The sequence below is a fragment of the Thalassophryne amazonica genome, chromosome 23 (genome assembly GCF_902500255.1).
Source record: "Thalassophryne amazonica chromosome 23, fThaAma1.1, whole genome shotgun sequence".
Lineage (NCBI taxonomy): Eukaryota > Metazoa > Chordata > Actinopteri > Batrachoidiformes > Batrachoididae > Thalassophryne > Thalassophryne amazonica.
Window position 1 is genome coordinate 29,532,358 of NC_047125.1, and position 244,002 is coordinate 29,776,359.

The window sequence follows — 244,002 nt, forward strand, 5'->3', positions numbered from 1 at the left end:
TTGCGACATCTGTGGCATTGTGCTGTGTGATAAAACTGCACCTTTCAGAGTGGCCTTTTATTGTGGGCAGTCTAAGGCACACCTGTGCACTAATCAGCATCTTGATATGGCACACCTGTGAGGTGGGATGGATTATCTCAGCAAAGAAGTGCTCACTATCACAGATTTAGACTGGTTTGTGAACAATATTTGAGGGAAATGGTGATATTGTGTATGTGGAAAAAGTTTTAGATCTTTGAGTTCATCTCATACAAAATGGGAGCAAAACCAAAAGTGTTGCGTTTATATTTTTGTTGTGTATTTTAACGCTTAAACAAGATTCTACAAAACTTTGACAAGCATGAAAAAATAGAGACAAAACTTAAACTTTGATTTGGGAGGGGGAGACCTGAAGATGACAACTATGTTTGTGTGCCTGGCAGACATTTTCCTAACTTAACCAGACCTGCCACATTTACCTGGTGGACAAACAGGTAATGGGGGCGTGGCCTCACCCGTGGAGACGTGACAGATCACTGTTTTACATACTTATTTGTCAGGAGGGCCAGATGTAAACAGTGCTCCTTGAATGGATGAAGAAATGATGATAAAAGGACGATTTTCACCGCATCTTATCCCTGAAACATCTGAACACCTCACTTCACATGTTCTTCTGCACTAATAGATTGACAGGTAAGATATCAGCTTTTAATTATTTTATTCCTAAATTTTGATCTTATTTGAGAGGTTTATTTGAAAGGTTCATTTATTAATCTTGGTTGTGGTAAGTCGTTGAAGGTTCTGTCATCCAGGTAGGAGATACCTTCAAGACATTTCAAACAGGATCCAAGTGGCTTCAAGTATTTCTAAAAATAATAATAATAAACGTGTATATTTATAATTGTAATTTATTATTAAAAACTATTTATGTTGCACTTTTCAGACAAGAAATGTAGTTCTGAGTATATTACATTAAGAAAATATATGAAATCATAAACAGATTGAACACACTATATAATAAAGATACAAGCCTAGGCTGGAGGAAAAAAGTTTTATGGGTTAAAAAAAAAATGATACAACTGATGGTATTAAGTTATGATGTAGCTTATTCCACAGGACATGACCAGTGTCCATCAAGACATCTGGATCTACTTGGTGCGAAAAGACTGCCATAAACAGGAGGTCATTCATATACAAACAAAGGAAAGGTAGCCAAGCGGGAGAGGAGTTGGACGACCAATATATAGACTTGAGAGCGATTCTCAGTCACTCTGTCTGTGTCCTTGGACAAGACACTAAATCTAGATTGTCTCAGTCCACCCAGTTGTAAATAGTTAACTGCCTTGGCTAGGGAAGTAACATGCACCTAGGCCACGGGGCAAGAGCAGAAACTGTGGCTGTAAGTTAAGTTTCATTTGACAGATGATCGAACCAACAAAAACACTCATAGTAGGGTAATTTGAGGGTACTCATCCCAAAAATAAAGTTTTCTGGAGCATAATTATCTGTTAAAGTGCTACTGACTCATAGTATGCTAAAGTACCTACCCAGGAAACACAAAACTTATCCAAAATGTTTTGCTTTGGTATTGGAAAGGCTTCTCTGCAAAATGCATTTTGGGAACAAAGTGTAGACTCTCCAAAACACTGTAAGAGAATGTTTGAAAATGCCGTCGTAAGATTTTCCATGTCTGTTTTCCTAAAGGTCGCAACAGAATGTTTTAGGCAGCCCAGTCTCACGTTTTTTTTTCGTCCTCCCGTCAAAAAAATGATTGAAATTTTTCGTGACGGGTTTTTTTTCAACTCACTATTACAAACCCTACTCCTACCCCCAACCATAACCTAACCCTATTCCTTCCCCTAATCTGAACCCTAACCATAACCACTCCCGACCCCCCGCTGCACTTTTAATTACATACACCTGTCACGGAATGAATTAGAATAAATTTATGCTCCCATTATGAAAATTTTGCACTTTTCGTGACAATATGACGAACCAATAGATTAATGTATATTTCGTGCTGCTGAATCACGACATGCTGTGAGACTGCATTGGTTTTAGGACGATATTTGACAGATGTTTCCCAGATGGTTTGAAACAGTCATATTGTTTCATATCAGGGCAGAGCAGTATTTATTTGATTAAAAAAAGAACAAACCAAATCAAAGTCATGAAGTAAAAATGAACAATTTATTAATTTCCATATATTTGACCATACTGTCACTGGCATGTAGAACAGAATAATCTTTGTACAGAAATACAGCTTCTGCTGATTGACTGGCTGCCTCCATCCTGACTGGCTGGCTGCATCCTGACTGGCTGGCTGCATCTTGACTGGCTGACCACATCAGTTACACAATTTCAAATGACCCAAATGAGTAAAAATAAAATAAAACAAAAATTCTGCCAGGGTATGTAAACTTCTGAGCACAACCGTATATAGTTATGTATTATTGTGCTATAATAAAATGTGAACTTCCAGAAAACCGTTTTAATACTACAAGACATGCAATTAAGATGTAACTGGCAGAAATTGGATCGCTGAATTGTCAAACTAAAGTGCTTCTCTTCAGACCTCATCCTAATCAAGGACGTGGCCTAATCAACACTGCTGTCCTGTCCAGACGGAGTCATAGACCCTCATGTGCTTCAGCCTACGTAATCCGGAGAAAAGCACAGGTTCCAATGGGCCTCAAGGCCTATATAGGACTTACTTCTGTGTTCATACACTGTGATAATGTGTTTAACAGAGAACTACATTAATGTGTATTCTATAAGATGAAAATTAATTGCACAATATTACAACGATATACTGATTATTTGAAATCTAGAATGTGTTGGCCTATTCCATTACATGTAAGGTCATCATAGATTTTATATGTTCCAATGGAACCATTAAAAACATTATAAATATACCTGTGTTGAATAATTATTTGTTTAGCAACAGGTGTGTGTGTGTGTGTGTGTGTGTGTGTGTGTGTGTGTGTGTGCGTGCCGTTTGTTGTTTTTTTTAATACATATCTGATAATGTTGAAAGAATCCTGGCTTGCTTCATTCCAAGAGTCTTCCACTGTCCTAATGTGATTTTTTTGAAAAGAGATCATGTCTTTTGCCTTTGATTGATTTTTCTTTCTCAAAACTGCCGCTTTCTGATACCATCATACAAAAGTCAAAACACAAAACGTGAGAAACACTAGAAATTGCAGTATTACTGCCTGTCTTTAACCTGCTTTGCTTAAATTATCACTGTTTGCTATAATAGTAATTGCATCCTGTAATAAAAAAAAAAAAGTATTTAACAAAGGGTGTGGGTGAGGCTTGAGTCTAGACTTTACTTTTGTGAAGCCCCTTGAGGTGACTTATGTTGATTCTCAGTCAGGATTTTTTTTTAATCTAAAGAGACTCTCAATTCATATATTTCAAAGTAATTGAAATTTATCAATGATTTTCTGATTCCCTTAAAAAATAAAAATAAATGCTTGATCTTAATGCAGATATTTTACTGTTTTTGCTAACTGTGACTTGCAAATTTATGTCAACGACTGTTCACAAGCCTTAACATTGCTGCACTTTAAAGAAGTAGAAGCTAATTGTGATAGTAGCTATCATGTATTAGCCATCACTAGCATGAGTGTGGCACTTTAGCCATAATCTTACTCTACTGTGGTATAAATCCACCCCCCCCCCCCAAAAAAAACATAGCTATTGTTTTCCCATCAGTTGTAAGAGAGTAATTAATTTCTAGTAAATGCTAACTTATTTGGGGAAGGGTTAAGCCAGGTAGCATGAGTGCAACATTTGCTCATGAAGTCGGCCATCTTTGCTAGCTAGCATATAGCTGGCTTGTTTATGTACGATGTGATTATCTATTGATTATTCTATTTATTTATGCTTCACAGGATGGCTTTGTACGGCAGCTTTCTGTCTGACGAGCAGTTCCTGTGTTCGATCTGTCTGGACGTGTTCACCAACCCGTCGACTACGCCGTGCGGTCACAGCTTCTGTCTGAGCTGCATCACGAAATACTGGGACGGATCCAAGGTCTGTGTGGACTCAAACATGGCCACGTACCCCAGAATACTTTTGTTTTCTGTATGTTTTCCATTCGCTAACCTACTTTACCCCTTTATTCTCTTCTTTCCTCATCTTTTTCTAAACTTCATTTCTTCCATCCTTCCTATTCGCTGCTGTTTTGTTTGTTTTTTCAATTTCCTTCCATTCATTTCTTCTCCTCTCCTTCCACCCTCATTCTTCCAGTTCTTTCCTCCCACACATCCTTTCCTCTCAGTCCTGTCATCGTTCCTTTCCTTTTTCCTCATCCTCTCCTCCTGTCTTATTGATTTCCTCTCATTTGCAGAGGTGGGACAAAGTCACCATCAAGTCATTCTCACCTCTGCTCATTTGTCATCTACTCTCTTCTCATTGTGGCTATTTTCTATTTTGTCCTTTTGCCTCCTCTTTCTCTCCTTTCACTTTCTATCATTTTCATTCCTCATGTTCTTCTCATTCATCCCTTCTCTTGTTCTCATTCTCCTTTTGTCCTCATCTCATTTCTTAATCTCTCCTCTCATTCGCCTCTTTTCTCCTATCATTTTCAGTCCTCTTCTTCTCTTCCTCACCTTCCTCTCCACTCATCTCTTCTTCCCTTTCCTCCCTGTTATTCTCATGTTCTTCTCATTTGTCCCTTCTCTTGTTCTTTCTCCTTTTGTCCTCATCTCATTTCTTAATCTCTCCTCTCATTTTCCTCCTCTCTCTCGTTTCCCCTTCTATCATTTTCATTCCTCTTTTCTTCTCTTCCTCCTCACCTTCCTCTCCACTCATTTCTTCTTCTCATTCCTTTTCTCCAAATCCTTTCCTCCCTGCTATTCTCATGTTCTTCTCATTCTCCCTTTTTGTCATCTCATTTCTTAATCTCTCCTCTCATTCACCTCCTCTTTCTCTTCTCCACCCGTCCACCACCTTGCTTTTCTCTTCTCTCCCCTTTTTTCACCCGTTTGATCGCCTGATTCCCTTTGTCTCCTCTTGTCCTCCTCACCGTCATTCTTCCCACCTTCTCAATTCTCATCTCCCTCTTTCACCTCTTTTGTCCATCTCGTTCATTCCTTTTTCTCTTCACCTGTCTTTCTGCCGCTCCTCCCCTCTTCTTCATCTCCTCCATGTCCTCTCCTTTCTCATCTCCTCCCTCTCCTTTCCTTTCAGTCTTCCTCTCCTCTGTGTCCTTTCCTCCCCTCCTCCTCCCTTCTGAATGAATGAATTTATTTGAATGAATATATTTATTCCGCACACACAGATTTAACGACGTACCCACGTGCCCGTAAGGGTGTAAGCAGAAGCAAGAGCTCCTAAACGCTCACCCCTTGAACCATGAAAATAAAACTGTGCAGCCCCGTCCCTCTGTCTTCTTGTAGGTCTGTCAGTGTCCTCTGTGCAAGAAAACCTTTCAGAAGCGTCCTGAGCTTCAGATCAGCAGGACACTTCGAGAGATCACAGAGCAGGTCAGACCTTTGAAAGGAGGAGGAGGAGCAGGAAGATGGAAGCTAGGAGGAAAAGGAACCACGACAGACGAGCTGGTTGACGAATTACAGAAGAAGCTGCCTCATATGTTGCCGCCACCAACAGGGACCGATGAGGCCCAATCAACAGGTAAAGCGGAAAAATACAGGAAACAATACGACAACAGGAACCAGCAGGTGTTTGTACAATCTGTGCTGATTTATAACTTTACACATTTACAAAAAAATAAATATACAAATTCCCACTCTTGATTCCTGGACTCTTGTTTGGACAGATGGGCCCCTCCCTACGTTTTTGTCATTACCTGCGTCTCCTCCCATCATGGCATCCTCGGTACCCACAGACAGTACAATCGCTGCCCTGATCCAAACACACTTGCAGAAACTCAACTCTCAGGTCCTTCAGCCTCCTAAGTCTTCCTCCCACTACAGGAGACGGTTCACTGTGTGCGGGGCGGCAAACACCTCCAGCATCGCCCTCTGTGAAGTCCACCACAGGGGACTAACGGTACAAAATAATCACGATGCTTTAACGTGGCCATCGTTTCTTCATAATTAAAGTCTAACCTTATCTGTCACGAATGATGAATCCTCAAACCAATTCTAGAAATCAGACCTAAACCAGATCTGCCTAATCTCATAAAAAAGTCTTTAGCAAAGGGGACTTTAAGTTTATAAGTCCATCAGAGAAACACAAAGCGCATTTCACATTAACGTAAAGTCTTAAGATCTAGAATCAGCCATCATGAACTCAGAGAAGTCGCGTAATGGATGAAGTTTACATAAATGTTTGTTCAGAGGTAAAGTCCTTGGGACACTTCTGGTATTCTAGGTATTGCTCCAGCATCATTTTATTAACATTACAAGTTATTAAATTTTCCCGTCAAATCCTTTAAAATGATTACATCAGTTTTTAGAAAACAGTACAGATGTTCCTACCTTAAAACTATTAATGTAGATATGCTTTGAGCCAGGTCAAGATATTAACATGAATCTCTTAAACTAGTCAAGATCAAACACTCCAAAGTCAACAATTACAGTTCAGTGATTAATGGGTTCCACAGAACCAAAGAACTTCTATTCATAAAAATCTGTTTACTTTTAATGTCTATATATTAAAAATATTTAATTTTATGATTTGCGTGTGTGTGTGTGTGTGTGTGTGTATATATATATATATATATATATATATATATATATATATGCAGTATTTAGGTCAATACTGGTGAAACATTTTCTCATTTGATTTCAGCTTTACTGTAAGACGGATCAGGTTTGTATCTGCCCTCAGTGTGAAGTCCTGGACCATCAGGATCACGACACAGTGACAGTCAAAGAAAAATGGATGGAAGATGAGGTATTAATATGAAACAAAGGAGCTGGATCATGTTCATAAATGTTTGAGTTGTAACATGTTTGATTTTTCTGGTGTTTTGTTTCTTGCTGGAAAAAAAAAAGATAAATGTTTAAAAAAAATAGACAAAAAGATGAACCAATCTGTTTTAACCATCAAATCAAATCAATTTTATTTATATAGCGCCAAGTCACAACCAACAGTTGCCCCAAGGCGCTTCATATTGCAAGGCAAAAGCCATACAATAATTACAGAAAAACCCCAACGGTCAAAACAACCCCCTGTGAGCAAGCACTTGACGACAGTGGGAAGGAAAAATTCCCTTTTAACAGGAAGAAACCTCCAGCAGAACCAGGCTCAGGGAGGGGCAGTCTTCTGCTGGGACTGGTTGGGGCTGAGGGGAGAGAATCAGGAAAAAGACATGCTGTGGAAGAGAGCAGAGATCAGTCACTAATGATTAAATGCAGAGTGGTGCATACAGAGCAAAAAGAGAAAGAAACACTCAGTGCATCATGGGAACCCCCCAGCAGTCTAAGTCTATAGCAGCATAACTAAGGGTTGGTTCAGGGTCACCTGATCCAGCCCTAACTATAAGCTTTAGCAAAAAGGAAAGTTTTAAGCCTAATCTTAAAAGTAGAGAGGGTGTCTGTCTCCCTGATCTGAATTGGGAGCTGGTTCCACAGGAGAGGAGCCTGAAAGCTGAAGGCTCTGCCTCCCATTCTACTCTTACAAACCCTAGGAACTACAAGTAAGCCTGCAGTCTGAGAGCGAAGCGCTCTATTGGGCGTATGACCTATATGACCCCTGACATCTGATAGCTAGCTCCTCCTCCTGTTTGGAAATACGATCATCGGAAACATGTTCATAGATTTTTTTTTTTTTTTTTTAAGTGTAAACTTTTCTTTTCTTGTGCTTATAGTGTTGATGACAACAGTAGAGCGTAGACATGTTACAGTTATGTATCAGATTTCTCTAAAGTGGATTTACCACATTTACCTTTGTTAAGCAGGTTATGTGAATGCTTCAGTTTTTTCTGTTTGCTAGCAGGACTTGTGGAATTGTTTATTAAATAGAATTATTAGTTATTTTATGTATATAGTAACTATCAAAACAAAGTAGAAAAGAAAAGATAATGCATATGTAAACTAAAACTAGGACTGGGCCAAGAATAAAACCATGAGGTACTACGCCACACATGTTTATTGTTAAACAATAACATATAGGTAGTGGTTAGCCTTAAAGTAGTTTGTCCAAACTCATCTTGTGAATGGAAATGTATGTTTAACATTTTATCTAAGGAATTACCAATTAAAATAAAAACTATTGTCATAAAAAAAACAATTTAAGTTATTTTTCTACATGTATAATTTATGTTTAGGCTCAGCTAAGGGCGTCGGAGCAGGAGATCCAGGAGATGATCAGTCAGAGAATGAAGAAGATCGAGGAGATCAGACAGTCAGTAGCTAAACTACAGGTGATTAACGTCTCATTTCAAATAAACACATAAAAATTATGTTTAAAATACTGTCAGTCGTTCTCAGCAACAAATACAGTTCCTGACATTATCCATTAAATGATGTTGCTCACCAAACACTTGTCCAGAATTGCAAACTTTTTATGAAGTTTGTGCTTATTCAACTGCCCCCACTCTGGCAATATTCAGGTTTTCTCAACGTTCAATTTTTACTTAAGATTCACATTTCAGTGTTTTCATTTTTAATGGAAATTCCACATTTATTTTTAAAATGAGATATTTGTGGATTTATCTGAACTTGGACGGCTGTTTAAATTTCAGGGTTTACGTAAAATTATGTTTTTTGCTTTTTTAAACATACATCTACGGTGGTGGTGACTTAGATTTTCAGTTTTAATCTTTACCTGTCCGTTGTTTAAAACCTGAAGCCAGGTTGTCTTCATTTTAATTAATATCGGCGTCAAGGACATAATAATATCATCAGCGTTTATTTATTTATTTGTCTGAACTACTGCATGGTTTTTGACGAAGTTTTCACCACAGATAGATATTAGACCATGGAAGACTCCACTGAATTTTGGAGTTAATCTGGATCTGGATTGATGGACATCAGAAATCTCAGTTTGCTCGTGTTTTATTTAAATTTTTGGTTTAATAAAATATTTTCCTCGTTTCAATGTATTTCTACACCAGATTTGGCATCTGTCGAGACATTTCTTCTACTTCTTGTGAAAAAACGCCATACTATAGCTAAAATCTGTCTAATGTGCCAACATTTTTTTTTATAATGCTACAGAACCATGATGCTACATAAACTTTGCACGTTTCTCACAGTCGGCAGTAGAACGAGAGACGGCGGGCAGTGTGTGCTTGTTCTCTGCACTTTTTTCTGCCATCGAACATGCCCAGGCCGAGCTGATGGAGGTGATGGAGATGAACCAGAGAGCGGCAAAGCACCAGGCCGACACCATGATACGACAGCTGGAGCTGGAAGTGGAAGAGCTGCAGAAGAGGAGCTTCATCCTCTCCACGCTCACCCAATCGGACGATCACGTACACTGTGTCAAGGTTAGGGACCATCTGACGAGGTCTAACCGGTTATGGCTGAAAACCATCACAAACCTCATACATCAGCCTCAAAAACAAGCTTTTATTTTATTGTATTCTCAACAATTGTCAATGTTCTTCTAATTCTATGCATTTCAAGATGCAAGTTTTGTGTCTCTTGATTTTCATTCTTAGTCTAATCGGTAACTCAAACACACTTGGGTGTTAATTTCACTGGAATTAGCGGAGGTCGGCAGCTTTTCACAGATTTGCATTTCAATTTAAAAAATTAAACATTTACAAAAACAGTCTTGTAGAATTTGCAGTCAACTGTAAAATGTTGAAAACAAATACCTACATTTATTTCAAGCAACTTACCTGGTTAGCTGCCGCAATACTTAGCACACCAGCTAAGCTAACTCAGTTGTTATCCTAACAGGAATAAATATGGCACTAAAGTAAAAAATGTCTAACTTCCCGACACAAACTAACATCAGTATACAATTCAGTAATATATTATTGACACTCTAATGTGTGGTTAGGGACGTACAAACAATAGCTGCAGCAATTACAGCCTCAAGTCTTCTTGAATATGATGCCACAAGATTGGTGCACCTATCTTTCTTTCATTCCTCTTTGCAACACTTGTCAAGCTCCATCAGGTTGGATGTGGAGCGTCTGTGCACAGACATTTTCAGATCTCTCCAGAGATGTTCAATCAGATTCAGGTCTGGACTCTGGCTGGGCCACTCAAGGACATTCACAGAGTTGTCCTGAAGCCACTCCTTTGATATCTTGGCTGTGTGCTTTGGGTCACTGTCCTGTTGAAAGATGAACCGTCGCCCCAGTCTGAGGTCAAGAGCGCTCTGGAGCAGGTTTTCATCCAGGATGTCGCTGTACATTGCTGCATTCATCTTTCCCTCAATCCTGACTAGTCTCCCAGTTCCTGCTGCTGAAAAACATCCCCACAGCATGATGCTGCCACCACCATGCTTTACTGTAGGGATGGTGCCTGGTTTCCTCCACACATTGATGCCTGGCATTCACACCAAAGAATTCAATCTTTGTCTCATCAGACCAGAGAATTTTATTTCTCATTGTCTGAGAGTCCTTCAGGTGTCTTTTGGCACACTCCAGGTGGGCTGCCATGTACCTTTTACTAAGGAGTGGCTTCCATCTGACCACTCTACCATACAGGCCTGATTGGTGGATTTCTGCAGAGATGGTTGTCCTTCTAGAACGTTCTCCTCTCTCCACAGAGGAATGCTGGAGCTCTGACAGAGTGCCCATCAGGTTCTTGGTAACCTCCCAGACTGAGGCCCTTCTCTCCTGATCGCTCAGTTAAGATGGACGGCCAGCTCTAGGAAGAGTCCTGGTGGATCTGAACGTCTTCCATTTACAGATGATGTTAGGCCACTGTGCTCACTGAGACCTTCAAAGCAGCAGAAATGTTTCTGTACCCTTCTTCAGATTTGTGTCTAATGACAATCTGTCTCAGAGGGCTACAGACTTTATGCTTGGTTTGTGCTCTGACATGCACTGTCAACTGTGGGACCTTGTATGTAGACAGGTGTGTGTCTTTCCAAATCATGTCCAACCAACTGGATTCCAATTAAGCTGTAGAAACATCTCAAGGATAATCAGTGGAAACAAGATGCACCTGAGCACAATTATGAGCTTCATGGCAAAGGCTGTGAATACTTGTATATATGTGATTTCTTAGTTCATTTTTAATAAATTTGGAAAAATGTAAAAAAAACAAAACAAAAAAAACTTTTCTTCATATTATCATTATGGGGTACTGTATGTAGAATTTCGGAATAAGGCTGTAACATAAAATGTGGAAAAAGTGAAGCGCTGTGAATACTTTCTGGATGCACTGTACGAGTATGTCATTTGTTTTAAAAACAGTATAAAACATTTACTTATAAATCTGTATTCTGAGCAAACGGCATTCCAGTTTAAGATTATTTAATCCACTTACTTTTCAGACTTTCTCAATGCTCTCTGCTCCTCCACCTACCAAAGACTGGTCTGGGGTGTCTGTGAACCTTGACCTGGGAACGGTGCCCATCTACAAGTCGCTGGCAGCCCAGGTGGAGAAGTTCCAGAACGCACTGAAGAACATTGCTGAAACAGGTTGGGTTAGCACGAGATGGGCTTGTGTCCAAAGATAACAACAAAAATTTGACTTGTCCGAAAAATGTCAGAGCTGTTCATCAAAAACAACCATTGAACAAAAGGTCGTCAAGATTTAGTCTACTGAGGAGTACCTTTACAATAGAAAGAAAAACAACTTTATTTGAATTGCATCAGAAAAAAAAGGAACTTTTCTCAATGTTTCTTCTTTCATGGAAGATGGTTAACCAGGTGTTCGCCCCCTTTCTACCTTCTCTGGGCATGATGCCAAGGTGCCTCGGCTTTGAGGACCTCAGCGGCTGGACAAGGCCAAGGGGACGCCCACGTTTCACCTGACTGCAGCACACAGATCAGATACAGACTTTCGAGGGGTGAGAATGGACTTGTCTGCCTGCATGGTTGCACTTCAGGACCCAGGTCGGTTCCATGGTGGATGTTGTTGCTTTCTCCTCGAGCTACCCCTCTCTATAAACCCAATGTACCCAGCTTAGGTTTTGCTGCCATTTAGCAAAACACCAAATCACTGTCTGCTCCAGGTGTTCTACTCCACAGCTGATCTCCATCTAGACCTGCCCCAGTCAGTGAGACCTCCTCCACCAACCATGGGAATATTATACACACACACACACACACACACACACACACACACACACACACACACACACACACACACACACACACACACACACACACACACACACACACACACACACACACACACACAGTGTATGGGCACAACATGATTCTTGATGGCGACTGCTGGAGAGCACCGTGGTCTCATGGAGCCCATGAGCCACTTAAATGACTATTATCGCTGTTCTTCAACAATATCTACAAGCATTAAAGTCCGTTTGGTTTTAAATTCTATGGCCTTTGATAGAAGAATTCTTGCCTTCTCTACGACGAAAAATAATCATCTACTACAAGTCTGCCATCCTTGTGCCACAATTAGGCTGCAGTGACACCAACTGGCATCCAGTGTTCAAACTTACAAATCCAGGCCTCAGTCAAGTCTTCATGCTTGACAAATGTTTGTACAGATGTTGATAAAATACATGATTAGTGCCCCCTAGTGCAGATCTTACTTTGAGCTGTCCACTGTATTATGTTTGAGATATGATGCGTGTTGTAGTGTACCTTCCTTTCCTAATACATTGCTTCTCATGCCCTTTCCAGGCTTTCTTGCCTCACCATCAGAACACAGTCTGATCCGAGTGCAGCCCAGTGAGTGGTTCCCCATTAAAGGCCCCAGTTTTTAATTTATAAACTAAACTAGTTTACTAAATTAGTTTGATATTTCGCTTAAAAATGTGGAGTTTTGCCATTTTCAGCTGTATAGACGGCACATTAAATGGACTGTGTCTTAACAGTGTAATTATTATGGTACCGATTGTGGTTTTCATCATATTGTCTGTTTTCAGGGGTTAAAAAGATCCAGGATTATGCAGGTGTGTGTTACATTTACACTCTATAGACGAAACAATTAATCAAACACAATCAACAGCTTTTTTTGATGATTAAAACAAACATCACTGTACCTTATATTTTATAGAGTAAATGATTAATCAGTTAACTAGCAGATTAACTGACAAAAATAATTATTTGGAGCTCTGCTGTGTTCACAAACCGAGAAAAGCAATGAAAATTCATAAATCATTAGATAAGAGAATAAACTAAAGTGTTTTTTTTTTCCCGTTTTGCCACAGTGAATGTAACTCTGGACCCCGGCACTGCCCATCCCAGGCTAATCCTGTCCGAAGACTTGAAGAGTGTGAGATGCATGACAAACCATTATATCATTTAACAATTAATTCTTTACATTGTTCTACCCATTTTAGAAAGCAGAGAGTGTAAAACGACATTGTTAAATTATCTTCTACTTGAATAATCGAAGCAGAAAAGAGAAATACAAATACCTGATAGCTACATAAAGGATTGCCTCAGAGTGTGTTATAGTACATTTTAACAACTTCACACAAAGTAATAATTTTTAAACCTGGAGCCCAAGTTGGAGAAACATTTGCTATGAATGGCATTTTAAATTATTTTATTACATCCTCGGCAGACATAACCATATAGCAGTTGGCTGTGTCAATGTTTACTGGCTTAATGATGTCCAGCACTCCCTCTGCGCTCTGAGCTTTTCTGTCCCATTTACATTATTACATCCTTGGCGGATGTAACAATATAGCAGCTGACTGTGTCAATGTTTACTGGCTTAACAACATCCAGCGCTCCCTCTGTGCTCTGAGCTTTTCTGTCCCATTTACATTATTACGTCCTTGGTGGACATAACAACATAGCAGCTTACTGTGTCAAGGTTTACTGGCTTCACAACATCCAGCACTCCCTCTGCGCTGAGCTTTTCTGTCCCATTTACATTCTCACTATGGCCGCATGTGTGCACTTAGTGCATGAGATTTCCAGGTGTGCACATTTAGTGCAGGCGAATCCAGCAGAGGAGTGGTGGTGGCCAAGCAGGGATGGTTTGTTTACGTTCTGAAGTGTTGCATAAAGGTGACACGTAGTGGTAGAAAAATCATTCATAGCGCCTTTAAATGGAAGAAGTCCTATATAAACATTAAGTGGCATACATGATAGCATGAATGGGACTTGAACCCATGATGTTTTTATATCATAAGCCGTCACTGGATTTCTCATTGATGCTTTTGTTCTTGTTTTTTTTTTGTTTTGTTTTCAACAGGTGCGCTGTGGAGATCGTGTCCAGCAGCTTCCGGACAACCTGGAGAGGTTTGACAAAGTAGTCTGTGTGTTGGGGAAGGAGGCCATTTCTACTGGGAGACACTACTGGGAGGTAAATCCACCAGTATAAAGTAAGACATGATGTGTAATCATAGTGCACCAATCCAGATTTACCCCAGTTTATACTGGAACCATCACATCATCATTGGAGCCATCTGCAAACATGGATTTGAACATTTCAACCCGTGATGCCACTACAGTTCCCACCATCCTGGTATCGAAGTTCTTGGACCAGATTTATTTTTGGTCACAATAACCAGAAAGACTCCGGCTTCACAAACATAAAACCTGCTTCATCTTCACGGAAATGTATTATCATGCAAACATTATAGGCTTTGTATTTCCTGTGAACAGGTGGACGTGGGCGGGAAGACGGACTGGGATCTGGGTGTGGTTCGACAGTCTATCAACAGGAAGGGGAAGATTGAGGTTACTCCGGAAAATGGATACTGGTTCCTCAGCCTGAGAGATAAGTGAGTATTACCCACAGAGTCGTATTTGAGTACTAGAGACCGCAGTTGTACTGAGATGCGTGCCGGCAAGGAGGCGTGGTCGCCGTTTTCACACCGGGGAACTCCGGTGCTGCTCCGCCGGCACTCATAGATCTTGTCAAGAAACATCAGGGAAATGCCAGAAAGCTGCACGTTGGCAAAGCCACATTTCCTTCTATAAGTAAGCAGTTTTTTGTTATTCTTCTTACTTTTCCGTGACTTTTGCATGATAAACTGGTGTATCTTGCAGAGCGTCGTGCCTGTGCAATACATGAATATGACGTTGTATAGTACCATGAGTATATACGACGGATTTAGCACCACCTGGAATGGAATTTTACTCAAAGCTGAATTAATTCAATACGATACAAAAATGGATTTATCATGTAGAATTCTGGATTCCATGTGTCTGGATTTTGTGTATATTTTTTGTTGTATTTTTTTTTTTTTTTACATTTGGCAGAGCACAATGGAAACAAGCGTTTCTCGCTTTCTTGTGCTATCCGTGTATTTTAATGGGCAAATACGTATGTATCTTGTGCATTATTTTACTAAATAAATTCAATCAATCAATATCGCGATATTGTGCCTTGTTATGTCTGCAGAATTTGGAAGCTGGAACCAGGGGCGTAGGTTTGTATATGGACCATAGGGACAAGTCACAACCAATATTTTGGGATGGCAAAATAGTCCCTACCAATATTTAGGATTTTTTTTATATTAACAAAATCATTCACTATTTTTTTGCGAACTCGATACTATAATTTTAGTCGTCACGTTTTGTGTTTTCAACGTGCCAGAGTGACAGGGTTACCCATGTTGCAATTTCATTAGCTCACGTTCTTCTCACATGGCCGTAAACAAAGTGCATCTCGTGGCAGGCAGTGCTTCATTTGTAAAGTGGGAGGTCCCAGAGCGTAGAGGATGGGTGGCTCCGGTGCAGTGTTGCCAGATGTACGATAATTATCGTATTTGTACGATAGTTTTGCCCTCTGTACGATGTACGATCAATAATGGGAAAAAATCCAATATGTACGATAATTTCAGTTGGTTGCCCAAACACGCATCTCTCTCTGACACCCAAGAATCATTTTGCAGGTGTTGCACTCAGGCGGCATCAAATGCTGGCTTTGGGCGACCGGGACAGTCATTTGAAAGCCCGCCCCCCCTCATACAAAGTAATGAGTTCCCATCCAATCTTTACCGTGACAGGAAGATTCCCCAAACAACATCTTTTTTTTTTTCGAAACTTTATTTCAACAAATGCAATAACAAACGAACAAAACACAAGAGCAAAGAGAGATACAAGAAAAATAAAAAAAAGTTAAAGTTCCTTATGGAGGTGTCAACATTTTTTTCTGTGTTCAACAAAATCTGCACAAGTGGCATCAGATGACGACAGCGACCTCGAGGTTGAATTCGACTCTTTCTAGTCTGGTAATTAACACGTTTGTGTCCCTTCACAGAAAAAAAAAATCTTTCTAGTCTGGTAGTGCATTTGCTTGTGCATTTGCGTTCTTTTTGTGCCATAGTTTCCCCATTACTATAATTACTGTTTAAAAATGTGACATAAAATTCTTTGTAAATTAAAAAAAAAACGCTAAAATAGCTACGTTGTATGCGTTTTGTTTGTGTACGATAATTTCTCCCAAAATACGATAATTTTGAGGTTTTGGTACGATAGTTTCATATTTCATATCTGGCAACACTGCTCCGGTGCAGAAAAACAAGAAGGGCGGGGCTTGCGAACAATGCTGTGCGCCACACTTAAAATAAACTGCACACCCACACAAACACGCACACACACCTTCACAAATGACACTAACATCCTGCCTTTTCCTCAAAAATTACTACATTTATGTTTGCTGTCTGTCTCTGTACTTTTCTGTCACTTTTGCGCTCTTTTTCATACTTTTGCCTCGTTTCAAAAGTCACTGAACGCATTTTACCGTAATATATGCAACATATATCATACTGTTGGATAGCACGGGTTCTTGGCTTGCTGTCAGTGTTGAAATTTTTCAGAATGAGGGCTTACATGAGAACTTACGGTAATGAGAATCAGCGGCGCACTAGTGTGAAACTTCCATGTTTTTCCTCTGCGTTATGACATCACAGGCTTACGTTTACCGTAATACACCATATATATCATTGGAAATCCCTTTTTTTTTTGGCAAATTAGGTTGCCAGATATCTACAACTGCATTATTGAAGAAGAGAATAGATTATACATCTTGGTTGCAAAAACCTTTTTTTTTTTTTGTTAGCTCCACAAGTATTTTTTTTTGTTGTCTTGTTCTCAGGTGTAGGTCTATAGAATAGATTCGTGATTTTGGGTGCAATTTTGTTATTTAAGCTATTTGTTTGTCTGCCTACACACTTAATAATGTAAATAAAGTGTTAAATTATTCAGCATTATGTCGTCATATGTTATGTATTATGCTGTACTTGTGCATCTAATGGTATGAGTGGGTTAGGGGGTGGTGGTGGTGGGCAGGGGGGCGGGGGGGTGGTATTGTCCCTACCAAAGCTGAGACCAAACCTACGCCCTTGGCTGGAACATATGGAATCTGCGTAAACTTTCAACACTAACTTGTTTGGATTATGACATGTTCAGCTTCAGTTTCTGTACCTTGATGTTTCCTGGCAGTGCCTAGAATAAAACGTGATTCATGAATGATCATACACAAAGGAACTGATTGAAGCTGGAACAGATCGGATCCACGTAAACTTTCAACACTAATATTTCAGATATGTGTGGTTGTCACGGTAAGTTTAGTACTTTCCTTACATAATGTAAATGAATCTTACTGGCACGATATCCAGGTAAGAACGATATTTTAAGACGTATTTTGCAAGCTTTTTTCCGCGTGTTCACTCACGTATTTACATCCGCACTGAAAATGCTCATGAAAACATTTAGCATTTTGCCCAGTGTGATAATGATGGCTCGCTCTCCATTTAGGAACACTCGCATTAGGTAGGCAGCATTGCGACTGCGGTCTCTAGTACTCATATACGGCTCTGTGGTTTTACCAGAACTCTTAAAACAGTTTGGATTCAGTCAATTAGTAAAGCAACAGAACAAGAAATGAGATATTTTAATAATTTATCAAGTAAAAAAAAAAATCCAAAAGGTTAACATTTTCTTAACAACGGCCTGTTTTAAAGTGATGTTAAACCTTTAAAATGTGCTTTAAACACATTTAGAGCAAATATTTTAAATAACTCCATAACTGTTACACAAACTTTATTTGAACTATTCCATGGAAGGATGAACTGTCATAAACAGCTTTTTGAGTTTTAAATTGTATTTAAAAAGAGCTCTTAACCAACTGGAAAACACCTTAAAGTGACTGCAGTTTGGGTCATTTGGAATCCAGTTATAAACGTTTCTATGCCAATATCAGAGAGGTTTTAGATGTAGCACTGGTGTAAATTGGCTAAATGTTAGAGAAACTGGTCTGGACACCAAAAGCAACTGAATACCTTTAAGACAGTTTGGAAAAAGGAACTTAACTGTTAAAAATAGATGGAAAAACATTTTCAGTAGACCTGATTTGGAACGTGAATCTTGACCGTTTGGGGAGTTTCAGGTCAGTTTCCACTAGTATGATGACTTTTAGACACTATTATTCTTAGTTTAGCTTCAATTCTCCTTGTTAACTTTCTAACACCCCCCCCCACCCTCACTTCTTTCCTTTCCTTAATCCTTCCCCTGTGTCCTCAGAAACAAGTATGCCTTTCGCAATGGACCCTGCAGAGATTTCCAAATGAACCTTCGGCCACATAAGATTGGCATATTTGTAGACTTCAATAAAGGACAGGTGCAGTATTGGAAATGTACAACCCCTGGCAAAAATTATGGAATCACCGGCCTCGGAGGATGTTCATTCAGTTGTTTAATTTTGTAGAAAAAAAGCAGATCACAGACATGACACAAAACTAAAGTCATTTCAAATGGCAACTTTCTGGCTTTAAGAAACACTATAAGAAATCAAGAAAAAAGATTGTGGCAGTCAGTAACGGTTACTTTTTTAGACCAAGCAGAGGGAAAAAAATATGGACTCACTCAATTCTGAGGAATAAATTATGGAATATCCCTGTAAATTTCCATCCCCAAAACTAACACCTGCATCAAATCACATCTGCTTGTTGACATTAACCCTATGTCATGAAATTGACCCTATGTGTCTTTTTGCAAGGAATGTTTTCACAGTTTTTGCTCTATGGCAAGATGCATTATCTTCTTGAAAAATGATTTCATCATCCTTAAACATCAGAAAAGTGTCCAAAATATCAACGTAAACTTGTGCATTTATTGATGATGTAATGACAGCCATCTCCCCAGTGCCTTTACATGACATGCAGCCCCATATCATCAATGACTGTAGAAATTTACATGTTCTCTTCAGGCAGTCATCTTTATAAATCTCATCGGAACAGCACCAAACAAAAGTTCCAGCATCATCACCTTGCCCAATGCAGATTCGAGATTCATCACTGAATATGACTTTCATCCAGTGTGAACAACCAACATCTTTTGCAACATTGCGTGATGATTTACCCTCTTTTAAGAGTTTGATAATCCTCTCCTTTGTTTCCACTGACATCTCTCGTGCTGGAGCCATGATTCATGTCAGTCCACTTGGTGCAACAGCTCTCCAAGGTGTGATCACTCCTTTTTAGATGCAGACTAACAAGCAGATGTGATTTGATGCAGGTGTTAGTTTTGGGGGATGAAAATTTACAGGGTGATTCCATAATTTATTCCTCAGAATTGAGTGAGTCCATATTTTTTTCCTCTGCTTGGTCTAAAAAAGTAACCGTTACTGACTGCCACAATCTTTTTTTCTTGATTTCTTATAGCGTTTCTTAAAGCCAGAAAGTTGCCATTTGAAATGACTTTAGTTTTGTGTCATGTCTGTGATCTGCTTTTTTTTCTACAAAATTAAACAACTGAATGAACATCCTCCGAGGCCGGTGATTCCATAATTTTTGCCAGGGGTTGTAGTTTACTGTATATAGTTTACTTTTTATCTCCAACATAAACAAAATGTCATCTCATTTTGTGAGCTTTTCTGATTTTTTTTTTTTGGACAGTATTTCTGTTTTTCTGTTTGTTCCACAGGTGTCCTTCTACAACGTTGATGCCAAAATCCACATCTACACTTTCAACGACACGTTCAGCGAAAACCTTTTCCCGTTTTTCAGCCCCTGCACCAATAAATCTGGGAAAAATGATGGGGCGCTCATCATCATACCCGTAAACACGACCGAATGAAAGAACAAACCCTCAAAGTTACTCATTACTGCAGGTTCTTCTGAATTTTTATCTCTCCCTGTGTGCTTGCTTGAGCTGTTAAAAAAAAAAAAAAAAAATCCTTGTCATAATGTTTTATACATTGCTTATAATGTGGAAGAATGCATACTAATACTATGGCATATTTTCAATCATAAATGATTTACTAATCATTTATTCAATTATTCCGTTTCCTGAACATCTACGTCTTCCTAAATGGCAATTCCATATCATGGAATAGATGGGCGCCCAGAGTGCATACTTACTTACCTGATTTATTGACAAATGGAACAAAACACCCAATATTTTAACATTTCTTGGTTCAGCTTTTTTTTTTTTTTGCAGATTGAGCCTCAGAATTAACAGTGTATTCACATTGTTTTATTAAATATATTTTGGGAGCATCTCCTCCATTATTGTATTTGTTGTGTGCTACAATAATCTCGTGCAGCCATAGCTAGCGGGCTTGTTATAAACCCAAAGTATAAAAATCTACAGTGACAACTGCTAACACCATCTAGCTAACGCTAGGCTTCCTAGCCATTAAACAAAACAGTAAAAGTTGTAAATAGTAATATTGCAAATTTAAGACAAGCTGCGCAAGATTGTATATAATCATCATAGCTGCACAATGTAAGATAGTAGCTTTGCAGAAGTTCCAATATGTGTCGGCCTACAATCCTACTTAATTCCAACAGTACATTCTGCCTACAGCACTATGAAACTACACTGTAACACTTTTCACTGTAAAAAAGAAAAACGGTAATGAACTGGCAGCAGAGTTGCCATTATCCTACTGTAAAAATGCACAGTTAATGAAAAATACAGTATGAACTTGTTTTTTGATTACTTACAGTATTTTATCATTAACCGATGTGCATAAAAATACAATTCATAGCTGTTTTTCCTTTTACAGCATTTTACTGTTTACGGATGCATTTAAAAATACATTATATAACTGTTTCTTCGTTTACCGTATCTTACAGTTGCATAATATATTTTGAAGCACTACTACTAGTTTATATTCTTATACGTTTTAATAAAACTTTTTTTCAGTCTAAATGAATACAGGCTTAGCAGGTAATACACACAGGAAGTCACGCAATATATGATTAAAGGCATTTTTGTTAAGAAAAAGGCTACATTAAATGTTCGCGGTTGTCAGTCTTCCCTCAGTCTCTGTCCAAAAACTGTACAGGCAGAACTCGAAACAAAAATATTCATTGTGAGTGAAGAACACAGCTAAATCACCGTTTTTTCAATCATTAAATTACAATGTGATAGAGGGAAAACAAATGCTTCTAACTGTGCTGTACGTCTTATTTTAATATAAAATTGGAAACGGCACATTCATAACAACTGCAGGTTAAAGTAATGTGAACAAAAACCAAAGGGAGGGCCTTGCCTCTCAAAATGCCTTTGGCTTTTTTTGTGCTTAAAATACAATAAAGTCCAAGGCAAAATAGGAAAAATGTTTAGAAAATTAAAGCCGGTGACTTGACCAGAACAGTTCAGTTGAAGAAACTGCATCATTTGTTGTTATGCAGCTTTTAACCAGGGGGTTATAATATCTGCTTTGTTTACATTACTGTAACATCCAGCGCTCCCTCTGTGCTCTGAGCTTCAGCCTCAGGGTGTATAAAACCATATTCATTGGTGAACAACTTGATAACGATTTTATCATATACCTATAAATGATAAATGTATGGTTTTCTGAAGGGTGTAAAAAGCCATATTCATTGGTAAATCAACTTGATAACGATTTTATCATATACCTATAAATGATAAATGTATGGTTTTCTGAAGGGTGTAAAAAGCCATATTCATTGGTAAAACAACTTGATAACGGTTTTATCATATACAGTGGTCCCTCATTTATCGTGGGAGTTACATTCTAAAAATAACAAGCGATAGGCGAAATCTGCGAAGTAGTCAGCGTTATTTTTTACAATTATTATAGATGTTTTAAGGCTGTAAAACCCCTCACTACACACTGTATACACCTTTCTCAAACAGGCATTAACTGTTGGGAAAGTGTAGTGACACGGACCCACAACAGGGGGCGTAAATGAACGGACAATGAAAGAGTCGAATATGAACACTTTACTGTTGTGAAAGAGTACAACCAAAACACAGCGGATTACAGAATTTGTGAAAACAGTCAATCCACAAAGGTGACGTGTGGGCAGGCTCGAGGATAGAAGACGTCTGTCCTGAGAAGAACCGGAACCACACGATTTCCTCCGCCACCGAACCTGGAGAATACTGGAGCCGCCAAGTCCCGAGTCCCCAGGTGGCCACCGTCTTCGAAGGTTGGATCTGGTACTGCTGGCGAGGAGCAAAAACAATAAGATATGGGTGCGTGCACACCCAGTAACAACAAAGGCGGAGAATCCACCTCCACCTCTCACACACACTCGTGCAGCTCCTGTCTTAAACACTTATCTGGTTGGGGTGTGAAGCGAAGCCGTCGCTGATTACGCCAACCTCACTGATAAGGCACACCACAGGAAAGCAGCTGCAAAATGAATTCAGACTAAGACACAATTATAGTCTGGCTGAGGATATTACTCACAGGTAGATGATATCTCGGCAACGAGGTGGAGATGACGTCCGGTTTTTATGGAGTGGAATGATGAAGTGTAGATGGGTGACAGCTGTCACTCAGCTGTCACCCCGGCTGTGTCCGTGGCGGCGGCGCCCTCTCGTGCCTGAAGCCCGCACTTCAGGCAGGGCGCCCTCTGGTGGTGGGCCAGCAGTCCTCTTCTGGCGGCCCACACATTAACATTTTCTCACTTTTCTCTCCTGTGTAAACACTCAAAGTTCAAACCTTAGTAGAAAAAAAAGTTTTCCTATAAATAATTATGATGGCTTTTAGAACTAAAGAATTTAATTTTAACAACCTACGAGGCTGGACACGTAAGAAATTATTAATAGTGACTCACCAGTATTTCACAGTTCCTCTGACCGCGCCTCTTCGTCGTGGCGCCGCTCCGCTGTCCGGATTGGCTGATTACTCGGGTGGTATGAAAAATATTATCCGTCCGCGAAAAGGGTGTATTGCTATTTATTCTTTAGTGTGTTATCCAATCATATTGGCATATCACTTATAGGTATATGATAATGTTTTTAATCTGTAAAGCAATGGCATATTAACAATTTGATGATTCACAATTCACTTAATGGTAACAAACTAGATTTTAGAAATTTGTAACATTTTTAAAACTTACCAACTTGGCTTTGTGGAGCTTCCACACTTACAGTTTGGCTACATCATAGAACAAGAACAAAACTATCAAAACTGAAAACATTATCCAACCTTAAGGCTTGTCAGTTGTACAAATAAAATAAAAGAAGAACTTTGAACAACATTTTGCCCGTATAATGTCTTAAACATTTCAAATTTAAATTCAAACATAATTAAATATGTATTCTGTGTTCAGGCTCTAACAAGGTTTCTGGTTACGTGTGGAGGTCCAAGTAGTGTGGGTGAGATTGAGAAAGAACAAAAGGAACGAGACCACCTGGTGTTTTCATAAAGATGGTGTGGTCAGAGGTCATCTTGGGAATGAACGTCATGGTAATTTGGGGCTTTTAATGATATCTTTGAACTGTTAATTGTCAGGGTGGAATGATTGTACAGCAAACATCAGGACTAACTAAAAAAAAAAAACAAGAATTGGGTGCACAAATTTTAATTTACTTTAATCCGCACAGGGTCAAATATATACATACACTCCCACTAATATTTGGCTAAATGCCCCTTAAGTTGCACCTTGAACCGATGCTTTTGGTGGCAATCAACAAGCTTCTGGCATCATTCTAGCTGGATTGTTCTACAGTAACGAATTTGGGCTCAGTAACTGTATAGGTGCTAGATCTGGTACTGATATCCAACCCGGGGTGGAACACAGGATGCTGGAATAACTTTAGGCTCCTTTAATCACTGACATACAGCAGTTCTCCACTTTTGCACTGTAAGTGTGTATGTGGTGTTTGTTAGCTACATATATAACCTGCCGATGGGCAATTCTAAAGAGCACACTTTCGAGTGTTCGCCACTAGAGGTCTCACTACACCTTACTATGAGCTAGAATATCTCTCAGTGCTCATAGCTCATTCTTTCTCTCATCTGACCATAAAACTTTTTTTCCAGAAGGCATTTGGCTTGACCATGTGGGCAGATGTAAATTTCAGTCTAGCTTGACGGTTGCTCCTGAACATCCTAAACCAATTTCCTCACATCTGAGGGTGACAGTTTGGGTCTTCTCCCCAGCCTTGGCAAAGTGGTGTCTGACTCACTGCCTTTCCAACGTGATAGTTGAACACTCTTCTTGGCAGAATTGGTGGAGTTCATTTAAACGGGTTGGGTTCCTGGCATGGAAAGCATAGTCCACAAATTCTGAATAGGGTTGAAGTCAGGGCTTTGGGAAGGCCATTCCAGAATTTTAATGTTAGCCTGCTTTATCCAATCAACAACCAGTTTTGATGTGTGTTTGGGATCATTGTCCTGTTGGAACACCTAATGGTTGACAAGTATGAACCATCTTGCTTTTGATTTGAGGTGACGAAAGTTTCTTGATTATTTCATCCATTTTGTGCAAATGCTCCAGTACCAGTGGCAGCAAAGCAGCCCCAGAGCATGATGCTACCACCACCATGCTTGACAGGTAGTCTTCTTTAGTTTGAAAGCCTTACCTTCACTCCTCCAAATATAGTCATTGTTGTGGAATTTCTGTGATGAATGTCGGCATAAAACGATCAAATGAGACCGGCAAGGAAGGAGCATTCAGGAATTAGGCATATTGATGCAGAGAGATTTATTTTTGGTCAAAGCATAAACAGATGCACCTGGAGAAGTTCCAAAAAGGTACAGCAGGCAATATACCACCAGAGCCTTCTGTCTTTCCATTCTCAGAGTGTCGTTTTAAGGACCTGCGCCGTAACAAAAACAAATTCATGCTACAAACATGGCCTTTGGCTAGTCAGGGCCATGATTACATGTTTATTCATGAAATTGAAGAAACACAGTATGTTATATCAACAAAGGACAGGGATGACCCTGGGCCGGTGTTGCTGATTGAACGGACCCTCTAAAAATCATCCCCCGATGATGCGGTTCACGGATTAGCACCTCGTTTCTGCTTCAAACTGCCTTCAGTCATCATCTATCTCAGCAACAGATATCGGAAACTTTTGTACAACAAACATTTCCACATAAATTCAGCATTATTTCATCATAAAAGCATCACGGAATTTCATTGAGTTCCTGCTTAAAACTGACTTTAGTTCTGTCTGTGACACCAGTACACCCTGCCTCACAGACATGACGAAAACATCAATTTTTCCTCCACAATTTTGGCCAAATAGCTCATTCTTTCTCTCATCTGACCATAAAACTTTTTTCCAGAAGGCATTTGGCTTGACCATGTGGGCAGATGTAAATTTAAATCTAGCTTGACGGTTGCTCGTGAACATCCTAACAAATTTCCTCTCATCTGAGGGTGATAGTTTGGTTCTTCTTCCCAACCTTGGGAAAGTGGTGTCTGACTAACTTGTACTTGTGTACAACTATTTGAACTGATGATCTTGGAATCTGCAGTTGTTTAGGAATGGCTCCAAGAGACCTTCCCCAATTGGTGTAAATCTACAATTCCCCTTCTTAGATCTTCACTGAGTTCCCTGGACTTTCCCATTGTTTTGAGTATTGGTCAGTCCATTGCGTGCTGTCGAACACACCCTTTTTATGGTGACAAAGAGAAACTACCTGTTGTAGTCGATCTGGATTATGAAAGAAGAGTTAATAGACCTTGGCCATGTCAAATTAAAACATTGTAGAACCCTCAGCGCCACTTATTTGTGCACCCAATTTGTTTTTTTTTTACATCATTATGTTTGCTGTACAATTATTCCACCATGACAAAAGAACAGTTGAAAGACATCATTAAAAGCCCAAAATTACCAACATTCCTGCCCATGATGAGTGTATGAAAACCTCTGTTCACAACTGTATGTGAATAATGGGATTTAGTAAACTCACCATCTTAAATAAAGTCCCATTCAAAGTTCATGAGCCTCCTAAGCACTGTGGATACACGTGGATTGACTGATGTGTTTTCTGTAGGTGACTTTGCCAGTTTGCTTGGATAGGACTTTGTCCCGATGCCTCTCTCAGGGTTAATGCCAGTAAAACGCCTAAAAAAATGATAGTGTTTCTTTAGACACAGTAAAAAAATCAAGTTATGCCACTCGGATTAATAACAATAAAAGGCAGCAACTGTATAGATGCCAAACAACATACCAAAAGGTATTACTGAATGTTGTATCCTTTGGCATGAATTCGAGCGTGCATGCTCTCTTCTTGGTATTGCAGAAGGTGGAAAATACTGCAGCAATCCCCGTCGGGCAGGGTGGACCTCCTCACGTATGACGTGGCCATCAAGGCTCAACATCAAGCACAAAATACAACTTCCCGCTGTTTCACCCGATACGTAGAATTTTCCTCAGTAAAATTAATGTTATTTTAGTCCTTGTTTAAAATCAACTTTGTTGAATGGTGAAGAAGAATTTTGCTTTATATATCTGTGAGGGTCTCCGAAAAGTGAGCCATTAAGATACGATGACAAAAAATGACAGCTCAACACAGCATTTTATCCGGATATTCCACTGTTAAAGGAGAATTTTAATGAAAGACATGCGGACGACACAGGAAATACACCTCCGTGTTGATAACCATTTGTAAAATCCAGGCGGCTTTTGATGGCTTTCAGTGGAGTGAGTATATGAGAAATTGTTTAACAGCTGGACATGTTCCAACTTGTCCTTAAGGCTTCCAACGGAGGCGTTTTTCCTGTGGCGGAGCGTCGTGGCGGCTGTGAGCCGACACTGCAATCCGCCCGCACGTCTTTCATTAAAAAAAATCTCCTTTAACAGTGGAATATCCAGATAAAATGCTGAAACCGACTTCTTCTGAAACGTCTCTGTTCTCTCACAACGTCCTGGATCAATAGAGCCTGAAATGTGGAGGTTTTCAGCTTGAAGCAGGCTGACGACGGCGCCTGGGAGTGCTGCACGATGTCTCGCTCGTGGGAAGTCCTTAAAGCGACAGTATCACCTCAAAATCTCTCATCAGCTGTTAAAATTTTCACCGAAAACCAGCTTAATTTTTCTAACCATGTCCACTTCGATGTGTCTCACAGGTTTAGAAAAAATTTTGATCAAACAAAGCGCCAGTCTCTCAGCAACTTCTCAGACAAAGGAATTCCGACGAGGGGCTGGACGACTCCTCCCACAAGGAGTGCTCACAGGCGAATGACGTCACCGACAGGCGTGGAAAAACTCACGCATGCGCACGAGGGTTCAAGCATGTCTGACGTAAAAACATATGAATGAAATCCATAGTTTTTGAAAAAAAATAAAAAGGACCTATATTTTATGGACAGCCCTCGTATGAACAAGTTAGGTTGCTGTTCATCAATTAATAGCTGAAGTTAACCTTCACTTACCATCATGGCCGTAGTGGTCCCCGCCTCACTTTATAGTCACCCTTTCTTGACTTCAATAAAAATATATACTTGTTTTATAAAAAGTAAAATAAAGACCTCTTTCTTGACCTCATATTTAACTGTTGACAGCACTGTAACAGTAAAACTTGTAATTTCTAACCTACATTGTTAATAAATGTAACTATTAAATTCTTTCTAACATTTTTCTAACATTTAAATTTTCTCTAAACATTTTACTTGTCGAAATTATTATTATTTTAAGTAGTAGTAGTAGTTGTAGTAAAAATAAATAAATAAATAAATAAATAAAAAGGCTTCAAAGCTGGACCTTTAATCTAGGGGTGTTGTTGGGGGGAGACATCCCTGTCCCATGCCCCCATTCCATCTGGATTCGCCCCTGCTTTGGCGTTTGAGCACAAAGAATGGATAACATTTATTTATGCAGAAAACATGACCAGATTTACAGGTCAGAAAGTTTTATTGCATTTTCACATCATGCGCTCCCTAGAAAGAGTTTAGGTGCATTTGAGTGGAAAATAGTGTTAGTTGTTGACGCGTCGCGGAGGATCAGCTGTTTTAACATGCAGATACGAAGCGGCTCAGCTCAGCTCTAAATAAAGGAGGAAAAAAGCATAAAAATGTCTTTGTAAAGCTCAGTGCAGGTGTTCTGTTATCACCGCGCTTTAAGAAGTGACGACGAGTCGTAGCTACTACAAAAAAAAAAGCGGATGAAAAGCTCACAGCTCGGTGTGCAATACTATCAGTCCAGCGGTGGGTCAACATCTTCACCCCAAGATAGAGAACACCGTTACGGTGATCAGTAGGACAGCAAACATCTGGTGCATCTGTAATATCAGAGAAACATGCAAAAAATCTAAATACACAATTCAAATGATGCAGAAACCTCGACACTCAACAGTTCATATACCTGCAGTTTCTGCTCTGTTGCCTTTACTGCACTGGCAACATGTCATCCAGGAGATTCATGCCAATGAATACACCTTTGAGGAAAAACAAGCATATCTACACACTAACTTAAAACTTGCAGAAATTAATGTGAGCCCCTTGGTTGTCTAATTAACAAGCATCAATCTTTAAAATTCTAGCTAGCTGCTGAATCCTTTTATCATCAAATGCACATTTTTGAAAATGCAAGCAAACTGGAAACATCACTGATTTATGGAATAAATAATACTGCTACTGACCAATTAATTTGCAAGCTGGCGATGGGTGAATAACAGAATGGCTCCAAAATGCAAAATAAATAAATAAAAATAATAATAAAAAAAAATACTGCATTGATACTGTTATTTTAGATGCTCTGAATGGTTGATTAGTAGTAAAGAGATGTATTTTACATTATGTTTGTTAAAAAAATGTTAAAAAAAAAAAGTCAATGGAGTGCAAGTTTACTGTAAATCCAAAAGAAAATCTGTTAAGTGCTGTGTTTAAAAATAAGAGGTGATACTGTTGAAATCCTGGTACATTTACAGCAAAGATATACAGTATGGCTGATGTACTGAAACTGTTCTTCAGCTACAACACTGCTCTTTACAATTGCACCGGGAACCTATGCTACCTATCAAAGGCACTTATTTATACAACAGCATAACAAATGTAATAACATTTTTATTGCACAAATTTTGAATATCATTATTACAATATTATTAGGTTTTTTCTGTTTTTGCCTGTTCCACATTGGAGGAAACGGAAGCTTTATTTTCAGAACTCTATGGTTTTTGGCACATTCAGTTCCACCACTGCCACACAGTGGACACAAACAGAATAACAAAAACAAAGAAGTGATTACCATCCACACACCACCAGCGCACGTCTGCTTGTGCTCAGACATTTGTTCACGACGTTACACTCTGTGAAAACACAATCATCTGTATTTGTCTCAGATGAAGCACACCCGGAAGTTGCAGTTCCACTTGAGTCTGGTTCCAAAAGCAATCACGTTCCCATTGAAGTCCATGTTAAAATCCCCAAATTTAGAGCAGAAATAAACATGTTTCCAGCCTGGTACAATAAACGGTTTTGGTCTCTATAGATAGCTTCCCCCTCCGTGACAACTGTACAAGGTGTTTTTGTTTTTAACTTCTTAGTTTAAGACGCTTTATGCCAGAGAGGTGTGCATGATTAGGGGCGTGGTCGCTGTGAGTGACATCACACAGGCTTTGTCCAGTATGTTACAATCTCAAAAGAACAGAAAGAAATGACGGCACCTCATAACAGACATAAATCCTGCCTGCATCAACTGTATAATAAATAATTTGGATGGTATCATAAAAAAAAAAAAAAATTCAGTCATGTATCATTTTAGATCATCTCGAGCATTTTTGTGTGAAAAAAAAATCCTTCATTTAAAGACTTAGAATTCAGAAAGTATTGCGATCAATACGATCTTGTTCCATCTGAGACCTTGCCTTCTGTTTCTGCAGTACAATGTGCTCCGCAAAGTCCCTCACTGCTCCTTGGCCTGCGGTGCTGCTGCAGGTGTACTTCGCAGCGTTGATGGCTACATCGGGCGCGTCACATGGTACAGCGCTCAAACCCGCCAAGTTCAGACAGCTGATGTCTGGTTTGTCATTACCTGAGGGGAGGAAACAAAAAAACAGATCAGCATTATATCTTTGATTGAAATCATGCTTTTACTTCAAATCACTGGCTTATGTTCAGCTGTCCAAAAAAAAAAACAAAATTAAAAAAATAATAAAAAAAGAAAGAAAAAAGTAACGGGCTGCATAAGCTAAGACTGTTAGACATATCTCTAGAAACTTCGTCACTCATCTTTGGCTGATACCAGTGAATGAGAACACTGCCATCTAGTGTTTCAGACTTCAAATCAGCAACCAGCACCGAGTCAACACAGATCTAGTATGACATGCAGTCACCAACATGATGAACTTTTACATAAGTAATGGAGTCAAGACGTTTCCCCGGCATCAACAAAATAGAAATTTTTATGTTACACTCCAGTGTGTTGGTTTGTATATAAAACAAGGGGATGTGATGGCATAGTGGGGATGCTAACACAATATGGTCAAACAACCCTAAATGAGAGAAAAAGATCAGATGTATGAAAAATGCACACAAACACATACAGACAAAAAACACAACCTGCAACGGTTCTTATTTTGATGACTATTTCATTGTAGACAGTATGAACCCAAGTTGTTTCATGTTTTGTCAGATCAACTTTCCTTTCCTTTGTCAATTGCTTCCTGTGTGCAGGATGCAACTGACTGCATTTCAGGCCTGGAACACATTCCAATCAAAGTCAGGACACTAAAGCATTTGCCACTTCGTAATGTGGGCATTCTTGCTCACAATGCATCCAGAACAGCCATTCATCAATAGCTGATATAACCACATGGGCAAGGGATTACTTTCAGAAACATTTTGTCAGACATCACAATATGCTACATTCACAAAATGCCACTTAAACCTTTACTGTGCAAAAACAAGCCTTAGGTATCTTTGTCCAGAAACGGCGTCGACTTCTCCGTGTTGTAGTCTGTGTCCCTTTCTTGAGTTCCTTTACTTTTCTGCCTTTCTTTCTTGGTTTTGTACTTAGTTACTTGTCACTACTTAGGTTTGTCACTGTGTGGTTCTCAGTTGCTGGGTTTTCCCGGTTCATAGTGTTCCTGACAGTTTAGTTTTCCTGTGTTTGTTCATGTCTGCATGCCCTGGTGTTGCTGTTGACTCTCATCCTGTGCTCCTGTGTGTTTGGACTGCTGTTGAGCTTTGGACTCATCAGCATCTGGTAAATAAATCATTGACTTTTCCCCCTACACCTGTCTAGTCCATGTCTGCATTTTTGGGCTCTTATCCTGCCACAAAACATAACACTCTGGGCTCAGAGGCATCTCGGTTGGATAATCGTACAGTGGTAAAATGTATTTTCGTGAGACAATTAAGTATTCCAGCTTTTTTTTTTTTCTTTTGGAAGAAATGGACATGTTGTGCTCTGAACCAAAAACAGACAGTTATCAAGTCCAAAAGCCAAGTCTATCATGTTATAGGGTTGTTTCAGTGTTTTAGCAAAGGTAATTTACATTTCTGTCTTTACAGCCTTAAATGGGGAAAAGCACACTGAGATTTTAGAGCAATATAAGCTGCCTTGAAGACAACATCTTGCAGGGACTTCCATGCATTTTACAAGACAATGCAAAACCACATTCTGCACACATTACAAAGGCATGGCTGCGGAAGCAGAGGGTACAGATACTGAACTGGCCTGTCTGTGTTTTTGGCCTGTTCCCAATAGACTACGTGGATCAATTTGAAGAAAAAAAAAATGCAACAACGATGGTGCTGTACTGTTTTACACCTTAAGACATGTTTGCAGGAAGAATGGGAAAAAAGTAAAATTTGAAACACTTCCTCATTTGGTATCCTCAATGGCAAAGTACTGAGTAGGAATGGCAACATTACAAGGTAGTAAACACTTTGGAGTCCCAACATATAATGGAATGTGCTGCAGTCCTGAAACGCAGGAATGAATGTCTATTAAATTAAATAAAGGCGACCAGGTTCATACAATAAAACAGAAGTTAGACTAAATGTAAGCATCACTGGTTTGTTGTAGTTTTATGTATTAAGGATGAATTAAGGTAAAAAAAAAATACTTTGGATCCAGGTTGCATCAAATTCTTGGTAACACGAGGTCTGTTAGAAAAGTAACGGACCTCGTAATTCTTGGAGTGTCTGTATTTCTTCGTATAAACACGAGAAGCACATTTTGGAAGAGAATCATGACACCGAGAATTAAAGTTTGGTTAAGGTGGAGTTCCATACTGCTAGTCGAATGTTTTACCAACGGGCTGACTAAACTAAAACTATCATGACAATACTAACATGTTCAGTACTCATGTTACAAGTTCAGTTCCTTACCCATAAAGGCCACATCCTTCCATGTCAGATTTCTCTCCTCCAACATGGCCTTCACATCTACCAGAGGCTCTTCTCCCACCTGCCTAACCTGACAGCCTGTTCTCTCTGCCACTTTGTCAACCAGAGACTGGGCCACAGGGTCTTCGCTGGAGGTCAGCAGCACCACCTAGTAGAACAGCACAAATTGTACCAGACCAACAACTCACTCCTAACAAGAAACCACGAAATGGCAAATTGCCTGCTGAGCTCTTGGTGAAATTCTACACTAGACAGGAAAATATACAGTTTGACCCAAAGGAAGTTGCTAGAAAAGATTTTTTTAATCTGTTTATGGTTGTACTGGGTGTAGAGAATATCACACTAAAGGTCTACTAAAATCCAACTTCTGGAAAGTTGTTAAATCAAAGATGGAGTCCAAGATGGCCGCCAAAATAGGAAATTAGCTGCAACTCCCTTACTATTCACTCTAGAATCATAATTTTAGTATCTACACCTAAGTTTGTTGAACCAAGCAATTCAATCAGCGGAAACAAAAAAAACAATGGACAATCCATTCATCATGAAATCCAAGATGGTGGCCAAAATGGCTGCCGATACTTTAAGATCGGTGTAACTCCAATTCTTTTTAATCATACAACATGCTCACCCTTTGCTGAAGACCCTTCATTGCGCAATGTAGTCAAAGATACGTGTGAACGAGAATGTGAACTTTCATGAATTCCACACAGTCGGAAAGAAAAATCAATGAAAACATGAATGGACAGCCTGCCTTCACGTTACCGTATAAACGGAAAGATAAAGTGATGACACTTGGTGATGCATCCTCCATACATCACAGAGTTTCTCCAGATCAAATTATTGATCCTGCCTTGTTGAACTATCACAGGCTCCACGATACAATTATCATGATTCACGAAGTACTGAGACACCCCTAGCTTTGGTCCTCCCTGGGTTTGCAGGCCGGAAGGACCAAGAAGGTCCAAGAGGTAGGTGTTGGTTGGGGCTCAGATGATACTTTGTTCTTGCAATCAGTTGCCAATTTCACATCAATACACAAACCACTTCAACTGTTACACCACCAACAATCTCACAGACAAGCAGAAAAGGCATGAATGAAGTCATGATATTTGTTCTTTATCTTTGCAGCAAATAAATATACAAAAAATAAGAAAGGTTAACCTCCACGCCTTCTCTCTGCAGCATGTGGATGCCGGTTGTGTCTCTGACGTTGATGGCCAGCATCTCTTCTCCAGACGCAGAAAAGATGATACGTCCTTCTGTTAAACATCCAGAAATGTTACACAGCATCAACCGAACCACCTCGGGCGAGTCGCGACCAAAGTATCCGTATCTACGGAACAAGCCAAGAATGATTGACAAACTGTGAAAAACAGACTTTAAAGCAAGAAGGAGATAGAGCACCTCATCTGATCTGTTCATGAGTCTGAATTAAACGTGAGCCTCATTCTGGCTCGCTGAGGTGGGCGTGTCACCTGAGAACCCTCTGTTCTGCCACGGGCCAGTCGATGTCCACGTCGATGTCGACACTGTACTCCGGTGACATCTCAAAGTAACCCATCTTACCGCCCTGCAAAAACCACGACACGTGACAACAGAGAAGATATTTTGCTCTCTGCCATAGATGATTCTGCACTAATCTGCCCCCTAGCGGACAAACACTGTAAAGCAACACATATGCTACATCAAAAAAACTAAAATACGTCTAACGGGGAGTCGGTGCCCCCTATTTACCTGCAGGAGATCGTGGTCCATGATGAGCTCTTTGGTGGTGAAATAGAAGGAGCCGTTCTCACACAGCTCCCCATCCCAGTCCTGACGCCGCGGCCTCTTGGCGGGGTTGAGATTTAACGGTTTTGTCATCTCACCTGCTAGCAGGACAGCAGGGGAAGCGTTAAAGACACTACAAGACACAATGATTGGGCAATAATTTGGAAAGTTGAATTTAAGAAGTACTTACCTCCTTTCTTAACCTCCTGCCAGCGGAACTGATACCTTCGGACCACAGAGAAGACGGAATCAAAACCCTTCAATGTGATCATCTCTAAGGCCTTCTTCAGGTGGGACGGGTGAAGACACGGCGATGTAGCCTGAATGTTACAGATCACATCCACCTCTGCCCGACACAAAGCAAGAAGAATTTTAAGCACTCAGTCTGCAGCGACTTGTCATCACAGTGCTGTACAACATGACAAAAACGACACAAAATAACCACAAGTGTAAATGACAAGAAATAGACACATTAAAAGAGCAGAATTCATAATTATATAGGTACATCCAAACTGATGACATACAGCAAAGTGTCAAAGTGTGTATACCAACTCTTCAAAATTTTTGAATAAAATGACAAAGCCCAAGCAATAGGAAGCGTAGCAGGATCTGACTTTGTGTCCCACCTGGATGGAGCCTGACAAACTCTTTGATAGTGTCCAGTGATGTAGAAGAGTCTTTGGAGACTTCAGGGCTCCTGCGATGGATCTTTGCCCCCCACACCTTCGCTACCTTCTCAATCTCGTCATGGTCTGTCGATACCCATACACTATGAAAATGTAAACCAAAATTATATATTTGCAGCCATAACTGGTTTCGGTTTTTGAACACCGTTTATTACCATATTTTCTGGTACAAGTCACAACAGAGTATGCCGTGCCTTTTTTTCTGTATGCGGAACTCATTTTCTACACAGTGTCTCCCTTTGGCCAAGTTTAACAATGGACAGGACAGTGTAGGAGATGTGCACACCACAGCATGTGCTGTTACTTAATATGCAGATTTAAATTGCAAAAATATGCAAGCTGGACAAATAAACATATGATGGACAACATATTGGATGTTATCTGAAGCAGACGAACATGGCCTGCTGACTAGGCATGTGGACGTTAATCGATAAGAATCGGTATCAAGATACACTCAACAAAAATATAAACGCAACACTTTTGGTTTTGCTCTCATTTTGTATGAGATGAACTCAAAGATCTAAAACTTTTTCCACATACACAATATCACCATTTCCCTCAAATATTGTTCACAAAACAGTCTAAATCTGTGATAGTGAGCACTTCTCCTTTGCTGAGATAATCCATCCCACCTCACAGGTGTGCCATATCAAGATGCTGATTAGACACCATGATTAGTGCACAGGTGTGCCTTAGACTGCCCACAATAAAAGGCCACTCTGAAAGGTGTAGTTTTGTTTTATTGGGGGGGGATGCCAGTCAGTATCTGGTGTGACCACCATTTGCCTCATGCAGTGCAACACATCTCCTTTGCATAGAGTTGATCAGGTTGTCAATTGTGGCCTGTGGAATGTTGGTCCACTCCTCTTCAATGTGCGAAGTTGCTGGATATTGGCAGGAACTGGTACACGCTGTCGTATACGCCGGTCCAGAGCATCCCAAACATGCTCAATGGGTGACATGTCCGGTGAGTATGCCGGCCATGCAAGAACTGGGACATTTTCAGCTTCCAAGAATTGTGTACAGATCCTTGCAACATGGGGCCGTGCATTATCCTGCTGCAACATGAGGTGATGTTCTTGGATGTATGGCACAACAATGAGCCTCAGGATCTCGTCACGGTATCTCTGTGCATTCAAAATGCCATCAATAAAATGCACTTGTGTTCTTCGTCCATAACAGACGCCTGCCCATACCATAACCCCACCGCCACCATGGGCCACTCGATCCACAACACTGACATCAGAAAACCGTTCACCCACACGACGCCACACACGCTGTCTGCCATCTGCCCTGAACTGTGTGAACCAGGATTCATCCGTGAAGAGAACACCTCTCGAACGTGCCAAACGCCAGCGAATGTGAGCATTTGCCCACTCAAGTCGGTTACGACGACGAACTGGAGTCAGGTCGAGACCCCGATGAGGACGACGAGCATGCAGATGAGCTTCCCTGAGACGGTTTCTGACAGTTTGTGCAGAAATTCTTTGGTTATGCAAACCGATTGTTTCAGCAGCTGTCCGATTGGCTGGTCTCAGACATTCTCGGAGGTGAACATGCTGGATGTGGAGGTCCTGGGCTGGTGTGGTAACACGTGGTCTGCGGTTGTGAGGCTGGTTGGATGTACTGCCAAATTCTCTGAAACGCCTTTGGAGACGGCTTATGGTAGAGAAATGAACATTCAATACATGAGCAACAGCTCTGGTTGACATTCCTGCTGTCAGCATGCCAATTGCACGCTCCCTCAAATCTTGCGACATCTGTGGCATTGTGCTGTGTGATAAAACTGCACCTTTCAGAGTGGCCTTTTATTGTGGGCAGTCTAAGGCACACCTGTGCACTAATCATGGTGTCTAATCAGCATCTTGATATGGCACACCTGTGAGGTGGGATGGATTATCTCAGCAAAGGAGAAGTGCTCACTATCACAGATTTAGACTGGTTTGTGAACAATATTTAGGGAAATGGTGACATTGTGTATGTGGAAAAAGTTTTAGATCTGAGTTCATCTCATACAAAATGGGAGCAAAACCAAAAGTGTTGTGTTTATATTTTTGTTGAGTGTACAAATGTGCGCGATGCGAATGCATCGATTCATTCAGTGTACATTGATTCAATTGACAGGTGAAATTGTGATGCATTGCTCGCTGCCTACTTGCATCGATTTTTTGCAAGGCACATTGAATGCACCACGGATGGAAGCCAGAAAGTGCATTTCTACCGAAATAAACATGAAGGTCCGTGAAACAGAAGCAAGGAGTTGGAAGAGATTTTTGACGCACCTAAAACATTTTAATCAGGCGTTTGGCGATTCTTTGGCGTTTAAAAAAAGATGGGAAACTTGGCAAGACGCAGGTCATTTGGAAAGAATGCCGTGGCCGCCCCTGCGTCCCCTAACTCGGATATTCCTCTGAGGCAGATTGTAAACTGAGCTCTAGCAAAAAAAAAAAAAAAAAAAATCTCAGATTGCTTTTGCCAAGGCGGTACTCTGTCACTGAGTGACTCACTTGAAGTTACTTATTGACAGTGATGTTGTCTTACTGTTTAAGGTCTTAAGTGTGATGAAACAGGTTTCGCGTATGGGGGAACTGATTCCTGTTCCTTAATGTTCAATCTGCTAAACTTGCTGCTTATAAGGAGTAAAACAAATCCTCTGCCTCTAGTAGAATCAAAAGAAGAAGTATACCATAGTACCATACTGAATTGCAGCTTATTTTCTATTTAAATTTTTTGCATAATTTCTTTGCATCATGTTGAATCGCATCGTATCGCCATCAAATACATATCAAATTGCATCAAATCGGGAACAGGGGTGAATCGTATCGTCAGTATCGCTATATGTATCGTATCGCTGGTAGTGTATCAAATGCGCTGTTATGTACCTGTGTAGACAAGTAAACCCACCCTTTCCAAGTACTGACTTGGGTACCCCATCACCCCAAACGGTCAAAATAATTCGACTCAAAAATGTTTTTTTAAAAGAATCACATATCAGGAACTGGCCCTTCAACTAATTTCAAGTCTTCACGTGCACCTGGTCAAGTCCCCTCCTCACCTTGCTGAGCTACACCTGCACGTCACATTAACACTCTCACGCCACAAGTCACCATTGCAGAGCACCGTGCGGTACCCGGCTGCTGCACTCAAACCCCACATATTACCTCGGGTGACTGCTCTGAAAAATAAAAATAGCATAACCCTGGTATTCCCCTGACCTCCAGTAATACTGTGAGAAATCTTGGAGTCATTTTTGATCAGGATATGTCCTTCAATGCGCATATTAAACAAATATGTAGGACTGCTTTTTTGCATTTGCGCAATATCTCTAAAATTAGAAAGGTCTTGTCTCAGAGTGATGCTGAAAAGCTAATTCATGCATTTATTTCTTCTAGGCTGGACTATTGTAATTCATTATTATCAAGTTGTCCTAAAAGTTCCCTGAAAAGCCTTCAGTTAATTCAAAATGCTGCAGCTAGAGTACTGACGGGGACTAGAAGGAGAGAGCATATCTCACCCATACTGGCCTCTCTTCATTGGCTTCCTGTTAATTCCAGAATAGAATTTAAAATTCTTCTTCTTTCTTATAAGGTTTTGAATAATCAGGTCCCATCTTATCTTAGGGACCTCATAGTACCATATCACCCCAATAGAGCGCTTCGCTCTCAGACTGCAGGCTTACTTGTAGTTCCTAGGGTTTGTAAGAGTAGAATGGGAGGCAGAGCATTCAGCTTTCAGGCTCCTCTCCTGTGGAACCAGCTCCCAGTTCGGATTAGGGAGACAGACACCCTCTCTACTTTTAAGATTAAGCTTAAAACTTTCCTTTTTGCTAAAGCTTATAGTTAGGGCTGGATCAGGTGACCCTGAACCATCCCTTAGTTATGCTGCTATATACTTAGACTGCTGGGGGTTTCCCATGATGCACCCAGTGTTTCTTTTTATTCACCTCTTTTTGCTCTGTATGCACCACTCTGCTTTTAATCATTAGTGACTGATCTCTGCTCTCTTCCACTGCATGTCTTTTTCCTGATTCTCTCCCCTCAGCCCCAACCAGTCCCAGCAGAAGACTTGCCCCTCCCTGAGCCTGGTTCTGCTGGAGGTTTCTTCCTGTTAAAAGTGAGTTTTTCCTTCCCACTGTCGCCAAGTGCTTGCTCATAGGGGGTCATTTTGACCGTTTGGGTTTTTCTGTAATTATTGTATGGCTTTTGCCTTACAATATAAAGTGCCTTGGGGCAACTGTTTGTTGTGACTTGGCGCTATATAAATAAAATTTATTTGATTTGATAACTTTAAAAAACTCATCACTTTTACATTTCTTTGAATTTTCGCTATTAAGCTCGAACTAACAATTACAGAACGTGAACCACAAAAACAACAACCAAAAAAAAAAAAAACCAAAAGTCTGCCTACAACAAAGAAATACATTGTGTGTGACTGGAAGAGGACAACGACAACGACAAAATGTTCTGAGGCGTGCGCCAGCAGTTATCGCTCAACTGTTCAAGCAGTCACGTTTGTTTTTCCACAGTACACAATGCCTTTAGGTTGTAAAGGAATTGGGCACTGTGTGCTACAGGTTTACAAAGAAACAATCACACAGGTATTTGAGAAATATTCCTGAAGACTGTGAGAATATATATATACATAATTAACCTCAGTTTATACAAACTGCTCATGACTATTCATTCACTGACGCGTCACAGTTAAAGAAAGAAGGAAGTTGTTTTAGATCATGGACTACCCCAGGCTCCCATGCACCCTCCAGCCATCTATCAATGTGGCACCATGTGAAAGTTTAGGGTGTCTAGAAAATAGACATCAACACTGAAAAAGTTGGGACTCAAAGTGTTTCAGGCATCTGAATGGACCTACCCCAAAATGGCATTTCCAACCATTCATGCACAATTCTCAACAAAGGCATCAATGTTAGACACATTTCTTTAAGTAACATTCCAAATTAAAACATGGGCAACGTGCAATAATAGCAATATTTTCACCAGTTCACACAAATGCACATTAATGATGATGAAAAATTTATCAGTAGCCTATGCAACCTAGTTTTTCCACTTTTTTTTTTTAATCAACTGTTATTTACTTTCCCCTCTACATAATGCATATACTACAAAACTCTGTATAATTTACAGTATCAGAGGGGAGCATAACCTTCCATTCGGTACCTAAAATATGCTTCTCAAAAACAGAAGTGGCAAAAGCTAAAGAAAAGGCATATGTTGAGCTGTACAAGAAGCTGAACAGTAAAAAGGGAGAAAAGGACTTGTACCGACTTGTGCTTTAAGATCAGACAGGAGTCTCCATGCATTATGATGTCTGCAGATGACATTGTGATCTGTAGTGAGAGTAGAAAGCAGGTTGAGACGAGTCTGGAAAGGTGGCGATATGCTCTGGAGAGAAGGGGAATGAAAGTCAGTAGGTGCAAGACTGAGTATGTGTGTATGTGCGAATGAGAGGGAGCCCAGTGGAAAAGTACAGTTACAGGGAGTACAAGTGGTGAAAGTACATGAGTTTAAAGGCTTGGGGTCAACTGTACAAAGTAATGGCGAGTATGGTAGAGAGGTGAAGAAGAGAGTGCAGGCAGGGTGGAGTGGGTGGAGAATGGTGGCAGGAGTGATTTGTGACTGAACAATATCAGCAAACTATGGATGTTGTACGGCTTAGAGACGGTGGCAGTAACAAAAACACAGGAGGCAGAACTGAAGATTAGAGCCTGACCGATATGGATTTTTTGAGGCCGATGCCGATAACGATATTTGGATGAAAAAAAAATGCTGATAATCGATAAATCAGCTGATTTGCCAATAGCCGATAAATCAGCCGATATTATTATTACTATTATATTTTTAAATGAATAAAATGTTCTTTTTTGGACCCTTAACAAAAAAAGATGAGCTAAAAGCTGAAGTTTTGTCCTCATATTAACTTTATAACAGAAGAATTTTTAAGTTCAAAAAATGCAATCAAGAATTTCACCTTTGTGAAATTAGCAAATACATATCCTTAATAAGAGTTGTGAAATACATCTGATCTTGTACCTCTTGTTGCTGCAACTTAGGTATAGGCTTAGGATAAGGATATAGATCCTTATAAACTTACTTGTATGCTTTTATCAGCCGATCAGTGCAGTGTGACGGCGAACTACGGGGGCCAGTGATGAACACATTTAAGCAGGGGTGTAAGCAGCTCTCAGTTGAATGGAGTCACAGCTCCATCTACTGGACAAATGGTACAAGAACATTTTACATTGCCAACACATAAATATTATTTCAGTAACTGTTCTGTTTGAGAAATTATTGGCGTTCTATCGGCAAAATTTCGGCCGATAGTGAGTACTTTGAAAAGGGCTTATATCGGCCGATAATATCGGCAGGCGGATATATCAGTCGGGCTCTACTGAAGATGTTCTGATTCTCTTTGTGAGTGACGAGAATAGACAGGATTAGGAACAAACATATCAGAGGGACAGCTAGGTGGGATGGTTTGGAGACAAAGTCAGAGAGGTGAGATCGAGATGGTTTGAACATGTGCAGAGGAGAGACCCAGGGTATGTAGGGAGAAGGATGCTGAGGATCGAACCACCATGCAGGAAAAGAGGGAGACCAAAGAGGTTTATGGATGTGCTGAGGGAGGACATGCAGGTGGTTGGTGTGACAGAAGATACAGAGCACAGGGTGGGATGGAAACGATTGTTTTGCTGTGGCGCCCCCTAACGGGAGCAGGCGAAAGAAGAAGTTGGCCCAACTGGTTCGTGATTTTTTTTTTTTTTTTCCTCCTCAGAATCAAGCGTTAGTTATGTTTAATAGTAACAGAGAAAACAACAAATTACTTCAGTACCTGTGGAAAACGTCCGAGTCCACGGCGGCCCTCAGCACCCAGCCCAGGAGCGGAACTCCGGCCAGCGGTTTGATGTTTTTCAGGGGGATCCCTTTACTGCCGCCCCGGGCTAAGACCAGCGCAGCGATGTGTCTCTGAGGCGTCTCCTTCGGCTTTTTGGCGGCCGAAGACGCGCCGTCGGCACCCGTACAGCTTCTCCTCCTGGACGCCATAACGACGCAACGACGCTAACAGCTAACCGATACGCGGCTTCTAAGGTTGTAAACCGAGGAAGGAAATCCTACAACGGCGGATACGTTATAATCATGAGATGCCCAGTGTGCGCATCCGGCCTTCAAAATAAAATCATAATTTATGAAAACATTTTTTTTTAACTTCTACGAAGGGCAACCCATTTTTTATATCATACATTATTTTAATAACGCCAGAAAAAAACCTGCATTTTACATTCTTGACATATTTAAAGGTTAATTTTCATAGAAATACTAAACTGTTGAATGTTGTTACAAATAAAATATTACTGTGATTCTTCAGTTATGTTATTATTATTATTATTATTATTATTACGTATCCAGAGATTCAACGGATATTTTGTTTGTAAACTGACAGCTAAAAACAATGCGAGTATAAATGGAAATAAATCTGCAACAGCTTCTAAAATGAACTGATTTTAATGGTTGACAGCTTTTGTAAACAATTAATTAGTATATGTAGTTTGTACATTTTACAAATTGCTGTTTTATATTGAAGTATAAAAGTGACAGTTTATACGTGGCTTAAAATGGCCCTTTTAATTACAGCATTACATAAAAATACTGAACAAAATGGAATTGTGGTACAAAATCTAAATTGATTAAAAAAAATGCCCTACCAAAGTATAAATTTGTTCGAAAGCAAAACAGATTCATATAGTTGGTGACAGTCAACAGTATACACATAATGAATGTTGCAAAAATATTCTTTCCATTTCACAACTGGAAAACATTCATTATTTGTTTTATATGACACCTTACTTAAAATTATGTAGCTACTTGTAAAATTTTATTTAAAAAAAAAATTAAAATATTTGACATTTTCAGAAGTGGTAGAGAAATATATGGTGCAATATTTCAGATATACCCCCAAGCAATATCTGTCTTATTTTCAAGATGGCTACCATAAGAAAATATGACTGACAGAATTTTTTAATAATATCAATATTATACCTTATGAATGCAAAATTTATATATGAGTCAGTATTTAATGTTTCAGATGATCATATTATTTATATTTTTATTTAAATAATTGGATGTCATTTAATATTATTGTAATTTATCATCATTTTAATTTTTAAAAATCCAATATGCCTGCCGTGACCCTCTTAATATTTGTAAAATAGCTATATATTAGCAACTCTACACTGGTCAGAAGTCTGGACTCCTTGCCTGTCTTGAGGAGCATAGTAAAAGTCAGGACACTGTCCCAAAGGTTGATGTGGTCATTTTGGGGGGAGCAGCTGTGGTTCACATGCTCGCTCCCACATCTGCATGCCATACTTTCTGTGACAACTCAGAGTGTTCTTGCCCTATGTTCAGTTGCACCTGAACCACTCCCAGAGAGTAGACATTGTATGGGATGAGTACATTCAAAATTCTCTGAAATCAGGCACCAGGGTGTCCCGTGGTCATGGTGTGCGCAGAATAGTTGAAAGACACTCCCACATTCCACGGGACTGGCAAACTTTCCTGAGAAATGATAACAAATCAAAATTCCTCAGCTACCTTGCTAAACAGGTCACAAGCATTGCTTCACCAAAGCAAATAATCACTACCAAGGGCAGGTCAGTCACCTAATTCAAAAATCAACCATGCTAATTTTGTCACCGTATATAGGACCCCGGGCCCATATTCTGAATTCTTAGATGAATTTTGTGAGTTTATCTCTAACTTAGCAACCCATGCAGATAACATTCTGATTGATGGTGACTTAAACATTCATATCTCTGCAAATCATTTATGGACATTATGGATGTGTTAGGATTCCTGCAATGCATTCAGGTGTTGACACACATTAGTGGAAATACCCTGGATTCTGTCCTCATGCACCATATCACTGTCACAAATCTTGACATCATGCCTCTTGTGTCAGTGGTCTCCAATCACTAACTTATTAAGTTTACAGTCTCATTACCGTGTTTACTGAACAAGAACCTCATTTATCACTGCGGCGACACATCAACTCTTCAACTACAATTAAACTTGGAGCCAGGCACCCTGATATCTTAGCGTCACTTTGGGAAAATGACCATTCAGTCGACAGTCTTGTGGACAGCTTAAACTCAGTGCTCAAAAACTACACTTGAAATGATCGCTCCACCCATATTAAAACCACGCCCCCCCACCCCAAAAACACAGTCACCACGGTTCAATGATTACTTACGTGGCCTCAAGCATATGGCTTGAGGTCTAGAACGAAAATGGCGTTATTTAAAACTAGAAGTATTCCGCCTCGTGTGGTGCGATGCTATTCTAGACTACAAGTATGCACTACTGGCTACAAGGTGGACCTATTACTCTGATTTGATCAACAAATACAACCATAATTCAAAGTTCCTGTTCAACATGGTGGCAACACTTATTCATGGACAACCACCTGTAAGTCGTTCTCCATTTACAGCCCAAGATTTTTTAGATTACTTTGAGAAGAAAATAGAAGACATTAGGTTAAACATATCCCAGCATGGGATTCCAGATTGAAAAGATGTTCCTGCTAGCTTGGCTAGTGGGGAATTCCCCTTTGGCTGACCTGGTAGAGTCTTGGTCTTGAGTGCGAGCAATCTGGGGTTCGAATCCCACCACATCCTGCCGACAACGGCAGTTTGTGGCCAGAGGACCTAGCTCAACATGTCCCAGTCAAAAAAGTACATCCAGAAGTACAGTAAGGAATGGGAATCAAACCTCGATTTTAAAGGGTTGGTTGAAGCCATGTACAGGTGATGATACAAAGGCATGCTGCCCCTACTGTAAGGCAGACTTTTATGCCAAACTCAGTGACATTAAAAAACACATTTCAACACAAAAGCACATTCAGAAGGCAAAGCTTTATAATAGCTCCAGTCGAACCAATTTGCCGGTTATTGTTTAAAAAAAAAAACAGACTTAGCAAAAACACACATTTCTGGGGCTTGTTGAGTTGGACGAAGGAGATACCACATCTATAGTCCGAGCTGCTGTAGCTTCCCTGGAGAAGTGCTGTCTTAAAAAGAGAAACTCCTGGAGATAAGAACAGACAATGCCTCCATTATGGCAGGGATTAACAATGGGGTCTATAAAGTGTTGAAGGAGGAGTATGGTTTACAATTACAGAATTGTGATTTGTGACTCAACAATATCAGCAAGCTACGGATGTTGTACGGCTTAGAGACGGTGGCAGTAACAAAAACACAGGAGGCAGAGCTGAAGATGTTCTGATTCTCTTTGGGAGTGACGAGAATGGCCAGGATTAGGAATGAACATATCAGAGGGACAGCTTGGGTGGGACGGTTTGGAGACAAAGTCAGAGAGGTGAGATTGAGATGGTTTGGACATGTGCAGAGGAGGGACCCAGGGTATATAGGGAGAAGGATGCTGAGGATGGAGCCACTAGGCAGGAGGAGAAGAGGGAGGAGAAAGAGGAGGTTTATGGATGTGCTGAGGGAGGACATGCAGGTGTTTGGTGAGACAGGAGGATACAGAGGACAGGGTGAGATGGAAATGACTGATCTGCTGTGGTGCCCCCTAATGGGAACAGCCAAAAGAACAAGAAGAAGACGTTATAGTAATAAACGGATGTAATAAAATCGTCATTTATTTATTTATTCATCTGTCTGTTAGCAGGATTACGTCAAAACTTCTGCACGGATTTTGAAGAAATTTTCACCACAGATGGATATTAGGCCTCAGAAGAACCCGTTCAATTTTGGAGGTGATCTGGATCTGGACCAAGATTCACTTTATATAGGTTTTGAAGGATTACGTCAAAACTACCTCACGGATTCTCACCAAAGTTGGACCACAGATAAATATTAGGACATGGAAGACCCACTGAACTTTGGAGGTGATCCAGATCTGGATTGGCGGATGTCAGAAATCTCTGATTGCTCTTGTATGTTCTACTGCTGTGACTTCTTGTAGGCTCATATCTTAGAACAGGGGAGGTGATGGTCTAGTGGTTAAGCGTTGGTCTTGAGATCGGAAAATCACTAAGGGCCCTTTGCAAGGTCCTTAATCCCCCAGTTGCTTCCGGTGTGTAGTGGGCGTCTTGTGTGGCAGCACCCTGACATCGGGGTGAATGTGAGGCATTATTGTAAAGTGCTTTGAGCATCTAATGCAGATGGAAAAGCGCTATATAAATGCAGTCCATTTACCATTTATCAGCATCAGGTTAGAAACTACACCAAAACCAAGGTGAGAAAAAGTGAAAAAAAAAAAAAAACACACACAAAGAAAAACAAAACAAAGTAACTGCCTAAGTGTATCTATGTATCTCAAATTGTATTTTATTGCTAGTGTTAGCATTGTTACTCTTTGTGTGTAAAATTAAGTAGATTATCTGACACTCCATAGGGTAAACGCAGGGAGTTTATGAGGCCTTGTCTATTTATTGTGACGCTCAGTTTGTATTACATAGAGTCACCACCAGAGTGTGCTACTCACTAACCACCATAAAGACCTTGTTAATCGAAGGTCTTTATTAATCGAAGGTTAAAGAGTCTTGTTAATGTGAGCAGTCAAATAAGCAGCAGGCCTGCAGTGTAATTTAATGTTAATGGCTGCTAAATGTGCCAATTAGAAGTTCTGTAGCAAAGATTACAAGCCTCATCATCCTTCTACAAAAACGAGGTCTATATTATTTGCACTATATTAGTCTATACATTTTCAGTTTGATATTGAATTTAATAAAAACGTAAGGAAACATGTTTACCTCTAAGCCTACAATAAAATTGTTTCTGTCCACACTGAAAGCCAAGGATTACCACGACACGTTCTCAGGGCTCCATTTGCTCTTAAAGACTAGAGACACCTGAAGAAGCCACAGGCTACCAGAACCTGCCACCCAGGCGAGCCCCGACCTGAATCCAGATTGTGTGGTCTACCTGTGCACTGTACATGCACACCCACCAGTATAAAAGCTGGCAACTTTTAACATTTAGGCAAAGTGGGAACAGACGAGCAAACGTGTGATGAATTAAGAGTAGGCCTAAGTAGTCTCCAGACTTTGCAAAACCCTCGCCTTGAGAAGTTATTTTATTTTGAGAAGTGATGGCAAATTTTAATGGCAAAATAAATAAACAAACTAAGAATCGGGTTTATTTGTAGTTCTAAATATTATTAAGGTGTTTTTTGTCTCTCCCACGTCTCAAGCGTTGGGCTTGAGACCAGAAGATTCTTAGTTCAAATCCCCAGCCTTACCGGAAATTCACTGAGGGCCCTTGGGAAAGGTCCTTAATCCCCTAGTTGCTCCCAGTGATAGAGGTGGGCGATAACAGGAATTTTGGTATTGATCCAATACCAAGTAAATACAGGCCCAGTATTGCCGATATCGATACCGTTAATGATACTTTTTCATATTAAGTTTCATAGATCCAAAGGATCCAAAAGACCTAGGATAAAATTTCTCCAAACATTGTACGTGACAACAAAATACTTTATCACAATCAACATTTTTGTTTAAAAAAATATCACTCAACACAACTTAAAATCTCCTGAGGTAGAGGGCTGACAAACCATAATACAAGGGTGTGCAACTCCGTGATGTGTGACACAGCGCAGCGCTGCTCTTACAAAGAGTAGACTTTGATGAATCTGTGTGCGCAGCAGTCAGTGCATGCGGGAGAGGAAAAAAAGCTTGAGTATCGATCTTTTTACACGAGGATCATTCAATATCAATACCAGTGTTGGTATCGATATTATTGATATTAGGATCAATCTGCCCACCTCTACCCGATGAGTAGTGAGTGCCTTGCATGGCAGCACCCTGACATTGGGGTGAATGTGAGGCATTATTGTAAAGCGGTTTGAGCGACTGCAGATGGAAAAGCGCTACATAAATGCAGACCATTTACCATTTATTCTAACAATACTATAGTACATATATGTACACTCCCATAATGTAATACTTTATTATTTGAAAGTATCCACTGCTCGTTATGCTATCTTATGCTAGCGACTGCTATATAAGACAGTCATGAAACACAATCGCATAAATTATCGTGATGGGAAAACAAACTGACAGTTAACAGTCATTTAAGTCAATACATAGTATAAATACGCCCCCTTTTTCAGGAATTCTTAATCTAACGTCGATAGAAGCAGCACTATTTACTTGGCCCCATAAGCAACAATGATTCCTGATGCTAATTTATTCAGAAAATAATGTAATCTGGAATATTTTCTGAGATGACTGTAAAATCTAATCTAATTCTAATGTTTGTGGTTTTACACTATGTTTTACTGGATATGTAATTTTATTTTAAACCTGGTTGCATGTAACTCATACTCAGAGTCACTAATGACAGGTTTATAATAAAAATACAACTTATCATGAGTCATGGTAACATATACAACCCCTGGCAAAAATTATGGAATCACCGGCCTCGGAGGATGTTCATTCAGTTTAATTTTGTAGAAAAAAAGCAGATCACAGACATGACACAAAACTAAAGTCATTTCAAATGGCAACTTTCTGGCTTTAAGAAACACTATAAGAAATCAAGAAAAATAAAGATTGTGGCAGTCAGTAACGGTTACTTTTTTAGACCAAGCAGAGGAAAAAAATATGGAATCACTCAATTCTGAGGAAAAAATTATGGAATCACCCTGTAAATTTTTTCATCCGCAAAACTAACACCTGCATCATATCAGAGCTGCTCGTTAGTCTGCATCTAAAAAGGAGTGAACACACCTTGGAGAGCTGTTGCACCAAGTGGACTGACATGAATCATGGCTCCAACACGAGAGATGTCAATTGAAACAAAGGAGAGGATTATCAAACTCTTAAAAGAGTAAATCATCATGCAATGTTGCAAAAGATGTTGGTTGTTCACAGTCAGCAGTGTCTAAACTCTGGACCAAATACAAACAACATGGGAAGGTTGTTAAAGGCAAACATACTGGTAGACCAAGGAAGACATCAAAGCGTCAAGACAGAAAACTTAAAGCAATATGTCTCAAAAATCGAAAAATGCACAACAAAACAAATGAGGAACGAATGGGAGGAAACTGGAGTCAACGTCTGTGACCGAACTGTAAGAAACCGCCTAAAGGAAATGGGATTTACATACAGAAAAGCTAAACGAAAGCCATCATTAACACCTAAACAGAAAAAAACAAGGTTACAATGGGCTAAGGAAAAGCAATCGTGGACTGTGGATGACTGGATGAAAGTCATATTCAGTGATGAATCTCGAATCTGCATTGGGCAAGGTGATGATGCTGGAACTTTTGTTTGGTGCCGTTCCAATGAGATTTATAAAGATGACTGCCTGAAGAGAACATGTAAATTTCCACAGTCATTGATGATATGGGGATGCATGTCAGGTAAAGGCACTGGGGAGATGGCTGTCATTACATCATCAATAAATGCACAAGTTTACATTGATATTTTGGACCATTGAAAGGATGTTTGGGAATGATGAAATCATTTTTCAAGATGATAATGCATCTTGCCATAGAGCAAAAACTGTGAAAACGTTCCTTGCAAAAAGACACATAGGGTCAATGCCATGGCATAGGGTCAATGTCAATGAGCAGATCTGATTTGATGCAGGTGTTAGTTTGGGGGATGAAAATTTACAGGGTGATTCCATAATTTTTTCCTCAGAATTGAGTGATTCCATATTTTTTTTCCTCTGCTTGGTCTAAAAAAGTAACCGTTACTGACTGCCACAATCTTTTTTCTTGATTTCTTATAGTGTTTCCTAAAGCCAGAAAGTTGCCATTTGAAATTACTTTAGTTTTGTGTCATGTCTGTGATCTGCTTTTCTTCTACAAAATTAAACAACTGAATGAACATCCTCGGAGGCCGGTGATTCCATAATTTTTGCCAGGGGTTGTATAACGGTGCACAGCTCGGTTATTACCAATTTCCACCACGAGAGGGCAATGTTGCACCATCCTTCATACACCACCTCCACCTTCATCATCATCATCACGAGATTCTGTTTTACATTTAAGTGTAGAGACAAATTCATTAATCAATTAGTCGTAAAATATTATGATAACCAACCAATTGTTTAGATAACTGTTAGAAGTTCCATCTTAACAAAGGTGTGCATTTGCAGTTTTTTAAAGTTTTTTTATTTTAATTTTTTCATTAAAAAATAGATGTTAATGAAATATTTTGGCCCATTGCTTGAACACAACATAGAAAAATTACATTTATTAAAAATATTTAAAAAATTTTAAGTAACACGTTGGGTTCTGGAAAATTAGAATTTGCATTTTATTGACTGCTGGGATAGGCTCCAGCCCCCACGCGACCCTTAATTGGACAAAGCGGTAGAAGATGAATGAATGAATGAATGACTAAACTGGTTTATTTTTAAATTATGATTATTAATGTATAATAGAAATACATAACAGCTGCAGTCGTAGCAAAAATGATGATCAGTTCAGTGGTTTGCTTTGAGTTAGTTCTTTGGACCAGATCACCCGAGAAGCCTGATCCTGGCAGCGCTGGCTTAAAATACAGTTTCTCCGTGGTTAAAGATAATGTTTGTGTTTGAAATGTTGTTGAGATTAGAGCCTCACCGATGTAGATTTTTCAGGGTTTGATATGATACAGATATTAGGGAGTAAAATAATAATAAAATTGCAATACCGATGTATCTACTGATATTTATACATAAGAAATTTCAATATTTCTAAGATTATTATAAAACTTTTATGACAAACAAATGTAAATGAGGCTTGATGTTTTACAGTTTAAACATGAACTTTATTGACATTAACTAAAAATATAACCAAGATCATAACCAGCGTATATCATGCCGCCTTCACTCAGATTGGCAGTTGCCACGTCGTCTCGCTCACGACTTGCATAAAATAGACTTTTCGTCTCTTTTGACCCCCAACTAACTGATGACATAATGATCACTTGTCTCTGTAAAATCCCTAATTTGACAGAAAACGAATTGCAGCTGGTTGCTTTGCCTCTGGTTCTTGTAGCTAATGTGACCAAGGGGTGATGGGGGGATTCAATGCTTGACAGCATTGTAAAAAATATTGTTGGAGCACCCTCGGCTGGGCAAACTATATAATGGGGGGGGGGGGGGGGGGGGTTATTTCGTCAAAGTTTTCATATCAGTAAAAATAACAGACACAGATATGTTTTTCCAAACCGATATATCGATCAGGCTCCAGTTGCGATCCATCCTTACTAAACAAGTAACTGTCACACATCAGCTGTGAAATGCTCTAATTTTTACATGTAAAATTCTGCTTTCAACACTGACATCTTAAGTTCTCTTTAAAACACTTGACCCAAACACCAACACGCACAAAAACAAACTCGGCTAATACCGTAGTTTGTTCCTTTATGTTTGAGTCAATGTTGCTTCGCATGAGCTTTTGTTGGCACTTATATAAGTATGCTACCTGACCAGTACACCAACCCAAGTCGGCAATTAAAAGTGACGCTTGTATGTAACAGTACGCTGAAAGAAACGCATTCTGGGGAACTTAACGGCAGCAAATAAGGATTTGGGTGAATCATCTTTAAAACATAATTTACCTTCATTCTTTTGGGCATGTTAAGCAGCGTATCGCTCGGTGCAGGTGTCATCGAGAATGTACACGTAAGTGCGGTTGTTATTTTCACACCCAGTGCCTGCCGCATCATTTAAGTAATTATCATTGTATTCAATCATGCACCCACAGGCATGCTGGTCGAAAAGGAAGGTGCGGTCAGGTACAGAGACATCGTGGACTGGTACGGCACCAAGACCAGACAGGGCTGTTCTGTTATTTACACAGTATTTAGTATAGGTGGGTCCATGATGTCCTGACAGCAACCACCCTTGCAGACATCTATCTCCTGCAGCCAGGTGCAATGTGGGAATATCTTTGGCCTCCAGCTGCTGGAGTCCTCAACACAGAGGCACCTACGTGCTGGATCATGCCCAGAGAAACGTGCCACAAGGCCAAAATGTCATATCTGATGTTACCTCACAATGCAACAGATACTCGTCTCTCCAAGTAACCATTCATTTGACAGAACGTGTCTGCAGTGGTACCCGAGGATTCTTCAAACAGACCGACCACCAAAGACTTCCAAGTTGGTTAGTCCAAGTCTCAGCCACAGAGTAAGACAGGAAGCACCGGGACACTAAAGACTTAGACCTTCACTGTCCTGTAAAGACATCAGCATTACCAAAGACCTCAGTCCAGAGACCTCATGACACTGTAAGCGCTGTAGACCTGAAAGACCCAAAGACATGAAACGTCACTGTCGAGATGAGCTAACACCTCTACAAGTTTGAAATCTTTACCGTCGAGTCCAGGAAGTCATTGAAAGAAATTAAGAAATTTCCAAGAATTCACATCTGCATTAAAATCTAATAATTTTAACCGAAGTCTACTCATATCTTCATGAGCTCTTCTGCTGACAATTAAACAGAAGAAAACAGAACCACCGAGCGATGCTCTCGGACAGGATTAACTCATAACTAGCTTGTATACTGTGAACACTGACGTCACTGTTTAAAACTACCCTTTGGTCGCTTGCTTGTCACCAAGGATATGAACGATACAGACGTCATGTGCAGAACACGCAGTTAACCGTCAAAATGGAACCATTGTTAAGTCTTCAGGCCCCAAACTGTCCGAATAATATCTCACGCAATTTACAGGAAATAAAACACCTTCAGGCACAATAAAGGAGACACCAAATTATAAAATCTTATTTCAAGAAACAAACTTGAACTCAGCCACAGAAGAAGAAGAAAAAAAATAATACATGAGATGGGTGCAGCTGTGGCAGTGTCACAGCAGAAAACTAAACTCTACTGTGATATTGTTTACTTCTTTTGTATACTTTTGCCGTTCATCCGGAAATCTCATTGTGCTTCACAGAGAACACAGGTAACGGGCCAAACCATCACCAGATTCCGATGTGTTCTTTTAGAGGCAATCACAAAGAAAGTGAAGTGAGAGAGAGCAGTGGAAAGCTAGGGGCGGTAGAGAAGACGTCAGGCAGGTTGGACCGGTGTAATGCACGATCCTCCTCTCTCTCTCTCTCTCTCTCTCTCTCTCTCTCTCTCTCTCTCTGTGGCTTCCTCGTGCTCCTCTTCATCATCACATATCATGTTTGTTCAGCTGAACAAGTCTGTCCTCTTGAAAATAAAAACAAAAGAGTATTACTTCATGTTCTCAGGGTTGCTTTCTTTAACCCAACCTTTCCCTGATCTTGATCTCATAGTTTTAGGTCCTGAAACATAACCGGGTTATTGCATTCACCACAGTACGGAACCACCCTGAGTTTTGGTTGTCAGCCATCCAGGTACACCACCGGTCCATCCCAAAGACACCCACAGTCCCACATTGTTTTTTTTTTTTCCCGCACCGGTGGTTTTTTTTTTTGTTGTTTTGCTATTTATAATCTTCCCCTTCTCCTAACTCTAACCATAACCAGAACGTTAGTGTCTACCCTCCCCAAACGTTAACCATGACTTCCCCCCTTTCACTCCACATTTTGTGCCCCCCGTTACGAAAAGCGCCCCATTTTCGTACCCTGTCATGAACCCGTAGATTAATGTACTTTTCATAACCCAGTCCCACGAACTGCCGTGAGACGAGGTTGGCTACAACCAGGTGGTATGTGGTTGCCCCCCCTGGTAACCGCAACACCAAAGCACCAACATGTTGGATCCCACTCAGGGAACCACACCACATGGTCGCAGTGTCGCTCCCTTGCAACAAGCAATACACCTCATCAAAGTCTCCTCGACTAACGGCCAATTTGGCACAAAGTCACACCAGTGATACCCAGGAAAACACCACAAAAAAAACCTTCAAATTGTCATCTTTGATAGTTCCCAGGTGACATTTTGGCAAATATGACAAATCAGTCCGCACACACCCCAAAGTTGGGTTCTAGGTTGTGAGCACATTAGTAGAAAGAAAACAGATCGCGGGTTATTAAATCTCACACCTGCTTCCAGCGTTATAGTCAACAACAGAAACAGGACAAATAGTGTATGTTACAGGTAGGAAGGGAATGTTGAGGAAGCGAGAGGGAGGAAGTTTTACCTGGCCAAACTACTCTGACAGCCCAGACAGCATACCTTTCATTCATACCGCAACACTCCTCTCATCAAGCACCATCCGTTCATATGTCCTCCTCTGACCAATCAGAGAAATTACAATAGTTTTTTAAATACAAAAATTAAATGAACTAAGACGCTTAAGCTTAATGTGAAAAGAAATCTAAATGCTAGCATGAGCTAGTATTAGCAACCACCTTGGTTCCTGATTGGAAGCCATCTAGGCAATTGGTCCATCATCACCTCTCGAAAATAGCAGTACCTTCCACAGCCAGGTGAAATGTGGGCCTGTCCTTGGTCTTCACCAATTCCTGGGGTCTTCAGCACTGGATCATCCCCAAAGAATTGTGCCATGTAGTTAAAATGTCATCGCTGAGGAGCCTTCGCAATGCAAGTCTGAGTCTCTCCAAGATACCGCTTGTTAGACACAAAGTGAGTCCAACAGAACCAAAGGATTCTCTGGAGGAACCTACTGCAACAGTCATTTTAGCTCATTGGGTAGCATCCCAGTCTCACAACCATATCATACAGTAAAACCAGAATCATCATGTCTAAAGACTTGGAATTTATCCTAAACATAGGTATTACTTTCCCCCATATCTGTCAGGCAACCTCAATGTCCTCCCAGATATATCGTGACCTCATAGACACCTTTTTTCCTTGTTATTCCACCTTTATCTCTTTTGGCCTCATATTGCAGGTCGATCAGTTTTATAAGGAGTTGAGATACCCAGATGTAGACCTGGGATCAATTCCTAATGGGAACCAGCCTTGGCTGTGGAAGTAACTTGTGTCAGACGGACTCTGGAAATAAGCACCCGCACCAATGGGCCTCAGGCCCCATTTATGACTAGTTCTTTCTTTCCCTCTATCTCAACATCTGCAAACCTCCACAATGAGTACTGGAGATCAGGTTTTGAAGATCCTGTCAGAACTGCAGATTTAGACGCTTACTCAAAAGCAGATATATTTATTCTAGTCTTCAAAACTATCCCCTACTAGATGACTGAAAACCTTTGTTGTCCAAATCAGAACTACATAGATTAGATCATGTGGCATCCTTAATAGATACTCTCCACCCAGAGTTTGTCCGTGAAAATCACAAGCAGTGTTCTGGCAAGGCAAAGCCATCGTGAAATGCCGAAAATGAAGGTATGTTTGACTTTGTGCTGAGAATGCAGACCTGCCTCTCTCAATGGTTCTATAGAGTCCAGAACACCTGTATAACAAGGGATCCAACACACTAGATTTGTGGAACATTTCCAGCAAGATATCCACAAGCACCTGGTTATAGATCTGCTCCGAAGCCCAAACCCAATCCCAATGCTCTCCCATTGCCCTTTCCCTTCATTAAGGGCAAAGGGAGAGCATTGGGATTGAGCCCAAGTCTGCAAAAATCTAGTGGATTAAATGGAAAACCGCCCATGACCCCTTCAGGACTGCTGTACGTTTGGTCCATTGTTTCACCGGTTGGATGGAATCTACACTATTCCTCTAGAGACTCTAAACGTTTACAGTTACACATCTGGACAAAGGCTGAGCTTTGTTTTACGTCACTGGTTGCTAAAAAAAAAAAAGTCTCACATTTCCATCCGATGCCTCCAGCTTTTTTTTTTTATCTGTTCCTTAATTTTGATCTAGAGGTTCTGTTGGATGGATGTTAGGAGTAAAAGTTCATTCCTGGGTGTTAAATTGTTTGTATAACACAATGTACCAGTTGCTTGTGGTACCATGAACCAGGAGGATCCTGACTTGTGGAGTTTCAAAGTTCACACATTTACAAAGACATCAATCTGTTTCCAGTCCGTTCTTGAGTTCTTCTTGTGCGGTTAATGGTGTGTAGTTTCAGTAAAGCTCACGGTGTGTCTACGGGGAATCAGGTGAATCAGGGCAATGTCCCCGAAAGTGACAAACGGGCAATTACGAGACAAGAGAACAGTGGAGGGGCAGGAGGGGCTTGAAAACACACCCAGCAGGGAGTGTAAGGACGGACAAAACAATGATCCATTCAACACTGATTTTACCTGAAAATAATCACCCAGAGAAACTACGTGTAACATCACAGTGATGTTCAGTATTTAAACTGCGAATGTGACCAATAAATCTGCAGTAATCAGGACTTATAGCTGAAACAGGAGAAGAAAATGTATCAGGACGTTTTTACGTATTGATGAAATATATGTTCAACCTATTAAAAAAAAAAAAAATCACCTATATAAGACAGTGTGTGTGTGTGTGTGTGTCAATCCTTCAGTGGTGAGGAAATTCACCTCTGCGTGGGTTCCTGTAAAGTGGAAGGTCTTTGCACGCCAACAAGCACACAGACTTTGACAGATTCTCAGCCTGAGAAATCCCAGACAATCAGGGTCTGAGGACCTGCTGCAACCTTCATCTGCCGTCACACCCGCTGGATTACAAGCCATCACCTCCTCCGCCTGATCCGCCGTTGAGGACTTCTTGTTTCAAGTGCACCATTAGCCCTCTTGTGTTCAGGGTAGCATGGCCCAAGCAGTGGGTCACCCCTCTGAGTCTGGTCTGCTTGATGTTTCTTCCTCAAATCATCAGAGGGAGTTTTTTTTTTTTCTTACCATCGTCGCCTGCGTTCTTACTCTAGGGGTTGGTAAAGTTTGACTGTACTTGTGTGAAGCACCTTGTGGCAGCTTTGATGTGATTTGGCGCTATATAAAGTAAATAAATTGAATTCAAATTGGTCATTTGGTTAGTTTCTGTTGTCATTATGATTTAAAAAAAGAGTAAACACATTTGACATTAAATGGTTTCACCCAACCACAAACCAACCCAGTCTCACAGATTGTTGTGATTCAGCAGCACGAAATATACATTAATCTATTAGTTTGTCATATTGTTGTGAAAAGTGCACAATTTTCGTCACAGCAGCACAAATTCATTCTAATTCATCCGTGATGGCTGCACGTAATTAAAAGTGCAGTGGTGGGGTCGGGGGCAGTTAAGGTTAGGGTTGGGTAATAGTGAGTTAAAAAAAAAAAAAACATCACAAAAATTGTAATCATTTTGTGATGGGAGGATGAAAAAAAAAAAACGTGAGACTGGGCTGCACAAACCATGAATTAAAAAAAAAAAGTTTTGTGGTATTCATATTCTCTGAAAAATAATCAAAAAATGTAAAATTCTGCTGGGGTATGTAAACTTTTAGTAAGTGCACCAAACGTGGTCGTCGAGCGTGTCAGAATGCACATGTCAAATGTGGTACCATCCTGCCCGTTCTCCCCTACTCCAACACTGACATAGGATTTTTTTTTTTTTTTTAAGGGCAAAATTAAGATCACATCACACTGATTGTACATTCTAAATTCATATATGTGACTCATGCTGGAGGTCTTATCACCTTTTGACCTTCTGATGTTTTAACTTTGAACTTGAACTATGAATTTGAAGTGGTTTCACACTGCTTTCTGTTCCAGGCTGGTTTTCTTTTACCATGAAATAGTCCGGATTGCTTTGATCCTTCAGCTCCACAGACAAACTGCGCACTTATGAAGGGGTTTTTGTTTTTCTTTATCTGTCCTCTGCGCAGGTTTTCACTCGTTCTTCTACTTATTTTTTTTTTTTTTTTTTTTACCGTTTTCCACACCTTAAAGCGGAATGGAGAAGAGGTGGAGATTGAAAGAGGGCTCAGACTCGGGCAGGGGGGGGTGAACCGGTTCAGCAGGTAAGGAGGCCTGGCCCAGGCTGCTGTTTGTCACCGTTATTTCTGCGGCGCATGCGCGGTGCCGTCCGTTTCCTGCTTTTTTAAAATGAGTACCTGAGCCGCTTTTGGACCTGCCTCTGTCGACTGATCACTATCCGGTAGCTCAGTCCTCCTCCAGCCCGTTATTTCAGCTCCAGCGTGGTGTCCCCGGGCGAAGCCGTCCGGCCGCTGCCCACCTGAGCGGACTCACCTGTGTCCCGACGACGCACCTCTGCCCCCTTTTGGAGAAGAAACCCACCTTTATGGAGGAAATTAAAGAAGGAGATTAAAACTGCGAGGAGGAAGCAGAGGACCGAGCCGGGCTGTTTTTACACCTCACACATTCCCTCTTTTTAAACGTGCACAAGTCGGGGGTTTTTCCCCCTAAATCATGCCGCGGGCCTTTCTGGTGAAGAAGGCGAGTGTTTCTCCGGGAAAGCGGAACTGGAGCGAACTCCCTGACCATGAGCGAGGGGACGTCTACATCCCAGGTGAGTTCAATGAGCCGTTTTTTGTCTCTCTGTCGGTTTAAAACGCGCCAAACGCCGCGCGGAGGTTACCCACGCGCCCTTTTTACGCACGAGTTAAACGGATTGGAGGCGGGTTTTTTTTTTTTTTTTTTTTGGCTCCGTCGGGAGTGTCGGAAGGTTCGTGGTCTTCGGTGTAACGGGGCCGCTGCAGTCAGGGGCCACAGAATAACGGAAAGGCAGCCGGCTGAGAATAGACAAAGTCCCCCCGTCGGAGTTTGGAAACAAACAAACAAACAAAAAAAATCAGTTGAGTCGATTTGAACAGAGTTTAAAAACAAGAAAAGCTCACTTAAAGAACTCTTCACCATCTCTCTCTCTCTCTCTCTCTCTCTCTCTCTCTGAAGGCAGGTTTATTTTTCTCATATCGACCTTCAACCCCTGATTGCAGCTTTCTTTCCTTGTGCAGCTTTGCGCAAACTTGATATCTCGGATATACACTGTTATATATCAAACACACACACACACACACACACACACACACACACACACACACACACACACACACACACACACACACACACACACACACACACACACACGTCATGCAGAAAGGAAACAAAAGTGGGAAGATTTGGTGCTCAGATTCAAAATTAATTCTGCACTTGATTTTTAGAGGAGTGAATCATTAATCTTTGTAACTCATTTGCATTTATTTATTCAAAGAAACAAGTAATTCGAACATTTATTTTGTCAAATTGTTAAATTCTACTTTGACTTGCAGTGGAATTAAACAACAACATTTTAAACTTTTCTCATGAAAAAACAACAACATTGTAATTTCAGACTGAGTAAAAAAAACGTTTCATGCTGAAAAGTAAAAGTACTTCAAGTTGTTGCATGTTGGGAACAGTTACTGTGTTGATTTAAATACAAAGATGAGTTCAGAGGTTTGGTTCTGTTAACTGTCAGATTTGAGTCCCTTGTTTTTTTGTTTTTGCATTTAAATGACACGTCGCCCCTCCTTGGAGAACAGACCCCATTGTTGCCACCGGCGGAGTTGATAGTTGAGACCCCGCTGCTATCAGATAACAACTAACGGACTACACCCCCCCCCCCCCTCCCCGAGCCACCCCTCCCCCGCTGCTCCTCATCACCGCTAACTTTTAATCATTTACTTTTACATCCTCTGTTTGGACCCGGAACCGTCAGGGCTCCACTTTCAGGTGTGAAAGGACGCGTGGATACTTTTACGCACAGGGTGGGAAAAAAAAATAAAAAAAACAAGCAGTCGGGAGCAAATGATCTTAAAAAGTAAATACAAACTGTGCTTTAAGTTTGAATTCCACTCACAGATCATCATAGATCGCTTCGTGGTGGAGAAAAATCAAGAAAAACGTCTCCCCGAACGTGCCAAATTGTGTAAAAAAAAACAACAAAAAAAAAACCCATAAAAAAAGTAGGACAGCTCAACAAAAGTGCGGCAGTGCGTAATTACGCACAATCAAGGCTGCGCACCTACAACGGTCTGAGTGGTATGTGCCGTTACTTGATGTACCTGCCTGACAGAGTTTATAATTACTGACACACAGGCTCTTAAGTCTTTTTTTTTTTTTGCACCGACTTAACCCTCCTCTAACATTCACACAGGAACTTTGTGCGTTTTAACAGAGAAATACAATACAATTAATTCATACTTTACACATTTATTTCTCACAAGCCCAGAAGAGGCAAAAAAGTTTGTTTGCTCAAACCTGCATTCAAAAAGCCACTTTTTTAAACTTTAATGGCACTGCTGAATTTTAAATTCAGAATTTTAAAATATATTCAAGAATAAATGAACCAATGTTGCATCATTGGAACATTTACAAAAAATGCCTAAAGTTATATCCAGCGACAATTAAAGTGCTTTCATATGTAAAATAAAATATTGTTTGAAGAAAATGCTCCAATTGAGGCTCAAATCTTCTGTGTAAGCAACATGTTATAATATATATTATCAGAAGTCACAAAAAAAAGAGATTAAGTGCAATGGAAATGGTTCCAAGTTGGTGCATTAACTTGCTGCTGTAAAAAAACAACAACAAAACCAAAACTATTACACAGTCAAATGCATTACATTTATGTTATGACTAAAAAATGGAAGCAATCTAGTTATTCAAGTGGTTTCATAAAAAAAGTAAACAATGAACATTTTAGGAAAGATTTTTCTTTTCAAAGCTGTGCACATGTTCCTTTATATGATCAGCAAAGAATTTCCTAAATCTTCACAGCAATGTGGACTTTAAAGTTTCCCGTTCTTACACATTATGACATCACAAAGCTGTAATCACTCCTCTGCAGGTTGGTGGCGGTAATAACAGTGGACATTCTGGTGTTCTTTAGCATTAAAACTTCCCAGTGTGATTACAGTGCAGCTGATTGTGAAACTCTTCCATCATTTTTTTTTAACAGCATCACATGAAATCACTGCCTCAAAACATGTGTCTATATAATTCACTTTGTAGCTCTAAAGCTTTGAAGTTATGTGATTTTCTTTTGGGGATGGGGGCTACCATAGTAATCGTTCCAACCCAATCTCACGCCATTTCATGATGGCATCACAAAAAGTAAATTAATGTATGGTTCATGATACCGCTGCTTTTCGTGATGGGAGCACAAATTCATCAGGTGAAATCGGGGATAATCTGGTTTTAAACGGTTTTAAACCACGCAGATGAATCACTAGTTTAAAGTGCATCTTAGCAAACTGAAACAAAACTTAAATCTACTTAAAACTTAAAATTATAAACTAAGAGTACAGTGGTTTAAAATAGATTAAACCAGTGAGGGTAAAGTTTTTAAACTGTACCTCAGCAATAACTCACAGGTTTAAAGTTAATCAAAGCAAGAATAAACAGGACTTAAATCAGTTTAATCCTGATACTAATGAATTTTTAATTGGTGTAAACGCGTCTCAACCGGTAGTACAGTCAGTGGTTTAAAGTAGGTTTAATCTGATTAAAATCATGTAGAAACAGATTATCTATGATGTAAAGTGTACCACACCAATGAATCACTGGTGTAAAGTGCATATCAGCAAGACTAAACAGGATTTTAAATCATTTAAACATCTTAAATTGTTGAAACATCTCCAGCAATTGTAAAATGAGAAATCTGGGTGTAAACTGGACCTTCTGATGAAGTAAGCACTGGAGGTCTTGGGAAAAGTTATTTTATTTTTTAAATGCCACATATTACCCAGAGAAGATGAGATATACCGACGTTCTTGCATTTATTTCATATCTTTTGGGCTTGAACTGTTCTTTGACAAAAAGTCATTTGCTCAGTTCAAGTTATTTTGGACTCTTATAACAGCAACTGATATGTTTGTTTTAAATAGTTTGTTGAGTAAATGATTAAATATTCCTGACTGAAAAATTCTCACTGGTTGCTGCCCTGTTGAGCATTATTATGTAAATGTTTCATCTCACTCTGTCTGATTCCCATTTTAAAATAACAATAACATGTTGCCCGTGGGGATCCACGGGCAACTGATTGGGTAGTTTTTATAAAAAAAAGGTAGCTGACATTTTTGAAAGGTGGTAATAAATTACGCAAGGTTTCTAAAATGATTTTGAATGACGCGAGTCCAGAATGTAATTATCAACGTCCATTGTTCACGATTGTTAGCAAATATCTGTAATTTCTCCAGAAATATTTTTCCTATCAACGTTCCGTTTTGGTGGCATTCATCCTTGACCCAAAATACATAAGCAGACCAAACGACAAACCTCAGCTCTCCCCAGTTTGTCCGTGATCCAAGTTCTGCACGCATGCACACACAGGCCACTTGGCTTTCAATATATAGATTTTTTGTAGTTGTAATGAGGATTTTTTTTCTCCCCATTTTGAATTAATTTCCACTATGTGTGTGTGAGTGAGTTTGCACACCATCTGTCTCGAGGTTCCTGTGGAGTTAATGTTTATTGGATGGAGGAAATGTAACGGACCCGGCAGAGCGCCTGCTCACTCCGCCTTTAGCAAATACACACAGTCATCGCCTATGTTTGATAAAGTGATCTACCGATTGTTGACTCTAACTCCCAGCTGAACGCATTAAAAGGAACACAGGGACAAAATATTAAAAGAGCTCCTCGAACAACACGCACGCATCATTGTTGGACAAACAAGGTGAATGAATGTCCACCACAGAAACCATTAAGACAAGTGACACACACGCGGCAAAAATGCTCCCACAATGTTTATATTTTCTATTAATGCCTTGATGCCCAACACCATGTGACCAACAATAAACAGGATTTTGATTTAAATGAACATGGTTTGTTTATGGTATTCAAATACAGCCTCAGCTGTTCCCTGTGTGAGGAGTAAGGAAATTTCAGGAGAAATTCCCAATGACATCATGAGGAAACCCCAACAACCAAAACAAATATGGCCGGAATACTGAAAACATGCACATTTTACAAAAAACCCTAACCCCCCCGCTGCTATAGCTTTGCACCACCTCCACAAAACATAAAATATGAATTTTTCTTGACATTTTGTTAATTTTTCTACCTCTTATTTGGAGAAAAAGTGTGCCATTTCTCTCATCTGTTCTTATTACACAGCTGCCTATATGCAAATTTTACCAGCTGTATGACGCAACAGCTGCCTCTACTTTCTGATTTGTTTTAAATGTCTACAGCAGTGAAACAGAAAATGTCATTAGAGTAATTCTTTGCCAGATCAACAAATATTTACAAAATGTTCCAAATGGACCATCTTGGATTTGCTTCATACTTTACCTAAATAAAACCATTCTACCAAACAACTAGGGTGCAAAATCTTTTGGCTTGCAAAAGCTTAAAAAAAAGGGGGGGGGGGGGGTCGTAGTGCTGATAAATGAGTGCTGCTTAAATTTTAATATGTAAACTTGTAAACTTTTTAATTGTAAACTTCCACAAATAATTGCTTTACAGTTGTTCATGCTCCATGTCTGAAATTTGCAAGGACTGTTCTACACAACAAATGTCAAATTTTTAAACAATACTCACATTGTAGTACTTTTAAAAACACTTTAAATCAGAAGACAAGCAAATGCTCACGTTTATGAATCATCTGTTCCTCTGAATAACTTAAAAATGAGTGTTTGGTTCTTATTTTGGGGCATTTTGTTCTCTCGGCATCCCGTTAGCTCTGCTTTTGTTCCCTATGCATGTTTCTGCGTTTTCTTTATGAGCTCACTGCAGAGCTTCATTTGCATGCATTTGACTTATCTGCCGCGGTCGACCGATTCGTTGCCCGTGCCGACGTGAGCCACGCCCGGCTCCGGGGTTACCGCAACCTGCTACTGGATCCACCCCTGCGGAGGTGGATTGTTTGATGAAGGCACAGATCTGGTGCTGCAAGACGGTCTGGTCGGACAGGTCCGTCTGTCGTGGATGTATGTGTGCGGGCATGTGCGTGCCTGCAAAATAAAAAGCAGAAAACAATTGAAGACATGTACACACCCAAACACACACATTTAGCTCGGGATGTTTGCCAATTAAATTGACTGTAAACGTCGAGCTGCGAATGACGGCAGGCGCCGGCTGTTTGTTGTGAAAGTCTCAATCACAAATAATCTCCCTCTGAACTCCTCCTCTCCTCTCTCTGCACACTTTTTGATTCCTTTTAAAAGGCTTTCAAGGTTGCAATTAATGATTATTGTTATGATTCTGGGTCGACCGATTATCAATGCTGATATTCGGCCGAATATCAGCATTGATAATCGGTCGACCCAGAAGATTTATTAAAAAATTACTTTTAAAAATTCTTCATACTTGATTGAGGTTTCCATCTATAGAGGCTCTGACCAAATTATGTGCTTATATAAAAAAGTATTTTTTATGACACCACCCCTTCCTTCCTGTCCCTCCAGTCTCCATCTTCCCTCCGTCTGTGCTGATGATGGAGGATGAAGCCAGTCCCGCCGAGACGATGCCACTCTGCCTAACGAAGCACTCGGACGCTGACATAAGCACCCACGCCGAGCTGCCGTCCAGCACAGCGCTGGGCCAACCCCAGAACCCGCCTAACTCACCAGAGGAGAGGTCAGAGGTCAGGAAGAGGTCGCAGAGCGACTCCACTTACATAAGATCAAAAATCAAGGTGAAGAAACGTGCAGCGGCTGTATTTCTGATGTACAGTTCACTTAGTTTTTGCAGATATGACATTGATGATCTTGACATGTCAAAAAGAGGAACCGTAGCTGAGCAGTTAGAAGAAATCATTGATCTCTCAAAGTGCAGATTTGAGAAGGAGAATGACCTCGAGTTCCAATAATGTCCTAATAAAAGATGTGTAAACATGAACAATTTCATAAAACGGAGCTTCAACTTTTCACAAGATGACGTTCGGTCACTACGTAAGTGATTCTCCTTATCTGAGTCTGACACAAAGTCATTCCAAATGATCCTCCAAAGAGACATAGTGCCAAAGGCATCCAGTGAGGTCACCCCAAGTCTTGGACCTTAGTTCTTCCGCGCAGACTAAACACCTCGGTCCAGCGACCTCAAGACTCCATCAGCTCTTCACAGGTGCCTCTCGGCCTCAAAAGCCAAGGATCCAAAGACGCGAGTGTCACTACTGTGCTAAGTGTACGCCTCAGCAAGTTCGTCACTTTCACCGTATACAGATGCCCGGATCCAGGAAGTCATTAAAAGCCTGGATGATAGTCTTGATTCAGTAAGATTGCAAATCCAGACACTCCGATTCCTCACTCAGTGTTTAAGTTGAGATCAGTAAACCTGTCCTTCCTGTCAATGGTACCGACATCGATCAGCCGTACGGTTGTGACCGCTAACAGGTTGAAGTACATAACAATGAACGTCTCATTACAACGGCACCCGCCAGTCAGCGGGTTATATCAGGCAGCAAGTTAACATTTTGTCCATGAAGTTGACCTGCAGGTTGACAATCACTAATATCTGCGTCGTGAATACTGTCAATAAGATGCAGTCTGTTTTTCTGTAGTTACCGTTTAATAGCAGCAGGTTGGACACCATTTGTTTTGTGTGACAACATGGAAAAAGTTGCACAACTGAAAAATCTATCAAGCATGTCCGGCGGCGATATGACTGTCAATAAATAAATCAGTTTGCACGGCAGTAACTATTTGTTCTACTCTCTATACCACAGGTAACTACAGGAGAGTTACCTCCTGATCCCGCTGCTCTTCCGCTCACCCTTCCTCCCTTTCCAATTCAGCCGGGTTTCACGCCACACGCCATTGTCTCCACAGTTGTCTTGACACCAAGCCCCAGCCCCGTGGCAATGGTTTCCACGGCACCCAAATCACCGGTTCAAAGTCAAAATTCATCAACAGGCACAACAGGGGCATTTATGTGCCAGGTAAGTCTGGTCCGACGTTATCTATAATGACAGAATCACGGGAAATGTAGATCAGGGAGCGTCACCGTGTCCACCACACTGGGTGGCAACCACTAAGGCAGACAACCGGTGTGTCTCCACTTCCAGAAAGTAGCCACATATTTGCCGTAGTCAGGTGAAATGTGGGACTTTTACTTTTTCGGTCAGTTACTGGCGACCCCAAGGTTGAGGCACGTGCACGCTGGATCACGCTCAGGGAAGCTCGCCATACGCTCAAAATGCCATAACCTTATTTGCTCTGGTTGTCTTGTAGATTTGCCAGAAAACGTTCCAGTACCAGCGCATGTTAAACCGACACGCCAAGTGTCACAACGACACCAAGAGACACCTGTGCAGCTTCTGCGGCAAAGGGTTCAACGACACCTTTGACCTCAAGAGACACGTGCGCACGCACACAGGTAACCGCCTCTCCACGTGCGCAAGCAAACACACACACACACACACAAAGATGTTAGAAATCTGACGAGGTCTATCGGCGTCCTGCAGGTGTGCGTCCCTACAAGTGCAACCTGTGCGAGAAGGCCTTCACGCAGCGCTGCTCCCTGGAGTCCCACATGAAGAAGATCCACAGCGTCACCCTGAAGTACGCCTACAAAGAGCGGCGCAACAAGCTGTATGTGTGCGAGGAGTGCGGCCACACGGCCGGCACGCAGGAGGAGCTGCTGCTTCATCTGCACTCCCGTCACCCCGACAGCCCCTTCCTGAAGGGGAAGGCTGTAAGGAGAGGAGGAGGAGGAAGAGGGTCTACGCCCGCATCTCCGCAAGGCGCAGAAAGCGACGAGATCACAGAGTCAACACATCAGTAGAGAAGGAACGATGGTCGAACTGATGGTGCTTCATGGATTATACACACAGACACACACATCTGAATATTTGTTTCTGTTGTATATAAAGACTCATATTAAAGAAAACAGCCTTTGAATAATATATAAATACTGTAAATATTCCCGTGGGATTGTGACATGCACATGTGCTCATTCTTCCTGTGTGTTATTTTACTGCATGTGAATACTACCTGTGGGCTTGTGTGTACAGACAGGTTTTCTACAAAAAAAGGTACTTTATTCATTAAAGGGAGTAATATATTTCACCAGGCTGCAGTTTTGGATGGAATTTGTGCTTTGATGTCCATCAGAGCTTTATGATGTCACCGTAGAGCAGGTAGCTCAGTGGATAAGAGATAAGATAAAAATTTATTTATCTCACAGAGGAGAAATTCATGTTATGTCAGTTCTTAAAGGGATAAGAAGGTGACGTTATGACCTGGGTTTGAATCCCGCTTATGCTGCCTGTTTGTCTCCTTGTACAAGACACTTTGGATTGTCTCAATCCAATCAGATATAAATGGGTACCTGGGGAAGCAACCTGTTCAGACTGGTGCCCCGGGGCCTATATACACTCAACAAAAATATAAACGCAACACTTTTGGTTTTGCTCCCATTTTGTATGAGATGAACTCAAAGATCTAAAACTTTTTCCACATACACAATATCACCATTTCCCTCAAATATTGTTCACAATCCAGTCTAAATCTGTGATAGTGAGCACTTCTCCTTTGCTGAGATAATCCATCCCACCTCACAGGTGTGCCATATCAAGATGCTGATTAGACACCATGATTAGTGCACAGGTGTGCCTTAGACTGCCCACAATAAAAGGCCACTCTGAAAGGTGCAATTTTATCACACAGCACAATGCCACAGATGTCGCAAGATTTGAGGGAGCGTGCAATTGGCATGCTGACGGCAGGAATGTCAACCAGAGCTGTTGCTCGTGTATTGAATGTTCATTTCTGTTATGTGGGCCGCTGAAGAGGAGGTACTGCTGGCCCACCACCACCAGTCGGCGCCCTGCTTGGAGTGCGGGCTTCAAGCATGAGAGGGCGCCAGAGCTATTGGAAGTGACAGCTGTCACCTGTCAACCTCACCAGCTGTCTCTCATTAACCTCCTTACAAGAAGCGGATCACAACTCCACCTCCTCGCCGAGAAAACATCTACCACAAAGGTAATTTCTCTGCTGACTTATCGATTGTCTAAACTTTGTTCTGTGTGCAGCCGCATTCCTGTGGTGATCCAGAAGAGGGACCAACAGGAGCTGCACGAGAGAAACGTATCTGGAGGTGGAGGTTTTCCCTCCCAGAGACTTTGAGTGTAAAGGTTGCTGGGTGTGAGGACTCACACTCACCTCCTTCTGTTTCTTCTTTGCCAGCAGTACCACGGCCGACAACGGAGGACAGAGACCACCTGGGGATTCAGGACTTGGCGGCTCCGGTGTTCTTCAGGCCGTTGGTGGTGGAAGCGGTGTGGGCCCCGGCTCCTCGTTCATCAGAGGTCTCCTATCTTCGAGCCTGCCCACTGTCCTCTTGTATACAATTGGCACCTGTTATTTCTGTTTGTATTCCGTTGTGTACTTTTGCAACATTAAATTGTTACTCCTTTTCTTATCCATTGTCCGTTCACTTGCGCCCCCTGTTGTGGGTCCGTGTTACGACACCTTCCCAACAATTTCTCTACCATAAGCCGTCTCCAAAGGCAATTCAGAGAATTTGGCAGTACATCCAACCAGCCTCACAACCGCAGACCACGTGTAACCACACCAGCCCAGGACCTCCACATCCAGCATGTTCACCTCCAAGATCGTCTGAGAGCAGCCACTTGGACAACTGCTGAAACAATCGGTTTGCTTTTATTGTGGGCAGTCTAAGGCACACGTGTGCACTAATCATGGTGTCTAATGAGCATCTTGATATGGCACACCTGTGAGGTGGGATGGATTATCTCAGCAAAGGAGAAGTGCTCACTATCACAGATTTAGACTGGTTTGTGAACAATATTTGAGGGAAATGGTGATATTGTGTATGTGGAAAAAGTTTTAGATCTTTGAGTTCATCTCATACAAAATGGGAGCAAAACCAAAAGTGTTGTGTTTATATTTTTGTTGAGTGTAGGACTTAACTACTTATTCTCTGTTGGTTAGCAGAGGTAATAAGACATTCTAGAAAACATCTAGTCAGTTGTCACTGGTAACAATTATCACTGCTTTAAAGCAGACAGAACCAACCAAAAGTATGTTAGCTTAAATTTCAAGAACAGGATCCAGCAAGCAAATGCCTCTGTGCTTAAGGCTCCAGAAACTGGACCTGGACCAAGCCAAGGACACATCCACATATCACCTGGTTGCAGACTGTTGGACTGGTGGTTGGTCTGCGTGGTTGCCAAAGATGTTTATGTAGTGTGCAACGCACGGCCTCAGCGTGTTCTACCAGACTAGTGGAGCAGATAAGTATGAGTTTTGGCCAGAACTGTTCACTTGCTGATACAAGCATCAGATTTGGCATGAATGTTCTTCATGAATCAGTGTTTGAGAAAAAAAAATAAAGTGCTGCGGCCACTTGAAAATCCAATGTGGCAGCCACACAGAGGTCAAAATTTAGAAATGCTCCAATCATATAGAAAAGTATAATACATTGTTTGTCTGATCATAAATAGTCCAAAAAGGTATAGTTTGGACTATCTATGACTGAATGTTCTGGAGTTATGGGGTAAAAACAGCAAGAATGGTGACAAAGGTCAATTTCAGTTTGTACAGGAGTCAAAAGTTACATTGCTCCACATTTTTGTAAAAAGTGATGCAAATTATTGGTTGAATTAATCGGGTTTTAAAAAGTTTGCATCATGGGTCATGTTTAGTTATCACTTTACAGGGCAACATATGTCACATATCATAGAATCCAATGGACGTCGACATTGACATTTACTTTGGAATGCAAACACTCAACACAGTCAAAACTATTCCATTTATTAATCCTATTAGTTCAACCAATAATTTAATTGGAGCAACTTTAACTTTTGACTGCTGTACAAACTGAAAATGACCTTGGTTGCCATTTTTAATGTTTTTACCCCATAACTCCAGAACATTTTTTTGGAATCTTTGTGATCAGACACATAATGTGGTCTAGTCTTCAATGTGATTGGAGCACTTTTTAATTGTGACCCGTAGGACCTTTTCAAAAGAGTAATATCTAAGGAGTATTTGTGCTGGATTTGGTGCTTCTATCACCATGTGAAGGATTGTTTCAGGTATCTGCTGCACTAGACCTGACATGAAAACACACATTAACCGGGACAGTGGCATTTATCTGTATATTGTAGAAAAATTTTATTGCAGACTTCTGACTAATAAGTAAGCTAGAGTGTCCAAAAAAAAAAAAAGAACCAATATGTAGTGGAACGGGTCTTCTTACCAGTTAAGCTACAGCTTGGATAAAGATGGTCTTCAGGTTAGTGAAGACCTATAAAACCAGTTTTAACACTGCTTATTACGGTATTTTGGTCAAGGTTTCTACAGATTGTGCTGCTGCTGCTTGGGCATGTAAGGCAAAAAAACAAAAACAGGTGGTTGGGGGGTAGAGGGAGGTTGGGTTTGGGAGGGTGAGGTTGGATTCCTGGTCTCTGTCTGATCTTGTTGTAGGATTCCAACAAACTCCCTTCAGCCTGAGGATACACGGAGGCGGATTTAAGCGACACGATCAAATAACGGTCTTGAAGCATAACTGACACATAACAGATCCTTGAAACCTAGACTATATCTGAACATGACTCAGTGTATGCTTTTCAGAACTATAAAACCTACTGCAGCCGTTGGACGAGTTCTGGTGAAGCAACATATTTATTTATTTTGAATTAGTGACTCATCATGAGTGAACATACAAACAGGTTTGAAACATTTAGGGCCTCTTAATGTTGCGTTTAGCATTCGTCATATACATTTTTTTTTTCAATAAGCTAATGCATGTTTTTAAAACATAGCTAATAAAAGCTAATAGCTTAAAAAAAAAAAAAAAAAAAACCCTCCTGAAGGTCCATATTCAAGGACCAGTTTCTTCACCTTTCCCTTTAAATGGAGAGGAGCTGTTGCTGGCCACGCCCCCTTTCAAAAAGTCACCTCACCATCAACACAGCTCACTTGTAGTCTCTGTGATCAAGTGTTTAGACATCAATCCACACATTTTAATGATCAACATCAACAGAGAAGATGGGGAAGGAGTCCATCATCAATGACCAAAGAGAGTCTCAGACAAACAAATGGGCTTGACACATTTGTTTTTCACAGAATTCCAAACCAGTTTGTCGGTTCCATTTCTCCGTTGGAATTTTGTATGGATGAAGAAGAGTTTTCTGTGCCTTACCACACATGACTAGGTGAGGTATCTCTGCAGATGTTGAAACATCAGACACAATCTGTCGCAAGAACTGTTGACGGTGTTACAGTTCAAAGGGTAACAACAATGATGCATTGGGCCATTCCGTTCACCGCGTGAGAACGACATCACTTTCAGAATCCCCAAATTATCCTATGGACTTCTGGTACATATGTCACTACAGTCTAAAACAAGTCATTTCAGGTCTAAATTTGATTCTTTGCAGGATCCATTTGAAATGCATGCACAGAAAATTGTGGGACATTGAAGGTGTTTAACATGAAACCTAACCAACCACATTTGAATCAAAGATAGATAAATGTATTTATTTATTTGTATGTTCTGAACCAACTAGAGTACCCACAGTCCTACATCATGTTGGTGATCATATTGTTTATATTTGTTTAAACAATTTTTTATAATTGTTTATATATTTTTTAAACATCTGAAATAATAATAATAACTAAAATTAAGAAACAGTTTGTGTGTTAGTTTAACTTTTATTTTTTTTTAGTTTTTACCAACATTCACGTGACAACACAGACGGAAGTACTTTCTTTGAATACATGGCGCGAGGCTCTGCGGCTACTTTACAAAGTCGAACTTTAATTTAGGCGTTTTCTCTTTACAGACGTCAGTAGTTGCATTTTAAAATATACATATATATAAATCCGGGGCTTGTTGGAGAAATCGCTCTAACAGAACAAACTTTATACGCTTCGAACCGGTTTCGAAACAACATGAAGAAACCGAAGCGTCGTTGACGCTTCGAAACTGAGTACTGTGTCGAATACCGGGGCTTCAGTTAGCTCGGGAGCTAATGCTGGCTAAGTCTAGGTTATTTTTATTTTATTTTTTTTGCATATCACTTTTCCGTCTCATTCCTTTCCTGTCCAGTAGTAAACGATGTCAGCTTCGGAACAGGTTCGGTTCGGTCGGAAACGAGTCCTGCCATCGTGTCCAAACCCGCTGTTTCTGCAGTGGCTTACCGAGCTGAGAGACGAGGCCAGAGACAGAGGACTGAAGACCCAGTTCACCTACCAGAAGGTAATACAAAAACCAAAAATAAACACCAAAACTAACGGGTCCGTGTCTAACTGCAGGAGCACTAATTAGAGCACGTTGTTTAGAGAGAAGGTTGCCAGGTCTGTCTGACTAAACAAGCCAAATTGCCAACAAAAACAAAAACCGGCCAAAAAACAAAAAAAAACCTTAACTCAGAGTATGTCATAAATACTTATTTTAAATTCCAAAATCAGTCATGATTTGCAAAATGCTTTATAATATTTACAAAGTACCATTAATTTTCACAGATCTGTTCTTTCACCTCAGGCCTTACGTTTAAAGGCTTTAAATACATTATAATAATTAAAATGTAGCTGTGAACACAATAAGCTGTTGCTTTCTTGACGTCCTTCCACTTGTGCCTTAATCTAATATCAGTTACTTAGTGTTGCTTGACTATTTTAATCATATAGAGTAAATACAGATGTAAATAGGCTAAGCGTTTGTTGTTTGCATATGTTTACGAGCAGTGTAACAATTCCTCCATACAAATGGGAAACTGTTTTGAAAGTAGTTTTTAATGACCACATTGATACCCAGGTTCTAGAATCAGTCCGAGTGCATTACGACCCGGTTGATGGTTTGGTTTTTACGTTATGAATCGGTTAAAATTGTTTTGCTGCTACTTCCATGTATTCAAACTTGTACAAGTTCAATGAACTTTGTGGATGATCCAGTGGTTAAAACGTTGGGCTTGAGACCAGAGGATCCTCGGTTCAAATCCCAGCCTGACCGGGCAAGGTCCTTAATCCCATAATCCCCTAGTTGCTCCCGGTGTGGAGCGAGTACCTTGTATGGTAGCATCCTCACATCGGGGTGAATGTGAGGCATTATTGTAAAGCGCTTTGAGTGTCTGATGCAGATGGAAAAGCGCTATATAAATGCAGTCCATTTAATTTACCATTTCCAATGTAAAAACAAAACATGTCCAATAGTGGGTGGTGGAATAACAAACAGCTGACGTCTTCTATGCTACGCTTTCTGCTACAGTATGTGGTGCTGCCTCCAGTAGTGAACAAAGAGTCACCAAATCATTCCATAAAAACTATCGTTTCTGGAATCATGTCCTAGGCTATGTATCTAGGTACACATCTTACACAGTTAACGTATGTGTGTCACTTCTTTTCTAAAATGTATTTTTTAATTTTTTGGCAGGCAATCAATTCTTTGAACAAGTATCCGTTACCGCTTCAAAATGCCAAAGAGGCAAAGATCCTGCAGAACTTTGGAGACGGGATCTGTAAAATACTGGATGATAAACTCCAGCGGTACTACAGAGAGAACGGTGAGGAACACGTCCAAGGATTCTGTCTCTGTGATAAATTACCTTACACATAGCTGAAGGATTTGAAACGAACAAATCGATGTGTCCTCCTGGACCAGGTCCAAATGCTAAGATTCACTCGCTGCCCGAAGGAGCGCCCCCTGCTGTTCAAGCTGACAACCACAGCCTGGTGCCTTCCAAGAAAGTAAATAACATTTTCTTCTACACACACAATAGTTAAAACACTCAAGGAACGGCCACCGTGAATCAGGAAACCTTCCGAGTACTACAGTACACAATGACCTCAAACACTAGATGGCTGAGGGTGACACCTAGTAGCTGCTAACAAGTACTTTTTAAGAACAGTATAATCCCAAATTATCACAAATAAAATCGAGACGCCCTCAAAGCTAAAAAAAAAAAAAACTGGTCTCTTCAGGATTTGAAAGACTCCTCGATTTTCTCTGGACAGTCTGATCCTGGATCACTTGAAAGCATCATGTAATTTTAATTGTCACTGTCCATCTGCGTATGTGTGCAGAAAAATGGAGTGTGTGTTGGTGGAGAGTCTGGAGAAGGAAAGACGAGGAGGAGGAAGAAGGACTACGTGCCCCAGAAGAGGTCTGGATGCTATGCTGTGCTGCTCAGCCTTTACAGAGAGTCGCAGGTACGAATCCTCTGTTGCAGGGTTGGCGTCCACACCGCTGAGCCCAGCTGAGCCACATAAACACACGGTTTTGTTTTTTCGTAATGTTTGTGTCGTTCCAGTTGGCAGATGGGAAAGGTTACATGTTAAAATACGAACTTCAAACTGAAGCTCAACATCTATGCGACAAATCGCTAACTGTGGTGAGTGAAACACACGTGATCTCTTCATACACACACAGCTTTTGACATGTGAGCAAAATCCAGCAGAAACACAAACAGAACTGACAATGTTGAAAATAACAGCAGTTACAGGAGAATAAAAACAGACATTGTGACCTTGACAAAAACAAACCTCCCAGAAAGGTTATGCACACAGAAAATTTAGAAGGACGAATGGAAACACAAACATCTTAAAATTACAGTCAGATTATGAATTTGGCGCAGCTTTTTACAATAATGTGAACAAAACCTCTTATTTTATTTAATGTGGTGAAACGTTTTTGGTAACCTGTGGTGTTTTGTTTTTTGTAGCCTGAACCGGGCAGTAAATACACAGCCTGGTCTTCAGTCAGCACCCTGATCCAAAAGAACCTGGTGTTAAAGACCCACAACCCGGCAAGGTGCACAAACGAGATCCGAACAGCTCAAAGCAGCAAACGGTCAGACGGCACACACCGACACCACGCTTCTGTTTTTGTGTCAGGTATTCTCTGACCGAGGAAGGTCTGGCTCTGGCGGAGCGTCTGGATTCAGCAGAGCGGCTGACGGACAACAGACCAGACGGGGACGGAGAAGACAGTCCTGGAGTGGTGGATCTGACCTGCAGTGATGAAGAGGAGCAGGAGGAAAACCAGAGGACGCAGTCAGTTCTTCTCAGCAGCTGAAGTTTGAGTTTTGTCTCCGTGCACACTCAGCATCTTTTTTTTTTTCCCCCTCCGTAGCCCCACAGAGCGGCCGGAGTGCGTGACACAGATGAGGACCGAGCCAGACGGCAGGAACCTCCCAAACTCACAGTATTCAAACCTAAAGCCAAACGGAGGACGACTTCCTCCTGGAAGCTACTACATCGTGCTGTGTGTGGACGTCATAGAGACAACGGGGTACGGCCGCCGAGCGATTGCCCGCCCGCGTCAGTTTGTACGTAACCTCTGCATCTCTGTGTGTGCACGTGCAGGGCCAGCCACCACCGTAAGCAGGAGCTGGTGAAAGAACTCCAGAGAAACGGCGTCAACTTTGACGTCAGGAAGCTCAACGTTGGTGACTTCCTGTGGGTGGCGCGGGAAAAGGTCGCACCTGTTCCAGGTAACTACGCAAGGAAGCTTTCAGTCAGTGAAGATGCTAACGGTAGCACTCTGATTTTCAAAATAACACTCATTACTATGCAGCTGCTGTTTTAATGTTAAAGATCTTTATTGTGAAGGACAGAAGAAACTATGAAGCTTTAGTGGCTTTATTTTAATAAAGCCACTGAAGATGATTCATAACCACTGAAACACGCTGTGACTCTTGTTAGTCTATTTTGTTCTCGACTTGGTGTGAATAAAGTGATTTAAGTCGTATTTTGAAGGTCAGTTGCGCGCTCCGGCGGGCAGGGAGCTGGTTCTGGATTACATCATCGAGAGGAAGAGGATGGATGACCTGTGCGGCAGCATCATTGACGGACGCTTCAGGGAACAGAAGGTTAGTGGGCGTGTCCTCCCTTATCGCTGTGATGTGAACCTGACCTCTGACCTTTTGGAGGCAGGAGAGGATGAGAAACATATCAAATTATGGATTTATAGGAATAATTTATTCTGAAAAACACACAAAAAGTGCAACACAACTTCCAAAAAAAAAAAAAAAAAAAAAAAAGAAATCCTCAGATTGCCCCCTTCTGGAAAATAAAGCTTAGAATCTTAATATTTAATTTGATTTCTGGTTTGCCAACATTAGAAATTTGTGTCGTCCTTTCAACGTGTCAACTTTTTGTCTCACGTTCATCAGTTTCGCCTGAAGAGGTGTGGCTTGCGGCAGCCCATCTATCTGATTGAGAGCGGCGTGGCGGCCGCTCACCTCAGTATTCCTGAAGCCACGCTGCAGCAAGCCATCGTCAACACGCAGGTCAGAGTGCGCGCACGTGCACACGGTCCGTGACAGCGTTTGGAACCGGATTTTATACGTTTTTTTTTTTTTTCCTCTCAGGTGGTTGACGGGTTCTTTGTGAAGAGAGTTCAGGACGTGCGGGAATCTGCAGCCTATCTCACAGTCATGACGCGACACCTGACAAAACTCTACCAGGTGAAACCACGCAAACGAACGTCTGAACCCGAACTCAGCGGATTAGCCGCTCTTACTTCCATCAGTTCGTCTTCAGGAACGTCTGGAGTCTTTGTTCGAGTTTGAAAAATAAAATAATGATTGATATCTGCGTTGTAATGGCTCCAGTGGGATTAAAACTGTTGCGGCGTCTTCTGATGTTTCCCCTTTGGTTCTTTCAGAACTGTACATTGACATGTTGCTCCAGAGGGCTGGACGGGGATGCACCGCGTGAGGAACAGCAGACAGGGAGACCTTTCTGCTCGCTTATGTCTTTCGCTGAATTCAATCAAGGAGCCGTCAAAAACAAGGCAAGAATATATATTTATTTATTAAGTAATATAGTGCTGCTTCAGGAAGAACATCTGGTGTAAAACTTAACATGCAGATCTGCAGTCAAACAAGACCATGTGCAAGAACTCACTAAATTAATTACCTTGTAAGATTGAAATAAAGTTATTACTAAAGATTTGTTCCCGTTTTGGTTGGCACACAGTATTTTATCATTTTTTAAGCTATCCAAACCACTTCATTAGGGACATTACAGTGGGGAAAAAAAAGTTTAAAAATATGCCTAAGGCTTTTATTTTGAAAAGTCAGGACAAAGTATGCATGTTTCCTCTTGAGGGATGTTTAATGTGTAGTTTATAGGCAAGAGTTCACACAACAGAGGCTCATTTTATTTTGTTATCCTGCTTTATAAATTAATGCCACTACTACATATTAATTTTTATTTTTTAATTCAGTGTCAGACAGTGAGAGAAGTGTTTGCCAGACAACTGATGCAGGTCAGCGGTTTGTCTGGAGACAAAGCAGCTGCTATCCTAAACCACTACAGCACCCCCTACCGGTAACACACAAACAAAAGTGATGTTTTTTTTATGAATTAGTTTTGGTAAATAGTTTTGTTTCCCCCTCCCCCCCAGTCTTATAACAGCTTATGAATGCTGCACCAGAGAAGAGGAGAAAGAGAAACTCCTGTCCTCCATCAGATACGGAAAACTCAGGAGGTCAGAGAGGAAAAACAAAACACACATTAAATGTATTATTTATTCTTCGTACATTTTTTTCTGTTACAATGTGAAAGAGGTTTTTAAACTTCCCCTTTTAATGCCGTGTACTAAAGATGCAAGGCGATACGATGTCCACTCGTGTAAACTCTGTCCTTTCTTTCCCGTTGACAGGAACCTGGGCCCGGCTCTGAGCAGAACCATTTATCAGCTGTATTGTTCCCCCGGAGCGCTCTCATAAGGACACGCCCACCAGTCAGTCAACATCCACCTTTTTTTTTTGTTGTTGTTGTTTTAAACAAATGAGTGAATAAAAGTTTTTATTCTGCAGCTTTTTCCATCTGCTCTGATCATATAACGCCCAGTGTCTAACGTGACATACCAAACTGATTTTTCTGTTTCAGTATGTGTGGTCGCGTCCCTTGTACTGTGGTCCCTCTCAGCGTGCGGGACCAGACAGCTAGCCAACACTTAGATGGGTGGTTGAAATCCCAATAAATCCACAAGGCCTGCTTTTCTGACCTTCACAGATTCAATCTCTTTGTAAAACTGCACCAAAATACAGAATTAGTACAGTGGCTAACCCCAATCTACTAGAGTTTACCGACAATAATAATCCCACACAAAATATCAATTCAACAGACAAATAACATCCAACGCTCAAGAGTTTAAGACTGAGTTTCACGACCTCTTTCAGCTGCCATCAAACTCACCCAAACGGATTTCAGGAAGTAAACAGGAAATGTGATCTATGCACTTTCGCAAATGTCCACAGGGTGGCGGTATTTCCAAAGACAAATAAACCCCCAATACCAGACATCTGTATGGAAGGCAGAATAAGTACTGGAACAAAAAAAAAAAAAGTGCATTCCTGCCGTTTCTAGAGGACTAGACTGTGTCTAAGGTGTCACTGAGGGTGGCAGGTGATTACCAGAAACCTGAGCACTCACCGGTTGTCTGCTTGGCTGGTTACCATCCAGGATTGGGGGGTGGTTCTATACAGTGGTAGATGTGGTGACACACTGTACCAGTGCACACTCCCAGACCTGACCACAAACCTTTATTGATGGAAATAAAGTTCACTCACTTTCCTGTTGGAGCAAAAAACATTCAAACACAAGGAGACAAAAACAAATTTAATGTAAAACAAAATCTGTACAAAATGTGCACACAGGATGAAGAGCAGAAACACACATGCACAGGTACATTAATGAGCCTGTGCAGCATACCATTGAACTCACCAGAACTGGGGAAAGAAAAAAAAAGAAAAACTGCAGTTTCCCCCCCACCGCCTTTTTTTTTTTTTTAACAGCTAAAGCCACATTGTGCTCAGATCAAGTCCCGACTTCTAATTAGCTTTTGGAAAGAGCGCTGAGATTGTTGGGGTAATAAAAAAATAAAAAGCTTATATCCGTGGCAGAGTATTTTAAACATCCTGTAATGGAAAACTGACATCCACGTGTTGACATACTGAAGGGTTTTTTGCCCCCACACACGATCCAGGAGCACCGCCCACCGCTAAACCAGACCAAATTGGGTTTTTTTTTGTTGTTTTTTTTTTCTGTAAAGGAGACGTCAATCGTGAAGAAAAATTGTGAGATCGAGCACAAATTTTGCTGGCGTGTAACATCCAATAAAATCTACAATCTACCAAAGTCCCAATTTTAGATCATTTTTGACGTGGACGCCAAATGAAAGCCGTGTAATAAATATTCCTTCCCTGGGAAGTGTTTTTAGAAAAATATTTTGCAGGAAACACTGCGATAAGTACAATACCTAAATTTTTTCCCACTTTTTAATTCACAAGTTATTTACTTTAATGATTTTTACGCTCTCAAGTACTAAAGCTTTTACGAAAGCACTCCAACATTTTTTAAAGCCCAACCCGGCTCCTCTGACTGAGGCAGTCAGCTGTGGGTAAAGCAGGGAGAGAAAGATGAGGTATCCCCGACAGGGAAAAGCTCTGGTCTAAGGCATTAAAAAGGCAACAAAACCCAGACCTGGTTTTGGGATGCTCACAGACTGTATCCGGACCGTTGACGCCAGTGTCACCAACAGTTTTTAACCACAGGAGCTCGTATGTAGCTGTAATTACCCATTTTGCTAGTTAACTCTTATGTTGATATTAGTGGGGGGTTTTTTCAGCTTGTTGTCAAACTTTAAACTCAACAGTCTCCGCTCTGGTCCCGAATCTGACAGTTTGTCTTGTTTACAAAAACAAAGTCTCCCCATGGAACGGGTTATAAGAGCGCCATGTCCAGTGTTGTGGGCCTGCAGAATCCACAGGGGTCCACGGAATCCAACTGGAGATTCTCTCAAATGGTCCCAACAGCAAGTAAATGTAGGCAACTTGAACCTAAGATCTGAGTCACAAACTGAAGTCCACACACAGATTCAGATTCTCTGATCACATTGGCCTCAGATGCTTGTGTGGTCAGATTCCCTGGAACGTGAGTCAGAATGTCAACAATCACCCAAATGGCTAAAAAAAGAAAAAGAAAAGGAAAAAAAAAACCCTTACATGCCTTAGTCGGGCGTGTCGATGCAGAGTTTAGGTGGCGGGACAAAGTACTTCCCCGGACTTTGTGTGATCACCACCCCAGTCTTCTTGTGGAACATGGGGGCAATCTTGGGGGGCGGCTCGGGGACAGGCAGATCCTCAACCGCCTCTGGGTCCTCACTGTGTTGGAGGTCATAGGAGACATTACCATATTCCCGCAGGAAGGGGAGGAGCTCCAAAAGGAAGTGACAAAAATCTTTACGGATTCCAAACCACCCTATGAGGACGGCGAGAGGGACAGCCAATCAGAATCACTTGTAACTGGAACAAACACACGTGTATACTACATATACTTTTTTCTTCAATCAACACTCACAGTGGTTGCCGCCCTTCTGGCCAAAGGTGGTGGCCATGAGCGTGATGAGGGACAGCCAGAGAGGGATGAAGACGGAGACGAAGCTCAGACTGTTATGACCGTCTAACTTGTGCACCAGCAGGATCTGAAGACACGTTACAGAATTAAAGGTCTACACGGACACAAAAAATGAGTCAAACGCGTTATAAAAGCACAACGTGGGATAAAGTTTAAGAGACTAACAGACATGCAAAACCAGCATCACGGCGCCATCTGTTCCCTCCCACGGCAAGACCTTAACTGAAATAAGGATACGTGGAAAAGAACCACCATTCCTCCTGACGAGAGTCAACGCAAATAAAGACCCTGGACCTTTGATTAAACTCACCTCAAATGTGAGAAGTGGCACGACGATGGTCATCCAGCTGATCGCCATGGTGATGTGAGTTCTCCGCTGCTCAGCGATGATGTCGATGGAGCGGAGGAAGAGGACCGACCAGATGATGTAATAAAGGACAACGAGGCACAGGAAGGACATCAAGATCCAGAGTGGGACACAGACCACCTACAGGACAAATATAGATCGAGCTTTCAGACCACAACGTGCAGCTATTTTTGAAATTGCCAGAATTTATCCTAAAAATGACCCCACATTTTATCCAGCAGACAGACGTTGTGAGTGTCTCACCAGCCAGGGCCAGTTGATGATTCTGTCGAGCCTCAGAGCGATGAAGATGTACTGCAGGATGTTGACTGAGCACAGAACCTCCAGCTGACAGAGGAAGAACAGCACGTCAACCTCATACTTCATGACAGAAAGAAAAGTTCTGACCCAGCGTGGACTCTGCCACCATGTTATTATATTCTTTACCTCGAGGGAGCGGTCGTGTCTAAAGCCCCAGACACAGGCGGCGACAGAGACCGGTGACACAAAGAAGAGCGGCAGGAAGACAAGCAGCCAGAAGTAGCTTCCCCTTTCCACACGGTCACACACCAGCACCTCGAACATCAGCAGCAGCACGTGGATCCCCACGGCAATCACCATGGCCTTGAACTCCACGCATGTCTCCCCTTCTGCCCTAAAAGAAGCCAAGAACAACTACATGTTAGAGAGGAAAAATAAATTAAAAGGTTCTAGAAAATAAAATTACGCAGACATGTCTACCTGTACTGGGGGTTGTGAGCCCAGACTCCGGTGCCCACAGAGGCCCCGATGATCACCAGCAGCTTCCACAGCCATATTGGCGTGAACACGGCCCAGTAGCTCCACTGAATGACGCCGTCCAGCCTCAAGGACAGCAGCACCGAGAAGAGCAGCAGGCACGAGTAGATCAGAAACTTACTGCAACAACAGGAAACGAGGACAGATAGCCTTTTGTAACTCTCTTTAACCATTCAGACTTTATATATATATATATATATATATATATATACACACACACACACAGAATAGGAACAGGAACTGAGGGGTGCTGATGTCATAATGGATCCAAAGCATATATCAAAGAGAAACCCAGAGACCCAAACAGCAAGAACCTGCGGTAGCAAGTGAAGTCACCCCACTGTGAACTCGCCCCAGGTAAAGTTACACCAGTCCAGCTATCCATGACTTTTTTCAAATAACTAAGAATGACTAGTTTAAAGTTAGGGGCCAACCAGTGTGATGTATTTCTTCTCCCTTCAATGGACTTTTTACTTGACAATTACATTCCCTGAACTTAAAACATCATTTCACTAACAAAACTTGAGTATTATGTCACTGGTGTGTATAAATAGTTTATTACATGACCATGTCAGAATTGAATTTAAATATTGTGTTACTAGAGTGGGGTGATTTCAGCATGAACTGAACCTACAAGCACTTCCTGAGAATGAGGGTGAGGCCTTGCTGGTATTTAAAAATGAGATCCAAGACTGCTTTAAGTTTCAAACATATTCAACCAGTTTTAAAAAACAACAAAAAAGTGAATTAACAACAGATAACCTCAAGAGAAAGCAAAAACACAATGCATTAAAAAATAATAAAATAAACAATTAGGAAAAAGAAAGAAAAAAAAAAGCAAACAACAGTGACCCAATAAAAACAAAAATCTGTCATTAACCGTTTAATTTTTAGTTTAGAGCACAGTTTGACAAATGTGACGAGAAATTATCAGTCACAATTGAGCAACCACATTTATTTTGACAGAACTGGTGTGCCTTTTATGGACCTTTACAATTCTATACCATATTAATTAAACATATTTGGTGAAAATGCAGCACATTAGCATCGCTAGCAAACACCAAAGCTAGCTAGCCTGCTCGTCAGGCCTACTGACTAAACACCCACTATTCAGCCAACAACCACTTTAATGAGGACAAAACCTCACTTTTTTTTTATTTTTACAAACACATATTCGAAACCTGCTTTATTTCGCCAACAGAGAAAACAGGAATTCGTATTTTAGCCACTGCGCTAGCCCATGCTAATGCTAGCTTACCTGGGATTGAAGTCCTGGAAGAGTCCTCTTAGATTCATGGTGCAGATGGTAGTTTCCAGCTCACATCACTATTTCATGTTATTTTTCGCCGCTTAAACTCAACATGTACGAAATTCGCCATTTAATCGGCAATAAATTAGCATTCCACCGTTTTTCCTTCTTCCCTTTGTTTCTTCTTCTACGGCGTTTAACGATAGCCGGTATCCTTATTGTTATATATATATACCCAATACTTCCTCCTCCCACTTGACCGTATGTTTAAAATACTTCCTACAGAAACTTCTTCAGGTCTCTTAAATTATGAGACGTTGTTGCCTTTCTTTGGAATATTTATTACATGAGAACATACTGCACTGCGCCTTGCTGACACCATGTGGACCGGCATGTGATTGACAAGAAGTTTTTTCTTTCAACGAATTTATTTTAACCATTGCACCATGTCCAGTACTGCACAAAACAATAATAAATGGTGTTTCCAGTTTGATTCTGTGGAGACACTTACTCCACTATTACTATTATCTAGTATTTAGGGCTCAACAGGTAAGAATGTATATTTCAAAATGTTGAAAAGGTCACCCTCCCAGATCTGACCTGACCTTCGTGGACAGCCACAAGCTCCCCCTGGTGGCCTTTATGACTCCATAAACTTGTTTCTGCTCCTTTGCTGTTCCAGTCCAGCAGCTGTGTCATTAAGCCAACCTCCACCAGTGCAGGCTTCAGGCTGGAGTGCACGTCGGCACCTCAGTGCAGAACCTGTCCACCAACAGGTTCTCAGAAGAAAAACTAAATAAACTCCAACTTTGAAGCATTTTTAATTTGAACTATCACACACTATTGTCATTGTTTCTTGCATTTGTACTTGGTTTGGCCAGAAAATTGTTAGATAGGCAAAAACAACAATCTACACAAAAACCATAACATCATCTTGTAGAGCAGAATTAAACTCCACGACTTTAATAACTTTGAATATTAAATTATGAAGGCCAAACTAATTACTGTACACAAAGGACAAGAGAAGCTGCAACAAATGTATCTACAAGTAAAATAAAATGAATATACAAAAGTAGTGGTAGACTGATTAGTCAGACAGATTATGAAATGCCAAGGCAGATGAATACGTTCATGAGGCAAAAACAACAACAAAAACCCATCTGCAGTTATATCACATATGATAAGTGAGCTTGTTATTGCAGTTTCTGTGGAACGATACTTGGACTCATCCACATGTCAGTTTACATATAGAAAGGTGCCTCAAAACAGTGGAAGTGGGTGTTATGAAACAGTGGGAAACACGCCAATGCGGGATCCCCCCCTCCCCTCTCAACTATTTATGAGTCAACATCTACTTGGTTGGCTATTGAAAAATCCAAACTGGTCGACCACTGTAAAAATACATAATCAACAATCTGCTTGCACTTTATAAGCATCATCTTCACAACATGGTAGATCTGAAAGAAGCTGAATGTGTTTGTACTTTTCAGCTACAAGCTACTTCTCTAAACTGTGTGCAGCAGGCAATAACAGGAACATCAACATTCAGTTAGCGGGTTAGCAAAAAGTGTTTTAGCTTGAACTAAAACAGACTAAGAAAAATGCAAAGTTAGTTTCAGAAAGAAACAGTATGAAGGGAAATGGCGCTAAATAGTGATCGATAATAAAAAAGTAAATGCACACATAAAATATGGGCAAAATAAAATTTGTAACAGGAGAGAAATAAAAACAACAACAAAATCACATAATGTACAGGAGTATGAAACAAAACAAGCATGCATTGTCTTTAACAGCAGCTTGAAAGGTTTGACGTTATTGTGTTATTTTTTTTTCCTTCTTTAAATGGAAGTGAAAACAGATGGATTACTGTTTTAGCCAATCAAAAGAATGCTTGGCTGCAAACCACGCCCCTCAGTGCACCAGCTCCAGCTGGCTGGTGGAAAATGGCAGAACCCCGCTGACGTAGTAGGCGATGCCGAGCGACAGGAGCGCGATGACCACCAGCAGCAGCAGCACCCTCCAGAAGCCCAAATCCTCCACAAACTCCTGCCAAGTGGTCCTGAAGCTGGACAGCACGCCCTCGCTGCTCTGCAGGTTTGGGTTCAGCAAAGAGTGGCTTTCCATGGCGCTGTGGAATTGACCAACAGTTACAGTCACAGTGACAAAAACCAACAAGTCCTCTGATCCACACCGCCATTGTTTGTTCAAACATGAGGAAGTTAAGTTTTGATCAGCTTTGTTACCTGCAGACAATACTGTTTATGTAACTCACACTTAGGAAGTTGCGGTAGAAAGCCATGTAGTGGTTACGTAATCTGTCATGCATCTACATCGCCCCATACAGGTGTGCTTACCTTTCACTGTCAGCCATCTGCATGGTCTCCAGTTTGGAGTGTGTTCCTCTGTTGAAACCTTTCACTTCCTGCTCCTCCAGCCCCTCCAGCAAACGAATGGCGTCCTTGTTGACACCGCGTCTCTTTGCCAGCACCAGAGGAGTGGAGCCGTTGTGGTTGCTGTCAGACAGGAAGGCCAACAAATGAAAGACACTCCAGTAGCTCAATAAAATATTGGCATAACCTTATTTATTAACAAACTGTTTGATGGGACAGCAAAGGCCTAAAATCATCTCGTTTTTCTTACCAGATATCAATTTTCAGTCCGTTGGACACCAGGAACTGTATTGTGTCCACGTGTCCACACAGGTGCAGTGCTGTGTTGCCTTGGTAATCTGTCGCCAAAAGATCTGCACCAAATTTGTGCAAAAGACGGCAGATGTCCACATTGCCTCTGGCGGCAGCCAGGTGCAACCCAGCGCGGCCACGGTTATCACGGATGTTGGGGTCACATCCTGTCTCCAGGAGCCTCTTGGCGAAGGGAAGGTCGCCATCTATGCAGGCCTGCAGCAAAGGCACATTGGTCTGTGACGAATCGTTGAAGACATAGGACATGTCCGAGTGGGTGTCAGAAAATTCCAGCGTCCCTGCAGTGATGAAGACCAAAAAAAAAGGACTTTAATTTGTTTTTGATGAACCAATAAATCCAACTGCTCAGATTTAATACGAGTTTAGAGCATATTTAAACCACTCAAATCTGTAACTTAATGCAGTCAAAAATAGGTCCTCAACTAATCATTAATAACCCTTACATGCGTATGCTGAATAGTTTATTCTTCTCTTTACTAAATGTGGTGGTGGGTCAGTTTTTTCTGAGGGATTAAACTTTAAGAATTATGCTCATCCCAGGACAGCTGTTTTGAGGATGAACTCTGACCTTTGACACTGGAAAGATAATCAAGTCTTTCGGGAAAGGCTTTATTTCTATGATAAACAGTGTTAATTTTAACAGCACACTTTAGTTTTAGCCATAATCTAGTCATCTAGATTGCTTTAGTTTTAGTGAAGTTTAATTATAAGATTTATAGTCAAATAAAAATGATAGATTTAGTATAGTTTAGATTTAGTTGACTAAGATCCTATGATATTCAGTCAACTAAAACAATTCAGGTGACTAAATTATGATTAAAACTAAATAATATTTTAGCCTCTATGAGTAAAACTAAATAAGCTGTCAAAATTAACACTAGAGACGAGAAATACACATAAGTAGTGAGCTACAATTATAACAATGTGATTTAAAAAAAAAAATCACCTGAATTCAATTAACATAAATTATATAATAAACCTGTCATTAACAGGTTATGTAGCCTGTGCTAGCTAACTACATTAATGATTCCACTGAATTAACACGTTATTTAACAACAAAGGTTATCTAAAAACATATTTATGGGTAACAACGAAGGTTATTTATCATTAAAAACAGGATATTTACCACAAATACCCTGCTAGCTTCAGAGGCAGCGGTGCTAACGTTAGCTCAGTGCTGCATACGGGTGCACAGCTTTAAACTTTATGAACACAAAACAGCATGTTCGAGTAATTAGTTCAGTAATTAACTTTGATTTTATTCCCCACCTGTTAATTTGTCCGTTATTAACAGAAAACCAGTCTACGCGATGCGCCAACAACTAACACTGTCTACGTTGCTAGAACTGCTTCTTCTTCGCCTGTTATAGCCTGTGGGTACTTGAGGTTTTGTCGCCATCTGTCGATGTGGCGTGTACAGTTCAAGTGAATCGCGCTGTTTCAAATAATGTACACAAAAATAAAACATAAGTGTAAAAAAATTTAATCTTCGCTTACTTGTAACTTTGTATTTAGTGTATTGCAAATATTTAGTTATACAAAAAGCCAGTCATTTATATATTGTTAATATGTAGTTTTATATATTTTTGGTTATTATGATGTATTAGCTTTTAGGTATATGTCACATATTTTTGAAAAATATGATTTATTTTTGACGTGTGTGTTGACGTGGCACAGCTTACTTCAAATGTGCACTTTATGTTTTTAGATTCTTCCATCAGTATATTATCTTACTATTTTATTTTATAATTTGTATGTTTGGAATGCCATTTTTTCCTTGCAACAAAAAAAATCTTAAATATACTCGTGCAGGTCTGTGGTTATTTATTTCAAATACACTTTCCCCAACTTTTTACATTGCAATATTTTTTTTCCAATAAAGTGTCATGGAGACATTTGTTTTTCCATTATATGCAGCAATTTCACCTTCATATAATACATTAACAGTACAAATAGTTATATTATTGCATTAATGTATATCAGTAATACAATCCATTATTATTACTATCAATAACTTATTACATTAATGTAAAATAGCTGCATATAATATACTGTAAAAAATACAATATGGCTGATTTCTGACATTTACATCTTCACTGTATGACAAAAACAACAAATAAAACCATTTCACTGGTCACACTAATATTTGATATACAACAGAGTCCATACAAATTTTCTTCAATTACACACACACACAGATGTATTAAACTCACATTATAACAAAAACACATGCATTTTTATTGTTTTTATTTAATATCTTGGAGGCAGTTACACATTTGTCATGATGCAGAACGTTGTCATAAGTGTTGTTACACAATGATTCAGCACCACAAATGTTAATTTTTGAGACTTTATTTCAAATGTGTAACATCAGAAACGACAGTAACAGATGTGTTATTACCGTCTTCAGTTATAGATCCTCTTTGAGGAAACCAGGCTCTTACATGTAGAATGCATAAAAGAATCAAGACTCTTTTACAAGGGATCACAACCCTAAACAGGTGCTTCAAACAGATATGTCTGTTAAATAGGTGGATATATTTTCCAGATTCAGATTTCATATTATTCAATGTACAGATCAAACTTGTCATCCCATTCCCTCACATCTCCGTAAATAAAACCAGGGGATAGAGTCACGACTGAAGTCAAATAATTACACTGTAGATTACAAAACAACAAAGATGACACAAACTCTGGGCTACCAGCAGAGCGACACGGCGGTCTGAGTGGTTATAAGTCAGGGAATGATCAACCGACCTCCACTGATCAAATGTTTACAGGAAACAGCTTATAAATGATAATCAGCTTGTAGTGAAGCCTTTGGATTTTGATGAATAATCAACATTTAAAAGTTTGTTATCAGAGGATTAGAAAATAAAAAAATAAAACTGTTTTGGGAATAAGCATTATGTACAGCAATAATTAACATTCTGTGTGTGTGAATGACGGGATGAATGCAAACCACACGCCACGGCGCCAGATATAAAAGAAACAGACTCAATTGATGGTTCCAACTCATCGGAGTTCATATCAGTGCAAAATATATGAGCGAGTGTCCGTGTTCAAGTGGTGCTGTGCGGAATACACTATACAAGTACTTGTAGTATTTTTCAGGAAAAGTGCCGTTTTCTGCAAGAACCTATGTCACTTACTTACCGTCTGTTTTTGTAGCACCAAAGAGCCGCATGGGGTCAGGAGCAGGGACTGAAAACATTTGTATTGACAAAAAAAAAAAAAAAAAAGAAATACTCTATAAGTATAACATTTATTAAACTTGCTGTGTAGAGACTTTATGAGCGTGTTTGTAATCGACCACAGTGAACATTTAGGTTTAATCGAGTTCCTGTTGTTTAGAAACGTGCACCAGTGGCTCTGAAAAATGTCGCTGTGAAGCCACAATTTAAGAATTTAAGCCGAAAATGGTCATTAAAATAAGTGAGGGCTTCAAATTAAGATTGCTTGTTTTTTTTTTTTGTTTGTTTGTTTTTTATTTATTTATTTATTTATTTTACATTAAAGATGTTAAGTTTCCTTAATTGAAATGTTAGTATCATATTTATTGGCTGCAGTGTTCACATTAATTAGCAATCTTTTTAATTTACATTATACACTCAAAAAAGTGAATGAAGGGCACTTTCATAGTCTTTATTTTCATGTTACACATATATGGGGAAGGGGTGCTCTGCATTTCTTATATATAAGTGTGGGGGGGGGGTCCCACAGCATTTCTTTTGTATAAGTGGGAGGCTCACTGTTTTTTATAAAACTGTGGAGGAGTTCAACCTTTCTCTTATATATGTTGAGGGGGCAGGGGGCTCGGCTTTTCTTTTATGTAAGTGTTGGGGGGCCTCAGAAGTTCTTTTATATAAGTGTTGGGAAAGCCTCAGCATTTATTTTATATAACTGTTGGGGGGGGGGGGGGGTCAACAGCATTTCTTCTGTATAAGTGGGAGCACTCTGTTTCTTTTATATGACTGTGGAGGAGTTCAACATTTCTTTTATATATGTGTTGGGGGAAGGGGGCGCGGCGTTTCTTTTACATAAGTGGGGGGGTGCAAAGTTTCTTTTGTATGAGAGGAGGGGCTCAGAGTTTCTCATGTATAAGTGGGGTGGGGGGGTTGTGTTTCTTTTGTACAATTGTGGGGGACTCAAACTTTCTTTTATGTGGTGTGTGTGTGTGTGGGGGGGCCCCAAGGGAAAAAGGAAGCACTGCTTTAGATCAGGTGGTACAGATTAGTGTTGCCTTTGCCATTAAAGAGCTCAATGTTTGAAACTGTTTGTATAAAGACACATTTTTATGTGAAACAACATAAAGTTGAAGAAGCCTGAGGTTGTGTTAATTTCTCAGACACTTTCATTTCCTCAGGAGGACTAATGTTCACTGTGATGTTTTACGTCACCTCAGCTCCGTGCAATCTGATTTTCTTGTCAGAAAAAAAAAAAAAAAAAGGAAACAACACGAGAAAGGTGGAGAATAAAATAATGTGTGACTGCAGCTGCTGTCGTGACCATGAAATTGACAGAAGGTGCAGGATTTTCCTATCCGTGTGACCTTGAAGCGGGATCATTTTTAGATCTGGTTCAATAAAATCAGCTTGGATGAGCTGAAGCTGCACTGATGCATGCACGGTTCAGTGCTGACCAGAGGGGCGGCGCTCTCCGAGGTAGCCGAGAATGATTCCCGCCAAAACAGCAACGAGAAAATACACATCGAAAAAAACAAAACAAAACAAAAAAAAAAATAATAAAAATAAACAAAAACAATAGCACCATTTGTCAGTGATATTCTAGAAAAGAGGGATCACAGCAGGACCACCCTCTTTTAAACCCCTCCCTCCTACTCGCCGCGTCTTTTTCGTAAACCTTTCATTCCTAAAAAAATTCAACCCTGAAATTACCCGCTGAAGTGGGGGAGGGGCTTAATTTTAGTCAGTCACATGTTCTTAAGTTTCATCTCGTCCTTTGCTCTGTGGCTCCTCCTCCTCCAACTATAAAATTTTGCTGCAGACTTGGCAGCGGCTGACTTTGGAGCGTTCCTGGCCTCCCTTCAGGGTTTCCTGCTGTTGCGAGTGAACAAACTGTCGGTTGAGATCCACTGTAGTCAGCCAGAAGCTGTACTTATTCTCAAAGTAGTGGCAGGTGCCTTTGGCGCCGTTACACTCTATGAATGGTGTGGCGCGGAAATCCTCCAGGCACGATCCGGGTGACACAAGGGACTGACCGCCACCCTCAGCACCAGCCGCCGTATGCTGCATCGAAAAAAACATTTTAGCAAAAATCATTCATGATTCACTGGTTCAAAACAACATGCCTATAACACGCCTGTAGTACAACTTTTACACAACACTGGTGCTTCCGTAAAAACTCAGAATGATGTCACAATGTGTACAATAAATAACATTGCAGAATCCACAGAAATACAAGAGATTCCCAAAACATGTCAAAATTCATGACAGAAAAATGAATGTGAACATTTCAAGTATGACAAACTTATATGCAGCAAAAAGTGACGAAGAATCAAGTGACGAAGAATCAAGTGTTTACAGTGTGTAGGATTTAGTGCCATCTAGTGGCAGCTTTGTAGACTGCATTATGCAGTCATCATACATTATTTTTTCTTTCCCCGCCACGTTTTCTCCCTTTGGCGATGGGGAGTTCTTCTTGAGTTCTTTCATACTAATCAATATGCTTGAACATGACTGGTTGCTAGCGCAGGGTAACAACAGTATGCAGGGGAGCAACCACTGATTCCTCCTCTTTATTTTTTCTTCAGTCCTCCGGCTGCGCTACAAAATGTGAAAGTATGTCCAATTTGGGTGACTGTATCAACATGGAAGCCTCCACGAAGCCCCATTTATTCCACTCTGTAACCACAACTCTGTAGACACATAGAGCCCTTCGCATCGTTGCAATCCCCCTCCAAGCCCCTCTCCGTAGCCTGGCAAGCACTTCCCAAAAAATGGAACTACACATCAGAATCATATTTAATTGGCTAAGTATGAATGCACATCCAAGGAATTTGTCTCTGGACTCTCTTGGCTCCCACCGCACAATCAACATAGATACACATCAACAGAAAACAAACCAGACACGAACAGATGTAAGAAATCCCAAATAACAAGCATTATGGGAATTAAGAGTGTCCACCAATCCCGATGGAGAACATCAAAAGGTTCACTACTGCGTTGAAGTGATTGTGTGGCCACGGAGTTACAGAGCAGTAGAAGCATAAAAAGCCCTTGAGGAGGCCACTCCCATGCAGATATGACGGCTCACTGTGGTCATGAAAACACAACACTTAGTCGTTTCGGGTAATTGCACACTAATGAATGCTGTATTCCATTTCTTCTAATAAACACCCCTGAATCCTCCATACTGTAGCTTTGAACACAAAAACACTTTCAGATGTTTTCCAGAGTATCTTAAGAACATCACTGTACTGGATTCATTTGTTGATGTCACCACGAGGACGCTGTGTTTGCAGTTTGTGACGTACCATGAGGAAGGAGTATCCTATCCAGAGACTCCTCCATCCTGGGGGGCACATGGGGATGGTCAAGTCCTGACTGTGGACCGCCACAGCCTGAGACGGAGCCTCACACACCGAACACCTGCAGCATTCGTCAAAGCAGCACAAGAGAAGAAGAAGAAGGTAAGTCCTCTACAGGAGCCGAGGGTCATCGCAAGAGACTGAGCTCTGGATTTAGACACATGACAGGTGATTAACAAAGCGTCACTATGCCCCCTGGAGGCCAATCAGTTTTCCTGCCCTGTTGTTGAATCCTGCCGTTTATTCGTACCTGCTGATGTACGGTTGGATCTGCTGCTCGGCTACAGGCATCATGGGTATGGGTGCGGTGGTGGACAGCCAATAGGATTTGTCATTGCGGCTGGCGTAGTAACAGATCTCACTGGGGGAGCAGTACAGGAAGGGGATGGTATTGAACCTGGGGAGGCATGAACCCGGCTGACCTGCACGTAGGTCACACCAGAAGAAATTCAGGAATCTAGTCTGCAAAAAGCGGCGTTAGCGAGTATGGGAACTGACCGAGGTCCTGGTTATGGGCCTTCTCCTGACCCTCCACGTACAGCAGGCTGTACCCATCCCACAGCTTGGCCATGCCCTGCGGACACATGGGCACCTGGGAGTTCTGGCTGTGCTTCACCAGAGTGTAGCCAATGCTGCTGCTGCGGCCGACACCGCCAGGGTTGCCGGGTCGACCGACTGCACCGAGGGAGCCTGCGGAGGAAGTGGAGAAGCGTTATGATTAAGGATGTACCGATCCTATATTTTAGATCGGCCAAAATGACTGGACGGATATCAACGAGAAAAAAAACAATCCAATCTGAGTCTGGTATTGTACATCTGAGTAAGGCTTGGGTACCTCCAAGTGATTTTAAGACTGGGAAATGTGTAACTCACTGGACCATATGATGATGTATCTACACAAGACTAGTAGACACAGAAACTGAGGTAGAAAGAGGCAACTGACCTTGTTCTCCAGTGGGTCCAGGGAAACCAGGCGGCCCAACATCCCCAATAGTGCCAGGCAGACCAGCAGGGCCCGTCCTGCCCATTTTGCCCGCAGGACCAGGACGACCCTTCGGACCTGAAGCAGGAGAACATTGCACAGATGACTAAGGGCAGAGAAAGAACCATTTATTTTTCATTTCTCATCTTTTGTTTTTTTTTTTCCTCTGCACTGGAAAGAACATTGCAAAGCTTGAGGCAATTGTTATTTTCTGGATTTAAGGCAAATATTACATTGTTATTATAAACTTTAGACAAACAAGTCATAAGAATGGCAAAAATACCAGAAAAAAGGTCATCTTGGAAACTTGTGTCTGGTTACCTGGCTGTCCAGGTATCCCAGGCTGACCAGGTTCTCCGGGAGAACCGGGGGGCCCGTTAGGTCCACTGTCTCCCATGTCTCCATAGAGTGTACGGATATCGGGAGGTGCGATGGCGATGCCAGGGTAACCTCGAATGCCACGTTCACCTAGACAAGAAAGAGAATAACAAGGAAGAGAAAAGGGAGGAGGAAAGGATGGAGAAAAGGAATTATCGTGGAGAAGGAGAGGGATGGAAGAAGTAGTGGAAGCAATGAAAGTGAAAGAGAGTGTAACCCACATCACAGTAATTCCAAAAAGACTGAAGTCTCACCTTTTGGTCCCTGTGAGCCTTTATGTCCATAATAACCAGGGTCACCGGGGAATCCTTTACGACCAGGAACACCGTTGAATCCGGTATCACCTCTCTCTCCTACAGAGTAAAGAAGTGTGATCTTAGATTTACTTATTTCTGGAGCATTTAAAAACAAAATCACTGAGCTCACACTGATGTGTTTTAGATTAGATTATTATCTAGTTTTATCAAAAGAACTCTCACATTTTTGCATGCCCTTTTGGGTCATGTCATACATTAGTTTCAGGCCTACATGAAGCCTCACCCTTGAATCCAGGACTCCCAGAAAGTCCAGGTGCTCCCAGTCCTGCGGAGTCTCCTTTGGCACCAGGGGCACCAGGGAAGCCTGGGAGTCCAGGGTCACCTCTGTCTCCTTGTGATGTGCCTGGACCAGGAGGCCCAGGAGGACCTGGAGGACCTGGTAAACCTGGAGCAAAGAACACAGGTGGTTAGAAGCAAGTAGAGGAAATAAAAGGGAATACGAGGAGAGGAACCTACCATACTCTCCATCCAGTCCAGGGAGGCCTGGGTCTCCCAAAGGTCCAGGAATGTCTGAGCCCACAACAGTACCAGGAGGTCCACGCAAGCCAGGAAACCCTGGTTGTCCATGATCACCTGACACACCAATAACAATGGTGAACATTTTATTACATATTTAAACCTCTGATAACTAGCACCAGTGGTGGAACGAGACCTTTTCACTGTCATCTGTTGTCAAAAGGAACAACAAACCAAGCCTTGGAGAAAAAGCAAAGCAAGGATTATTCATGTTTTTGACGATGTGATCAGGTTGTTGAATTAAGTATAGTGCTGCCATAACAGCAGCAGCAGCAAAAAAAGAACAGATTAAATCACCTGGGCTGGAGAGTTACAATTTTAATTACATCATCACATCTTTACGACCAACTTCTTTTTGCTCTTCAAGATGTTTTCAACCAGTCACCTCCAGAAATAAAATTTGAAGAATAAGGTTCCTGCTACATGTACTTTATGTTCATGATTTGTTGAGATGTTGAGAAAACACCAGCTATGACTTTTTAAAATTATTATTTAGGACGTTTCTCTGGGCTAAGATGAGCGTGCAGGTGCCACAGTGTCGAGGACCACAGCAACTGGGAAAAGCCAAGGGGATGCCCACATTTCACTTGACTGCAGCACATAGATGTCTACCGTATTTTCCGGCGTATAATTTGGTGAATGGTAGTTGCATCTATGACAAAAATGCATTAGGAAGGGGGGTGGGTGGGAGACACAAAATGTTTGTAATTCACATTTTTTTTTTCTATATGTGGAACTCACTGTGTAACACAGCATTTCCCCGGGGATGAGTTTAACAATGTGTAGCACATGTGCGCACCACATCCTGTACTGTTACTTAACAAGAAGTTTTAAATTCCAAAAATATGCAAGATGAACAAATAAATGTCCATTTGATAACATACTGGATGTTATTTGACACAGTATGGACAACAAAAATAGTGAAACGGACACAGATTGCTACCTCACATTAACATGGAAAAGTGAAGAGTGGAATTGTGCAGCAAGCCCTCGGCTTGTGGTGTATAACATAAGGACTGTGAAATTCCCAAAAATAAGCAATATGAAATAGTTTTTGTAATTATTCATAAAGAATGTGTTTTTTTTTTTGTTTTTTTTTGTATACAGGTCGCACAGAAGTATTAAAAAACTGACCTCCTGGTTGGTATCCAGGACCTACGGTGGTTCTGCAGTGTGGTTGATGCAGTTACACACTTTGAATGCAGTTAGTGCGTGCTCCCAGAGCTGACCTGACTGTGTAGACAAAGTGAAGCATGATTCAACATTTACCTGTCACTCCTCTCTCTCCCTTCAGCCCAGGGAACCCTGGACCTCCTGGATAAGACACACCTCTCTCTCCCTTTAACCCTGGAGTACCAGGAACACCTGGCTGACCCCCTGTGATGCCACCTGAAATCAAATTCTGTGAAGATTAGATACCTGGGACCTATTACAGCTTTTTTAGAAGCTACACTAGCAAATATTGGTTGGTATATAAGGAGGTCCTTGCCTGGTGTTCCAGGGAGGCCTTTAGGTCCAGCCAGACCATTGAGCCCATCCAAACCAGGAGATCCAGACAAACCTGCATTATAAAAACCAAACAATCAGTGTGTGTGTGTGTGTGTGTGTGTGTATATAACAAAATGTGTACACTGACAATATTTCTCTGACCTTTTGCTCCCGGACCTCCAGGACCACCAGGCTGACCAGAAGGCCCAGCTAATCCACTTCTACCTGGAAGGCCAGGTTGGCCTTTCTGCCCGGGGAAACCAGGGGATCCTGTGAAAAAACAAAAACAAACCATAAGTCATTTCATCTTTTTCTTCAAACTAGTTCTAATTTTTGGAAATAGGATGATTTGAGACATTTCTCACCCATTAACCCTGGTTGACCTGGTTCACCGGGACCTCCCTTTGTTCCAGGGAAACCTGAGTTTCCGGGAAAGCCATTGTCACCAGGCGAGCCATCGCTACCACGTCCACCTGAAGAGAGACAGTCACTTCAAACTGGTGACTCGTATCATACATAGATTAGAGGTCGTTTGTAGGACTAGATCCTATTTATACACGAGGCAGGAAAGATGACACATGCAGATCTCTGGACAACTGCTGAGATGAAGAGAAACGATAGGAAGGCGTTTACTCTGTTCTTGTTAAACACCACTGCTTTTCTTCATGTTTCTTCTTCTTCTGGGTCATTTTTCTACTTTGTGCTTTAGATTTTCATGTTCGGATCCACAATCACTTCCTATTACTCAAAGGATAAATAAGAATACTCTGGCAAACAGACGCAAGAGTGCAGCAAGATGGTCTAAGGTTGGGAGACTATGCCAGTCTGGAACCAGTGCTTTGCTGAGGACCGGATCCATACAGGGTGTCCTCTGGTGTCTGGTGCATGAGCTCTGGTATTTTTCCCCCCAAGTAGGACCAATTCAACCACAGGCTAGACTGAAAGGTAGGAGTGTATAAGGCATAGTATCAGTTGTAATACTGCATTGGCCTGAATATAAGATGGGGTTTGTTTGTTTTTTCCAAAAAATACAGGGTCATCTTATAATTAGTACTGTCTTATATTCAGGCCAGTGCATACGTGACCGAAATGTAACTAAAAACAGAGTAGCAAAGATACAAGTGAGAAATTACACTGCAGAGCAGGATGTCCTCAGTGCCAACAGATTGGTTCCAATAGTACAGAAACAGGATTTTTTGCTCGTTTGGTCTGAATGTAGCTTTACCTGGGAAGCCTGAATCTCCTGGCCTTCCTTTTGCTCCTGGAGCTCCGGGATACCCATAAGACTCTCCAGGAATGCCTGATAAACAAAACATACATGACAAACAATGTCAAGGTGTAAATTTAGTAAAAAATAAAATGCCAACATTTTGTATATGTGCATAAGGAAGAGGTTTTGAAGGTACCTTTGGCGCCAGGCCTTCCGGCTTCTCCGGGGTTACCGGGATATCCAGGTAGGCCATCATCACCCTACAGAAATCCATCAGAAAATTAATAATAACAACAATAAAAACACCCACTGTTTTAAATGTAGGTTTATTTGCGTACCCTTGCTCCAGAAGTGCCTGGGAATCCCATGACTCCTGGTTCTCCCTTTGGTCCAGGGAAGCCTGGAGAACCTGGTCGCCCAGAAAAACCAGGCACTCCTGGTTGTCCTTTACTCTGGTCAGGAAATCCCGGAAGTCCAGGCAGACCCTGACGACCAGGTGGGCCTGGCAGGCCTTTATCACCTGTGAAATGAGACATGGAAGAGATAAGATAAGATAGTCCTTTAATAGTGTTCAGTGACATTCTTTGTTAGCATTAGACATCAGACACAGATGACACAGAGAGTCATGTACAACATCGTAAATCCCCAGTTCGGCTAAAGCACGTTACTGTTGACAAATTACTGATAAATCATACAAACAAACAAACAAAAAAGTCTCCTACCTCTGGGTCCGGGGAAGCCAGGTAGACCTGGAATGCCAGGCTGGCCGGGATCTCCCTTGTCCAAATATTCATATAAGGGAGGAAGAAGGGGAAGACTGCCAGGATCCCCAGGATATCCTCGGTCACCTACAGGAGCAAACAAGATAATATAAATGCTGTATGATGATACACTTTGAGCAACATTGTTCGATTTTTTTTTCAAACTAAACGCCCTTCAGTGAATTTTGTAATGTGGCATGTTAAAGCTAGTAATAAGATAAGGTAAGATAAGATCCTTAGAGCAAGATAATGTTTTTTGTCACTATAATTCACACCAAATTATTCAGTTGTTTGGTGTGTGAGCAAGATCACACAAACATTAGTGAAGATCAAAATGCAATCCGGAAAAAATAAAAGGTCATAATTAAGAAATGAAAAAGAAAATAATAAATACTCTACACCAGGCTACACCAATGATGTTGTTGCTGTTAACGCAATACTGCTTTCCTGTTTGGTTTATCACTGAAATAAATGAAATGAACGGAAAAAGTGATGAGGGATGAAAAACAAAAGTTAACTGATGTAACTATTATTCCATGTTTCATGTGTTGCTTCATAATAGACTTTTTATCTATGATGCTAAAGATTTTCCTGAAAGAAACACTGAACAGCAGTAATTTGAGGAGAGAGGATCACGCACCCTGTCAAATAATTATTCTCCACTTCATAAATCTGCTTTGTTTTTTCATGGCACATTCACACTTGAAAAGTGTTTACCTTTTTGTCCAGGGTATCCAGGCCCACCAGGTATTCCATCTCTTCCAGGCTCTCCGGGCTGTCCCTTCCCTCCAGGAAACCCGGGGCTGCCAGGACGACCTGACAGTCCAGGGAAACCCCTGAGTCCTGGGAAACCTATTTCACCTGGTAGGCGGAACGAGACAGAAGAATTAAAATGTAGAGATGATCTCTACCAATCCTGAATGGCGACAGCACGCAATACCTCCACCTTACCTTTCCTTCCCGGTATTCCTGGGATGCCATCTCTGATTCCTGGTCCTAAAGGTCCAGGGGGTCCTCTTGGACCTGGTGATCCAGGTATACCAGGGAGTCCTGGTGTCCCCTTCAAACCGGAAGGCCCTGTGAAACCTGGGTCTCCTTGGGCTCCCTTACGACCAGGGAAACCTGAAGATTGATGGATGGACGGATGAAGTGGCAGATAAATAATTCTGAATACAGTAAACTATATTTAACATTAGCATTTATTTGACTCATCTAAAGACAGAACATAAACATTTGTATAAATATTGAGGACAAATAACTGTGTGTAAACAACAACAACAAAAAGTTAAATAAATGACTAGAATACCTAAACTTACCAGTTTCAAGAGTGACTGCAAGTTATCTCAAACACAAAGGCTTATTAAGAAACAAAACTAATTACAAACGATGTCTACCGCAACTACAGGCAGGATTCAGCACAGATGCGTATAAAAACGTACAGTATATTGTTGCTTCGGTCAGACTGAAATTGCACTCAGTTTTGGGTTGCTGTGTTCACAAAATTTTCGAAATTGAATTTGAAAATTCAAGATTAGGTTTTTATTTCACCACGCTATGATACAACAGCACTCATGATAAAATTATACAAGTTTATTAAACGTGTGGCTGACAAAACTGTGGATTTTGTCATAAAATTTTATAGTTTTTTTGAAGGTGCTGAATCAGTGTGCTGTAATAATCCTCAGTCTCCAGTATATGAAACTCAAGTGCAACTCCAGACTGAACCGACACATTTCCCCTACTTGAAATACTTTGTCCTACATCGGAATGACCCATTCTTAAAAAGGTGAGACATTTTCAAGACATATGTAATACACGAGTCATACATATGTCCCAATTTGGCACTGATGTGTTGAAAATGTCCTTTTTAAGAGTGCAGTATATTGTAAGTAAGCAGCATTGTTAAATTGCACTTTGCACCACACAATGCGATCGTACTAAACAACACGCCACAGATTAGCTGGTAAATGATTTACAAAGGTTAGTGCTGCTGCAAAAACAGTTACATTAGAAATATGAGTGTCTAAAATGTCCATTTTAAGCCATTATTTCGACCAGTGAGAGAGTTTAAAAAAATGTCAGCTTATGAATTTGCATTTTAATGTCTAAAATTGTAATTATGCTTCATTTCATATGTGTAGTCTTTATCTTTTATGTTTGAAATTAAATCAAGACAATGATACTTAATTATACAGACTGGCATCGCTTTCTTCAATGTTCTGATTATAAGACTGGTTCGGTTTTGGACTTTTTTTTTTTTTTTTGCAGCAAATAGATGACAAATTCTAACACACACTTCGAGGAAGGCAGCAGTTAAATCAGTAAATTATGTTGTCTCGGTTACACAAAGGACTGAAAAACTGATTTGTATTAGCAAAAAGGGTTGGGGGTGGGGGTGGGGGGGAGCTAGGTGATGCAGCGCTGCTACAGGTTTAGCTCTCACTGCTAATCATTAAAAAAGACAAATAAATAATGAAGTTTTTTTTATGAAACTGCAAACTATTAGTGATCAAACTCTGATTAATTTGGGAGTTCTGGCTGTGCTTCACCAGAATTTGGTAGACCAAGCTTTTATAAAATGATTACATGAGACAGTAAGTTAGTTAGCTTAATTCTGCTGTCATTAATACATGGTTTCTGATTGGACAGGGGCACAACTTCAAAGTTCAAAGTCCTCACAAATGTTAGTGTGACTGGTACCTAACAGAAGCAACGGGTAGAGCAGGTGGGAGAGCGAGCAGCATGATGGAGGGATGAATTGGAGAGATTATCTCACCTTCACAGCCTATTGAACCACCAAACACCAAGAAGAAAAAGATGGAGGGATGAGAGCATGGAGATGGTCAGGTGTAGAATGCAGGAAAGAAAGGAGGAAACACAGGGCAAGGAAAAATATTAAAGAGGGAGAAGAGAAAAATAATGATTGGTTTTGGGGTGATGCCGAGTTTAAATTAACAACTAGATGAAAAAAAAAGCAGGCAACAGGGCTCTAAATGGAAGACTGTGAAAGAAAAATAAGGTGAAAAAAGTGAGGAATGAAGAAGTGAAAGTCAACATCAAGATCAACCAAAACAATATTTGACCACCTAAACTGGTTAAAAAAATATTCAAATTCAGAAGATGCCGTTGAGGTGATTAAGACTGATCATTTTGCCAAAACTGAACATAAATTTGGTTTAGTCTGCTGTCAGACAAGAAAACCACGGACTTGTTCCTCACCTGGTGGTCCCATCAACCCTTTACTGCCAGGAAGACCCGGCTGACCTGGAATGACACCAACTGGGTCCCCCGGAATTCCAGGTAAGCCAGGAATACCAGGAAGACCATCCTCTCCTCTTTGACCCTTCCGACCAGGAACACCGGTACCTGCATCCAAACCTGATGGAAATGTTCAGAGACATTACTCCTCCAACTACCATCGCTATCACAACCTAATACCTAATACCAAAGTATGAACCATTAAGGCAAATCTTAAAGCTCATCTATTTACAACTGTTTATCATTAGTTTTATCTTAAATTCTATATATATCTTACGTATCTCTGCTGTTTTTATGTTTATGTGTTTTATCTTGTTTTATTATGTTAAGCACTTTGTAAGGTTTCTGCATAAAGTGCTATATAAACAAATTTATTATTGTTATTTAAACTTTCTCTCAGACCCACCAGGTGATCCAGGTGATCCAGGAGTCCCAGGCAGACCCTTGTCTCCAGGAGCTCCTGGTGCACCATCCCGTCCTGGAGGCCCAGGTGTAGCCCCCAGGGCCTCTCCAGGCTGGCCTTTTTCTCCTGGGTACCCAGGAAGCCCATCCTTTCCTCTGCTTCCATCAAGACTCAGTCCTGGAATACCTGGAACTCCAGAGTCACCCCGTGGTCCAGGAAAACCTGCAGGGGTGTAGGAGGTAAGGTGCACTAGCAGTTTGAATGGAGTGAACTACTATAGCTATAGTCCCATTCTGTAGTTTTACCTTCATAAGCAGAGGTCATCTCCACTTTTCAAGCACCTGACCACGTTCCTGTTCCTAATCAGGTGCCTGACCAAGATCATAGTTGGATTTCTGACAAAGGTCAAATTTCTCATTGAGTTTCTGGTAATGATGAAGTTTGTAGTTCTGCGATAGCGCCTATCAAGAAAGAAGTGGTCCCAGCTGACCCTGGTCCAGCTCAGCTTCTGATCTCTGCAGAGCACCTACAACTCTTAGTGTGCCTAGCTTCAAGCTCCACGGGGCATCAGCTGGACAGCCCTTACATCTCATCCTGTCACAGTCATGGCCAAGGATGACTCGATCTTGACACATGACTCTGCTGTATTGTCCCCTTGGACCAGCTACTTTGAGCAGTTGTAAAAGGCTGTTGGACAATTCCGGTGCCAGGGTTCTGGTGTCTGATCCGCATGTCAGCTGCAAACCGCTGAATCTCAGTCAGATTGCTAAGGTGATGAAACAGATGATGGTAGACCAGATTTCAGGGATCAGCAGTATTGTGGTTCAACTCCTACTGTTCTTCTTGTGCTGCAAACAATCTTTGCTTCCATTTGGGAGACACATATCACCGCAGCAGCCTTGAAGAAAGGACTTGTTTCTCTCTCTGGAAAGGAAAATCTTTAATTGCCTGGACTATAGTGGTATTACACTGATCTCTACACTGGGTAGGATTCAGTACTACCTAGTTGCCGTTCAGTGACAGAAGCTGTCTGGCTCCATAACCAATAAGAGAACCATCAACCACATCAGATCTGTTGATTTAGCAAAATGCTGGTTGATCAGGCTGCTCTGTGGGACATACTGAGAATTTGCAGAATCCCCAAAACATTGTTGGGCATCACAGACAACCAATAGACTGATACTGCAAGTGGTGTGCAGAGGGGGGTAGAGTCTGACCTCTTCCCAATTAATTCTGCTGCTCATCAGTAATTTGTTTGGACTGCTACTCTATTCAATAATTCCCACTAACCAGTGACGTAAGGCGAGAACTAGATTCCTTTGGTAGGCCATCTTTCCAGAGACCAATTGGGTACTGCTGTCCTCAGACCTCTGTATTTTTCACTCACTCACTCATCTTCAACAGCTTATCTTATATGGGATCAGAGCACGGGGGTAAAGTCCAACACAGCGGCCCAACACCTCACACCATGGGCAAGTCCAGGGAAGAATAAGGTTCAACCCCTATCAAGGAGCGTGATTCCGGAGCTGAGGTTGTGCTTGGAGGTGAGGCCCACCAGATGTAACTGGTCGTGCTCCACCTCCCACACAAGCTCCAGCTCCTTCCCCCCCCCAACAACGCAGTGATGTTCCATGACCCCAGAGTTAGATTTTGTTGCCTGGGTCTGGTCTGTAGAGGCCCTTGACTTTCATTGCCACCCATGGGACAGTGCACCCAACCCCAGTGGTTCCCCCTGCAAGTGGTGAGCCCACAGGGTGGAGATGAAAAGTCCACGTTGCCTCTTCGGATTGAGTCCAGCCGGGCTCCGTGGCAAGCCCGGCCACCAGGCACTCGCTGACAGGCCCTCCATCCAGGTCTGGCTCCAGACAGGGTCCTGGGCTTCCTCCAGGCCGGGTCACGTTCTTTCTTCCTCGTTTGTCCATGGAGTCTCTGTGAACCACTCCTAGTCCGGCCCCTCGCATGAGACCAATTTGCCATGAGAGACCCTACCAGGAGCACGAAGGCTCCAGACAACACAGCTCTCAGGTTCACAGGGACACACAAACCTGTCCACTTGGATAAGGTGATGGTTTTATTTTTTTATAAATTCCATTTCAAAACATGCCTGATATGCATACTGGAGTCTCGTAACGCATATTTCATAAATACTATTTGTTCCCTTCACTTGCTTCAATTTATTTGTGCCAATTTGTGTTCATTGCAATGATCATGTGTGTGTGTTTCTGCCAAGTACAACAAAGATGGAAGGTTCACCTTGTGGTCCAGGCTGGCCTCCAAAGCCCGAGTCTCCTCTTTCTCCCTTGGGACCATTAAACCCTGGACGTCCTGGGCTTCCTGGAAAACCTGGTTGGCCTTTAGGACCTGACACATAGACAAAACTCTAATTATAGCTTTTTTACAGGTTTTTTTTTTTTTTTGGTTCCTTGATAATGATTACAAATGAGAAAGTCAGCAAATCAAATCAAAGTTTCAGTTCTTTTAATTAAAATTCAGAACAGACAGCATCACATTTAAAAGACATCTTGCACGAATTTTACCTGGTCGTCCAGGTAAACCAGGTGAACCAGGGTCTCCGTCCTCACCAGGTATGGTGCAAGGCAGCACTAGACCTGGTAGCAGTCATATATGGGTTAGCTGTGACACATGTTGTAGTTGACTGAACACAGCCAACACACTGACACACAAATAATAGATCCAAAAACTATATACTACTGGTTTCTTTGACACAAGATAAACTAAGCAACATCAAAATCGCTAAACCAGAATAACACTGATGGAAACATATCCAATGTCCAGGTGGCTCTAGGAAGATCAACCTGAGATAATTCAATACCTCGTGAAAAAACTGCTGCATCACTTACAAATCAGTTTAAAAGTCTAACCTAGAACTGAGATCCAGACACAGATCTGGCTGACTTTAGTGGAGTCCTAAATTATGAGACAGGATCCAATATACCAAAAATGACTGTTCTGATAAACATCCTGGCCTGGGTCCAGCTAGAAATGTGGTGATACCCCATTTGAGTTCAAGTAAATAAGACACATTTCCCCAGAGATAAGAGAGCAAACCAGGTTGTTGTTGCAGGTTAAATGTCGTTAGTTGTAAATTGGTCATTTAGTGCAGTTAACCACAAATCAAATATTAGAACATGAAGAATTTTAAGATTAAGAGTGTTATCATTTCAAGATGGGGAAAGACTTTTGGGTCAGTTCTGCCATTTCCACTGGGCTCTCCCTCAATCTGATTGGTTAAAGCAGAGACAGGGCCAGAAAACATGCGCTAGGTATCAGCAGCTGCAGTTTTAGGAAGAACAAATAATTGAAGTTGTCCAGCAATTACACAAAACACCTCGTACATTTCAAAAGGCAGAGTACCACACATTCAGGTGAAACTAGACACTTTGTGACATGTTGGAAAGAATATCAACTGTCAATCATTGACTGACTCCGCCCTAATGGAAGAAAGGCTTCCATTGGCTCCATCATGAACAAATGATTGACAGTTACCAGTTTTGGGAATATAAAAGGGGAACATTTCCCAGCATTACTTGAGTTAAACCCAACGATAACCAACATGCTCAGGCTGCAAACAACAGATCAATATTTCACCAACGGATGATCAGTGGATATTGAAACTATTTGTTTTAAGGCTGCGATCACACTCACAAAAGGTGAGCATCAACATAACCAATCTGAAGGCTGCTTTAGTTTAAAAATTTATTTTGAAAGTTTTAGTGAATACCCTTCAGCAAGCATGACGGTGACATACGGGTTTGATAATAAAATATTAGGAATCATTGTCATTTGCCCAAGGCCATCAAATATGGCCATTGTGTATTGCGAAGGCTTTCTGTGCTCAGCATAACTCCAGTCCTATTACTACCAGAGCCTTCAAATTCACAGGGAACATTCTTGGGACACAGACCTTGGACAAGTTCAAAGATGGCTAACCTGGACCTATTTTAAGAAGCATTTTAATATGTTAAAAAGTCACATTCTGTTTCATATTTTTATGCTATGAATCATGCTAATCCTTTTTTTTTTTTTTGAGGACAGGGGTGACAGCCAATCAGAGTAGAGCAGCACATGACGTCACTGGCTGGTCTTGATCGGGCTCTCCAAAACCAGTTCATTTATGTGTAAATATAATATGTTTCTCATATATTATGTAAAAGCTTCTTCTTCTTCTTTGTCTTTCGGCTGTTCCCGTTGGGGGTCGCCAAGCAGATCAATCGTTTCCATCTCACCCTGTCTTCTGTATCTTCCTCTGTCACACCAACCAACTGAAAACACTGTTTTTGTAACCTGGTAACACTTCGGGAGTGATTTACAAGACATCTCGTGGCCGTCAGTGTATATGCAAACATACGCCAACTCAAAGCTAACTTCGGCTCTTGTCAAAAGCTCATGTATGTGCACACGCACACTGTCCTGCAAATGCTGCTAAAACATATATAAAATATTGTTCCTGATTGACTGATTTTACTCTACAACATCAATATAAACATACAGAGGTGAACACACTTATTTCCATTGTAGTTCTTGTGAAATTATCATGTGACAAAATAGAGAGGCTTGACTGAACATGTACAAATTGTACATAAGAGAATAACATCTGAATAATTAATCTAAATAACAACAAATGGGTGTGTGTGTGTATATATATATATATATATATATATATATATATATACACACATATATATCCCTCCCTATATATAGGGAGGGATATTTTACCATGAATCCACCCGTCACCGATCTGCCTGAAAGCAAAGCTAGATGTTTTGTTTTTTTTGTCTCACACATGTTCCTCTGAAAAATAGTTACCCACCCGTTCCCTCTTCGGCGTCTATAACCCCTCCACAGCTGTTTTCACCTGGACACATACACATGCACAAGGAAGGCAGGAGAGAGAGAGAGAGAGAGAGAGAGAGAGAGAGAGAGAGAGAGAGAGAGAGAGAGAGAGAGAGAGAGAGAGAGAGAGAGAGAGAGAGAGAGAGAGATCGAAGACGGCAGCATACAAAGCCAGTCAGGGTCATTTGCATGCGCCAATTAAGCCATTAATAAAATTTCATCAAATTGCAGTCGCAGTTATTGGGATAAAGCAAAAGCATATGCCGCTGGCATCGATTTCGACGTGCTTCAAAATAGGTTATTACATTTGACAAGAGGTGAGAGAGAGAGGAAGGAGAGACTGGTATTTATCAAAGTAACAGGTATAAGAAGTTAAAAAAAAAGTCTTGTTTTCACCTCACTCAGCTCTCGTCAGTGACAATAACCTTCATATTAGGATCAGCTGTTTATCATTAGCATCACCGGACAAGAGCAGACATTCATACTGAAGACAATTTTTGTGTTTTTTCAGTCTCGGAAAGGAAGAACAACAAAGTGGCCCACAAAGGGATCACATTTTGCAAAAATGATCCAGATGTGACAGCTGAATATAGCAATATATACAGTAAAAAAACAACCCCACATCTGTGCACGTAGACACCCCCCCTCTACTGTAAGAAAAATATAGGCAAAAAAAATGTTTTTTTTTTTTTGACAGAACCAAACAACTTCCTCTGAGACTGAAGAAGCACAGAAGGTATAAAAATCTGATCACTGAGCACCAATCAGTCAACCATGGAAGCAGTTTATGGATTACAGATTACTGATGGCTGAGGAAGCACATTAATGGAGACCATTAATCGTGTAGTTAACAGTTTGCTGCAGCAGCCGAGGCATGAAGAGCAGAAAGGTGCTTTGGGAGAGAAAAATCAAAGAAGAGCAGTGTCGTCCCTCCGCGAGACATAAAGCACGAACTTTCCACTGCAGAAATGTCTTCCAGAGGTTTAGGGTGCTAGGATGCAGCTGCTATGGTAACTAAAGTACATGGACGACGATGATGCGATGAGATCTTTCCAGGTTGTGTTCATACACCTATGTATAAACTCTGAACACACCTCTTCTGTCACTTACCTTTTGGACCAGGCAAACCTGGTTGCCCTGGCAACCCAGGTAAACCAGGGTCACCGGCATCTCCACGAAGGCCGGGTGTCCCAACATAACCAATACCGGGCTCTCCGGCGTCACCGGGGCGACCCTTAGATCCTGAGAATCCTGGGAAGCCTTTCTCTCCAAGTGTGCCAAAGCCAGCATCACCCTGTGGAGGAAAAACTGTTTGGATGAACTAAAAAACAAACAAACAGCGCGATCAGATTCATCAGCATTGTCACCAGATCTCTAAGGAACACACCGGAGGTCCAGGAGGTCCGGCAAATCCAGATAATCCATCTCTGCCAGGCGTTCCTGTCTCTCCTGTAGGGCCTCTAGGTCCAACAACTCCACGCTCACCTTTCCTACCAAAGCCCAGGAAGGTGTAGTAAGATGCCCCCTTTTCTCCCTTACGGCCAAAGAAGCCTCTCTCTCCAGCAGGCCCCTGAGACAGTCAGTACAGCAAAAACCCATCATGACTGGTCCTCGGCCCAGCTCAGCATCAATTCCAGAACCCAGAGTACTTACAGGAGGACCTGGAGGCCCAACCAACCCACGTCTGCCAGGGTCCCCTATTTCACCCTTTGGTCCACTGTAACCAGGGTTGCCGTTGGGTCCCGGTGGTCCAGGTAAGCCTGGAATTGATCTGCCGCCACCCCCTCCAAGACAGGCACAGTCACCAGGATCCCCTAAAGGGTTGAAGAATGGGGGGCATTTTAGGCAGCGTTTGTCCTCAAAAAAGATGTCTGTTATGCCATTTGTGTGGTAGGAAAAAAAAGTGGTAATTTTAAAAATTAATTTAACGGTTCCAGATCTCCCTGGAGACTGTGTCTGCACTGTAAAAACGGGCATCAGAACCCTCAGATTTTAACCAGTGGGGTTCTTTAACCAAAACAAAATGTTGAGTAACACACCAAGTTCTAATTATTGCACAGACATGGATTGTGTAGATCACTGATATTTAATCAGAACCCAGTATGTTTGTACCTCTGAAGCCTTTGTATCCTCTGTCACCTGGTTCTCCTCTGGGACCGGGCCGCCCAGGCTCACCGGGGCTGCTAACTCCTTGGGAACCTGCATGTGCACATGTACACAAACAGACAAATCCTTTGGTCCGCGAGAGCCTAAAATAATAAGTTACCAGAAGACTTAATCAATACAGGGCTTGACCGAGGCATTGTTAACGTCACAGGAAACAAAATGAAACCGCCGCTTGTTGACTATCTCGACTTTTCATCAGAAACCACAAGAGCAGATGACAAAACAACTATTATTATTATTAATTCAATTTCTGTATTTTAAAATCAACTCTGAAACTCCCAAATAATCCATAATAAACCACCAGTCTTTGTCATCTAATCCACAATAAACCTACTAGGATTCCCTTGTGGTCCAGGAGGGCCGGGAGGTCCAGGAAGTCCAGTGGAACCTGAAATTCCTTCCTGGCCATAGCTCGGTCTGCCTGGGCTACCTCTTTCCCCTTTGGAACCCTTGAGAAAACCACTAAAGTCTGGCAGATCTACACAGGAAGAGGAAAGAGGATTGATTCACTGGATTAATTCACTTAATCTGCACCTGTCAACGTCGCGCACAACTGCAGAATATGTGACTTAATAACTGATTCTCTAAATTCTGTGTCCACCTGGGTTAAAACTGCTGGGTCCTGGTCTCCCTGGTGGTCCTGGGAAACCTGGAGGTCCCTGATCGCCACGAGCACCGGGAAGTCCATCAAAGCCTCGTTCACCTGGTGGTCCTGCAGCCAATCAGAAAAGAGATTTAATATCATATACATAATATCTCACAGTCAACCTGAAAACTATTCGATTACTACTTCATACGGTGTCTTTCTGCGTTACCTTGGACAGATGTACCCAGCTCACTGGTGTAGACAGGAGGTCCTGGAGGTCCAGGATCTCCCTGGTCTCCCTGATAGACACATATTTTATAATTTTTAATGTTTTACTTCACTGTGTTCTTTGACAAATTAATATTGTTTCCATTTTTATGTACATTACTGTGTCAATCAGCCTGGACCTAAACAGATTAATTTATAATGTTGCGAGGTAACAGCAGCATCCTGCACAATGTCAAATATGTGAACAGCATTGTCAAGTCAAAGTAATAACAATCACCATCATCATCATCAGCTCTTCTGTTTTGGAATTAATTTCAGAATCAATGCTGCCATCTGGTGCTCAACACACAGCGGTGCAAGAACAGAACAACGCTGGAATTCGTTTGAGAAGCATTATTGCCATCTGGTGGCCAGAAAGCAGACTTGCAATAAAAACTTGCACGGACTGCCAATTGCTTTATGTGCGTCATAAAATAAAGAACTAAATAAAATAGAATATCATGGAAAAGTTTGATATTTTTGTCAATCATTTAAGGAAGTGAATATTTTTATGTATTCTACACTGATTATATATAAACAAAAATTTTTCAAGCATTTTTTTAAAAAATTTGATAACTACAGCCTCCAGCAAAATAAACCTCAGTACCTCAAAATATTAGAATATTTCAATTGAAGTTTGAACAATTCACTGTGTAATTATAAAAATAATAATTAAAAACCAAGCTTGAAACATTTTAGTTTATACTGTATGTAATGAGTCTAGTACACAACCTTTTTATGATATTCTAATTTTTTGAGATGCACTTTGTAGACACATCCTGTACCTTCGGCCCAATGTATCCTGGTTGCCCGGGGTAACCTGGATCACCTCTGAATCCCTGAATTTACAAAAGAGAGACTGAATGATTTAAAAAGGCACAATAAAGAAGGAAAATGAAACTCAAAAAACAACAAAGATCATACAGGTCGTTGAAAATGGAACTGGAACACCCATGTCCCCTGTGGGGGTAGTATAATTGCCACTCCAAAATGACGTTAACATGTAGCTCGATAGTGACAAATATACAAGAATGACATCAGCAACCACATGGAGAAGATATACTGCTGTCATCCAGAAATGATCCAGCTCTAATCAATCAATCAATCAATTTTATTTATATAGCGCCAAATCACAACAAACAGTTGCCCCAAGGGGCTTTATATTGTAAGGCAAGGCCATACAATAATTATGTAAAAACCCCAACAGTCAAAACGACCCCCAGTGAGGAAGCACTTGGCGACAGTGGGAAGGAAAAACTCCCTTTTAACAGGAAGAAACCTCCAGCAGAACCAGGCTCAGGGAGGGGCAGTCTTCTGCTGGGACTGGTTGGGGCTGAGGGAGAGAACCAGGAAAAAGACATGCTGTGGAGGGGAGCAGAGATCAATCACTAATGATTAAATGCAGAGTGGTGCATACAGAGCAAAAAGAGAAAGAAACACTCAGTGCATCATGGGAACCCCCCAGCAGTCTAAGTCTATAGCAGTATAACTAAGGGATGGTTCAGGGTCACCTGATCCAGCCCTAACTACAAGCTTTAGCAAAAAGGAAAGTTTTAAGCCTAATCTTAAAAGTAGAGAGGGTGTCTGTCTCCCTGATCTGAATTGGGAGCTGGTTCCACAGGAGAGGAGCCTGAAAGCTGAAGGCTCTGCCTCCCATTCTACTCTTACAAACCCTAGGAACTACAAGTAAGCCTGCAGTCTGAGAGCGAAGCGCTCTATTGGGGTGATATGGTACTATGAGGTCCCTAAGATAAGATGGGACCTGATTATTCAAAACCTTATAAGTAAGAAGAAGAATTTTAAATTCTATTCTAGAATTAACAGGAAGCCAATGAAGAGAGGCCAATATGGGTGAGATATGCTCTCTCCTTCTAGTCCCCGTTAGTACTCTAGCTGCAGCATTTTGAATTAACTGAAGGCTTTTCAGGGAACTTTTAGGACAACCTGATAATAATGAATTACAATAGTCCAGCCTAGAGGAAATAAATGCATGAATTAGTTTTTCAGCATCACTCTGAGACAAGACCTTTCTAATTTTAGAGATATTGCATAAATGCAAAAAAGCAGTCCTACATATTTGTTTAATATGCGCATTGAATGACATAGCCTGATCAAAAATGACTCCAAGATTTCTCACAGTATCTGCCCCCTGGTGGAGGAGCCTTGCAACTGTTCTTCATAACTTGTATTTTATGTTGCATCACAGTAAAAAATTGAAGGGTGTTTGCACCTTAGACATTCTGAACTTGTTTCTTTTCTTGAATATTTAATAATGACAGTAACGTAAAGCCTACCTGTAGTCCTCCGGGACCAGGAGGCCCGTTAAACCCTGGAGGGCCCTGCATGGTGGAATCACATCAGCATCAACAGCCAGACAAAGTGACAACGTAACAACGAAAACGTAGATAATGACTCCAAAATATAGACTAAATTAACCCAACAAAGACTTTGATTTTTACTTCTTCTTGCACGATATTCTGCAATTTGTTTTTTTTTTTTTGTATCAGTAAGTAATAAACTAAAGTTCTTACTCTGGCTCCTGGGTATCCTGGAATACCCTTCTCTCCAGGCTCTCCTGGATAACCAAAAGGTCCCTGAAAACAAACAACAAAATGAATTATTTCGTCACATTCTGCTTTGTCATTCTCTGCATTTTTTAAAATTAAAATTATTACCATACTGATGTTTCCGGGAAAACCTATGAAATTCTTAGCAGACTTACGGGTAGGCCGGGACTGCCAGGATATCCACGGGCTCCCTTGTAACCAGGTTCACCCTTTGAGGCACAGACAGCAAGAGGCAAACTTTAAACATTAAATGTATTTATAATGATCCCAAACAACAAAAAATATTATTATAGTGAGTAAATATCTGAAGCTTCCAATGACAAGTTGACTGTTTATATTTTTTGGTTCTTCCCCAACGTCAAACTTACCTTTGGTTTTGCCAACAGTGAAATGTCACGTAAAAGAACGAAGAATCCCCAGCTAACAGAGGAATTCCTTTTGTTAGCCTACATGAGGAGTAACTGAGGTGACCCGGTGAGGAGAAGGCCTGAGGCGGTGACGGTCTCCATCACCTCCGCCAGATCCCTTGAAAGGATGATGGACTTGGAACACTGAAGAATCCATGACCCTAATGTTTACTGTTGGGTGTTTTATTTGGTACATCCACCAGGACTAAACTTCTGCTATGAATTAGCAATCCTCATCGTTTAGAAATATGAACCTGAAAGGATTACGATCCAAGGTGTATAACAGAAACTCTACTTTTCTTTATCTTTTTTTTTTAAATCATGGGGACTGTTTTAAAAATCTACTCAAGAATGCATATGCACAATATCTTCAGATTTTCAGGAAATTAACCATGAACACAATCAGCATCCAATCCGAGATGTTGTTAAAGGAGTCAACTAAATTTGGATGGTCCTTACAGATTTGACAAGATGTTTCTAAGGGGAGGAGGTCTTGGTCAGAACAGCCTAAGGCTTTTCATTAATTGGGAAAAATGTCAGGACCCAAGATGGATTTATTCACTTTGTGACTCTAACAGTCCAACATCTATTGGACTATTTTGGCATCCAAAATGGACACTACAATAGCCCCCCTCTTCCAAACACCTTAAACACATTCCACTTCATATAGTGCATTTCATTTTGAACATGACTGCACGAGTTAAAGTTTTTGAGTCACAATACATCCATTTGTGCTACTAAATTTCAAAATGGTACCCAAAATGGCTACCAAATGACTGTTTTCCTTACAATGCCCCTGAAATGCATCAACAAATATTAGAATGAATAATAACAGAGCGTCATTTTTCAGTTTAAAATTTTTTGGAAACATCCTGACTGTGTTTCGGCATTGTCTAAGGACCCCAAAACAGTTGGTGTGGTTTAATGCAGAGGATGCAAAGGGGGCGGTCCAGAAACATGACTGTTTCCCAGAATTCTCCCGTATGTTTATTTTAAAACATTCTGTATGTCGGGATGCTTCAAGAAGAGTTCTAACAAACCTGCGTTCCTTTGACTCCTTTGGTAAAACCCACACTCTCCACAAATCCATTGCTCACTGGCTGGCCAGGGTCACCGGGCAAGCCCACGTTGCCCTGGATGCCGTAACCAAGGAAAAGTGTTGTTTACATTGATCACCATGGCAACAGGGAGGGAAGCAATAGGAAGGTTTAAAAGTGGCGCCAGACCTTCATGGTAGTGAGACGGTGAAGCCAGTGGAGCCGCTGCAGTGCATCGTGAGGTGAGGAGTGGGAGGAGCTTATGGGGTGAGGAGGCTAGTCTTTGGAGTCAGTATCCAATACTTGGACAGTGAGGTCAAAATACCTCTGTCGCCTCCCACTGGTCAGTTCACATGGCACAGCACAGTGGTTTGTAAGAGCGCTCTCGCCTCTCCACCACCTCTGCGGCTGTCTCCCCCTCCTTCACCACCACAGTCACCCTTCAGTGGGAGTTTGCTGCAATCACTGCTCCTCTTCCTCTTTTAGCCTCGACAGTTTGTAAGAACAAACAGCCTGCTTCCACATGTATTTGTGTGCTGTGTGCTTCTTCCCTTCCCTGCTGTGTTACCTTATCTCCTTTGTAGATAGTGAGCGTTTGTTCGCTTATTAGCGATTCGTCTGCACGAGTACCACTGGGCCCGGGAAGACCCACGTCACCCTGAAGTCCGAAATACATACAACATAGCATTAGCCAATCGGGAAGGGAGGGGCAGAGGACAAAAAGAAGAGTAGCAAGGTCACGATAGGAGGAAGAAAAAGTCGTGAACAAAACAGAAAAAAAAGGGGAGAGATTGTAGAAAGAGCATAAAAGGGAGAAATCATCAGTAAAACAAACATACAGTGCATCTGGAACGTATTTACAGAGCTTCACTTTTTCCACATTTAATTAATTAATCCAGAATGGATGAAGTTCATGTTTTTCCTCAAAATTCTACACACAGTACCCCATAAGTGACTGTAAAAAATGGCGGCGCGTGTAGACGCAGAGAGAAATTGGCAGAGTGTTTGTAGCCGCTGTGTATGTACACCCGCGTGCAAATGCTAAAATTGCGATGTCCAAGCTGTATGACAGCATAACCAGACAGCAGAATAAACACCCAGATAGCTTTTTTATTGTGGCTGGGGATTTTAACCACACAAATTTAAAGACTGTGCTCCCCAGGTTCTACAAAAATGTAGATATCAGGACGAGGAAAAGCAAAATATTAGACCAGGTTTACACTAGCTCTCCAGAGGCATACAAAGCCCGTCCCTCCCCCCAACCTGGGCCACTCTGATCACCTTTCTTTGATACTGACACCAGCCTACAAACCACTCATCTGTAGGTCTAAACCGCTGAATAAAACAATTCAGTGTTGGACTGAAGAGACCAAACTGTCTCTTCAAGACTGCTTTGAGGACACAGAGTGGGACATTTTTGAGCACACAGACATTGAGCATTTTACTGACTCAGTCCTGTCATACATTTCTTTTTCTATGGACAATGCAACAACTAAAAAGGTGGTGAAGGTCTTCCCCAACCAAAAACCCTGGTTTAGTAAAAAGACCAGATTACTTCTCCAGGCTCGGGACATGGCACTGAGGTCAGGGAACAGAGACTCATACAGACAGGCCAGAGCAGACCTGACCCGAGGTATTAAGGCTCCCAAGGCAAACTACAGGAAGCGCATAGTGGCCAACTTCATAGAGGGCAACGCACGCTCCATGTGGAAGGGTATCCAAAACATCACGGATTATAAAAAATGCCACATCACTCCCCTTGACGCAGATGTGGCTTTCCTGGACCAGCTCAATGCCTTTTTCTCCCGCTTTGAGGAAGGAAGAGGACAGGCTGAAGACACGTTGTTGCTGCCACCAACATCACCTTACAGTCAGCCCTTTGTTATCCAGCAGCACCAGGTACTGCAGGTACTGAGGAAGATCGATATCAGCAAGGCACCTGGGCCCAACAACGTGCCAGGGAGGCTGCTGAAGTCGTGTGCTTACCAACTGGCTGACATGTTTACAAAGATTTTTAATCAATCACTGCAGCAGACCACAGTCCCTGCCTGCCTGAAAACTACCAGGATCATTCCTGTGCCCAAATGCTCTGCCATTTCGGGACTGAATGACTACCGGCCGGTGGCTCTGACACCAGTGATAATGAAGTGTATGGAAAAGCTGGTGCTCAATTACATCAAGGACAAGATTCCACCCGGCCTCAACAAGCACCAGTTTGCATACAAGTCCAATAGGTGCACAGATGACGCAGTTTCCATTGCGCTTCATTCTGCTCTCAGCCACTTGGAAAATCCAAACACTTATGTCCGAATGCTGTTTGTTGATTTCAGCTCAGCGTTCAATTCCATCAGCCCTGGTAGGCTTGTCAACAAACTGCAGGCATTGAAGCTTGGAACCCCGCTATGCCTATGGATTAAGGACTTTCTGACAAACAGACAGCAGTATGTGAGAATAGGCAACTCCACATCCGCTTCCACTGTCATCAACACTGGCGTGCCACAAGGGTGTGTACTAAGCCCCATCTTGTACACACTATACACCCATGACTGCGTTGCTATTCACAGCGCCACCAACTCTGTCATCAAATTTGCTGATGACACGACAGTCGTGGGGCTGATCAGTGACAACAATGAAACGCCCTACAGAGAGGAAGTGGATTCACTGGTGACATGGTGCAGTGAAAACCATCTCGACCTGAATACCAAGAAAACGAAAGAAATACTAATTGACTTTCGGAAGGCGCGGGCTACACCTCACCATGCTCTGATGATCAAAGGGGAACGGGTGGAATGTGTCCAAGAATTCAAGTTCCTAGGACTACACATCTCTGAGGAAGTTGGCTGGACAGCCAATACCAATCATATGGTTAAAAAGGCCCAGCAACACCTATTTTTCCTAAGAACACTGAAAAAGAACAAGCTGCCTCCGCCTCTGTTGAAGAATTTCTACAGCTGCACCATCGAGAGCGTACTCACATATGGATGTACGGTGTGGTACGCCAGCTGCAGCGCATCTGAGAAGAAACAGCTTCAGCAAGTGATTAAAACAGCTCAGCGGATCATCGGTTGCCCGCTCCCATCCCTGGCTGAGGTTTACTCAAAACGCCTTCTCGGACGGGCCACAAAGATCACGAATGATCCCTACCATCCGGGACACTCCCTCTTCTCCATCCTCCCGTCTGGCAGGCTCTGGGTTATCCGAGCCCGCACAAACAGACTGAAGGACAGCTTTTTCCCAATGGCTGTGAAAAGACTTTTAGAAGAATATTGACTACTTGTATCGCACGGGGGATTACACTGCACTGTTTTTATTACTGCACCGGATATTCCCTCCACTGTTTTATTCTTTAAAATATGTATTTAATATTCATTATCTTATTTATACTGAGTTTTTAACAGACTATATATTTTATATGTGATAGTCTATTGTATATTGTAATTTATCTGTGAGGGAGCTGCTGCACAGGGGTGTTGCCGAACGACATTTCATTGTGTTTTTATACAATGACAATAAAGCTTATTCAATGATAACATGAAAAAGGTTTTTTTTTTAGATTTTTGCATATTTATAAAAAAAAATAAAGAATTAAGAAATCACCTGTACGTAACTATTCACAGCCTTTGCCATGAAGCTCAGAATTGAGCTCGGGTGCATCCTGTTTCCACTGATCATCCTTGAGATGTTTCTACAGCTTAATTGGAGTCCACCTGGGGTAAATTCAGTTGATTGTACATGATTTGGAAAGACACACACCTGTCTACATATAAGGTCTTACAGTTGACAGTCAGAGCACAAACCAAACATGAAGTCAAAGGAATTATCTGTAGACCTCCAAGACAGGACTGTCTCAAGGCACAAATCTGAGTAAGAGTACAGAAATATTTCTGCTGCTTTGAATGTCCCAATGAGCACAGTAGCCTCCACCAACCGTCAATGGAAGGCATTCAGATCCACCAGGACTCTTCCTAGAGCTGGCTGCCCGTCTAAATTGAGTGATTGGGCCTTAGTCAGGGAGGTGAAAAAGAACCAGATGGTCACTCTGTCAGAGCTCCAGCATTCTTTTGTGGAGAGAGGAGAACCTTCCAGAAGGACAACCATCTCTGCAACAATCCACCAATCAGGCCTGTATGGTAGAGTGGACAGATGGAAGCTGCTCCTTAGACACATGGCAGGCCACCTGGAGTTTGTCAAAAGGCACCTGAAGAACTCTCAGACCATGAGAAACAAAATTCTCTGGTATGATGAGACAAAGATTGAACTCTTTGGTGTGAATGCCAGGCATCATGTTTGGAGGAAACCAGGCACCATCCCTACAGTGAAGCATGGTGGTGGCAGCATCATGCTGTGGGGATGTTTTTCAGCAGCAGGAACTGGGAGACTAGTCAGGATTGAGGGAAAGATGAATGCAGCAATGTACAGAGACATCCTGGATGAAAACCTGCTCCAGAGTGCTCTTGACCTCAGACTGGGGCGACGGTTCATCTTTCAGCAGGACAATGACCCTAAGCACACAGCCAAGATATCAAAGGAGTGGCTTCAGGACAACTCTGTAAATGTCCCTGAGTGGCCCAGCCAGAGCCCAGACCTGAATCTGATTGAACATCTCTGGAGAGATCTGAAAATGGCTTTGCACTGATGCTCCACATCCAACCTAATGATGCATCAACAAAGTATTGAGCAAAGGGTATGAATACTTATGTACATGTAATTTCTTAGTTTATTTTTTATAAATTTGCAAAAATTAAAAAAAAAAAATTAATGTCATGTTGTGAGCAGAATTTTGAAGGGGAAAATAAATTTACTCCAATTTTTCCATTTTGGAAAAAATAAGGTAACATAACAAAATGTGGAAAAAGTTCTGTGAATACTTTCCAGATGCACTATATATGAAAAAGAAGAACAAAGTTTTTAAAGATAGAATGACAAAATCCATCTCCCTCCGACATACACACACAGACAGACACACACACAACACATAAAACAAAAAGAAGATATAGGATGAGAAAGAAGAGATGTGACAGTCGAGATTAGAGATGAAAAATGAGATTAGAAAGAGACAGAGATAACAGTGACAGAAAGACAGAAAGTCTAGAAAGAAGTGTGAGATATGATAGAAATAGGACAACTGGGCCAAAAGCAAAATCAGACAAAGCTAGTTACGAAAGGCAGAGAAACAGAAGAGCAACAGATAAAATGAGGGATGGAGAGATACAGATCAGTGATTAATTAAAGGAAAAGTCACCATAAAGTATCTCAGTAAAATGTTTCGGCAAAATATGCTGCTATAACAACGTTAATGCCCCTCAACATTGAGTCAATGCATCTCTGTAACCTGACAGGAGGCATGAAACGGAATTCTTCCTCAAAATGCTGTTGAACATGTTCAAAAATCTTGCGTATGTCTGTACTTGAGTTGAGATCTGGTGACTGTGAATGCCATGAGATACAAAATTTTCATGTTTAACCCCCAAGTGGGGTCATTTATGACCCTGGGCATATATTTTTGTGCACCATTTTTTTTTTCCAATTTTAAGAGGAAAAAGTTTGCTACCATGAATTTGTCCAACTACGAGTTATTTGTCCTGCATTTGTTCAAAGAATTTTACAAGGATCGGCTGATCCGTGTGGCAAATATAATCCAAACTTGTGCGGGGTCACTTATGACCCCGGGAAAATCTATGAGATTTTTGACATTATAGCTTCAGATGGTATTGTAATTTGCCCACTCTAATCATTATATTTTATTGTTTTGCAAGGAAGCATGGCCAACAGACCTAGAATACAAAGATTTACAGCTGCACAAGCATTGAGACTGAAAGTGATAGAGATATGTGAGAGATGTACAGGGACGGAGATATAAGAACTAAAGAAATAAAAAAATATAGATATACGAGTATGAGAGCTCAACACAGAGCTTTTAGCAACAGAGTGCTACGTAAGAGGGCAAGAGAGACTTCTGACATATAGACGTGAGACCTATCAAGATATGCGAGAGATACAGAGAGATATTGGAGGAACTGACATAAAAGAGATAATCAGAGGTGACAGAGGCATGGAAATATTACATATCTATGCAAAGAGATAAAAGTGATGAACAGACCTACAGTATGTCAATCAGATAGAGATGCAGAAGTGAGATAAGACAGAAAAGAGGTATAAGAGATGGAGGAACATGACAAAGAAAGAGAGAGTGATAAAGTGCAGTGAGTGATATATAGAGATTGGAGTGATATAAAGACAATGACAGAGGGCCAGAGAGAAATGAAAGAGATACAAAGACATAAGATAAACAGAGACAGACATACACAGGAAATGAATGAGTAAAGATGATGGTGAGAGGGAAATGTCAGAAGGATAAATGCACAAAAAGAGGAAGAAAATGTTTTTAAAAAGTGAAAGAGATCAGGGATACTTTATCTTCTTTTTTTAATGGTGGAGTTCCACTTTACATTAGCAAAAACATCAACATACACACGGCCTTAAACACTGGAGAAAGGGTTTTAAATTCTTGTGTTTAAAGAGTAAGTCAGCTGTTTCCACTGTGCAGTGTCAATGTTTGATGGAGCACAACATGCAAATGAAAGTTAGTACTCATGTGATTCCTTAAATGAAATGGATGAGGAAGGAATGTGCAGGCAAATGAACTTAACCTCCCAAAGTTCACCACCAGGTGACCAAACGTGATAAAAAAAAAAGAAAAGAAACTGACAGGAAAGAGGAGCAAGTGATTCCAGCACCGAGCCACAGCCCACAGACCAAACCTCCACAGTGACAGCTCAGAAACCTGAAAACGTGTGACCTTAAAGCTACTTTATGATGGAAAAATGTAATAAATAAAGACGAAATTATGAAATAAATAATGACATTAAATACACATGGTAATATAGTATCACCATGACAATGGGAAATAATGTGAACTAATAAGTCATTTTATGAAATATTTTTCATTATGGTTTATAAAGAACTCATTATTATTATGAGAAATAATTTCATCTTGCTTATTTTTCCAGCAAAATATTTCATTGCAGAAGCTTTTTTATTTATTTATGGCAGTATTTATTTCAGAATACCATTTACAGGAGGTGCTCACAAGTTTGTGAACCCTTGAGCTTTTACACATCTGAATTTTGGAATGACATCAATTAATTAAATAATAAATAAATAATTCAGGCTATTTTGTCTTAAAATTTCTAAAATGAGGCCTTTTAAACTCACAGTGAAAACTAATCTATACAACATGACAGATTTTTTAAAAAGTCTGATTTTATTGACTTATTTATTTAAACACTGTACTTTGGGATATGAATGAGATTTGGGCTGGCCACTGAGAATAACAGATTTCAAAGTGGCGTGCAGTACTTAGCCTGTTTCTTGTTAACTGCAGAAAAGAGTGGCATCTGTAGTAGTTCTTCCTCTTGCAGTTACAGCTATATTTTGAGTTGCACATTGCCGCCTTTGGCCTGAGGCATTTATTGCACCTCCAAGCCTAAATCAATAATTATTACTATGTGCTGTTGCTTATGCCTGAATCCAATCACATAACTGGCTCTAACTTCTGCTCTCTGCTTATCAACTCTTTAAGAAAATAATTACATTTTTCTGTGAAACTAAATATAATTGTTGAGTAGTTCTTGTTCTGATCAATCAATAAGCTGAATGAAAAGAAATGTGCTAATCACAATTTTGGTGACTGAATTTTCAGTTTTTCATCTCTGGGTTTTTTTTTAGTTTTTTTTTAAGCATATGAATATGTTCCTTTAAAAGATACCTTTCTTTAATTTCTTACATTTCAGAAACTGCAATTAATTGGTTCAACAAAACATTAATTTAGACATTAACAGAAAAAAAAAATCACATTACCATTTACACAAAATAATTTCCCTGGGGAACAGGTTGAAATATTGGTATTTTAACAAAACAATTTATTTATGTATTGATTTGCATATTTCGATTTGAGAATTCTCACAGTGAGATGTGATAGATAAATACTGCACTGTACCAGAGTAACACTTAAACAAATCACACTTTCCTGAATTTAATCTTAATCATGTCAAATTTCTGAGCTGTCACTCAACAGTAAGAGCAAAAATAGTGCAAGGCCACCAATCAACTCACAAATCAGATTCATTTTAGGCCGAGAAGACTCAACTACAAATTATCATCCTGGTTCAAAATAAACTTTGTTATATGTTACACTGACAGAAAGTCAAGATTTAATTTGGGATTTGGATTAAATCATTTGTCATAATTTGCAACTGTATCCTGAAGATGTGACCTGACTGAGTGGCAGCACAGATCTTTTAAAAGAACAAACCAAAACAAGTAGGATTTCACGACTTTTTATCAAACAATGGATGCAACAAACATTTTGGTGCCTTTAAGGAGTCAAGTCAAACTGTGGAGCCGAGAGGATGAGGAAGGGTGTGGTTAAAGGAGGGACAGAAGATAAGAAACATTAAAACCACAAAAAGAAAGAGGAGTGTTGGACTGAAGGAGTGCAAGTTTTGTGAAGCCACCATGTTGATTTTTTTGACATGCACATTATTTTGTATTTTACCATAAAAGAGATTCAAGCAGTCATGCACGCGGACATTAATGGATATTCATACTGTAAATCCAGCAGAGAGCTACAACAGTCCAAAGGGCCGGTCACACATATTTGTTTTCCTTAATAAATAAACAAAAACATAAGACAAAAATACCTAATCACCACCACTTAGCTCGAAGGCAGCCATCATGTTAGCTAGCTGTACCTCATAATTTTATTAAATTTTGCACAAACAGAGCCAACTTCTCCCAGAATAGACTGAAATAGTGTGCAACCAATTAAAATAAAGAGTGGATCATACACAGATTTTCCTTCAAGTATCTGTTAATATGTTGCCTGAGTAGCAACTAAGCTAACAAGTAAAGTGGTTGGACTAGCCTGTCAGTTTGGCTAGCTAACATGAATATAGCTGGGAAACATGTTTATTTACAAACAAATAATTCAATCTATCTATCTATGTGTTTCTGATATAAATCTGCCCAGTAACCTATTTTACAAAATACTGTAATTCCACCTTGCAGTTCATAGCTTGACGTTAACTATTAATTTGTGATGATTAGCACCACATTGACAAAACAAGAGTGGCGGAATGATGATGGGAATTTGTGGTCATAAAATAAACGGTACAAAAATAAAGGCTTGTGGTACTTTCACATGATTGTTAAATTATTTGCTAGCTAGCAGAGCACAGAATTTATCCTTCTAATGCGTGTATGCTGGGTAAAGTTAAGATGCTATCCAGGAACTATTACATTTTTTATTTTTTACTATAACATCATTAGAATTCAAACACCAACACATTTGCATTGAGACATCGTAGCGTGACCAGCCCCTAAGCCTGCTGTTTGCACATGATTACAGAAATAAAATGAGAGAATGTGTAGAATCCACATTTTTTTTAAATCATAGCTAATCAACTACAAAATCTTAATATAAAAGAAACGTTTTGGGTTTTGTGCCTTGAATGACACAATGTATCCAGGACACGACTATTTATAATTCACAGGCTGTCCAGCTGGTATCATAGCACAAAGACTGGAAGCAGCTTCCCTTGTAAATGTTTTAGGAAACAGTCAATAACTTCAAATATATCAAATGTTTTCCTTATTCGTCTCTTTGATATATTTCCCTGTGCAAAGTCACAATACAAACTTAAACTACAAACATTTCCTAAAGATGGCGCCTGTAATTTTTTATGCTCCCCTTCCCAAAATAATGATTTAACATTTGTTTAATTTATTGGAAAGTGTTGCTTTATAGATTTGGGAATCCAACCTGTGACCAGAGCGGTCATAGGATCAATTCCCCAATCTGACAAGGAAAATCATTGGGGTGTACTGAAGCAAAGTCCTAAATCCCTAAATTAGCCCCGGTGTGCAGTTGAGCACCTCATATTGAAGGACCATGATATTAGTGTGTGAATGGGTGAATATGAGGCATCATTGTAAAGCACTATAAGCAGTCCATCTATTTACTGCAAATAACAGTAAACCAGTTCCGATTTTTAACAACTTGTAGGAAAATAAAAACGGTTGAATGAATTTAATACCATCTTTTTGGGATAAATACGTGTTGTTACAGTTATGTAATAATAATCCTGATAGTATCCTGGTTCCAGTTTTGTGCTAATCTCGGCCTACACATCCTGGACATGCACACTAATACGTGATCATTATTGATTGGCTATTAATATTTTCACATTTGAGACACAAATAAACAAAAATTTGTACACTTCCTTTACATATGAAGACCTTTGTAAGGTTGGTGTTGTGGGTTTTACACTTCCTTTTTTAAAATTTGTACCCATTTCAAACTAACAGCAATCACAATGGAGATAAAGTATCCTCAGTCTCACTTACAGTTGCTGTGACAGAAACAGTGTATGTTTGTGTTTCTTTAACATCTTTACATCATTTTTAGGTGTAAATCAGCAACAAATGAAATCACACTTGTTAACTTTTGAGGCACTTTATTTTTTTTTATAAAGCATACTGCTGTTATAATGAAATAAAGTCAGATTTCCACAAACATACACTTTAGTGTCAAAACAAATGTACACAAATATCTGAATTACAAATGAGTTTAATGTTTCCGTGACGATGTATACCTTGTCTCCTTTCTCCCCTTCATAGCCATCACTCTGGCTTCCCTGAAAACAGTGAGTCAAATACGTATATTCAGATCGACTGATTATGTGCAAGTACAAAAGTTTACAAGATTACAGTATCACAAACATTTTACTCCCTTACCTACCACAGACCCTACAATGGCTACAGTAGTTAACAAAAAGCTGGCTCACAAACATGTTGGTTGACCTTGTTCAGGAGGAAATTGCACACTGTGTTGTGACTTTAGATTTTTATGTGTAATGTTCTACAACACGACAAATGTGGCGAGTCTGAAAGAAGCCAGTATGTCGCAAAAGTGCCAGCACAGCATATTCATTTACATACCATTAGCCCTGGCAGACCAGGAGGACCAGGAAGACCCTATGGACAAAATTAGATTCACTAATAAAGTCAGCAACAAAGACTGAAATAACAACAATAACAATAATAATGGCACACTGTGATTGCAAAAAGGTTTACAATTTGTGAAAAACTGTGAACAATATTTTAATGAAAAAGACATCATGCAAATGCAACCATAACTTTTATTTTTAGGTTTACAAAGTGAATATAATTATTGATCATTTGAGTTCAAAGTTAAGTACTTTGTATTATAACTATGGCTGTCAATATAATGCATTACTTTAGATGAATTAACTAATTATATAAGAAATAACTCATCGAAAAAAACAGTGAGTTGCATTGAATGCATCATAATGTGTTCAGCATGAAACAATAATGGATAAATGTGTTTACATACAGGGTATCCATCAGGCCCCCTCGGACCAGTCAGACCCACTGGACCATCAGGACCTCTGACTCCCTGGAGAGACACAAACACATGGCTAGGACACGCTGTGCATGTTTGTGTTTTTAAGAGCATGAAAACATCTGCTTATGAACATTAAAGATGCAGCCTCTTCCATTTTTGACAAAGTTGGCAAATTTAGTTTGTGTTGAAATCTCGGTACTATAAAGTGAATTTATTTCTGTGGCACATCGCAAAATTGCACCAAATTATTTATTCTGGGGGGATTTTGCTGCAAACAGAGAGTTCATTCCATTATTGCAGATGAAATGAATCAGGAAGCGCATGTGTGCACGCGCAAGATTTGAGGTTCACAATGTATTTGATGGAACCAGATCTCGAGTTGCCGATATTTAACAGCTGAGTACATCGCTGTCTTTCTGCTGCAATTTCAAATTGTTCTGCTATGATGTTCGCGAGCATTAGCATAATGTAGCAACCCTCGAACAGCATGCTTTTCCAAAGTTTAAAACTCCACCCCATCACAGTGAGTCATCTCTTCTTGTCGTTGTATTTTAACCCACATGGGTCTAAATTCTTAACAGTTTCGATATGAGGCGAATATTGATTATATTACCAATGTAAAATTGTGAATTTTTTTAATTGAACACAAAGTGACAAAATTATAGCGGTGCAGACAAAAACACCCTTTATGGCGTAAATGGTAAATACTCAAAAGGGACTACACCTTTAACTGATTTCTTGAATAAAACAAAACAATTCCTTTTAGAAAAATCCAACACTTTTATCTATATCGATCTGACTGATGTTTAGACAAAAGTAAAGTTCTCACAGGCTCTCCAGCTTCTCCTGGAACACCTTGAAAGCCCTGATGGAAGTAAAAAGGATTTTCAATGTCAGTACAGACCTCTACGGACACTGAACAATCATCAACAAATGTCATATTCATCATCATCATTCGCTCTCTCGGTTCTTTTGGGAACTCAGCGCCTCCACAATAGGTGACAGAGTTCCAGCATCTGCTCCTGGTTCTTGTTGAATTTTAATTTTCTTGCAAAGGGTCTCAGTTTGTGTTTAAATCTGCGAGGGAGAAATAATTCACCGTGTCAGGGACATGTCGAGGTTCTCCTTTCTGACCCTTCGGACCAATAGGCCCCTGTTGAAAAAACAAAATATGTAATTACTCCTATGATCATCTCAAGTAGCAGTTTAACACTTTTGTTCTCCAAACAGTGGGAACTGAAAGATCCAGTCAAAATACGGGAATTCAAGCTGATCCTTACAGGGAATCCAGGACTTCCAGGACTTCCAGGATCTCCAGTGCCATAGCCGGGCAAACCGGGATCGCCTCTGGTCCCATTACAACCGTCCTCTCCTGGTAAGCCTCTGCTACCTTCTGGACCAGGATGACCCTAAAGATGGAGGAAGGTTCAGGTGAAGATATTCTGTCATTTTTTTCAGAAATGTGGCTGAAATTATCAACTCAATTTTGACTTGAGATTACATCCTGTCAAATACTTTCAGAACATGTTTCCATATGACAAGTACAAACAGTGATTCAAATTTCAAATTAAAAGCCCGACTGAACAGATCTGATTTTTAGCCTCCAAATTTCAGTGAAGCAGATAGACAATTTAAAGAAGCATTTGAACGGTCAGGTGACATGAAATCATGCTTATTGTTAAAGCAACACTCCTTCCTAGCTTAAGTGAAAAACAGTGCCCCAATCCTAGTTTTCAGCTCCATAATATTAGTTTCATTTAAATTTATTTATTTAATTCATCTGAAAAAGTGCGAGCCAAAGTACGATAGATATTCTGCTCTCAGCCAGAGGTGAATTTGTGTTAATCTGCCTCCTGGTGGATATAAAATGTTTGTGCAATCACACCTTTACAGATTTATTTAGCTGCATGTCACATCTTTAAATTCACCCAGTTCTAGAAAGCGTTCATTCAAATGGAATAAAATCACTCACCCATAGAACATCTCAACATATTTTATTCAACAGGGACAGAAAATAAATGTATATCAATTTGTTGTTTGTACTGATGATGTACTTACTGGTACTCCATCAGTTCCTGGGAACCCTGGCACTCCCATCGGTCCCTGTATTGATAAATAATCAGTTTTACTCATTTCACTTCAAGGTGACATCTTGTGGCAAAAGTCAATAACCTGTTAGGTGCAGAGTCAAACTATAAACTTTGTAGCACACATAATAAGCCATGTAATGTACATTTTTAAGATAAGAAATAAGACAAATTAGGTGTAATATTCTATTCACTGTCCACTAATCCATCCTAAATCCCATCAGATAAGATCTAAAACACCTACCTTGTCCCCTTTCAAGCCTGCAGGTCCTTTCAGTCCAATATGACCCTTTTCTCCTTTTGGCCCTGAAGGTCCAGGACTCCCACGGGGCCCCTCTGGCCCACTGACACCAGCAGGGCCAAGAGGCCCTGGACGACCCTGAAATAAGAGATAAAAAGACGTGGACAACATGAATATTAGGGAATGGATACTGAAGTCACAAAAACCTGTACCTGTAAGTTCCTTATTCGGAGTGAACCTGTATGAGCACTCTGGAAGCAGACTGGAAACCAGAACTGATATCAAGCAGCCTTTTCGCATAAAAACAGTTACATTTCATGAGTGTACTTGTGGACAGGTTCAGTGGTTTTGTCATCACTGTGATCCATTTTTCCATTGTTATTGTTGTCTTGTGTGCATCCACTTCAGAAATATGAATAAAGTTCAACTGTCCCAGCACACGGACACCAGTGCACACCTGGTCAATCAGGACCAGACTGGAGCTGCTGTCCAAGAGCCAGAGTCAGAAAGGCTTGCTGTTTTCTGATTTATTGATTCTAGTCCCAGAGTATTCTTCATTAGAGGCCCTTTTAGCCTCTGAAGGTGGTTTCACTATTGTCCTCCATCAGTGAGCAGACAGAGCTAAGTGTGTGGTCACACCCACTGTGAACTAAACGTAGATGTGCAACCATCCCTGGTGCGTAAATAAAGAACAGAAAAGCTTACAACAAACACATAGGGAGCACTGCTTCATTCTCTGCACAGAAAGACGTTATACCACAAATTTTTTTTAACAACAAAATAAGTGTTGGTGACCGTATAAAGAAATAAATTAATTTATAGCACCTTTAAAAAGTTGATCACAAATTGGCAGTTTGCCTCCGGCCTCAGTGAATTCTAATTTCCTCTTGTTCTCTCATACATTAAACATAAGTGTGGCTGTTTGGTGCTGAGGTGATTTTAAACTTTATCTGGTGTGACGTTAACACAAGTCTCTCATTCCTGACATCCTAAGCGGCCAACCTGCATGTCAGGCACACCTTTAAGCCACTGCATGTTAAAATGCCATCTCTATTGTGATGTCTGAGTAAAGACATTCTCTCACAAACTTGCACCATTACTCTCCCTTTCATCACCATCTTCAATTATACATCATCATCTGTGATGAGGGACTTTGCACGCTGGGAAACACTTACAAACAAATCGCTGAGGAAACTATTTCGTCTTTGTGTTTAAATTTGATGGTAACAAGTCGAGACGGAAAACCAAGCTCTTTTCTCACAGAGGGATGGTGCACGTGACCGCGCCTCACAATCCAAACTCTGGGGGGGGATGGTGGAGAATGTGGGCATGCTGCAGCATGTGGCCATAGATGGTGGTCTGGAAGAGAAGCTGCCAGTTCTGAACCTGGTGAAGTCTGAAATTCAGTGTGAAATTGCACATTTCTGAAGTGAAAGAAACTAAAGAGAGGCTCTGAAAGCACAAACAGTAAGTGATGCACTGTAACACATTTTAGAACTTGTTCAACTTAAATGCTAGAGGGATAATTTGTTATATAAGCACAAACAAAAGTGTTACTCCCAAACCTGACATTTAAGAGAATGATGCCCAGAAAGCCATAAAATGTGTTTAAATGAAAGAATCACAGACGTTAAATCTAATTTTCAAGTCACCATTTAAGGTCAGGACAATAAGTTCATGACAGGTCAAATATTACTTCTGGGTTGAAATAAAAATATAAATTTCTCATGAGAATAAAAATTGAGTGATTTTTCTGCCTGATGTTTTATAATGTAAAAGCAGAATGAATCTACACTCCATTATACAATCTGTCTCTGGGAATTTGTAGTTGATGCTTGTTAGGCTGAAAGTTTCAAGCTGCACTACTCATTGGCTTCCACATGGTTGCAGTAGAACTACAAAGAATCAACATTTATAGGTTAGGAATCCCTGCAGCTTCATGTCCTGCACTGGCTGACTTGACACAAATTGCAGTTTCTTTAAAATCTATTTTTTAATGCTCCCATACATGCAGTTAAATGTGTTTTACAATTGCAAGGTATAATGGAAGTTATGCTTCATACAAGAGCAGTGTAAAGTGCGACGTATGCCCCCGATCATGTTAAGTTGGTGTTTGGTTTTATAGTAGAGGTGTTAATGAAGACTGGTGCTTTAAAGATGGCATGTGATGTATTTGTATAGTCAAAGAATGCAGCTTTGCAATTGGTATGTGGTGTGTACTGACCCTTATTTTCAAAAGGGTACATCCTGTTGCCTTCTCCAAAATATACCACCAAGAAGTGGTTTCAATGGCCATGTTGGATAATGGACAACAGGCTTATTTATAAGGTACCTCTCTCTGAGCTCTCCCAAAATGCCACCAAGAAATGGTTTCAATCAGACAAAGTGTTCTTTAGGTATTGTGCAGAAATGAAAAGTTTACAGACGGAGGCCAGACAGAGGCCAGACGGAGGCCAGACAGAGGCCAGACGGAGGCCAGACAGAGGCCAGACGGAGACCAGACAGAAGCTAGACGGAGGACAGACAGGCAGACCGATGATGGATGATGCGGTGAAAAGATAATGCCCCCAACTTTGCTGAGCATAGTTGGGAGGCATAATTCCACTGCATACAGCCATCAGTAGGCTTTCCCTATTCTGGGCCAAGTTCCATATACATTTTCCAACCACTTGGTGACACTGTAGTAATGACCTCTAAGCTGGCCATTTAACAGTGCAGCGTGTAGGTGATGTGCCAAAGTGCTGTAAAATGCAAACTGCAGTTTGGAAATATTGAAACAATCTTCCTAAAGATGACATCAATTTTTTACTGCTTTTAAAAACAGCAAGAACAACCACTGAGTGTGCTGCATGTCTGAGGCTGATGACCGTGGGGCAGCTAGCTAACACTAATGACAGGGCTGGTCCCGGTAAAGGCAGCCTGCCAGAGCTGTCTGGCTCGCAGCTCAAAGTCACACCTGGTTTCACCCAAGGAAATATGCAACGCCAACGCAGGGCATCACTTTCTCTCAAATCTCCTCGTCCTTCATCCTTTACGCCATTGAAGAACTTATTCCTATCAGTTTCTTCCTTTTTGGCGGACTTGTCTTCTTTTTCTGGTGCACCTCACTCATGCTTTATTAGCCTAGACACGGGGTCTTGTCCATTTTTTGTGTGCATAGACTTGCTAAATACTTTTATACAAAGTGAGAAAATAGCCTGTATATTAATCTCATGAAGTGGGAAGGTAAATACTGTTGTGTGTTGGGGGGGGTTTGGCTGGCCAAGATACTCTTTGTGTGTTTTGTGTATACTTCGGGTGGTTTGTGGGGGGCGTGTCTGAGGCTGTGATGATGGATGAAGCATCTCTCACCCTCTACTGTCATCATGCCAACCCCATGCACCTGATGAGCAGTTCATGTGCAGATCTAGAGGACTACCAGCTGAAGTGGATGCACCTGATGAGCAGTTCACGTGCAGAGTTAAAGGACTACCAGCTGAAGTGGATATCCTGATCAGCAGTTCACGTGCAGTTCCAAAGGACTTCCAGCTGAAGTAGATATCCTAATGATGTACTACATTTAAGCCATGACTGCTCTGTGTAAGGTGCTGGGGACTCAACCTTGTTGCTGCTGTGTGACGATCGTTTGTCTAACACTGTGACGCTGAGGATCGCTCCAGGTTTGACGCACCGTGCCTGTTAAGGAGATGGGTGAGGGACATGCTCCATCAGCACACTTCAGAGGTAACTAAAGCTGTGAATGACTTTGAGTAATTAACAATAGTAATTTGGCGTTTTGTACGCAGCTATATTTGAGCTACTCTGATAATTGTGTAAAGTCGCTCTTCACAGCCGTGGCGTGCGGAATGATGGTCCTCCACGGGCTGTGAGAGCTGTTTCTGTAATTTGCGTCTGAATTAGAACCTGAATGTGTTTGCTGATGGTGTGAACCCTAAACAGTATTTGTGTGAACAGTGTTGACTTATCTCGCCTCTCATCCTTAACAGGCGCTGTCCGATTCATTAACCACCTGGGGGGTGCCGGCGGGAATTTCTGGGTCCAGAACTGTCGGGCTCCAATCCCTTGGGCGCTAGGAAGAGCGCGTCGTCCTCCACCCCGCCAGGCTGTTAATTCACTTTTTGTTTATATTTGCACTTGAAATAAATCTGTTATGTTCTTTGGAACCGCTCTGTTTCTTTAGCGCTGGGTCCTTGTCAGATGCTGGTTCGCTCCTCTAACCTGCGTCCCAACATAACAAATACATTACTGTCTGCTGCAGGATGACAGTTTAATCTGTTTGAAGCTTTCTATTTCTTTACCTTTACCATTTTATTGCTCCAGTAAAAGTCCTCAAAGAACTCTTTGCCTGATCTGCATTAGTTACATCAAACAGAGGTCTGAAGGCAGAAAGAAAAGGCTATTAAAGTCTAATCTTTAGAGAATCGCTCTCCAGGCAAGCTGGAAGTGGGTGTCTTTGAGTGTTTGGAGGAGGAAGCGTCTTTTTCCGATGGTTTAAACAATCTCGCTGTATTTCCAAACATGGCATGGATTTAAAGAAGGCACTCTGCAGGTAGGATCACAGAGATAAGAGTGGAGATAAAAGAGAAGAGATGGAAGGCAACAAAACTAAGGAGGGCGGGGAAAGGATTATGTTTATTAAAAAAAAGGGAATTCCTTGAAGTATAAAATAGATTTATCGCCCTCTAGTGGCTCCTGGCAGTACAACTTATCAGACATGCACAAAAAGAATGTAAAATAACTTAATTCCAAAGTGATAGGATTCTATACCATACATGTGTGTTCCAACTTGAAACCGTTTCACCCTTTCATACTAATACTACTCCTTCCAGAGCAGGACCAGGTTGGGCTGCCAATATGTAGACTTGGGTTTAATTCCCAGTCACGCTACTTGTCTGTGTCTTCAAACCAGAAACTTCATCTGCATTGTCAAGTAATCTGTCAGATGCAAGCTGCCCCCTGGTGGATATACAGTACATATAATTTTCAGGCTTGTGAGAATGTGATGATTGAAGACTTATGTGGTGTGGTTGTCATGTTACTGAAGACTGTTTCTGTTTTAATTTTGGCTTCTGTCTGGCCACTCTACCATAAAGGCCTGATTGGTGGATTGCTGCAGAGATGGTTGTTCTTTTAGAAGGTTCTTCTCTCTTCACAGAAGAATGCTGGAGCTCTGACAGAGTGGCCATTGGGTTCTTGGTCACCTCCCTGACTAAGGCCCTTCTCCCCGAATCACTCAGTTTAGACAGGCAGCCAGTTCTAGGAAGAGTCCTGGTGGATCTGAACTTCTTCCATTTACAGATGATGGAGGCCACTGTGCTCATTGGGACCTTCAAAGCAGCAGAAATGTTTCCGTACCCTTCTCCAGATTTGTGCCTTGAGACAATCCTGTCTCAGAGGTCTACAGACAATTCCTTTGACTTCATGCTTTGTTTGTGCTCTGAAATGCACTGTCAACTGTCAGACCTTATACATAGACAGGTGTGTGTGCCTTTCCAAATTATGTCCAACCAACTCAATTTACCCCAGGTAGACTCCAATTAAACTGTAGAAATATCTCAAGGATGATCAGTGAAACCAGGATGCACTTGAGCTCACTTCTGAGCTTCATGGTAAAGGATGTGAATACTTATGTATATGTGATGTGTTGTTTTATTTTTAATAAATTTGCAAAATCTCAAAAACTTTTTCCACATTGTCATTATGGGGTATTGTGTGTAGAATTCTGAGACAAAATTAATTTCATCCATTTTGGAATAAGGCTGTAACATAAAATGTTTAAAAAGTGAAGCACTCTGAATACTTTCTGGATGCACTGTATGTTTGGTTATTGCCTTTGTTAGTTTCTTGCAACAATACCATCTAACCAGTGTCTCAGTATGCCATCTGAGTTCCAAAACCTTCTCACTGTCAACATCCTCACAAGTTGGCAGTCCTCTCTGTTTTCATGCCAGTCCATTGGGTGTTGGCCCAGCTCTTCCACACTTACATGTGGATCACCTTCCAGCAGACTGGCCAGTTTGTAAGCCCAAATCCCCTCCAGGACAATGAGCACAAAGAATCCCATTCTGGACACCTAAGCTCTCTGGACCTACTGACCCAACAGGCGTATCTCACTTCCTGATGATGAGGGTTTAGTGTTCTGTATTGTTCTGGGGGTCGGGTGTTCCAGCGGAAGATTTTACCTGTCACAACACATGCTCATCTGGGGGCGGTGATGGGAACAACGTGAACCACGGCGGTTAGGGAATGGATGCGTGGGGGGTTTCTGGGTGCAAATTTAATGCAGCAGGTCATCTGGTAGACCAGTTAGCATTTGTAACCCAACACAAACACACATGTGAATCAGCAAATCCTGGAATGCCTTCAACAAAAAGAAACATAGAAAACCTACAAAAGGCAAAAACAAATAAATAAACAAATGGTAATCTTTCTGCTGGATGAAAACATCTAGAAACACAAAAATCTCTGCAGAAACAACAACAACAAAAAAGGACAATCTCCAGACAGGGATGTTTAGGTTTTGTCATTTTTTTCTCTCGTGAACCCAAACACCTTCATTTATCTCAGATATGACTGTCGTCCTGCTCTGGTTGAGTCATGATACAGCGACCAAAGCGATAGCCTCCTATCTCATATCATACAGGCATTAAGAATGTACACGCCTGTTTTATACAGTCTTCCTTCTTCAGATGTGCAGATACTGTGCAAAGGATGCAATCTCATCTCCATCTGGTTTGGAGCTGTTTTTAACCTCCCTTGAATACAACGTGTTTGCTGGACGGAGTTTTGTACATTTTTGATCAAAGTATCATCATATTATATTACGGTCTAGTGACCTTAGCGAAAGCTGACTGTAAATGTTCTGCTGAATTCACAGCATTTCCTGTTTGTTACCAGACCAGAACCACTCTGTCTTGGTTTTCTACCTGTTAGATTTAAATCACTTATGTCACATTTGTTCATTTGGTCTGGCTGGTGTGAAAGCTGTCATCCAAACCCAACGATCACCATTACGGACCCAGTCCACTATGACTTTAAGCTAGTCCCAGATGGAAGGAACCTACAGTGCTGGTGTTTTTTTGGAATTCTAGTGTAACAGAGTGCTGATATTTGAGCTCAACAGATTATATCACTTGGCTGATCATGTCAGCTGATATCAGCCTTTGATGAACATATCAGTATCGGTGTTATTTTTGCCGCTAAAAAAACTTTTATTTCATTTTATTTTTATTTCATAAAAAAAAGAGAAAACATTTTATGTTTTCCATCATCTTACTAAGGCAGAGAACTATTTGTGAGATGAAATGAAGAAACAGAGTGAGCAACATAGATTCAAGCAATTTGTACGGAGTAAAAACAGTGCCGGAGTAAACTTATAAAGAAAAATAGGAAAATGAGGTGATGAGACTGTGGGAAAAATCTGGAGACAGCTGTGTGTTTTCAGGATACACCCAACCGCCTTCATCTGCACGACTAGATGACTTTCACCTGTTTTATGTTTTGCTTCCCTCCACTTTTTCCTCAAGGACAATCCACATGAATTAAAAAGTAAGGGTGCAGGAGAAGTTCAATCTGGACTCTACTGTTTGCAGAAATAATTTGTGGTTATGTTCAATCCAACAGCGATCAGATCACAATATTGATTATATAATGTCTGATCATGTTAAAGATGTAATAGTCACCAGGCAGTGCTCAACTCCACTTAAATCCAAGCTAACCCATAGGATAAGGAGGTGGAGTTGGAGACTGGGGTGACGACTGACACTCATGTATGCACCTCCATCACCAAGCTAGCTAAGGCTAACATTGCATCAGGTGTTTGATTAACATGTTTTTTTTTGTTTTCATAAGTGGTTTGGCTATTAAAAATTATCACCAGCATATAACCCCAACAGCCTCATCAGTGTGGCTAACATCGCCAAGCTATTGATACGTGCTAACACACAAATTAAATGAAGAGCTTGCACAAGTCTGAAGATGACTATTAGGGTCAGTATTGTTACAATTATCTGTTTGCCTGAGATCATGCACTGTATCCACCACATCACAGGAAAACCTTGGGTCCCGGATTGCAACCATCTAAGCAAAGCTCCCCTATCAGCATCACTAAACACGTTTGTCCAGTGACCTCATGACTCCATAAGATCTTCCCAGGTGCCTCTTAATCTCAAAGGCCGTGGACCCAGCCTTTGCCCAATTTAGTTGACTTTTTATAAAATTAACTTCTGTTTGAGCAGTAGTCCAAAAGCGCAGAATGCAGGATTTAGGTGAGTCTGTTGGGGAAAGTGTAGTGACACGGACCCACAACAGGGGGCGCAAATGAACGGTCAATAGATGAGCCAAAAGGTAACAATTTAATGTTGTGAATGTGCACAACGATGATACAGACAATCACAGAATCTGACAGCAGTCAATACACCAAGGTGACGTGTGGGCAGGCTCGAGGATAGAAGACATCTGTCCTGAGAAGAGCCGGAACCACACGATTTCCACCGCCACAGAACCCGGAGAATACTGGAGCCGCCAAGTTCCGAATTCCCAGGTGATCACCGTCCCCGACTGTCGGATCTGGTACTGCTGGCGAGGAGCACAAACAGTGAGATGTGGGTGTGTGCACACCCAGTAACAAAAACAGTCAGAAGGTGGAAAGTCACCTCCACCTCTAATCACACACATGTGCAGCTCCTGTCTAACCACTTATCTGGTTGGGGTGTGAAGCGAAGCCATCGCTGATCACACCAAACGCCAATCCCACAGATAAGGAAACACTTACAGGAAAACGGCTGCAAAGAAGTTCAGACTATTAGTCAGTGTTTTCAGTTTAGCAGAGAATTACCTTCACAGGTAGACGATATCTCGGCAGCGAGGTGGAGATGACATCCGGCTTTTATGGAGTGATGAAATGAAGATGGGTGACAGCTGTCACTCCCGGTTGTGTCCGTGGCGGCAGCGCCCTCTCGTGCCTGAAGCCCGCACTTCAGGCAGGGCGCCCTCTGGTGGTGGGCCAGCAGTACCTCCTCTTCTGGCGGCCCACACAACAGGACCCCCCCCTCAAGGGGCGCCTCCTGGCGCCCGACCAGGCTTGTACGGGTGACGTCGGTAGAAGTCGGCCAGGAGGTCCGGGTCCAGGATGAAGCTCCTCTTCACCCAGGAGCATTCTTCAGGTCCATACTCCTCCCAGTCCACCAGATACTGAAACCCCCGGCCCTTCCGACGGACGTCCAGGAGCCTGCGAACCGTCCATGCAGGCTCCCCATCGATGATCCGAGCAGGAGGCGGCGCCGGTCCGGGAGCACAGAGGGGTGAGGTGTGGTGTGGCTTGATCTGGGAAACATGAAAAACCGGGTGGACCAGCAGTGAAGCTGGGAGCTGGAGCTTCACTGCGGCCGGACTGAGGACTTTGAGGATCTTGAATGGACCGATATACCTGTCCTTGAGTTTGGGTGAGTCCACTTGGAGGGGGATGTCCTTCGTTGAAAGCCACACCTCCTGCCCAGGCTGGTAAGCAGGGGCCGGGGAACGCCGGCGGTCTGCATGGGCCTTAGCCCTCGTCCAGGCCTTCAACAAGGCAGAACGGCGGTGCGCCACACCCGACGGCATCTTCGCAGGTGGGCCTGGACCGAGGGCACACCGACCTCTCCCTCCACCATGGGGAACAATGGGGGCTGGTACCCCAGACACACCTCAAATGGGGAGAGGCCGGTGGCAGAGGACACCTGGCTGTTATGGGCGTCCTCGATCCAGGCCAGATGGTGACTCCAGGCCAACGGGTGCGCGGATGTAACACAGCGGAGGGCCTGTTCAAGTTCTTGGTTGGCCCGCTCTGCCTGTCCATTCGTCTGAGGGTGATACCCGGACGAGAGGCTCACGTTGGCCCCCAGTTCTCTGCAGAAACTCCTCCAAACCTGTGAGGAGAACTGAGGACCATGGTCCGAGACAATGTCAGTTGGTATCCGATGCAGACGTACGACGTGGTGGACCAGGAGGTCTGCTGTCTCCTGGGCCGTAGGGAGCTTCGGGAGGGCCACGAAGTGGGCCGCCTTGGAGAAACAGTCCACTTATCGTGAAGATGGTCGTCATGCCCTGGGACGGCGGGAGGCCCGTGACAAAGTCCAGGCCAATGTGAGACCAGGGGCGACAAGGCACCGGAAGCGGTTGCAGAAGCCCTTGTGTCTTGGAGTGGTCTGCCTTGCCACTGGCACAGGTGGTGCAGGCCTGGACATACTCCCGGACGTCGGCCTCCATGGTCGCCCACCAGAAGCGCTGCCGGACAACTGCCACGGTCCTATGCACCCCTGGATGACAGGAGAGCTTGGACCCGTGACAGAAGTCCAAGACTGCAGCTCTGGCCTCTGGTGGGACGTATAAACGGTTCTTTGGTCCAGTTCCGGGGTCCGGGCTCCGTGCCAGGGCCTCCCGGACGGTCTTCTCCATGTCCCAGGTGAGGGTGGCCACGATAGTGGACTCCGGAATGATGGGCTCTGGTGGATCCGACAGCTCAGTCTTGACCTCATCTTCATGCACCCGGGACAAGGCATCCGATCTCTGGTTCTTGGTCCCGGGGCGGTAGGTGATTCGGAAGTCAAAACGCCCGAAGAACAGTGACCAGCGGGCTTGCCTGGGGTTCAGCCGCTTGGTGGTCCTGATATACTCCAGGTTCCGATGGTCAGTGAAAACCGTGAACGGCACAGACGCTCCCTCCAACAGGTGTCTCCACTCCTCAAGAGCCTCTTTCACCGCAAGGAGTTCTCGATTGCCAACGTCATAGTTCCATTCAGCTGGGGTCAACCTGCGAGAAAAGTAGGCACACGGGTGAAGAACCTTATCGGTCTCTCCGCTCTGGGATAGCACGGCTCCTATCCCTGAGTCAGAGGCGTCCACTTCAACCACAAACTGGCGGCTAGGGTCGGGCTGCACCAGAACTGGTGCAGACAAGAACCGGTGTTTCAACTCCTTGAACGCGGCTTCGCACCGATCCGACCAGGTGAAGGGGACTTTTGGAGAGGTCAGGGCTGTCAGGGGGCTATCTACCTGACTGTAGCCCTTAATGAACCTCCTGTAGAAATTTGCAAAGCCGAGGAACTGTTGCAGCTTCCTACGGCTTGTTGGTTGGGGCCAATCTCTCACCGCCGCAACCTTGGCCGGATCAGGGGCGATGGAGTTGGAGGAGATGATGAAGCCCAGGAAGGACAAAGAGGTGCAGTGAAACTCACACTTTTCACCCTTCACAAACAGCCGGTTCTCCAACAACCGCTGCAGGACCTGACGTACATGCTGGACATGAGTCTCAGGGTCCGGGGAAAAGATGAGTATGTCATCCAGATATACGAAGACGAATCGGTGCAGGAAGTCCCGCAAGACATCATTAACCAAAGCCTGGAACGTCGCGGGGGCGTTAGTGAGGCCGAACGGCATGACCAGGTACTCAAAATGACCTAATGGGGTGTTGAATGCCGTCTTCCATTCGTCTCCCTTCTGGATCCGAACCAGGTGGTACGCATTCCTGAGGTCCAGTTTGGTGAAAATTTGGGCTCCATGCAGGGGCGTGAACACTGAATCCAACAGGGGTAAAGGGTATCGATTACGAACCGTTATGTCGTTCAGCCCCCTGTAATCAATGCATGGATGGAGTCCGCCATCTTTCTTGCCCACAAAAAAGAAACCTGCACCCATCGGAGAGGTGGAATTCCGGATCAACCCGGCAGCTAATGAGTCCCGGATGTAGGTCTCCATTGATTCGCGCTCGGGACGTGAGAGATTGTACAGCCTGCTGGACGGGAACTCAACGCCCGGGACCAAATCAATGGCACAATCGTACGGACGGTGCGGGGGAAGGGTGAGCGCCAGATCCTTGCTGAAGACATCAGCAAGATCGTGGTACTCAACCGGCACCGCCGTCAGATTGGGAGGGACTTTAACCTCCTCATTAGCGTTTACACCGGGAGGAACCGAGGATCCTAAACAATTCCGGTGGCAGGTTTCGCTCCACTGAGCCACAACCCCAGACGGCCAATCAATCCGGGGATTGTGTTTAATCATCCATGGGAAGCCCAAAATCACGCGGGAGGTAGAAGGAGATACAAAAAACTCAATCTCCTCCCGGTGATTCCCAGACACTACCAGGGTTACAGGTAGTGTCTTGTGTGTGATAAAAGGGAGAAGAGTGCCATCTAGTGCTCGCACCTTCACTGGCGAAGAAAGCGCCACCAAAGGGAGCCCTACCTCCCTTGCTCATCTGCTATCCAGCAGATTCCCTTCTGACCCCGTGTCCACCAGTGCTGGGGCTTGAAGGGTTAAATCCCCGCTCAGGATTGTAACTGGGAGTCGTGTTGAAAGATGCGTATGACCCACGTGAATGTTTTGACCCCCCTCAGCCCAGTCTCTAAGGGCGGGCGTTTGTGTTTTGACCGTTTGGGGCAGACTCTCTGCTGATGCTCACTCGAGCCGCAGACAAACCACTCCCCGCGGACCAGCCTCCTCTGTCTGAATGTGGCCCTGCTTGTGTCCCTAGCACCATCAGCAGGGGGAGCTGTAGCCACACGGAGCGCTGTGGCTGTGGAGCGTGGGGAAGGCGGCTCTCCTTCGGACCCGGGAGGAAGAGGGACGGCTTGTGCCTGACCACGCCCTTCACCTCGCACCCGTCGGCGTTCTTCTAACCGATTGTCCAATCGTATAACCAAATCGATAAGCTCAGCCAAATCCCACGGTTCCTCCTTAGCCACCAGGTGCTCCTTCAGGACCGACGGCAGTCCATTTATGAAGGCGGTGCGGAGCGCAGTCATATTCCAGCCGGATCTCGCAGCCGACTGCATATTCGGCTGCGCTCCGACGCCCCTGTCTCATTGACAGCAGCACGGTAGACGCGGTTTCGCCTCTGTTGGGGTGATCAAAAATAGTTCTGAGCTCCCTCACAAACCCAGTATAAGAGGCAAGGAGCCGTGAACCTTGTTCCCAAAGCGCTGTAGCCCAAGCGCATGCCTCACCTCGAAGCAAATTAATCACATAAGCCACCTTACTGGCGTCAGACGCGTACATCACGGGACACTGTCAAAGACGAGCGAACACTGCATAAGAAAGTCCGCGCACGTCTCCACACAACCTCCGTACGGCTCTGGGGGGCTTATGTATGCTTCAGGGGATGGTGGGGGGGGGGGGTGGTTGAATGACCAGTGGAATGTCTGTATTCGGCACCGGGTCGGCAGGAGGAGGAGCTGCAGCAGCGCCCTGAGCGCGCGCGTCCACCTGCGTGGTGAGAGCCTCCATCCTGCGATTAAGGATGATGTTTTGCTCGGTCATCAGGTCCATACGAGCGGTAAAGGCGGTGAGGATATGCTGCAACTCACCAATCACGCCTCCAACCGACGACCTGTGCACCCTGCTCTTCCATTGGCTATCCAACAGATGGTTGACGCCCCTTGGGATCCATCACGGTGGCCGAGATATCCTGTTGGGGAAAGTGTAGTGACACGGACCCACAACAGGGGGTGCAAATGAACGGTCAATAGATGAGCCAAAAGGTAACAATTTAATGTTGTGAATGTGCACAACGATGATACAGACAATCACAGAATCTGACAGCAGTCAATACACCAAGGTGACGTGTGGGCAGGCTCGAGGATAGAAGACGTCTGTCCTGAGAAGAGCCAGAACCACACGATTTCCACCGCCACAGAACCCGGAGAATACTGGAGCCGCCAAGTCCCGAATTCCCAGGTGATCACTGTCCCCGACTGTCGGATCTGGTACTGCTGGCGAGGAGCACAAACAGTGAGATGTGGGTGTGTGCACACCCAGTAACAAAAACAGTCAGAAGGTGGAAAGTCACCTCCACCTCTAATCACACACATGTGCAGCTCCTGTCTAACCACTTATCTGGTTGGGGTGTGAAGCGAAGCCGTTGCTGATCACACCAAACGCCAATCCCACAGATAGGGAAACACTTACAGGAAAACGGCTGCAAAGAAGTTCAGACTATTAGTCAGTGTTTTCAGTTTAGCAGAGAATTACCTTCACAGGTAGATGATATCTCGGCAGCGAGGTGGAGATGACATCCGGCTTTTATGGAGTGATGAAATGAAGATGGGTGACAGCTGTCATAAGTTGATGTGTGACAGCTGTCACTCCCGGTTGTGTCCGTGGCGGCAGCGCCCTCTCGTGCCTGAAGCCCGCACTTCAGGCAGGGCGCCCTCTGGTGGTGGGCCAGCAGTACTTCCTCTTCTGGTGGCCCACACAACAGAGTCCTCATATTTGAAAAACTGACATTTTCCCCATTATTAATCCTTTCCTCATAAAGATGAATTAGTTAGACATCAAATCGATCATCAAATTTAATTCCAGTTGGCCTTTGAAACAAACTATGAACTGAAGACGGTAACAAGCAAGAGAAACCAGAAGAAACGAAAGTTTGTATAAATAAAGACAGACACAAACACTGACATACAGTAGCTGTCTGTTCTGTCTGTGCACCTCCCAGTCTGTGATCCCAGTGCCTCTGACCTTCTACTCTACCTTGCCCTTTGTGCTGGCTCTGACCTTTGACTTTTCCCAGACTCAAGCCAGAGTACATGCTGACAAAAGCAGATATGTGGGAGAGAAAAGTTCAAAGCTAAATCACATCCTTCTATCAGGTCAAAGGAAGCAAAAGACGAGACGCGTGGGTTTTGTTTGTGGAGACGATTGGCACAATCGGAGGTAAAACGGCTCAGAACCCAACATTTTTATCTGTCTGAACATGAGTGCACGTTAAGATGAAGCCTAAACAAACCATTTTTAGACTGCTGGAGTTCCTGCGTCAGAATGCGGGATGGAGCTGATAAGATTTTAACACCGGGATGCTTTAAGTGCTGTATGTGTGTGGAGGTAAGAACGTCACGTTCATCGGCGTGCATTATAGTGATGCACGTTACATATACTGACGTGCACGCTCAGACGAGTGAATGACGACTATGTTTGGGAACGTATGGAAAAAGATTAAACGACAGCGACAGACAAAAGAGGAGCTCATTCATGGGTATCGTGGAGTTGCACTGCAGCCGCACTGATTATCTGTGTGCTGCTGCACGTTTACCCCCCCAACACACACACACGCACACACAAACACACACACCATGTGGGTTCAAACCCCAATCTTATCTGTGTTCGCTTCCCATCTGTTAGTGGCAACTCCAGGGACTTCCTTAGGTATTGGGGGGGGTTCTTGGTATACTAAATAAATAACTAACTTTTTAAAGGACTGTGTTTCCTATGACCTTTGACCAAACTGCTCCAAAATCTAGCCCCCTCAATATATCCATTTAAGTAATATTCCCACCAAATTTGAAGGAAATCCCTCTAGCCATGTTAGAGTTATCTTGCACCTTTCAGGATCTATCAAATAATGGCAGCGTTTTTGAGAAACAGATCCTCAAAACATAACATTTTGAATGGAAAACTCCCTGGTGGGTTTATTATGATAGTGGGGCTACTGCAATTCTTGGGTGACCTCCATCAAGCCCCATCATAGAGCCGCCTATGCTTTCTCTGAAGTGTCTCAACAATTAGAAATTGAACCATACGTTACAGATTTCTGTAAATAAGTATATTTTGAAGTTCTTATCCCATTGTTACTCCTGTAGAAAACAGCCTTTCAAATCGGGTGCAGCCGACATGACACAATCTGTGCGAACATGATGCCAAATACTTCTTCTGAATGTGCTTCATAATAAAAAAAAACTCTTATACTCAAAGTTACGGTGAAAGTGTGAAACATACTGGACTCTGTCCAGAAATGTTGTGTGTGAGTGTAAAAAAATAATTGTTGAAGAGTGAAACAGCGCCCCCACATGGTAGTTTTCTTGTTGGCAATTTAATTTTTACCTACCGTACTTCCTTTGAATTTTTGTTTTTCTCTTATTTGTGCTTCACTTTAATTGAGTCGCGTCTCCTCTTCCATCTCTTATTTTATATGAACTGAAATATCTGTTGCGTTTGCGCCCGTCTTTGGCTAATCAGGTCTCTCTCTCTTCTCTCTCTCTCATAAAAGGAATTCTACCATGCTCTCCTCTCTGACAGTTTCTTCTTTTTCCCCTCTCTTCGGGATTAAAGTAAAGGAATTCCGTGATGGAGAGATGCAGTCTTTCATCGAGAGGCCCACGAGGAGGGTTTCATCCTCCACTTCTTATCTCTCCGTCCCACCGAGATGTTCATCCACTATCACTTTACCCTCAACTTATATAAAAGGGCGGGCGCTCTGCGCTCTTTTTTCCTCCCCTCTATTCATCCTTTATTCTTGCGTCTCCTTTGTTGTCTGGCTCTCACTGCCTCCCTCTCTCTTCTCATTCTCTCTCTCTCTCTGAGGATTATTCCTCGCGGCTAACGTGCCACACGTCAGCACTGTGCACCGTTTTAGTCTTTCCACCAATCAAAGTGTCCCTAACATTTTTAACAATTTGCTTTATTTACACAGTGACACATCAGAGCGTAAGGCCCAAGACACAACACACACACACACACACACGCTCACTCTGTGATTGGACAGGAGGCTTAACTCTGGACAACACAAAAAACACTGAGTGACCTCACTGGCAACCTGTCAAGATTAGGAAGTCCCCCCGCCTTCTCTCTCTCCCACCCCCCTCCCTCCCTCCCTCCCTTTTTTTGTTTTTTTCTTGACGTCTAGCAGAAGTAAGTCCATCTCCCCAGCTCCTGGCAGTGTCCTTCACAAACCCCTTCACAACTTCATAAGCTTTGGAGTGTTGACCTAACAGCCATTTGAACACACACACACGACCCACAAAACCCACCTCTGACGTCACCTTTTGACCCGTGAGGTTTACCAGTGTGAGAGGATGTAACAGATCCAAAGTAAAACTAGTGCAGGTCGAGCTCCAAACTGAAGACCAACTGCACGTTCTGCACTCTGGGATATATCCACGTCCCCATCATTTACACTCTCAATTAATCACAAATATTTTGCTAATCAATATAAATCTCAGATCATCTCTCTCTCAACCTAATGATTGCAGAGATAATTGCAGGAATTGTTTTTTAGCATCATGCTTTTGTTGATCTCACGTTTTGTCCAGTTATCTCCAAAACATAATCATCTCAAGATAACTGCCTGAGTTTGTTGAAAACCCGTCCAGCTGTTTTTTTTTTTTTTTTTAGTTATCTTGTTGAAACACAAACACACATGCTCAGGATAATGCCCTGCTTCACCGGCACGCAGGGTAATTAAGGCCCCTTGGATATTAATAATAAAATCCAACACACTGTCTGGACTGTGCCGTTTTGGACGTTAGATGACCTTTAGTAGCAAAGTCTTAGCCACGGTTTAGCAGGAGATTAGTACCTACAGATGACGGCTTCTCAATAAAACCATGATTTCCTCTCTTATCTTGTTGGATTTGTTTATCTTATCTCCACCACACGTGCAGCGCCGCTTCCACAGCGAAACCGAGAAAACCTGAACAGGTGACTTCAACTACTTTCCACCTCGGAACCTGAGAGCGGCGACTGAGGACCAACCTCAGCAAGTCGACCCGTAAGTGCAAAAGTAAAACCGTAGAGATAAATAAGCCCCTTAGCTCATGAACATCCCCCAACACTAACAGTTAGGTCAGCTCACGTGCACGTGGCTGTGTCATTTAGCACAGCACAGGTACGACCTCGGCTATATCATTTACTTGCACCTCTCCGTGTGTAATGCCGCCGTGGTCACCGTGTTATTTAGCGATAAGTGGCGTACAGTAGACAGTAAGTGTAGGCTTCTGCGCCAGACAGTAATTGTTGTTTGTATATACAGAGTGAAGCAGCAGCGTGAAGCTAAGCTCACTCAGACACGGGTTCAGAGGTGTCACACGCCTTTTTACCTGATTCTCACATTTATGCCATTTAGAATTTAAACTGTGCCTCGCGATTATCCACACAGATGCCATGAGATTCCGTGCGAGATGCAGCTCTGTGCACCCGGAATGAACTGAGGTTCAGCAGCCTGCTCGAGACAAGAATTTACAGACAGGATTTTTGTCTGTAAGATTGCTGAGAATCATTCAGATGCTTTTTCTAGTCAATTTTGGAGAAGAAAAACATTGCTGTTGTGAGTGAATATTTACTCCACTTTATAATTTGAGAATTTAGCAAAACTTTGAAGACAGCATGAGGTCAAAAGTTCATTGTAAACTCAGCACATATATGATGTTTATCAAAGGTCAGTCGATTTGCTGTTTTTTTGTCCGTCAGGGTAGGTTGACCCCAAAATTTCATTTGGGAAAAGTCAAGGAATCTTATTTTCAATCCGATTTGGACCAAATGCTACACACACACACACACACACACACACACACACACACACACACACATGCAGGTGGGTTCCAGAGTTATCCTGACAAGGTCAGCCACAGGTCAATCATTTGCATGAAGGTCAAAGGTCATATTGCCATATCCCTTCCCATCTTCACGCTCACGGGTCCAACTACATAGCTGCCAAACTTTGACTGTTCTACTTGTCTTGACTCAACAATAAGCTGATAATTTATGCACAGAAACAAAAACTCACTTCTATTTATTTACTATAGATTGTACAGGAGTATCGCTTGTGTTGTGAAGGCAGGTTGGCGTTGACATTTTGGCCATGTGGCAAGTTTCTCTGTGCATGATCCTCCCTGCTGAGGACCCCAGTAGCTGAAGAAGGTCAAAGGGACGCCTACGTTTCAACTGGCTGTGGCACATAGATGAGTATTGGAGAACTGTGAGAATGGACCAGTTGTCAGCCTGGGTGGTTCCCATCCAGGACCCAAGGTGATTCTGAGTTGTCGTGCATACGGTGAAGAATAGCCCCAGCACATGCTCCCAAACATGACTTGACTGGCTGGCTTTTTACTTTTTTATGACCACAAACTGAATTTTTCCCCATAGTGCTGATGTGTAATCCTCTGGGAAGACTCACCCTGCTGCCTTTCTCTGGGATGCACCTGTATCTTCCACTGCAGTCCAATCCTGAGCACGGCTCCAGAGAATGTTCACCCTGCAGACACAGAAAGAGCATGAACTTCAGTGATGAAACCAGAGCAGTGACTGTGGAGGAAAAAAAAAAAAAAAAGGTGTTGAAAGGACAAACTCATACATGAGCTGCAAATTCCCCTGTCGTGCTGAAGGGGGCGTGTGTGAACCTATAAACAATCACACTGGTTTTGGAGACTATATAATCATCACACAGGTCTTTTAATAATTAGCTCAGGCATCAGTGGCATGAGCTTACATAGGTTTTGTTTGTGGATGGGAAGCTCACAGCAGAGAGATCATTTTATTTTACTAATATTTAAGCAGGAGATAAAGACTCAGAATTAAAAAAAAAATCTCTTTTCCAAGACTGTCCTGACCAAGACAGCAGCAAGAGTAACAGTTTCAGACACAGTCAAACATAAAATATTACACAATAAAACTGGGGAATGCTGTGATTGAATAGAATAATGTCCCATATATTTCTGTTGTGTATTTATATATATTATATATATCTGTTGGTCAGAAGGAAGACATCCAAGAACAGCCTTATAAATAAGTATATGCCAAGGTTTAAGTCTGCGGGTAGACAGGGCAGAGGCTTGAATGTGAGGGGATCATCTATTATAAGACCAAGACATTTGTATTAAAAGGCAGAGTCAATGGTGACAGATTGAAGATTCAACACTTTGATTTTGTATTTGAGAACGCGAGTTGAGTTTTGTCAAGATCCAGGACAAGTGTGTTGTGTGGTATTACAAGCAAGGTGTAGCTGATAAGCGCAGAGCAGCAGATCACTGTATCATCAGCATAAAAGAAAAAAATTATATTTGGGACATTTTGTGCAAGATGTGTAGTAAAAAGTAGTGGTCTGAAGACAGATCCCTGGGGCACACCTTTAGAAAGACTCTCCCTGACAGATAGTCAGTAACAGTGACAGATAATAACTAACAGTTTGCTCTGCCAGTCCTATAGTGGGGAGCCTCTGCTTCAGTCAGGCATAATCCACAATATCAAAAGCCTTAGAATGTTAACCACAGAGTAGGCAGAGACATGTGCCTGTGTCTTAAATGTATTGGTGTACTTAAGCATGTTAGTCCATGTGTTGCAGGCATATCAAGATCATTAAATAGCATACTTAAGTACATCCCTGTGAGTGTGAGCAAGTGACCCATGTCTGACAATGATGTAGACTCTCTTTAGAGTCAAAGGTCACCACTGGCATTTCAGTGTCATTGGTTGATGAAAGGGTCTTAGACAGAAAAGGAGGGAGTATGGGAGAGAAAGAGGAACAAGAGAGTGTCAAATGGAGGGTGAGGGAGGTTAAGAGAACAAGAGTGTGCAGTGGTGAGTGTTGCAAAGAAATGCGATGATGATTAGAGTACAAATATATTCTTTTTATAGACTTTAAAACAGAGGTCAACAACTCACAAAAACCCTTGGAAATTATCAGCAACCAGTGTATTTTGGGTCTAAACCCACCTTCATGATGTCACTTGAAAATCCAGAATGTCTAAAAGGGTCAGTAAGATCTGACTACTAACCAGACCTGTTAATTAATATCTCATAGACTTTTGTAAACCTTCACAGTTGGTTATACGATAACAGATCCAGTATTTACATAGTAACTATGTAGTCCGTTTGCACGCTGTGGAGTTAATAGGTCATCAAGGTATCATTCGACTACTACTAAATGCATACTGGGTATTTGGACACCCTACGGATACTTATTTACTGCTACACAGTACGACAGTATGAGTATTAGGATGTAGCCCAGGTCTTAAAGTACACATTCAACAAGTAAGCATTAGCATGGGAGGTAGTAACTGGGAGGCAGCCATCTTATTAGCTAGTCATGTTTCATAAAGGTTTGATAGATTTCTCCTGTTACAATGAATAACTGTTCCAGAAACAGTCATAATACAAGACTAGATTGTAGAAAAATATCACCTCAAGTCATTCTTTTAGTTTTGCCATTATGCTAGCTAACTAATGAGTTAGAAAGCTGACATACTTTTGAGCTTATTTGAAAGCAGATTTCATGAGCGACTTATTTGAATAATTTAGCCTTGCAGTTGTGTCATGTTTTACAGTATTTGGGTATTATATTTAGCGATGCGTTGACAACACGTAGGAAGCCTAATCATCCAATCTTCAAACTTTGAGTCCTCCAAGTTTCAAATACCAGAATGTTATTAGTGAAATTTACACATTCAACTTTTGTCATACAGGTTCTGCAAATTATCAATCGGTTTAACTTGAATTTTTTACAGATTTTCACCGTCACCACGGCTCTGACTTCCTCCAAAAACCCTCCTAATCCAGATCAAACACTTTCTTTCTTTCAAAGGGATTATTAGTGGCATTTCAGACACATGATTTTGAGTTTGACCTCTTAATAGTGTCCAAAAAAACACAAGTCCAAAATAACTCATTGTCCCATTGAGCTACCTGCTTAACGATGAAGATGCACATTAAATGTGGATTCAACTACCTGATAAACAAACTATAATTAAAATGTCTGAGGAAATACCTCTCAAAAAAAATTCTGAGAGTCATCTGAATGTTAAGATAAAACTGCAGGTGCAGAAAGCATGAGAACATAATGAAATGACTTGGTGAAACGACAAGAAAAAAAAGAGAGAAAAATGGAACGCAAGCCTGGCACAAAGAAGAGAGTGAGAGAGGAGGTGAAAGGTCACTGATGTTGGTCTTACTTCCTTCTCTCTGATCTCATCTACTCTCATAATCAGAGTGACAGAAGGGGACAAGAGAGACGGAGACAAATGTAGAATAATGCAGAGTAAAAGCAAGGGACAGTGAGGTGGGGCAGAAAAAAACAAATCCATCTCAGGCCGAGTGCACATTCACCCTAAGGTTTAACACCGACTATTCCAGGTCAGAATCAGAGTTTACTCACTTTTGTTAAAAAAGGAACAAACTATAATTTCTTTTGGAGTAATGATGCTAACAAAACAAACAGAAGCAGGTGAAAATCATACTTTGAAGATTTTAAACCAACTAAAAAAACAAAAAATAAAAAGAGTAAATAAAACAGGAACCAAATGTTACAACCAAATAAAACTAATAAAAAAGTAGACGCAAGATGCCGTATATATGATAGGGGTTAGAAACACACATTAGGAGCATAGCATCTTTGTTGTGTGGGCCGCCAGAAGAGGAGGTACTGCTGGCCCACCACCAGAGGGTGCCCTGCCTGAAGTGCGGGCTTCAGGCACGAGAGGGCGCTGCCGCCACGGACACAGCCGGGGGTGACAGCTGTCACTCATTATCTCTTGACAGCTGTCACCCATCTACACTACATCATCTCACTCCATAAAACCCGGACGTCATCTCCACCTCACTGCCGAGATATCGTCGACCTGTAAAGGTAATACTCTCAGCCGTATCACTGACTGTGTTAAGTAAACTCATTTTTGCAGCTGTTTTCCTGCGGAGTGCTCTATCTGGAGATTGGCGTGACCGGCGACAGCTTCGCTTTACACCCCCACCAGATAAGTGTTTGAGACAGGAGCTGCACGAGTGTGTGTTAGAGGTGGAGGTGGAATCTCCATCATTGTTGTTACTGGGTGTGCACACATCACATCTTATTGTCTCTGCTCCTTGCCAGCAGTACCAGATCCGACATTCGGAGACAGTGGCCACCTGGGGACGCGGGACTTGGCGGCTCCAGTATTCTCCAGGTTCGGTGGCGGAGGAAATCGTGTGGTTCCGGTTCTTCTCAGGACAGACGTCTTCTATCCTCGAGCCTGCCCACACGTCACCCTTGTGATTGACTGTTTGCAAAATTTCACATTCCTCTGTATGGTGGTTGTGCTCATTCATAACAGTAAAGTGTTCATATTCGACTCTTTCATTGTCCGTTCATTTACGCCCCCTGTTGTGGGTCCGTGTCACTACACTTTCCCAACAATCTTAAAACTTATGGTCAGTCAGAAAAGCTTGTTTCATCTTAGATATGACTCAACACAAGATGGTTGCAAGACTCTTTAATTTAACAAGTTTTTATAGATATACGTCTAAAAACAAGTCTTTATATATTACTGAAATGTCCTTTGTTAAGAATAGAATGACTGTTTCTCATATTAAGTCTAATTAGATATGTTGACAACAAATCAGAGTACCGAGTAGGATTTTGCATTTCTGCAAAGAGGTAATATAATTAGGAGCAGAAAACAATTGCAACAACAATTGCGAAAACAAAAGCAAAAATGGAATGCAATATTTGCACCATACCTCAGTATAGCATTACCCTTTCTGGGTGTATTCAAGCCGTTTGCTCAGTTATTGTCCAATCAGAGTACTCTGTGTCAGAGTGCAATTGTCTTTGAGACACACTGTTCTGGGATATAATCCGGCCTCCACCTGAGCAGGGCGTAGATCTTTTCTCCTCCATTTCACTCTGTACACACCCAGAGTGAAGTGAGGGAAAGCAGAAGCAAACAGAAGCTAACCCAATGCTCAACGGAGATAATGCAAACCACGGAAGAATATTTAAATAAAAAGTAAAGACAAGACATGCGCACAATAAAGCATAATGAACTGTTAAATACAGCTTCAAGTAATGAAGCTTTACGTGAAGCCAATGGCTGGAAGGTTCCTAAAAGTGTCAAAACCTTTGTATTCTTCATTAAAATGAAATATTAAGATGGCCAAAGAGATGCTACAAGTGCACACACCCCATCAGCAGTCTTGCATTTATGCAACTGTATGTCTTTTTCTACTTTGTCCAAAGGATTAACATCCAGAAAAGTCTGGAAGAAAGTGTAACATGAAGTCACATACTACAATGTACAAAATGTCTTGACTATCAAACTGTCCAACCATAACAGAATGCACCTCTTTGCCTATGATCCAATACTCTTCATACTGCAGATGGACAACAACTACAAAGTTGGACACCCCCCTTCCCCCAAAAAAGAAACCAAAGTCTTTGGTATGGTTCTGCAATGACTAAACCTATGGACTTGTGAAGATGACATGGAGATGCTGAGAATCTCTTGTGGACATGATGAAACAGGCAAAATCCATCTTTATTTTCAGCTGTCATCTCAGCATTCCAGTGCTCTGAGCCCGATGTTATCGAATCAGTCTCTTCTGTTTGCTCATACTTTACTGTTCAAACACGCTCCTCTACCCACATCTTCTAAAAACCCTCCGTAATGCAGAGCTGTGTAAATCTACAGCAGGTTCATATGCCTCTCGGTGGCAGCCCGTGGGTGCTGGCTGAGGTCTGGACTTGTCCGTTCATTCCTATAGGGTCTGCTGAGCTTATCCAGTTCAAGGTGACGGGTAGAGTTACCAAAACCTCCACTGGCTCAGGACGTATGGCTGAAACAACAGTGGATGGATGATAGCGGAGACCTGCACCGGCACCCGAGTTAAGTTAGGCCCAAACGCCCTTTAGTTGAATGGGGTGACCTGTACTAGCAGAGAATGAAACAGACACCTTTGACACAGGAAAACTAGAGGGGGTGGTCTAGGCTCAATTCCTCCAAATGTCTTCTGCAAACTGTCGTTGAAATTTGACAAATTTTTAACAAATTCCTTCTCGGTTCCACTCCACAGAGAAGCTGTACAGTCTCTCGAGCCACAGCTACAGAAGCCTATGTCACCTGTAACTATGGGTGTCTTGGTGGCTTTCCTCACTTTTTGCACAGTCAGTCACTCAGGTTTTGAGAACTGCCGACTCCAGACAGATTTACCATCCGGTCCAGGACTATCTGTATTTCTTAGTGATTGATGTGAATGAAGTTCAAGGCTTATTGAAAGAAAACTGGACATAAAAGTGACGATTTAGATTTAACTGTGTTACATGAAAGTGTGCCCATATTTATACACTCCAGTATTTGGGGTATTTAATGATATCATATTGTAGTTGTAATTTATTTTTATGATTTAAAAGGCATAATTTTAGAGATAAGAATATGGATGAGCATTATTAGTACATTCAGTTATCAATTCTGCAGCAGAGGAGAAGTAGCGGAGAGATTTTTTTTCCTTCTTTTTGTTCTCCTGCTGTTCCCTCTCACTTATCTTACCTTCTTTCTCCATACTCTACCTCTTCCCACTCCTCTTTTCTCTACTCTTATCTCATCATCCAGCATTTTATCTCCATTTCCCTTTGTTTTCTTTGATCTTACATCTTTATCCACCTCTCCTCATCACTGCCGTCTCTCTGGTCCATGTGTGACCCCGACACCCACCTCGGCGGGACACTACGCAGCTGCGTGTGGGCCTCCAATGCTCCTCCTTTACTTCTGTTTACTCCGAGTCCATGTGAACATGACGGGCTGAGCATCAGCTTTGAATTATGTGTACAAAGAGCATGTCTGCACTTGTGATTACATAAAAGTACTTTTTTTCCTCCGAGTTATGTTTACATTGTGTACTTGTACACAAGCTCACATGCAGTATTTATGTGTGTGACGCAAACACCTCAACAAGGCCACCCGGCTCAAGTCAGATAGCCAAAACCTCGGACCGAGAGCGGAAGTTTGTAAATTCAACTCAAACAGGACGTCACACGGAGACAAACATCACGTCCGATCACTGCCAAAGTAAATTAACAGCTGTTGGTTACAAAAAAAAGACCTCAAGCTGTCAAAGAAGTTTAAAAAAAATTGTAAAATCATTGTAATTAGTTCTTTAAATGTTTGAAGAGGTTTCAAGAGATTTTTATGACCAGATTCAACAATTTTAACGGTATCCCATTAAGCCGGGGCTAATATTGTGCAACGCTCTAAAGTCACTGTATTTATATAAAACCAACTAATGCTTCTTTCCTGGCACAATAAAACTAAGATTTAAAACTCTAATCTCCTTCAAAATGCCATATCTTAATTGTAATCCTTGTATTTACTAAATATGGAGGCAATCTTTTTATATCATATTAATTGTTGTGTAATAAGTGACACACTGGAAGGGTTACTTCAGAATCAAAATCAAGTTTATTGCCAAGTTCTCACATACAAGGAATTTGATCTAGTGTCATTTCTACATAAACAACAATTAAAAAGAAAGGAAAAATACTTCTGTAAGAAGTGAAGGAGTCAAATAGACAAAACTATGTTCACTGTCAAAAAAATATATATGACTATGGGGCTGTGCCCATTCATATAGTTGTAACAGTCTTAACTACAATTTAAATCCCTTCTGGTAATAATATGATAGTTTTGTGTAAGTCTTGTCATCTTTTACTGACGGTTTGTAAATTCCGTGGCACTATACCATATCCAACAAACTGGATACATTACTGCCACCTGTAGGAGGAAGAAACGTCTAATGTTTTTGGCTTTTTCTTGAATTTACCCATTCATGTTGCTTCTTCTTTAATATTCTCTCCCATCTTCAAAAATGATAAATTAGTAAATGTTTCCTGCTCGTATGCAGCGTGCATGTTGAAATCATTAATATCTAAACACGGGACGATGCATTTACCTCTCTCGGACACAGCAACCACAACATGTTATTGCAACGGGACAAATACAGCTGTGAAGAAGTATAAATCTGCACAACTGTAGGCTTCCACAGATAAGTGTATTCATCAAACAAACCTCGAAAAATTTTAACACAATTCATTTTTAAATTTTATGTACATTTGCAATAAAGGGGGAAAATTGGAATGTGTACCGTTAACAGAGTTGTACAAAACATATTGTAGTGTCCCTTCCAATATGGCGATAGTGTTCAAGTCTGTGGCTACTATCTTGCACAGAGGATGTAGTATATCTACAGTATTATATCTATGGCCACATCTTTCAAGCTTTGTGCTACAGCACCACAAAACCAACAGGGTACCTTTAATTCTTACATACAAAATCTTAGATTTTCTCTTTGTTTAAGAAATTTGAGCTGTTGTTGACACCATATTTCGCTGAATTAAATTATTGGTTATATAAATAATTTAATCACGTCATGTTGGGTGTGTGGACGCATATACTGTCGACAGCTTTACAAATGTAGATTTTAATAACTACCATGTACAGTAGTGTTCAGAATAATAGTAGTGCTATGTGACTAAAAAGATTAATCCAGGTTTTGAGTATATTTCTAATTGTTACATGGGAAACAAGGTACCAGTAGATTCAGTAGATTCTCACAAATCCAACAAGAACAAGCATTCATGATATGTACACTCTTAAGGCTATGAAATTGGGTTATTAGTAAAAAAAAAAAAAGTAGAAAAGGGGGTGTTCACAATAATAGTAGTGTGGCATTCAGTCAGTGAGTTTGTCAATTTTGTGGAACAAACAGGTGTGAATCAGGTGTCCCCTATTTTAGGATGAAGCCAGCACCTGTTGAACATGCTTTTCTCTTTGAAAGCCTGAGGAAAATGGGACGTTCAAGACATTGTTCAGAAGAACAGCGTAGTTTGATTAAAAAGTTGATTGGAGAGAGGAAAACTTATACGCAGGTGCAAAAAATTATAGGCTGTTCATCTACAATGATCTCCAATGCTTTATAATGGACAAAAAAAAAACAGAGACGCATGGAAGAAAATGGAAAACAACCATCAAAATGGATAGAAGAATAACCAGAATGGCAAAGGCTCACCCATTGATCAGCTCCAGGATGATCAAAAACAATCTGGAGTTACCTCTAAGTGCTGTGACAGTTAGAAGATGCCTGTGTGAAGCTAATTTATTTGCAAGAATCCCCCGCAAAGTCCCTCTGTTAAATAAAAGACATGTACAGAAGAGGTTACAATTTGCCAAAGAACACATCAACTGCCCTAAAGAGAAATGGAGGAATATTTTGTGGACTGATGAGAGTAAAACTGTTCTTTTTGGGTCCAAGGGCTGTGGACAGTTTGTGAGACAACCCCCAAACTCTGAATTCAAGCCACAGTTCACAGTGAAGACAGTGAAGCATGGTGGTGCAAGCATCATGATATGGGCAAGTTTCTCCTACTATGGTGTTGGGCCTATATATCGCATACCAGGTATCATGGATCAGTTTGGATATGTCAAAATACTTGAAGAGGTCATGTTGCCTTATGCTGAAGAGGACATACCCTTGAAATGGGTGTTTCAACAAGACAATGGCCCCAAGCACACTAGTAAATGAGCAAAATCTTGGTTTCAAACCAACAAAATTAATGCCTCACAGATGTGAAGAAACCATGAAAAACTGGTTATACAACTAAATACTAGTTTAGTGATTCACAGGATTGATAAAAAACCAGTTTGAACATAATAGTTTTGAGTTTGTAGCGTCAACAACAGATGCTACTATTATTGTGAACACCCCCTTTTCTACTTTTTTTTACTAATAGCCCAATTTCATAGCCTTAAGAGTGTGCATATCATGAATGCTTGGTCTTGTTGGATTTGTGAGAATCTACTGAATCTACTGGTACCTTGTTTTCCATGTAACAATAAGAAATATACTCAAAACCTGGATTAATCTTTTTAGTCACATAGCACTACTATTATTATGAACACTACTGTATTTGCATCATTCTACAAATGTAACTGCTTTACAAACAAATACTGCGACATACGAGTTCTGTTAGAAAAGTATCGGACCTTTTTATTTTTTTCAAAAACCATATGGATTTGAATCACGTGTGATTGCATCAGCCAAGCTTGAATCTTCGTGCGCATGCGTGAGTTTTTTCATGCCTGTCAGTTGTGTCATTCGCCTGTGAGCAGGCTTTGAGTGAGCACTGGTCCACCCCTCTTGTCGTTAAGGAAATGGCGGAATGATTTGGAGCTTTGCTGCATCAATTTTTTCCTGAAACTGTGAGAGACTTCCAGGTGGACACCATTCGGAAAATTAATATGGCTTTCAGGGGTGCTTTTATGGGGATTACACAGATTAAGGAGTGCTCCAGCCTGTTTAAAGACCGCCCAGATCGACAGGCTCAAACCCCGCTGAAACAACCAAATCATTTCCAACGTGAAGGCTTTGTTGATCCGGAACGTCGTCTGACTTTCACAAAAAGGCAGAAGGTGTGGACATCAGCACTTTTTCCGCACATTCCACTGTTACAAGAGTTTTTTTCATGGAAAAAGAGGCGGATGAATGCGCCACCGTGCCGCTCATGGCGCGGACAAAACCACCTCCATGTTGGTCTCTCAGGACGGCTTTCAGGTGGCTTTCAGACGGCTTCCGGTTGCTTTTCAGTCGTGTGAATATCCGAGAAATTGAGCATGAGCTGGACATGCCCCAACATGTCCTGTGAGGCTTCATCACAGCGTTGCTTTGCGCCATGCGGCTCCGCCGCGACGCACGGGATTCCTCCACTCCTCTTTCCATGACAAAAACTCCTGTAACAGTGGAATGTGCCGTTTATTTCTAAACTGGATGCTGTCTTGATCCGGTATGTCGTCTGACTAGCACAAGAATTGTGGAAGACGTGGACAGCAGCACTTTTTCGGCACATTGAGACAGACGTGAGGAGGAACAGACCTCGTATCTGTCAACAACATATGACAACATGAAAAATTTTAAATTTGGACCCATATTTCACTGAGTTGCATAGAAGATTTTGAGTTAATGGCCTATACTGCAACCAGCCACTAGAGGGAGATGGAGACATTTTGGCTTAATTTTTCAGGTGCTGCTTTATTTATGGTTCTGTCGTTCAAAATTTTTCTAAAATGTATCATTTAGTCATCAATAACAATATTTAGCATAAACCCACAATCACATTTAACTGTAAAAGTTTGGTTTTTGGTACTTTACTAGTATTAAATGAGCAAATTAGATTTAAAATTTGGGTGAAAGCTTCAATATTTGTAAATGCATCCTCGATACAAACAACGTTCCTTTATTTTCTGTTATATATCTTTGTAGAACACCAACAGCAGCATGATCTGATAACATCCCCCCCCACCCCCCACTTCTATTTATGCTCCAAGATTAAATTCCCAATCCTAGACATGGATCATGAAGCCACGGTGGTATTTTGATCTCTTTCCAGGAAGGTCCTCCTCTGCCAGCGGAATCAGAATGTGAGCTTCCGGTTTGGGTTTAGTTTCCGAGAGATGTTGGACTCCTCTGCAGTTAACTGAGAAATTAGGTCAGAGACTGTATTTGTGTCAACTTCTTCTTTGTGGATGTATGCCCGATCCCGGAAGACAGGGAAACTCTAAAACTGATGAAATATCAAAGCAACTCCATGGAAACATGAAGAAAGGGTGCGGACTGGGACACTCAGGTTGGAGCCAAAACAAAGTGGACAGGAGCTCAGACAAAAATGGTGACCATCGCAGTGCGACCAATGAAGCGAATGATGTGTGAGTTTAGGTGGAAATCTGTCATGAATAAAGAGCCAGGGACAAAACTTCCACCAGTTCTACAGTTTTTGGTGTTTCTGCTTGTTGAGCTCATATGAAATATGGTGTGACGCTCCAGAAGGACAACTATAGTTTTTACTACAGGGTTTTGTCGTTTCTATTTCTGTCTTCTTTGCACATGAACACTAGTTGCTCAGGTCCATAAATAGTTGGACAGTCACAATTTTTGTAATTTTGCCTGTGAGATAAAAATAAAAGAGCCAAGATGTGCTTGAAGTGTAGATGTTTAGCTTTAATTCAAGGAGTTTGATACTGAAGCTGTGATTACTTATGTACACGTCATTTCTTACGTTTTTTTTTTTTTTAAATAAACTGGCAAAAATCTCAAAAAACGTTTTTCACATCGCCATTATGGGGTATTGTGTAGAGGTCTGAAGGAAAAACAATCATCCATTTTGGAATAAGCCTGTAACAAAACAAAATGTGAAAAAAGTAAAACACTGAATACTTTCCAGAGGCACTCTGTGTGTGTGTGTGTGTGTGTGTATATATATAATAAAAGGCAAAACAAATATAAATGTGCATCTGAATCATACAGCACTAACAACTCCAATAAGTTAAAAAAATATGAGTAAGCGTGATTTGCAGTAAGAAAGTCCCCAACAAATATAAATGTCCACCAGGAATAATACAGCATTCAAGATTAAAAAATAAATAAATAAAGTGATTTCCGTGCATGTGTGTCATCTGTTTTAAAGAAAATAATCTGCACCAAAACACTAAAATAAACAAACAAACAAACTAACAGGTAAAATAATAACAATACATAATAAAAAGGAAAGCATCTTATTGCCATCTTTCTTTTTTACTGGCAATCAAAACATGCAATCAATCTCTGAGTCAAACGCCACATAAAATCCAGGATAGAATGTAAATACTGCTGAACATGTGGTTTACGTCAAGCAGGTGTATCTCAGGTTTTATATGCAAATGTGTGATCTGTGAATGTTGGGATTTAGTCGTACAACCTGTGTCACTGTGCAGCTGTTTGTTTCGCTGACGCAAACATCGCGTTCATAACTCAAGTCCCCATCACTGCCCTGACAGAACAAACTTTATATCTGAGAGGAAAATGTTTAGACCGAGCTTGACTAAAACAGTCAAACTGACCACCAGGAAATATTTAGAATGTGGTTCCAGTTAGCATCGTACAATTCAAACAGTGTGAAGTGATCCATGAGGATCGTAGGTGTAGTACATGTGAGCAGACGATTACTCAGCCATACAGCCGCTCAAACAGCACGACACACATAATCACACACGATAGTAGCTTAGGTGTACACGCCGTTTGTCTGGATGAATGGAGGGATGGTGAGGAGGAGAGTGGAGGAATGAAAGTCTCAGAGTGAAGATGAAAGGAGGTTCTACTTGCAGCCAGGAGAACATGACAGTGAGAAAAGCCAAAGATGGACAGAGTCAAAAGATGAATCAGCTCAGGAAAAAAAAAATGGGACAGTGCATGAGACAGAAAAAACACCCTGAAGAAACGTTCTCACGTTTACAGCTATGCATCCCGGAAGGACACAGTCTATAACCACAACAAAGTGCAGCGTGAAGGTCACGGTCGCCCACATATGTGACCTAGTGTGCAGTTTGAGGATGTAATGCACCACACTCGAATCATGATGCAACGTGTACAAAAACAATGGAGGTGCACAACTTTAATGCTTCTGTAAAATCTCGTGGTGATGTCATTGCATGTAGGCAATTCCGCGGTAACACAATTACAAAAACAGCCAAAATCTGACCATATTTTAGCTTACCGTTAAAAAAGTGCTCTGATTGTAATTCTGTCACCGTAAAATTACCCATGTACAACAACCTTACAGAGCGCCACGTAAATGAAGTTCACGATGGAACAATGGAAGTTTTGAACATGTTCAAGATATCGAGATTTCAAACAGTGACATTCCTGGATGTATATCCATGAAAATGAGAATGTGGCTTTACAATCTGTATGATTTCTGTTTTTCCTTGGAGCAGCTTGTGTGCTATTAGCAGAAAGAGGCAGCAACTACAACCCCTGGCAAAAATTATGGAATCACCGGCCTCGGAGGATGTTCATTCAGTTGTTTAATTTTGTAGAAAAAAAGCAGATCACAGACATGACACAAAACTAAAGTCATTTCAAATGGCAACTTGCTGGCTTTAAGAAACACTATAAGAAATCAGGAAAAAAAATTGTGGCAGTCAGTAACGGTTACTTTTTTAGACCAAGCAGAGGGAAACAAAATATGGAATCACTCAATTCTGAGGAAAAAATTATGGAATCATGAAAAACAAAAGAACGCTCCAACACATCACTAGTATTTTGTTGCACCACCTCTGGCTTTTATAACAGCTTGCAGTCTCTGAGGCATGGACTTAATGAGTGACAAACAGTACTCTTCATCAATCTGGCTCCAACTTTCTCTGATTGCTGTTGCCAGATCAGCTTTGCAGGTTGGAGCCTTGTCATGGACCATTTTCTTCAACTTCCACCAAAGATTTTCAACTGGATTAAGATCCGGACTATTTGCAGGCCATGACATTGACCCTATGTGTCTTTTTTCAAGGAATGTTTTTACAGTTTTTGCTCTATGGCAAGATGCATTATTATCTTGAAAAATTATTTCATCATCCCCAAACATCCTTTCAATTGATGGGATAAGAAAAGTGTCCAAAATATCAACGTAAACTTGTGCATTTATTGATGATGTAATGACAGTCATCCCCAGTGCCTTTACCTGACATGCAGCCCCATATCATCAATGACTGTGGAAATTTATATGTTCTCTTCAGGCAGTCATTTTTATAAATCTCATTGGAACGGCACCAAACAAAAGTTCCAGCATCATCACCTTGCCCAATGCAGATTCGAGATTCATCACTGAATATGACTTTCACCAGTCATCCACAGTCCACGATTGCTTTTCCTTAGCCCATTGTAACCTTGTTTTTTTCTGTTTAGGTGTTAATGATGGCTTTCGTTTAGCTTTTCTGTATGTAAATCCCATTTCCTTTAGGCAGTTTCTTACAGTTCGGTCACAGACGTTGACTCCAGTTTCCTCCCATTCGTTCCTCATTTGTTTTGTTGTGCATTTTCGATTTTTGAGACATATTGCTTTAAGTTTTCTGTCTTGACGCTTTGATGTCTTCCTTGGTCTACCAGTATGTTTTCCTTTAACAACCTTCCCATGTTGTTTGTATTTGGTCCAGAGTTTAGACACTGCTGACTGTGAACAACCAACATATTTTGCAACATTGCGTGATGATTTACTCTCTTTTAAGAGTTTGATAATCCTCTCCTTTGTTTCAATTGACATCTCTCGTGTTGGAGCCATGATTCATGTCAGTCCACTTGGTGCAACAGCTCTCCAAGGTGTGATCACTCCTTTTTAGATGCAGACTAACGAGCAGATCTGATTTGGTGCAGGTGTTAGTTTTGGGGATGGAAATTTACAGGGTGATTCCATAATTTATTCCTCAGAATTGAGTGATTCCATATTTTTTTCCCTCTGCTTGGTCTAAAAAAGTAACCATTACTGACTGCCACAATTTTTTTTCCTGATTTCTTATAGTGTTTCTTAAAGCCAGAAAGTTGTCATTTGAAATGACTTTAGTTTTGTGTCATGTCTGTGATCTGCTTTTTTTCTACAAAATTAAACAACTGAATGAACATCCTCCGAGGCCGGTGATTCCATAATTTTTGCCAGGGGTTGTACATCTCATACATTAGAAGGTAAGAAATCAGACCTAATGCACCCCAGAAGAAAAAACAAACAAACAAACAAACAAAAAAAACCTGGTCACATGGGAGCCAAAGACCTGCAGGGGCACACAGACACTGAAGTTTAAGGTTTCAGGCCTTCAGGGGGTGTAACCTGATCACAAAACCAGACCTTATGGATTGAACAAAGGAGAAATGACCTTTGTGTTTGTGCATCTATGCAGAGGTGTTTGTCCACTTCTTGTGTGTCCACGTGTGGGCCGTGGCGGTGAAGAACATGAAGAACGGCTCCCCCATGTGCACCACAGCTTGTGATGGTATCAGTTCAGACCCACGGGGCATCTTCACTCTTCTTTGAAGTGTTAATTATGTGGCACTGCAGCAACATAAAACCTCAGAGACGCTGCAGACTAAGAGCACAGATTCAGCTGGAAAAGGACTCGGACAGCCGCGGACCTCCAACAAGGCCAAACAACTCAAGGATTCTTTATTGTCTTTCCATATATGCTTCCACATGACATGATACAATCTATGGTTTGTCCCTCGGGCCATCAGACTGTACAACTCCTCACTCAGGGGGAGGAGGATTAACAGGAAGACAGAGGACGGGAATGAGAGGAACAGCAGTAGCCAGTAAACCAGTATTAATTTGCAAAATGTCAGCTTTATTGTCAATTCTTCACATATACCAGACATATAAAGCAATTAAAATTACATTTCCTACCATCCCGCGGTGAAATATTCCTGACAGTAAGGTAGTCAGTAAGACAAACATATAACATATAATCTAATCTAATCTTGTTAGCAGCACAGCAGCTGAAAGCGTATTTCCCTTACTACCTGATATGTATGGCTGGCAGCTACCATCAGAATAAATGTATAAATGGTTTAAAAATTTATCAAATTGTTGAAAAAGTACATAACAATGGTAAAACGAAAGTTATCCAAAAGTGAAGCTAACGTCTTCAATGTCTTTTCATGGCTGACTAATGTACACTCAACAAAAATATAAACGCAACACTTTTGGTTTTGCTCCCATTTTGTATGAGATGAACTCAAAGATCTAAAACTTTTTCCACATACACAATATTACCATTTCCCTCAAATATTGTTCACAAACCAGTCTAAATCTGTGATAGTGAGCACTTCTCCTTTGCTGAGATAATCCATCCCACCTCACAGGTGTGCCATATCAAGATGCTGATTAGACACCATGATTAGTGCACAGGTGTGCCTTAGACTTCCCACAATAAAAGGCCACTCTGAAAGGTGCAGTTTTATCACACAGCACAATGCCACAGATGTCGCAAGATTTGAGGGAGCGTGCAATTGGCATGCTGACAGCAGGAATGTCAACCAGAGCTGTTGCTCGTGTATTGAATGTTCATTTCTCTACCATAAGCCGTCTCCAAACGCGTTTTAGAGAATTTGGCAGTACATCCAACCAGCCTCACAACCGCAGACCACGTGTAACCACACCAGCCCAGGACCTCCACATCCAGCATGTTCACCTCCAAGATCGTCTGAGACCAGCCACTCGGACAGCTGCTGAAACAATCGGTTTGCATAACCAAAGAATTTCTGCACAAACTGTCAGAAACCGTCTCAGGGAAGCTCATCTGCATGCTCGTCGTCCTCATCGGGGTCTCGACCTGACTCCAGTTCATCGTCGTAACCGACTTGAGTGGGCAAATGCTCACATTCGCTGGCGTTTGGCACGTTGGAGAGGTGTTCTCTTCACAGAAGAATCCCGGTTCACACTGTCCAGGGCAGATGGCAGACAGCGTGTGTGGCGTCATGTGGGTGAGCGGTTTTCTGATGTCAATGTTGTGGCTCGAGTGGCCCATGGTGGCGGTGGGGTTATGGTATGGGCAGGCGTCTGTTATGGACGAAGAACACAGGTGCATTTTATTGATGGCATTTTAAATGCACAGAGATACCGTGATGAGATCCTGAGGCCCATTGTTGTGCCATCCAAGAACATCACCTCATGTTGCAGCAGGATAATCAACGGCCCCATGTTGCAAGGATCTGTACACAATTCTTGGAAGCTGAAAATGTCCCAGTTCTTGCATGGCCGGCATACTCACCGGACATGTCACCCATTGAGCATGTTTGGGATGCTCTGGACCGGCGTATACGACAGCATGTACCAGTTCCTGCCAATATCCAGCAACTTCGCACAGCCATTGAAGAGGAGTGGACCAACATTCCACAGGCCACAATTGACAACCTGATCAACTCTATGCGAAGGAGATGTGTTGCACTGCATGAGGCAAATGGTGGTCACACCAGATACTGACTGGTATCCCCCCCCCCCCCCCCCAGTAAAACAAAACTGCACCTTTCAGAGTGGCCTTTTATTGTGGGCAGTCTAAGGCACACCTGTGCACTAATCATGGTGTCTAATCAGCATCTTGATATGGCACACCTGTGAGGTGGGATGGATTATCTCAGCAAAGGAGAAGTGCTCACTATCACAGATTTAGACTGGTTTGTGAACAATATTTGAGGGAAATGGTGATATTGTGTATGTGGAAAAGTTTTAGATCTTTGAGTTCATCTCATACAAAATGGGAGCAAAACCAAAAGTGTTGCATTTATATTTTTGTTGAGTGTACTAGTAATTCACATCTTCTCAACATAAGTCGTTACATCTCAGGGGGAACACAAAAACTACACGCACAGTAATTCACCTAAAATATGTTATTTTACCAAATTTGCAGGTCCAACAAGCTAGCTGACTAATGCTATATACTAGGAAACTACCTGATTACAGTAGCATGCTAGCTCATGTCGTCAGGAAGGTTTGGAACATGTTTGGAAAAAGGCTGTTTTTATCCAAAATTTAAAAAATAACAAAATATCCTATTTATGCAAGTACCATATTATGACCTACAGTATATGAAATATTCAATTCCAAATTTACTAAACAGTGACATCTAGTGGCCGTGTAAAATAGTGACCCACAGCAAGAAACGACCTACAGCAAGAAGTAGGTGCACAACAAAGAAAGTCCAGGTTGGAAGCCAAATGTGCCCCCTTTTTATATTTTGGGCTGTGGTGCACGTGCCCCACCCCATCCTGAAAGTCCCTCCTGTGGGTCATATTTGAGAGTATGAACCAATAACCTACATGTCCATATGGACTGGAGGACTTGTTATTTGAAACAGATGAATGTTCACAGCTAGTACACAAAGTTAGTGCAGAAATCTACACATTGTTTTATATATATATATATATATATATATATATCTCATACTAACTCCAGTTGTGAAGCACCTCAGGTTACCGTCATCCTGCCTGTAAACAGCACCTTGCGTCTTGCATCACATGTCCTGCTGCCAAGCCAGACTTATTTTTAGCAACGGAAGTTTCTCTCACAGACGTGCTACTTCGCCGGTTTGCTTTCTTCCGCCCCTCCAGCTCGTCAGTGTGGTGTGAAGACAGGGTTGGAGATAATCTCGATACATATTTCACTTTGTCCACAAGCATGTATGTAGTCCAAGTGCATGTTCCTGATTAGAACAGTGTTTTCTAAGACGTTTATTTGTGTATTTGAAGAGCATCTATCAGTGCCTGAGTGCACATCCTGCTGGATTCCACAGCTGCAGGACTAAAGTCAACACAACAGATGCATGTTCCATCTCAAAGTCTGTTATTTGGCTCAAATTCATCCACCGTCATATTTCCCTTTTTTGTCCTCCAGTACAATCTTTAACACGAGAATTTATGGCTCATGTGACATTTGTTTGGTCAGAGTAAAACTAATTATTGCATCCCACAGTTTAGAGCTGGAGACATCTCATATGACAGAGACCAGGATTAGAGAGTAAATAAACCCCGGGGTTAACCAAGACTGAGTTTCTCTTTTGAGGACACGTGGATCAAACTACACGATATGCTATCAAACAATCTGTGCAAATTTTTCACTCATGAGTTGTCATATTCAAAAGAGAATAAACACATGGCAAAAACAAAACACAAAGCATGGATGCATTAAAGCAGAAGTTACGTTTTTATGCTTTTTTTCCTGACCTTTGTGTGTCCCTCTCGATAATCAGCACTCTGAATCACCACTTAATTCAGTCCAATTTATTTCTTTAATGTGTCAGGAAAGGCTGGAAAACCATCTTTAAACGTAAGCCAGATTACTTTTTGTCTTTCCGTCACCACACCCATTAACAACACCCAATATTCCTCCACTGTCTTTAAATCCGTCTGATGGGGGAATTTTAGGAATATCCAGACAGTTTGCCGAGTTATTCATCTGTAGGCTGTCCTTACTGTGCTGTCGGGTTTTTGCTGACTGAAGTTGAACTGCGTGTGCAAACACATCACGCCAATATAACCGTTTCTCATTCACCACAAACTAATGATGTGGCTACCGCTAGCAGTTAGCTCGGAGGCTCAGATTTGTCATCTTTGCATGTAGATCAGTGATTAAAATCAAACAAGTTTTCACCAAGTACTGCAGGTGAGGCACTTTTGTTTTTTGGGGTTGGTTAAGTAGATAAACGCATGGCGTTCTCTGCGTGGTCAGTTTAACAAAATCACAAACCCGGTTGCACGCTAACGTTTCCGGATGAACAGATGTTTTACTTGTTATTACTTGCTTGCAAACACACACATTTTCATGCTGGCTAAATGCTAACTATCCAAGTTATAACATTGAGTGCCACTATGTTGTCAGAGCGAAGCTAGCTAGGTAGCTAGCACATTCACTGTACAGATAAACAAGTGACTTTGTACGATCCAGTCTTATAACATTCTGCAAACGGTATTAATTTGCTGAAAGAACAGTTTATACATTGGTGGGGCAAATTTTATAATCACTCAATTAACCAAAATCACACAGCTAGCAAACTAATAATAATAATAATAATAATAATAAATGTACTTTTAGTATTTGCTCAGCTCTGAATCTTCTTCCTCAGATGGGTTTGAAGGCCGTTTTTGAAGGTTCGAAATGTCCATAAATGGTAAAGATTTGCAAACAGGAAAAAAGGTTCCATGTAAACTATTACGATGGTTACAACCTGACAGAGAGCAGATCTGTTTCATGTTGTTGCTCCCATTTGGCCTCATCCTCAAGGACATACCTTCAAAAAAAAAAAAAAAACTGGACAAGAACATGATATGGTTTATCAACTTTTTTTGTACTGATTGTATTTCAAGTCCCCACCCCCCAACAATTTTCAGATATTCATCTTCCCCAGATATCACAAACCTACTGCAGTTTGCTTTACAAAACACCTCTGTTCAAAATAAAAGGTATTTTGTATTCACATAGAACACTGCAATCAGTGAGTTGGCTTGCAGGAATAAAACACTGCATGCATAACCAAAACTATGCAGCACACTGATAAATGGACTGCATTTCTGCAGTACTTTTCCATGTGATGCAGATGCTAAAAGTGCTTGACATCGATGCCACACATTCACCCATTAACACACAGGTGGCAAGGGGTGGCAGGGCGTGGCCGAGCAAGAAGTGGCAGGGCGCGGTTGTGCAAGGACTGACAGGGCGCGGTCGTGCAAGGAGTGGCAGGGCGAGGTCGTGCATCGGTGGCAGGGCACGGCCGAGCAAGGAGTGGCAGGGTGCAGTCGTGCAAGGGGTGGCAGGGAGTGGCCAACGTCACAGTACCAAAGTGTTACTTGGCAAACAAGGTCGCCTGGGTAAGATGAGTGATTTTCCTTCAAAAATCCACAGATATAAAGTTACTAACACTCCCTAGCCCCCCACCCCTTTAAAAAAATGGCTTCCCAAATTAGTGCCAACTCCTCAGACCTAAGGCACCAATTGATTACAAAAATGTAACATTCACTGAAAATGATGGATATGTTGTGCAGTAATGCTGGCATGGTACAAATACACTTGCTTTCCTATGAACGTTTTATCTGAGGAGCAGCGGCGCTACCTAGGCTAGCTATCCTAGCTATCCTACTGTCATTAAATCAAGCCTAAAGTATGGGTGGGAGTCGCTAAGACGTTCAATGCACAGACAGGTATTCAAACCCAAAACACAAAAGGAAACAAAAAGACAAACGTAGTGTTAAGCAGGGATCAGGTTTATCTATATATTCACACAGCCTAGAGGAACGACAAAAAAGCTCAGAGCCTTGACTCCACCCGTCTTCTCCTCTCCGGACTCGGTCTTTCACAGCGGCTCTGAAAGCAGCGTGGTAAGGTTAAAGTATCACCCTGACACTCCCTCTTTTGTGTGGGACATAAACTGATCCACAATTCAGTGTGAGTGAGCTGACAGTCACCTAAAGATCACTTCAGCCTGAAGCTGGGACCAAAAACTGGTCATATACAGTCCAATTTTCCTTCAAGCGAGCCTGAAGATGAAGCGAACCGATTAATGTTCAGCAAACGTACTTCATCTGACAGAAAACACTGTTTTGCAAACCAAAATGAAGGGGAGGATACATTTTAAAACACTTTCCATGTCCTACTTGTGTATTGACGGTCCAGGTGCACAGTGGTGCACGTAGCCAGTAAGGGCTGCTAAATGTCATGGTCTTTACACAGCCACTAGGTGGCAGTAAATGTACACAAATACATATGCAGAATAAACATTTTTTTTCAAATATGAATGAACTGAATGATTTATAAAAGTTTGGCCAAAGCATTGAAAAATTCAGTGGGTTATGTCCAAAGTACAGTGTATCAAAATGTACCAAAACGAGGTCTGATAAGCAGCCGACTCTGTGACAACCAGTCTGCAGACAGAGAATCAATTCTAGGTGGACTGTCCCAGTCCATCCAGCTGTGAACAAGTCGTGGTCTTGGCTGGGAAGTAACCTGTGATGAACCGGCATCTTGTCCAGGAGGATTCACAGATTCACCCTCTTCATACTACGGTCATCCAGGGACAAGCTCGGGCCCAATGGGTTTCAGAATCTGTCTAAGGACTTACTTCAGAACCAGATAAAGGTTCAGTACTAACATCACACAAAATAAGATGGAAATCCACTAAACCTGTGAAGGAACTGCAGGAGGACACAAGAGGTCACTACTCTAAATGAAAAAAAAAAAAATTACTTTTCAATTTTGTAATAAAATTTACAATGACCTAAAACATGTTCTTTAAAAAATGTAATCAGAGGTAATAAAGCTAAAGGTTTGGGATTAAATGTGACCAAATTTCACATACTTCATACAACGTGAACACTATACTACCACACACATTTTGACTCAACCTCATGGTAAATTTTAGTCAAAACTGAAAAAACCAAATACAAAGCCATCAAATCCATCAAACTGTTAGATTTGGCTTCAGGTTTTTGAGACTCGGTACTGGAACACAGAGGTGTTAACTCCCATCTCAGAGACTGTCTGGGGATCCGAGCGCCTAACGTGCACGTGCAGACACAAGGTAATGAGAAGCGTCAGAAAATGCCGACGTATTGTGTTGGGGGTCCTCGGCAATGCGTGAGACAAAGATTAATATAATCAGAAGCTGCTCTTGTGGTTACGGTGATGAAAGTGAGGCTCTGTAGGTGACATCGTTTAAGGCGGCGTAAACATCGGTGACACTCCTTCCTGTGGTCATGTTAAAGTTACAGTTTGAGGCGGTGTGGAAAGAAGCTACAGATGAAAGAATGAGGTTAACGGGATGCGACTTTAAGCAAACACTGTGATTTCTGTTTGTCAATTTAAGGGTTAACTGGATGGTCATATCTTGAAAGCAAACATACCAATGAAACCAAGCATTTAGATAAATGAAGTTAAGATAAATTTTATTGATCCCCAAAGGGACATTTAACATGACAAGAAGTTTGTTTGCATATATGCATACAGTATATAATAAATCCAAGATAAACTCTTTAGCAGACACACTGCATTCTTCAGGTTTGTGTTTAAACAGTTTTATGGCGACGTTGTACTGATGGCTCCATTTTTACCTCTTTATCTACTTCACTGCCTTTTAAAAGGATTAAACAAAAAAAAATTTATACACAAATTTTTAAGAAATGTGGTGGAAATGTGAGCAATTATGTATGAGATTTAAAAAATAAGTAAATAAACTTTTCAATAATTTAGGTAAGGATCTGTGTCAGTTTGCACTGAGATATTTTTTTTGAATTTTTTGTAAGAACTAATTTGCACATCTTACATATTTTGTGGGACTAAACTTTAATCTGCACATCAGATTTTAGAATTACATGCAGGTTTTTAAACTTCAACTTGAATGAAACCTTTTTTTTTTTTTAGGTGTATCTATGTGGAAAGTATATTATTTTAAAGAATTTTTAAGCATTTTTTAAGTCATTCATGTGTCTTTATGTGGCAGTATGGTGGCACTTGCTTCCAAAACAGAAGGGTCCCGGTTCAAGACCACCCGTGCTCAATCTCCACTTAATGTGGAGTTGTATCAGGAAGGACATCTGGTGTAAAACTTATGCCAAATCAACATATGTATCTCCATATCGATCCTCTGTGGTGACCCTGAAGGACAAGTTGAAATATTCATGTGTAATTCTGGAATGGAATTTTTCTTTGCAGAATCAAACAACACAAATATTTTATACATCATTTGGAAGAACACATGATCAATTTGCGGTTCCAATGATGTTGTTTTGCTTGTTATTTCAGAATCTAAATTTTTCTTTGATTGTCTGACTTTGGAATTGAACTATTTTGTCTCAATTTGAAATAAATGTCTTTGTCATGTGGTTAATTTTGAAATCAAGCTTCTTTTTTTTACTGTGCCTTTTCATTTGTCAATATCTCAAAATAGATTTTTCATTGCATGCAAAATTTTGGAGAAAAATACTTTTTGAATTCAGTTTTTCATCTAACATCAGATGGTTTATCCCCATCTGAGTGAATGCACACAACCTTTTTTTAACAATCAGGAAAAAAGTCTTCCAGAAAAAAACAAAACAAATGAGCTCTATCATTAAGGCTAACAGTACCTTTAATAAATGTGATGCAGAAAAATAAAGAAATGCATGCACACACACGGGTTTGCATGCATATTTCAGCATGTCAGAACACAGCTGCAGTAACCCCTACCCTCTGACAATGTCGGAGGATGATAACAGGAGGGGAAAAGTCTCCTCTACCTGGAGGCGAGACAGCGTTGACATACTTTTATTATTAAAGAAACATCAATCTGGATGCGGCAGACAATAGCTCGCCTGCAGTAACAATAAAGAGAACTGCAGCAGAGTTTGGACTGAGGGGATTTTTTTTTCATCTAGGAAACATTTTGGGTTTGGCATGTTGAAGCAAAGTGTTTGACATTATCTGTTCCTACAGGCTGAGAAAAGCGTCACACGCTTGCACGCAACGGAACACGAATAACAAGCAACACATGAGAATGTTCACGTTCGTTTGGTGACTCAAAGGGCAAGTTTCCTTTAAAAGTACCACGGCAAAGTTGACATGCTGCCCTTATTTAGAGGACTGTGCACAGACACACCTCCACATTTTTACATAGCTTCCCAAGACAAGAAGGTGAGTGATGCCGGGACGCAACGCAACTACAGGGTTGTTAGCTTGGAGGTAATCATGCGTACAGTGCATCCAGAAAGTATTCACAGTGCTTCAATTTTTCCACCTTTTGTTATGTTGCAGCCTTATACCAAAATGGAGTGAATTAATTTTTCCCCTCTAAATTTTACTCACAACACCCCATAATGACAACATGTAAAAAGTTTTTTTTTTTTTTGCAAATGTATTAAGAATTAAAAAAACTAAGCAATCACATATAGATAAGTATTCACACCCTTTGCTCAATACTTTGTTGATTCACCTTTGGCAGCAATTACAGCCTCACGTCTTCTTGAATATGATGCCATAATCTTGGTGCACCTATCTTTGGACAGTTTTGCCCATTCCTCTTTGCAACACCTCTCATGATCCATCAGGTTGGATGGGTGCATCGGGACACAGCTCAAATGAGCTTCGCAACTGAGCTCAATTTTAAGCTTCATGGCAAAGGCTGTGAACATGTGATTTCTTAGTTTTTATATTTTTAATAAATTTGTAAAAATCTAAAGAAAAAAAAAGAAAAGTTTTTCACATTGTTATTATGGGGTATTATGTGTGGAATTTTGAGAAAAAAATGAATTTCATCTATTTTGGAATAAGGCTGTAACATAAAATGTGGAAAAAGTGAAGCGCTGTGAATACTTTCCAGATGCACTGTGTGTGTGTGTGTGTGTGTGTGTGTGTGTCGATGCACTGTACACAAATAACTACTGTCACAACTGCAAGTAAAATGTAAAATCATGATCTGGCTACACAATTTGTAATAAACAACCTTATTCAGTTAGTTTTTGAGTCAGCTGCATGTTCAGTGGCTCAGCTAACTGGCTTAGCTAGGTTAGCGCAGTCACTACCCAGATAAAAAGTTACAAGTTAGCGAAGGAAAGGTAGTCCTGCTATCTAGTCTGGACTGAAAACTAGACCGATCTGTTTTTGCAACAGGATATTATTCCCTGTGCTGATAACAGCGTAAAGCTTGCAAAGTAAATATATATACGAGTGAGTCCGTCCCAGCTAGCCTGCAACAGGCAACTACTTGAAAACAATGAATGTAATCATCTTGTATGTCTTTAACTCAAACTTAATGTGATGAAATCTGGAGTACAAAAAGCAAATTAAAGAATTAATAGAATGTGTGACTGGGGATGACTCCAAAAGTTTTCATGAGTACTGCAAATTAGTCATCGACCTCTTAAAACTTGCTTTGAAACAGCAGTGTTATGAAACACTGTGCCTGACTCTGAAAGGAAGACAGGTGCTGTGCAACCACCTGCTGAAGACTGGCACCTGCTGGACGATTCGGGAATGTGCGTCCATATAAAGGCTGTACTTACAAAAGCACTAGCACATGTTTCCTGCACACAGAGCAGGATTCTATAAATGTGGATTACCTACATGCTTGTGATAGATTTAATCCTTTTGGTTCCATATCTGGATTAAACATCTAGTTTCTGGTTCAATCTATACTCTGTATTAAAAGTTCAACATCTGATTCAAAGAAACCCTGACTTTCTTATTATTATCGGCTTAAATATTGTGCTTCTTTGTGTTTACCTGCATTTACCATATTCACCCGTCAGAGGGCCCAGGCCCAAGTTGGTTAAGCGCCCAACTTGGCCCAAGTTGGTATCTACAACCCCTGGCAAAAATTATGGAATCACCGGCCTCGGAGGATGTTCATTCAGTTGTTTAATTTTGTAGAAAAAAAGCAGATCACAGACATGACACAAAACTAAAGTCATTTCAAATGGCAACTTTCTGGCTTTAAGAAACACTATAAGAAATCAAGAAAAAAAGATTGTGGCAGTCAGTAACGGTTACTTTTTTAGACCAAGCAGAGGAAAAAAAAATATGGAATCACTCAATTCTGAGGAAAAAATTATGGAATCACCCTGTAAATTTTCATCCCCAAAACTAACACCTGCATCATATCAGATCTGCTCGTTAGTCTGCATCTAAAAAGGAGTGAACACACCTTGGAGAGCTATTGCACCAAGTGGACTGACATGAATCATGGCTCCAACACAAGAGATGTCAACTGAAACAAAGGAGAGGATTATCAAACTCTTAAAAGAGAGTAAATCATCACGCAATGTTGCAAAAGATGTTGGTTGTTCACAGTCAGCTGTGTCTAAACTCTGGACCAAATACAAACAACATGGGAAGGTTGTTAAAGGCAAACATACTGGTAGACCAAGGAAGACATCAAAGCGTCAAGACAGAAAACTTAAAGCAATATGTCTCAAAAATCGAAAAATGTACAACAAAACAAATGAGGAACGAATGGGAGGAAACTGGAGTCAACGTCTGTGACCGAACTGTAAGAAACCGCCTAAAGGAAATGGGATTTACATACAGAAAAGCTAAACGAAAGGCATCATTAACACCTAAACAGAAAAAACAAGGTTACAATGGGCTAAGGAAAAGCAATTGTGGACTGTGGATGACTGGATGAAAGTCATATTCAGTGATGAATCTCGAATCTGCATTGGGCAAGGTGATGATGCTGGAACTTTTGTTTGGTGCCTTTCCAATGAGATTTATAAAGATGACTGCCTGAAGAGAACATGTAAATTTCCACAGTCATTGATGATATGGGGCTGCATGTCAGGTAAAGGCACTGGGGAGATGGCTGTCATTACATCATCAATAAATGCACAAGTTTATGTTGATATTTTGGACAATTGAAAGGATGTTTGGGGATGATGAAATCATTTTTCAAGATGATAATGCATCTTGCCATAGAGCAAAAACTGCAAAAACATTCCTTGCAAAAGACACATAGGGTCAATGTCATGGCATAGGGTCAATGAGCAGATCTGATTTGATGCAGGTGTTAATTTGGGGGATGAAAATTTACAGGGTGATTCCATAATTTTTTCCTCAGAATTGAGTGATTCCATATTTTTTTTCTCTGCTTGGTCTAAAAAAGTAACCGTTACTGACTGCCACAATCTTTTTTTCTTGATTTCTTATAGTGTTTCTTAAAGCCAGAAAGTTGTCATTTGAAATGACTTTAGTTTTGTGTCATGTCTGTGATCTGCTTTTTTTCTACAAAATTAAGCAACTGAATGAACATCCTCTGAGGCCGGTGATTCCATAATTTTTGCCAGGGGTTGTAGGTGCATGTTTTTTGTTGTGTGGGCCGCTGAAGAGGAGGTACTGCTGGCCCACCACCACAAGATGGCGCCCTGCTTGAAGTGCGGGCTTCAAGCACGAGAGGGCGTCGGAGCGACCGGGAGTGACAGCTGTCACTCATCATCCGTACCAGCTGTCACTCATCCACTACTCAACACCTGTGGTGTGTCCTTATCTGTGGGATTGGCGTTTGGTGTGGACTGCGACGGCTTCGCCTCACACCCCAAACCAGATAAGTGGTTAAACAGGAGCTGCACGAGTGTGTGATTGGAGGTGGAGGTGCTCCCTCCTTAAAGAACACTGACTGTGGGATTACTGAGTGTGCAAACTCGCACTCATCAATACTGTTTCTGTTCTCTGCCAGCAGTACCAGGTCTGACTGCTGAAGACAGTGGCCACCTGGGGCACAGGGCTTGGCGGCTCCGGTGTTCTTCAGATCCGTTGGTGGTGGAAGCTATGTGGGATCCGGCTCTTCTCTCACCAGACGTCTTCTATCGTCGAGCCTGCCCACACGTCACCTTGTGTATAATTGACATTCCAGCATATTGTTATTGTCTGTACTTCGTTGTGCGATTCACAACATTAAATTGCTACTTTTTGGCTTATCCATTGTCCGTTCATTACCGCCCCCTGTTGTGGGTCCGTGTCACGACACTTTCACAACATTTTTGCCAAGAAGGCACATTAATGAGTGAATGAAGACAGAAGAAGCCACATAAACACGGCGCCAAACGTCCCGTCCCATCCTGCAGCATCCATGTGAGGAACACAGATGTATATAGATGAGTATTTAAGATACTTTAAAACAAGTACTGAGGCTGCAGTGACAAGATGACAGGATGGTGCAGATATAACAAAAGTACAAGTTAAATACTTCACAACAGCTGTTATTATCAGAGACGTCAACATATTCCTGATACCGCAAAGCAGAACATTCTGCTCAAGACTAAATTACTTCAGTGCTGAAAGATGAGATGAAGCAAAATTAAACAAGTGACAGAAAATGAGTAAATGAGCCTGGAGCTAATTTCTAGAATTTCAGGCCAGAAAAGCCACAGAGATTTAGATAAATTTTTGATGTTGTTGTGATTAATTCTTCCTTGTAGAGTAACGGTAAAACTGGGTCGGCTCACAGACGTTTTTTCGTAATACTAACTGTGGGATGTAGGCATCGAGGCGTTGCGTCACGAAGGGCATCCAGTGTAAAACATACAGATCTGCTGTGGCAACCCTGAGTGGAAAAGGGAGTAACTTCAAATATTTCAGTAATAATAAGTTAATTCTGAGTACATAACTTAAAACAACAAAAAAAAAAAACCACACAGAGGTAATCAATTATCTAAATTTTTGTGTGCTGCCAGCTTGTGTGAATCAACATTGGAAAAATGGATGATAATCAAATGTTTGACAGTAATGATTATTAATGCTTTTTTTTTTCATTAACAGTAGAACAGCACAGTACCTGACTGACTAGTCTGAACAGAGCGCTGTGAGGAGTTCTGCACCAAGTCTGGGCTCTCACAAGGGGATCAAGGTTTAGATGAAGGAGCCAAATAAATGACGCGACCCATGAGGTGTCGGCCAACTCCACACCAGGTGTTTCTCATCCTGTAGCTCTCAGGTACTCCGCTCCACACTGTATTTAAAATGACTGATTGGAATGCTTCGTGACACATTTGTCTTTCTGCTGTTGAAACACCCATTGTGTTGTTTAGTATGACATCAGCATGTTTCCATAGTGAGAGAAAGCAAGCATGCAGCGACCAGTATATACATACACACGTGTTCCGATCGTTTAATGACAGACATAAAAAACAAATTTACTGCACCGCTACCTTGAAAAAACAGGAAGAACCATAAGTGAAAGGTAAGATGGAAGCATGGCAGGAATGAAAGCAGGAAAAGTGAACTTCCAGTAGCGTGGATCGCTCAGGTCAGGAATGTTTTGTTTTGACGTGTGGCGGTCAAGATCACCGGGCTTAATGGTCTGAATAGATCTTATAAGAACTTAATATATCTGAATCTGGGAATGTCAGGAATTCAAGAGGAGCAGTGAAGGAGTTCTTAATAACTAAGGATGCCCGATATGCTGCATTTCAGTCGGGGTCACATGGTGAGTGGACAGTTATACCGGCCAAATTCACAAAATCAACAATTATTCTTGAGCAAACATCCTTGCCTTATCTTTTTCTACCTCCCCATCTGTTCACCAAAATGTAGATTGCAAAGGAATTTCTGCAATGTACCACTCATGCAACAAGGATCGAAGTGAATCTAACCTGCACAACACTGCATTAGCCAGCGAAGCTAACGGGATGATTAATGTGACTGTACAAGGCACAAAGAACTCAAGTGTAAACTGCTTCTTGTTGTAAGAAGCACCAATCACGATGAACAACCACTGGCCCTTTTTCATTTTTCCAGTTGTATGGCTGTACGTTTTATAAATATCAAAGTCTAGCTGCCTTGTATGATGTGTAAAATCATTACAAAAAGAAACAATGTTTAACCGAATCGTTGGTTTACATCCTAAAATCTCAAAACAGAATTTCCAGTGCACAAATAAAGTTTAGGTCAAAAGTTAACTTTTGGTAAATAATTTCTGACTAAGAATGCGTTGGTTTTATGCTCGTTTTCTAAATCACAGCAACCAAAAGAAAGACTTGATTGAAAGCAACCCAGGTACCTGATGTACTGTTCCCTGTATAATTTCATGTTATGATTCAAAACAGTTGGTTATTCATGAACATTCAATGTTCCTTTTAACCAAACAATAAAGAGCTCCTTGGAATTTTGTTGCTTTGACCAAAGTCTCCCAAAGCGACCCCACTGAACAAATTTGTTCTGTTTTGATCACAGGGATGTTTCAAGTGCCTGCAAGAGAGAAAGTAAATGAAAACAGCAGGATATTATTATTCTGACATGATAGCGTCTGCACTCTGATATGATGCCGGTGATAAGAGATGAAGATCCCACATAGTTCTGCTCACCTGGATATTTCTTTATGCAGGTGCATCTGTGTTTGGTTTAGGCTTATGCCTATAAAAATGGGAATGCTGCAAATATACAGTAAATTTCCTGACTGCTACATAAAAGCAAGAATACGATACATCTGTCTTTAGAGTTATCGTGCATGCTTTTTCTACGTGTTTTTGTAGATTCTGTGTATATGCATGCCAGACCCGGGACAGACAATATCTACAAATAGCTGTAAGGGTCCCCCCCCCACCAAAGGGAGGTGCCTTCCATGAACAATCACGGAATTCTGTTGAACTTTTTTGTATGTGTGTGTACTTTTATGTAATTACCAACTTTATCTGATAATACTAGAATCATAGCAATGCAGTTAACCGTGACCATCAGAAACTCGATTCAAACAAACACATATCTGCAAATATTGTGACGGTTCTTGTGCTGCGAGCCTCAGTGAAGGGGCGCTGCACAGACACGTCGACATTCGACAGAGCAGCGGCTGACTGTGTGCAAGCCTCGTGCTTTCTGCACCGCTGCAATTCAATATTGTCAAGCCTGAGCGCAACCAGGAGCAGATTTCAAAGATATCAGGCAAGTCGCAGTGAAAATGTACTAGTTTGTTCTTTTATACAGTAGTGTTCAGAATAATTGTAGTGCTATGTGACTAAAAAGATTAATCCAGGTTTTGAGTATATTTCTTATTGTTACATGGGAAACAAGGTACCAGTAGATTCAGTAGATTCTCACAAATCCAACAAGACCAAGCATTCATGATATGCACACTCTTAAGGCTATGAAACTGGGCTATTAGTAAAAAAAAAAAGTAGAAAAGGGGGTGTTCACAATAACAGTAGCATCTGCTGTTGATACTACAAACTCAAAACTATTATGTTCAAACTGCTTTTTTAGCAATCCTGTGAATCACTAAACTAGTATTTAGTTGTATAACCACAGTTTTTCATGATTTCTTCACATCTGCGAGGCATGGAGTCAACCAACTTGTGGCACCTTTCAGCTGTTATTCCACTCCAAGATTCTTTAACAACATTCCACGATTCATTCACATTTCTTGGTTTTGCTTCAGAAACAGCTTTTTTGATGTCACCCCACAAGTTCTCAATTGGATTTAGGTCTGGGGATTGGGCAGGCCACTCCAAAACATAAGTTTTGTTGGTTTGGAACCAAGATTTTGCTCGTTTACTAGTGTGCTTGGGGTCACTGTCTTGTTGAAACACCCATTTCAAGGGCATGTCCTCTTCAGCATAAGGCAACATGACCTCTTCAAGTATTTTGACATATCCAAAGTGATCCATGATACCTGGTATGCGATATATAGGCCTAGCACCATAGTAGGAGAAACATGCCTATATCATGATGCTTGCACCACCATGCTTCACTGTGAACTGTGGCTTGAATTCAGAGTTTGGGGGTCGTCTCACAAACTGTCTGCGACCCTTGGACCCAAAAAGAACAATTTTACTCTCATCAGTCCACAAAATATTCATCCATTTCTCTTTAGGCCAGTTGATGTGTTCTTTGACAAACTGTAACCTCTTCTGCACGTCTTTTATTTAACAGAGGGACTTTGCGGAGGATTCTTGCAAATAAATTAGCTTCACACATGCGTCTTCTAACTGTCACAGCACTTACAGGTAACTCCAGACTGTCTTTGATCATCCTGGAGCTGATCAATGGGTGAGCCTTTGCCATTCTGGTTATTCTTCTATCCATTTTGATGGTTGTTTTCCATTTTCTTCCACGCGTCTCTGTTTTTTTTTTTTTTTTCTTTTCCATTTTAAAGCACTGGAGATCATTGTAGATGAACAGCCTATAATTTTTTGCACCTGCGTATAAGTTTTCCCCTCTCCAATCAACTTTTTATTCAAACTACGCTGTTCTTCTGAACAATGTCTTGAACGTCCAATTTTCCTCAGGCTTTCAAAGAGAAAAGCACGTTCAACAGGTGCTGGCTTCTGAATGCCACACTACTATTATTGTGAACACCCCCTTTTCTACTTTTTTTTTTACTAATAGCCCAATTTCATAGCCTTAAGAGTGTGCATATCATGAATGCTTGGTCTTGTTGGATTTGTGAGAATCTACTGAATCTCCTGGTACCTTGTTTCCCATGTAACAATAAGAAATATACTCAAAACCTGGATTAATCTTTTTAGTCACATAGCACTACTATTATTCTGAACACTACTGTATATCCATATATTGACGTCAGGGACTGCTGAGCTGAGTGGAGTGTAAGTTTGCTCGGGGTGGATAAACTGTGTAAAGCACAGATGTGCAGTCAAGTGTAGCCAAATCCCGGGAATCTGACTCAAGCATGAGCATGTACATTTTTATCCAGTACAACATTTTAAAGATGTTCGCTGCAAAGTTTAACATGGCAAAGCTATGATATAAGGTATAATACTGTGTAAGCAAGGTATAATCTTGATGCACAACAGGCAGCAATCAGGGCTTCCTTCAAGATGGCAGCAAGGCTGCAAGATGATTTGTAAAGAATCCATAAGCATTTTAAACCGTCTTGTATCTCGTACCATCTGGACTAATGAAGAATGTCCAACACTCACCAAGACTGTACATATAGCTGAACTCACTGAGCCCTAGGTCCCACCACGTGCCCCACAGTCACAGGACGCTGGCCTGCTGGGTGTTCTCAAGGTTATGACGAAGTCGGCAGGTTGTGGAGTTTTTGGCTACTAGTTTCTTTTCACAATGAATTAACTGATTTCTTAACTTTACTTCATTCATCTTTTGTTTGGATGTGAATGATGTGACTTTTTTAGTTGTGTAGAAAAATCTGACAGATTGAACTTGATGGTTATAGATGTTTGCGAGAAAGACTGGAGCTTATCCGGATCGTCACTGTAATTTATATCTTTTCATAGTGACGCAAAAAAAGTCAATAAATCAATGAATCGAGTCACTCAACCATCAACACAGAGTGAGAAAGAGATGACAACACAGTGACGGCTTCACTACTAAACAGCTGATTTGCTGCCTGCATTTTGAAGGGTAATAACACACGGAGGTCAAGCTGTGACCTTTGTGAGTAAAGACACTGAACAGCCTTTGACACGGCGCGGAGACATAGGAGCCTCTTTAAATCGGTCTGTGTCTCTGCACCCAAAAGAACACCTCGTCACCTCTCTGTTACTCTTTATTCTTTATGTTTTTGTTTTTAACTTTAATTTAGTAGATAAACAGATGAATAAATGCGCTGCTCTTTCTAAAGTTCTTCTTCCATATGCTTTGTGTCATCGATCTAAACATCAGCCTTCGTGAGAAGCATCAAAGGACCTGAGAACTCTGGTTAAACCCCCTCGGAGCGCGACAGCAGGCCTTTTGAATGGTAATGCCATTCTCTCCTTAGCTGTGGTAAAAACGCCGGCCCACAATGCAATGACCATCTTCTGCACCGCTGTCCACTCTGCAGGAAGGAGCCACACCCACTCAAACGCATTCAGAAAAGAACAGACAGCCTGCATGTGGACACAAATTAACTGAGATGGATTGTGAAGTGGTGCAGACCATTTTTTTTTCCCCTCCCTGAGGCCACACACAGTCTCATCCACACAGATGGTGGCACCACTGAGCTGTGAAACAGTCCCCAGACACCACTTGGCTCCATGTAAAGGACTTAAGGGGCCCCTGGGAAAGAGTTAAAACCTGAGGACTTTGCAGGTCAGAGACCTGGTAGTTCCTTGAAAAAGGGCAGACTGCAAGATGGCAAGAAACCAGGACTTTAGAGAAGATGGTTGATGCAGTGAGAGGAGAGAAGACAAATCAAAGAGAAAGGCTGGAATGACAAAGCTGGAATCCATCTTCTGGTCTTCACAGAAAGTGCACCAACCTCAAACTGAACTGAATGCTTATACTCAGGAAAAAAGACAACCGGATCTTCTAGAAATCAGAGAAAATATGCATTTCAGACAAATTATTGACATCGCTTTCCCATCACCTGCTGTTGTTTGATTACTGGATTCCAACAATTCCTGAGACCGATCATCTTGCAGTTTGTGCAGAAAGACATGGCCTTTATTTCCTGAAGCTTTAGCGTTAGCCTAGTTCAGACGTTGGGCGGCTTCAGCGCTAGCAGTCACAGTTAGGTTACACGTATAGGTTAGCTTAACCTCAGAGGAGGATCGAATGGCGGCATTGTAAAGGTCTGGGAAGTTTGGACTTGTGAGGGTGTCGGTGAAAGTGATAGACAAGAGTTAATTGGCCCCTTTGTTCCCCAACAATCTTACAACTGATGACCTCGCAGGTGTCAGGTTGCTTTAAATCTTCTGGTTTTTAATTCCTTAAAGAGCTTTACAAGAATGATTTTTATATGTGTGTGTGTTAAAAAAGGAAAAACTCCAATAAGGAGTAACAGAGGAGTAGTTACTGTGTTAAATCGTGGGTACATCACATGTGGTGGGTGAACTTACAAAAAGATTAACAGGCATTTTTACTTTGCATACACTTTCCTCCAGTATTCTCCACAACAGCAGGTGGCAGTAAAGAGTAAATACATTGTTTGGAGCCAGATAACAAGTACAAAGCACTTGGTGTAACACCGATGCCACTGTCATGTACAACATAAAAAAAGTATAAATCTAAAGAGCCATGGTGTGAAAGTCTTTGCAATGTTTTGGGAGCTTTTAATACAGCCTTCCCATCTTCAGCAAAAGTGTTATATACCATGTGGCATCTTCACAAATCAAGCCCTTGAGACAACTACAGCAGCAACAACAAAAAAAAACAAGCTTTAGACCTTAAGGTGACATGGATTCCGATGCTTTAACGTAAAGTCAAACTTGTCATTTTATTCCTTAAGTTGCTATGTGTAGCACCTTAACAAAATTCATTTCAAGAACAAGTTCTGTAATGTGTTTCGGGTGACTCACAGAGTACCTGAAGAACACACTTCACATTCAGGGATGAAACAAAAGGTGCAGAGTGATTTGCTGTAGGCGGATACATCACGGCCACCTACAAATTAACAGGATACACTGAGAGTGCCAGAGTGTGTGTTAATGTGTGTTTTTAAGAGTGCAGGATCTCAATGTGAACTTATAAATCATTTATCACATCAACGATGCGCCCCGTCATTTCACAGCACGTTTCCTGTAAACCATAAAAATCCTACCAAAAATAGACTGACACCATTTCAGCTTCAGTTTTTATTCTGCAACCAAAAAACATTGTCAAGTCGCTCCTGCAAAAGACTCATTTGACTCATTTATACGTGAAAAACATAGCGACAACCCAAAAACACATTACTCTCAACTCCAGACAACAGGAGACCCTACAGCCAGACTGCCCCAATCCTCCTTGCTAGTTTGATCTTACACCCCTTCAACTGGACACATAGACCAAACACACAAGGACCATCCCAGTAACTGCTCCCATCAAAATTCCACACAGAGGCTGTATTCACACACATATGTACATATGCAACAGTAATCACAAGAAATAATGTGGCTGAAACCTTCAGTCTCAGTCTCATCAAAACCAAATTCTCAGGGATTGCTAGCGAAATAGAGAATTCTACTTTCAGTGAACACATCAGCATGGTTTCTGTTGGTTCATTGTTTACACTGGTACAGTGATAGACTCCTCATCCTGACTGATTGATTAATTGATAGATCTACATTGGTCAATTTGGAAGTATATCTCAAGTCGGGTCACGGCTGAGGGATCCTATTTGGTTTTGGAACGTGTGAGGTTTATGTGGGCGCAACTTGAAATCCAGAATTTGCTTGCAAGTACAAAGGGGCATCATACTGGGGCTGGGGCAAAACCATGAATGCCCAGTCCTTGTCACAGACAATCATCAAGCAAGCATCAAGGTTCTGACATATTTTCAATACTGTGTTCATTAAAGACAAGAAGCTAAGCTACAACAAAACTTCTCTACAATCAGCTTCAACAAAAGAATTAAGACAAGTCAGAACATTTCGAAAAGCATGTCAATTTGTTCTTATAAACGGACAGGCAGAAAAATGTTTGGATGCATTTTGGTATCTGTGTTCTTCACTCCAGCAATATGACTTTCAAATGACATTCCACTGAACATTTTCCAGCTTCATCACAAACCTGCACATCTCTCCTGCAAATCTTGAAACCACCATGATTTTCTATCAGCTGCAGCCAAAATGTTTCTTGGCAAGTTTATGCAAAATGTGCTCTGTTGAATTGTCTGTATTTCCCTCCCCACCAGGTGAAACTTTCCTCAAGGTGAGCCGATGCCAAATCCCAAACTGACAAATGTCTCCATAGTGATAACCCATGGTGGAGCTTCAGACCGCCACATGCGCCAAAACACAGAGGAGAGATGTTCAAAGTGATGTTGAGACTTGGTAAAGTTTGTGATTTAGCATCTGGCCACATACTTTATCTCAACTGAAAGAAATCCAGCACAGGCCCTGAGACCCATCGTTAGCCCCAGATACTGTAGCATGAAGTAGATAAGAGTCTACTTTTTTTTATTGTATCATTTTCATGCAGTTTATACAAAATACACATTATTTAAGCTGCGGCCTCATTATTGATCAGAAAAACAACATTTATTTTTCTTCCAACATTAAGCCATAAATGGCAGTGTGTTTTATGGTTAAAAAAAAAAAAAAACTATTGGAGTAAACAAGGCCAAATAAGAAATGTCAAAAATCATTCCCCTCCAGAGTAAAAGCAAGATTATTTTAACAGAATAAAACAATTTGTTTTTTAATAAAATTCTGGCATCTATAACTTTGAATATATAAAGTCTGTACTCAATCCAGTTCTTGTTAATGGAAGATGATTGTTTTTCTTTCTCAAACACAGATGAAGTCATTAGAAATGCACACGGCTGTTTTCTCACAGCTTTTCTCGCCTGGGTGTGAAAAATGCCACCCACACGCTCCTGGCTGACAGCATGGTTCATCCAAAGCAGATTTTTTGGCAACTTGGACAATCCAGTCACCTTAACACTGCTGTGAAAAACTATTTATCTCCTTGCAAAATAATACAATGTTCAAGAAGAGAAACCAGCACGCTGCTACCATAAATGATGCAAAGCAAATTATTTTTATATTATATTGTTTTACTTTTTATATCTGGCCATATTCGAGTGTTGCTCACGCAGTGCTGGAGCTGCAGTGATCCAACACTACAAAGAACGCAAAATGACTCTTAGTAACCTCATCTTCAGATGGAGCCCCGCCTCCTTTTCCATGTTGACATAAAATGACTTAATGCCAATTAAAATACAACTGGCAGGTGGAAACGCCTCTGAATCTGGCAACTAATGTCTAATAATGTCTGCACACAGCTACATACAGAGTTCAAAGGGTTTGACTGACTATACACGAATTGTGTGCGCCAGTTATGTGCACACATCAACACGCTCATATACAATTAATGCAAACCACAGACCTGCGGCAGCACAATCTGCCCACACATTTTCTAACATGTTTGTAAAAGCACAGATCATAGCCAATAATGCTTCACTTCGTGATTACGCCTTTGTACCATCAAACATATATCAAAGCATCTGAAGTCAACACTATCATTAAAACATGGCAACAATCACAGAAATGTCTGATAAAATACCAACAAAATAGTAGAGTGCATTTGAGTAGAGAAGAAAAAGAGATGGAGGAAGATCAAATCGATGACAGTGTTTGTATAAACCTGACAAAGTTTGTGCAGAGTGAGACATACTGACAAATCAGGCACGTGTCCGTGAGACGTCAATGCACAGCGTGCAGAAATTACAGATTCCCGTCATTACATATCCAAAGTGTAATCCTCCTTAAAATATCTGAAGAAGCTAATACCCATAAATCTGTGCTTTCTGAGAACAAACGGGCACAAGGTGAAGCAAAAAAGAGATATGAAAGGAGATGAACTTTAAGGAGAATTTTAAATGCATGCCTTCCTCTGTTAAAGCCCTAAAGGTGTATTTTTACATCTTGTGAGAACATGATGTATGATGTACACATAACTGAAGAATGACACAACATTCCTCTGTTACTGAAAAGAAATCACGGAAAATAATTTAAAAAAAAAGAAGTAAAAATAGTAAATCTAAAAAAAATAAAATAAAACTAAATAAAATCACCTTCTTGAGTAAATGTTTAAAAGATCAAAAAGGGACACGTATAATCCTACTGATTCACTGTCTTGTGCGCAAGAGCACAAGATCAGAGAGATACGTTTTAGATTGTATCAGTGCATTCTAAATTAATGGAAAGACATGAGTGGGCATATGTAAAGTGAAATTACAATCTATGTTCAATTATTATTATCTATGTTTAATTATCATTATTTTATAATCTACATTTTGATGATATAAAATTTGTATTCAGATAGCTTTATAAATCGGCACTCCTATAATGTTATAATCTTTGTTCCTGTGATTTTAAACAGGCATTTCTATGATTTTATGACATGCTTGTGTATGATTTTACAATTTCTATTCCTGTGATTTTACAATAAGCATTACTGACTTTACAATGTGTCTCAGTGAGTTTACAGTCTCTAGACCCATAATTTTATCATCCATGTTCCTCCAATTTTACAATCTATGATCCTCATATTTTAAAATCTGCATTCCTATGAATTTTATGATCTGCATTCCCAAACTACGTTCCTAAAAATTTTACGATCTGTTTCTGATGATTTTTAGAATCTGTATTCCTATGAAGTTTATGATCTGGTTTACTATGATTTTACGATATGCATTCCTATGAATTATACAATTTTACATTCCTATGATTTTATGATTGGTGTTTTTATGATTTTATAGTCTGTTTTCTTTTGATTTTATGATCTCCATTCCTATGATTTTTTTATGATATATGCTGCTTTTACAATCTACATCTGCTCTTCTATTACAACATGCATTACTAATACAACATGCATGACTATGATACTACAACCTGTGTTTCTATGAATTCGTAATCTATATTGCAATTATTATTACACCTTCCATGTTGATAATTATGTGCTTTGTTATGATTTTATCATTTTTACTATGATTTTACAATGTGCATTCCCATAGATTTCAATGAATGTTTGTTACTATAATTTACAACTTATGTGCTATTTTTTTCTGCTGCAGGTTGCAAAATCTGCTGAAAATGTTCAAAAGGTCAAAAATAGTTACACTTTTTCAGTGATGTTTATAAATTTAATCTGTCATGTTTTATCTAGATTACTGTGAAGAAAATACAAAGTGTGAATAAGAAATGAATGAATGCCAATGAACAGGATACAGTTGGATAACAGTCCATGAAAGATATTTGTTTACCAAACTCCATCGTCACGGCAGACCGTTTTTTCCCTCCCTTTCACCTCATTAAATCAGCACACAAAATCTGAGAACTTGTGCAACCTCAAATATCCAATCATCATCCGTGACACAGGTGCGTGTTGTTTGGCGGGATGTTTGCAGGCAACTAACAGGTAGTAAGTTCAACCTGCCAATCACAATCTATCAAAGTTGTTCAGAGGCGGTTGAGTGTGCCCGCAGGAATTATGGGTAATTAATCATTTGTCCACATCTGACAACTGCAAAAAGTAAATTATGTCTATTAAAATTTGGCATTTGTATTGCTTTAAGGGTGGGCTGAATGAAGAATCAGCAGTGCACTTCAGATGATGTACGGGATGCTAATGGCAGCTAACGGATGCAGTCATCCATGCAGGAGAAATTCAAACTGTTTCCTGCAAACAGGATCCAACCTGGACCACGTCAAGTTAGACCACGTTTTACTCAGTCTGTCTGGGTTCGTCTCGGGTTCTCTTCTGTTGCAGCACTTGTCGGAACTGTGTTCAATACCTGAGTGGATCACCAGCTCTGAGCATGTGGTGCCTTGACATCAATGAAAACCTAAAATCTCTACTTTTGGCATGCAATGAAAGTGTAATCACATGACTTTATTGTGCTCTCTTTTAGATTAAATTAATTTTGTCTCTCTTTTTAAAGTTATCTGCTAGGACCTTTAGAGGAAACAGACTGATGGTAAATTTATGCACATCAAACGAGAAAAGTTTTCCACGTCGATGAGGAATCAAGTTCAACATTTAGGAACTGTGGAGTCCTCGACAGGCAGCCTCTGCCACAATCACCACCCAGATGGGAATCTATAAGAGACCAAAAATCATAGAGAAGAAGACGACATAAAATTACATCTGTGTTGCATGTGTAATTTTACCTGCACTGTCCGCTGCTAGGCTAAGGCTAACAAAGAGTTTAACATCTGTTACTGAGCAGCTGGAAAATATGAAGGTATCCACAGATGAGAAAAAACAGAGCTCATGTTGGACAGCTGAAATGTATTCATCATCTCAAATCCTCAGGGGAGCCACACAAAAATAAAGAATGGGTTGCTAAAGGACAAGTAATTATATTCAATGTTGACACACACACACACACACACACGTGTGAGCGGATTGTCTTAAGGGGCTAATTTTATAATTGCCGTAGCAGCATGTCTGTGCAGCGCCAAGCATAGCTGAGTCTTGCTCTCTTACGCACAGAAAACTTATCGCCTCCTGTATCTTTACATCGTTTCTGATCCATCCGCCCACACTTAGCCCTCGAGACTGTCTTATGGGTCCTCATGCAAAAAACACATACATGCATGCAAACATTACGAAATGTTTGCATTTTACAATCAAGAGACCTATTTTAGCATGGCCACTGGGTGGCAGTGTCACATACACTTTCAGCCAGATGGAGCAAAAAAAAAAAATTTTTATTTTCTAGAAAACATCTTAATTTACTTACATTATTTGACTGCTTTAGTATATCACTCCCTTCCAAACAACCCCCCTCCCCCCCAAAAAAATTCTTCAATTTACACTGAACTTTAGCATCAAAAACATTTATTACCTTCAGTTTTGATTATGTACATGTTAAGACAGACTCCTTGTTTTGTGGCAACAGAAGATGGAATAAAGTCCAGTGTCCGTATAGCATTTGTTTTCTTTTTTTTCCTGGCAGAAAAGTGCTGAGTGCCCAGAAATGCTTCATTATAACAATAAATAGCTAACGACTAGCTTATAATGTACAATGATTAAAAAGTACACACCCTCAGCAGGAAAATATCCATTTTTTTTCTCTATTGTGATATATTCTGAGTGACAAGCCAAGTGACGCTAGAGAGATACAGCAAAAATAAACCTCTTCTCCAGATTGCCTCAAAATGAGTGGCATCACTGCATCTTTCTGAAAAGATTCTGAATTTTAAACCTAAAAGCACTCTGAACAGCCGGGGTGTGAAGTTTGTTTATTTATTTATTCATTCTTTTTTTTTTTTTTCTGGAGATGGCTTCATGCAGTCGCATATGCTACAGTCTCACGTCAAAAAAAAAAAAAACTATATGGACAAAGTGCCTAATTCTCAGGTAAGTTGCTTTGTAACAAACAGCTCTCAGATGTCCGGCAATCAAAAATCAAAGGTTTCTTGCTACACATAACGTATTGTATCACAGCGGGCTGTAAGAAATTATGAGGAGCATAAGCCCAATCAATATATTTTGTGTACTTTGTCTAGAGACACAGATGCAGTGTCTGTGAAGCTTAGAAGCTTCCAGGAGACCACAGAAAGGATGGAGTCCATCTGCCAGGTACCACTGTATCATAATAAACAAATCTCATGTAACTTCATGGTATGTTTGGGTTTTGTTTTGTACCATTTCCAATCCCAACTTCTGGTGGTGGACAGATGCAATTACAACTGCTTGATGACTGAGTTTCAAGCCAATGGGAGATCAGAATGACTGATTATATTCTGGGAGTGAGGTTTTGGAACCTATTACAGCTAGGCAGGGGCTGCATCTGCTGTGCTCAGATTATGTAGAGAAACGTGTGAACGAAGTCTAAAGTGACAGCTCACCTATAGTAAAGATATCAGGTGACAAGACAGCGAAGGAATGAACAAAAAGACAAATGCAGTGACCACCTGAGGTAATCGCTATCATCTGACCCCTGAGCTAATGAAGATAGGTATTTACTCTACTAGATTACATCTGTGGAGTGAGAGCATGACAAATCAAGACTGATGTCTCCATTTGTCTGTCTGAACAAATGTAAAGATGATGCAGGACAATGGAAAGAATCACCAATGGTATCAGACCAAATGTTAAGAGCTCCTCCCTGTAGAGCTATGCTGGAGGAATGTATTGTCCCAGGATGGACGGACAGATGGATGACTTGTAGAAACGTGCACCAGGTTTATCTACTAGCATCAGTTTGGGATCCAGTTAACATCCCTTTTAGCATGATGCTATCTGAATGTCCTGCCACGAGAACAAGGTTGAGGTTCGAAACGAACTGTCTTTGGACAGCCTGGCCTGGAAGGAAAACAGCTTCTATTTTGCAAAATCCCATTAACTGATGTTATTTCTATCTATAACTGAGTCCTACAAATGTCTCTTAACCCTCTGGGGCCGACGTCGTCATATACGATGGATAAGACCAAGCTTTACTAAATTATAAATAACTTTTGAATGATATGAGATAGAAACTTACTTTTTTTTTTTGCTGAAAGGTTAACTCTGCGGACTTTCGAGCCAGCCATAGGCCATCTTTGTACTCTTAATAGAAGCTGTGTGATGATATGCACAATATGAGTGTCCAATCGAAATTGGTTCACCGTCACATGGTTTTCCAAAATCCAATCGTAGGGCAGATTTACCTCACGTGAAAAGCCAAAGATCATTTTCAGGAGTGATGTGTTACTAGTTGGCCCATTTGAATAGCCCCCTGGGTGCTCCAATGAGTACATACTATTAGTACATACTCAGTGCGCCCTGCGCCATTACGCACAGTGATCAGTGAAAGCAGGAGCACACGGAGAGCCTCTGATGACAATCTCACGTGCTCAAACAAAGAGTGTGTAACTATCAGGATTGCTCCACTAGTTAGCACTGTTTACCATATCAATGGACAACAAAACTCATAGACCATTTTGTATATATTGTTCAAAATGTGCATTTGTGTTTATTGTTTGAACCTTTTTGTTGTACAGCCTTTCACACAAGACCTCAAATTACCTTTATAAAGTGTCAAAACAGTTGTTTTATTATAGTTTGCTGTGCGTTTTGAATAAATGTGTGGAAAATTATTTTTCGCTTTATTTTTTCCTTGCCTATTTTTGATTGTAAACCTTTATTACACTTATAAAACACAACAAATACATATATTCTGAAAGTACAGGTTGTTCTGAAAAAAAAAAAAAACATAAAACTTGATTGTGGGATGCAGGGAGACCTGTTGACAGTAATAATAAAACATTTATGCGAGGCGAGTGAACTGTCCAAAAAATGCTCTCGGACCCCAGAGAGTTAAATCCAGAGGGGAAAAAATGGGCAGATAATCCAAATATCCAAGATGACAGTCCAAGATGTACATCTTTCACAGAGGTTTTTTTTTCGGCTATTAAGCAACACCTCAATGCTGCACGTCCAGCTAACCACAACTTGTCACAACCGTGTGGTGATTGTCCCGCAGGGAAGAAGGTTCCTGGAAATGTGACCTTACAATCAATCAATCAATTTTTTTATATAGCGCCAAATCACAACAAACAGTTGCCCCAAGGCGCTTTATATTGTAAGGCAAGGCCATACAATAATGATGTAAAACCCCAACGGTCAAAACGACCCCCTGTGAGCAAGCACTTGGCTACAGTGGGAAGGAAAAACTCCCTTTTAACAGGAAGAAACCTCCAGCAGAACCAGGCTCAGGGAGGGGCAGTCTTCTGCTGGGACTGGTTGGGGCTGAGGGAGAGAACCAGGAAAAAGACATGCTGTGGAGGGGAGCAGAGATCGATCACTAATGATTAAATGCAGAGTGGTGCATACAGAGCAAAAAGAGAAAGAAACAGTGCATCATGGGAACCCCCCAGCAGTCTACGTCTATAGCAGCATAACTAAGGGATGGTTCAGGGTCACCTGATCCAGCCCTAACTATAAGCTTTAGCAAGCCTTTGATTCTTGCTTCAAGGTGACAGTGCTAACTTCTACAGTACTGTTCCGCCCATAACTCTTATAGGCCGGTCACACTGGCACATATGCAGTAAATCAGCACAAATTTCAATTCATTTCAAAGTCATCAGTGATAAACAGTAGATGCAGAAGAATTTGCTTCAGGAGGCAACATGTTTTTGTGTTGGGCCCAACTGTCATGAACCTCCAAACACACTGAAATAGCTTTTTGTTATTTGAATGACTTGAAAAATACTAAACATGCTATCTGCTAAAGCTGTCTAGCTTGGGGAGGCATTGCAGAACGGCCTGTCTTAGCTATTTTAGTCCTGACCTGGATACATCAAAAAACTCCTTTTGTTATATGTCACCACTGTGAAGGACTTCAAACAAATCCAGTACCTTTGGTGGATTACATTGACACTGATTAGAAATCACGAAAAAAAAAAAGTGACCCCAAAATGGCCCCTTGAATCTAAAGAAGCCATTTTGAACCAACTGGTTCAAAATGCTGCTGCCAGACTTCTGACACGAAACAGAAAGTTTGACCATATTCCGCCCATTTTAGCATCCCTTTACTGGCTTCCTGTCGCTGCAAGATCGGATTTTAAGGTTCTGTTGTTGGCCTATAAAATTGTTCAAGGACTTGCACCTCCCTATCTGGCTGACCTGGTAAAGCCCTACGTACCGGCTCGGGCCTTGCGTTCGCAGGGTGCAGGACCTTTGCGTGAATAAGAAGTCTGCCGGTCACAGAGCTTTCTCCTACTGTGCCCCAGCTGTGTGGAACGATCTCCCAGCACATATACGGCAGTCGGATACTGTGGAGACTTTTAAATCACATTTAAAGACCCGTTTGTTTTCCTTGTTTTATCATTAGTTTTATTGTGTTGTGATGTGTTTTTATACTTGTGGTCTTTTATAGTTTTGTCTTTTTATTGTGTTCTTAATTTTTTTTTTTTTTTTCTGTTTTTCGGTATTGTGTTGTGTGAAGCGCTTTGAGGAGATCTCATTGCGAATTGGCGCTATAGAAATTAATAAATTTGATTTGAAATTTTTAAAGGTTCCTTCGGGAAAAGGGGTGCAGGTTTTGCAGTAAACACCACCCTGTTATGACAACATAATAAGTTGTGGGGTCATACAATCAAATTTACACATCACGCTGTAGGAAGCACTATTTTAACGGTGGTGACAAACTCACTCAGTGTTTAAAATAGCCGAGATGGAGCAAGTGTCGGATTCTTGAGAGATGTGGCTGAGTCATTCAGAGACACTGTGGAGGAGGGGCGGGAGGACTAAAATATAAATTTAAGTAATATAATTATCCTGTGCTACTGTGCAGAGTTGGAATCATAAATCCAATCCAGAAATAGCAGTAATAGCAGATGATCTGTTTTCTAATTATACAACAAATGGTCTTGTGTTGTTCTACACAATAAATATATGCCAGTCATATTGAAATTTGACCCAACACTAATTACAAAAAAAAAAAAGAATTTATGTGTGATTCTCCTCTGATATACCCAAGGAATAACATAATAAAAGTGGAAGGGCCCAAACTATGTTAATTTATGTTAAGTGGGTATAAACATCAAAGGAACTAGTCAAACAACTGGAAATCCTGTATCTGTCAACACCCATCATAAAACTCTTGCAAAAGAGTTTTATGATGGGTGTTGAGGTGCAAAAGTACTCTATTATTAACTATCAATTATTGCTACTTTGAATTTGTAATTATTTGTATGTATATTCTGTTTTAATTGTTTTTCTGTCATGATTAATTTATTTTGGTTTGTTGTGTGGTCTTAGTCTGTTTCTATGTTACTGGGACTGTGGGTGGAAATTAGCATCCTGCTATAATCCGGCATATTTACATGTAATTATGTTCATTAATATGCACTGTCCCATTTCAAATAAACATAAACATAACTACTAGTAAAGCTAGCTGGTTTGATGAGCAAAGATCAACTCTACCGTAGCGTTAAGTCAACTCTATTACTGTGTTCAATCAATTTCATCATAATGTTCAATCAACTCTAGCATAGTGTTAAATCAACTCTACCGTAGTGTTAAGTCAACTCTATTACCGTGTTCAATCAAATTCATCATAGTGTTCAATCAACTCTAGCATAGTGTTAAATCAACTCTACCGTAGTGTTAAGTCAACTCTATTACCGTGTTCAATCAAATTCATCATAGTGTTCAATCAACTCTAGCATAGTGTTAAATCAACTCTACCCTAGTGTTAAGTCAACTCTATTACCGTGTTCAATCAAATTCATCATAGTGTCCAATTAACTCTACCCTAGTGTTAAGTCAACTCTATTACCGTGTTCAATCAAATTCATCATAGTGTCCAATCAACTCTAGCATAGTGTTAAATCAACTCTACCCTAGTGTTAAGTCAACTCTATTACCGTGTTCAATGAAATTCAGTGTTCAGTCAACTGAATCAGTGTTAAATCAACACAATCGTAGTGTTGAAATTAACTCTATCATAGTGTTAAATCAAGTTGGCCTACTCTAATTCCAATTCAAATTTTAAAATGAACATTGAGACTAAATGTACTCACTGCAGAGTTCATTTAACTCTGCAAATGTTATAGTGTAAATTGCCGGAGTGCAGCAAATTGTTTTTAAATCAACTGAAAATCACATATACAGGCAAAATGCTCACAACCAGACCTTCAGTCAATTAATTGGATGGTGAATCAACAGGAAAATAGTTTTCATTTTCTCCATAATTTCATTTGGCTTTTCCCACACCTCCATCCTCTGCCCATTTTTCTCCACTTCCTTTCCACAACCTTTCCTCTTCATCTCTTTGCCCACCTTTTCCTGACTCTCCTCCTTTTCCTCCACCTACAGTCCAGAGTTTAACTCCATAACTCGAGCACCAAACCTTCCTTGGTGCCATCCTCCTCCTCCTCCTGCACCCATTTCCATTCATCCTCTGCCTCCCTACAATCACTTCTCCATCAGTCTTCTGTAGCCCTCACTCCCTCCTCCTCCTCTTCCACACCATACATCTCCTGAAAAATTCCTGTCTTGGGTCATTTGTAGCCTCTGACTTCAGTTACAAGGAACTGTAAAAGCACAGTGTTTACCTCTGAAAAGAAGGGCTGAAATTCATTAAACATCTTTTGTTGACAGTAAAAAGGCACGGCTACGGTCCACAGAGCGGACGCTGACAATCACCAGGTTTGAACATGGAGGAGCATGCATGTCGGAGTACAAAGCCGGGGAATGCAACTGGTGTGTTTGCACTCCATAGGGTACGTCAATCCACAATGTATTCTTTGGTTTAAAAAAAAAAGTGAAGAAAGTAGGAGACAGACAGGACAGAAATGTAACAAGAAGCTCCTATGAGCTGAAGTACAGGTCAGAGGATCATGTGATTTAAGCTTTTTTATGTTATAAATCAGTTTTGAGCTACACATGGACAACTTTTTGAATAATTCAGCAATTTTTAACTATGTTTTTATTGCAAAAATCACCTGTTAATTCAGGCGTGCCAGCTAACACTGATCATCATGAAAGTTTTTTTTTGCTCGTAAGAACTCAGTCTGGAGTTTGTGTTATCATATTCCCTGTGATTAGCGGGACAACATGCACATGATTAATGCAGTGAATCAGTGAGTGGGTGTGCAAAACGTCTGTCAGTAAATCTGCAAAACCTGCAACATTTTCAGCTCTGTAATTTTGAAATTCTGATGGATGCATGTGAGGAGCAGCGAACCTCCTACTTTGGGCCATGATGGCATCTTCTAACAAACAAAACTGTGCATGTTCCCCAGCTGGTGGAAATCTCAACACATCAGCTCTGCCTGTTCAGTGAATGACAGGTAGGAGTTGGCATGGCAACAACGCTGATGCCCAGCGAATGGGAAACTCAGAGACGAGTTGAATTTTGAAAAATGTGACAATCATGTCTGTCTGATGCACCTTCTTTCTTTTTCTTTGCAAAATAATTACTTCTGTCTCATTTTATTCAATGTTCTAAACAGTTTAAAAGACTGAAGTATAAAAGTACCAAAGCTACCTTCAACTTGAATCAGCTGTTATTTGCTTCTTGGAAATTGGGCTCCAATTGGAAGTGTTTTTAGGAATTTGGGGTGCCATTTTGCTAATACCTGTCCGCAAAAGCACGGTGTGCACAGTCCATTTTTAGCTCTCAGGATGCTCACGGATGGTGCCAAGAAACTCTCCGGAAAGTATGAGGAAGAACCAGGTCCAGACCAGGAGCAGCTCGTATTAAACAGGTCGAACAGATGATCCACGAGCGTGCACTAAGCATTAAGCATGTCTCGCCAGGTAAAAATCAGTACACATACATTTACATACACCATGGCTAAAACCATTTAAACGTGTTACACATATTCAATCTTATCAAATAATGTGTGTGAATTTGGCAACATCAAATAATGTGTGTGAATTTGGCAACATTGCGTACTTTATTTTTATAATGTTCCTTTAAAAATAATAGCTACAAAATAGATTTATTTCAGTGTTTCTTCACCGTGTTAAGACTTTCATTGGGGTAGTTTACAAAGACCTAGACGGATGCCTCTCTGAAGACTACAACAGATTCCAGAAATGGATGGAATTACTTGTAAAAGCTTCTAAATGCATACCTGCCACAATTCAGGGTTAATTTGGGTACTTTGTGTTTAAGGGTCTACTTGAAGAAACAGTGGCTTCTTGTGTTGAAGGTCAAGGAAAAACATCTGAAGAATTAAGGTGGATCTCCACAAGTCAGGTTACTCTTCAGGAGCCATCTCAAATTGCATCAAAGTGTCATGAGCAACTCTACAGTCTGTATGAATGTTTTGTCTGCTTTTCTTTTTGCTCAAGATCACGACAGCAGATCTGATGAAGACCAGACACAGGCTTTGAACCGCGGACCTTGCTATGAGGCAAGAATGCTACCACTGCACCACTAGTCTAAACTAATTACTTCTGGCTTCTGTTGTTTGTTCTAAAGGTTCACCAGAACCTCACAACTAAAGAATTCTTGAAGACATTGGAGGCATCAGACAAAAATGTGACATCACAGATCACCATGACCTAAAAGACTGACACTGGCACTGATATGTGAAATCATGGGCACTGATTTTCCAAACCCCACAAATGTTCCAGTGAAGATAAAACAGCCATTTCCTATATTTCCCTGAGTTCAGCTCATTCTGACATTCTGATGTTAGTTTAATGCCTGAGGTTACAGAGGATTAAGGAGTGCAAACTGTCAGCCAAAAAGATTGCAATAAAATATTACCATGATAATAAATGAGCTATGAACGGAGAAACGAGTGGACGATTCAGGAGCACAAACAGGTGCCAAACTAACAGTTTACAGGGCAATCTGTTCCCGAGACATTGATCAAAATGAAAACGGATAAGCCACTGATATGGAAGAAACGTAAAGTAGAACCTTACGCAAACACGCTGGTGGAGCCATTTATCCAACAATATGATAAAATACAGGGTAAAATGATTAATCAAAACTTTATGCTACTTAAAAGTCACAAAGGTTCATGATTAGCAAACCAACAAAGACTGGAGTTTTTATTTTTTGAAGATATTTGATGATGATGTGGAGTGTACAAGAACAAAGTCCTCTTTCATCATCTTCCTCAAAGGTACCCATTCAGCATTGCCTTTAAAGGGCAGGTAGCTGAGTGGGCTAAGGATTTGGGCTACCCAGCTGTAAAGGGGTATTGGCTTTGGTTGGGGAAACAACACATGGTGGACTGGTGTGAAATCTAGAGAGAGCCTTGTCTTCTTCACACTATTAAATCTATAAACACAGGCAACAAAGGGCTTATAGAGGACTTACGTCTCTTCTCTTGCTTCCTCAAAGAACAGGTAGACTACTCTAACAACCACCAGAAGATATCAAGATAATGGTGAATGCCTGACAGTGCTTGTTCTTTTGAGTTCCCACCCACATTTCTTCAGGTCAGAGGTCAGGATCAGTGGTAGACCAGCAGATATTCAGTGTCCCCCTCAAAGACACTTTGGAGGAGAAACCATTCACCTAAGAGGACAGTCTGCTCTCTGAAGAACCCCTCAAAGTATGACACAACTGCATTATGGGTGGTAGTGTTTTATAAACATGTACATGGGAGTACTGAGTTTACTGACATCATGACATTTAAAGCCATTTCTGGATGAAATGTGTGTATCCTGCAAGACGTACAGTCCCATCCTAATGGTCTGAAGGAGAACGGACTGTTTAGAGAAAGAGCGGACGAATTGTAAATACAGGCTGAAACAGATGCACGAGACCACTTGGTGGACACATATCAAGGTGTTAACAGAGTGAACATAAGCCTGTTGAAGTATGGACAATATGAAGCTTGGTGTCTTAATTCTGAATTTCAACAAACTATCCTACTTCCATGGAATAGTATAAAAATCAAGAAATAAGAGCCAACTAGAGTAACAAAGATGTAACAACGCATCACAAAATGGTTAAACATTTATATAAATATGTGACGATCAAACTGGTTGAATTTAAAAATATTTATTAATTAAATGCTTATTAGAAATAGCATTCACATGTATAAAATATTTGATTGAAATAATTTACTAAATGCTATGTTTAAAGGATTTAAAGGTTATGAACACTATTTTATCAAAGTGGTAGAACGCTGGTCCCAGTGGATACTCTGGGCCTTTGACTTACTATTGTAGTGTTTAAGAATAAAGTAATGTAAAGTAAAGTTTGGACCATTAAAAATTAAAAAAATGAAGCAATGGTGATGGACATACTGTATATTTGTTTGTATTTCTTCAGTCAGCATGTGGCAGAATATTTTTATTTTGATGTGGTATTTGTTTAAAAAAATGCTATTTGTATTTTTGTTATTTAAGATCAAATTTAGTTTTCAATTGTACTTTTAAAAAGAGGGAACCTGTTGTTTTGCAGTTTATAGAAACACGTTAATATGTTCAGTCATTATTTGTTTGCAGCTCATTCTATTAAAAAGAAAAAACATCTGAAATTTTATGGAACTGTGAGTAAGGTAATACTACACAGAGTTATTTTTACTACACTATAGTTACTGTGCAGATAGCTGGAATAAATATTGCTGCTTTCCAGTCTCATCTCTAGAGTCTAGCGGAGTGATCCATACTGACCCAGGAATTGTCAACTATTTGGAAAACATTCCTGAAACGGCTGAAACTTCCGTGGAGAACGGGGGGAAAAAAGCAGCTGATGGACACGTTTTGTGCAATGAAAGCATTTTTGTTTAAAAGAAATGCAGAGACTGAGCTTTACACAGCTGGCAGGTGTCACTGTTTCACACGCCACGGGACTCCTGCCTGAACAAGCCGCCTGCTGTCAGTCCACTCAGCAAACCAACACTCTGCCGTGGAGCACAGGAATGACCCATCCCAAAGCGGATGGCATCCTGGATCAAACAGCCCTGAAATAATACAAGTTTAAGTCTCCCACTGGGAAACTATTACGACTCAACCATCACCGTAGTGAGGTGCAGACGGATCTACAGATGAAGAATAGATGGAGAGCTGACAAGGAACATTAAGATAATATTGTTCACTGACGACATTAAAGTTCTTGTAGCAGATAAAAGTGGACATCAGGATGACACAAAGCAAGAATCTGATGATAGTCATTTAGCGTTTATGCACATGCAGATAATGCAGCGAGGAGGAGCAAGTACCTCAAACACAACAGAGGCAGAGTTCAAGTCATCACAGGTGAAGAAGCTCCAGAGCTCCTTCACTCGGTGAATTTCAGAACAGTTTTGCACAACAAGGGGCACCAGAAAGCTGCAGAGTTTTAGTGGTGTCTTTGTTTGCAGTTGAAATTCTTCTTCGTGGTAACCGACCTCATCTGTGGTGAGGTGGAGGAAAAACTCTTCACCCACAAAATCAAAGGAAATTACATAATGCATTATAGCTACAACTGCATTAACTGATGACTGTTTTTAAAGCTGTAGTCCCTTCAGAATTTTTTATTTTAGAATTTAAGTCATAAAAAGGATTAAATCAGCACTGCTATAAATTATTTCCTACGTGTTCAAATAAAAGATTCACAATCTTCTATCGCCAAGGTGGAAACACAATTTGGCCCACAGGGGTTAAAACACAACATCCAATAACACACTGGCAAGTTCAGTTTCTCAGTTTGAGGGTCAAATGACGCCGCTACGCTCCTATCACGAAGCTGAAGAAACCTGTTGTGAGTGAAAATGCAATGAATAAATAAAATCTGTACATTTTTTACAAGGAAGATTTGCTAGATATTTGTTAGACAGGTGCAATGTTAGTTATAACTGCAAGGATTTAATTTGGGTTGTCAAAACAAGTCAGTGGTGAAACTAACATTTTGTCATAGCTGTAATTCAATTTTTTTTTTTATTTAAAGTTCCCCGTTTCCAGTGAATGCAGCATGATCTTCCAACCTTTGTGTGTGCATTTTCTTCTCCACGTCATCTGCAAGATCTCCTGGACCAAACTAACTACTTGCCTGGAGGACAATTCTACAGTAAAAGAATTACAATGACAGTAACAAAAATGTTTTCAGGTTATAATTCGGTTACTGTAGAAACACCCTTTATTCACCCCAAAACAATAATCTTGACCAGCAATAAAATTAGCTTCTATTTTCTGATGTAACACAGAAATAAAAATGTCCTCCACAATTAAAATTTGTCAATTTTATGAAATGTCAAAAACTTTTATTTACGGTGAACGGACGCGTATAACTGATCATTAACTCTCCGAGGCCACCTACATTACCTCTTCTGTCTGTTAATCTCTTAAATAACACAACCTGTTTAATATATGTTGAGCTGTTTAAACATTCCCAAACATTTACCTTCACTAGCAAACATAAGGCGTACATTGTAAGCATTCAATATGGTCAGTTTTGGTATAAACGTGCCAATGGAGTGTTTTTAGTACATTAGCCTGTAAACTTAAAGTCTAAACCAAGCGTAACATGTTGAAACTGAGACCCGCTCTAATGATTTACACTGAGGAAGGAGGAATGTTGGTCATCTTGGATGTGTAGGATTTGGTGGAGTGTTGGGGCACAAACAATGGCTTTCTCATGTGAAAAGAGCATCATGGGAACATCTGTTAAGGAGAAGAAAGGCAGAACACCCGTTTAATTTGGTCGTAAACAGGAGCTGAGTTACGGGGAAGAGGCGCAGTCCCATTTTACTTTCTTTTCAGGTTCTTCTACAGTGTTAAAAACAATGACAGATTAAAAGACTGTGTTATTGTGGGACTTTTTCCACCATTTACATCTAACTCTTCTTCCACTCTGACAAGATTTGCAACTTTGCTTTTCCGTACAACAGCGTGCCTCCACTTTCATGTCATCACACATCACAATTCAAATCCAGCTATTCCAAACATGAACCACACTTTTGGAATTAAACCAATTTATTTTTGGTCAAAATGGTCTGATGGATTCCAAATTATGTTTGGACACGCCCAATCAGTGGGTCTTAATCTTGCATGTTTCCCACCTGCTCCCTACTTTGCTTACACCTGATTATCTGAAATATTTCCACACACCACTGCTCTGTGTCAGCCCACAGAATTTTTCTATGACTTACAATGCTTTAAATCAATACCCAAGACTCCTTACTGCCATCTCAAATCAAGATGAAGATCTCTTTAGCACCAGCACAAAAGGTCAGTGATGAGGTCACAATTCCTCAAGGTGTTTGTGGAAAACTCCCGCTCTGAGTAGTGGAACGACTTGGTCATAACCTTTACACCTCTTGAAGCACTTCACGGTCATTTTAATCATTTGAAACGGTCTTTTATGGTCATTATGTCACTTCAGTATCAGCTTTCTATGTATTCTTGCTTTAAACATTCTTTGCCAATGTCAAGAGTTCAAGTCAAGAAAAAGAAGGACTGAATTTCTATAGCACTTTAACATCAAGCAGATGCTGAACGTGTGTTACAATGATGCCTCACATTTACTTCCCTAGCCAAGTCTAGTATCTATTTACAGCTGGGTGGACTAAGACAATCAGGATTATTGTTGGTATCTTGTCCAAGTCCATGGACAGGTTGTACAAGTGAAACAAGACTTTCTCTTAAGAATGTCCCTTCAACTTATTTGTGTGATCATAAATAATCCAAAAAGGTATAGTTTGGACTATCTATGACTGAATGTTATGGAGTTATGGGGTAAAACAAGCCAGAATGTACAGGGATCAAAAGTTAATATTGCTCCAATTTTGGTTAAAAAAAAAAAAAAAAAAATGGTGCAAATTATAGAATAGTTTTGACTGTGTTGAATGTTTGGTCTCCAAAGTGAAGGTCAAACAATGACTACGTCCACTGGATTCTATGCCATGTGACATATGTTACCCCATAACGTGAAACTAAGCATGACATGTTGCAAACTATTCCTTTTTAAAACCCTATTAACTCAACCAATAATTTGCATCACTTTTTACCAAAATGAGAGCAACTTAACTTTGACCCCTGTACAAACTTAAATTGACCTTTGTGACCATTCTTACTGTTTTTAATCCCATAACTCCGTAACATTCAGCTGCAGATAGTCCAAACTATACCTTTTTGGAATCTTTGTGACCGGATAAATAATGTGGTATAGTCTTCAATATGGTTGGTGTATCGTTTCATTTTGACCCCTGTGTAATTCTTCAATTGACCCCTACCTGGTTGCCTAAATCAAGTGGCCAATCGATTTTTTCAAAAGAGTAATGTCTAAGTAGTATGTGTGCCAATTTTGGTGCCTGTTTCCAAAAATCAATGATTGTTGCAGTTATCTGCTCCACTACACGAGGGTACGCTTGATGTAGTCTGCATTTATTTCAAACCTGTCAATGAGTCTTCCAAAATTAAGGGCAGTTTCTTCATCCAACGGTAATGAAACTGTAAGATGCGAACAGGTCAATCTGAAGCTGCAATACAAGAAGACACAACAACTCACGAAAAACAGTCAAACTGTACAAAATGATCCAGATTACATTTGTTTTGTAAAAAGTTCAATTAAGTATCTGTACAAGGCAGTGGGCAGCTGCAATCCACAACCTGGGAAGCGAACTCCAGGTCCAGAGAGGGTGTTTTTCATGGATTTATTAAACTGTAGTGCCCGGAAGAAACCCATGGAGACACGGGTAGAGCATGCAAACTACACACAAAATGGAACCAAGCACAGATGGACGTCAACCCAGGACTTTCTAGAAGACAAGAGTTCTAAACACGGCACCAAAGTACTGCCAGATACAGTATAAAGATGAGCTCACAGAGAGACCAAACTGCTGTTTCAGTCCCGGAGCCAATCCTTCAGCCGCCAAACCACTGTTGTATCTAAATTGGGGGGGGGGGGGGGGGGGGGGGGGGGGGTCATGACAGTACATAAAAGGTCAGAGAGTGTACTGAGAATCTGAGGAGGGGGACAATGTGAAAGAGATGGAGGGAAGAGATGAAGACTAGGAAAGCAAAGATGTGCCGACAGGTGTGTGACCTGCAGGGGCTGGAGGGCAGCAGAGGGTGGGTGGGGGGTTGCGTGAGTGGAGCTGGTCGCTGTAGTGATGACATGGAATGTCGTACATGTCGCCCCTGGCAACGCTTCAGTAACTATTAGTCCTCATGGGCTGACGGGTCCTACGTCCAGACCTGCCCCCCCCCAGCCCGCACACTTCTACCTGTCACGGATTTCAGGATCATAAATGTCATCTGGAATGCCGCTGGGATCAGGAATGCCTGTCTACAAAGCGAGCATTCCATAGCATATAGGTGCAATGCTCGCCTGCGGACCGCAACTGTAATACTCCAAGAATGGTCCTCCGGTGCCGACAAATCCACTTATCGAAAACATCTCAGTTACACTTTGTAACATTTCTGCTTTTTTTACCCCCTCATGGAATGAGCTCATTTTAGAAATACGGCATCCCTGATGAAAGCAAATTGAAAACTAATGTTTTCCCATTTCTGACCAATTCCAAAGAGCCGTATTTTGATTGGAAAATAACAGTAATCTCATGAATTTTACTATTTTAGTCAAAGTACAGAATTAGATTTGTGGCAAATGCATGAAAGTCATTTCTTACCCATTAATACTACAAATAACACTGGTGCCGTGTCTTTGGTTTGAGTGGAAGATAGGATGCAAAATTTTGGAGGAATGTGGTGCACATTGCAAAAACTGTTTAAACTTTATGGTACTACTTCTACTATTCATTTATCTCCCACATAAGTACACAAACTACTACAGAAGTAAAAAAGCTGTGCTAGTTGTTGAGTTGATCTCTGTCCAGTAAATGAGTGAACATTCTATTTTTGGAGCAAGAGGAACCGGCTAAATAAGAACAACAGCCAACAGCGCTGTGCTGACAAACAGTTTCAGCCTTCTGCTGGATTACAACGCAAAAATCATCATCCTGCCCCGAGTTTTAGGCACTTCCGAGGTACATTTGGAGGCTGTTCTCAAGATGAGGCAAAACACGAGATAAAACCCTGAACTACTGTGCAATGATGACTGGCGTGATGCTCATGTGTCTGTCCTCATTAGTGGCGTTTTGGGGCCACAGTGGGCAACAGGGAGCAGAGCCAAAGATCTAAGTGAAGGCTTTCCCTCCATAATGAGCGGAGTTAGCGCTAAAGCACGAGGCTCAGGGTGAAGCCGAAGGGAACGGTGCCAGGTAGCGCTAAGCTGCAAGGCACTTCAGTCGGCAGTGCCACAATAAAAAGACTGAGTGAGACTGTTTGAGCAGATGAATCCTGCGGATGATAAAGGGAGGTAACAAAAATACCACAAAGCTCAAAGTTAACGTAGCTCATTAACAAACAATAAAGGCTCTTGGTCAGGCTTAAAGATCGTATCAAAATGTTTACGCCTCTGTACGGCAAACTGTGTGAGTGAAAAATAAACATTTTAAGATCAGAACGCCAGCACAGGTGGTGAAAACATTCATTGTTCAATGGAACTTGCACATTCCTAAAAAACTGAATTGGGAAGCAGATCGTAGCCCAGCCAATCCTGGAAGGGATCTGAAAATAACAACTCAGAGGCAATACTATGGTAATGGAATTACAATGACAACAAAATCTGACCATATTTTAGATTGTCATTAAAGGTTTGCTCTGATTGTAATTCCGTTACTGTAGAGTTACCCTCATGTAGAGAATTCTGATTAAAGCTCCATGCTTCTGGCTTGGTGCCCCTCTTATTTCTCTTTGAGAAGACTTGGAAAGACCACGGCATTCTCAATATCAAATGTGTAGAAGGTATTGCAAATATGACAGCAAGACTTAATGGAAACTTCAACCTTTTTTAAGCCATTTCTAAATCATACGTACTCAAGCTTGTTCGCGGATATCAGTAAATTTATATTTGCCAAAAGAACAAATGTACTCTGTTTTATGTTAAATATTAGCCACTATGAACATCCTGCGCTATGCAATCCACTACCATCACTGCTACTGAATAGTGACATTCTTTCCAACAGTTAAAACAAAAATTTTGAAGAATCCCTTTGACTCCAGAGCTTACACACGTTCTCTGCTACATCAGCTTCACACCTGCCAAAACTGATTTTGTAGTTTCTTACAGTAGCAGAGCCAAGTGTAGAAGCTGGGATGGTTTTTGTAAACTCCAGCTAAACGTAAGTAAGGTTGTTATACGGACATATGCCAGAGGACGGTATGACCCAGTCCCTGAAAATATCCCCTCCAAGGCCTTTAAACACAGCCACTACTCCCTTGTAAACAAGATTCTGTATCACTGTGGGAGTTCCGCTCAAGAAGCCTGTTTGAAATACCTTTACACTCCTGAGACTGATATGAACTCTTTTCTGGTGAGATCTTGCAGTTTTCACAAGTTGCAAACAGAAGTTACAGACAGTTGACTCTACAGTGACATTAAAAAACAAGATTTATGCTCATTTCCGCCTACTGTTCAAGGCCACTGCTAAGGTAATAAGCAAGAAAAGGGATTGCAAAACATAACTGAAAGGCAACTGAATTTACTGAAGAAGGTCATGGGATCGATTCCTCAATGTGGCCTTTCTGTGTGAAGTTTGCATGCTCTCCCCGTGTTTGCGGTTCCCTCCGGGTGCTCCAGCTTTCTTCCACATCCAAAGACATGCAGGTTAGGTGAAATGGAATCTTTAAAAAAAATTGTCCATAGGTGTGTGTGTGTGTGTGTGTGTGTGTGTGCGGGTGTGAATGTATTTGTTTGTATGTGACCCTGTGACAGAGGGTTGTCCTGTCCAGGGTGCACCCCACCTCACGCTATATGACTTCTGGGATAGGCTCTACCCCCCCACCTGTGACCTTTAACTGGAGTAAGCTGGTATAGGAAATGGATGGATGGACTATCAGCAACTAAAGCTGTGATAATTGTTCATGTAGCTAAGAGATGAATCGCTGCATTCTAACAAACTGGGCGGGGCTAAAAAACAGCTATGCGGAAACATGTGTTGCCAGTGTGATGGTAACCATCATAAATAAATAAGCTAAGCTTCCGACTGATGGCAATAAATTACATAAATGAATAAATAAATAAATAATCCAATAAAGTTGGTGATCAATGTACCTGAGAGGAAAGGGGGGAGGAGTAATGGATGAGGTAGCGGATTACCCAGCTGGCCCAGAGAAGGGAGTGAAGGATGAGTCAAAGAGGAGGAAAAACCGAGTGGAGGTCTAAGTGTAATTACAGGGACAGGCAGAGACACAGCGAGACAGTAAGCGCACACAATACCTAACACACGTAATGTGTCAATGATAGTGTTCCTTTCCGTGGATACAGATACAGAGACGCTGTCTCCACATGACGAGGAAAAACAAAAATGACAGCACGACTCAGATTGCACACATCCACTGAAGACCAAAACTGTCAGATTTTAGATCTGGACCCAGATTCACGCATGAGCACCTGTTTGACAAATTATGTAAAACGTCACACTGTCAAATCTGGGGGGCTACTGGAAGTGGCTTGAACTTTCCTGGCAATGCGCGATCAGGTCGGAATAATCCTGGACACGCCCACACAAAACCAATCAACTAATACATTGAGTTTTTAACCAATCATATCCCATAACTGACTGGGAGACCAAATCGCCACCAAATGAACTGGCAACTAAGGTAAGCGGCTTAACTGTATAATCTGTTTTTTTATAGTTTATACACATTTGCTGAGGTAAACATGCTCAGTTTTACCTCTGCAGGGATCCTCTCCATGGCACCAAACACTTCTAATGACAGTTTCACCTCTTCAGTGGTGATACGAAGCAGTTTACTGAGACTGTGTTTAGCCTGTACCATACATGATGTAGTTGGTTAACCTGTGATGGCATTTATATTACAGATCAATACCCCACCACTTATTGTAAGTTATTTTTGTCCCAAGTGAAAACATGAACTCAAAAACATCTAAAAATAAAGATTCACTGTCACAACCGTGCAGTCTAGAACAAGGCTGCCCAAATCAGTTCCAATAGGGCATTTGCACTGCGTATTTTCCTGTCTGCCTGTTCTAGACACGCCTGATTATTTAATTTAGGTCTTTCCCTGCTCCTCATTGGCTTGGCACACATATCAGTGTTAATTAGCTGCAGGTGGAGCAGGGAGACTGAAATACATGTGAGGCAGGTGCCCACCAAGAATCAGGTTTGGGCAGCCCTGGTCTACAACATTTAGGTTAAGCAGTCGTAAGTGCACCTACTGCACTTAGAGTACCAAAAACTCCAATGAGCTATATGTGCTCCCTCTGCCATGTTCCTCACTGCTGTCAAGGAGAAACTGAATGAAAATGCCAGCTCTCCCCAGTTTGTCTGTGATCAAAGTTATACATATGCACGCAGGAAGAGCTTTTTTGTTTTTATGCATTCTAGAGCAAGCAGATGCTTTTATTTTTTACACACCCACAAACAGAGACGGTGGCAGAAGACATCAACAGCACTACACTTTTCACTCATGGTAATGGCAACATGACACTTAACTAAACTGACTAAACCAACTGAACTACAAAAACACAATAAGTCAATAACACTAACAGCACTGTAAAACTAACATAAACCACAATAACATTTAAAACCCCAAACTCCCATGGTGCATTGCAGCACAATGTCCATTGTGCACTGTTGTTAGTTAATATCGCGAATTTCTCCAAAAATATTAATCCTATAGACATTCAGTTTGGCAGCATTCATCCTTGACCCAAAATGCATAAGCATAACAAATGGCAAACGTCAGCTCTTCCCAGTTTCTTTGTGACTGAAGCCATACATACGCGCGCACGCATACACGCACACAGAGGTCACTTGGCTATTATAATATAGATGTGCCAACAGTGTGATTAAGATGCTCTTTATTTTGCCAGGTTTGTACAGATCTAACAAAAACACTAAGTTTTTTAAAAACTAAAAAGGGTGGTACACCAAAAGTAAAGAACACAGTGATGAGTGAGAGTCTGAAAGGTACAAAAACAACAAAAACGACAGAGTGAAAGACAGAAGAGAAACCCCAACAAATGGGGAGACGCATATTGTAAGCGTGGAGCGATCTAATCCTAATCAGACGCGCTAAGTGCAAACAGCCCTGAGGGGAGCAATGGCATTAAGGAGCAGGGATGAGGAACAAGCTACGACAACACTTCCATCGCGCTGCCAGCCAAACACTCCACACCTCCTTTCTGACAAGCCTAAAGACGGTAAAAAATATCCCCTCCAGGGCCTGAACACAGACAGAGAAACCACAGTCTTCTTCTTAACTGCTCTGTCTATCGCATTCGGTTATTAACAGTGCGCAGAAAAAGCAAAAGTGTGATAAATCTGCCGAGCAAGCAATGGAATGTTAAGCCGCCGACACGGCCGCAGCAAGCTCCTGCAGCTTTTGTGTTCGGCCGACCCCTGACCTTTGGAGTTCACTACGACCAATCAGGGGACAATCTGACAGCGTGTGCTTCATAGAAAAAAAAAAGGGGGGGGGGGGGTTGATATGTGAAAGTGACTGTGCCAAAGGCCAACGCAAAGAGCAGGACCAGGAGGAATCTGGTAGCTGTAAATAGAAGTGTACTTAAATTTTCTTCTGTCCTGATAATTCTGTATAGGCAAAGATCTCATATCACGATATGCAGTCCACAGAACCGTATTTTGATACAAGGTATAGATTTGTTGGGGAAAATATGAAAATATAAATAATTACAGAGGATAACACAAAGTATAAAATACACTAATTTTCAATGTGGTCCCCATAAAGTAGTAAAAAACGACTATACATAAGTGCAATAAAATGAATAAAATATTGTCAAAACAGTAGAACTACGTAAACTAGACCCCATCCCTGAAAACAAGTCTAACGATCCAAACAAACATAATAAATGCCAACGTGGAAAATAAAACATTACCAAATATACCAATAATTTCAAAACTGACCAAAAAATGGCAAACTACAGAAAAATTTAAGAAACAATTTGCAATACGAACATTACTGTGCTACATAATTTACTGTAAATTGACAAACAGAGCTGTGAATTCAACTTGTCATGTATCACTTGGTTCATCTACCATTTACACCAAATTATACTGATTAACTCAGCGGACAAACTGATACAAGAACATTTGATTTTAAATTCCATTCCAGTGCATTTTTAGCACTGGGAAGTCATCAGTGCAACACAAACAGATAACAAATCAATCACCATTAGGAGCTCTCCAACAGATCAGCATCAAGTGTTCTCTGCAGGCTTTGGCACAGTCGTACGAACAGACGCTGGATTCCTGAACTATACCTGGAGCCAGGTGAGAGAGAAAACACATCTTACACGGACAGATGGAAGACGAGGTCGATAAACACGGTATCGTTTGAAGGATTGCACAACGCAAATACTGTTACCAAGTCAAAACTGAAGGCTCAGAAGAATCAGAAAGACAAGAGAAGAGATGAAGGCTGCATCTGCCAGCAGTTACGCCAACACATGTCACTCTTTTAGTTATTTTTGGATCTTGTTCATGAAACGCTTTTGCTCCTGAAGAATCCCACAGAGCGCAACTTACTGCTCTGCGGATGACGTGCTCGCCAATATTTAAGTGTTCCACCTGCCATATAAAAGGGTTCTGCCGGCGGTAGAAACACAAACCAAGCCAGACTTAACCGTTCTGACGCACACTACACCGTGCAGTACCCAACCGAACCACTTGGTGGAAACGGAACTGTCAGCATACACTGCATAAATCGTCAAAGTGTAACAGTTGTGTCATTTATTAATAATATGCTTTTAATATGGTCGGCATACACGGGCTAAGTCATCACGATGTGGCAGAGCCTTAAGACTGAAGCGACTCGCACCTCAAATGCTCTTACAGTGCTGTCTAATGGAGAGAAAGAACACCATCTTAAAAACAGTAGCAGACAGAAAAGCTAACCGTAATACAAAGAGCAGCAGTATGTCCGCATGTGGCCGGGTGAAAAAAAGAAGAAGAAATGTGGAGCAGCCCATAAAATGTACTTATTTAAAAAAAAAAAAAAAACAAACAACCAAAAAACAAACAAACAAAAAAAAAACAAGAGATCTGGTCTTCAGAACATCCTTTTCCAAAAGTATATCTTGAAAACAGATGTTGTCTTATAATCAGGGTCATCTTATATTCAGAACAGTTCGGTAATTTGTAAGCAGAAACATATTTTTTCCTCACTTATCCTGTTAAGAACAGTGGGTAGCTAGCACCTACGGCACTGGGCGACAGGTGGACCACACCCACAACAAATCAGTTAAAATAAAATAATCACTAATTTAACCAAATTAAACTCAGTTCAACACTTTCTGCCATTAGTTTACAAGTTAAAAAAATATAATGCAATGCTAAAATACCCTCAGCCATATGAGCATTGTGTTCTTTATAATTTGCAGTTGTTTAATTCATGATTAAGATCCTATTGTCTTACATACAATTTGTACATGTTCAATAAAGTCCTGCTATCAATCAAGTCAATCAAAATAAGAGCGGAAGTTGTGCAAATCAAGGAATATTTGTAGATCACCCTCTGCGCAGGTATTAATGAGACAGATTTAACTCCATAGGAAGTTAGCTTTGAGTTAGCATGCATGATAACATCTACAAAATGTCTTGTAAATGACTCCAGAGGTGTTGTCAAGGTGGTAATGATCTAGTGGTTAAGCACTGGGCTTGAGACCAGAGGTTCAAATCCCTGGTTCAAATCCCAGCCTGACCAGAAAATCACTAAGGGCCCTTGTGCAAGGTCCTTAATCCCCTAATTGCTCCCGGTGTGGAGTGAGTACCTTGTATGGCAGCATCCTGAATGTGAGGCATTATTGTAAAGCACTTTGAGCGTCTGATGCAGATAAAAAGCGCTAAATAAATATAGTCCATTTACCACTTATCAGGTTACAAAAACTGTTTTCAATTTTAGAAGTGTTTATTTCTCACTAGCTAGCATATATGACAAAGAGGATCTATTTACACACAAGAGTGTTCCAGCTAACTACCAGCCTGTAATGTCACCATGCTAACGTCCACGAAATGTCTTGTAAATACATTCAGAGGTTATTAGGTTCCAAAAACAGCATTTTCAGTTTTAGATGTGTTTATTTCTCGCTAGCTTTTACATAATATATGAGAAACAGGTTATATAAAAACATGGCAGCCGATCTGCTCTGTGTAAGCCTGATCCCGTCAGATCTCAGAGGCTAAGCAGTGTGGGACCTGGTTAGTAGTTGGATGGGAGACCTCTTTGGAACACCAGCGGCTGTGTGTGTTTCTCCAAGTAAAACTGGAGTTGTGTCAGAAAGGACATCTGGCATAAAACTTGTGCCAACTACCAATGCGGATCTGGCTGTATCCGCTGTGGCGACCCCAAACACGAAATGGGAGCAGCCGAATGGACAGCAGGTTATATAAAGACAATGAAAAATGAAGTGATTTTAGACAGACCTCCCGCTGACGTCACAGTGCAGCTCTACTCTGATTGGCTGTCACTCAAAAAACAAACTGAACAGACTGAAACAGAATGTGACATTTTAACCTCTTAAAATACCCCTTAAAATAGGTCAAGGTTAGCCATCTTTGAACTTGTCCAAGGTCTGTGTCTCAAGAATGTTCCCTGTCAATTTGAAGAATCTAATAGGACTGGACTTATGCTGAGAACAGACAGGCAGACGGATGGACGGACGGAAAGTCTTCACAATACCTGATGGCCATCAGGTATTACAGCATTTTGGAAGGTGACACATTTTACATCTTTTCATGATAACAAACAATCAATTATCTAAACATTTCTAATTAATGAATGTTTTTATTGAGATCAACTAAAAAAAAAGTTTATAAAAGTTATTAAATTTTATTTTTTTATTTTAGTTAAAGTTCATTTTAAAAATCCCTGACAATGTTCTTTGATGCCTGTGTGTACTTTGATTCTTCTTGTACTCTATATCAGCTCTATTTTATTAAAAACTTCAATGACTTTTCAGCCCCTGTTTACATGGGTTGATGCTTGGTTCCATGGACTTTAGCCCTCAGATTACAGATAACATTTGATTAGGTACCCTGCAAAGGCATGAAATAGCCAAAAAAAACAAACAAAAAAAAAAACCCAACAAAAAAAAACCTCAGTTCTTCCTTTTTTGTGGAGGGTATTTCCCAGTAGGGAAAAGGTTTGTAGATGTCTTTCATCTCACCTGCACTGTGAACACACACATGAACCTACTATTTTATGGGAATGTAGAATCATGCACAAACGCATGTGTGCACCACACAGGTCGCAGTGTCTGAACTGAGATTGTGGGAGAGCAACAAGAGGGGGTTTTCAACAGCACATTAAACCTGCTGTCTTTTATAGGTTTCCTAATGCACTTAATCACAAGGGATTTACCCTGAAAATTAACCTACTGAGAGAGAAGACTGAAGAGAAGCTCTTACACAAGCAAAATTAGATGAAATGTTTCCATACTTGTCAAGTTGTGCAATTTTCTGGAACTCCTTCCATTGCAGATTCCCCTTCATCAAAATGATGGTGGATCATCATCGGTGCATTCAGATATTTCACTTTAAAAAGCCAATGATTTTAAGAAGTCCAATTTCAGCCCTCAAGGAATTGGCCTTTCTAGAAGGACTAGCGGGGGAAGAAAAGCTTTGTACCCATCAACAATCAGTAGTTATAAAGAAAGTGCAATCAGAATTATGGCCAAAGACTAAGAAAGAAAACTGACATGAATGTAAGTGAAAATAAACTCGGAGACCAAACGATGGAGGATGAAGGCCATCAGCATGTCGCAGACTACAAAGTGAGCCAGAGCACTATGACCCAACCGGATCAAACAGCATACCATCTCTATGAATTCATTCCACGGAGACGTTTCCAAACAACGTCTGAGCGTTTCTGTAAACATCATCTCATCCTTCCTACCAAAATAACTGTTTCTCCTTCCTATCAGGAAAAACCCTTCAGGGAGCACAACCTACATAAAGATCTTATGCATCTGCCACTTCTACACATGAAGGTAAGGCACACACTGAGACAAAAAAACAAACGCCTACACATCCGATACCTTCAACGCGTCAAGTCAGAAATTGTGGATCATAGCTTTCTCTGCAGGGCGATCATGTGGTTTGGGGGCTTGTCGCCATTTTTTCTCTCAACCAGCAAACTAGTCTTAAAACTGATTAACCTAAAATTAAGGGTTTATGAAGCTGGCGGTGTAAATGTTTGAAAATCTCAAAGTAATGTATATTCTACTAACCGAATTCAATATGTTACATTGTGAAACCTGCTTAATATCAGAAGATTTTCATTAAGAAACATGAAAGGTATCAGAATCCTACATGCTCAAAACAAACATGACTTATATACTAATCAATCACAAATATCTTGCTGATTAATATATACTTTAGATCATCTCTCAAGCCCCATGGGCTGCCAAGATATAGCAGAAAAATTGTTTTTATTGACCGTAACCTATGTACGAGCCTCTTGAATAGTAAATCATTTCGAGATACAAGGGGTGATTGAGATGTTTTGAGTCAGTATATATATATATAATTTCACATCCAGACAGCAGAAAATAAAGTTTTCACTCTTTTCAGCTCCGGGTTACTGTCTAAGAAACTTTACAAGTTAAAAAGTGGATCTAGAAGTTGCATAGACCACAGATCACAAAACAACCTGCACATCCAGAAGAATTCAACAGCACCGAGAGTAAAAAAACTGACCGGAAACACGGGTAAAGAGAGGTGAGACAACTGGGTGGCAAAAGGAGGTCAAAAGAGGGAGACGGGGGCCAAGGTGGTGTCGGTGTTGAGGAGGGTCTGGCAACCACAAATCAAGCCGTGATCAGTCTCCTCACTTAGCGTTTGTGGAATGTTCCAGCCTGTAACACCTGCAGGGAGCGGGAGACATCCCGACAAGTCCGACCAAGCTCCGGAGGAATTCAACAGCGGGAGGGAGGAGAAAGTAGAGCCCAAATCAGATGTGCACTTTATGTCACCAAATTTTCCTCCAACAGTACTCTTTGTTCGGCACCTCGGCATTGAATGTGCAGAAGGTGGTATCCCCGTGTTTCACACGTTTTAGCTTTGCTCCCTCATCCGGGGAATCCAGTCAGAAGCTCCAGACACGACATGCTTTGTTTCATTAAAGGAACATTGCCTTCAAGAAGATTCATGTCTAAAAGTCAAAATGTCATCAGAGCATGCCTACAAAGAAACGACTCCCATCAACAAAAAATGTTTGTGTTTGTGTTAAAACTTTACAATAAGGGTACTGTCAGGTGTGGCACAAATGGTATGGACACCACTGCGCACTCACCCAACTGGTAGAGTTCAAAAGAGGTTTAATGGGTACAACAGGCTGGTGGTCGGTACATATGTGATCCAGCAGTGTGGCCGAGGTAGCAGACAGACAAGAGGCTGAGGCGTAGTCAAAATACACAGTGTTTGGGATATCAGAGGCAAGACAAACTCGAGGTAAAAAAACAGGCAAGATCAAAATCCCGACAAACAAAATAGGACAAAACTAAGCACGGGAAGGAGGCTGGAAAGTGACACGAAATCAACAATCTGGCGAGGGACTGTGAGACTGTGAGGGCTTAAATACCAGTGGAATAATCAGGGTGAGAAATGAGGAGCAGGTGCTGGAAGGTGCTGGAAGGGGGCGTGACCGGGGAAGACAAAGGTAGGTGCAAGAAAGTGCAGTGAGGCAAAAGCAAAGTGAACTGGTGCAAGATAACTAGTGGCTGAAAAACCAACAGTGCAAAAATGTGAGGTGCAATAATTAACGTGAACAAAACAAAGGGGGAAAACTAGGAAATAATGTGACTAAAGTAAAACGTGGGAAACAAGAAGATCAATGATTATAATCAAAACTAGAACAGAACTGAAAATGATTAAATATAAAAGTAAATGCAATAACCACTAATGAGGTGACAACATAACTAAGACTACACTGAAAACAAATGAACAGAACGACAAAACCAGAGACTACAGAATACTGCAATAAATAAAATGAACTAACTGATAAGCAATAAGTGACAAACGGAACATAATCAGATAAGAAACACTTGAAGACCAATAATATTTGAAACTGGTGACTAAAGCATAATACAATAAATGTGATAAACAGAATCACTTTTTTATGTCATGCTTATCAATGACTAATCTACTGATTTGTGTTTTCAGAAAAGAAAAACCTTCAAGTTTGTAATATAAGTGCAAAGAAAGACACAGGGTGTAAAGCGATGGTGTTAGCATAAAAGCAGCATAAAATTGTTATATTTGTTCATGCAATTACAAAGGACAGAATAATGCAAATAACGTTTTCCACCTAATAAACCCATCTGTCATTCACACAGGGCATCACTAACCCACATTCATCCATTCATTCATTCACCCGGTCACCCGCCCACACGATGCAAAACAACGGGGGGGGGGGGGGTCGATTAAACTCAATGGGGCTCCATCAGCTGACTTCTTTTGAGACTTTAAACATCAGTGTCACAGCTCACAACTTTATTCAACTGGTAGAACAATGCACCATCAGGGTTGTGGGTTTGAGTCCGCCTGTGGTTCAAGGTGCTAAAACCTGAGGATCAGGATGGATTTGACCAAATTCTGCACAATCATGAGTTGGATAAATGTGCACATGTGAACATATCTGCCACTGCTAAGTGGTGACTTTCAAAGCAATTTAGGAGTCATAAGATTGCAGTGTCAGCCGACCTGGAGATCAAACCTGATGCATCAACATGCACGACAAGTAAATAAAGAGAACGATCTTGATCACTTATTCTGATAAATGTACAGTTTGTCATAATGTCCATTTTGCCTGTAATCAATAATTGCCCTCTCTCTTTCTCAAATACTACAAGTAATATGAAATTCTTCCGAGGACATTACTACCAAGAATGAGTTTAAAGAGGGAAGTTTAAAGGGGGAAATTTACACGCAATTAGAGACCTGGGGCCTTGTGTCCAAAGACTTGAGTGGATTTCCTACTGAAACATGGCGTACACTAAAACCCAGAAACTGCCATAAGCACCATAAAATTCTGATGTATTAAAGTGTGCGTACGCAAGGATCCAAGCACATTCCTTTAGTACATCCCAGTTAACGTGTAATTGAGTTCACATGCAGAAGTACCAAACTCCTCCCTGTCCTCGAGCTATTTATCTGGGATTCCCCTCTCTGTCTGATCATTATACATGATCAAGAAAAGAAATTATACAGAGTGTGAGCTACAGATGAATGAAAATGAGGTGGAGACACCCAGGGTTAAGGTTAGGGTTATTTGGTACCCTGTCAAACGAGATAAATATGAAAAGGAAAAGAAGTGTGTGGGAGTGCGCGTGTGTGAGGCCAAAAATTCACACAGACACTGAAGTTAAAAATAAATGAGATGCACCGCAGGCTGACAGTGTCTGACATTCACAACTTTACACGCGCTTTTACTGACAAATACTGAACACAGGGAGACAATCGAGGGCCTGTTAAGAAGCTCTGCAGCTCTAGCCACCATCATCAATCAATCAATCAATCAATTTTTTTATATAGCGCCAAATCACAACAAACAGTTGCCCCAAGGCGCTTTATATTGTAAGGCAAGGCCATACAATAATTATGTAAAACCCCAACGGTCAAAACGACCCCCTGTGAGCAAGCACTTGGCTACAGTGGGAAGGAAAAACTCCCTTTTAACAGGAAGAAACCTCCAGCAGAACCAGGCTCAGGGAGGGGCAGTCTTCTGCTGGGACTGGTTGGGGCTGAGGGAGAGAACCAGGAAAAAGACATGCTGTGGAGGGGAGCAGAGATCGATCACTAATGATTAAATGCAGAGTGGTGCATACAGAGCAAAAAGAGAAAGAAACAGTGCATCATGGGAACCCCCCAGCAGTCTATGTCTATAGCAGCATAACTAAGGGATGGTTCAGGGTCACCTGATCCAGCCCTAACTATAAGCTTTAGCAAAAAGGAAAGTTTTAAGCCTAATCTTAAAAGTAGAGAGGGTGTCTATTCTAGAATTAACAGGAAGCCAATGAAGAGAGGCCAATATGGGTGAGATATGCTCTCTCCTTCTAGTCCCCGTCAGTACTCTAGCTGCAGCATTTTGAATTAACTGAAGGCTTTTTAGGGAACTTTTAGGACAACCTGATAATAATGAATTACAATAGTCCAGCCTAGAGGAAATAAATGCATGAATTAGTTTTTCAGCATCACTCTGAGACAAGACCTTTCTGATTTTAGAGATATTGCGTAAATGCAAAAAAGCAGTCCTACATATTTGTTTAATATGCGCATTGAATGACATATCCTGATCAAAAATGACTCCAAGATTTCTCACAGTATTACTAGAGGTCAGGGTAATGCCATCCAGAGTAAGGATCTGGTTAGACACCATGTTTCTAAGATTTGTGGGGCCAAGTACAATAACTTCAGTTTTATCTGAGTTTAAAAGCAGGAAATTAGAGGTCATCCATGTCTTTATGTCTGTAAGACAATCCTGCAGTTTAGCTAATTGGTGTGTGTCCTCTGGCTTCATGGATAGATAAAGCTGGGCATCATCTGCGTAACAATGAAAATTTAAGCAATACCGTCTAATAATACTGCCTAAGGGAAGCATGTATAAAGTGAATAAAATTGGTCCTAGCACAGAACCTTGTGGAACTCCATAATTAACTTTAGTCTGTGAAGAAGATTCCCCATTTACATGAACAAATTGTAATCTATTAGACAAATATGATTCAAACCACCGCAGCGCAGTGCCTTTAATACCTATGGCATGCTCTAATCTCTGTAATAAAATTTTATGGTCAACAGTATCAAAAGCAGCACTGAGGTCTAACAGAACAAGCACAGAGATGAGTCCACTGTCCGAGGCCATAAGAAGATCATTTGTAACCTTCGCTAATGCTGTTTCTGTACTATGATGAATACTAAAACCTGACTGAAACTCTTCAAATAGACCATTCCTCTGCAGATGATCAGTTAGCTGTTTTACAACTACGCTTTCAAGAATTTTTGAGAGAAAAGGAAGGTTGGAGATTGGCCTATAATTAGCTAAGATAGCTGGGTCAAGTGATGGCTTTTTAAGTAATGGTTTAATTACTGCCACCTTAAAAGCCTGTGGTACATAGCCAACTAACAAAGATAGATTGATCATATTTAAGATCGAAGCATTAAATAATGGTAGGGCTTCCTTGAGCAGCCTGGTAGGAATGTGGTCTAATAAACATGTTGATGGTTTGGATGAAGTAACTAATGAAAATAACTCAGACAGAACAATCGGAGAGAAAGAGTCTAACCAAATACCGGCATCACTGAAAGCAGCCAAAGATATAGATACGTCTTTGGGATGGTTATGAGTAATTTTTTCTCTAATAGTTAAAATTTTGTTAGCAAAGAAAGTCATGAAGTCATTACTAGTTAAAGTTAATGGAATACTCAGCTCAATAGAGCTCTGACTCTTTGTCAGCCTGGCTACAGTGCTGAAAAGAAACCTGGGGTTGTTCTTATTTTCTTCAATTAGTGATGAGTAGAAAGATGTCCTAGCTTTACGGAGGGCTTTTTTATAGAGCAACAGACTCTTTTTCCAGGCTAAGTGAAGATCTTCTAAATTAGTGAGACGCCATTTCCTCTCCAACTTACGGGTTATCTGCTTTAAGCTACGAGTTTGTGAGTTATACCACGGAGTCAGGCACTTCTGATTTAAAGCTCTCTTTTTTAGAGGAGCTACAGCATCCAAAGTTGTCTTCAATGAGGATGTAAAACTATTGACGAGATACTCTATCTCACTTACAGAGTTTAGGTAGCTACTCTGCACTGTGTTGGTATATGGCATTAGAGAACATAAAGAAGGAATCATATCCTTAAACCTAGTTACAGCGCTTTCTGAAAGACTTCTAGTGTAATGAAACTTATTCCCCACTGCTGGGTAGTCCATCAGAGTAAATGTAAATGTTATTAAGAAATGATCAGACAGAAGGGAGTTTTCAGGGAATACTGTTAAGTCTTCTATTTCCATACCATAAGTCAGAACAAGATCTAAGATATGATTAAAGTGGTGGGTGGACTCATTTACTTTTTGAGCAAAGCCAATAGAGTCTAATAATAGATTAAATGCAGTGTTGAGGCTGTCATTCTCAGCATCTGTGTGGATGTTAAAATCGCCCACTATAATTATCTTATCTGAGCTAAGCACTAAGTCAGACAAAAGGTCTGAAAATTCACAGAGAAACTCACAGTAACGACCAGGTGGACGATAGATAATAACAAATAAAACTGGTTTTTGGGACTTCCAATTTGGATGGACAAGACTAAGAGTCAAGCTTTCAAATGAATTAAAGCTCTGTCTGGGTTTTTGATTAATTAATAAGCTGGAATGGAAGATTGCTGCTAATCCTCCGCCCCGGCCCGTGCTACGAGCATTCTGACAGTTAGTGTGACTCGGGGGTGTTGACTCATTTAAACTAACATATTCATCCTGCTGTAACCAGGTTTCTGTAAGGCAGAATAAATCAATATGTTGATCAATTATTATATCATTTACCAACAGGGACTTAGAAGAGAGAGACCTAATGTTTAATAGACCACATTTAACTGTTTTAGTCTGTGGTGCAGTTGAAGGTGCTATATTATTTTTTCTTTTTGAATGTTTATGCTTAAATAGATTTTTGCTGGTTATTGGTAGTCTGGGAGCAGGCACCGTCTCTACGGGGATGGTGTAATGAGGGGATGGCAGGGGGAGAGAAGCTGCAGAGAGGTGTGTAAGACTACAACTCTGCTTCCTGGTCCCAACCCTGGATAGTCACGGTTTGGAGGATTTAAGAAAATTGGCCAGATTTCTAGAAATGAGAGCTGCTCCATCCAAAGTGGGATGGATGCCGTCTCTCCTAACAAGACCACGTTTTCCCCAGAAGCTTTGCCAATTATCTATGAAGCCCACCTCATTTTTTGGACACCACTCAGACAGCCAACAATTCAAGGAGAACATGCGGCTAAACATGTCACTCCCGGTCCGATTGGGGAGGGGCCCAGCGAAAACTACAGAGTCCGACATTGTTTTTGCAAAGTTACACACCGATTCAATGTTAATTTTAGTGACCTCCGATTGGCGTAACCGGGTGTCATTACTGCCGACGTGAATTACAATCTTACCAAGTTTACGCTTAGCCTTAGCCAGCAGTTTCAAATTTCCTTCAATGTCGCCTGCTCTGGCCCCCGGAAGACAATTGACTATGGTTGCTGGTGTCGCTAACTTCACATTTCGCAAAACAGAGTCGCCAATAACCAGAGTTTGATCCTCGGCGGGTGTGTCGTCGAGTGGGGAAAAACGGTTAGAAATGTGAAAGGGTTGGCGGTGTACACGGGGCTTCTGTTTAGGGCTACGCTTCCTCCTCACAGTCACCCAGTCAGCCTGCTTTCCCGGCTGCTCGGGATCTGCCAGGGGGTAACTAACGGCGGCTAAGCTACCTTGGTCCGCACCGACTACAGGGGCCTGGCTAGCTGTAGAATTTTCCACGGTGCGGAGCCGAGTCTCCAATTTGCCCAGCCTGGCCTCCAAAGCTACGAATAAGCTACACTTATTACAAGTACCGTTACTGCTAAAGGAGGCCGAGGAATAACTAAACATTTCACACCCAGAGCAGAAAAGTGCGGGAGAGACAGGAGAAGCCGCCATGCTAAATCAAGCTAAGAGCTAGTAGCTACGCTAAGCTAGCGGATTCCTAAAAACACGCAAAGTGAATAATGTGTAAATAATTTAGAGGTGATTCAGCAGAAGGAGTGCTTTAGTTAAGGAACGTAAAGATTACACTGGGAAACAAATCGTAATCTAGATAACTAGATCAATCTAACTGCGCAGATTAAACAGCTAACAGATACAGAAAAACACCGCTGTGCTCCGGAACAGGAAGTGATACAATACCGCAGTGAGAGCCAACCACCAGTAGAGGCAAGCAAGAATGAAACAACAACAACAAAAATTATAATAACAAAAAACATATTTGAATGAGCATATGCCCAAATGTGCTCGTGCTGGTTTCGGAACAATTACAACTATTTACTCACCAAGCAGCCACCCATCATGCACCGTGCCAGCTTGCCTGTTCCCAACCCAACCCAATCCACCTGCACATCACATATGATTTGAACATTGATGGAATGGATGTCCTATTAACAAAAAGAAATTACTCATGTGATGGCGCCTTCATAGCAACATGTGTGCAGTCAATAGCTCCAATTACATCAGGAAAACCAGCTCTCTCTGCAAATTGTGCTTTAATGTTGGACTGTGATGTACCTGGATGACATTCAGATGATTCCATCCCATATAGCTAACATGGCTCGGGTCAGTGTTAACTGGCACACTCCTGACGGATCGGCCAGTAGCAACAGGGGCATTCCTTCATCCCACCTCTGGAGCTGGCTTTCAAAATTGACAATGATCTTTGACTTTGAATTCACCATGTAATTCTACAATGGACATATTATTGGATGTGCTGGTGTTTTGGCACTCCAGATCAATTAAGGTGCAAATTATTTCCAAAATAAACACAAATACTGCCAATATATAAAATCAAGGTCAAAATTCATATGCTTTCCTATCATATGGGTCCATGCTTTTTGCTTATTTCAAATTTTAAAGTAAAAAAAGCTGACAGTTTTCCTGAAATATAAGAATATATGGTAACAGGGAGATTGTAGTGCATCCAGAGAATTAATTACATCCATGTCAGAAATATTGAAGTGGGGGAAAAATAAAACAATCTCCTAACAGATTGAAAAAAATTAAAAATAACAAAAACACTGTATTGTGACAAATCTGAGCTGAAGTAACCAAAGTAAGATATACAGAATCAGATTTGAAGCACACTGTATCATAAAATTAAGAACATCACTGGATTATAAAGTAACAACCTAAATCTATTGGTATTCATTTAAGTACTGGACAGATGTGCACGTTAGGATAAAATGAAGCTCTTTAAACCGACAGCCTAACATCAACTGCGGCTTTTGCAGTTTAAATAAAAAAATACATTTCAAATGAGGAGTTTGGCGTAATAGTGCTTAAATCTGTCATGCTTAACTTATTAGTGCTTATACAAATTCTGAAGAATGTTTACAAGAGGATTTTATGAGGTAGATAGATGGTAGATAGATGAAAGCAATAAAGATGAAAAACTGGCAGAAAATTGTGGAATTTGCAGAAACCTGGCATCTATGGTTATGCAAATAGATAATTTACACCTCCACTCCCGCAAAAAAAGGAAAAATAATGTACATCTGCTGATTGTTTTATTCCATATTAAATGGCTGCACCACATGACCCCACTGAAATGTTAAAAACATTATCCATTGTACTGTTTTGACATCTGTACTTCAGATGCACTCAGCCTCTTAAAAAAACATAATTTAATTAAATATACAAAATAAAATAAGCAGACTCAATCACTAAATAAATATTGGGAATAAGTGGTTTACAATCTGTGACAGATGAAGTTGTGAATGGGTGTGGTACTGTAAGCGATAATACCCTATATTAATATTCATGAGGGGCGGGGCTTGAATGCAAATAAACCTGATCCTTCTCTCAAATATGAAGTAATCACCCTCCCTTAAGTGCAAAATCTTGTTTGAAAGGCTGTTCAGAGCATAAGCAAATGGGAGAAAAAATTATTTCAATAAAAATTACGTTATAAAAGCTGCACTTTCACTTATATTTTAAGGGAGTAAATAAAAAAGTTTAAAAAAAACGCTCATTTTAAGCTAGCATAAACCAGTGATTGGTCAGGACGAGACGGCTGCAAAGTCATTTTAACGTACAGTATTTTCGGTGTGTTAAAAATAAAAAAATCAATCGGTGCGGTAAATAGTAAACCGAGTGGCGCGAGACACTTCACCTGCAACGTAAACAAATTGGACTTACAGCGCGTGCACATCCCACGGCCACGGCGACCGCCGCCAGACAAATCCTGATAAAAAAAAACAGAAAAAAGTACAAATACAGGCGATTAACACAAAGGTTAGCGTCCGAACAATTTTAACTTTAGGTCGGTTAGGTTCCTTTTAAATAAATAAATAAATAAATAAAGCTTACAGGAACTTCATTTCAGGCAGCGGGAGAACCGCAGGTCCAGACTCGCTGCTTCACTCGTCTCCACCAGCAAAGCTTCTCTCATCGACCGAAGCTCCTGCGACAGGCGGAGACACACATGAAGCGCCCCAAAAAACAGCCACACATGAAGCGCCCCAAAAAACAGCCACACATGAAGCGCCCCAAAAAACAGCCACACACGAAGCCCCTCTGCCCCGCGCGGCTCCGTCCCGCCGCCTTATTTCATAACAAGTCAAATGAGAAGTTGACCAACTCACCAAAGTGGCAGCGCTGAAGTCGCTGCTGCGCTCTCCGGCTGCTGCGCTTCAAAATCTGCAGCGCACCGCAGCGTCGGCGGAGGCGGGGCCACCACATGTCAATCACGTCCCCGCTTCAAAGCTTTGACACACGGCTCATCATGCCGGAGCTCGGTGCTCCTCTTAATGAAGCTCTCTACCGATTACACCCTTAATTAAAGTCACTCATCAAAATAAAACGGCTCTTCTTACTCGATCGAGCTTCTCAAACCGAAGGAGATTAGTTTTATTTGAGACGATGTAGTTTTTACCTGTCTGACATAAACGTACACTGGTTTAAACTGCTTTCAAACCGGTTCAAACCTGCTTAAAGCAGACATATTATTTATCATCTTTAATCAGCGCTAAACACAAGTGTAATGTTTAAACTTGCAAAAATAAATTGAATATGCTCTTAAATTGTTAGACACCAAGGACACACTGGTTTAAACTGGTTTGAAACTGCTTCAAACTCATTTAAAATCTTTTTAAACTGATTTAAGAGGTTTTAATTAACAGCGCCATTTCTTAAACTGGTTGTCAGTGTGTCTTAAATAAAAAATCACTTTAAAACTGGCTTACACTTAAGGATAACGTGATTTGTGATGCCTTTAACCTGTTTATAATGTATAAACTGCTTTCACTAATTTTCAAATATGTTTAAAACTCAATATCTAATTTTCCACAGTTAATCTACTCCAAACCAACAGTAAACAGTTTTACACAGGTCAAACTAGAGACAGTCTGTTTTAATAGACCATCACAAAAGGGTACAGCTTTGAAATTGCTTCAAATTTGGTTAAAATAGTTTCAACCAGATATTCTACGTTTCAGTGAAATGTCTCAAACTCCTGTCAGTCTCGTAATTCAAACATGCTTAATTGTTTTCCCCACCTTTATTCAAGTAGAAGCAACAGTGAAGTGTTTTAAAGTGTTAAAAATACATTCAACCATCTTTTAAAGCATTTAGACATCAAGGTTAAGGTTACACTTAAACTAATTTGTAACTCTTTCAAGCTCTTTCCAAGTGGTTTCAACCAGACATCCAACTTTGCATTGATTTAAAATGCTCTAATGAACAGGTTTAATAATAATAATTTTAAAAAAACTTTTAAACTGGATAAATTGGTTTGTGGTGCTTTTAAATGAAATAATGTGTGTTTAAAACTAGTTTAAAACAAGCTTAAACCCAATATCTTGATATAAACTGCTTTTAATGGTCCCAAAATAACAAGTGTAGTGAAACTGGTCTGAATCTACATGGACTTAATATTTTTTAGTTTGGACTGGTTTACACCAAAGATAGACTGGTATAAAGTGTTTAGGCAGCTTTCAGCAAACTAGGCAACCTGGCTTTTAACAACTCCAAATGATGGTAAATTGATCTAAACTGCTGAAGTCTCTGGATGTTGTTGGGGTGTCATGCCCATGTAATGCTGCATGCACGTCTTGGAGTGTACCTCGAGATTGGCAAACTGGGGTAGTGGTTTCCACATTTAAAGAACTGCTCCTTAGCACTGAAAACAGACAGCTGAGGTGGTTTGTGCATCTGGTGAGGATGCCCACTGGTTGTCTCCTTGTTGAGGTCTTCCAGGTACATACAACTGGGACACGGGGGAAGAATGGGGAAGTGTGGGATGAGCTGCCTGGTCTACTGCTGTGACCCAACCAAGACAAGTGACAGAAAATGAATCAATAAATGGATTGTACTATTTTTTATCAATAATAAAAAAATAATTATCCCAATCTTGACAGTGAATACTGTCATTATGTGACTATTGTTGTTTTCTCCTGAAATGGTGAATAGTGCAGAATTAAACTTTCTGATTAATTTATGTGAAAATTAAGGCACAACAATGGGAAATAATGTAAAAATTATTTTGTGCCAATGTCAGGGTTAAAATATGAGCGTTTGACCTTTAATAATGTAACAGGAATGCGACGTGTCCGGGCATATATGTCAAATAAAGCTTTTATGTCAAACCTTTTTTTTTTGTGCACCCTCAGGCATTAGGTAGGAATGTGGCTTACCAAAATCCATCCGCCACTGTGAGGTACTTTATGTAAAATATCCACAATAATCTATAAGAAATTAAATAAAGTTTAACTGTGCGTAAATGGCACGTCTGGGTGGATGGCTTGGCACAACACTTCGGTGCGCAAATGACGCAGCGCTTGTATTTTAGGTTAATTGCCCCCTTGGTGGAGGTGCGGGGTCAGTATCAATGCGCTGTGGCAGTGGAAAGTAGATCCGGTGGGGCAGGTTTGCAAGTCGAGGAGAGGAAAAAGTTCGAGAGGGGGAGCGCAGAGGCGCACGGTTCCAGAGCCGGGACCACCAGCAGCCGTGCGAGCGCTGAGAGTGCGCGTAAAAGACGTGATTTTGGTCTTATTTCTGCTTCAGTGCGGGACACGCAGGGGCTGTGACATGCGAGTTTGTCCGTGTTAGCGCACAGCGGATCCTGGTTTTATTTCACCGAGATGAACAGAGACAGCCTCCGACGGCTCTCCGCGGCGCTGCTCCTCCTCAGCCTGTGCGCCGCGGTGCAGCGAGTCCACTCCGAGGTAAGTACGCTCCTCTTTCTGCACAATCTGGCCGGCTTTTCTCAACGCAACACGATCATCCAAAGGACCTGGCGCTCACCGGGAGCCCACCGGCGGCTCCTGCGGCTGAAGTTTAAAAATAGAGCTGCTGTTCGAGCCCTCTGCGCCAATAATAATTAGGCTGCTGTCAAAATAATAACCTCACGTGTGTAATTAAGACTTTTACGCGTCGATCCTGTGCGCAATGGCGCGTTTGTGGAACATTTTTACGCCTTTTCCAGCTTCGTGCTGCTTTGAAGAGTTGCTTCCTTTCTGTTCAGAAACAACCTGTGTAAAGAGGCACATTTAGGGGCTAAAATTAAGACTCGTTCCTCCGCGAGTTGTCTTTGAGTTAAAGAACACCCAACAGAATTTACGCGCGATTTTGTTGGAAAACGCATTGGAGTGAGGAACCAGACATTTGCTTCACGCGTCTTTAGATGGCGTGGAGACACGCGTGGAACTCTCTGTGCACGCTGATGGGTGCGCGTGTTTGTATTGTTGCGTCTTTGACACATCTCTGCGTGACAGCAGGTGTCATCAAAGCGGTGTGTCGCTTTATGCGCGCGGTCAAGCCCATCAATCAGTCAAGCCCGTCGAAGCCCGCAGCATCTCTGACTTCTCATGTAATATTCCAACAGGATCCAAGATGAATATTCAAACATCATTAATTATTCATGAGCCTGCCCACAAATCAAGGCGTGTCCAATCAGGTCTAAGCCACACAATTGCGCTGTGAGAGCGCATTCCTTCACCAAGGCCAAACAATCCAGGAATTTAACATTGAGTTTACGAACATTATCAGGTTTACGGCTCTATTTGTTACAAAACAAGAGCATAGTTCTCTGGAGCAAAGATGGGTCCTTATCCTGCTCCACAGCGCTTGTGCTCATTGTGTCAGGATTCTTTGAAAAATAGTCTCAATAAGAAACATGAAGACAAGAAAAAAATGTGAATCTTCATCCAGATTCTGATCAACACCAACATGTAACTGGTTTTCTTCTAGATGTTCCTTCAAGTTGTGTGGAGATTAGTTTGGAGATATTTTTTTAAATGTCTGACAGTACCCCAACATTGCAAATATGAAATTCAATAATAATCCTGAATCCACACTTGGGCAAAACCTGATTCCTGATCAAAACCAAAATCTTAACAAGCTTTTCCTCTGCACCCAAGTGATGATTCCACCAGGTTTCTGAAGATCTCTTGAAAACTTGAAAAATTTATGACTATGTTGAAAAATGACCTTGTGAAAAGAAAGGTACCACATCCAGACTCTGATCAAGACCAAAATCTAATGTTTTTTTTTTCCTCTTTATACTACTGATTATTCCACCACTTTGGGGGATAAATTGGTTGAAAATCTTTGATAAACTGAACAAAATCTTCCTGTGTGTTACCTCTGAGAGCATTCAAATTTAAAGGTCACAAATACTTTATAAAATGAGAGCTGAGTATTTGAGAGGACAGTCTCTGTTATCAAACCTGTTTCCTCAACCACGGATATTTGATCATCAAATGACTCACTTTTTAGTCAACCTCAACCAATCTTTATGCAATGATCAAGAGTATAAAAAAAAAAAAAAAAAAAAACATAATTAGTCCAGCATTTAAGTTCTGGTGTTCATCAGGATCGGATTCCAGATCCTTTTTTTTTTTTTACCATCTATATATTCATTCATGGATGACATGAATGAAATACACAGTAATATTGTTTATTACACCAGATTACAAGATTGCTCAACAAACGACTAATTGATCAATATTGAAAATAAAAAAATCTTGTGGTCTTGTGTTAAGTCTGCGAAATCTGGTGTGGTTTTTGTCGGTTTGACTCAAAGTGAAATCTACCCGGCAACACACAATCTTTGAGTTGTTTGCTTGATTGTTAAATATTAAATCCATTGGTGGAAATATGCAACAACATTGGTTTCCATCTACTTCAAGACAAAACCAACCACCAAGATGTGAAATAAGTTTGGAGGGTGTTTTAAATGCTGAATTTGAAGCGTGACTGATGTTAAACAAGGACACCTGTAGAAACCGTGAAACACAGCGTGATAAATGAGTGCGTTTGAAGAAGTGGTTGTGTATTTGCGGGTTCTTTACCGGCTGCATGAAGTGTCATCGATGTGACTTTTGAACTGGCAGTTTGGGTGGTGCTGTTGCCATGGCGAGTTGAATTTAAAGGCGAGTGGTCGTGTGGGCGACCCACTGTGTCCTCTGGAATGTGTCCCGCCCACTTTCACACCATCTAGGCCATGAGGGGATGATGAAGAATAGTAGAGTCAGAGAGGAGTTAAGGAGGAGGAGGACACACAGAGGGAAATGATGACGGCCTTCATCTCTGTCTTTCTCATCTCTTCAATTTTCTAGCTGTTGCCCCCTAGCTGATATTGTGTGTATAAACAAAACATGCCTGGACAATTCTGGTGCCACTTTGCTCCGCATTTGGGTTTCTTCCCCCATAAATCCATATATTAAACATTAATTTGTGCATTTAGCCACCCTGCCTTTTTCCTGTTGTTGCCATTTTTTTGTTTTGCAGATGCATTTTTCAGGATTTTATTGTCATCATTTATGAAAATTTGTCAGCTGCAAACAGGTGAAACCAGTACCCTGTCATAAGCCTTCTCTCTGGTCTACTCTACATCTGTAGCGGCAAACATGGATGAGGACGGAGGTTTCACTATCTACACGGTCCGACTGCCTTTGGATACTGATATAAGTTGCTGTATATTCGTATTTGCACTATTTTGGCCATGTGGTGCATTCCTCTGGGTATGTTGGAGTACACAGATGCCTCAGAGATGAGGACTCCAGCAGCTGGAGAAGGCTCAGGCAATGCACTGGTTTCACCTGTTTGCAGCTGACAGATAGTTTGGACTGGTTGCCATCCAAGTGCTGGACTGTGGCTCCCTACTGCTCCTGGTGGCTGCATGTTGCATAACTGTAATTAGAATGGGTTAAATGCAGAGCACAAATTTCATTGTATGTATTTGTGTCTCCACAAGGACAATATAAGCCCTCCTCCTCCTTCTAATGTTATACACAAATAAAATCACACTTACATCTCGGGGTCTGGGATGATGCATGCACACCTTTGCATGCAGTGTGTGCACATTCTGCTGGATACTCTTCTGCCTGGAGACTGCATGCAGTAGAATGCACATGCAAATGTGCGTGCATCATGCCAAAACTGTGCACAGAGCATGCACACACACAGACAGCTGTGTGCTCAGACACACAGCTGTCTGTGTGCCTATTCACCAGTTTGCTTAAATACTCTGAAATATGAGACGTTTTCTTTTTCTTTAATTGTCAGCATGTGAACACGCTCAGTTATGTGGAAGAGTTTGTGCATAACAAAGCGCAATTGTCACACAGCTGCAAGTGGCCTGTTTCATCACAGCCGCCAGCACTTGCAAAATCCTCATTTGCAAAGTGATGTCCACGTTGCATTACCGCCTGCTATAATTTGTGAATTTACACTCATTAAATCACTCATGCAATTTAGCACTCATTATGTGGGATCTTAATAAATCATTGTTATGCCTGCTGCTCTTTGCAGACTGAGGTGTTTGTTTTCTGGTAAAACTCACACTGCAGCGTCAGTGAGCTGAAGAAGCCATGAGGATTAAGAGGCGGAAAAAGTCAAGGAGAACTAACACCAAATGTTTAGACAGCTAATTACCTCGGCACAGCACCGTTTCCAGTTCTCACAGCTTCAAACAGACCACACATTAAAAAATTTGACAAATTCTTGATTTTTCTCATCAATAATTCTAAAGTTATGGGTCAAACGGTTGTGTTTTGTTTTCCATGTGGTTGAATATTGACTGCTGAATGTAGTCCGTCTGGATTGATGTTTGCTTTTGTGGCAGTAATCCATCGGGCTACCTGACAAGTCCATCTACACAGAACAGTTACAAGACTTCCTGTCCTCCTTCTTTTTATACTTCTGTTTTCCTGACCTTCTTTTCCTCAAAGTACATCATCCAGTTTTTCTTTTTTTTTTCTTCATGATGCTTTTGTCTTTCTGAAAGAAATAACACAACTGCATCCTGAAAGAAACAGAGTGGTGTTTAGGGTCAAAGATGAAGAACAACAGATAGAAAGAGGAGAAAAGAGAGAGACTCCCCCCCCCCCCCCCCCCAAAAAAAAAAAAATGTGAATCAGAGTGTGTTCCTCTGCAAAAGCTCAAACATTTCATCTTGAAATATTAACATTAGATGAGGAAGCAGGGAACTAACAGGAGAGGTTTTAAACTACAATCTATATAACTTTGTGACTTAAGTATAGATGTTTGTGATGTCATAAACCCAATTCTGGAAATAACGAGAGAGAAACAGAAAGAGATCTTTTTTCCCCAAAAATCTAATCAACACCTCTCTTTACTAAAGAGTAACATTCTCCACAAATTACCCTGAAATCCATCCAACGGCAGAGGCATCCGTTCTCAACATGCTACTTTTATGAGTATTCTTGCTAACAAATAAAAAAAATGAATGGAGTGCAAAAAAAATAATACTTCTAAGCAGCCGCCGGGACGGAGGGTTTATACACTCAAACATCTCGTCTCGCGTTCCACCTCTTCTTCCACCTTTAAAAGCAGATGAGTGAAATGTCATCGTGTAAAACAAAATTATATATTTCGGTTTTAGAACTTCCTGACAGTGCAGGATGAGGTACTGAAGAGTATTTGTGAATACTGTTTGACCCGAGATGACTGGCTCCACCTGTCATCACTCGACACCTCTTTATTACTTATCTGTTGTTTATCCAATCCTCATCTCCCGTTACTTCTCCACTTTTCTACCTCTTGGCTCCCTCGATTGCACTCAGATATCGTGCCAACGCATCTCTGTCTCAACCTTCACAAACTTACAAAACACGATGTGGCTCTTTTAGGATCTACTCCACTAAAGTACTTTTGAAGAATTCGAACTAACAAGGGTTTTGTCAGGACGGTTAATCGCCTGCGTTTAGCTAAACACATCAGCCCTATATTTGCGATCTACGTTGCATGATCCTTGGTACGCCAGTCCAGTTGGGGGTGTGTCCAGTGTCACTTAGAGGGTATGTAATCTGAGTGCCAAATAGCGTGCATACGGGTTGGATTTATTGGCTTAATTAGTCATGGGTGTGTTTTGTGCCAACATCAAAGAAGCCAATCAGCTGTTATCCCCTTTATGAAGTCACTCATATCAATCAATCACAAATATTTTGCTGATCAATATATGTTTAGATCATCCATCTAGGCTTCTTGATTGTTCAGCTATACAAAAAAAGTGTTTTCAGACAAAATTTTCCTTGGCTTTGACCTTTGTCCTTTGACCAAACTACTCCAAAAACTAATCACCTCTAGATATCTGTCCAAGTAATAGTCCTACCAAGTTTGAAGGAAACTCTTCTAGCCATTTTTGAGTTATCTTGTCCACAGATACACAGACAGTGAAAACAATACCCCATTTCATTGGCTTGCAGGGGAACCAGGTTTTTAATGGTCTACAGTGCAGATGTTTTCTGCTGCCGCTTGGCCACCAGGATAAATGCAATTTTACCCGCTGTTTACACAACGTGGGTGCTACTTTGCACCAGGTAGAAGATAGGGCCCTAAAGCTTGAATTAAACAAGGTCAGAACTTCAGTGGCTGTCACTACTGCAGCACTTAAAGCTGGTAGTGATGGTAAACATACATTAAATAACTTGCTTTGAACATGTGGGCGAGTAAAATATGAACTCACGGGAAAATACCTCTTGATGTTGAAATATATGTATAGACCAAATTATATTAAAGAAGCTGTTACACCTGTCCATGTCGTGTCTGCCTGAAGGGGGCGCTGGCGAGGAGTGATGTCAGACTGTGATGGTTACAGGGCGTGATGTTTAGTGCTTCTCGCTGTGAGCGTGGGAGGGCGCCTGGCTCTCTTTAATCTGCTCCTCTGTTTCTTCCATCAGCGTTCCAAAGGGCTTCCCCCAGCGGACGCGCGGGAAAGGACGCTCGCCAGTCATACTCTTTCCTCACGTTTATGTCTCCATTATATTACGGGGTTTATTTGTCTTCAGATGTCTGAGACGGCGTGACTCAGTGTTTTTTAAAGATTAAATTCTTCCCTTTTTCACTCTTTTGCACTTGTTTTTGTGAAGGATGGTTTCCTGTTGCTGTCCTTCCCCCCCCAACAACAAAAAAAATCCTTCTGGTTTTTGATTCAGATTGTTTTTCTACGTTTGTGGATGCAGTACAGTACACGCCCCCTGATGATGTCATCACAGGTCTTTTTTGTTGACATGCAAATTTTTTTTGTGCTCAGAATGAACTCCTCACTTCCTTTCCTCACTCTCACCCTTGTTGTCTCACCTACTTTCTTTGCTTTTCTGTTTTTGCCCTCTCTTCTTCCTGTTTTCCTTCTCTCCTTTTCTTTTGCTTCTCTCCTTCCTTTCTCATCACCCCATCCTTCCCTTCTTTCCGTCTCACCTTCTCCTCTCCGTCCTTTCTGTCCTTCTGTCTCATCTTTTCTCCCTCCTGTGCCTCTTTTTTCCATCCTTCTCTTTCTTTTTATCCCCCTCTCTGTTCCATTTATCTTCTCTTTCCATACCCGTCTCACCTCTTTTACCTCCATTTTATCCTTTCCTTCTCTCCCTCTTCTCTCTCTCATCCCCCGACATCAGCTCCCACGTGTCTCGTCTTTCTGATCTGAGAACAGTTTTTTACTTCACACCAGGCTGCTGTTTTGACTCACGGCTGAAAAAGAAATCATTAAAGTTACTTTCTAAAAATATCACGCATGTGGTGCCTGTTACTTTAAATAGGAAGGAGCTGCTACTTGCCACACCCCCTCTCCTTTCAAAGAGAGTGGGCGTGTCACACACACAGCACGCTCCAGCTCACAGGGTGCCGAACGCAGAAAGCAGGACTCCGTGACGTATGTCACAAGCGGTTTCAGCCCTGAAGGCTGCATGCGGTCGTGGAGTTTCTGGGACTGAGAGGCTGTGAGACAAACCTCTGGCAGGTTCACAGGTTGTCCTGCCCCGACAAAGTCCACAATTCCTCTGGAACTTTTTTCCTTCTTCATCGTGCCGAATCGAACAGAGCTGAACTACCGCTGAGATCAGTTTGTTGTCATGAAGCCCGGATATGTGGGAGATATGTGGGGACGTCAGGAACCTGCAGAGACCTGCCCGCTTCCCCTGATCAGACCTGACACTGAGCAGCAAGAAGGAGCTTGTTCAAGTCTGAGGGCCTGAAATCCAACATCCGCCAAAATACAGAGTCCAAAAAAAAAAAAAAAACTATGTAAAAACATTTATATGTACACAACAAAATGTCACAACTGATACAAGATGTGTTCATGTCAAAGAGCACAATTATCTCACAAGTTCAGTTACATCGTGCATCAAAATGAAATCAACCATGTGACTTTTAATTCTGGAATACAGAAATAATCTGCATGATTACATTCATTTTTTTTCTCTGAATAATAAAGATTTGCTGTTTTTTATTATTATTTATTTATTTTTGTATTATACATTATTCAGGTTGGGCCATTTTTTTCTGATGGATTAATAAATATTTGCTTTTCCTCTAATTCCTCTAATTTCCTCTAATTCCTTTTTCCCCCTCTAATTTTTCCTCTAATTCCTTTTTTCCCTCTATTATTTCCTGTAATTCCTTTTTTCCTCTAATTTTTCCTCTAATTCCTTTTTTCCCTCTATTATTTCCTCTAATTCCTTTTTTTCCCCCTCTAATTTTTCCTCTAATTCCTTTTTTCCCTCTAATCTTTCCTCTGATTCCTTTTTCCCTCTATTATTTCCTCTAATTGCTTTTTCCCCCTCTAATTTTTCCTCTGATTCCTTTTTTCCCTCTATTATTTCCTGTAATTCCATTTTTCCCTCATTTTTCCTCTAATTCCTTTTTCCCCTATATTATTTCCTCTATTTCCCCTTTTCCCTCTAATCTTTCCTCTGATTCCTTTTTTCCCTCTAATTTTCCTCTGATTCCTTTTCCCTTAATTATTTCCTATAATTCCCTTTTCCCCCTCTAATTTTTCCTCTGATTCTTTTTTCCCTCTATTATCTCCTGTAATTCCTTTTTTCCCTCTATTTTTTCCTCTAATTCCTTTTTTCCCCTCTATTATTTCCACTAATTCCCTTTTCCCCCTCTAATTTTTCCTCTGATTCCTTTTTTCCCTCTATTATTTCCTGTAATTCCTTTTTCCCCTCTATTTTTTCCTCTAATTCTTTTTTCCCTCTATTATTTCCTCTAATTCCTTTTTCCCCCTCTAATTTTTCCTCTGATTCCTTTTTTCCCTCTATTATTTCCTGTAATTCCTTTTTCCCCTCTATTTTTTCCTCTAATTCCTTTGTTTCCCTCTAATTTTTCCTCTAATTCCTTTTTTCCCTCTAATTTTTCCTCTATTTCCTTTTTTCCCTCTATTATTTCCTGTAATTCCTTTTTCCCCTCTAATTTTTCCTCTAATTCCTTTTTTCCCTCTATTATTTCCTCTAATTCCTTTTTTCCCCTCTAATCTTTCCTCTAATTCCTTTTTTCCCTCTAATCTTTCCTCTGATTCCTTTTTTCCCTCTATTATTTCCTCTAATTCCTTTTTTCCCTCTAATCTTTCCTCTGATTCCTTTTTTTCCCTCTATTATTTCCTCTAATTCCTTTTTCCCCCTCTAATTTTTCCTCTGATTCCTTTTTTCTCTCTATTATTTCCTGTAATTCCATTTTCCCTCTCTTTTTTCCTCTAATTCCTTTTTTCCCTATATTATTTCCTCTAATTCCTTTTTTCCCTCTAATTTTTTCCTCTATTTCCTTTTTTCCCTCTATTATTTCCTGTAATTCCTTTTTCCCTCTATTTTTTCCTCTAATTCCTTTCCTTTTATTTCCTCCGTGTAGCGGTCATGTTGAACTACAACATAATGTCAAAGAACAGTTTTGAACAAATTGTCCTTTTATTAATTACACTTAAAGCATCTTTTTCTTCATATTTGCTACAGAGCAGCGACATTGATGCACACTGCTGCACAAATGCCATAAACAGTCTTCAGTTCGCGGCACGTCAAGGGTCTCGTCGGCCCCTCGATGTCTCAGATACACTATCAGACGTACAGCGATCTTTTGTTTTGTCTACAGCTGAGGCTCATGGGTAAATATGAAGGTCAGGCTGAGGTTCATCCAAACAGTGCTGCAAGTTTGCAGATGTTCAAACTTTGATATTCCAATATGTTTATACATAATCATGCTGATTCTTCTCAGGGTTCACGTGTGGATTCATCAGTTTAAGATTAGAATTTTGTTCATGAAATTGCAGAGGAAATTGAATTGCAATCCATGGATTTGGACAAAGAGATGAAATATTCACACAAATGTTTCACACCAAACTCAACACATTGAAATAAAAAGTTTTCACTTTGGAAAACCTGCACGCAAAGTTTTGCGGCGTTATTGTCTGCATCCCTGTAGCCAGACAGCGATGTTTATCTCCTATCGCTTCATAGAAAATCACACAGACAGGGATTCCACAGAACTGAGCTCACCTGTGCGCTGTGAGGTCCATTTACAAAATCAATACGTTAAACTTTAGATCTTTTTTATATATATATTTACTTTTCATCAATCATTAGCCCTTTTCACATTTTTGGCATTATGTGTGAATAAAAGAGTGACTGAAGTTAATCCGTCTTTCTGAAAATAACAAATACGGAATGCTCCAAAAGCACACGTGCCGTAGAAGCCCATGTTAAAAAGTCCAACTTTAGAGCAAAAGTAAACAGCCTGGTTTAAAAGTAGTTTTGGTCTGTCCGTGTCTGTCCTTACTGAGTATTTTATTGCAAATATCTGTAGTAATCTAGCTTGTTGTGTGGGTAATTATCATCACTCATCATCTAAGATATCTGTGCTGCAGTATTTGCATCGACTGAAATGTTTGTGTTATTTAATGAGTGGTGCTAATAGCGTTAGCACTTTTAGCAGCTATCTTAGTCCATGGTTACAGGTGAAATAAGGTGGTCATAATTTTTAGCCCCGACACCCAAGACACTAAAAATCACCACCAAGTCCCCAGGTAACACAGTAATATACAAATTCTATGAAACAATAAGTCAAGTATGAATGTCAAATCTCTGCCACTTCTGTCTTTCATAAATGTCCTCAGCTCCAACTGTAAAGGCGTCTATAGTCTCGCTCCTTTCTCCTGTCTGCCTCCTCTCAGTCTATCAGGTATTCAATTCAGCTGGCAGACCTGCACTCCTGCTCTAATTTCTCGTTGCCCGTGGCTACGCCGTCTCGTGCCAAGCAGTGATGTATGTGGAGCATTTCAGAGAGGTAGAAAGGCAGGTTTGGACCTGTGCGAGGCAGAGCTGGGCTGTCACAGCCCCCACGGCAAAGGAATTTAACCCCCTTGTTCAGAAGATCTATGTCAGTACTTTTCTGGAGCAATCACTTATTATGAGTATTTTTAGAGAAACTCTTGAAATACTTTTTTACACGTTCTGGGAGCTTGCGCTCGCACTTTCCAAATGTGAAATATACTCTGTGGTTAGTTTCTTCAGACTTGTGTTTAAATCTACTGGTGCGTTTTCTTCTTCAAATTTGGTCTGCAATACCCTCATGCAATATGTTCCTTTTCTGTGAAGATGAGTTTTTACAGTGCATCCAGAAAGTATTCACAGCACTGCATTTTTTTAAATTATTATTATGTTACAGCCTTATTTCAAAATGAAGTAAATTCATTTTCCCCTCGAAATTCTACTCACAACACCCCATAATGACATGAAAAAAGGTTTTTTTTTTGTTTTGTTTTTTTAGATTTTTGCAAATTTATTAAAAAATAAAAAACTATGAAATCACATGTGCATAAGGATTCACACCCTTTGCTCAATACTTTGTTGATGCACCTTTGGCAGCAATTACAGCCTCCAGTCTTCTTGAATATGATGCCACAAGCTTGGTGCACCTATCATTGGGCGGTTTTGCTCATTCCTCTTTGCAGCACCTCTCACGCTCCATCAGGTTGGATGTGGAGCGTTGGTGCTCAGACATTTTCAGATCTCTCCAGAGATGTTTAGTCAGATTCAGGTCTAGGCTCTGGCTGGGCCACTCAAGGACATTCACAGAGTTGTCCTGAAGCCACTCCTTTGATATCTTGGCTGTGTGTTTAGGGCCACTGTGCTGCTGAAAGATGAACCGTCGCCCCAGTCTGAGGTCAAGAGCACTCTGGAGCAGGTTTTGATCCAGGATGTCTCTGTACATTGCTGCATTCATCTTTCCCTCAATCCTGACTAGTCTCCCAGTTCCTGCTGCTGAAAAACATCCCCACAGCATGATGCTGCCACCACCATGCTTCACTGTGGGGATGGTGCCTGCTTTCCTCCAAACATGATGCCTGGCATTCACACCAAAGAGTTCAATCTTTGACTCGTCAGACCAGAGAATTTTGTTTCTCATGGTCTGAGAGTCCTTCAGGTGCCTTTGGTCAAACTCCAGCTGGCTGCCATGTGCCTTTTACTAAGGAGTGGCTTCCATCTGGCCACTCTACCATACAGGCCGGATTGGTGGATTGTTGCAGACATAGTTGTCCTTCCGGAAGTTTCTCCTCTCTCCACAGAGGAATGCTGGAGCTCTGATAGAGTGACCATCGGGTTCTTGGTCACCTCCCTGACTAAGGCCCTTCTCCCTGATCTCTCAGTTTAGACAGGTAGCCAGCTCTCGAAAGAGTCCTGATGGATCCAAACTTCTTCTGTTTACAGATGATGGGGCCACTGTGCTCAATGGAACCTTCAAAGCAGCAGAAATGTTTCTGTACCCTTCTCCAGATTTGTGCCTTGAGACAATCCTGTCTCTGAGGTCTACAGACAATTCCTTTGACTTCATGCTTGGTTTGTGCTCTGACATGCACTGTCAACCTGTCAGCTTATATGTAGATAGCTGTGTGTCTTTCCAAATAATGTCCAGCCAACTGAATTTACCCCAGGTGGACTCCAATGAAGCTGTAGAAACATCTCAAGGATGATCAGTGGAAACAAGATGCACCTGAGCTCGATGTCAAAGACTGTGAATACTTATGTACATGTGATTTATATATATAAATTTGCAAAAATGACTGTCATTATGGGGTACTGTGTGTAGAATTTTGAGGGAAAAAAATGAATAAGGCTGTAACACATCAAAATGTGGAAAAAGTGAAGCTCTGTGAATGCTTTCTGAATGCACAGTACATCCCTTTGAGTGCCAGAGGACAAAATGATGTATCTACAAAGGCTGTTGGCTTATGTGACAACTGCATGAAGAACTAGTTGGTAGTAGGTCCTTCAAACAAGGTGAAAGAAGGCAAAAAAAAGTCTGCTGGGTGTGCTAAAATTACTGGGATCTTCTTGACAAAGGTGTCACTCCTATGGAACAGACTTACATTTTCATTTCATTTTCAAAGAAGACCTTTTCAGATTTTCCCAACTTTATGGCTCCTCAGGCAAACTTCCTGAATGTGGGAATTAGCCTCAAGCTAAAGTCAAATGACAGTAACCTGGTGACATCGGATATTTTCCATTATCACCTTCTGTGTTCATTCCAGATGAGTAAACACTCTCCAGTGGCGTTGGAACCTCTTCTGCAGATAAATGAGTGCTGCTTTTCACCCTGTTCCCACGCAGACACACAACATTACCGACACAGATGTATTTGTTGTGTTTACATCTGCCTCTCAGGGCCTGTTTAGATAAAATCCCATCTGGACAGTTTGGGAAATGTTGCCATTCTCAAACACTCTGTTAATTTATGCATTCACGAGTTAGCAATATTAAAAAGAAATCGAAAAGTTTCACAAGTGATTTTATACTGTGGTAACGATAGATAGCCAATGATAGCCAAACGATTGCGTGTTTTGTAGATGCATGCAGCAAGGGATGGAGTGAGGCTGTGGGCCTGTTGATGGATTGTTCATCCATTCTGAACTTACCCATTTAGGGTTTGTAAAACGCTGGAGTTTATCTGGTGGAGTACACCCTGGACAGGTCCTCGGTCCACTTATTGGCTTCAGTCTCATATTCCAAGCTCCAGGAAATTCAATCTGACTCTGTGACAGACCGTCCACCGTACCTTGGAGTGTTTAATTATTCCATTCTATCACAAAGTCCACGCAGAAACCCTTCACTCCGGCACTGGAACCTTTGGTCCTTTAATGAAATAGAGCCAGAAACACAAAAGGAAACTGGTATTTCTTTATGCCCTTTGCAAATAATGATTTAAACTGTCTACCTCAGACAGAAAATACTTCCAAACCATCATCCTACTCAAATAAATGCTTGTGTACATATAATGGAGGTGAGAGCCTAAAAGCTTTGCCTGCAAGAATATCTAGATTCAACAACATTTCTAACAATTCGTCACCGTAGACAACTGTACTAATGCCACAGTGGACAAACCTTCAACCCTTTTTTGTTTTGTTGTTGTTCCGACTGGCTAATATGTTCTCTGTATTCCTTGAACTACAGGTCAGGTCAGGTCTGGGAGCATATGGTGGTGTAGCACATTTCTGCATCCACCACAATATAGAACCACCATGGATCTTGAATGGCAACCACCCAGGTCGATAACTGCCAGTACTGGCAATTATACTCTCCTCACATTTATACTGCCCCTGTGGTTGATAGAAATGTTGCAGTGTTGCATGTGTGAGATTAATTGTGTCAACGCTCCCAAAGGTTGCTCAAACAAATGCAGCTAATGACAAGCTTGACAATTCAACATCAATAATCTCCTTCAAACCCACTAAAAGTACTGCAGGCTGGGAATATCAATGGAATTCCAGGACTGGTGCTGCGCGTTCAAGGCGTATGCGAACTCAGGATCCGACATGCCTGTCCATCAGTTGGGGATCTTCTGTCTCCAAAAAGGCATCAAGTAAAAAAACACATGGTCAGAGTTTTGTCAAAGTGAAAATATTTGGATTGGTCTGGTGTCAGCACCTTGAAGTATTCAAAGTCCAGCCACGATGAAAGGGATGAGTGGGTTTAACGTAGCAGATCAGAGCCTGGGAGCGGCGCTCTCCAGAACAGGATACACACACATAATGATAACATTTGTCATGTGTGTGTGTTCCACCCGACTTTGTCAGCAGCATGCCGATAAGTGTGGAGCTGTCTGAACAAGTTTCAGATTGCGTTTACTGCCTGCTGGCAATCAGAAGTTATTAGTTGTGGTGCTGTGATTAAATCGAGGGGCTTTTCACGAGCTGGTCTGGATGTGTGTTGGCGCAAGTTCACTGAACAGTTCCTGTTCAGAAGTCGATATTCAACGAGTTTCTACTCGTCACTGGAGGGACGCGCACTGTGAATTTTATCTCCATGACATCGCTAAATGTGTTTCTTGTGTCAAACAATCACACAAAAATATCTCACATTACAACTGTGAAGTTAAATAATTTAATAAAACCGCTAACGGTGTTGCAGTCTAATGTTAAATATTTGCATAAAATGTAATTTATTAATAAATGAGTTCAACAAGCTTGTTTTTGAGCTAGCGATGTGCTAAGCTTGCTGTCTTGGTCAGTCATTGTCATAACTGGATTATGCTAGCTTGCTGGTTAACAATGTCAAATGAAAAGTAAAAAAAATACTGTTCAGAATTACATGAAGGAACACATTTGGAGTTGAATATGCAGTACTGCAGGATGATTAAAAAGCTTATATTTTAAATCACTAATTAGGTTGCAGCTTAGCATTATCCCTGATGGGCACCTATTAGCAGCTCATATCATTTGCTCGCTAGCTGTATGCTACGTACTTAACATATTTGTTAGTGAGAAAACATTTGAATTATGTTAGCTACTCTGCTACAAGGCATTCAAGATACCTTTCTTTTAAGCGTCAGCATGAATTTGAAAGGTATTACAAAATGTGAACTTTAATATAAAATACACATATAGTTAGCACAGTAACCACCAGTGGCCTCGGTGACTACCAGACCTAGATTTTGGAAACAGACTGACAAACAAGCACATTTCAAGAGACATTTAACTTCCAAACCACACATATGTTGAGAAAGAAGCAAGAAGTGTTTGCTTTGGTGACATTCATACAAAATCCTTTCTGTAGGATTGTTTGAGTTTGTGACCGTGTTATTTTTTTCAGTTTGCTACTGCTAATAAACAATCAAATTGTGACGATTTACATCTCTGATTTGGTACATTTATTGACAAAAACAGTCTGTATGTCTCACTGACAACCACACCTGTTCCTAATCCATCAACAATCCAAAATTCACAAACCATACAGCAGGTCTATTAGAAATGTCCCAAAATAAATTTCAACATTTTGCAAAAATTGCATTTTAGAAAGTGCCTCAACTTCTCCAAATCCTAGAAATTTTTAAGGTTCTGGAGTGAATTTGTTGTTTGTAGGGAATTATGTTGCTGTAAACTTGGAAATTTGTTGTAATTTTTTGTTTTGTTATGTGTCTGATCTTTTTGTGTGTGCAGGTGCAGGTTTTTGTTCATGAGTGTAATTTTGTGTCTGCATTGTCTGTTACTATAGCGCCTGAATGTATAGGTGTGCATTTGTTATTTGGGGTATAGTAATCATCAGTCTTTGATGAGCGGGGGAATTCCAGTCTCGCCGGTCTAATCCCTGGGTGCATGCCTTCCGCTCACTCTCCCCACCCCCCTTACCTCATCCATCCTCACCTGGTTCACCTCACTGTGTGCACACCTGTTTGTTTTTGTGATCACAAACATAATTATTGTGGGGTTTTTTGTTTTTTTTTTTAAACAAGCATCTACTCAGATCCCTTTCCTTTCCACTTTATCCGCAGCGGTTTTAATCTCAGATTACCTGGGGGCCGGTAATCTTGCAGGTCCTGATGAATGTTCAATGAAATTTAAAGTACACTATTTCTTTTTTGGGTGTGTGTAATGTTCCCTGACATTGTAATACTAAGGAAAAGAAACATTCTCATGTAATGACAGGGTGAGATTAAATTGTCCAACTGTCTGTGTTTCAGATTAACATTCCTTTTAGGTTTTGGAAAAGTGTCAGGTGTTGTTGGGACACATTCGGAATTGCGGGGAGAACTAACATATTTTAGCTGTCAGCAAGCAGCAAAGCTTTAGTTTAAAAGTTAATTATACCCACGGCAGGTGAACACTGTTGCAATTACAGCACTGTGTTGTTTTCCCCATTTATAAAGGACCAAAAGTATCTGGACAATGTCTTACATGTTATTCCTTCATTGTTCCATTAACAAGTCAACAAATAAAAATTCTAGAGTTGATGTCAAGCATAGCATACTTCGTAGAGTTCAGTTTAATCAGTCATTTAGCAATATAAAGTGTATGATATAATACAGCAAAATGTTTTTGCAGCAGGTTATCCTCAAAAAGTGAGTGAGTGTGCATGAAGATGACTAGTGAGGGAAGCCACCAAGGCATCTGTGACAACTCTGAAGGGGCTGCAAGCTTCAATGCCTGTGATTTGTGCACATAACTCGTGCACAATCAGGTCATTAATTAGTGATTAGGTCAGTAAGGTGTAGTCATGGCCTGTGATGTCAACGCTCCGCTGAGGCTGCACTAGATCTCACGGTCATTACCAGCCGGGTCAAGACTTGTCAGCTCAGGCTGACGGTATGAACCAGGTTACCTCCCGCGGGACTGAGTGCTGGGTTGATATGAAGGAAGAAAGTGGGACAGGAGGTGAGAGAGATCATAACAGAAAGCGAAGACGGAAGAAAGAAGAAGACAATTGAGTGGACGGAGAGAGATGAAGTGACAGATCGACATCAGAGTCTTTCAGAGAGAGTGGAGCAAATATCTGGAACTCACTGACCTCTCTAAGTGGATTACTGCCCCGTCTGTGCCGCGAAGGGAAGTAAGAGGCTGGACAGAGAGAACTTTAACAATGCATTGGTCAGATTTTTAATCCAGGTTGATTTTAGATCAATTTTTTTTACACTAAACAACCACAAATCTGCAGCAAATTAGCATTCGTTAATAAGACCCCAGCTGCTGGCGTTGGAAAATGTAGAGTGTGAGTGTCAGGTGCATGTTAAAGGCCTGTATTGGCAAGTCTTCATTGTGCTTTCAAGCAAAAAAAACAAAGGTAAAAAATATACAAATAAAGGAAGGATGGAGGGAGGGAGAGCTGCAGGTCTGGGCGTGGGAGAGCGACTGCATTGAGCTGAAGCAGACCAAAGACTAATCAGGAGATCCAGGGCTTGTAAAAACACTTCCACACACACATTCCTGTTGGTGTGTCCTTGTGAGGACTCACTGATGAAATGCGTGGCCTCATCCTGAACACCACAACGACAAAACAAGCCCAAACTTCAACCCAATTCACCCTCAGATGGCCTTTGGAGACGTGAGAAGGCGCTAAACTGACCTCACTTTGCAAAAAAAAAGTCACAAATATTTATGAATAAGTTCACACATGCATGTGCACAGTTGATATCCCACGTGCACGTGCATTGAGGCACGTGATGATTATTCCTGTCCACGAATGACAGTTTGCACAGGTTTTGTACGTATTTACTGAGAACATGCAACAGTCTGTCAACGTTTTAATCCAAAGCACCTGACGCTGGTAAGAGAGTGTTACTGTCTGCCAAAAAAGACTTTAATGGGAACAAAACCACAAACCGTAGAACACCTGGAACTTCTTAACCATGGAACCACACAGGAGATCGGACGAGGTTAAATATTGTGTCTGAAAATGTAGATTTTTGTTTGTGATTAAACTTCTGCTGTGTGACTGTAGAAACTTTAAGCAGACGTAATGGAAAACATCATCTGCATATGTGTGCACGTGAGAGAATCCATTCCACCAAATCTGAACAGGAAGTGAAATAATTATTCACTGATTCATCCCATAGAAACAAAAATCACCAACAGCCATCATAATAGCTGATTGTTTGTTGTCACTCAATTTTTTTTTCTGTTTTATGTCAGTTCAACAATTTTGCACACTGAAGCCTAAATGCTTTAAACTTTTTAAAATGCTTACTTAGATGACAAAATGCAGTTTTGAAGCATTTTCTCATTACTTTGCAACTGTAAAAAACTCGCATATACATAAGAACAGCAAAATTTATTAAATGAGTTTGAAATGGATTTGAAATTGCTTAAGCACAGTGTAGAGATTTAATGTATCATCTTAAACCATTTAAAACCAGGTAATATCCAAACCAGGTGGATGTAAAACAGTTTAAAGCAGAAACAACCGCTTTCTTTTAAAGGGCCACAAATTAGTCTGGATGGAGGGCCGTGGGCCAAAAATAAATGATTTTATGTGAATTATAATTTGCAGAAACAAACACTGTAAGTCTAAAATAGAATTTCAAACTGATTAAAACACTACTCTTTAATCTGTTAACAGTAATTATTAATTTGTTGGGAATTAGTCATTTGCCATGACGGGCCAAAATAAAGGGAGTGTGGTCTAAATATGGCCCACTGGCCCCAAATTGGGCAGCCCTGTTATAAAGCATTTTACGTTTGGTTTGGAATTATTTCAATTAGTTTTCAGTCACATCTGGTTTGAATGTGTCTAAAACATCTGTACAGAGGTTTAAAAGAAGCTTAAATTTGTCTGTTCGAGTTAGTTTGTTTTAATGGAAAAGGAGCAAAATCTCACATCTGAGAAGCTGAAAAGTGTCACAATTTACCTTTTTTTTTTAAAGTAAAAGTTGTTCTTCTGTTAACTAACAGGATGTTTCAGCTGTGGTGTGACTTTGGGAATCATTGGATTGTTTTGTAGAATCTCTCTGTCCGTACGCCTTCTGCCCTGTTTTCCACATTTTCTTCTTCACTTCCACGAGTTAACTGTTCATCGCTCGGGAGAAACATTAAATATTTTGCAGAGATAATGCTGTTTAAACTCAGACTATCCTGGTTTGTTTCTCTCTGTTTCACTGACCTTGGACCTGTCAGCTCACCATCAAAGGAGCAGCAGCAATGATGAAATGTGCACTGGTGCAGTTGCATGGTAACACAGCACCCTCTGGAGGTGCAAGGGGCTTGACATGAAAATGGTTGACGACTGCAAGAGCATCACAACACTAATCACTTCAGTGTTTTTAATTCACACTTTTTTTTGCCTTTAGATTTATAACTGTGGCGGATCCAAATGTGACTGCAGTGGAGTAAAAGGAACCAAAGTAAGCAAAAATACACAATCTTACCGTCATAAAATATCATTATGTTATCACAGCTAAGGTTTTACCAATCATAGATGCAATAACAACATTTTATGATATGTAATGTCATTTATAGCCCTGAACGC

General features: G+C 41.0%; 7 protein-coding genes and 1 long non-coding RNA gene across 14 annotated transcripts; 4 read left to right on the plus strand and 4 right to left on the minus strand.

Moving 5' to 3' along the window:
- Window positions 1–362: 362 nt before the first annotated feature.
- On the plus strand, window positions 363–20,473 carry LOC117505136 (E3 ubiquitin-protein ligase TRIM39). 2 transcript variants are annotated; one of them, XM_034164681.1, is made up of 15 exons: window positions 364–672; window positions 3,879–4,020; window positions 5,388–5,622; window positions 5,768–6,000; window positions 6,745–6,849; window positions 8,225–8,320; window positions 9,155–9,388; window positions 11,359–11,506; window positions 12,683–12,730; window positions 12,928–12,954; window positions 13,213–13,277; window positions 14,211–14,321; window positions 14,624–14,742; window positions 18,491–18,587; window positions 19,892–20,473. In XM_034164681.1, exons 2-15 carry the CDS (start codon window positions 3,880–3,882, stop codon window positions 20,042–20,044), a joined length of 1,812 nt encoding a protein of 603 aa, XP_034020572.1. In that variant the 5' UTR covers window positions 364–672; window position 3,879; the 3' UTR covers window positions 20,045–20,473. The 2 variants fall into 2 exon arrangements, with proteins under 2 accessions (XP_034020573.1, XP_034020572.1); XM_034164682.1 differs by lacking the exon at window positions 12,683–12,730 and having other exon boundaries at window positions 363–672.
- A 1,863-nt stretch (window positions 20,474–22,336) lies between these two features.
- On the plus strand, window positions 22,337–44,622 carry LOC117505125. Its single transcript, XR_004559032.1, has 3 exons — window positions 22,337–22,347; window positions 32,377–32,382; window positions 44,548–44,622. It is a non-coding gene; the product is annotated as an uncharacterized LOC117505125 (long non-coding RNA).
- Window positions 29,923–42,051, minus strand: cmasa (cytidine monophosphate N-acetylneuraminic acid synthetase a). Of its 2 annotated transcripts, none has more exons than XM_034164663.1 (8): window positions 41,787–42,051; window positions 34,881–35,023; window positions 34,445–34,600; window positions 34,219–34,355; window positions 33,960–34,054; window positions 33,646–33,817; window positions 32,467–32,632; window positions 29,923–30,163 (listed from the first exon to the last, which is right to left on the minus strand). In XM_034164663.1, the coding sequence occupies exons 1-8, from the start codon at window positions 41,996–41,998 to the stop codon at window positions 29,949–29,951; spliced, it is 1,296 nt and encodes a 431-aa protein (XP_034020554.1). In that variant the 5' UTR covers window positions 41,999–42,051; the 3' UTR covers window positions 29,923–29,948. The 2 variants fall into 2 exon arrangements, with proteins under 2 accessions (XP_034020554.1, XP_034020555.1); XM_034164664.1 differs by having other exon boundaries at window positions 29,949–30,163; window positions 34,219–34,352.
- Window positions 44,623–57,879: 13,257 nt separating the features above from the next.
- Window positions 57,880–66,751, plus strand: ovol1a (ovo-like zinc finger 1a). The gene is made up of 5 exons (XM_034164963.1): window positions 57,880–58,266; window positions 64,148–64,377; window positions 65,407–65,619; window positions 65,912–66,056; window positions 66,145–66,751. The coding sequence occupies exons 1-5, from the start codon at window positions 58,167–58,169 to the stop codon at window positions 66,462–66,464; spliced, it is 1,008 nt and encodes a 335-aa protein (XP_034020854.1). The 5' UTR covers window positions 57,880–58,166; the 3' UTR covers window positions 66,465–66,751.
- Window positions 66,752–71,438: 4,687 nt separating this feature from the next.
- On the plus strand, window positions 71,439–77,719 carry mus81 (MUS81 structure-specific endonuclease subunit). The gene is made up of 16 exons (XM_034164246.1): window positions 71,439–71,909; window positions 73,083–73,212; window positions 73,311–73,396; window positions 73,733–73,858; window positions 73,960–74,040; window positions 74,371–74,459; window positions 74,543–74,701; window positions 74,781–74,939; window positions 75,014–75,141; window positions 75,407–75,519; window positions 75,823–75,939; window positions 76,021–76,116; window positions 76,317–76,445; window positions 76,881–76,984; window positions 77,061–77,144; window positions 77,319–77,719. Exons 1-16 carry the CDS (start codon window positions 71,769–71,771, stop codon window positions 77,383–77,385), a joined length of 1,809 nt encoding a protein of 602 aa, XP_034020137.1. The 5' UTR covers window positions 71,439–71,768; the 3' UTR covers window positions 77,386–77,719.
- A 706-nt stretch (window positions 77,720–78,425) lies between these two features.
- Window positions 78,426–82,750, minus strand: tmem185 (transmembrane protein 185). 2 transcript variants are annotated; one of them, XM_034164248.1, is made up of 8 exons: window positions 82,480–82,750; window positions 81,165–81,341; window positions 80,871–81,078; window positions 80,688–80,771; window positions 80,388–80,564; window positions 80,021–80,144; window positions 79,666–79,921; window positions 78,426–79,587 (listed from the first exon to the last, which is right to left on the minus strand). In XM_034164248.1, the coding sequence occupies exons 1-7, from the start codon at window positions 82,515–82,517 to the stop codon at window positions 79,671–79,673; spliced, it is 1,059 nt and encodes a 352-aa protein (XP_034020139.1). In that variant the 5' UTR covers window positions 82,518–82,750; the 3' UTR covers window positions 78,426–79,587; window positions 79,666–79,670. The 2 variants fall into 2 exon arrangements, with proteins under 2 accessions (XP_034020139.1, XP_034020138.1); XM_034164247.1 differs by having other exon boundaries at window positions 78,426–79,921.
- Window positions 82,751–83,414: 664 nt separating this feature from the next.
- LOC117504751 (ankyrin repeat domain-containing protein 46) lies at window positions 83,415–86,552 on the minus strand. The gene is made up of 4 exons (XM_034164249.1): window positions 86,442–86,552; window positions 85,111–85,450; window positions 84,825–84,983; window positions 83,415–84,598 (listed from the first exon to the last, which is right to left on the minus strand). Exons 2-4 carry the CDS (start codon window positions 85,416–85,418, stop codon window positions 84,382–84,384), a joined length of 684 nt encoding a protein of 227 aa, XP_034020140.1. The 5' UTR covers window positions 85,419–85,450; window positions 86,442–86,552; the 3' UTR covers window positions 83,415–84,381.
- Window positions 86,553–87,332: 780 nt separating this feature from the next.
- On the minus strand, window positions 87,333–222,199 carry col4a6 (collagen, type IV, alpha 6). Of its 4 annotated transcripts, XM_034164131.1 has the most exons (48): window positions 222,130–222,197; window positions 221,855–221,948; window positions 221,684–221,729; window positions 145,601–145,678; window positions 126,679–126,813; window positions 126,406–126,450; window positions 125,628–125,756; window positions 125,447–125,500; window positions 125,177–125,212; window positions 124,336–124,398; window positions 123,921–123,956; window positions 123,575–123,616; window positions 113,488–113,577; window positions 111,631–111,684; window positions 111,440–111,502; window positions 111,203–111,247; window positions 109,694–109,747; window positions 108,871–108,940; window positions 108,657–108,767; window positions 108,390–108,533; window positions 108,002–108,088; window positions 107,543–107,703; window positions 107,277–107,459; window positions 107,000–107,183; window positions 105,867–105,911; window positions 103,573–103,644; window positions 103,289–103,396; window positions 101,039–101,257; window positions 100,594–100,752; window positions 98,326–98,496; window positions 98,092–98,235; window positions 97,336–97,461; window positions 96,952–97,133; window positions 96,810–96,873; window positions 96,629–96,703; window positions 95,769–95,876; window positions 95,566–95,673; window positions 95,405–95,476; window positions 95,185–95,304; window positions 93,856–93,972; window positions 93,623–93,784; window positions 93,337–93,435; window positions 93,026–93,172; window positions 92,666–92,782; window positions 92,221–92,412; window positions 91,973–92,144; window positions 91,669–91,783; window positions 87,333–90,421 (listed from the first exon to the last, which is right to left on the minus strand). In XM_034164131.1, the coding sequence occupies exons 2-48, from the start codon at window positions 221,863–221,865 to the stop codon at window positions 90,161–90,163; spliced, it is 5,076 nt and encodes a 1,691-aa protein (XP_034020022.1). In that variant the 5' UTR covers window positions 221,866–221,948; window positions 222,130–222,197; the 3' UTR covers window positions 87,333–90,160. The 4 variants fall into 4 exon arrangements, with proteins under 4 accessions (XP_034020022.1, XP_034020024.1, XP_034020023.1 ...); XM_034164133.1 differs by lacking the exon at window positions 105,867–105,911 and having other exon boundaries at window positions 222,130–222,196; XM_034164132.1 differs by lacking the exon at window positions 222,130–222,197 and having other exon boundaries at window positions 221,855–222,015.
- Between the last annotated feature and the right edge of the window lie 21,803 nt (window positions 222,200–244,002).

Bases quoted from the DNA above. Each gene is read 5' to 3' on its own strand.
- LOC117505136 (XM_034164681.1), top strand. From the start codon at position 3,880: ATGGCTTTGTACGGCAGCTTTCTGTCTGACGAGCAGTTCCTGTGTTCG. The intron at 8,321-9,154 runs GTGATTAACGTC...CGTTTCTCACAG, and splicing joins AGTCAGTAGCTAAACTACAG to TCGGCAGTAGAACGAGAGAC. The intron at 14,743-18,490 runs GTGAGTATTACC...CTGTGTCCTCAG, and splicing joins TTCCTCAGCCTGAGAGATAA to AAACAAGTATGCCTTTCGCA.
- cmasa (XM_034164663.1), bottom strand. From the start codon at position 41,998: ATGGCGTCCAGGAGGAGAAGCTGTACGGGTGCCGACGGCGCGTCTTCG. The intron at 33,818-33,959 runs GTGACACGCCCA...CTTGTTCCGTAG, and splicing joins GCAGAACAGAGGGTTCTCAG to ATACGGATACTTTGGTCGCG. The intron at 32,633-33,645 runs GTTAACCTTTCT...CTGTTCTACTAG, and splicing joins TGCAGAGAGAAGGCGTGGAG to GTGGTGCTGCTGACCTCCAG.
- ovol1a (XM_034164963.1), top strand. From the start codon at position 58,167: ATGCCGCGGGCCTTTCTGGTGAAGAAGGCGAGTGTTTCTCCGGGAAAG. The intron at 58,267-64,147 runs GTGAGTTCAATG...CTGTCCCTCCAG, and splicing joins AGGGGACGTCTACATCCCAG to TCTCCATCTTCCCTCCGTCT. The intron at 65,620-65,911 runs GTAAGTCTGGTC...GTTGTCTTGTAG, and splicing joins CAGGGGCATTTATGTGCCAG to ATTTGCCAGAAAACGTTCCA.
- mus81 (XM_034164246.1), top strand. From the start codon at position 71,769: ATGTCAGCTTCGGAACAGGTTCGGTTCGGTCGGAAACGAGTCCTGCCA. The intron at 76,117-76,316 runs GTGAAACCACGC...TGGTTCTTTCAG, and splicing joins ACCTGACAAAACTCTACCAG to AACTGTACATTGACATGTTG. The intron at 76,446-76,880 runs GCAAGAATATAT...TTTTTAATTCAG, and splicing joins AAGGAGCCGTCAAAAACAAG to TGTCAGACAGTGAGAGAAGT.
- tmem185 (XM_034164248.1), bottom strand. From the start codon at position 82,517: ATGAATCTAAGAGGACTCTTCCAGGACTTCAATCCCAG. The intron at 81,079-81,164 runs GTAGACATGTCT...GGCTTCTTTTAG, and splicing joins GCTCACAACCCCCAGTACAG to GGCAGAAGGGGAGACATGCG. The intron at 80,565-80,687 runs GTGAGACACTCA...TTTGTCCTGTAG, and splicing joins TCATCAACTGGCCCTGGCTG to GTGGTCTGTGTCCCACTCTG.
- LOC117504751 (XM_034164249.1), bottom strand. From the start codon at position 85,418: ATGTCCTATGTCTTCAACGATTCGTCACAGACCAATGTGCCTTTGCTG. The intron at 84,984-85,110 runs GTAAGAAAAACG...CCTGTCTGACAG, and splicing joins GGACTGAAAATTGATATCTG to CAACCACAACGGCTCCACTC. The intron at 84,599-84,824 runs GTAAGCACACCT...TCAATTCCACAG, and splicing joins CAGATGGCTGACAGTGAAAG to CGCCATGGAAAGCCACTCTT.
- col4a6 (XM_034164131.1), bottom strand. The intron at 108,941-109,693 runs GTACAGGATGTG...TGTGTCTATCAG, and splicing joins CAGGATACATTGGGCCGAAG to GGAGACCAGGGAGATCCTGG. The intron at 103,397-103,572 runs GTAAAATTCGTG...TCTATGTGTCAG, and splicing joins TGGTTTACCTGGACGACCAG to GTCCTAAAGGCCAACCAGGT.